At 47.0% G+C, this 288,358-nt stretch overlaps 1 protein-coding gene and 2 long non-coding RNA genes across 3 annotated transcripts; 1 reads left to right on the top strand and 2 right to left on the bottom strand.

The window, feature by feature from the left end:
- Positions 1–89,735: 89,735 nt before the first annotated feature.
- On the bottom strand, positions 89,736–202,447 carry LOC138284861 (uncharacterized). Its single transcript, XR_011201467.1, has 3 exons — positions 201,935–202,447; positions 179,510–183,427; positions 89,736–89,866 (listed from the first exon to the last, which is right to left on the bottom strand). It is a non-coding gene; the product is annotated as an uncharacterized lncRNA (long non-coding RNA).
- On the top strand, positions 140,512–155,247 carry LOC138283300 (uncharacterized). The gene is made up of 3 exons (XR_011201174.1): positions 140,512–140,642; positions 152,585–152,734; positions 152,828–155,247. It is a non-coding gene; the product is annotated as an uncharacterized lncRNA (long non-coding RNA).
- Positions 202,448–248,465: 46,018 nt separating the features above from the next.
- TRNP1 (TMF1 regulated nuclear protein 1) lies at positions 248,466–259,220 on the bottom strand. The gene is made up of 2 exons (XM_069224074.1): positions 256,777–259,220; positions 248,466–252,713 (listed from the first exon to the last, which is right to left on the bottom strand). Exon 1 carries the CDS (start codon positions 258,563–258,565, stop codon positions 257,399–257,401), a length of 1,167 nt encoding a protein of 388 aa, XP_069080175.1. The 5' UTR covers positions 258,566–259,220; the 3' UTR covers positions 248,466–252,713; positions 256,777–257,398.
- Between the last annotated feature and the right edge of the window lie 29,138 nt (positions 259,221–288,358).

Below are 288,358 nucleotides of genomic sequence, written 5' to 3'. Positions count from 1 at the left end.
TATTTCCCGATGGAGGGGCCCGCGGGAAGCAAGAGCAACGCTCTAGTCTTCCCGCGGGCCGGTTCGGGAAGGAAGTGACGGCGGGACAGGGGATTGGAGGAAAGGTAAGTGGGGGTGGGTTTAGGTGGTGGGAATAAAAGGGGTTGGGGGTGGAGGGACCGGTCTCTTTCCGCGCTGACCCATTGCGCGGTTAGTTTGGCCTCCCACCCACCCGGCAATTAGAAGAAGAGTTTGAAAGGATGGAAGTTAGAGGCGAATGGCAAAGGGGGGAGGGTAGTTGTCAGTTAGGGCAGGTTTCAGGAGAGAGCGAGCAGTAGATGGGGGAGGGTGGTGAGTCAGATGCGGGCTTGGCCACCCTTCCAGGGAATAAACAAGCAGGTGAAGGCTCTGAGTGGGGTTACGCACGAACCAAATGGGGCATGAAAGGAAAAGGGGAGTGCGTAGGGGAATGGAAACGAAATAAGGGTTTGAATGGGAAGGATGAGCGAGGAGATGTTAAAGGGAGGGCGTTATTAAAGTTACGGTTTACGTTAAAAAGTTACGGTTATTTTGCTTATGCAACCCTGTCCTAATAAATGACCTTTTACACTAAAACAGCTGTCACTGAGTTATTTCCCGATCCACTTGAAGGCCCGGCTAAGAGTTGGAAAAATTTCTGAGCAGGATTGTAGACTTAAAGCTATGCATTCGTGATTTCAAGGAGAAACACGGATATTTATCTGTGAAAAAGAAACAAAATTCTAGACTTGGTGTTGATTCGTTGATTTCCACTATGGAGGAGTAGCTGTAACCCATTACATCAGTGTGAGTGCACAGTGCTTAATTTGTAAATAAAAACGTGCTGGTGCTCAAAGCCCTCCTTTTAAACACGCGGACTCTTTAATTAAATGTGGGAACACGGAATACTGACGCAGCGTAATCCAGAAGCCATCTCGGGCCTATTCCATCTATACAAAGCCACTCCCTGCAGCTCACTCTAGCAGCTTTCCGTTTTCTCCCTTTACGACGCTTTTTCTATTTTTTTCCGTCCTCCGTCTTTCCCATATGTGCCTTTTGCTCGCAGCAAATGCTTGAGGGAGATGAATAAGCCCCGGCCTGCAAAAATAAGTGCCGGTGCTCAGTACCGGATACAACAAGCACAAATTAAGTACTGGACGTGTACGCTACGTCCTGAGTACCCACGTTCAAGTCAGGTACGCCTGTGTCAAACCTCCCGAAAAGGTGTTGAATGCCTGTGCATCGAGCATCTTGCCTTAGAAGGTTCAGTGCTGCAGTTGTTAAAAATGCTGTTCCGCCCCACTGATGGGCATCCGGGGAGCAAGGAGTGAAGCGCGCCCCGAGGCGGCAGAGCAGAGGCAGAACCGAGAGAGCAGCGCTGAAATTCCAGGCATAGTTTCAGAGTGAGTCGGCTGCTGGCTATTCTGGGAAACAAAGACCAGGGCGCGTGCATTAGCGAGGGCGCGAGGGTGGGAGACAGGCTCGTGGTAATGAGGAAAGGGTGAGACCGGAAGAGAATAGGAAAGGAATGTGTGCGGTAGACCGGATGGTGGGAGATGTGCCTGGAGGGGGTACCGCTCAGCCCTTATACCACAGCCTGGGGCGTAAGAGTAAAATGGGTCCAATTAAAACTTATAACTCCAGACAAAGCGAAACTCATCCATTTTGTCTACCCGCTCCACGTTCAAGACCGTCCTTCCCTCCTCCATCCTCTTTGCCGAGAAAATTGTAGTTACAAACTCTTCAAAATAACACCCTGACGAGGTATAGGGGCAGCCCCAAAATATTGCTTAGAAATAAAGCGAAAATTATGCAATTGAAGAAATTATTGGCAAGAGCAAATATGAGGCTCTTGCTTGACAAATATCTCAACCTTTTCCCTGCAAGCGGAGCTCTCACGTTCTGAATTCTGTAGGCTGTCTCTCGGATTTACGCTTTGAATGCCTGTTCTTTTCCACCATGTTATGTGTGACACCTTTAGCTAGTGTTGGCATTTCAGCCAATGGTGCCTGGGCATTTAAGTCCAGACTTATAGTGGAAAAAGTGAAACTACATACCCCAGAATGCAAAGAGATCTTGCCTAAAAAGTAATATGTATAATGCGTTACATGGGAGCCACATAGCACATATGTGTGACTGCGAACAAAAAGATGCTTATTATTTAAACTGAATGGCTTTTCCTGCCTTCATGTGTATACAAGAACATATGCATCCGTAGTACACCCCCCACAGAATGCCAGCTTCCAATGAAGGGCGCGATTGCAGCTATTAATGGTCTTACACTTAGATAGCCATTGCTTTCGTGATTCTCTTCAAATGGAATGGTTCATGTAATGGGTTGATAGTCGGCAAAACATCACATTTTAGATTCACCTTTACGAGAAGGAAGATATGTTCTGTTTTGAGTGCTCTGGGAAAGATGCCACGAATGAGGAAAGCGTTGACTATGTTGATCAGGGGTGTGACTGTTTCATCACGTGGTGACTGTCATGATGTCATCTAGGTGTTTAGTTTTTTTTAAAGTGGCAACCATGCCAGAGATGTTTGTTTTTCGTAGGAGCCTTGAAGGTAGGCCACCTGGAAATGCTGTGAAGTGCTTTTCCTTGTGCAAACTTCATGTCCCACAAATTGCTATCTGATGATTCAAGTTTCAAACTGAGGCTATTCAACAAATCAGTAGATTTAAAATGTGTCATACAAAAGAGTAGTAGATACTTGCCATAGGTCCCTTATCTGCGTGCCAGGCAAGCATTTTCCTCATAATTCTTCTGGCAGTATGAAGTCTCTGTCTGTGTGGTCCATCACCAACCAATACCATCTCGTGACTTCCTTCTTCATCTGGGCCTTCTGATACAATAGCTCTTCCAACTCATTTGAGCCCCTACACCACCTCATTCACACTCTGAATCCAGCTCTTCTTTTGGAGCCTCCTATGCCCATTCTCAATAGGCCTCTGGATCAAACATTTTCTAGCTTACGTGACAAGAATTTTCAATTCTATTTAGGACACGGAGGCGAGGATTATGCTATCTCTTTCTTTACTGTCAACACACAGCAGCCAATGAAAACTCAACTACATTTCCTATGAGGCTACAGCCTCGATATCACCCCCAATCAGGGTCTACCCTCCAATATATATGCCATAATCCTCAAAGTCCGTCCTCTTTCTTTGCTCCTCTAGAGACTGAAACTCCAATTAAATCAAAAACATGTCTTCTTCAGATCGAAGAAACAGCACAAGCGGTGCAGAACGTCCAAGAACATCAGGATCCACTCCCTGGAATCCACTCAGTAAGTCTTCTTATCTGTAAACAGAAAAAATATCGCCAGAACTCCAGTTGAGGAAAAACATCATAATACTTCATAACATATTGGAAGGGACATTTACACCTTAAAACATCATGTCATATATAATTCTTAAATTAATCATATCGCGGGTGGGATAATCCTCGCCTCCATGTCCTTAATAGAATTAAAAATTCTTGTTGCGTAAGCTAGACATTTTTTGATTCTATGTCAGGACCTGAGGCTTCTGATTATGCTAGTTTAAAGTTGATCCACAATCCCAGAAGCAAAATCCACAATAGGCTTATGATAAAAAAGTTTAAAGGTGGAATCTGAAGACCAATCAGCTGCCAACATAATATCTTCTAATCTGGATCCTGAATGGGCTCCAAAGACCGAAATGTAAATTCCTGCATCTTGAAGTAACCATCTAATCCATCTGGCCAAAGTCACTGAGGACACAGGCCCAAAAGTTTTCTGCAACAAAATCAATAACTGTCCAGTCGGATTTCTACAAAACTCACGAGTGGCATCCTCATATACTTTTAGACATTTAACCACACATAATTTAGAATTATCTCTAAAACTTGGATAAGAAATACATGTAGAATTGGATTTTGTACGTTTAGTGATTCAAAAAGAGACTCCAGTAGGAGTAAATACTCTACCTGCAATGTCCAGTGCTTTAACGTCTGACACTCTCCTGCATGAAATAGGACAAAGTAACATAGCTAATTTTGCTGACAATTGTTTCCTCGATAAACCTTCATCAGCTGGCTATGCTGTCAGAAATTTCAAAATTATATTAACATCCCACAAAACCAAATACTTTGGTTGGAGGGGACGCACCAATCGAATGCTGTGTAGAAGTTTACATATCAGCGGATGTTCACCAATCGGTTTACCATCAATCCTATGATGTTTAGCTGAAATACCTGACCTAAAATTATTAACTGTTCTAATACTTGAGTAGTTAAATGTGACAAAAAATCTGCAATCATTTGCACCGAGGCCCCCAAGGGATCCACGTCCCTTTGCCCACACCAATCCAACCATCTCTTCCAAGCGGATGCATATCTTTTATGTGTACGAGGGCCAAGGATTGGGTGAGACCTTAACCAACTACCCGTGTAGTAGTAGTTTAGTGCTTTCTGAAATCTGAGAGACTTGTTCTGATCTCCCGAAATTCTCCATGCCATGAGTGATAACTGACCCTCCAAAATGAGAGGATGTGGAAGGCCCATCGGATCCAGTAAGAGATCGTTGGATCTCTGGATCCGCACCGGAGCTGCGCAACAAAGGGCCAGTACCACTGGGAACAAGGATTGCGCTTTCCAGCAAGGAGTCACTAAGACCATCTCCGCCTTCTGTCGAAGGACCTGGGAGAGAACTTGGTGAATCATCAAAAAAGGGTGAAACGCATATGCCAATTCCTCCGTCCAAGACTGAAGGAAGGCGTCAGAACTGAGAGCTTGCAGGTCTGGTCTCCAACTGTAAAAGCGTGGAAGATGCGCATTCAGACGGTATGCAAACAGGTCTATTGAAAAGGGACCCCACAGAAGGTTGAGAAACTGAAAAACTCTGGGATGTAACTTCCAGTCAGTGACATCCCGAAGATATTGGGAGTTCCAATCTGCTATCACTTTCACCATGCCCATAATATATTCTGCTGTGACAGATATCTGGTGAGCTAGACAAAAGTGACAAAAGTCCTTCGCAATTTCTACTAGCATCTTGGAGTGGGTTCCCCATCAGTTTGTTAATATACCTGACTGTGGAAATGTTGTCCATTTTCAAAAGAATACAACATTGTGCTTTGACTGGAGACAGTGTCCTCACTGCAAAGGAGCCTGCTAGAAGTTCTAGACGTGCATTCGAAGTTCCTCTGGGGACCACCGTCCCCCTGTCTCCATCTGTCCACATCTGGCTCCCCAGCCCCATCTGCTGGCATCCGACTCTATGAAATCTCCGGAAGACAGGCAAATATTGCTCTGCTGTTTCAGGCATCCATATGAGTCAACCACAATAGAATTTCAGTCCTGGCTTCTTGGGACAGGATTACCTGTTGCGAGTAGGTAAGAACCCTGCGAAGATGTAAGGTCTTCATTCCCTGAAGGGCCCGATAATGAAGGGGCCCCGGAAATATGGCTTCAATAGAAGAAGCATGGAGGCCCACTTATCGGGCAAGAACCCTCAAGGAAATCGAAGGAACAGACAATGCCCTCCTCAGTTCTTTCATGATGGCCAATGTAGGAAGTTGGCTCTGTATGCACTATTTCAAAGTAAGGAATAGTATGCACAGAGTCCAAGGGTTCCCCTTAGAGGTAAGATAGTGGCAAAAAGAGATAATACTAATGCTCTATTTTGTGGTAGTGTGGTCGAGCAGTAGGCTTATCAAAGGAGTAGTGTTAAGCATTTGTTGTACACACACAGGCAATAAATGAGGAACACACACTCAAAGACAATTCCAGGCCAATAGGTTTTTGTATAGAAAAATATATTTTCTTGTTTTATTTTAAGAACCACAGGTTCAAATTTTACATGTAATACTTCAAATGAAAGGTATTGCAGGCAAGTACTTTAGTAACTTTGAATAATCACAATAGCGTATATACTTTTCAAATAAATCACATATAGCTATTTTAAAACTAGACAGTGCAATTTTTACAGTTCCTATGGGGTGTAAGAGTTTGTTAGTTCTTGCAGGTAAGTAAACCACCTACGGGGTTCAAGTTTGGGTCCAAGGTAGCCCACCGTTGGGGGTTCAGAGCAACCCCAAAGTTACCACACCAGCAGCTCAGGGCCGGTCAGGTGCAGAGTTCAAAGTGGTGCCCAAAACGCATAGGCTTCAATGGAGAAGGGGTGCCCCGGTTCCAGTCTGCCAGCAGGTAAGTACCCGCGTCTTCGGAGGGCAGACCAGGGGGTTTTGTAGGGCACCGGAGGGGACACAAGTTAGCACAGAAAGTACACCCTCAGCAGCACGGGGGCGGCCGGGTGCAGTGTGCAAGCACGCGTCGGGTTTGTCGTTGAAATCAATGGGAGACCAAGGGGTCTCTTCAGCGATGCAGGCAGGCAAGGGGGGGGCTCCTCGGGGTAGCCACCACCTGGGCAAGGGAGAGGGCCTCCTGGGGGTCACTCCTGCACTGGAGTTCCGATCTTTCAGGTCCTGGGGGCTGCGGGTGCAGAGTCTTTTCCAGGCGTCGGGATCTGGGAGTCAGGCAGTCACGGTCAGGGGGAGCCTCGGGATTCCCTCTGCAGGCGTCGCTGTGGGGGCTCATGGGGGGGTAACTCTGGCTACTCACAGTCTCGTAGTTGCGGGGGAGTCCTCCCTGAAGGGTTGTTTCTCCGCAAGTCGAGCCGGGGGCGTCGGGTGCAGAGTAGCAAGTCTCACGCTTCCGGCGGGAAACGCAGTTGTTTTAAAGTTGCCCCTTTGGAAACAAAGTTGCAGTCTGGGGTGAACAGAGCCGCTGTCCTCGGGAGTTTCTTGGTCCTTCTAGAGCAGGGCAGTCCTCTGAGGATTCAGAGGTCGCTGGTCCTGGGGAAAGCGTCGCTGGAGCAGTGTCTTTTCGAAGTGGGGAGACAGGCCGGTAGAGCTGGGGCCAAAGCAGTTGGTGTCTCCGTCTTCTCTGCAGGGTTTTTCAGCTTAGCAGTCCTCTTCTTCTTAGGTTGCAGGAATCTGAGTTCCTAGGTTCTGGGGAGCCCCTAAATACTGAATTTAGGGGTGTGTTTAGGTCTGGGAGGGTAGTAGCCAATGGCTACTAGCCCTGAGGGTGGCTACACCCTCTTTGTGCCTCCTCCCAAGGGGAGGGGGTCACATTCCTATCCCTATTGGGGGAATCCTCCATCTGCAAGATGGAGGATTTCTAAAAGTCAGAGTCACCTCAGCTCAGGTTGCCTTAGGGGCTGTCCTGACTGGCCAGTGACTCCTCCTTGTTTTTCTCATTATCTCCTCCGGCCTTGCCGCCAAAAGTGGAGCTGTGGCCGGAGGGGGCGGGCAACTCCACTAGCTGGAATGCCCTGGGGTGCTGTAACAAAGGGGGTGAGCCTTTGAGGCTCACCGCCAGGTGTTACAGTTCCTGCAAGGGGGAGGTGATAAGCATCTCCACCCAGTACAGGCTTTGTTACTAGCCACAGAGTGACAAAGGCACTCTCCCCATGTGGCCAGCAACATGTCTCGAGCGTGGCAGGCTGCTAAAACCAGTCAGCCTACACGGGTAGTTGGGTAAGGTTTCAGGGGGCACCTCTAAGGTGCCCTCTGGGGTGTATGTTACAATAAAATGTACACTGGCATAAGTGTGCATTTATTGTGCTGAGAAGTTTGATACCAAACTTCCCAGTTTTCAGTGTAGCCATTATGGTGCTGTGGAGTTCGTGCATGACAGACTGCCAGACCATATACTCTTATGGCTACCCTGCACTTACAATGTCTAAGGTTTTGCTTAGACACTGTAGGGGCACAGTGCTCATGCACTGGTGCCCTCACCTATGGTATAGTGCACCCTGCCTTAGGGCTGTAAGGCCTGCTAGAGGGGTGACTTATCTATACTGCATAGGCAGTGTGAGGTTGGCATGGCACCCTGAGGGGAGTGCCATGTCGACTTACTCGTTTTGTCATCACCAGTACACACAAGCTGGCAAGCAGTCTGTGCTGAGTGAGGGGTCCCCAGGGGGGCATAAGACATGCTGCATCCCTTAGAGACCTTCCCTGGCATCAGGGCCCTTGGTACCAGGGGTACCAGTTACAAGGGACTTACCTGGATGCCAGGGTGTGCCAATTTTGAAAACAAAAGTACAGGTTAGGGAAAGAACACTGGTGCTGGGGCCTGTTTAGCAGGCCTCGGCACACTTTCAAATCAAAACTTAGCATCAGCAAAGGCAAAAAGTCAGGGGGTAACCATGCCAAGGAGGCATTTCCTTACACAATCCCCCCCCCCCAAACGAAAGAGGATGAGACTAACCTTTCCCAAAAGAGTCTTCATTTTTATAAGTGGAAGAACCTGGAAAGGCCATCTGCATTGGCATGGGCAGTCCCAGGTCTGTGTTCCACTATAAAGTCCATTCCCTGTAGGGAGATGGACCACCTCAACAGTTTTGGATTTTCACCTTTCATTTGCATCAGCCATCTGAGAGGTCTGTGGTCAGTTTGAACTACAAAGTGAGTACCAAAGAGGTATGGTCTCAGCTTCTTCAGGGACCAAACCACAGCAAAGGCCTCCTTCTCAATGGCACTCCAACGCTGCTCCCTGGGGAGTAACCTCCTGCTAATGAAAGCAACAGGCTGGTCAAGGCCATCTTCATTTGTTTGGGACAAAACTGCCCCTATCCCATGTTCAGAGGCATCTGTCTGCACAATGAACTGCTTAGAGTAATCTGGAGCTTTTAGAACTGGTGCTGTGCACATTGCTTGTTTCAGGGTGTCAAAGGCCTGTTGGCCTTCTACAGTCCAGTTTACCTTCTTGGGCATTTTCTTGGAGGTAAGGTCTGTGAGGGCTGTCACTATGGATCCATATCCCTTCACAAACCTCCTGTAATACCCAGTCAAGTCAAGGAATGCCCTGACTTGAGTCTGGGTTTTTGGAGCTGCCCAGTCCAGAATAGTCTGGATCTTAGGCTGGAGTGGCTGAACTTGGCCTCCACCTACAAGGTGTCCCAAGTAACCCACAGTTCCCTGCCCTATCTGGCATTTGGATGCCTTGATAGAGAGGCCTGCTGATTGCAGAGCCTTCAAAACCTTCTTCAGGTGGACCAGGTGATCCTGCCAGGTGGAGCTAAAGACAGCAATATCGTCAAGATAAGCTGCACTAAAGGACTCCAAGCCAGCAAGGACTTGATTCACCAACCTTTGGAAGGTGGCAGGGGCATTCTTTAAACCAAAGGGAATAACAGTAAACTGATAATGCCCATCAGGTGTAGAGAATGCTGTCTTTTCTTTTGCTCCAGGTGCCATTTTGATTTGCCAGTACCCTGCTGTTAAGTCAAAGGTACTTAAGAATTTGGCAGCACCTAATTTATCAATCAGTTCATCAGCCCTTGGAATGGGATGGGCATCTGTCTTGGTGACAGAATTAAGTCCTCTGTAGTCCACACAAAACCTCATCTCTCTCTTTCCATCTTTGGTGTGAGGTTTGGGGACTAAGACCACTGGGCTAGCCCAGGGGCTGTCAGAGTGCTCGATGACTCCCAATTCCAGCATCTTGTGGACTTCCACCTTGATGCTTTCCTTAACTTGGTGCTGTCTCCTGTGTCCACATCATGGGTACACAGGTGTGTTTGACCAGGGGTTAGGGAAAAGAGCTCAGCAAACTGATTGCAGGACCTTCCTACAATCAGATTGCTGTTGGCTAGAGAGGGTGTCTGAATAGATCACTCCATCTACTGAACCATCTTTAGGGTTTGATGAGAGGAGATCAGGGAGAGGTTCACTCTCAGCATCCTGGTCCTCATCTGTTACCATCAACAGATTGACATCAGCCCTATCATGGAAGAGCTTAAGGCGGTTCACATGGATCACCCTCTTGGGGCTCCTGCTAGTGCCTAGGTCCACCAGGTAGGTGACCTGACTCTTCTTCTCTAGCATTGGGTAAGGGCCACTCCATTTGTCCTGAAGTGCCCTGGGAGCCACAGGCTCCCAAACCCAGACTTTCTGCCCTGGTTGAAATTCAACCATTGCAGCCTTTTGGTCATACCAAAACTTCTGGAGCTGTTGGCTGGCCTCAAGGTTTTTACTTGCCTTTTCCATGTACTCTGCCATCCTTGAAAGTAGGCCGAGTACATAGTCCACTATGTCTTGTTTAGGCTCATGAAGAGGTCTCTCCCAGCCTTCTTTCACAAGAGCTAGTGGTCCCCTTACAGGGTGGCCAAGCAGGAGTTCAAAGGGTGAGAACCCTACTCCCTTCTGAGGCACCTCTCTGTAAGCTAAAAGCAGACATGGCAAGAGGACATCCCATCTCCTTTTGAGTTTTTCAGGGAGCCCCATGATCATGCCTTTTAGGGCCATATTTATACTCTGTTTGCGCCGGATTTGCCTCGTTTTTTTTAACGCAAATTCGACGCAAAACGAACTCCATATTTATACTTTGGCGTTAGACGCATCTAGCGCCAAAGTTCATGGAGTTTGCGTAATTTTTTAGCGTGGACACCTTCCTTGCATTAATGATATGCAAGGTAGGCGTTCCCGTCTAAAAAATGACTCCGAGGCATGTGCGCCGTATTTATACTCTCGGGCAAAAATGGCGCCCGGGAGTGGGCAGGTCAAAAAAAATTACGTCCAGCCGCTTTTGCGTCATTTTTTAGCGCCTGGTCAGGGCAGGCGTTAAGGGACCTGTGGGCTCGGAAGGAGCCCAGAGGTGCCCTCCCATGCCCCCAGGGACACCCCCTGCCACCCTTGCCCACCCCAGGAGGACGCCCAAGGATGGAGGGACCCACCCCTGGGACATTAAGGTAAGTGCTGGTAAGTATTATTTTTTTTTTTTTTTGTGGCATAGGGAGGCTTGATTTGTGCCCCCCTACATGCCACTATGCCCAATGACCATGCCCAGGGGACAAAAGTCCCCTGGGCATGGCCATTGGGCAAGGGGGCAGGACTCCTGTCTGTGCTAAGACAGGAGTCATTTCAATGGGGGTTGGGAGTAAAAAAAAATGACGCAAATCGGGTTGAGGCGAAAATTTTGCCTCAGCCTGACTTGCCCCATTTTTTGACGCCCAAGCTCTATTTTCCCCTACGCCGGCGCTGCCTGGTGTAAGTCATTTTTTTTTACGCACACCAGGCAGCTCCGCCGGCTAACGCCGGCTAACGTCATTGAATAAATACGGTGCCCGCATGGCGCTTCAGAATGGCGTTAGCCGGCGTTAAGTTTTTTGACGCACAACTGCGTTGGCACAGTTGTGCGTCGAAAAGTATAAATATGGCCCTTAATGTCTTGTTGAATCTCTCAACAAGGCCATTAGTTTGTGGATGGTAGGGTGTAGTGAATTTTTAAGTCACTCCACACTCATTCCACATGTGTTTCAGGTATGCTGACATGAAGTTGGTACCTCTGTCAGACACCACCTCCTTAGAAAAACCCACTCTGGTAAAAATACCAATGAGGGCCTTGGCTACTGCAGGGGCAGTAGTCGACCTAAGGGGAATAGCTTCAGGGTATCTAGTAGCATGATCCACTACTACTAGTATGTACATGTTCCCTGAGGCTGTGGGAGGTTCAAGTCGACCCACTATGTCCACACCCACTCTTTCAAAGGGGACCCCCACCACTGGAAGTGGAATGAGGGGGACCTTTGGGTGTCCACCTGTCTTACCACTGGCTTGACAGGTGGTACAGGAGACACAAAACTCCTTGACCTTCTGGGACATGTTGGACCAGTAGAAGTGGTTGACTAGTCTCTCCACACGTCTTGGTTTGTCCCAAAATGCCCAGCAAGAGGAATATCATGGGCTAAGGTCAGTATGAACTCTCTAAACTCCTGAGGCACTACCACTCTCCTAGTGGCACCAGGTTTGGGATCTCTTGCCTCAGTGTAAAGGAGTCCATCTTCCCAATAGACCCTATGTGTTCCAGTTTTCTTGCCATTGGACTCTTCAGCAGCTTTCTGCCTAAGGCCTTCAAGAGAGAGACAGGTTTCTTGTCCCTTACACAACTGCTCCCTTGAGGGCCCCCCTGGGCCTAAGAGCTCAACCTGATAAGGTTCTAACTCCATAGGCTCAGTTCCCTCAGAGGGCAGAACTTCTTCCTGAGAAGAGAGGTTCTCTTTTTGTTGTTGTGTTGCAGCTGGTTTCCCAGTTGTCTTTCCTTTTTTTCTTGGTAGGCTGGGCCCTTTTTCCAGGCTCCAGCTCTACTTTTTCACCCTGAACCTTGCACTGTGCCCTTGTCTTGACACACACCAGTTCAGGGATACCCAGCATGGCTGCAGGGGTTTTCAGTTCTACCTCAGCCCATGCTGAGGACTCCAGGTCATTTCCAAGCAAACAGTCTACTGGGATATTTGAGGAGACCACCACCTGTTTCAGGCCATCGACCCCTCCCCACTCTAAAGTTACCATAGCCATGGGATGTACTTTAGTCTGATTGTCAGCGTTGGTGACTGGATAAGTTTGTCCAGCCAGGTATTGACCAGGGGAAACCAGTTTCTCTGTCACCATGGTGACACTGGCACCTGTATCACTCAGGCCTTCTACACTTGTCCCATTAATTAAGAGCTGCTGCCTGTATTTTTGCATGTTAGGAGGCCAGGCAGCCAGTGTGGCTAAATCCACCCCACCCTCAGAGACTAATGTAGCTTCAGTGTGACACCTGATTTGCTCTGGGCACACTGTTGATCCCACTTGGAGACTAGCCATTCCAGTGTTAGCTGGAGTGGAGTTGGAAGTGGTACTTTTCTTGGGACAGGCCTTGTCTCCAGTTTGGTGTCCAGGCTGATTACAGCTATGACACCAGGCCTTTTTGGGATCAAAGTTTTTACCCATGTACCCAAAATTGTTTTGTGAAGAGGCTCCGAGCCCACCCTCCTGTGCAGGTTTTTGGGGGCCTGAAGAAGACTCTTTATTATTTTTGTTTTTGGATGTCTCAACACTCTTCCCCTGGGGAGGCTTTGTGACCCCTTTCTTTTGGTCACTCCCTGTGGAAATCTTGGTCACCCTAGTCTTGACCCAATGGTCCGCCTTCTTTCCCAATTCTTGGGGAGAAATTGGTCCTAGGTCTACCAGATGCTGATGCAGTTTATCATTTGAACAATTACTCAATAGGTGTTCTTTCACAAATAAATTGTACAGTCATAATCATTAACACCACTTCCTTGAATCCAACCATTAGTGTTTTCACTGAGTAGTCCACAAAATCAAACCAGGTCTGGCTCAAGGTTTTTTGAGCCCCCCTGAATCTAATTCTATACTCCTCAGTGGAGAATCCAAAGCTCTCAATCAGGGTACCCTTCATGAGTTCATAAGATTCTGCATCTTTTCCAGAGAGTGTGAGGAGTCTATCCCTACACTTTCCAGTGAACATTTCCCAAAGGAGAGCACCCCAGTGAGATCTGTTTACTTTTCTGGTTGCACAAGCCCTCTCAAAAGCTGTGAACCATTTGATGATGTCATCGCCATCTTCATATTTAGTTACAATCCCTTTAGGGATTTTCAACATGTTTCTATGGCTAGGAGCTGTCTCTCCAAAGCCAATCTTTTGGCCATCCTGGCTAACAGGAGGTCTTCTTCACTGAGGCTATCCGCAGTGATTTCAGAGGTGCTGGCCCCTCCCGTGAGGGAAGCAGTATCTCTGACTATCACAGTTGGAATCAGGGATTGAGGGTCCCTGATCTCCCTAATTAGGACTCGAAGGGGGGAATTCTCCTCCAAGTCACTAACATCATCCTCTGGGTTGTCATCCTCAGAGGGGTTGGCTTTTTCAAACTCTGCCAAAAGCTCCTGGAGCTGTTGTTTGGAGGGTCTTAAGCCAATTGGGATTTTCTTTATTTTGCAGAGAGACCTTTGCTCCCTCATCGGTGTGAGGTCGAGTTCCACCACATTCTCATCTGCACCAGGCATTATGTTTCTAAAAGTTGGAATACTTTTTAAGAATCTAAAACTATCTCTAGAACTTAATTCAAACTTTCACAAAACTTTTAAACTCTAAAAGAAATGCTAACAGGGACTAACACAAGGCCCTAGCAGGACTTTTAAAAATTTAGAAAAATAGCTCAAATTGCAAAAATCAATTTCTAATGACAATTTTTGGAATTTGTCGTGTGATCAGGTATTGGCTGAGTAGTCCAGCAAATGCAAAGTCTTGTACCCCACCGCTGATCCACCAATGTAGGAAGTTGGCTCTGTGTGCACTATTTCAAAGTAAGGAATAGTATGCACAGAGTCCAAGGGTTCCCCTTAGAGGTAAGATAGTGGCAAAAAGAGATAGTACTAATGCTCTATTTTGTGGTAGTGTGGTCGAGCAGTAGGCTTATCAAAGGAGTAGTGTTAAGCATTTGTTGTACACACACAGGCAATAAATGAGGAACACACACTCAAAGACAATTCCAGGCCAATAGGTTTTTGTATAGAAAAATATATTTTCTTATTTTATTTTAAGAACCACAGGTTCAAATTTTACATGTAATACTTCAAATGAAAGGTATTGCAGGTAAGTACTTTAGGAACTTTGAATAATCACAATAGCATATATACTTTTCAAATAAATCACATATAGCTATTTTAAAACTAGACAGTGCAGGTAAGTAAACCACCTACGGGGTTCAAGTTTGGGTCCAAGGTAACCCACCTTTGGGGGTTCAGAGCAACCCCAAAGTTACCACACCAGCAGCTCAGGGCCGGTCAGGTGCAGAGTTCAAAGTGGTGCCCAAAACGCATAGGCTTCAATGGAGAAGGGGGTGCCCTGGTTCCAGTCTGCCAGCAGGTAAGTACCCGCGTCTTCGGAGGGCAGACCAGGGGGGTTTTGTAGGGCACCGGGGGGGACACAAGTTAGCACAGAAAGTACACCCTCAGCAGCACAGGGGCGGCCGGGTGCAGTGTGCAAACACGCGTCGGGTTTGTCGTTGAAATCAATGGGAGACCAAGGGGTCTCTTCAGCGATGCAGGCAGTCAAGGGGGGGGCTCCTCGGTGTAGCCACCACCTGGGCAAGGGAGAGGGCCTCCTGGGGGTCATTCCTGCACTGGAGTTCCGATCTTTCAGGTCCTGGGGGCTGCGGGTGCAGAGTCTTTTCCAGGCGTCGGGATCTGGGAGTCAGGCAGTCGCGGTCAGGGGGAGCCTCGGGATTCCCTCTGCAGGCGTCGCCGTGGGGGCTCAGGGGGGGGCAACTCTGGCTACTCACAGTCTCGTAGTTACGGGGGAGTCCTCCCTGAAGGGTTGTTTCTCCGCAAGTCGAGCCGGGGGCGTCGGGTGCAGAGTAGCAAGTCTCACGCTTCCGGCGGGAAACGCAGTTGTTTTAAAGTTGCCCCTTTGGAAACAAAGTTGCAGTCTGGGGTGAACAGAGCCGCTGTCCTCTGGAGTTTCTTGCTCCTTCTAGAGCAGGGCAGTCCTCTGAGGATTCAGAGGTCGCTGGTCCTGGGGAAAGCTTCGCTGGAGCAGTGTCTTTTCGAAGTGGGGAGACAGGCCGGTAGAGCTGGGGCCAAAGCAGTTGGTGTCTCCGTCTTCTCTGCAGGGTTTTTCAGCTTAGCAGTCCTCTTCTTCTTAGGTTGCAGGAATCTGAGTTCCTAGGTTCTGGGGAGCCCCTAAATACTGAATTTAGGGGTGTTTTTAGGTCTGGGAGGGCAGTAGCCAATGGCTACTAGCCCTGAGAGTGGCTACACCCTCTTTGTGCCTCCTCCCAAGGGGAGGGGGTCACATTCCTATCCCTATTGGGGGGATCCTCCATCTGCAAGATGGAGGATTTCTAAAAGTCAGAGTCACCTCAGCTCAGGTTGCCTTAGGGGCTGTCCTTACTGGCCAGTGACTCCTCCTTGTTTTTCTCATTATCTCCTCCGGCCTTGCCGCCAAAAGTGGGGCCGTGGCCGGAGGGGGCGGGCAACTCCACTAGCTGGAATGCCCTGGGGTGCTGTAACAAAGGGGGTGAGCCTTTGAGGCTCACCGCCAGGTGTTACAGTTCCTGCAAGGGGTAGGTGATAAGCATCTCCACCCAGTACAGGCTTTGTTACTAGCCACAGAGTGACAAAGGCACTCTCCCCATGTGGCCAGCAACATGTCTCGAGCGTGGCAGGCTGCTAAAACCAGTCAGCCTACACGGGTAGTTGGTTAAGGTTTCAGGGGGCACCTCTAAGGTGCCCTCTGGGGTGTATGTTACAATAAAATGTACACTGGCATCAGTGTGCATTTATTGTGCTGAGAAGTTTGATACCAAACTTCCCAGTTTTCAGTGTAGCCATTATGGTGCTGTGGAGTTCGTGCATGACAGACTCCCAGACCATATACTCTTATGGCTACCCTGCACTTACAATGTCTAAGGTTTTGCTTAGACACTGTAGGGGCACAGAGCTCATGCACTGGTGCCCTCACCTATGGTATAGTGCACCCTGCCTTAGGGCTGTAAGGCCTGTTAGAGGGGTGACTTATCTATACTGCATAGGCAGTGTGAGGTTGGCATGGCACCCTGAGGGGAGTGCCATGTCGACTTACTCGTTTTGTCCTCACCAGTACACACAAGCTGGCAAGCAGTGTGTCTGTGCTGAGTGAGGGGTCCCCAGGGTGGCATAAGACATGCTGCATCCCTTAGAGACCTTCCCTGGCATCAGGGCCCTTGGTACCAGGGGTACCAGTTACAAGGGACTTACCTGGATGCCAGGGTGTGCCAATTGTGAAAACAAAAGTACAGGTTGGGGAAAGAACACTGGTGCTGGGGCCTGTTTAGCAGGCCTCAGCACACTTTCAAATCAAAACTTAGCATCAGCAAAGGCAAAAAGTCAGGGGGTAACCATGCCAACGAGGCATTTCCTTACAGCCAATCTCTTGGTTAAGGGAAGTTTCAGCTGAGCTGAAATAGAGTCTATCTTGAAGCCCAAGAAATCTGTCTGTTGGGCTGGAACCAATTGGTATTTTTCCGCATTCATGATAAAGCCCAGTTCCTGGAGCAGTTGAACTGTCCATGAAATATGGAGGAGAACTAGACCTTTTACCTGTGCCATGATTACAATTTTGTTGAGGTAAATTATAAGGCAAACACCTTTTTCCCTGAGCCCTTGTACAACTGGGCGCATAATCTTGGTGAAACACCACGGAGCTGAGGACAGACTGAAGGGAAGAGCTGAGAACTCGTAACACTTTGTTTTCCAGAAGAACTGAAGAAAACATTGATGAATGGGAATGGTCAAGTAGGTGTCCTGGAGATCCAATCGGACCCTTCAATCTACTTCCAACAAAAGATCTCGAAGGAGATGAATGCCCTCCATCTTGAAATGTTGATAGACAATCCAAGAGTTAAAGAGGCGAAGATTGAGTACTAACCGGGACCCCCCTCCCTTCTTTTGGACCAAGAAGATTGTGCTGATAAACCCCCTGGGATGAGGAAGGGAAGGTACGATTGCCCCTTTCTGAAGCAAAGCTTTGACTTCTTCATCTTTAAAAGAACTCTCTTGTTGGGAAAAAAGGAGAGGAGGGAGAATGGAAGACTGTTCAGGATTTAAATAAAATTACAGATGATATCCCTGCATTGTTTCTAATACCCAAACATCTTGTGTGATGCGATACCAATTGTGTATGAACAGACGCACTCTGCCCCCCAGAATTACTTCCCCAGCAGGAAGAAGAGTTACCTGATTGAGCGGGGCTTCGGTTATATTGTCCTCCTCTGTGAGGTCCTCTGGGATTACGACCTCTGTATCCTCGCCCTCTCGACGGGTAGAAGTTGGCGTTAGATTGGAAGCCTGAGGAACCTCTGCCTCTGTTGTATGGGCTGGAAGCCTGGGGGCTGAAACTGCCTGACGTTCGACCTCCGAAACATACAGCCCTGCGAAAAAGGCCACTACTGAACACCTTTTTAATAGAAGTTTGGGCTTTGTCCAGGGCCGAGAAGGTGGCCACATATTTGGCCACGTCCTTGACAAATCTATCTCCAAACAGAATTCCATTAGCTGAAGGACCTGCATCTGATGGCGCTAACTCTGCCAATTTCGGGTCGATGCGAAGTAGAAGAGATTTTCTACGTTCTGTGGAGATGGAACAATTGGCATTTCCTAAGAGACAAATGGCTCATTGGGCCCATTCCAACAGGATCTCAGGGTCAATTATCTCCTGCGTTTCTTTAGCTTACACAGCTAAGTCTAAAATCTTTGTAAGAGGTCCAGAAACATCTAGTAACTTATCTTGGCAAGCTCTCCGGGCCTTTCTTGGGGTCTTCAGCGTACTTTTTAAAGAAGATTACCATATGCAGATCAAGCTCTGGAGTCTCTGCAACCTTACCAGGAAGTGCTAGACGAGGGCACTCAGATCGGAGGGTGCTACAGACATCTTTTTCAAAACCTTTTCGCAGTCTAGACTGCACATAATCTGCCACCTCCTGACATGGAACCCATTCCGTGGATCTAGGATGTACAATAGCATCAGGATCAAATTGCAAAGTTTTTCCAGATGGCAGCATTGTTGAATCATCAGCGTGATGAGCCTTACGTTTGCGCTTACCCTGGGGTTTATCTTGTACAGGAGACACGTACGAATCAGAAGCATCAGAGTCAGAAGAATGCTGACTAGTTTGGACGGAGGGAGTTGCGCAGTTTTTGAAAGCCCCATACTCATGATCACTTAGGACCGTGTTAGCGGTCTGATTTAGAAGGTCATTGGATGACGGGCCAGGCTCATTAATATTGCCCTCTACCGGGGTGGGGTTCCCAGAGCCTGTGCCAAAGCGTCTAACTCCAAAATTGAATATAGGTTGTGGAAAAGGACGGAGTGCTTTTACCAAAGCTTTATTAACTGAGTCCTGCACGTGGAAGTCTAAAGCTTCCACAAGACGCTCTTCCATGTGTTGGTCATAGTGGCCAGCATCATATTCCCCATATTGATCATCATCCATGTATTGGGCCATGATTCTCTGTGCACAAGAATATATATCAGAGGTCCCAGAAGCACAGATCTCAATTTTGGGGGGAAAACCCAAGTGCCTCACACAAATGTGAACTTCAGCCGGTAATGTGAAGAGGAGGGAGGCACCAGAAACAAACTTTTTCCCTCGAGCCTTGCTCTGCCGTATTATAGTCCCTCCGGGCATAAACCTGAAAGTACGCTGATAAAGATCTCCGGCGTTAATATCAGAAAAGGGAAAATCCAACTACACTTGCTGGAAAAACACATTCGCGCTGAGAAAAAGCATTTGAACGCATGCGAGTGAAGCGTATTAGAGGAAAGGAGCACGACCTTCAGGCCTCCTCACTGGCAGGGCTAAACCTGTTACAAATGCACGCGAGCGTGAAATACAGCACCATGAAATGAAATATATGAAGCGTTTGTCCAATACAAATGTCAATAATAAACTAAACCTATTTAAAGCGCATGAAGGCACGAGGCAGTGCTGAACAGTACGGACATTATTTACATACAGAAAACAGATCGTAAGTGAAAGTACTTAGCTCTGTGGCGCAGCAGCAAAGAAAGTGGATGGACTCCGAGGATTATGGTATATATATGGGAGGGTAGACCCTGATTGGGGGTAATATCAAGCCTGTGGCCTCATGGGAAATGTAGTTGAGTTTTCATTGGCTGCTGTGTGTTGACAGTAAAGAAAGAGATAGCATAATCAGAAGCCTCCGGTCCTAACATGGAATTGCAGCATGTATAGTGTGTTAGTCTCGGCCTGGACCCAAAGTAGGAGCGTGCGCAATCACTGCTGTGTGTCTGGTACTGAGGCGGCTTTCCAAGTCATTGCTATTTGTCGCTTAAAGAACACAAAGGTGACCTATGAACCAGTGTAGTTGTTTGGCCCCTTTAGCTCTGGGGCAGAGACCCAACAGACAGGATTCGGAGGTAGGTAGTAGAGTGTATCCTGTGAGTTCCACCGTGGCTACTAGTGATCTCGAGCCATGTTACCTGTAAAGCCATGTTACCTGTAGAGGGGGGCACTGCATCTTACATTGGGGTCATTCTGGCTCTGAACTGGGAAATATACATTTGATACAGTGGGAGAATAGGTAGGTGTGATGTGTGTGGTTAAATTGAGTATATCTAAAGCAGGGGTCCCTAGACACCTCCCTAACCTGTCATAGTACCTGCACTCACAGTTTAGTCGTACGCAGTTGAGGGAGCACACTACCCCACCTAGCCTTTGCTACCTTTGTGGTGCCCAGGGTCACAGTCAGTAGTGTGGATAATAAGGTGAATATGGCTTGTGAATATGGTGAGTACGTTCCCGCATGTGAGGAGGACATGCATGACAGGCAACGGCATAGGTTCAGCCTCAGCAACCCCCCAGGTCGTCCGCACCTATTGCCGAATGGCATGGGTATGCCAGAAAGTGTCCATTCCCTATGCCATATTTATTTCTATGTCCTGAAAAGTCATGAGTGCCCCTTCATGAAAGAGGTCGCCCAATTGGGCAATCCCCGCCTCCAGCCAACGCAAGAAATCATACCTGTGAGCCAGCTGGCAGAAATTCGGACGTTGCAGTATGGAAGGTGAATAAAGGGTGTAGGAGCTAACTCCACAAACATAGCGCCGCCAGCATGTTCACGCTGTGATCATGTGGTGCGGTTCTTGAGGGGGGCGGGAGACGCAATCTGTAAGCTAAGTGTAACTAGCAGTGTTGCCTAGAACTTCACGGACTGTCATTTGTTCGGGACTGGGAACCACATCTAGCCAGCACATTGGCCACTGGAATTGTGCTGCAGCATAAAAGAATTCAAAGTGGGTGGTACCCAACCCATCCTCCAGTAGCAGTCACTGTGCGGTTGCCAGGGCTACCCAGCATCATCCTGTTTTCCATATTAAGGCCCATATTTAAGAAAAATGACGCGAGCTAACATCAGAACCTAGTGCCATCGGTGCTCCATATTTAAGAAATGAGGCACAATAGCGCTAAGGAATGGTTAGCGTAAAAAAAAAATGAAGTTAACCATTGCAACATGCCATAAGGAAATATGAAGCTAATGCTGCAAAAACTAAGCTAGACCGTTTTGCGGCACATAAATATGTCACTAAAGGGTTAGCGCCATTTGTTTACCGCATTAGCATCAAAACGCACCCAAGTACCAGCAAGAGGGTCCAGAAAAGTCCCAGAAGAAGAAGAGAAAGCGTAAGTGTTGCTTCAGTGAGGAGGAGCATGACATCCTGGTCAGAGAGGTGACGGAGCACCAACACCAGCTCTTCGTCATTTCCAAATTTCCAGTTGGTAAGAGAGGCAATATGGCAGAAAATAGTAGACAAAGTCAACAGCGTGACAGAGGTGAAGAGGACTGTCACAGAGTGCAAGAAGAGCTGGCACGATTGAACGCGCAGGACTAAGGAGAAACTGGCCAGGAACAGAAAGGCAGCACTGCAGACTGGAGGTGGAAATCCCGCACCACAGAAGGACCTGGATGAGCTGGAGGAGATGCTTGTAGCGGTCATCCCGGAGGAGCTGGTTACTGGAATAGCAGGACAGAGCGGACTACCAAGAACCACCACAAATGCAGGGTAAGTTTCAGGGGGGGAATATCTGGAATTCCACAAATGGCAGAAGGGGGAGGCACATAGGACACACTCAATTCATGCTAAAGGAGTGCATCGGGGCACATGGGCCCTGAATCAAGACGCGCCATTCCCACCCAAGCCACACGTGTACTGACGCAATGGTTGTGCTATGCACTCCAACATATCCACAACATCGACGTAGGCCACTCACTATGGCTATACTCCACCATGTAAATATGTAAAGCACATTGCCTGGAAGGGGCGTGCAAATAGTGTGGCTGTGCCATGACAACACCCATTGCATAGTGCCAAAGCCGCTGTACTAACACAACTTAGACATCTGAGACTAGGATGGAAGTCAATACCACCATAGAGGTGGTGTCAGGGTGGTGTCTCTGGCCAAAATGCTGATCTTCCTCCTTGTTGCAGTGCTTTTACTCATGTGTGCTGCATCTTGCAGCACACACTGAAATGCCACCTTAGCAAAAATAGCTTGTACGTGTGCAGGAATGGACACCTCCCTGCACATGAACAAATCATCCCCTCAAGGCGGGCAACCCTTCATCATACTGCAGCAATGCCTGTATTGGTGCAGGGAGAACAAATCTGTGCAGGCTTAGGGGGAATTACGCAGGGGGAATTACAGGGCTGTACCATATTCAAGTAAACATGGCACATCCCTGTTTATCTAAACTGGTGCAGTGTAGTGCAACACATATTGCAGCTGCCCTGAGCCATGCCACATGAGAAAAATATGCCCTAAAGCTTGCAACCTGTGGAACATAACCCTCACAGGGTGAACCCACAACAACTCAGAGACAACCATATGCGCCATATGGGAATGACCACATGCAACACATGAAGCATGTCTGTGATCATCATGTGTGCAGCTGTAGAAGTAGCAGCAATCTAAAGACAAGATAGAGGCCCAGGTCAAACAGAAAAGAATGGTGCATGCCGCTGTGGCAAATTAGGCAACATCATGCACCATCATTTTCTAAATACATGGATGCGCCATATTTATAAGAATACTACGTACCCCTGTGTACCCCCCTGCACAAGTGGTAAATTAGCTGCCAACACACACCACCAGCCAGTACTCACACAGCCCTGGGCTCTGGGGACCCAGAGATCTCCTTTCAGAGGACAGTGGTAGGGGTCTGGCGGGAGCTGGCCAAGCAGGTGCGGATGGGAATGGAGACCACGGCAGGCAGCCTCGAGGGAGTGTGGAGGTGCCTCAGTCCTAAAATAGACAACTCAGCTGCCATCAGAGGCACCCACTCCCTGCTACGTGGACTTCAGCAGTCTCTGGCCGACATAGCTGCTGTCAACAATTACCCTCCCAGACTGGCAGCAACATAACAGACAACAGGCTGGGGGCTATGCAGAATACCCTGGAGTCCATACAGCGGAAGTGGCCTCTCTCAGGGAACACATGGCTGCCTACCACTGTGATGTTGCTGCAGTGTTGAAATTAGCAGTTCCTCCTTGCTGCAGTAATGCCTTATGTGTTCTCACAAATGGCAGCTGCCCGGACCTTTGACTCCACATCTCAATCCCCTGAATTGTGTGTGGCCCCCTCTACAACAGCACTACCATGGCACAGGAGGCACCACACACATGAGAGGATGAAAATGTGGAAAGAATAATATTCACAAGGAAAAGCACCCGGTAGCACCAGTCTTTGCCACATGGACAGTTTCTCCTTAGTTCTGGGCTTAAGATCATGCCAGTGTTGTGACAGTAGGAAATGTGCCCTCTTGGCTCAACCATTGTTGACTTGTCTGCTATGTACTATCATTGTCTCTTTTTTACCAATTGGCAATTTATTACCTCCTAACTAATGCACACTACTCCTAACAATGTCTCATGACATGTCCCTCAACCCTGGACTCTGATTGTGCTACATATGGGTAACGTTCACTCATGGGGTCTGTGAACTGGACATTGTATAGAATTCATAAATACACTTGCACCTGTAAATAAAGCACCTTGTATACATGTAGTTTTTCAACTTTTACTGGGATCCATCTACTCAGTTGAATGATTACATTGTGTGAATCCATGTCAATGAATACAGAATAACAGTACATGAGTGCATGACTGTCAGACACAAAGCCACTCACTAAGATCCTAACATGAGAAAGCTGATTGATAATGTTGTCGGCTACAACCAACTTACTGAGTATTCCAAACAAATAATGAACAGCTATCCTTTGAAGCTGACATGTGGAATGTATGGCTCTGAACCAAATACATGGTAATTTAACCAGATGGGAGTACCAGTACAACTTATTTGTGTGGTACAGAAGAACCTAACCTTATGAGTGATGGGCACCTGTCAGTGTTGCAGGATATAGTTCCAATTTTACCTGTTGTCAGATGTACCACACTTGCCAACCATGAAACGGCAGGACCCCACCAATGACAGGTGAAGTTCCATTCCTGTACAAGACAAAGTATACCTACACATTGTGAATGGCTGGAACAGTGGATGGCAAATGTATGGATCAGTTGACGTTATTTAGCAGCCAATCTGACAGCTCCTTGGTCATAGGGGATGCACATGATAGACCTTGGAAATCAAGACAGTAAGCATACCTCAGGTCATTCCTTCAACTTGGCCAGTGCCCTCATGAGAACCCCCACACTCAATCAACTTACAAAAAAATGTGTCTAATAGAAACAGGAGTTACTGTAAAACTTCTAACGACCATTCTGCCCTTTTGTGGAATGTGTGCCGGTGGCCAGGTGTCATATTGGCAGCTGATAAATGAGGAGAATCAAGCATCACATTCAGCATTGGGTGGAGGTTTAACAGACATAGGCCCTCATTCTGACCCTGGCGGTCGGTGATAAAGCGGCGGCCAAGCTGCCAACAGGCCGGCGGTCTAAAATATGCAATTCTGACCCTGGCGGGAACCGCCAACACAGCCCGCCAACTTAACACTCCGCCCGCCACAGCGGTACAAACAAACAGCGCGGCGGTTCCCGCCAACAGCCAGGCGGCAGACAATGTACCGCCCACCCTATTACGACCCACCAATCTGCCACCTTTTCCGGGGCGGGAGCACCGCCGATAAGAACACGGCGGAAACAGACTACGAACGGGAAAACGCTCACCTCTACGCACTTCACGCGAGATTCCGGCAGTATGGAACCAGAGTTGCAGGTCATCCCCGCACTCCTATTCCTGCTCATATACCAGGAGCACGCCCGGCGGCGCGGAAGACATCGGTGAGTACTGCACCTACGACACAGGGGAGGGAAAAGATTACCGGCACACACCCACCCACCCACACCCACTACAACACACACATCAATGCATTCCCACAGATCACTGTCACAACCCACAAACCACCCCCCTCCGAAATAATGCAAAGACCAAAAGAAGAGATCATAAACGGGCAGATATATTGAAATATGTACACCAGTAATCCCAATAAATAAATAAACTATGTACAAAATATATACAGCTACTAAATGTAGTCCAACCACTGTCCGTGGATCACAGGCGTCCTGTGCAAAGGGGCAAGGCCCAGTCCCACGACAAGAACTCCACGGAGAGAACACTGCAGGGGCATCAGAAAGAAAATAGGACAGGCACCTCAGGGGGAAGGGAAGGGGGGGCACCTCAGCCACTTGAGTACACGACGCCAGATCCACGAGGGGACTCCATGACCACTGGGCCATCCTGGGGAGAGCAAAGCCACAGTCCAAACAGTCCATACAGTGGGTGGCCTGCCCACTGGGCCATCCTGGGGAGAGCAAAGCCACAGTCCATACAGTCCATACAGTGGGTGGCCTGCCCACTGGGCCATCCTGGGGAGAGCAAAGCCACAGTCCATACAGTCCATACAGTGGTTGGCCTGCCCACTGGGCCATCCTGGGGAGAGCAAAGCCACAGTCCAAACAGTCCATACAGTGGGTGGCCTGCCCACTGGGCCATCCTGGGGAGAGCAAAGCCACAGTCCATACAGTCCATACAGTGGGTGGCCTGCCCACTGGGCCATCCTGGGGAGAGCAAAGCCACAGTCCATACAGTCCATACAGTGGGTGGCCTGCCCACTGGGCCATCCTGGGGAGAGCAAAGCCACAGTCCAAACAGTCCATACAGTGGGTGGCCTGCCCACTGGGCCATCCTGGGGAGAGCAAAGCCACAGTCCATACAGTCCATACAGTGGGTGGCCTGCCCACTGGGCCATCCTGGGGAGAGCAAAGCCACAGTCCATACAGTCCATACAGTGGGTGGCCTGCCCACTGGGCCATCCTGGGGAGAGCAAAGCCACAGTCCATACAGTCCATACAGTGGGTGGCCTGCCCACTGGGCCATCCTGGGGAGAGCAAAGCCACAGTCCAAACAGTCCATACAGTGGGTGGCCTGCCCACTGGGCCATCCTGGGGAGAGCAAAGCCACAGTCCAAACAGTCCATACAGTGGGTGGCCTGCCCACTGGGCCATCCTGGGGAGAGCAAAGCCACAGTCCATACAGTCCATACAGTGGGTGGCCTGCCCACTGGGCCATCCTGGGGAGAGCAAAGCCACAGTCCAAACAGTCCATACAGTGGGTGGCCTGCCCACTGGGCCATCCTGGGGAGAGCCAAGCCACAGTCCATACAGTGGGTGGCCTGCCCACTGGGCCATCCTGGGGAGAGCAAAGCCACAGTCCATACAGTCCATAACAGACCCCACTGCCACTGGAGGAGGCAAGTTGGCCAGAGGACATCCTGCAGCCCTGCCCGAGATAGATCCTGCCCTGCCACGTCTGCCAAAGGGCCAGCGGTTCTTGCCTTGAAGGGCCCAGTTCAGCGGTTCCTGAGACGGCGGGGCCCAGTTCAGCGGTCCTTGCCCTGAAGGGCCCAGTTAAGCGGTTCTTGAGACGGCGGGGCCCAGCGGAGCGGTGCTTGAGACGGCGGGGCCCAGTTCAGCGGTCCTTGCCCTGAAGGGCCCAGTTAAGCGGTTCTTGAGACGGCGGGGCCCAGTTCAGCGCTCCTTGCCTTGAAGGGCCCAGTTCAGCGGTTCTTGAGACGGCGGGGCCCAGTTCAGCGCTCCTTGCCTTGAAGGGCCCAGTTCAGCGGTTCCTGAGACGGCGGGGCCCAGTTCAGCGGTCCTTGCCCTGAAGGGCCCAGTTAAGCGGTTCTTGAGACGGCGGGGCCCAGCGGAGCGGTGCTTGAGACGGCGGGGCCCAGTTCAGCGGTCCTTGCCCTGAAGGGCCCAGTTAAGCGGTTCTTGAGACGGCGGGGCCCAGCGGAGCGGTTCTTGACATGGCGGGGCCCAGCGGAGCGGTGCTTGAGACGGCGGGGCCCAGTTCAGCGGTCCTTGCCCTGAAGGGCCCAGTTAAGCGGTTCTTGAGACGGCGGGGCCCAGCGGAGCGGTGCGTGAGACGGCGGGGCCCAGCGGAGCGGTTCTTGAGACGGCGGGGCCCAGCGGAGCGGTGCTTGAGACGGCGGGGCCCAGTTCAGCGGTCCTTGCCCTGAAGGGCCCAGTTAAGCGGTTCTTGAGACGGCGGGGCCCAGCGGAGCGGTGCGTGAGACGGCGGGGCCCAGCGGAGCGGTGCTTGAGACGGCGGGGCCCAGTTCAGCGGTTCTTGAGACGGCGGGGCCCAGTTCAGCGGTTCTTGAGACGGCGGGGCCCAGTTCAGCGGTCCTTGCCCTGAAGGGCCCAGTTCAGCGGTTCTTGAGACGGCGGGGCCCAGTTCAGCGCTCCTTGCCTTGAAGGGCCCAGTTCAGCGGTTCTTGAGACGGCGGGGCCCAGTTCAGCGGTCCTTGCCTTGAAGGGCCCAGTTCAGCGGTTCTTGAGACGGCGGGGCCCAGTTCAGCGGTTCTTGAGACGGCGGGGCCCAGTTCAGCGGTCCTTGCCTTGAAGGGCCCAGTTCAGCGGTTCTTGAGACGGCGGGGCCCAGTTCAGCGGTTCTTGAGACGGCGGGGCCCAGTTCAGCGGTCCTTGCCCTGAAGGGCCCAGTTCAGCTGTTCTTGAGACGGCGGGGCCCAGTTCAGCGGTTCTTGAGACGGCGGGGCCCAGTTCAGCGCTCCTTGCCTTGAAGGGCCCAGTTCAGCGGTTCTTGAGACGGCGGGGCCCAGTTCAGCGCTCCTTGCCTTGAAGGGCCCAGTTCAGCGGTTCTTGAGACGGCGGGGCCCAGTTCAGCGGTCCTTGCCTTGAAGGGCCCAGTTCAGCGGTTCTTGAGACGGCGGACGGTCTATGGCCAACTGCTAATTGCCTGGTGGTGCCCTCCTGGGCAGCGGGGATGGTGCTCCTTCACTGCCCACCTGGGCTGTGGGTGGTGGGGGCGTCCTGGCCAGCTGGGCTGGGTCCTCCCTGGGCAGCGGCTATGGGGGTGGTGGGCTCTCCCGGGGCAGCTGTGCCGGTTCCTCCCGGGGCAGCGGCTATGGGGGTTGTGGGCTCCTCCTGGGCAGCAGGCCTGCTGCCTGACCTCTCCGACTTGCTGCCCTTGCCCTCCTTAGTCGTCGGCCTGTGGCCCTTTCCTCCCTTTGGAGCTGTGGCTGGTGACTGTCTCTGGGTGGTGTCCGGGGGGGATGTAGAAGGCGGGCTCCTGCGGCGCCCCTTCCGCCTTCTGCTCCTCTTCCCAGGGGGTGGGCTGGCTGTCCCCTTGCTGCTGGGCGAAGATCCAGACATGCGGGCTGGCGGGCTCCAATACCCCTGCACCCTTGTCAAGGGGGCTGCAGGGCTGGTGGTGGCTGAGGTGCTCTTCTTACCCCGACGAGAAGGAGGGGGGGGCTCAGGGTCAGGAAAGAAGTTAGTAGTGGCGAGGAAGAGCTTCTTGGGACAATGGAGAGTGGTAGGTACAGTGGGAATGGGAGTGGAGGGAGAGGATGTGGTTGTAGGTGAGTCACGTTTGCTGTCTTTGGGTGCAGGTGCAGGAGGGATAGGCTGTCGTGAGGTGGATGGCTGTTGGGTGGGTGGGTGGCTGCGTTTGTGTGGTGTGGAAGAGGGGGTGACAGACACAGTGGGAGAGGACACAGGGGACGTGTAAATGGCAGTGGGGGTGGTGACTGCACGTGTGTGGACTGGAGTGGAGGGTGTGCTGGTGATGGAAACACTGGCTGATGGTGAGGTGAATGGAGGTGTGAGTGTAGACGTCACAGAGAGGGAGGAGGGAGACGAGGAGGTGGGGGTCACAGAGGTGGTAGTGACTGTTGGCATGTCTGCATCGGAATGTTGCGTGTGTGAATGTCTGCGTGATCTGTGGTGCTTATGTTTGGATGAGCTTCTCTTGGGTGTTGAGGTGTGTGCAGGCTGGTCTGATGGTGTGGGTGGGACAGGCAGAGGAACAGGAGACTGGGAGGAGGGAGTTAGTAGAGGCAGGCAGGAGACAGGGACAATGGCTGCCGTCAGTGCTGAGGCCAGAGCCTGGAACGATCGCTGATGGGCAGCCTGACCCGAATGAATGCCCTCCAGGTACGCATTGCTGCGATGAACCTCCCTCTCCACCCCCTGGATGGCATTCAAAAGGGTAGTCTGCCCAACAATGAGCGTTCGGAGGAGGTCAATGACCTCCTCACTGAGGGCAGCGGGGGTAACAGGGGCAGGGCCTGAGGTGCCTGGGGCGAAGGAGATGCCCGGCTTCCTGGCAGAGCGGGCACGGGGCGAATGCAGAGGGGCTGCTGGGAGGGCGGAGATGGTGCGCTGGGTGGCGGCTGTACCTGTAATGGCGGGGGGCACGGATGGTGCCACCCCCGCAAGGGAGCCCCCTTCCGAGGACGTGTCCGTGTCGCTGCAGGGTCCAGTCGTCCCCGTCGTGGAGCTCCCCTCGCCCTCCGTCTCACTGGTCCAGTCTGACTCTGTGGCATGGCCCTCCTGGGCCATGTGAGATGCAGCTCCCTCCTGCCCCGATGCCACTTCTCCTCCGCCTGATGATGCTGATGCACACAAGCACAGAAAGACAAACAAAAAGGGGGGGGGAGAGAGAAATAAAGGGATATTGAGTACATGGATCTCCGGTACAGTTAGCGGACATGACAGACACAGATGCCCCCTGCACTAAGTTGCGCACTTGGGGTCCGCTACGCATTCCGTGGAACATGCCCTACACGCCTAGAGTTGACAACTGCACCCATGGATGACACGGCCCAGGGATGGCTGTACTGACAAACTACTGAGGGTGGTGGCTGGGGACACAGGGGCTTACGGGGGTGCCCAGCCTACAGATATCGCCCTGGCCTAGGGGGACCCCCAGCCCTCCTCCCCCAACCAGACACCTCCACTGCGCGACAACAGAGTAGATAATGCTTGTACTCACCCCCTTGTGTCTGCTGTGCTGCCCTCACGCGCCCATCCAATTCAGGGTAGGCCACCGCCAGGATCCGGAACATCAGGGGGCTCAGTTGACGGCAGGCACCCCGCCTACGTTGGGAGGCCATCCCCAGCAGAGACTCGGCGGTCTTCTTGGTCCCGCGGCGGATGTCCTCCCACCTCTTGCGGCAGTGGGTGCCCCGTCGATGGTGGACCCCCAGGGTCCGGACTTCCTTGGCGATGGCACGCCAAATCCCGATCTTCTCATGGGCGCGGACCTATGTGACACGTACAGGGAGGGAGAAATACCACGTTCAAGTTTGTCAGCATTTTCCTTTCCAGTAGCCCAACGCCCCCCATCCCCGCCAGGCCCCCCGCCATGACCCCCGCCAGGCCCAACATGCCCCCCATCCCCGCCAGGCCCCCCGCCAGGCCCAACATGCCCCCCATCCCCGCCAGGCCCCCCGCCAGGCCCAACATGCCCCCCATCCCCGCCAGGCCCCCGCCAGGCCCAACATGCCCCCCATCCCCGCCATGCCCCCCGCCAGGCCCAACATGCCCCCCATCCCCGCCATGCCCCCCGCCAGGCCCAACATGCCCCCCATCCCCGCCAGGCCCCCCGCCAGGCCCCCCGCCATGCCCCCCGCCAGGCCCAACATGCCCCACATCCCCGCCATGCCCCCCGCCAGGCCCAACATGCCCCCCATCCCCGCCATGCCCCCCGCCAGGCCCAACATGCCCCCCATCCCCGCCATGCCCCCCGCCAGGCCCAACATGCCCCCCATCCCCGCCAGGCCCCCCGCCAGGCCCCCGCCAGGCCCAACATGCCCCCCATCCCCGCCATGCCCCCGCCAGGCCCAACATGCCCCCCATCCCCGCCATGCCCCCCGCCAGGCCCAACATGCCCCCCATCCCCGCCAGGCCCCCCGCCATGCCCCCCGCCAGGCCCAACATGCCCCCCATCCCCGCCATGCCCCCCGCCATGCCCAACATGCCCCCCATCCCCGCCAGGCCCCCCGCCAGGCCCCCCGCCAGGCCCAACATGCCCCCCATCCCCGCCAGGCCCCCCGCCAGGCCCCCAAGCCAGCCAGTGGCCCCAAATCCATATTGAATTAAACTCACTTGTTGGTCTGGAGGACCGTAGAGTAGCGCATACTGGGGGAGGACCCCATCCACAAGTTTCTCCAACTCCTCTCCAGTGAAGGCAGGGGCCCTTTCCCCAGGTGCAGCAGCCATTGTCCCTTCCAGACCGAGGTCACAGCAACACTTGCAGTATAGGTCCTCTCCTGTGAAAGTTCAAGTCGCAAGTGGATAAGTAGATAGAAAATGGCGGTCACGTCCGCGGCGGTGCGTACCGCGGCGGTGCGTCCCGCCACCGCCGGCGCCCTTCGCCATTGGCTCCTGAAACCCATAGGCTTCAATGTTAACCAATGCGGCTTGGCGCCGCGGTCTTGGCCCGCCGCCCGCCGCGGTGTGCCACGCCAGCGCATTGACCTCACATCCCATTGTCACACTTCACAGGTCAGGCAGCCGCCATTTCCAGGGCCCACATGGCTCAATTTCAACTGCGTCACACAGGCCTAGGCCTTGCTTAGCCACTCAGACACGCCATTCACTGCATAGAGAATCGTTTACTGTGCTAGCTGTGAGTACGTACCTGTGGGTTGCTTGACTGTGTGCTCCATGTTGTCCTTCCTAGGCACCGTCCGCTGGGTTGGGCGAGGAGACGGATGAATCCTCCCGTGTACCGACCGCTGGTGGACCTGTCGACAATGGAAGAACGCCACATTATCCTGACCTACCGTCTTAACCGTGCCACTATCCATGAACTGTGTGCCCAGCTGGAGCCCGACCTGATGTCCCCCATCCGCTAACCCACAGGGATTCCCCCTCTGGTGCAGGTCATGTCAGTACTCCATTTCTTGGCAAGTGGGTCATTTCAGACAACCGTGGGAATTGCTTCTGGGATGTCTCAGCCCATGTTTTCGAAGGTGTTATCCAGAGTGTTGTCTGCCCTGATGAAATCCGTGAGGAGCTACATCATTTTCCCTGAGGTGGGCGAATTGGCTACAGTGAAGGGTGATTTCTACGCCCTTGGACATATTCCCAACGTAATTGGTGCCATTGATGGGACCCATGTGGCTTTGGTTCCCCCAAGAGACAGGGAGCAGGTGTACAGGAACAGAAAAAATTACCATTCAATGAACATCCAGGTGGTGTGTTTGGCTGACCAGTACATCTCGCATGTAAATGCCAAATTCCCTGGGTCAGTGCATGACGCCTACATCCTCAGGAATAGCAGCATCCCTTACGTGATGGAACAGCTACAGAGACACCGTGTATGGCTAGTGGGGGACTCTGGGTACCCCAACCTGTTGTGGCTACTGACCCCAGTAAGGAATCCCCGGACCAGGGCAGAGGAACGGTACAATGAGGCCCATGGGCGTACTAGGAGGGTGATCGAACGCACCTTTGGCCTCCTAAAGGCCAGGTTTAGGTGCCTGCATATGACAGGTGGATCCCTAATGTACTCACCTAAGAAGGTGTGTCACATCATCGTGGCCTGCTGCATGCTTCACAACCTGGCTTTGCGCCGCCAGGTGCCTTTCCTGCAGGAGGATGGTCGAGACGGTGGTGTTGTGGCAGCGGTGGAACCTGAGGAGAGTGACGAGGAGGAAGACGACGGGGCTGAAACAGACAACAGGGACAGAATCATTGAACAGTACTTCCAATAGGACACAGGTAACATTTCAAAGATAATTTAGTAAATGTTAACTACTCTCCAGCATCTCTGCTGCCTGTCTATTTGCCCCAGTGTATGATGACTGAGTTTTGGCTTTTCCCTCCCTATTTCAGATCTGGGGTCCCCACTACGAGTCCTGTGCTTCGTTTCCCCATGGACTACAGCTTTGTGGCAGCTGTTTGTTGACTTCACCATGTACAAGGACATATTTGCACTGTCATGTCAATTACAATCTATTGAAATCACAGCCAGACTCCAGATATTTTGGTGCAAAATAGGTGTTTATTTAAGTGCTCAAAATGGGATGGGTGGTTTCAAGTGGGTGGGGGCTATGGTGAAGGAATGTCCATGGCAGAGTCCAGAGTAACAGTCACACAGGTGCATTGTCCAGAGGCCTGTGGAGAGATGGAGCATGGGCAGTTCAAGGATGGACAGGGTGACAATGTGGGACAGTGGGATGACATCAGGTGGTATCCATTGCTGGCGGGGGTCTTGACATCCTACTCTGTCTTCTTGCGAGATCTCAGGGCCCTCTTGCGGGGTGGTTCTTCTCCTGCAGGAGGTGGGGGTCTGGTGGGCTGCTGCTGTGCGGGGGCCTCCTGTCCACTAGCGCCGGCGGAGGTGGTTGGCTGTTCTTGGTCCAGGCTAGTGGCAGGGGCCCTTGGGTGTTGTTGAGTGTCCGCCCTGTTGTTGACGAGGTCCTGCAGCAGCCCTACCATGGTAACCAGGGTGGTGTTGATGGCTCTGATGTCCTCCCTGTACCCCCGATAGTGTTCCTCCTGCAGTACCTGGATCTCCTGGAACCGGGCCAGTACCGTCGCCATCGTCTCCTGGGAGCGGTTGTATGCTCCCATGATGGTGGTGAGGACCTCGTGGAGAGTGGGTTCCCTGGGCCTCTCCTCCCCCCCCTGTCGCACAGCTGCCCTCCGAGTTCCCCTGTTTCCCTGGGCCTCTGCCCCCTGGCCGGTGTGCCCACTACCACTGCCCCCAGGTCCCTGTTGTTGTTGGGGTGGTGGGTTATCCTGGGTGCCCTGTAGTGGTAGACACACCGCAGATTGACGCGCCCTGGAGACAGAGGCATGGGCCCGCTGGGTGGGAGCTTTGCTGGTGTTCCCAGAGGGGTTTGGGTCTGTAGTGGCCTGGGCCTGTGTGAGGGGAACCGACTGTCCAGAGGTCCCCGATGGTCCGGGCTGGTCATCGGTGTCCAGGTCGACAGAGCTGCTGTCATCGCTGACGGCCTCTTGGGTGGGGGGTGTGGATAATTCTGGCCCCTCCGCCGCGGTGTGTTGACGGTCGGGTCCTGCAGGGGTATAGAGGTATGGTTATAGTTTCAATGTGTGGCATATGGGTGTATCTGTGGGTTCTCGTGTCCCCAAGTGCTGGCATTCGTGTGTGGGGGCTTTGGTGAGGGTGGCTTGTGGGGGGGATGTGTATATGCATTGGGCATGCTTTGGTGATGGGTGTCCATGCTTAGTGGACGCATGCAGGCCTAGGTTTTGGGATGTGTGGGTTGTGATGGTGAGACATTGGCGGGGAATAGGTGTGCTGGGGGTGGGGGTGAGGATGGTGGTGGGGGTGAGGATGGTGGTGGGGGTGAGGATGGTGGTGGGGGTGAGGGTGGGGGTGAGGATGGGGGTGGGGGTGAGGGTGGGGTTCGAGGATGGGGGTGAGGGTTGGGGTCTGATTTGGCATGCAGGTGGGGGGGAAGCAGTATTGAAGCTTCAACTTACCAGTATCCATTCCTCCGCCGACTCCTGCGAGGCCGTCAGGATGCAGGATGTTCAAGACTTCCTCCTCCCATGATGTGAATTGTGGGGGTTGAGGTGGGGGTCCTCCGCCAGTCTTCTGCACGGCGATGTTGTGCCTGGATACCATGGAACGCACCTTCCCCCGTAGGTCGTTCCATCGCTTCCTGATGTCTTCCCGATTTCTGGGGTGCTGTCCCACTGCGTTCACCCTGTCGACAATCCTCTGCCATAGCTCCGTCCTCCGGGCAATGCTGGTGTATTGTATCTGTGTGCCGAACAGCTGGGGCTCTACCCGAACGATTTCCTCCACCATGACCCTGAGTTCTTCGTCTGTGAAGCGGGGTTGTCTTTGGGGTTCCATGGGGTGGTGTGTATGATGTGTGGGGTGGAGTATGTGTATTTAAGTGAGTTGAGTGTGGTGGTGTGTGTTGTTTTGTGTGTGGATAGTGTGTGGGTGATGGTGTTGAGTGGCTGTGGCTGTTATTTTTTGGATGCTGGTGTCTCGCTCTTGCCTTCTTTACGAATTTTTTAGCGTAGGGGTTTGTGGGTGATGTGGGTGGGTGTTTTATATCGTATTGTGTGTGTGGGAGTGGTGTGTGTATGTGTATCAGGTGTGTGGGATTCAAATCGTCCAATGTGGCTGAGTTTTGTTCGTTTGTGTGTATTCTGACCGCGGCGGTGTGTCCCGCCAATGGAATACCGCGTTTGAATGACCGCCGCGTGGATTCGTGGGTCGTAATGGCATGGGCGTATTTCTGTTGGCGTGACGGTGGAGGTTTTGTCACCTCCACCTTTCCGACGACCGCTGGTCTGGCGGTCTGTTGTGGCGGTCGGATTTTCGGAGGTTTGCCTTCTGCGGGTCAGAATGACCGTGGCGGGTTTCCGCGGCGGGATTATGGAGGATTTCTGACCGGCGGTAGGCGCCTTTTACCGCCGAGGTCAGAATGACCCCCATAATGTACACATACAGGCCACCACACATTCCTAAACAATGACTTACTCCTCATCTATGACTATTTCTAACCAGCCATCTACGATATCATGTACATGTCACTGGGATGACAGCTATCCATTGTTGACCACCAGGGCCCAGAGGTGAGTGGACTAATTTGTCCATGATCAACATTTGTGTTATCAAACTTGTGAGGATCACGTGCCCCAACAAGTCTGGATTTCCTGTGTCCTTGCGCATAAAGGGTGCTGTGCATGTTATCCACCACCTTGTGAAACATCAAGGCTGCCCAGCCATCATGGTTGCAAGGTGGGGTCCAGATGATAGGGGTCTGGAAACCTCCCACCGGCTATTCTAAGGTTTGGTAAATCATCATTCATGTGTTCTGGTTTAAGAACTGGTCTGAGCATACGTTAACAGGGGGCACACCATTGCCCATATGTACAACTAATAAAATATCCCCAGAAAGTTTGCCCAAAGCCTAACATGCACATCAAAGTTGTCTACACATTACAGAACGAAAGCCCCCTTCCCTGTGCTATGTTGTGCTACATGTGTAAAATGGCACACACATGGTGGCAGTATGGGTGCTCTTAGGCCCACAGTGAGTTTGGCTCTGCAGTGGGTGGTGCAACAGTATCCTGATATATTGAACATCATGTGCACATACATGTCAGACACCATCAAAGTGCCAGGTACGCACTCAGCATTCACATTATATGCACATGTGATGTGACCCACATCACTCACAAATATCATGGTGGCAGGACCATGTTGTGAATATTGCTGAGAAAATCATAGACTTTTCCCACAACCATCTGGAGCTGAGTTGTCTCCTAATTGTGTACACTACTGACTATTATCCAGCACAATATGGGTCCTTGCAGTACTACAGCCTCAATATATATCTCAACGGTAGTGAGGCACCCGTGGTGCATGTTTCTCCTACATAAGCTCCCTAGAGACCTATAAAGATATATCCTACATCTGTGCTGTCTTGTGAGTAAGTATAAACTATGTGTGGCAGACAGTGCTGTCAATAATGCTGTGACAAAGTTGTTGTCAACAGGCATGCTAGTTACATAAACAGCTCCTCTGACACCTATCATGATAGACATTAATGAATATGTGGCCAGCCATTCCATTTCCTAATACCCACAATTCCATGCCATCACACGTTGCCACTTGTGCTACAAGCAAGCGATTCTCAATCCTCAACATTCCAAAAGGTATGATGTCACCATCAATACTCCAATGATATCATATCATTGGTCAGGCAAGACCATTATTCATAGCATTCCACACATCAGATTGACTCACACCAAATCCTGGATTGGCACACATGGCGCAACAGATTACACTTATTGGCTGCATCAGGGTCTTCAAATCGGGCCACCTCACCAATGGTGTAGGGTGGAGGTCCATCTGCAAGACATGAATGGAAAACTTTTCTTAGTGATATCTGTACATGTCAGTTAACCTCTTCACTACCAGACCTTTCCCCCCCCACAGGTGCCAGGCCTTTTTATTAGCTATTTGGGGCAGTTTGAGCTTAGGCCCTCATATCTTTTTGTCCACATAAGCTTCCCACGCCACATTTGTGTCCTCTTTTTCTAACATCCCAAGGGATTCTAGAGGTACCTAGAGTTTGTGGGTTCCCCTGAAGGAGACCAAGAAATTATCCAAAATACAGCGAAAATTCTGGTTTTTTTTTCCAAACAAATTGGAATAAAGGGCTGCAGAAGAAGTCTTGTTTTTTCCCCCTGAAAATGGCATCAACAAAGGGTTTGCTGTGCTAAAATCACCAGCTTCCAAGCTTTCAGGAACAGGCAGATGTACCCCATTTTTACTATTTTTGGGGCTTTCAGCCTCCTTCCAGTTACTGACAGATATGGGTGTAAAACCAATGCTGGATCCCTGAAAGCTAAACATTTCTGAAAAGTAGACAAAATTCTTAATTCAGCAAGGGACCATTTGTGTAGATCCTACAAGGTTTTCCTACAGAAAATAACAGCTAAAATAAAAAAAAAATTGAAATTGAGGTAAAAAACAGCCACTTCTCTCCACGTTTTACCCTGTAACTTCTTCCTGCGATGTCAGATTTGTGAAAGCAATATACTGTTACGTCTGCTGGACTCTTCTGGTTGTGGGGATATATAGGGCTTGTATGTTTATCAAGAACTCTAGGTACCCAGAGCCAATAAAGGAGCTGCACCTTGCAATGGGTTTTCCTTGTAGACCTGGTATACAACAATTCATTTGGTGAAATATAAAGAGTGCAAAATAGGCATTAAAGAAACCTTTGTATTTCCAAAATGGGCACAAGATAAGGTGTTGAGAAACAGTGGTTATTTGCACATCTCTGAATTCCAGGGTACCCATACTAGCATGTGAATTACAGGGCATTTCTCAAATAGTTGTCTTTTTTACACACTGTCTTACATTTGCAAGGAAAAAATGTAGAGAAAGACAAGGGGCAATAACACTTGTTCTGCTATTCTGTGTTCCCCCAAGTCTCCTGATAAAAATGGTACCTCACTTGCATGGGTAGGCCTAATGCCTGCGACAGGAAATGCAACATGGACACATCACATTTTTACATTGAAAACTGACGTGTATTTTGGAAAGTACCTAGCTGTGGATTTTGATCTCTAGCTCAGCCGGCACCTAGGAAAACCTACCAAACCTGTGCATTTATGAAAACTAGACACCTAGGGGAATCCAAGATGGGGTGACTTGTTGGGCTCTCACCTGGTTCTGATACCCAGAATCCTTTGCGTACCTCAAAAGTTGCCCCAAAATACACTTTTTCCTCACATTTCGGTGGCAGAAAGTTCTGGAATCTGAGAGGAGCCACATATTTCCTTCCACCCAGCGTTCCAACAAGTCTCCCGATCAAAATGGTACCTCACTTATGTGGATATACCAAGTGCCCGCGACAGGAAATGCCCCAAAACACCACATGGACACATCACATTTTTCCAAAGAAAACAGAGCTGTTTTTTGCAAAGTGCCCAGCTGTTGATTTTGGCCTTTAGCTCAGCCAGCACCTAGGGAAACCTACCAAACCTGTGCTCTCATGGTCTGCACGTCTCTTACTACTGTTGGCTGAAGAACTTGAAGGAACACCCGGTCTTCTACTGGTTCTGGACTTGCCAATATAGGGGCGACCCTTTCTAGTAGCCACGGTGCTGCTGACTGTAAATGACGCCAAGGCAGACCGTACCCTCCAGAAGGAGTCCCAGAGGAAAAACCCCAAAATTTGTGAAAAAACCTCTATCACAGGAACTCCTGAAAAAGAAACAACGAAAAAAGGAAAAAAATAGAATAAATCTTGCAGGAAAAAACAGGTACGTGGAAAAACAGGAGCGAGGATCACCACCAGTGCGGAAGTGTTTGCAATGCAAAGAAGAAAAGAACTGAAGTGCTTATATACCAGAAAACAGGAAGTGACACATCAGGAAGAAAGTGCGACACCATCTTGGATTGGGAAAGACCGTATAGAAAAGAACAGGAAAAAAGAAGAAGTAGAAAAGGAAAAGGAAAAAGGCATGCTGGGAAGAAGCCCACCAGGGAGGAAGACAACATGGACACCAAGAAAAAAGAAGAAACGCAAATGGAAGAAAAAGAATCAGAACAGGAGGGAAGAAGAGGAAAAAAAAACAAGGAGGTAAGTATAGATGAATTCAGAAAGGCTGGCAGGGGCTGCATCGTGACCCGGAGCACAAAATGTGCCTCCTGGGCCGCACCGCAGAAATATAAAGACAGACAAATGGGCTGCGGCGGTGCCAGCGTCCTGAAACTCGGATCGCTGGCCTGACCGCAGTCCAAGAAAGAAACGCTGCGGTAGTGCGCAGAGTCACAGTAGACCCCCTCCCCGAGGCCCCAGGCTTGCCAGGAAAAAGAGAAAAGAAGGTGCGAACCAAATGGGGTGCATGAGCTAAGGAAGCATCTTACCATGAACAGTCACTGAGGGGATAACCTTTCCAGTGGAGCAGGAATTGAAGTTTGTTCCAAAAGATTTGTGAATCACAGATCTCTTGTACCTCATAGTCAGGATGACCATCCACAGAAAGGGGAGGAGGACTGTGGAAGCGCCTATGGTATGGATCAGGAACAAAAGGTTTAAGCTGCGAGACATGGAAAACAGGATGAACCTTCCAAGTCTGTGGTAAACGTAGCCGAACAGCAACAGGATTCAATAACTGCAGTATGTGAAAAGGACCATAAAAACGGGGTTTGAACTTGTTTCGAGAAAAACGAAAGGGTAGAAATTTAGACGAAAGCCACACTTTGTCTCCTGGTTGATAAGATGGTGCTACCCGATGTTGGCGATCAGCCTTTCTTTTCATAGATTTCTTAGAAGCCGAAAGAGTAGTACGGATCAGGTCTTGAATGTGGCGGAGTTGTCGTGCAAATGATATAACAGCAGGAACAGAAGGCAACACACAAGGGATAGTGGAAAAAGTCTGGGGATGGAAACCATAGGTGCAGTAAAACTGTGTTGATCCTGTTGCACTTTGCACCGTATTATTATAGGAAAACTCAGCTAAAGAAAGGAAATCCGACCAGTTACTTTGAGTGGTATTACAGAAACAATGTAAATATTGTTGGAGTTCCTGATTCAAGAGTTCTGTTTGACCGTTGGTTTGTGGATGAAATCCTGATGAAAGGGTGACATCAATATGCAGTAAAGTACAAAAAGCTTTCCAAAAACGTGACACATATTGGGGTCCTCGGTCTGAAGTAATCAGTTGTGGAAGGCCATGTAGGCGAAAAATGGCACGCATGAATATATGACTCATTTCTTGAGCTGTAGGTAATTTCTTTAAGGCTTTGAAATGCACCATCTTGGTAAAAGAATCAACAGTTACCATAATGACATGATTCCCTGAAGAAGACGATAATGAAAATATGAAATCTGTTGACAGGGTGTGCCATGGAGCAGAGGGAACAGGGAGGGGCATCAATAATCCTGCTGCCTTGGTTCGAGGTGCCTTGGTTTGGGCACATAAAGAACATGTTGTTACATAGGATTCGGCATCGTTCTTAAGAGTTCGCCACCAAAAGGAACGTAGAAGCAATTCCTGTGCCTTTTTAATTCCACGATGTGCAGCTAAGGGAGAATCATGGCACATCTGTAACGCCTCCGTTTGTACTTTTTTAGTTGGCAAAAAGAGGGTTTTTTTATAATAGAAGTAGTCCTGATTCTTTTGTAGTTGAGGACTCAATTTCGTCCATTCTTCTAGTGGAAGATACTGGTATTCTGATTAAACACAATCAAGAAAGGACTGAGTAACCCAGATGATTCGACTGGATTCGATGATATTTGGAGAGGAAGTGTTAGTGCTTTCTGGATATCGACGGGATAATGCATCAGCTACTAAGTTCTGTGATTCGGGAATGTAGGTTACGATGAAGTCATATTGGCTAAAAAAGAAGGCCCATCTTGCTTGTCGGATGTTTCGACATTGGAAATTTCAGAAACATTGTAAATTATGATGATCGGTTCTTGCTTCAAACGGTTGTTTGGTACCCATTAGGAAATGTCACCATTCTTTACAGGTAGCCTTGAGTGCAAGTAATTCCCGTTCTAACACCGAATAATTGCGTTCGGCTTCTGTCAGTATGTGGGATAAGTAAAAGATAGGATGTTCCAAACCTTTGTCTTCTTGTTTCTGAAGCATGACTGCACTAATTGCTTTTTCAGAGGCGTCAGTAGCTACTATAAACTTCTTAGTAGAATCCAGGTGTCATAATATAGGAGCTTGGGTAAAGGCCCATTTCAGATTTTGAAAGGCCCTTTCAGTACTGTCAGTCCAGACAAATCCTTTCTTCAGATTTTCTCCCTTGATGGTCCGGGTGATAAAACTTTGTTGATGGGCAAAGTCTTGTATAAATTGTCAATAAACGTTTGAGAGACCTAGGAAGCATTGGGTTTCTATGACAGAAGAGGGAGAGGGCCAATCCAAAATGGCTTGTAATTTGTCTGGATCCATAGCTATTCCAGTCGGATTGATGCAGAACCCAAGATACTGTACTTCAGTTTTGTTAAATTCACATTTTTCTGGTTTACAATATAACTGATTCTGTCTGAGTTGTTCTAAAACCTAAAGTACATGCTCAGTATGCTGTTCAGGTACACAGGAGTATACTAGGATATCATCCAGATAAATCACCACACTATGATTCAGTAAGTCAGAAAACACGGAATCCATGAATCGTTGAAATATGGAGGGTGCATTGGTTAAACCAAAAGGCATGACATGGTATTCATAATGGCGGAATGGAGTAAGAAAGGCTGTTTTCCATTCATTTCCTTCCTTGACATGTAAGAGGTGATAGGAACCCTCAAATCAAATTTTGTAAACCTCTTGGCACCTTGGACGGCGTCCAGTATATCCCTATTAGGGGGTAAGGGATAACGATCCTTGATGGTTATCTTGTTAAGTCCGTGAAAGTCAACACAGGGACGCAGATCTTTCGTTTTCTTTGGAACAAAGAAAAGAGGAGCCCAGGAGATGAAGAGGGGACGATTAAACTATTATGTAGATTATCATCTAGATATACCTTCTTTTCTTGTTCAGTCAACGAATACATCCGACCAAAGGGAACTACTTCTCCCAGAATCAGAGGAATGGTACAGTCATAGACAAGATGAGGAGGTAAAACAGGTTTGCAAGGCTTCTGGAATACATCATAGTATTCTTGGTAACAACGTGGTGCTATCTGTATCATGTTGATAGAGCAGTTGGTATCTTTAGGAGACAGACTTAGCCCTTTTGGAGCCCAATAAGAGTTTGTGGAGTAGCATTTCTGTTCGCAAAACTGTGATGATAAGGATATTGTTCTTGTCTCCCAACTGATATAAGGGTTATGCCGAGTTAACCAGGATATTCCTAATATCATGGTATGATTTGGAGAGGATATGAGATCAAAGGTAATGTGTTCCTGGTGCCTTCCAAAGCGCAGACAGAGAGTAGGTGTGGAATTCACCACTGGTTCTGAGGTTAGGGGAAAACCATCAACTGTGTTAACTTGTTCCGGGTTTCTTTAGGCTCTCGTGGGATACCTCTTTCTTCGGCCCAGGTCTCATCCAAATATATACCGCTGGCTCCACAATCCAACAAAGCAACAACATGCTCTTCTTGACTTTGGGAACACTGTACCATAACAGATAGAATAAACAGAGCAAAGATATTCTCTCTGGAGGAACACATTGAAGGTAAGTTTACTCCTCCCGTCCCCTTACTCCTCTACCCCACTTACAGGGGGCGGGAGCTGGCGTTTCCCGAGGGCCCGGAAGGTCAGAGAGGACACATCCGGATCAAATGACCAGCTTTGCCACAATATAGACAAAGACCCTTTCACCGCCTGTCCTCTCTTTCTGAGTCAGATAAAGGACAACGGACTAGATCAATCTGCATGGGTTCTTCTTCTGTAGATTTAGTTGCTTCAAGATGGACTTAGTCAGAACGTCGGTTTGTAGTACGGGGTACTCCGGACTGGTACTGTAAGCGAGTCTTTCGCCTTTCCATCTTACATTCTGGCAATCTATACTCTATATTCAACACTTGATCTATCAGTTCTTTCAGAGATCTAAGTTGAGTGGAATGTACCAATTCATCTTTTATTTCTTCTCGAAGTCCTCGGTGAAACAGGGTTACTAAAGTGCGTTCTACCCAAGTGGTATCAGCTGCTAGCTGTTTAAACCGGGTTATATATTGTAATACAACCTGATTGCCTTCCTCTATATCACATAATGCCTCTTCAGCAGCTGCCTCTAACCCGGGTCGCTTGAACATCTGCTTAAAGAATTTAAGAAAGGCAAGATAATTATCCAAGACAGGATCTTCAGCAGAGACCAAGGGGGTCGCCCAAGCTAGTGCGGGGCCAGATAAGGCACTAATAAAAAAAAACACCTTGGCTTTGTCAGATGAGAATTGTAAGGGTCGAAAGGCAAAGAAGTCTGTCAAAGAGTCCAGAAAGTCCTTTATCTTATGCGGATCTCCGGAATATCGAGGTATCAAGGTAGAAACAGGAGGTATGTCTACAGGTCGGGAAGATAAGGCTTGTCATAGTGCTGTATTCTCTGCCCGCAGTTGTTGTAATTCTTGAGGTTGTTGTTGCACAGTATGGAGCATGGATTGTGCATTTTCTACAACATCATCCTGTGGTCCGTTCATGGTCGACACGCAACGCAAATTCTTTTGGCATTGCAATCTGTCGCAGTCTGCACGTCTCTTACCACCGTTGGCTGAAGAACATGAAGGAACATCTGGTCTTCTACTGGTTCTGGACTGGCCAAGATAGGAGCAACCCTTTCTAGAAGCCACAGTGCTGCTGACTGTAAATGACGCCAAGGCAGACTGTATCATTCAGAAGGAGTCCCAGAGGAAAAAGCCCAAAATTTGGTAAAAAACCTCTATCACAGGAACTCCTGAAAAACAGGAAAAAGAAACCATGAAAAAAGGAAAAAAAAGAATAAATCTTACAGGAAAAAAACAGGAACGCGGAAAACACAGAAAAACAGGAGCGAGGATCACCACCAGAGCGGAAGTGTTTGCAATACAAAGAAGAAAAGAACTGAAGTACTTATATACCAGAAAACAGGAAGTGACACAACAGGAAGAAAGAGCAACACCATCTTGGATTGGGAAAGATCATATAGAAAAGAATAGGAAAGAAGACCAAGTAGAAAAGGAAAAGGAAAAAGGCACCATGGAGGAAGACAACATGGATACCAAGAAAAAAGAAGAAAAACGAAAATGGAAGAAAAAGAAGCAGAAAAGGAGGAAAGAAGAGGAAAAACCAGAAGGGGGTAAGTATAGATGAATTCAGGAAGGCTGGCAGGGGCTGCGGCGCGACCCAGAGCACGAAATGTGCCTCCTGGGCCGCACCGTGGAAATATGCAGACAGAGAAACGGGCCGCGGTGGTGCCGGTGTCCCGAAACTCTGACCGCCGGCCCAACTGCAGTCCAAGAAAGAGACGCTGCAGTAGTGTGCAGCGTCACACGTGCATTTTGTTTAAACTGGACTTCTAGGAGAATCCAGGATGGGGTGACTTGTGGGGCTCTCACCAGGTTCTGTTAACCAGTATTCTTTGCAAACCTCCAAATGTGGCCAAAAAAACACCTTTTCCTCACATTTCAACAGAAAGTTCTGGAATCTGAGAGGAGTCCGAAATTTCCTTCCACCCAGTGTTCCGCCAAGTCTCCCAATAAAAATGGTACCTCACTTGTTTGGGTAGGCCTAGCGCCCGCGAAAGGAAATGCCCCAAAACACTATGTGGACACATCAAAATTATCAAATACTAAACTACCTGTTTTTGTGGGGGGTTGGCGGCACCTGCGTTTTTGGTCCTGGGCTCAGCAGCCATATAGGGAAACCTAATAAACCCAAACATTTCTGAAAACTAGACACCTGATGGAATCCAGGGAGGTGCGATTTGCATGGATCCCCCAGGCTTTTCTTACCGGTGTAGATACAACAGTGCTGGGTGGTAGGAAGTTTGTGGATTCCTGCAGATTCCAGAAAGGTTCCATCACAAAAATGTGGGGAAAATGTGTGATTAGCAGCAAAGTTGGAGGTTTGCAGGGCATTTTGGGTAAGAAAATCTGTCGGGTGCATGTGAGGCACACCACCCTGGACTCACCCAGATGTTTAGTTTTTAGATGTGTCCAGGTCTTGTGGATTTTTCTACATTGCAGCGTCCCAAAGTCCAAAAAGTGCAGCCCTCACCATTCCAAGTGGGACGATTTTGAGAGTTAGACAAGCTCTCATGGCCCAAGTGTAAAACCGAAATAATCAAATGCCCTCTTGCTTGCTGTGGGATAAGATATTTTAGTGTGCGTGGGAGAGCTGAAAGACTGCTACCCCCTTCAGCTGGGGGTGGGGGCATAACCATGCCCATACTGGTTGGTAGCCACTACCCCACTATTATATTTTTGTATTTGCCTGGCATCTAGTAGGCATTCCGCCCCCCCTGGGGAGTGGATTGGGGGTAATTGCCTCATCTGCCAACCACTGGGCAGAACAAATGTGGCCCAATTTATTTAAGGGGGGGGGGGGTTATAGCCAAACCCCCACCCTTTAAAAAAAAAAAATCTTCCTTGGTACCTGGTGGGCTTTTTGCCCCCCCATTGCTGGATGGGCCTTCCAAAAATAGGCTGGGGGCAGATATGGCCAACAGTAATGTGCCCCCATGGGGAGTGACCCTTGCCGAAGAGGCCTCCTAAACAAAACACACACATACACCCACAGGTCCCCAAGGGGAGCAGAAATGGCCTAAAATAAACTTGCCCCCCACCCCAAGGGGAGCGACCCTTGCCTAAGGGGTTGCTCCCCTTGAATGAAATCGGCGCAAAAAAAAATCCCTGGTGCCTAGTGGTTTCTGCCCTGCTTGGGGGCAGATTGGCCTAATAAAAATAGAAATGGCCTAGAGTTAATTTTGCCCCCAGGCGAGCGATCCTTGCCTAAGGGGTCGCTCCCCACATATAAAAAATGTTTTAAAAAAAGATCCCTGGTGTCTAGGGGTTTCTGCCCCCCGGGGGCAGATCGGCCTAATTATGTTAGGCCAATCTGCCCCCAGGGGGCAGAAATGGCAATAAAATAATTTGCTACCCTGGGGAGCAGCCCTTGCCCAAGGGGCCGCTCCCCCATATGCATAACAAAAACAAATAAACAATTTCCTTGGTGTCTAGTGGGCATTTCTTCTCGGGCAGTAGAAATGCGGAGAGAGACATGAAAGGAGAGAAAAGGCCCTTCCTCTCCTTTCTTGCCTCTCTTGCCCCTTCACGTGATTGAAGGAAAAATGCTTTTGCATTTCTCCTCTGATCCATGCTGGGAGGGGTAGGCCTCTGATGAGGTCAGCGAACGATCACACGCTGACATCATCAGACGCCACAGGGGGACGGGGTGGAAGAGGAAGCGATTCCCCTTCCATCCCTGCCGAAGGGGGGAGGAGGGGGGCGCTAGCGCTTGCCCCGAGGACCCTTACCTGGATGTAACAGTTACATCCTGGGCACCCAAGGGGTTAATGGATGACATTGTTTACTATCAAATTGTAAGCAACTGACAAACATCTATGATCAGTCAATTACACAGTCTCAGATAATTGAGACCCTGGCACCTACAAACCATCACTTTCCCAGGCACTCCGGTGGTGCTTTTCTCTGCACCATTTATACATGGCATTGTCATGCAGTTGTTTGTTAGCTCTACACCTCCATGACCATATGGGACTGCATGACACTGTATACTACATCTGAGGGGCATGCTATGGTTGTTGCAGTGGCCATCCCATTGTGACATTCATAGCATTTATGCCTGCCCCAGATGTTGTAGACATCTACCTCATTGTCACCGAAAACTGACAAACAACTGCCCAGGGGTTGTGTGGGTTTTCCAAAGTGTTGAGAAATGCCGTGATATATCCTTGTTTGAAGTTACAAATATGTGTGTTCCATCACAAGGCACACACATAAGCAATAATGTCATGGTAGTTTACTTATGTTTCAATAGTTGTACCTACCTGCACATTGACTGCTTGAAATTCTGGATGCATTGCCAATAGTGCATGGTCAGCAATTGTTGGCATGGTATACCATTATTTGCCCAGGGAGGGATAAGAACATCTGCATATACATATGCCTCAACACAGACACACTTGCTCTGTGGTCCAAGGATCCATATGTTGGTGTAGGTTTCTGAGTAATGTGCCAGTAATGGAGCAGATGCAGGGCAGCCCCATACTGGTAGTAAGATGCACCAGGCCTGTGGTACTAAATCAGCATGTGTGTGTGTGGTAATATACACAGTTTGGGGTATATGTAATGCATAATGTACAGGAAAGGGAAAGTGCTAGTAGTCTGGACCCAGTGCATAGTCAAGCTCCCTTACGTGGCCTTAGCCAATGACACAAAGGGGCAGATTAAACAACAGTGATGCAGCACCACGTGCATCACTACAGTCCTTGTGACCCTCAGTGCACCCCTTTCCCCCGCCATGTGTGCGCATAATGAAAAGTAAGGCACAGCATGATGCAGGTAAGGTCCAACTGCATCTATTTATGTGTAGGAAAATGATGTACTCAGCAGGAGTTGCAACAAAACAGACCATCACGACTCCTGCTGAGTACATGGGGGCTCGTCACATACATTTACATGCCCCCAAGCAGCCGTTCAAAGTGCATGAAATATGGATTTTCCCAGAGGCTTTTGTCCCCCAAACAGGTTTTGAGCCCCCTCCCATACATGATGCATGCCTCATGTGCTGCTCAAAACCGAGTTGCTCTAGGTATGCATCATAACACTTTGTAATAGTTGTGCAGGGAAGATGGCACACCTGCCCTGCCTCAGCTTCATTATTGTACATTAGAATGGCAGCCCTAAGTAGGCGCTGTGGTTCTTCATACAGGCAGCATAGGACACATCCAGATCCTTAAATATGACATGCTGCACCCAACCTTATCAGCACCTGTCATGCACATGCAAATAATGGACTTGGTATGGAAATGGGATATTTATCAACTGCTCCACCAATCTCAATGCCCAGGTGATCCAGCAGATCTTGCTCCTTTGTGATGAGGTCAGCCCAGCAGTGTTTCAATTGGTGGTTGTTCCTTCCTGTGGCAAAAACTCTAGTCAGCTGTTGGAACACCTTGCCCCACCACATCTTCTTGGCCTCTGTGGGGTAGCCCTGTATGACACAGCCACCCAGTACCAGCATCATGGGGAGGTAATGTTGTACCAGCCATATGAAACTCCCAGCTCATCTGCCGACATCCTGGCCATCTTCCCTTTCCCTGACATAATTGACTGCAGATGCAGTTTACAGAAACAATAAACACACTAAGACTTCCCCAACTACCCAAAAAACTATCCTACCCGAGACAGACACCCACAATACAGTGACAGATACAAAACACTTACAATACAAAAGACAGATTAAATGACAAATAAAATACAACAGCTACAGGACACAGCACAAAAACACTCCAAATACTCCATAACTCCAACAGCACCAGCTCCACACACCCTCACCCAGTCACAGACAATAAGACTGTGAAGTGAAAGTGAAAGTGAACTCACTGTGCCATGTATGTAGGCAGGATGTCCTGTTTCATCACTTCCTAGGCCTGTATGTCAAGCTTCCAGTCATGCGTCTTTTTTTTTTATGCATGAAAGTCGTGGTTCGATTTTCCCATTGTATGTGAAAAGGCCTGCGGGAGTGTAATAGACGCTGAGGGGCTAGGCGTCTCGTAGCATAGGAGAACAGAATGGTATAGGTGTATGCGTGGACATTTTTGACGCATGACTGTCATGGTCGAATTTTTCACCATTGTATGTGAATAGGCCTGTGGACGTGTGATAGACGCTCGGGGTCCAGGCTTCTTTTATGTGTGTCAAAAAGTATGAGGTTTCGGCGTTTGTGTCTATATTTTCAACGCATGGCAGTCATGTGTCAATTTTTCCTCATGGTGCGTGAAAAGGCCTGTAGATGTGTGATAGATGCTCAGGGGCATGGCGTCATTCTTCTGACATTGCAGAGTGTGGATTTGAGCAATTTGCGTAATTTTTTTGATGCAAGATAGGAATGCATGGGATTTTGCAATGTAGGCCTTGAGTGCACCCAGATTATTTTACCATGACACATGGGCTATGCAACAATGTTGTAATTATGGTATTGCTACATATGTGTAACTATCCAGTCATATCTCTACAGTGACATTGGTATGTTGAACCTATAGGTTTGTTTATGAGTCTGCTGCATGCGATTACTCATACCTTGTGCATATGTGCATGTGTAGCTACACTGTGTCCACATACATGTTAGCACATGTGTACTATAACTGTACAACAAAATATATGATGGCCTATGTCCAACACATGGTAAGGCATGTGACAGCCATGACAATCTGTACTCAGAGTATGCAGTGGACTAAGACTGGGTTGACATCATATTACCCATGCCAATTTGCATGTGCATATGTTGTTGGTTTTGCCTTCATGATGCTCTGCTACATGTGCAACAGAGTTCCCCATGCATCTTAGTTGCAGGAGATGGTATGTACACGTCACTGAAGGTTGCTATATGCCGTTTGTGTGTAAAGATATGTGTAGTGTCATTTCAGTAACATATGACCACTATCGTGTGTTCAGGGGATGTGAAACCTCACATTACTATCTTCCTGCATGGACACATGTTGGACTTTGCCAAAAGCATGTGTAGTCATATCAGTGCCATCTATGTTTTCATATGTCGGAACACATGTGAAGGTAATTTCTTTCAGTCACTGATCTTGTGATACCTATGCCCTTACATTTGTGCTAGGTTCCCTTTTGTTCAGAATCCTATACACATTACCATGCTGAGATATGTGGTATATGTGTGCATGCCACCAACTAGGCACTCACATTGCCAAGCGGGAACCGCCAGAAGACCGTAGCGCGGTCAAAAGACCGCAGCGGTCATTCTGGGTTTCCCACTGGGCTGGCGGGCGACCGCCAAAAGGCCGCCCGCCAGCCCAGTGGGAAACACCCTTCTACGAGGAAGCCGGCTCCGAATGGAGCCGGCGGAGTGGAAGGAGTGCGACGGGTGCAGTAGCACCCGTCGCGAATTTCAGTGTCATTGCAGTGGCATGGGCACTGCAGGGGCCCCCAGGGGCCCCACGACACCCCTCACCGCCATCCTGTTCCTGGCAGTCGAAACCGCCAGGAACAGGATGGCGGTGAGGGAGTCGGAATCCCCCATGGCGGCGCAGGGCAGCGAAAAACCGTCGGGACATCGCCGGTTTTCCGTTTCTGACCGCGGCCATACCGCCGCGGTCAGAATGCCCTTAGGAGCACCGCCAGCCTGTTGGCGGTGCTCCCGCCGACCCCGGCCCTGGCGGTCAAGGACCGCCGGGGTCGGAATCACCCCCCAAGTTTGTTATGACTGTCACATACAATGGCATACTATTGTGTAACAGTGTTCCAGTCTGGCATAGATGGCAGCCTACTCTTCATCACTACTGTGGGAGTTTGTATGGCAACACAAATCCATGGTTGCATGTGAAGGGGGAGGTTTACGGAGCTCCAGTTTACCCACTGTGCACATGCATCAGGCCACTGACAATGTCATAAGTTTATGTAGCCAGAACAGTGGTGTTAGGGTGTTTTGAGCTGGGATCTAGCCTCTTCATGATTGCTACCCAAGAGAACAATGCACACTCCCCTGCAGATAGACACATGCATAATTGTGATCAAACAGACCAGGATATCACATTTCCCTCTGCGGTACTTGATGCCAGCCTTCCTCTCTCATGTTCAGAGGACTGGGTAATTGCTTGTGTAGGACATGTCTCATCATTTGATGTCATAAGTAATTCCCATGGGCAGCTTGGTTAGGGGTTGTATATCTGTTGTGACTTCTATTTTGGAAATGTGCCAGGTACAGATGGTGTTGTCTGTCACTGCCTCCTGCCATGTTGGCATGTGATGGGCAACTACCATGTTATGGTAGTGGCAAACATGTGGGTTATGTACTCACCTAGCCGCCCTCTCCGAGCATATGTTGAATGTTGACATGTAGACATTGATGTGCTGCACAGTTAGTATTGGTCCATGCATGTTCCTTCTCCATGTTTCCACATTACTTGTAAGGTATGTATTGTCTCCTACATTGCTACAATTCTTTAGACTGCTTGCACTTTGTACACATCTTCTACAGCAACATTGTCTGGTTATACATGGACAGGATGCAACATATGACCTGTGTAAATTGTAGATGTACACATCTTCTACTACTGGCTTCATGATAGTAACATCCCGTTGACGGTATTTGTGAGATGTAATAAGTGCCATGCACACATGACATTACACCTGCCACAGCACTTGTGTTGGCTCCATGTGACCTCCCATGTTGTATTTGCAAGTATCTGTGGGTGTCTCTCAGCTGTCCTTCCACATCCCCCGTTGAACATGGGTATGCATTTCTTCCAACCTGCCACAATCTAGGTAACTTTTACCACGACTGAACGATGTTGAGGTGTGAAATCATCTCAGTGCTGTTTTTTCATTAGTCAACTGCAACATATATGGGTACTTCTACTCCCATTCATTTTCTTATGGGCCCCTGACATTTTTTGAAAATTGCTGGACATAGTTGCACACCCCACACCTGATTGTTATGTTGGAGCCCAAAACATGTATGGGATAATTTGTAACTGTTGCTACCTTGCACTTGTTCTGGCATGTGAGAGACAATGAGTGGTGTGTATTGCTATGTGCTGTATGATATCGTTATACAGAGCATATTAGGTAACCATGCTGACACATGTCATGCATTGTTGGTACTAGCAAACCCATGCCAGATGTTTATCTGGAATTGCTGTAGGCATGTGTCAAGACAGCAGATTTTTGTGAAAAGTGTGAAACTTATGTACTAGGGAGTGTAACACACTCTGCCTACATTCCACCAAGACAAGTATTTAAAGGTGTTGTGGTCCCATTGAAGATGTGGTAGTGAGGTGATTCCGTGGAGTAGAATAGAAGCAAGTAGGACTTGGGACAATTAACCTGTAGCCCGGAGATTGATCTAAAATCAGCCAGTAGTTGCATCAATGCGGGGAGTGATGTTCCAAACTCACATTAATCGACCAGGGCATCGTCAACATATAGTGATACTATGTGCTATACATCTAATTTGGGGTCCCCCCCATTCCTGCACATGTAGGTGCAGATGGCAGGCCAGAGGCTCTGTGGCTGCAGCAAAAAGTAGGGATGAAAGAGGGCTTCCTGGTGAGTACCCCACTGGATGGGGAAACTCTCCGATATTAGCTGACCCGTCTTGACCCGTGCGGTCAGTCCAGAATACAGCATGCGTACCCAGCTCAGGAACCCAGGTCCAAAGCCCATGTGTTCCAGAGTGGCTAGTAAAAAGTTCCAGCTGAGGGTATCAAATGTCTTTTTGATGCCCAAGGAAAACCACTATCCCACAGTGTGCGTCAAGTGGTGTGTCCTGGGTCAGCCGTTGTAAGCGCCAAATGTTAATAAAGGTGCTGCACCCCGGTATGAAACCAGATTGGTCAGGATGTATTAAAGAGCTGATTAAAGGAAGAAGTATATTAGGAAGAACTTGTCCCAGAACTTTGCATTCAAGGTTGAGGAGAGATATGGGTGATAGGAGCATACTTCTAATGGGTCCCATCCAAGCTTAGGGAAACCACAAACAGTGCTGAGTAAGTAGCATAATACTCAATGGGCAAACCATCTGTGCCTGGAGTTTTGTTTCTAGCTATTTGTGTCACAGCCAATTTAATCTCCTTCAGCTGGATCGGAGGGTCAAGTTTGGCCTTTTGGAGGGTAGATAGCCAGATCAGTGGTGGTGCCTGTAGGAGCTTAGATATACAGTCGGGTGCAGGGTCAGCTCTACCTCGAAATTCCTCATTGATGCCAGCTTGTGTTTTAACTGTGAGGCCATCATTGCCACGGATGCCTCCAATAGATGTGCACTGCTGGTTCTCCCTAACTAACCAAGCGAGGAGTATGCCCGAGTAGTCGCCTTCTGAAAAAATAATAGGGGAACCCCTATAATCACTGCATCTCTGGGGCAAACAACCAAAATAAAAGAGAGAAAGAGAAGCAGAAACCTAACTTTACATTGATTCTTCAAACAAACACACTTCAATGTGTTTGTAAACCGCAAAAATTGCTCTAAGTCACATATCATTTTTACTCTTAAGAATTAGCATACACAGCAATCGTACATGTTTCATTCAGCTCTACATTTATTTCGTCCAAACCATTTTAAAGCAGATATAAATGTTCATCAAAAAGAATCTGTTTGAAAATTAAAAACGCATCTTACTCATATCATACACAACAACACTCATCAATATACATCATAAACATATCGCAATCCATAATGTTGGGAAAAGACTGTCCCAATGTGGTTATACAACACACACATTTCAAAATATAATACACTAATAAGATTGCCCTTTTGACAACAAATATATTTATTTTCCACATACTAATTTATTTCATCCACTAGAGCATCAGCTTCTGGTAATGTCCATTTCAAGATCAAGCTGCTTGGGAACAGATAGTATTGACGGGTTTCGGCCTATGTTTTTTACTGGCCTCAGCAGGACCTATGGTTGATAGATCTTTCCATAAACTAAAAACAAATAAAAAAATGTAACTTTCAATATTTCATTTATTTATACTTTAATACAATACCCCTCCATCTTTCATCAGCACCCATTTGATATCAAAACATCAAGTGGAGGGGTGTATCTTCATGCTGCAAAAATAAATAATCGCAAGTGCTTGTGCAATTTATCAAACAAGATCCTTAGCCACTGACTGATATTATTACTTCATATGAAAGCCAGATTTCACCACAGAGCTTTAGCACCCCATTCCTCAAAAAGAAAGTACAGAATTTGAATACAGGCTTGTTCTCTTGCTTTTACCAAAACATATTTTTAAACAAACCTCCACCAAATGTAGATTTTCCTAGTAATTTATGAAGGAAAGTCTTAATTTTATTAAAGACACGGAGGCGAGTATTATGCTTTAGTCTTTTCTTTATTTCCAATAGCAGCTGCAGTAAAGAACAGAACTACTGATCCCATAAGGCCAACAACAACGGCCAATGAGGATCAAAAGGTAGTTCTAAGAAAACGCACCAATCACCAACAACCTATCCTAATAATACCTATCTTGACTGGGAACAGCCCTCTTTTCTTGCTGCTCGCAGTCAAGATAAGTACATCCACTTCTTATGTCTACTGTATATTTTTAGGCTTATATGTATTATTAGGTGTATATGTACTTCAAATGTTTGTTCCGTTATTCTGTGCTTAACGTGCGTTTATTTGCCTTAGTCGGCTTGTAGCCGCAATTTTGGAATGTTGACAGCGCGAGCGCGTCTTTCTTAAATAACCGTTCTTTCCTCAGCGCGCGCTGTTATCTCAATATAAATAGATCTATAACGGTCAGATTAGTCTCAAATGTTGCATGTCGCATCACATCACAATATTTTAGCATGAAGGTTGCACGTCTTACAGTACATCTCCACTCTCCTCTCTATCCAATAGCCATAGTTCATCCGCATCGTTTAAACCTGATGTTATTATTTTAAACTTTTCTATCATTCGTGCCTCCTGTTTATTTAACAGTGCTAGTTAGGTAACAAAACCAAACTATGCTTCACCACAAATACCACAGACCATTTGATATCATATTCTGAATTGTTAATTGTGGTATAATGATGCACTTATGGGGCTCCTTGTGTGTGGCACCTGATCCGTGAGCGATGCTGTAAAATTCTGGTCTTAACGGGTTGGATGGTTTGTCCAATATAGATTTTTCCACAAGGACATGTTATGCAATAAACTACACTTTTCGTTTTGCAATTTGAAAACATTGACTGGTGAACATGAATACCTTTGGAACTAAAACTTTCGTGTCTGATGTAAATCAACATGCAGAACAATGTTGACATCTGTAATGTCTTGTAATAGGGGGTAATTCTAAAACACATGATAAATCTGAGGGGTGCTGAATAGTGCGTTTTGCTCACACCAGCTGATCTCTCAAATTCTTTCCACTTTTAAAAGCCACCAGGGTTTTTGGAATCTCAAATTGACTCAGAATTCTGCAATTTCAATGAATAATATTTTTTACTTGGTTGGCTTTTGGATTATAGGTCAAAACACAAGTCAGTGGACAAGATTCATCTTTATGTTTACTGGTGCCAAAAGATTCCCGTGGTGTGTACCATGCCCGTTTCATCGCATGTTTTACTGATTTCTTGGAATAAACGCTTGCAATCCATTTGTTTTTCAAAATAATTGCATTTGAGAGATAGTCTTCATTCAAAGTACAGTTTCTCCCAACTTGTAAGAATTGACCTGATGGCAAATTGTCCTTTTGTGACCTAGGATGGCCACTTGAGAAATGTAATAGAGTATTTTGATCAGTAGTTTTAGTGTTTAACTCCCCCTGTACCTCTTGCTTGCTATTAAACACCCTAATATCCAAAAATGTTTGCCATTTTTGGGGCAAATCTACTACCCCTGGCAACTCCTTTCATATGCAAAAATAGATCATCCTTAAACATAAAAAAAAAATATTTTTCAGATATATTGAAGCAAGTTCTACTAGAAACTCTGTGGGCACTTCATGGGGATGTGGTCTGGTGTCTAATGCTGCTGTAAGCTCTGCCAAAGCCTCATCTTGTGGTATAGTAGCATACAGTGATTCTCTATCACACATAACTAGAACTTGTGTGGTGGTATTGAAACATTTGCCCTCAATTTTATTGATAAAATCCATCAAATCTCTTATGTATGATCGTGTGGTTTCAAGAACACGTCCACGTACTGAGCTAGAGGTTCTAGAAGCGAACCGCATGCCGAGTCGATAAGGCAACCTGGAGGATTGATCACATTTTTTTGCACTTTTTGTAATATATATGTAACCAGCATTCAAGGATCACTTTGATTGAGAAATTGATATTCTTGAAAAGAAAGCCAGCCTTACTCAAATGCCCAATTAGTGATATGTTTAATTTGTTTACGTAATCCTGTGATATGGGAGGGGTGCAGGCTACGATAGTGTCTCATGTCCTCAAGTTGTCTCAGGACCTCTGCATCGTATTGTTCCGCCTCTAAAATGACAATATCTCATCTTTTTTCCGCTCCTTTTATGACTATTTGGTCATTATTAGCTAATTTAGTTTGCACGCATTTTCAGCTTTTGTCATAATCAGGTTGATATTAATTATTTTCTCAGTCAACAAATCTATTTCATTGAGCACTACATTTTCAAAGGCTAAAACCTGCATTGGCATTTCTGTAGTGGGTGAACAAAATTTAGACTGCCTATACAGGTCCAATACATTATGTTCGCTCTGTCTGTCTTTATCCCCTCAAAAAACATTGAGTGTGACTTTATGTAAAACTTTAAGGACTTGTGTTATTGTGTCAATGGGATCCTGTACCTTCAGTGGAACAAATGATAATCCCTTACTCAATAATTGTATTTCCAATTCAGACAAGGTTTTCTTGGATAGATTATAAATAGGTATCATTTGCACATCTTCCGACCTTGTTGTTACCATCTGTATGCTCTCCTTCTTGTTCGAATCTCTCACTCCCCTGTGCACGATCTCTCCCCCCCCCTTCTCGTCTGTTGCCTCTTGCTAAAAAAGGCGGATTATTAGAGTGGGGAAAGTTGGAGCCATGTAATTCTGAAGAGCTGTTACTAGAGTCTGATGATGTTCACCAGGAGGTTATAAATCTCCTTCTGGACCTACTTGGATATGGTTGCTGAAGAGGACTGCTGGTCTGGTAATAATCTTCTTTCAGGTAGGGATAAACTTTCTCTAAGCCAAAGTTTTTTATATCACGGGAAACCTTTGTGGTCTTTTGGTTTGTAGTTACTGTTTTCAATTCTGCAAAACACAGGTCTTGTTCTAAAGCCATCAATTCTTTGTGTAGTGTGTGGCGGATGCCCCATGTGGTAGCCAAACAATGGCCTGTCACTACTACTTTGTAGCAGTGCTTAATTTGTAAATAAAGAGGTGCCGGTGCCCAAAGCCCTCCTCTTAAACATGTGGCTGCTGCAATTAAATGTGTGAACATGAAATACTGAGCCGCCGTAATCCTGAAGCCATCTCGGGCCTCTTCAATCCATATAAAGCTACTCGCTGCCCATTCAGCTCACTCTTGCAGCTTTCTACTTTCTTCCTTTGTGACGATTTTTCGTTTTTCCCTTCCTCCGTCTTTCCCATATGTGTCTTTTGCTCTCAGCAAATGCTTGAAGCAGAAGAGTAAGCACCGGCCCTCAAAAATAAGTTACGGTACTCAGCACCGGAAACAACAAGCACAAATTAAGCACTGCTTTGTAGGTGTCCCTTTCTAGCGCTCGTGAAGGTGTGGAGCCTTTATTGTGTTCAAAATATTGTATGATACATGTTGAAAGGTAATCTCGGAATGGGGGGATCAAACAAGGCCTTGGGTATAGTGGAGCGTATTCTGCCACATCGGAGCACTACCTGGAGCGGACAGTGATCAACAGTGTGTGGGGCAGGTACTCTGATCTAAGAACTTAAGCCCTCAGTTGCTCAGTACTTAGTGTTAATTCTAATTGTGTGTGAATGTCGTGGACTGCAGAATAGAATGAGTATTCCTGATCAATCTGATGACCCAGGCGCCGCACATCATATAGTCGCCTATGCGTCAGCCAGGTCTTAAAGTGTTGCGTTGTCTTAAGGAAAAGTCGCAGTGGGAAGCGGGAGCAATGAACGATCCCAATGTATGTCAGGCACACAATTGTCAAGCCAGGTGTGTGAGGGTCCTTAAAAAGTGCAGGGGTGGGGGTGTTGAAGAATGCAGATTGATTTGAGTTTGAAGCATACTCATCTAAATGCCCCTCTGTAATCATTTATCGACCCCTGGTGTCAGCAATGTGCCTGTCTATCAATTAGGGGACCACAGGTGCTCTCCATAAAAGTACCCTGTGGTCGTATGTCAAGGTTGTAGTGCCATATACCGGCCCCAGCCCCTTTGAGCATACTTTATGGAGTTCTGTGGTGGTAAGATGTGTCTCCTGTAATCGGACGATGTGTGTATGCTGACGTTTCAGATACGCATGTATGCAGGACCGTTTAATAGGGGTGGCCATGCCACATACATTCCATGTGATCACGTTGTACATCGATAAGCAGCTGTCAACTAGGGTGGCCATGTCTGGTGTTGGTGTAGTCTAGTATGGGTCATGAGCCCATGTCCGATGATGGTAGGTACTAATTGGAACTTGTGCTCCGTGGTGGCATGCCATACTGTGCCTCCTCATGTAAAAATAACCTGAAAGTGTATAGCTGTATGCAAACGTATTCTAATGTCATATACTAACAATACAAACAATAAAACAACCAATAACACCCACCAGGTCAGGCGACTGACGTGCCCCTGGTCATATGCCCATAATGTCAAGCCAATAAGCAAGGTAACAGTTCAGTAAGCAAAACAAGTTCACTTTGGAGTCTCTGTGGGGCATGGAAGGCATCAATCTAGTAAGTCTATACTGTGGGCCCAATGCAGGGAGCAGCCAATCCAGCCATCACAGGGTACTATGGCCTATCTTAGGATGCAGCTGCAGTTGGAGATTTTTGAGCTGCCAGTGCACGGACATGCGGTTCAAGCTCATCGGTGTCACAAATCATCCAAAGAGCGTGAGGTAATCACGGGGCCCCGGTAGGATGCAGCCACAGAGGACCCCGAGCTCCCCGTTCCCCAAATCAGAGTCTGAGGGACAATCCTCTTGTAAGGGAGCAAAGGTATTAGTCGTAAGCTGCGAGGCCTCCAACACTGCCCTGGCCTGTTCATCAGCCACCTGTACTTTCTTTTTGAGGCATGGGGTGCTAAAGCTCTGTGGTGAAATCTGGCTTTCATATGAAGTAATAATATCAGTCAGAAGAACTTGGGGGCCTTTCCAGTCAGCACCGTGTCAATCAGCCATACTTCCGCAAATAATTCTGTATTGGGTCCCACAGCTTGCTTGGGGAAGCCCAACAGGTGGATGTTTTTGCGCCTGGATCTTCTTTCGGCATCCTCTTCCCCACAATATAGTGAGGCCACCTCTGTACTCAGTTGTTTCATCTGTGTTTGTAGTTCTGGCACCATGGGACAAAGGGTGGTTAATGCAGATTCTGCATTGTCCATCCAGTGCACTAGTTTATGTTGGTCAGCGCTGAGTAAATTAACATCCAGGGAGATAGAGTCAATTCTGGTTTCTAAGGAGAATTTAGTGTCCAATATGGCTTGTAGGACTTTCTCAAACTGCGCGTGTAGAGTGGACTCCAGGTGATGTAAAGCCCAGGGGCAGCTGGTAACCTTAAAAAGTGATGGGGTGAGCGAAGTGTCCCACCACTTCTCAAAAAACAAAATAAAACACCCCCTCTCTTCAAAAGCCCTTAATTAATCTATACATCCCTCAAAAGCATAAAATAAAATACCCCCACCCTCCAAAATCCCATAATAAAATACCCCTTCCTCCCAAAACCCCAATATAAAACTACTATTTTTAATAAAGTTAAAATAAAAGGTACTTACCCACTACAGCATGTCCTCCTTCGTGTTCAGCACACTGAAAACTGCAGTCTGCTGTGGAGCTCCCCTAACCAATTCAGACGCTGCGCTAATGCTATTAACAAGCATGAGAGAGTCGTCTGGATTAGCTGGAGTGGGCTGTCTGGATGCTCCTTCAGGCCCTGGAGGCCTGTGCTTTCTCTCCACCCAGCTGTCTAAGACAGCTCGGGATGGAAAGCTTCAAAGTGCGCATGTCAGGCTGGCCGTTGCAAGACAGCTGGCTAAACTGACATGTACACTTTGGAGCATCCAGCCAGCCACTGCTCCTGTCTCGCATGCTTCCAATTGGCAGCAGAGGACACACCCTGCATGTCTTTTGCCTAGGGGGCATTGCAGCGCGCACATCAGGAAATAAATAGAATGGCAATGAAATCATTTCATTGCCATTTTATGTTTTTCACCCGTGGCTCCCCCCCCCCCCTCCCACCCCCCCTTGTGGAGAAACCACCTCTGGTGAAGCCTCTGTTGTGCGATCCGCTGGTGCAGAGTCAGAGGATGATGATGTTGTTGAGTCCTGCTGTAGGGGATTAGTGGGTTTATGCTTCACCATCGTGCCAGGGTGCAGAGGAGTCCGCAGCATTGGCAGGGCAATAGGACCCGTGGGGGGGGGGGGGGTTCTTTCAAGTAAGTGTGAGAAAGTAGCCTCTTTCTAGCCTTGTTACCCCCACTTTTGGCCTGTTTGTGAGTGTATGTCAGGGTGTTTTCACTGTCTTACTGGGATCCTGCTAGCCAGGCCCCAGTGCTCATAGTGAAAACCCTATGTTTTGAGTATGTTTGTTATGTGTCACTGGGATCCTGCTAGCCAGGACCCCAGTGCTCATAAGTGTGTGACCTATATGTATGTGTTCCCTGTGTGATGCCTAACTGTCTCGCTGAGGCTCTGCTAACCAGAACCTCAGTGGTTATGCTCTCTCTTTACAAATTGTCACTAACAGGCTAGTGACCAATTTCACCAATTCACTTTGGCATACTGGAACACCCTTATAATTCCCTAGTATATGGTACTGAGGTACCCAGGGTATTGGGGTTCCAGGAGATCCCTATGGGCTGCAGCATTTCTTTTGCCACCCATAGGGAGCTCTGACAATTCTTACACAGGCCTGCCATTGCAGCCTGAGTGAAATAACGTCCACGTTATTTCACAGCCATTTACCACTGCACTTAAGTAACTTATAAGTCACCTATATGTCTAACCTTTACCTGGTAAAGGTTGGGTGCTAAGTTACTTAGTGTGTGGGCACCCTGGCACTAGCCAAGGTGCCCCCACATCGTTCAGGGCAAATTCCCCGAACTTTGTGAGTGCGGGGACACCATTACACGCGTGCACTATACATAGGTCACTACCTATGTATAGCGTCACAATGGTAACTCCAAACATGGCCATGTAACATGTCTAAGATCATGGAATTGTCACCCCAATGCCATTCTGGCATTGGGGAGACAATTCCATGATCCCCTGAGTCTCTAGCACAGACCCGGGTACTGCCAAACTACCTTTCCTGGGGTTTCACTGCAGCTGCTGCTGCTGCCAACCCCTCAGACAGGTTTCTGCCCTCCTGGGGTCCAGCTAGGCTTGGCCCAGGAAGGCAGAACAAAGGACTTCCTCATAGAGAGGGTGTTACACCCTCTCCCTTTGGAAAAAGGTGTCAGGGCTGGGGAGGAGTAGCCTCCCCCAGCCTCTGGAAATGCTTTGATGGGCACAGATGGTGCCCATCTCTGCATAAGCCAGTCTACACCGGTTCAGGGATCCCCCAACCCTGCTCTGGCGCAAAACTGGACAAAGGAAAGGGGAGTGACCACTCCCTTGACCTGCACCTCCCAGGGGAGGTGCCCAGAGCTCCTCCAGTGTGCTCCAGACCGCTGCCATCTTGGAAACAGAGGTGCTGCTGGCACACTGGACTGCTCTGAGTGGCCAGTTCCAGCAGGTGACGTCAGAGACTCCTCCTGCTAGGCTCTTACCTGTGTTGCTAGCCTATCCTCCTTCCTGGGTAGCCAAACCTCCTTTTCTGGCTATTTAGGGTCTCTGCTTTGGGGAATTCTTTAGATAACGAATGCAAGAGCTCATCAGAGTTCCTCTGCATCTCTCTCTTCACCTTCTGCCAAGGAATCGACCGCTGACTGCTCAGGATGCCTGCAAAACCGCAACAAAGTAGCAAAGACGACTACTGCAACCTTGTATCGCTGATCCAGTCGCCTTCTCGACTGTTTTCCTGGTGGTGCATGCTGTGGGGGTAGTCTGCCTCCTCTCTGCACTAGAAGCTCCGAAGAAATCTCCAGTGGGTCGACGGAATCTTCCCCCTGCAACCGCAGGCAACAAAAGACTGCATCACCGGTCCTCTGGGTCCCCTCTCAGCACGACGAGCATGGTCCCTGGAACTCAGCAACTCTGTCCAAGTGACTCCCACAGTCCAGTGACTCTTCAGTCCAAGTTTGGTGGAGGTAAGTCCTTGCCTCCCCACGCTAGACTGCATTGCTGGGTACCGCGTGATTTGCAGCTGCTCCGGCTCCTGTGCACTCTTCCAGGATTTCCTTTGTGCACAGCCAAGCCTGGGTCCCCGACACTCTAACCTGCAGTGCACAACCTCCTGAGTTGTCCTCCGGCGTCGTGGGATCTCCTTTTGTGACTTCGGGTGAGCTCCGGTTCACTCTTCTTCGTAGTGCCTGTTCTGGCACTTCTGCGGGTGCTGCCTGCTTTTGTGAGGGCTCCCTGTCTTGCTGGGTGCCCCCTCTGTCTCCTCACGCAATTGGCGACATCCTGGTCCCTCCTGGGCCACAGCAGTATCCAAAAACCCTAACCGCAACCCTTGCAGCTGGCAAGGCTTGTTTGCAGTCTTTCTGTGTGGGAACACCTCTGCAAGCTTCTTCACGACGTGGGACATCCATCCTCCAAAGGGGAAGTTCCTAGTCCTCTTCGTTCTTGCAGGATCCACAGCTTCTACCATCCGGTGGCAGCTTCCTTGCACCCTCAGCTGGCATTTCCTGGGCATTTGCCCAATCTCGACTTTGTCGCGACTCTTGGACTTGGTCCCCTTGTTCCACAGGTACTCTCATCCGGAAATCCACTTTGGTTGCATTGCTGGTGTTGTTCTTTCTTGCAGAATTCCCCTATCACGACTTCTGTGCTCTCTGGGGAATATAGGTGCACTTTACACCTACTTTTCAGGGTGTTGGGGTGGGCTATTTTTCTAACCCTCACTGTTTTCTTACAGTCCCAGCAACCCTCTACAAGCTCACATAGGTTTGGGGTCCATACGTTATTCGCATTCCACTTTTGGAGTATATGGTTTGTGTTGCCCCTATACCTATGTGCTCCTATTGCAATCTATTGTAACTATACACTGCTTGCATTACTTCCTTTTGCTATTACTGCATATTTTTGGTATTGTGTACATATATCTTGTGTATATTTGCTATCCTCATACTGAGGGTACTCACTGAGATAGTTTTGGCATATTGTCATAAAAATAAAGTACCTTTATTTTTAGTATATCTGTGTATTGTGTTTTCTTATGATATTGTGCATATGACACCAGTGGTATAGTAGGAGCTTTGCATGTCTCCTAGTTCAGCCTAAGCTGCTCTGCTATAGCTACCTTCTACCAGCCTAAGCTGCTAGAAACACCTCTTCTACACTAATAAGGGATAACTGGACCTGGTACAGAGTGTAAGTACCCCTTGGTACCCACTACAAGCCAGGCCAGCCTCCTACAGTAAGTAAGCAGGAGGACCCCGACCAGAGTCACAACCCACTGGTGCTATTTCAAGTCTTCAGCAGGGTAAACTTAATTGTGTTTGTGCAAGAGGTGTTGGTGTGCCACCGCCCTGTCGGAGAGCCTTGGAATTAAACAAGTAGGCAGTGTGGTGTGGCAATATGCTGGTGTCTGCTCCCCATCTAGTAGAAATCCAGGCAGAAGTTATCATAAGGTTCTATAGGCATAATTGAGTTGCGCTCGAAAGGTAGCACTTGTTGAGCTTGGATAGCACTCTGTTTGTGATGCTCAGAAGGCGCACATTCTCCCAGATGTGCTTGCTGTAATCAGACACAGCCTCCTCTGCGTGAGCCGTGGCTCCTGCGCCAACAAGTGGTAAAGTCTCCGTCTCTGCGCACCTTATGGGCTCGCTTCACTTGTGCCGGGGCTATGGAGTCAAGGCCCCCGTGCTAGCGCAAAATTGCTGCTTCACGTCAGCCTGAGGAGTAGGGATTCTAGCGCTGTCTTTGTCCGGCGGGGTCAGGCCACAGTGCACTCTCAAGCAAGCAGCCAGTAGCGGCCGGTGCACGTGTAGTGCAGCTGCTGTAACCAAGATGCCGGAGCGTTTTAAGCAAGCTGCAGCAGAGCCATTCTCACCAAATAACCCGTGAGTCCAAAGGAGGATCGACTGACTGGTAGGAGGGCTCTGATACCTTTCCAGGAGGTAGTAGTGTTGGATGGGTAGGATGTTATATGGGATAATGTTCGGTTCAGCAGCGGAGCTTGCAACAAGGCTTCTGTTGTGGCCGCTATTATGGCCACGCTCCCAAGAGGGACTGTACCTCTTAGGCCCATATTTATACTTTTTTAGCCCCGCATTTGCATCGTTTTTTTACGCAAATGCGCGCTAAAAAAGTATAAATATGGGCCTTAGTGCGCCTGTCAGAAATCCCATGCTTCTTTAAAGTCCACTGTAGCTTTGGCCACATTATTGGCCGTATTTATACTTTTTTAGTGCTGCATCTGCACCGCTTTTTGATGCAAAAACGGCACAAACCTACAAAATTCAGGGCCATAATTATACTTTTTGACGCAAAACTGCGCTGACGCAGTTTTGTGTCAAAAATATTACCGCTGGCTAACGCCATTTCTTTGCGCTGTGGGGGCGTCAAATTTATACTTTGACGCACAGCGGCGCAAACCATAGGTGTGAGTCATTTTTTTAACTCAAACTAATGCGTCACGTCGTAAAGGAAAACGACATTAACGCGGCGAAAATGAGTGTGAGACGGTTTACGACATCGCAAACCGGATATGTGCTGTTTTTTTTACACAATTGCCTCAAAAAGCGGCGCAAACACAGCAAAATGTGCTAAGGAGAGCCAAAATGGATACCAGATGCTTGCACAGACCCCAGGAAGATGACAACAGACCAGGAACCAGCCAGGAGGACCCACACAAGACCCAGGACAGGGAGAAGAAGTAAAGAAAGTGTCGCTTCAGTGCAGAGGAGCAGGAAATTCTGGTAAAAGAGGTGACGGAACACCAGCACCAACTGTTTGTCACCTAAAAGTTGCCTATCAGTAGGAGAGAGGCAATATGGCAACAAATTGTTGACAAGATCAACAGTGTGGCAGAAGTACGGAGAACAGTCATTGAGTGCAAGAAACGCTGGCATGACTGCAAGCGCAGGACCAAGGAAAAGATGGGCAGGAACAGGAAGGCAGCACTGCAGACTGGAGGTAGGAGTCCAGCACCGCAGGAGGCCCTGGACCACATGGAGGAGATGGTCGCAGCCGTCATCCCTGAGGAGATCGTCACAGGGATTCAAGGACAGGACAGCGCAGACTACCAGGAGACAACGCACATGCAGGTTAAGTCACATGGGGAATTATAATGCACACATGTTAACTGTAAGCAGGGGGGGTGGACATACCTACTACACAATGCATGTAAGTCATGATATTCAGGGGTGGCAGGGTAAAGGGGCACGGCACGGGGGCATGGGCTGTACAGAGGAAACCTGGGGCACAATACTACACTACACCAACAACCTTTGCATGGGGGTATGCTGCCATGCCAAGGATGTTGCAAAGGTAAAGCCAGGCCAGGAGGGCAGGGTACAACGTTAAACTGGCAGCCCGTCACACGTCAGGCAGTATTCTCCTTACATTAACTAGGGCCCAATTAACAACCTCTGGCCATATCTGCAAGTGGAATGTAACATTGACAACAGTTGCGACCAGTGTGTGTGCAGGTCAAGTAGCTAATGGCAGTAACGTCCCCATGGATCAAACACCCCCAAATTAGAGGGTTCAGGATGACAACGTTATCAATCCCCTGAAATCAGTACAAATGTTCTAATCCTGTCAAATGTGGTTGTCTATAGTTGCTACAAACATCAGCCATTGGCATAAACATTAGGAGGTACACAGCACTAATGTCATACCCATGCTGCTTATGTCAGGGTCTACCCTGTGCCTGGGTCACAATAGCTCCAATGACACCATGCAACATCCCAAATGTCATACTGCTCAGACAACAGCATTGAGGGGGACACACATGTAACTGGTTACAGAAATACACCTGCACAGTCAGAGGAGGAAATGGAACACTGCTAAGACAATCAGTGCAATCGAATGTAGCACACATTCCCCAACATCAGCAGGACACATTACCAATGCTGACATCCCATATCATGCCATACCAATGCTATACACAGTATATGCTAGATCTCAACAACATATAGGTGGATGTGAAAGATCAGAGACTGGGGCAGTTCCAGATTGTTAAGTGTGGTGCTAGTGCCATCAGAGCACCCACAGCCAGTGAAAGGCCTCACCATGACACTGGAAGTAGACGGAAGGTTGAGTAGGACAAGGAGGTGACAATTCACAATTTGGCCTGAACCAACACCTAGAGGATGTGAGGTTGACAAGTCCACAAACTGACCACAATACATGCGACATGCAGGTGGGGCATAGGCCTGGGAGAATGCTAATATTAAAGACAGGAACAATGAACAGGAACCAATATCACAATGTGCTACAAATAGGAAGGCAGGCATGTCACATTACAAATGGCACAACACACACACACTAATTGTACCATATCTCATTGCAGAGGACGATGGCTCTCCTGCGGATATGCCTGTCCAGGACTACCCTGATGACATGGATGACGAGCTGACAAACATCAGCCAGCAGACCCTCCAAGATGTTCTTGGAACCCTCCAGACCCCACCTTCAGTCACAAGGAGGATCACCGAACTAGCAGCCAACACAGAGGACCCACCCACCACCCCAACTGTATGACATGCCAGCTCCAACACAGCTGAGGACTCTGACGACACTGGCACCAGCTTTGAGAGAACTGTAGTTGGAGTACAGCGGGAGCTGGCGAAGGAGGTGCGGGTGGGGATGCAAACTATGGCAGCCAGCCTAGAGGGGGTGCGTTTGTGCATGATGTCAACTGAAGAGCAGGCAGCAGCTATGCAAGGGTGAACAACAATATTGCAGGAACTTGAAAGAAGGTTGAAGGAAATCAGCACAGCTGTAATAGAGTTGACCCAACACCTACAACAACAATCCTGTCAACGCGTGCACAAAAGCAATATTGAACCCCTCAGGGCTGACCTGGCTGCCTACCACCGTGATGTGGCTGCTATTCTTAAGAACCAGCAGCTCCTACTTGCTGCAGTACTGCCCTTAAGAGCCCCACAGTTGGCAGCTACCAGGATATCTGACCCCACATCTTCAAACACTGAGGTGTGTGTTGCCCCTTCACAACCACCACCACCAAGGGCAGAGGAGACAACACACACATCAGAAGATGAAGACGTGGAACAGATCACCTTCACCCGTAAGAGTACCTGGTAGCACTAGTCCCTGCTACATGGCCACCTATTACCAAGGTCTTGTGCTTTGTAACATGCCAGTCTTGCAACAACTGTACTCAAGCACTGTTCTTCAGCCCACTGTTTATCTTGTCACCCTGCCCTGCCCATCAACACTTATCTTTGGAAATGCAGACCATTGTCAACATCCTTTCCTACCAGTAACCCATGACTTACAACAAACAGATAGATGCAAGCACACCTCTGGCCATGAGCTGCATGCGCACCTAGGCCAGCCATTGTACTCAAGTGCCTCATACTCGTAGCACAACATGTGGAGCTACATGCTGCTAGGAAGTTAAACATACAGTCAAACATGTTCATTAGTGAATAGGGAAGCTGAAGTCTGTGGGTAAGACTTTGGCATCCCTATTCTGGGAGAATCAGTGTCTGACTGGCTGACTAAATCACTAATATGGTCCACTGATACATTTTCTGATTTCAGGTTTTATCCACATAACTCATCCCTATTCACATTGCCGTGCCTACAGGACTGACCTACAATCCCAAATTATGACAATACGATAAGGATTGGCCAACTCAAAGATGGGGAAAAAATGATACTCCACTGAAGGAACAAAACCGATCATTGAGCAGCGCATCACACCTTGCTATGTGTTCAACACACAGGAGTCAATCACACTTCATCAGCAAACACAACACAGAACAGAAATATCAACACTTACTGGAGATGTCTGGGTCCGCAAATTGAGCCACCTATCCGATAGTGTAGGGTGCAGGTCCACTTGTAAGGCATGGAAGGGAGAAATGTGCTCAATATCTGTGCACTGTACACACTTCCAAATACAAATACTATGTGTAATATCAACTCAGAAAGTCAAGCCTCTCAGACATGATGATACTGCATCCTACATACCACTGCAAACATGTACAGACCCGGGGTCTCCAGTGAGTGAGACACACATATCTGCACACATGCAGTGGCCCTAACTATCATGTGGTGGCAAACATGCTCCTTCATTAGTTAGCAGACTAATTCATGGAGTGTATTCCTCTCATCATGTGTATCAATGAGAGACATCCAAGCCACTTTCCGTGAGGACTGCAATACCAGTCACCAAGACACTGTGACTAAGACCAATGTAAGACACAGGTACAATGTACAGAGCGCCAGGGACAGTTTTTAGCCCTCAATTTGTATCATTTCCTTCATTTGATGTGCCACAGTTATGGTAAGTTGCACCAACCATAGAGATATGATCCCGTGTGCATACCTTTTGCCACCCCTCCCTAATTTAAATGTGGCACTACAAACTCCAAATATCAGTCTAAGATGTTACCTGAGGTCAGCTATAACTGGTTACGTATGTGTCAGAATCCAGTTCAGACATGTATCTGAAAAAATTGAGGGACACATTATTTCTTGAAAATATCTGGTTTTCAAACATATGTTTCCTGATGCACTCACAGACCATGCATGGAACATATGTTAGAGTCACATTGGCATCATCAATTGATGTGAAGCCAGCACAAATTTACAGGCTCCTGTTGTGTTTTGAAAGTTAGTCTAGCAGTTGCGTCAACAAATGACGGTAATATGTAGGAAATATTGTATACCTCACAGGCAACTGTGGCCCACATTTATACATTTTGTGCACCACATTTATGCTGCTTTTTGACACAAAGGTGGTGCTAACTTACAAAATACAATTGTATTTTGTAAGTTTGTGCTGCTCTTGCTTCAAAACATGTTGCAATTGCGGAGCTAATAAAGTAGAAATATGCCCCTGTATGTTTAACTAGCATTCCACATGTTCAAAAACATTGCCTGCAGCATATGAACAAATCAGCTACTGTCACTACAGAGCATTTAAACGTACACATTAATCTGATTTGTACTCACCAACAGGGCCACCAATCACAATTCCCAGGTGATCCAGCAGGTCTTGCTCCCTGGCAACAAGGTCAGCCCAGCGGTTCTTCAGCTGGTGGTCAATGTGCAGTGTGTTGTAGATTCTCTTGAGATGGTACAACACCTTTGCCCACCGGGGCCTCCTTGCCTCTGTGTGATAGCCTTGTATCACACGACCATCTGCCTCTATCATTAAGGGTAGGAAGTGGCACACCAGCCAAATAAACCCACCCAGCTCCTCCTCTCCCATCCTGCCAAGACTAGGCCTACCCAACATGCTTGCACCAAAAAAAAGGGAATAAAGGGGTACAGAGGAGAATAGAGGGAAAGCAGGACAGGGAAATGCAAAATAACTGAAAACACAGCCCAACTATGCCCAAACTAACACTATCCACAACAGACTCCCAACACAACAAAGACAAATGTTGACACCACAAATGACCAAAAAAACACTAAGACAGGATACCACAGACAGTTATGAAACACAAAAAGACAATTTAAAGACCACACTGGAGACAAATTCACAAAATGCACAGAGAGACAAGTCAAAACACAGCCACACAGTCAGGAAATATCACAGACTGCAAAGGTAAAGTGAAAGTACACCCACTGCACCAATTCTGTAAACAGGATATCCTATTACATCACTTCCTGCCTCAAATGCGGTGCGTTTTTATTGTTATGTGTCAAAATATTATGACGCTTACAGTCTGTGCGTCATTTTTTTTTTACGCACATGCTTAGAAATAACCCCGCATCCATATTTTGAAATATGTTTCATACTTAACCAATTTCAGGGGTCACAGTGTGGGAATTACCGCTCAGGGCCACTGGATGTTTCATGGTAATGTGCGTCATATTTCGACACATATGCATCAAAATTTCTGTCTTAAACTGGGTTTGGTTCATTTCTCATTTGTAATAGTACATGCCAGTTGTGACAATACTGAGATAGGCTGATTGCACCCACATTGGGCATTACGGTGTATGGGCACATGTGACAGATCATACTACTGCAGGACATGATCCTCTACTTGTTGTACTGGATTTGCACTCTTCACTGACGCAATAGATGGGCAAACATGTGGGATACAAATAGGTATTACCCAGTTCGGGCTTGTTTTGCGTCAAGAGAGGATAGCAAGGCGACCCAACTCAATACAGTAACTCAATTCCTATGGGTCAATGCGTGTGTTTTGGCTAGTACTATTGTTGTTGTCCCACTGTGTGACCATCACAAGATGCATTTTTGCAAATCTGCTTGTATGCATGTGGATTCAATGTGTCCAACCCTCAGATGCTATTCAGTGTGGAAATGAGAGAGGAAATGTGTTAGTCATACACGTAGCAACAACTGCTGTGTGCACTTCCTAGGTTTTTTGGAACATAAGCACCACCAATGACAAAGCATGCACAGGATAGATATCAGACTGTTGATCATGGCAATTTTCCAAAACTTAGCCATCACATGTCCTGGAATGTTGGATACTACTTCCTAGGCACCTGTTTGTTTACCCACCATGAGTCAGGCATGGGATAATGCTATGTGGGTACCTTGTTTGTGACACGACACAGAGTCCCAAATATAATACACAAACGTAATGTTACACCACAGTTGGAGTCATATAAATGAGCCATGTCTCTCCTATGGCAGTGGAGAACCAGCAGACCAAGCAGCACGTGTTCACATATTCCCAGTGGTAAAATACACAGAGGTGTCTGGTTCATGTGTGTGGGCCAATGTTTAGCCTGTATCATTATTGGGGTCTATGTTGTCACAGTTACGTGCAGGTCTAGTCATGAGTCTGTGGAGCCATTTTCTGTATCTACAAAGTATCCTTTGCAGATCAATAGAAGGAAAGCCAATGAGGAATTGAGAACACACATGGGGATAGTCCAGCTCTGTCACTGCAGACCTGTTATGAGGCTGACAACAGGGCAACCTTGGTGTGCTGACAAAGTTAATGTCTCAGGATTCTTATACCGGCAGATGTCCTCGCAACATTTGTACACAGGTTTGCCTCTAAAATTCCCACTGCATCTGGGAACATCAGTGCCTCTGTGCTGATTAATCTCACAGCTATTCACCACGCAAGCCCCATCAAAATGTTGGGAGCAATGTGAATCAGCGTGTGGACTGTCAGGGTCCTAACATGTGTAGACATCTCATGCACATTATCTGATGTTGTTTGTTGTGCTGAAGGCACCATACCCAATCCACGCATAGAGCCATGGTACACTGTCACTATTTGTCACTCATGCATACATGAAACCCAGACAATGGGTAGGCCATGATTCGGCTATTTGGAGACAAGTTCCCCACCATGGTACGATAAATAAACTGATTATGCTATACAATGTATTTGAGTATGCATTGTAGACCCAACTGACACCATACCCCAGGAGGAAAGTGAGGGTTGGGGAAGCAACTATGATACAAATGTAGCCACAAGGAACCTTTAGGGTAATGTAAAGGCAGGAACCAGTCAGGCTAAAAGGATGCAGGGTCAATCAGGATCCAAACATTTAAGAAGGTAAATACACAGTGGTCAGACTGAGACTGGTCAAAGGTGGAACAACACTGTGGAAACTGAAAACTGTGTTTCTCCTGTGTGTTGGAACGTAATACATTAACCCAAGGGCTGTGTTACACAGCTGATTTTTACGGCAATGCATAACAGTGTTATAGATAAAATGGCAGCTTCTATGCTGTTCCAGGCAGCTGCAAGGGCAGTGCATGTTCAAATGGCTGGTCTCCATGGAGGTGCTCACAGGTGTGTGCAGCATCAGTCTCTCACAAGTTCTGTAAGTGAGATTCAAGTTCAAATGGCCAACAGTACCTTTCACATGGGAAGCAATGTACAGGTGATTACAGGTCCTACAGACTACAAGGCAGTGTATTATTTAACCTGACGTCCATGCAGACAGAAGTACAATGACTATGGCATACCGTACTAAAGAGGGAAGCACACTGGACTATTATTATTTATTATTTAAATACATTCGGTCCAAAAAATTTGGACCATTTAAAATTAGAATAAAAACACAGTTTTACATGGTTGTATAAAATCCATTTGAATCGCAATAACTCATCATAATTCATAATAACAATCATTCAGGATACTATAAAAGTCTAATGATCAACTAACGTATAAAATATTTCAATAAAATCCTTACAACTAGAATTAAAATTAGCTTATGCGGTCTCAATTTGCTCCTAAAAAGGTCAAGAATTCTTGCTAAAATACAGGAAAAGATGTTGCATATAAATTAGTAGAATCAAATAAATAACAGGGTACATAGCATGTATTTAAGAAATAAAAGAAGAAACAAAGAAATATGGATCTGGTTGAAATCTCCCTCTACAAACAAACAAAGGCTCAGCCTAGAGCTCTTAGGGCCTCTCTACAGAAATGAGCCTATGACGGATACACCAAGCCTCCGATAAAAATTTGGTAACTGAGGAGGCAACCAGTGTGGATGTTTCATATTTGCATATTCTGGTGGCATTGACTCTATCCGACAGTAATAGGTTTTTACAGAGGGGGATAATCCACTTTTCTCTAGGGTTCTTGTATGAGGGACAGAAAAACAGAATATGCTCGATTGTTTTTTTATAATGAGGACAAGATATGCATCTATCAGTCGAAGGGACACTGGATGACCAGTGGGCTGTATAGATATTAGTAGGCAGGGAACCATATCTAAGCTGTAAATAAAGGGCACGAGCATAAGATGGCATGGGGAGGTTCATGAAAGTCTCAGGCCAAGGTTCATGTTTAATTTGGAGAAATTCTGTTGTTAACCTACCCAGCCCGTTTTGGCGCAGTATATCTTCATTGGCTTTTTCCCAGTATCTTCTTTTAACGAGATGTCTTGCGTTATTGGGAATCAGTTCTGGATGTTCCCAGTAATGGGAGAGACCTATTTTAGCCCAAGCAGATTTCATCTCCTGCAGCCATTGGATTCTAGTCGGGCCCTGCGGAATAGCTATAAGTTCCCTCACTGCCACCCTATATGGTTCGAGTTCGGGAGTTGTCCAAAGGCGCATCCAATAAGAAAGCGGTCTCAGGGCCGCTGTGGTTTTGATGCTGTTTAACCCTAAGTCGAGCCTGAGAGGAATCATTGGGGTACCTACCCCTAACCGGGAAACCTGTCTAAGGAAGTTGTTTTCTTTTGTTTGTAAAATATCCAGTCTTCTATGTAATCCCCAGAGTTCCGCTCCATACAGGGCCGCTGCACGGATTTGGGCATTATAGATCTCGGCGATTATAATCAAAGGGGAACTCAGGACCTTTCTGGACCTACGTACTAGGGCCCCACCTCTTTGACTTAAAATAAGTGCCCCTTTACCAATGGCTGCCTCCCATTTTCCTGTGGTTGATAATCTAATTCCCAAATAGTCAAACTCTTCCACTTTCTCCAGTGGTATTGAATTCATTTCAATTTTGACACGTGGTCGTTTCCTTAGAGAGCTATATATCATGAATTTCATTTTTTTTGCATTGACGTCGAGCCCAAAATCCTTACAGAAAGCACAAAATTGGTTAACCAAATTTTGGATCCCCACAGGAGATTTGGCTAGCAAAATTGTATCGTCCGCATACAATAAACATGGGATTTTTTCCCCTGCCAATTTGGGCGAGTCGTTTATGCAATTCTCCAAATAACGGATACAGTTATTGATATAAAGCAAAAAAAGGGTAGGGGCCAGAACGCACCCCTGCCGGACTCCTCTGTTGATGGCCACAGGATCTGTCAACTCACCCTCCTTGCCACATCTAATTAGGGCATAGGTATTGTCATGAAGCCGGGTGATAAGATTCAAGAGACCTGAGGGATCCCCCATATTGGAGAGTGTTGACCATAGCGTGTTCCTGGGGATCAGATCAAATGCAGCTCTCAGGTCTATGAAGACCATATACAGATTTCCCCCCCCCCAAGTCCACATTCTTCCACTTAATTGCCAGGAATCTCAAGACTTGGTCAATGGTGCTCACAGCAGGTCTAAACCCTGCTTGTAGATTAGATAGGGCATTAGATTCCATGATCCATTCATCAAGGTGGCACAAAAGATGTTTGGCATAGATTTTTTGAAAATTATCTAGGAGAGTAATCGGACGATAATTAGCTGGAATATTGGGGCAACCTTTTTCGAAGATGGGGACTATCTCGGCCCCTTTCCATGAGTGAGGGATAGGGGCTCCAGCTGCGATTGCATTGCAGATTCGGTTGAGATAAGGAGCCCATATGTCAGGTCTTGTCTTGTATAAATCGCCTGGAATCTTATCAGGACCTGGAGCCTTTCCCCAATTTAGTGAATCTATAGCGGCACTAGTTTCAGCTAAAGTGAATGAGATTGAGGTAGCGTCTTGGGATATTGGGACATCGAGGGACCTAAGGGATACCTCGGGAGAACCTGCGTATAATTGGCCAAAATGCTCAACCCAGGTTACAGGGAGAATTGATGTGCCAGGTACAGAGGCAGAGTCTCCACAGTTTTCTGCTATTAATTTCCAAAACCTGGAGGTGTCTTTTGATTTAGCGGTTTCCGAGATAGCTACCTATCTAGCTTCTTCCCAGCTCCTACGTGCTGTTGGTACATTTGTTCCTATAATCTTTTCTAGCTGTTCTTATAGAATCAACTTGGCCTGTTTTTAAAGCTTTCAGTAAAGTGAGCTGTGCTTCCCTACATAAATTATTAAACCACCGCGCCCGGCACTTTTTCTTGGTATTGCTGCAGATCTCTTTTGTGAAGAGGTGTTTTAGGGAATCAAACAGTTTACTATGGGCTGCTAAAAGCCTATCACCCTCATCGTCTTCTTTGTAATGAAGCATGCACTCCATTTGATTTGCTAGCAGATTGTAAATTGATGAAAGATGCTCGGGGGATGTAGTAACAAACTCCCATTTTAAATTCTGTCTATTATTTGATAAAGCTAGCTGATGGGCATAGAGCTTAGAATGGGGTGTCTCAAGTAAAGGGAATAAGCCTCTGGTCGATAGAATCAGTGGGTCGTGGTCACTCTCTTCATGCTCTTGTACTCTCATATCAACCATATGGCCCACAGTCTAATGTCGAGGAGTATATAATCGATCTGGCTTCTAGTCCTTCCTCGTTTGAAAGTGGGATGCAGATTTGCGTCAGAGCAGGAGCGACCATTGCAGGCTCGAAGGCCATAAGTTATTGTAATATCAGCCACTAAACGGGCTGTTTTATTCAATCTCGGCCGTTTGTTAGAGACTAGTTGTGGGATCCCCCAATAAGCGTCCTCTTCCTGATATATCTCTTGAACCAGGGGGTTGGGCTCAAATGTAACGTTAAAGTCCCCTCCAATCAGAATAAAGTGAAAAGTATTATTTTTAAGTAAGCTATCCAATAAAAATAGAGCATTGTGATCTACGAGGGAACCCTCACTCCTGTTATAAACATTGATTATTAGTAAATATTCCTCCTCAGGGATCATTAACAATAGGGCCTGTAGGTCAGGGCATCCCGTGTCTATTACTACAGCTTTACTTCTGAGAGAACTACTTAACCATATAAGTAGCCCTCCTGAGGATCTCCCAGAGGATGACTTTTGAGCTGGAACCCAATAACTTCTAAAACCTAGTCTGTGTTTGGGACCCGTCGCCCAAGTTTCTTGAAATAGACATAATAGATGTTCGTCAATGAATTGAGCCCATTCCGAATTTTGCTATCCAGCCCTGCTATATTCCAACTAAGAACCTTGGCAAAATCATTGGATTTGATATGTCTGGCTTCCTTTGGAGGAATATAGTTGCCTGTATCTGTATTGTCTTGTGTGGTGTACACTTCACAGGGTGCAGGGCCCGATGAAATCATATCTAATGGGGTTTCTGAACGATAGAGCCCTGGATCCCTAGAAGTGGTTGAGGGATGAGGAGCCCCCTCCTTATTGGCTAAATGAAAAGTGTTGTCAGAAGTTCCCCGATTATCAGGGTCCGTCAAAGGTAATGGAGTTGCAGGAGTAGGAACATTAGGGATAGTACACACTGGACTAACATTGTGAGTCTGGGTGTGTGTAGAGGAGGGATTATCTGGGTACACATATTCCCATTCTAGGGACCTCTGAAGAAGGGTGGGCTGAGACAGGGAACATGGGTGTGGCTGGACTTAGGACATGGGCTGCCATGTGCAGGGGATGTCATGTGAGCAATGGTAGTCATACGTGGGGCACTTGTGCTATCAATTTGCTGCTTATATGGAAATCTTGTCACACATAGTCCTTGCAAAGATAGGTGATGTAAGACTTACTGCTGTCAAGGGTCTGGTCATACCTTCTTGTCACCAATGCAATAGCACATCCACTGCCTCATGTATGAGGCATTTTTTTCCCTTATTGACTGATGGTGTCTTAGTAGTGTGCCATATGCTGCGATGAACCATGTTGCCAACATGTATGTGTGAAATAGGTGTGGTCCTCTGCGATTGACCTTCAAATGTGAAATGTTCAGGATATATGTCATTTACAGTGTGTGTGAATGTGGCTGTACATTCATACACATCAAAATAAATTTTGATGTGGATTTTTCTGCATCCTAATATGTATTTCAGCAATGCTCCATGAGGCTACACTCTGATTCTGATAGTTAGAGATAATGTTATGCAAAAATGAATATCCAGACCATGATATAGTGAATAGTATAGGTGTTTATTGACATATGGTAAGACAGTGGTGATGGATGAGTAGAGTTAAAAGAAATTTTGGATAATATGTTGTCTCCGACACAATCCTGCAGCTGTGTTTGGATGGTCCCCCTAATGTTGATGGACAGCATCCTCCTCTTACTCCTCTTCAGGCATTTGTGGGTCGGGTTCATATAGGGGAATGTTTATTCTTACACATATGTTGTGCAGGATGGCACAGGTCAAAATTATTTTGCACACCTTTTCTGGTGAGTATAGGAGGCTGCCTTCTGTGATGTTGAGGCACCTGAATCTTGACTTCATGATGCCAAAGGTCCTCTCGACTATGGTGCATGTCCTCCTATGTGCCTCATTACAGGCACGCTCTGCTGCAGTGCTTGGGTTTGTAATTAGGGTCATGGTCCATGGCTGGATCCCATACCCCTGATCAGCTGAAAGAGAAAATTAGTGAGAACATGTTGATGTACCTTGCACCATAATTATCACTTTGCATGGCAGTTGTTCTCTTGTGTTGTCTGTGACTCATCAGTGTTTGTGTTATTGTGTGGAATCCTAGGCTTCTAGGATGTACTATCAGCATTGGGTTGTTTCCTTATCTGAACGGGTGTTTGGCTGTTGACCGGATGTCTGCAGTATTTTTGCTGAGTTGCAGTACAGTGTGTACTCCCTTGCATTGTGTCATGTGAAATAGGTGTCCCTGTGTCTTAACTGGGTGTGAGATGATACTTCCAAACACAGATTCAATTCCACAGTGGTGGTAACACAGTTGCATCTATGTACCCTGGATATCCTATCCAATTACACATATGCAATATAATTATTTAACCATCAGTGAGACCCTTAGATTTGGCAAGGTGACAATGTACAACACATCTCCGTACATTGTCAGCACTGACGTGTTGACAATTGACTAACACTAATTTCACATGTGTGACAAGTTCACTGCAGACCTATTTCTCTGCCCTTGCCAAGTCGACTCAGGAAGCTAACATGTACCTATACTACTGAACATGTTCTGTTCAGATGGCTAACTTGGTTGTGAGGTTGTCAGTTGGAGTTTCAGAAGGTCCGTATGCCTGTACATCTGTTGTGTGTGTGTTAATTTGTCGCAATGCGTATGTGTAGGAATGTGCACTTTCAATATTGTCCCATCAATATGTGTTCTTCGCACCGTCCACTTGCTTATTGGTAGTGGGCAATGTGAGAGCAGGAGTGATGTGAGATATTAGTACAGCCTCAATGATTGCATGTGGCCTTCATTGTAGTCATCATCATGCTATGTGTGTCATGGTGTTTGACCTGCAGCAAAACAGATTGCACACCCCTTACACAGTACGTATTGGTTGGAAGGGTGTTTGATTGAGTGTTATTTATGTGATATTGAAAGATTAATCTTCCAAATTGTTCAGCCAGTTGGGGCCATGTCTTTGTCATTGTGTTGTGGAGTGGCATCTGTTGTTATTTGGAACTGTCATTTGTCCCTAGGTGTGTATCCCATTGGGTGAGGATATCAAACATGCCTAGTGGTGTCACTACCTCATTGTCTTCCTGTCCACGTGTCGATGTCGTGGTGTATGTGTTGTGTGTCCTAATGGGTTGCTGTGCAGTGTGTATATAACTGGGTTTCGGTACTTACCAACAAGTAGGCCATTTCCATATTGTCCATCCTGGAAGTGTTGATTGATGGTGCAGTGACGGAAGATGAATGAATCATGTACACTCCCAGGATACTTTGCCATGATGTTGGTGATCAAACCCCGACAATGGCCTACACATTGATGGAGTGTGTGTGCTTCCTGTTGCGGTATAGATGTTCGGTTGCAGCAGGTGGCACAAGGCGTACATGTGTGCAGTCAATGGCACCAAGGACATGTGGGAAGCCATTAATTTAGTAAAACCCCTGTTTTGTTTCCTTCTGCTTCTGCTGTGTGTTAGGGAAGCGGATGTGGCGGGGTGTGAGGGAGATGATAGCATCCAGTACCTTGGGTAGGAAGGCAGAGAATGAGGGCTGTGAGATCCCAGCAACCAGGGCACTAGTGGTTTGAAAGGAGCCACTTGCCAACATGTGGAGTACAGCTAGCAGCTTGGTTTCTGGTGGAATGGTGCGGGGTGTCTGCAAGCTGGGTGCCAACTGTGGCTCAATGTTGCGCAGCAGCTGCTGAATAGCTTGCCAGTTCAGCCTGTACCTCTGAATGATGTCTTGTTGGCGGAGTCCCAGAAGGGTTGTCCTGGTGCAGAATATCCTCTCCTGCCTTCTGCGTTGCATTTGGGGTCCCTGCTGGTGTTGTGGAAGCTGCTGTTGTTGGTCCTGTGCTCTGCATCTGCGTGCATGCTGGATGAAAAGCACCTCCATGTCTTCCTTTTGGAGCTCTGCTGTTGCTTCTGTGTGTTTTCATTAAGTACAGTCGTATTTCCCCCATTTTAACGCCTGCCCTGACCCAGGCGTTATTTCTTTACGCAAATCAGGCTGTGCATCATTTTCCGCTCCCGGCCATGCAAAACTTTTACGCGGTAGCATAAATAAGGCGCACTGGAGTTTAAGTCATTTTTTGGATGGGAACGCCTACCTTGCATGTCATTAACGCAAGGCGTTTTCCCGCATCCAGAAAATGACGTACACAGCGGAATTTTGGCGTTCGCGGGCTCGGGCGTCAACGTTTAAATATGGTGCACAGTTTGCGCCGATTGTGTGTCACATTTTTTGACGCACATTCAGCGCAAACAGATTATAAAGATGCCCCTCAATTGTATTTTGTAAGTTTGCTCCACTTTTGCATCAAAAAGCAGCGCAAATGCGGCGCTAAAAAAGTATAAATATGGGCCTATGTTTGACACAGGGGCTGCTGTTACACTGTTAGGGCTGCCGTCTGGCCTGTATTTTTAAGCTTAGTTATGTTATTGGGAAAAGCAATGAAACCTGCTGTTTTTCCTCTCTGAAACATAAACCTAGAACAGCGGACACATATAGAAATTAGTTGAAAGGTATCCAAGAGATGTCTAAATCATTTTAGAATGATAATGAGAGTATACAGAGGGCTAATTGCCATGTTGCAAAACCTTCCTGACAATTTTACAGGTATTCTTTTTCACCTACCATCTCTTGGCTTTTCCATTATAGCAAAATGTACACAAGTGGCCATTATGTTTTTTCTAACGAAGTTGGCAACCTTATATACGTGACAGGCCTACACCCTTGGGTGTGACCCTGAGTCTCACATTCTTGTAGGCTACTAGGAGAACTGGTGGCTTGATCACTGTCTAGAAGCTCAGGCGTGGTGTGTGGTTATAACATTTTGCTCACACCCTGCTCTGCCACATCCCTGGCATAATTATACAGCAGCGTTGGTTTAATTAAGGAATATTTAATCAAGCTGTGCAGACATGTAGCCTGGACAGATCTGCCTCTCCCTGAAGTAGCTGAGGTCTCTGTGACTTCCCAGTGTTCTCTCAAACCTGAGTGCTGGGAAACTTTGAAAGGTGGTGGTGTGGGCATTGCCACTAATTGAAATGAAATACTTAAATACATCTATGCAAGACATTCATCAACCAAAACCTTTTGGAAATGGGAAATATTCCTCAAAATGCCAAAGAATATTACACAGTTATTCTGAGTTTCTTCAAAGTATTGAAGTGATCAGCCTACTTTGAACACTAAGGGCCTGATTTAGGACTCTGCAGACAGGTTACTATGTCACAGTGGTGACAGATATCCCATCTGCTTAAATCTAAATCCCATAGAATATAATGGGATTAAGATTTTGGCAGACGGGATATCTGTCACAGTTGTGACAGGGAAACTCATCTGCAGAGTTCTAAATAATGCCCTAGGTTTTTGAAGGACAATACTTCAGAGCCCCAGAACACTCAGTCAAGAGAATTAAGGTACTGCTGCTAAGCAGGAACTTGGACAGGCCATAGATTGCCTTGACCCAAAATCAAACTTTGAACTTTTTAACTGCAACAGCACTAGGTACTAGAATTACTGTGGTAGACTTTTCTTAGGTACCTCTCTGGAACTGAACTCTGGTTCCCCTTTACTTGCAGTCACCATGGTAGGTACAGAAAGTTGGAAGGACAGACACCCACAAGTATCATCACCATCACAAGGATGTTTACCCTGCCCAAGGCTATTTAGTTTCACCAAAGAGGCCAGTAGAGCCCAGATTGCAGTCACTGCTCACGAGGTTAAAGGAGGTGGGACAGCACGCGCAGGAGGAGCAGGGTTCGGGAGAAAATATTAATAACATTAAAAATAAAATAAAAAAACGTACCTGAACTCCACATCGCGCCGTACCCCGCTCCTCTACTGGCTTCAGGCAGGCACAGGCTCCCAGTCTGCCCTGCGGCCAATCCTGACACTGCTCAGAGCAGCATCATGATTGGCTGGAAGCGCCCAGCCAGGGCACTCCCAGGTAGACTGGGAGCCCAAGCAGGTCTCTCCAGCCTAGCAACCGTGTTGCCGGCCTGGAGAGTGCCCTGTGCCGATGTGTGTTTGGCCGGCCAAGGACGGCCGGCCAAACACACATGCACTCTGAGTGGGAGTGCTCAGCACTCCCCCTCACTGCTCGTCACTCCCGTGACCCCACCCCTTTATAAGGAAACGATAAAAAACACTGTTTATTATCAATTTCTTGTAAAGGTTTTTGCAGCTGCACTGCTGGCGGGGGTGCAACACTCCTCTGCCCTCATGGAGGAGCCGCCCCTGCCAGATTGGTCTTGGTTTGATAAATGAACGCATCCCTGGAAGTTAGTGCTTGTCAGCATGTATTAGCTCTAGAATTAGCAAAGTTATCCAAGTTTCGGATAGAGCGAACAAAGAAACCATAACTAATTTACTAAGCCCTTGAAAGTATAACTGTACCAGCCTTTGTATTGGCACATGCATGGCTTTAACTTTGAGACAAGCATATGGTACTGTCAGGATCAGTAAGGTAGCCACACTTATTGGAGCACTGAGTCCAGTTGCCCTTCTGTTTCAAAGAAACTAGTACTATTGTCCTACTGGATTTGGGAAAGACCAATGTATGTTATTTAAACACCAAAATACAACTAAGGGCCATATTTATACTTTTTGACGCACAACTGCGCCAACGCAGTTGTGCGTCAAAAATGTTAACGCCGGCTAACGCCATTCCAAAGTGCCATGCAGGCGCCTTATTTATGGAATGACGTTAGCCGGCGGAGCTGACTGGTGTGCGTCAAAAAAAATGACCCACACCAGGCAGCGCCGGCGTAGGGGAAAATGGAGCTTGGGCGGCAAAAAATGGGGCAAGTCGGTCTGAGGCAAAAAATCTGCCTCAACCCGATTAGCGCCATTTTTTTTGACTCCCACCCTCCATTGACATGACTCCTGTCTTAGCAAAGACAGGAGTCATGCCCCCTTGCCCAATGGCCATGCCCAGGGGACTTCTGTCCCCTGGGCATGGTCATTGGGCATAGTGGCATGTAGGGGGGCACAAATCAGGCCCCCCTATGCCACAAAACAATTTTTAAAAAATCACTTACTTGAACTTACCTTAAGTTCCCTGGGATGGGTCCCTCCATCCTTGGGTGTCCTCCTGGGGTGGGCAAGGGTGGCAGGGGGTGTCCCTGGGGGCAGGGGAGGGCACCTCTGGGCTCTTTCCGAGCCCACAGGTCCCTTAACACCTGCCCTGACCAGGCGCTAAAAAATTACGCAAAAGCAGCTGGACGTAATTTTTTTTGACCCGCCCACTCCCGTGCGTTATTTTTGCACGGGAGTTTAAATAAGGCGCACATGCCTTAGAGTCATTTTTAGACGGGAACGCCTACCTTGCATATCATTAACGCAAGGTAGGTGTCCACGCTAACAAATGACGCTAACTCCAAGATCTTTGGCGCTAGACGGGTCTAACGCCAAAGTATAAATATGGAGTTAGCTTTGCATCGGATTTGAGTAAAAAAAAACGACGCAATTCCGGCGCAAACAGAGTATAAATATGCCCCTAAGTTTGTTGTGCCTGAATACAAGTCAGTTTGTAGTGGGCACTATACAAACAAACAATATTATTATTAGCAATCTACCCTAACTGTATTACTAAATGTACAGAAATTGCTTCAAAGCAAACACAGAATGTAACAGTGAGACATTTAGAGGTGTATACTTTATGCAAATGAGACGATGATTCTTCAGAGCTATGGTCTCCTCTACTAGAAGGTTTTATTGTCCTAGACAAGTTGACATTTTACTACCGCACTCCTGGCTATAACTAGGAAACTCCACGTGACCAATACACAAGTTGCTAGTCCTGGGCTTCCTTTTAGTGAATCATTTTCAGGAGTATGAGTCCAGTTTCTTAAATGTAATAGAGACAGGACTACATCTCCCAGAAAGTACTGATTTACATAGTGAAAGCTTGCAGCTGTCAGCTGTTTATTAACCCTAACTAAGAAGCTATATCTACTTTTAGATGCAATAGGGCGCCCGGTGTCTGGCTACGAGGTACTTGCCTGCTTTTGCCTTGTCCTAGCCATCTTTGAAGAGGAGGAAAACTTAGGAGGTGAGGGTGGAGAATGGAAAATGGTCAAAAAGAGAAAAAGATGAGGGTGGACTGCACTAGACGTTTTTTTTTCTTTCTTTGATTCACTCCAAGTACTTTATAAAATAAATCTAAAATTGCTAAGTCATAAGGGTCCATAGTCTTTTTTAAAGTAATTTTCAGTCCAAATGAAGCACATTAGGACCACTACAGTGAAAGATGACTCTATATAGAAGCAAAACAATTTTAAACATTGATAATTATGTGCTGTAGACCAGTGGTTCCCAACCTGTGGTCTGGGGACCCCTGGGGGTCCGCGAAGCCTTCTCAGGGGGTACGCAAGGGCTTAGAAAATTAAAAAATATTAACAAATATTGACAAATTAGGCCCCCAGCTTCCAGTAATGACTCAGGCGGGGGTCCCTGGGTTCCATTAATGTTAAAGTGGGGGTCCACAGAAATCAAAAGGTTGGGAACTACTGCTGTAGACCACATATGTGTATATGCAGCCTATATTTCGACTATAATAAAAGGTTCACAGCACAGCCCTCACGTGTGTGCCAGGAGGCTCAGGCACGCACACAGGTCGCAGAGGAGGGCCGCTCTAAAACAGTATTTGATCCCACAAGGCCGCCACCAGATGAGAATGAAGCTATTTCAGTGCCTGCGGGTAATAGTAACCACCACCTGCCTTTTAACGAGCAGTCGTCCCCTGTGACTGGTGAGCAGGCATACGGCATCAGCTAGCCTGCCCTGGGAAGGTGGGGTGCACAATGCACGGACAAACGATGCTCTGAACACTTGCAGCATAGCTGTTAAGTGCCCCCTGGGCCTTATGGTGTAAGGCCCACAAATATTGCTGGAAACCTTCAAAATCTCCCAAGTTTTCATGAATTTGATTGTGATGTTTTAGTGTGATTTAGTTTTCACTTTTAATTCTATTTCGTACTTTTTAATTTGATTGCTTTTTTATTCAACATTTGCTTATTTCCAAGACATTCATTTATTGTAATCTTGCATTCAGTAAATTGATATTTTGTTGACAAAACGCAAAAACGTAGACCAGTCACAAAAACTAAAAAGATCAAAGTATACCAAAAACATTAAAGTCTTCTCAAAGAATGAACGTCCTGGTTCAGTGTGGAGCACTCTTGATGGTTCCATCCCTCCTTTCATAATGTTGATTTTGTTTTATTTATATTCCTACAGTAATTCCACCGTAAAACCACAGTTAGTGTAAAAACAATGCCTCTACTGATATGTACCAATTTAAATCTTATTTCTTATTAAGACCATTATGAGCTACCGTGTCTAGAGCGTTGATCCACTTATTTTCACGTTTTGTGACTCTATGACTCCTTTCTCCTTTTCTGTCCGATATTTCAGTGACTTCAGTAAATTGAAATCAAAGTCACTTTTATTTGTGATTTTCTGATATAAAGTGATTCGCTACACTAGATTTCTCATTGGGTATTCTGATGTAGATTTTGTTCTGTTTTACCTGTTTTTGTTTTTATTTCGTTCTTGTCGAAGTTCAGTAAACCTTTGTCTATTTATTTTAACTCAGCAGAACAAGGCATCCTAGGATTTGTAATTGAATTAAGAAAAGACATAAGTCCTAGAATCCAAACTGATATTAGTAGGAGACCAGCATTGTTGAAGTTGTTCATTGGGGCAAGAGGCTAATTGGCATCTTTTGTGGATTTATGTAATTCCCTTACACAGCACAGTGCCATACCACAATGTGATGGATCACTGTCCTCACACCATTTCTATGCTCGGAATAGATAACATACACTTAATATTGAAGCTTTTCTGGTCTGACTCAAGACGGTATGGTGATCTGCTCCCAGATGGACTTGCAACCTGAAAAATCAGTCCTCATGCACAAATTCCACCTTAGCCACAAATGTACCTATGTAAGATGTGGTTGTGTAAATGTGTGCCACGTATGTATATTTTGTATTTACTCGAATGTATTACAGGGGCAAGCAGTTTAATTATTGTTTTGCGCGTCGTCAACGCCCCCCTTTACCCCCCTTCCCAGGGGTTTTTGATGGGACTCTTCTGTCTGCAACTCAGCAAACAAGGGCTCATAATTAACGCGAAAGGGTGAGAAGGTGATTAAGTGAAAGGATGGATTGATGGATATGTGAGTGAAATGGTGGATGGATAGATGCCTGGATGAGTGAGTGAAAGGATGGCTGTAAGGATGGATGAGTGAAAGGGAGGAAGGATGAATTGATGGATGTGTGAAAGGGTAGATGGGTGGTGAGAGAGAGCATATATTGATGGGTGAGTGAAAGGAAGAATGATGAGTGAAAGGGTAAATGGATGATTGGTGAGTGGATGGGTGAATGGAATGAAAGGCCGGATGGATGGCCGGGTTAAAAGGGTGGGTGGATGGATGGATAGATGAGTGAAAGGATGAGTGCAAGGAAGTATGAGTGAAATAATGGATGGATAGATGAGTGAAAGGATGGGTGCAAGGAAGTATGAGTGAAATAATGGATCAATGAGTAAAAGGGAGGATGGATGGGAAGACGAAATGGTGAATCGATGGATGAGTGAAAAGATGAATGGATTGATAAACGAATGGAAGGATGGGTGAATGAGTGAAAGGGTAAAATGATGGATGGCTGGTTGTGTGAGTGAAATGATGGAGGTATGGGTGGTTGAAAAGGTGGGTGGATAGATGCATGGATGAATAAGTGAACAGAAAAGATGTAAGGATGGGTGGGGGAGGAAGGCCAAAAAGGCAGAAAGGCAAGAAAGGGAGGAACGTTGGGTGGATGAGCAAAAGGGTGAATGGGTGGATGGATGAGTGAAATGGTGGAAGGATGGATGGATGATGAGAGAAAGAATGGATTTATGTTTGAAATGGTGGATCAATGCGAGGAAGGGTAATTGGATGGTTGGATGGACAGAGTGAATAGATGGATGGATGAATGTGTGAAAGGATGGTTGTAAGGATGGATGAATGAAAGGGAGGGTAGATAGCAGGTTGAAAGTGTAGACAGATGTTTGAGTGAAAGGGTGAATGGATGGATAAATGAGTGAAAAGGGAGATGGATGGAAGAGTCAGTGAAAGGATGGATGGATGAGTGAAAGGGTAATTGAATGTATGGGTGAAAGGGTGGATAGATGAGTGAAAGAATGGATGCCAGAGTGAAAGGGTGTATAAATGACGAGTGAAGGGGAGGATGGGTGGATGTATGGAGGGAAAGGTTGGAAGGATGACTGAAAGGATGGATGGATGAATAGATGAAAGAGGGATGGATAAGTGAAAAAATGGATGACTGAGTGAAAGGATGGATATGTTTGATGGATAGGTTTGAAAATAGATGGCTAGGTTTGCATACAGATGGGTAGAACAGTGGCAGACTGAATGTTGGATGACAGAATGTAAAGGTGAAATGGGTTGATGGAAGGGTGAGAAGATAAATGGATAGATGCTTGGAACGGGTGGATGGAAGAATGAAAACATGAATGAATAGATGCTTGAATGGAAGAGACAAGCAAGCTCTTCTGGGGAGGGTCACAATGATTTTCTTCACTTGCTTGGCGCCATAAGACCTTTGGTTCAAAGTGTTTTTTTTCTTTCTGACTATTCCCTTGCATTTGGCCCTAGATTTACTGTGTATCTGTATGTTTACCTTCCTTGGGAGTGATAGGCCCTCTGTGCTCCACATTTCCTTTGTCCCTCATCACACTTCCTTTTGAAAACAGAAACACCACTATGAGTGTCTTTTGACACAGATCTTTTCTCAACATGTGGAAAATGGCTGGGATCCTGATAATGGCCATTTTCTCCAGATTTCTTGTTAAGTACCACCACCCTGCTCATATTCCAAATGCGACCAGCACTAGTTTTGACTGCTGTCTCAAACAGATTTGCCACCTCTCTAGTTACGGTGTACTTCACTACTAGGCATCCACCAGAGCTCGTATCCTGACCCAGTCACACAATTGGCAGCAACATCCTTCACGCTTTTTTTTGTTCTGGATTTTTCTTTTTTCTCTCTCCCTTGACCAGCTAAGCATCAACAATTGATGCATTGGCCCACCCCTTCCTCAAACTCATCCAACAAGTAAGTAATTTGGAGTGGGGCCTCCAACCTCAAAATAGCTCAAAATGAGTCTTGCCAGTGATGGAGTGTGGGAATGGTCTATAAGCTACCACACACTCTTGAAGAACCCTCTTTCAGTCCATCAGCTCATCCCTGACAGCCTTATTTCAACATCCTGCTGAAATGCTAAATCATTCCATTAGACTCAGAATGGTAGAGAAAGCACTGCTTATGTGTGATGCCAAATCTCCAGAAGAAATTGTCCACCTCCATGGAATACAGCTTCACCCCATTATCGGAAAGTAAGACCTTAAGCAACCCTTCACACAAAACAGTTCCTCCAGAAACCTAGCAACTGTACCAGTTGTGAGGTCCCTGACACACAATATTTCTGCTACCTAGAGAACATTTCCATGTCCATTATGTGGTAAGGAGTTAATCCCTCACCCTTCAGTAACTCAGCAATATTCAGAGCAACTTCCACCTAAGGCCCACAAGGTAACTCTCTACGTGCTGTTGGTGGCACATGTGGCTTGTAAGTCTTATCACTAGCAATATACTCACTACACAATCTACTGACTTATTCTACCTCTAAGTCTAACCCAGGCTACCAGAAGTCTGCATACATTAACTCCTTCATCTTCACAACACCAAAATGCCCTTTATGTGCAAGGTTAATCACTTGCCTTCTGAGACAGGTAAGCACAATTAATCTTGACCCTCGGAAAAGTAGACCATCACTTTCAGCCAACTCCTCCTTTGTCGTCCAAAATCGGCTAAGTACTGGCTCAATTAATCCAGTATAGCTAATTGTGTTATTACACAACATTCTTAATGTGCCAATCCACATCTTCAATCTGCCCACTATCAGACTTAACCGTCTTAGTAATCATTCTTGACAAACAACCAGCAACACAGTTGGATGTGCCTGGAATATATTCAACTGCAGAATCTCTTGACAGCCCAACTCACTGTCAGCGTCACCTTCTCTGTAACTGAATAGTTCAGTTCAACTCCTTTCAACATCCTGAAAATACAAGATGTAAAATTCTCACTTCCACTATGCCTCTGTAACAGAACAGCACCGAGTCTCTTCACACTAACGTCCGTAACCACTACAGTTCACCTGCCTGGAGCATAAGCTTTCAAATCTGGGGCTGTCTGCCACTCCAGTTTACTATAAACTATTTCTTTCTCACGCTAACTCTACACCTCTCTTGTACAGATCTTTCAAAGCAACACATTTAATAGTAAGATTGGATACACATTGACTTTAAAATTCTTCGATAACTTACTCCTTCTTGCCAGGTCTTTCTAACTCACACGCTTTATTTACATTCACCTTTTTCTGTGAAATAGTGTGGCATAGGTACATAATCTCCTCTCTACCAAATTTGCATTTACTCCTTTTTAGAGTTATCCTGCACTCTTGAGAATTTCTAAAACTTGCAGACCCTGAGGTTGTGTTTCTCTCACATCCTTCCAAAGATGAGAAGGGCATCGTAAAACATCTAACATTCTTCAGATCACCTACAAGATTATCCATACCACTCTGAAAAATGGATGGCAATAAGACAAACCTGAATGGCATCCTGAGAAACATATATGAACCCATGGGTATAATAAAAGCTGCGAGGTATTGTGAACCCTCTTCCACCCTGATGTAGTGGTATGCAGAAGGAAGATCCTGGTTGGTGAAAAACTTGGCATCAGATACAATTCACAACATTTCTACCATGTAACCTATCTACGATGACCTTTCTAATTAAACCTCCCATATCTACACACAATCTTATATGACCATTGTCCTTGCATGCATCGACTACAGGAGCCAGCCACTCTTTTACCACCATGGGACAATAAAAACAGTTGTCACACTTTTTCTTCAGCTAACATTTTATAGATTCTCAAACATCAATAGGTATTCTCCTTACTTTGGCAACCACAAGTATAGCACCCTTCTAGAGCTATACCTGTGAAAGTAATTCTTAAGAGTCCCAATTTGGGAATAAAACATTAAGAAATCTTTTCGGAAAATTCCCAAAAAAGTATTGTACTTGGTGCATGCATATTTGAATTACCGTATTACGATCAAGATAAGCACCAAGATTTTTCTGGTGCGGCCTACCCAAAATGTTGTCTCCTCTTACAACCACATACATTTCACATTCAGTAAACTTTCCTTTATATTCAATAAGGGCATGAAAAATCTCTGCGTGTTTATTGGATGACCCGTGACCTCCTGGCATTTTCTTGAGGAACACCTTCCTCGCATATAAATACTTGTAGACTGAAAGGAAGTAATGCTCAACTTGGAACAAGAGTCAAACTTTAATTTCACATTTGTTTCATGAATTTGTAACAACATCAGATGGATTGCCATGTTTCATACCTCTTACATTGAGCACCACAGCATCACATACTTCTTTTACTACCCTTCATTCTATGTTCACTCCTACGACAGCTGATAAAGTATCTGCACTTGCCACATCTCTCATACATTGCTTTGATAGCTGGGAACTTTTTCCAGTTAGCCATGTGGCCAGCTAAACGCATTCACCCTTATGTTATAACGTCTTCTTGCCCCCTTTAGTTTTCACGACAATCACATCAACATTCTTGTTCACATCACACATCACTCCTTCTATTTAACTCATCACAAGCTTGGCTATCAAGATTAGATCGACTATAGGTGACTTATTTGTTAGCCATCAATTCCTTTCTCATTGTACAATATTCAAAAGTTTAAACAAATTGGCCTCTAATTCATTCCTTAGATAGAGCACCAAACTTGCAGGAAGCATGAAGTCTTCTTAACGTCACAATGTACCCCACAGATTCCTCATCATTCTGTGCCCTTGTACCAAAATGAAATCTTTCCAAAATTGTACTGACTCTGATGGACATCTTCCTGACATCTGGGTTTTCCATGGCGCTGTCTTGTGTCCAAGCTCTTGCCCTTCAATATAAATGTGTAATGGTGTCAGCAAGATAGTGAATACCTTTCCAACAAAGTAATTACTGTGTGATATTATGCATAAAAACACCCAATAAAGCTCAAACTGTTTTAAAAAAGTAGATAAGCAAATGTGGCACAATATTGGACAGCCACTGGAATAAATATGTCAGCCTCACCTCTTAAAACATTTCACCAAACAATATCTGTATACCGTGCTATGGAGGCTAAACAGTGAGCACACACTGCATACCTCATGGAGGGCACGCCAGCATCAAAGATCTGTATCTGAAGGAGAGCATGCCAGCCGCCAAGGTTAACCATGTAGGTTACTTGAAAGACTCGAAAACAATGCTCCAATTCCCATCAAGAAATGTTGTACGCCTGGAGCTCCCTGCACTGCGTTCCAGTGACACGTGTGCTGTGTCGCATGCTCACGCTCACATACGCTTGAAACTCAAGATTACCTGATTTCCGAGAATTTCTCATCAGTGAACACTCAAGATAAATCATTCGCCAACAGTGTGTGCTACCACGCTTAGAGAATGAAGCATGCTCATCTCTTATATTTAACACAATACAATAACTTCAAAGTAGGCCAGGTCTAGCAAATCTACTACTACTACCTACTCAATGCAAACAGAGCTAAAAAAACATGCAGAAAGGAAAGTACTTACTTCCACAATGTCATTCAGTTGTGTTGAATTTGACACCAAGCAGATCATCGCCAGTGAGACAAAGCAGCCTTGACAAAGGAGTTAAGTTAAGAGAGCTCTTCATTACAACCTCGCCTACCAATCAACATCTCCAACTGAATCAACATGGAAGCCCCATCTTTAGTTAAGTCATAAGGCACTAGAAGTGGCCTCAAAGGTAATGTCTGACTGTCAGACAAAGGCATCAAGGCATCACATTATGGTTCCATGGCGGAGGGACAAGAGGGCAGATGGGAGGGTGAGTTCATGTTTCCCTGGTGGTGCATGGATGCCTGATAATGGCCTGTGTATGTGACAGGCAAAAACAATGCTGGCCTGGGTAAAGGCAAGTGCATTGAGCGAGGGGGCAATTGGCAGTGGGACCAGGGAATGGAACCTGCCTTGAGTGGATGCATTGCCTTTCCTGGACTCTGGGTAGATTGAGGACAAAGTATAGTGGATATTACTACCCGTAGTGGCCAGAGTGGAGTATATGTGGATGGAGTTGGCTAGTAGGAACATGTGACACTAGGATTTGGAATCGAAGGGAAATTGAGATTGAGGGGGAGGGGTGGAAATGGATAGAAACATAGGGTCAGTGAGTGTTTCACCTTGGAGGCAATGGCTGGGTTGCAGTGGATGGAGATCATTTTTGAGGAAGTGATTGGAGGGTTGACAGGGAGAAGCTGAGGTGAGCCTTTTGGACATGAGTAGTGTTGGAGTGGGATGCTGGGCATAATGAAGACAAGTGGGAGCTGCACTGTCTAGCAGATTGCTGGCACTGCTTGACATGGTGTGCACCAGATGTAAGTGAGGAAACAAATAGCCTTGGATATAGAGGTGCAGCTAGCCCCAGAGCAAACTGATGGGACACCACAAGCTACAGTGTTCCAGGTCTGCAAAATGAAGTGAGCAAGAGGGCATAATGTTTGGAAGCAGAGTTACAAGGAATGTTGGAGGCTTACGGCTAACGGTGGTGGGCATGACTTCGGCGAGCAGCGAGTTTGCGTGAGTTATGGACAACCTGGGCCTCAGTGGGTTGATGCAGGCACTGTTTGCTAGCCATAAAGCAGTTTGACGTGGGGATGGCATAACCTCACCAAGGACAGAAATCATAATGGGAAGATGATAGGATAAATGGACATGATTAGTCACTTGGGAAGCCACAGTGGGGTGTCAGGGTTGTTGCGTGAAGGAGCGTGGCACACCAAAGGTGGTGCCTTATTAATGATGCACCAGGGCTAAGGGGGTTGGCATGTAGCTGGTGAAGAAGAAGGCTGCCTGTGGGAATGGCTAGATTCCTGGAGGAGGATGAACGACATGCATATATTTAGCAATTGTTGGTTGGTTGGCAATGCCTATGGGTGTTTGATTATTGACAAACAGTGAAGAGTCCTTGTGTGAGACGCCGATGTGGTGGATGCTTCATTGACCGACTTCTGTGGAGGTGGTGAAGTGTTGGGACAATCAAGGTAGTAGGTACCCATGGATATGTGAGGGCCTGTGCCAGACGACCCCAAACTGGGGTAAGAGTTTGGGTTCTGGGCAAGGGAGTAGAGCAGAAGGAAGATTAGAGAGGGAAACCTAAAAAAATACGCAGTTGGGAAAGGCGAGATCTGCAGGTGCACCCTCCAGGGATGCCCATAGTTCACTTTGGGGCGAACTGCCGGGTGCGATGGATGGGGGTTGGTGCAATTGTGACAGTGGGATGTGGTAAAGTGGGGTGACAGAAAGAACACCTTGGGTGAGAGTTTTTCAGTTGGAGGAAAGAGAAAGCTCAAGGAATGGCAGGGGAGACCTTGGAAGGATAGGAGCGGATACGTACGGGCAAAGATCTGATCAAACAGTGAATAGAAGGCAGCCTTGGCTTAGTGCAGGTAGGTTGAAAAGAAAGTCAGTGGGGATTGTGGAGTAAAGAAAACGAGTTAAGAAGTCAATAGATAAACAAATTGGAACTGTTGTTTAATGAGTGGGTAATATTTAGGGAAGGGATTGGTTAGAATTGATTGGTACACCATTGTTTAGGGATATTTTCTGTGTGTGGATAAGCTGAATACTTTTCCGCAATTTTGAGCTCTCTTTGCTTCCAATAAAGCAACCATTATGCATCAAAGCAAAAGCATCAAGAGTGGTCGGTCCTTCTACCAATGCATCTCTTGAACTCTCAGTTCCCAGAGCAGTAGCCAAGTTTCCATCATTCCTATCTGTAAGCTCCACATGACAACATCTAATCTCCTCTGGTACCCTGTAATTTCCCTTCTGGTTCCTTGGATTCCAAAGCAATGATCAATGAATTTTGATTACAGAAGGCCATTCTACAATGGTGGCCTACATGCCCCAGGGAGGACTTGGCATCCATAGTAGGGTGCCTATGGGTAAGTGGGGAAAAGAGGCACCCAACCCCAGCCCCTGTTTTGTCATGGGACACCGAGAAAGAGTGGTGGCTGAAAAAAGGCATGGAAGCTCCCAGACGTTTTGTGGAACTAGATGAAGGGTTCCTGCAATTCACCAGCTACCTTTGACCTGGCCAATGAACAGGGCTCATGCCCTGACAAAGGTGGGGGGGGGGCAGCTGCTGTGCAGCAAGCATTAGGGTGTAGTCCTCACTACAGCACCTTCCTAGGACAATCAGACTCTGCACTCACAGCCCAAGCCCACCTGGCAGCCAGCTAATGAAACAAGAGAACCTTGCGAGTGAGCTTCCTCCACATGCAAACGGTGGGGTTGAGTCTGCGTCCTCGGAGGGGAACGAATCAAAGACATGGAGGTAAGAGAGAAGGGTACGAAAAGAGAGGAAAAATACACAGAAAGTTTTCTTTTTTAATTTAATTGCCACGAACTGCCTGAAAGTGAGAGGGTTAAGGCTGGGCAGGCCGGGCACCCATGCAGTTTCTCTTAAGCACACTCTTCTCCGAAGTTATAAAAAGGAGGCAGTTTTTATGAGCTCTGGTTATTTTGGCAGGAATTTTAACTGTCCCACTTACTTTGCCTGGGGACCCCTTGGAAAGAGGAGGCCCTTGGCAATTGCTCAGTTGACATGTGCCTTAAAACATCTCTGGGTTCATTGCTTCCAGTCTGCAGATTGACATTGTTTCAGGCATGCAAATGAATCTAAATGCATTGCATATTTTCATTGTGCTCCACCTGCGAGTGGAATTTGTGTTTAATCATTTTAATAAACCGGGGCCAGTTTTACTCCAGCAAGCGTTGGCTTGAATCATCGTTGTAATATGGAAGAGAGTGCTTTCTTTGTTATGTTATGTTGTGGCTGACTGAGTGCCTAGAATACGTGGGTTATGCACAAAGTATTTTCTGCAGGTTGGTTTGAGCCTCATACTGTCTGTTTTCTCCTGTAGTCTGCTGTCAGGTTCCAAGTGTTTAGACTCTCGTCTAAATATTAGTTTGGGTTCCTTCTGTCTAATTAGGGTTCATAGTTCTGGTGTCATCTTAGGGTTTTCATTTTGTGTTCTATTGCAGCACGTACAGTCAGTGCTTACTTTGAGCCGGTGGTTGCAGGTGGGCCACAATGGTACTTATTTTTGGGGACCTGCACTTATTTTTCCTCATCAGACTTTCACCTAGAGTAAGAGAGAGAAAAACACACATGGAGGAAAAAGGAGGAAGAGAAAGAAGGAAAAATAGTGAAAAAGAGAAAAAGGAGATAAAAAAGGGAACCTGAAAGAGTGAGGTAAAGAGCAAGGGAGTGCCTTGTAGTGGATTAAAAATGCATGGTGTGGAATCAAGACTATGGGCCTGATTCAGACCGAGGTGGTAATGGTCCCGCCATTGACTTTTTAACTGGAAACCCATCTGCAGCCGCAATGGTGCGCCTGCTGTATTTAGATGTTGGCAGTCCCATAGACAGAAGCCTGCATTCGAACCGACGTCCCCGCCATGAAATATCGCCCATGTCAATGGTTAGAGAGGGTAGAGGGGACGCCGGCGGGACCCCGGTCAAGATTCCCGCCATGCAGATTTGAATGTGCTTTACCACCAAGATAAAAGTGGCAGTCCAACCTCCATGTCTGAGTTGGAGAATTCGAGGGGGAAAGAGGTGAAAAATCATTTTTATCCCCATTCTACCCCGTCTTCGACTGGACATGACTGAAGAACACCTGCTGCAGCTGCTGCCATCGACCCACGGAGAAAACACAACCTCTCCCATCGCCTGACTCGAAGGTAGGGGCACCGCATTGCCAGGGTACGTTGGGTGGACAAAGCACAGGAGATCTGGACCACTGCAGACATATACATGTCACAGTAATTTTTTTAAAGTTAGTGTGACATGCATATGTCAGGGGCACAAGTGGGTCAGACACGATGGGGACACACTGGTAACTAACCCAATGATTGTACATTCACACCTGTCAACTCTGTCCATGTGTACACAGTTCCAGGGGACCTGTAATATTGTGCTGCAAGTTGTGTGTGTGAGTCAGTACGTGTATGCATGGATACAATGTGATTGGGTGGATGAGGGGGAGGGAGCTGGAGTGGGTGCTATTGTTGTGTCAATATGTGTGCCATCTGCACATAGCTGTGATATTGTGTATTCTGTGTTGTGTTGCTGCGTGCAACATTCAGATGAGTGGTGTGTGGTTGTAATTTTCGTGATGTGTGTAGTTGTGCCTGTGTGTGAGTGTGTTTGTGTAGATGAGCGTGTAATTCTGTTGGTTGTTGTGGTTGTGTTGAGTTAGGGGCAGTGTCAATAATGAACGTATGTTGTGTTGCAGATGTCCGTCAATGTGTGTTTGAGGCATGTATATGTTGTGTTGTGGTGGAATGGCGGTGGATACTGGTGTGTGTGTGGTGTGTCGTGTGTAGTGCAGGGGTCACATATGGCAAAGGTACAGTGCGTGTGTGTCACTTACTTCTATTCCACAACCACTGCTGTTGTCTGCTGTCCATTGGGTCCTGCAATGTCCTCCCTCCATCAGTGAACCACTGCCAGTCCACTGCTTGCAGAGCTATGACATCTAAATATGGCGGGTGGAACACTGTCGACTTGACAGTCTTTTCAGGTCTACCGCTGATATGACTTGGCGGTGTGACTTCCAAGATCTAAATCAGTCCCTATGCAATTTGGTTTTCAGCTCGGCGACCTTCAATAGAATTGGCCACTGTCTTCTAAACAAAATTTTGGGCCCAGCACTTAATAGATTACATAATAAATACTGCTTGCACTTGTCACAATTGTCTCTGCCAGGTAGGTACTGTTCAGGTTTCTATGCTTAGCTGAAGTTGCAGCCGCACTGGCCCTGTGCCTCTGTGAGCATTCTTAGTTTGCTTGCGTGCTAGATACAGAAGGTATTTGTGTGCCATGTAAGCCTTTGAGGAGTTAAAATTCAAAATGTTGTAACATACTTGCCACTTTTTGTTTCCACAATAATTACCAAGGCACAGACCCAGGTTTCCGGGCTGTGTTCTAGCTATTATTAGAACTTTTAAGGTGACCTAGTACTTTACCTTGTGTAAGGATGCTGAATCCCTACATTTGTAAATTCGGCAACTTTTCAGTTCAAAGATAAGCGTGAAGTTCCCTGACTGCAAAATGCACAGTTTCACTTTCCCGACCGCTTTCCCTAGAGCTAGATGTTCCACTGCACATGGCCTGGCAGCAACCTGTTGATCGCTGGGGAGTCAGCGTTCCAGTCCTTCAAGAGCAGATTCCACCACGCAGCTGTAGTTGCTCCTCATCCTAACGCTGATGCTCTGATAGAGCCAAAGGAAACGTCAGAGATGAACTCAACTTGCTTCTCCTTGTTTTAAAACAGGCTGGAATATTCCTGCCCATTCCTGAACTGCTTTCAGGGGTTCCTTGAAATCAGATAGAGGAGTTTGCAAAGTGTAAGCTCAATATACACCAGTATGTAGAGCTAAATGTGCGCCAGAGTAAACTTTTCTAAGGACAACACTCTGCCGTGAGTCTTAGGCAGAGGGGAAAGGAGCAGTGCATTACACAATTGAATGCCATGGTGAGCAGCTGCCATGCTCACGGCATTGAGTAGGATCGTTCCTGATGCAGTGGAGAACTTTTTGTTGCTCTTGTATTTTGAAAAAACTTCTCAAGCTTTGCGGTTCTTAAAGCAAGCAAAATTAGCTTTTTCTTAGGCAAGCTTTATTTAGGTCCAAATAATGACTCATTACTTTTCCAGGTTTCTGATGCCCAATGCCAGAGACTGCAACAACAAAAAGAAGGAAGAACCCAGAAGTCTCACCGGGGATGAGAAGAGAGAGGGTCTGGGGCATGATGGCAGATTTTGGAAATAAGAAGAGGGGTCCACTTTGGTAAAGAACTTGGAGGACTGTACACGTCAGTGTGTGACCTTGAGCTAATACAAGGTGCTTGTGTCTGATGGCAAACACAGGTGTCACGTGACTGCACCGTTTGGCTCTGGTTATGAAATAGGTTACACTCCCTGCAGATGCCTCATCAATAATACGGCAGTCCTCAGTTCAGGAAGTAATCATACTCTAGGCACAGGAAGGTGTATGCACCAACTGCAGAAATATGGTTAGTGGGCAATTAAAGGGTCTTTATTTCAGGCTCAGTTTGAGGTACACAATATTTGGTGCTGCCAGATGGATACTCCAATTTTTTTCTACCTTGAACGGATGCAATTGAACAGGGTCCCCAGAGCGCAAACTCCGACCAGGCAGCTTCTGGTCAGCAGAGGGTTCTAGAGTGAAGACTTAATTACCAGAATGGGGATCGAAAGAAGACTTTAGAGGGAATACTACACAAAGAAGTTCTTAGGGCCTGGTTCAGAGTTTTGTGGAAGGGTTACTCTGCTGCAAACTTGCAGATATCTTCTCTGGTTTACTACAAGTGCAACAAGATATAATACACTTCTGTAATGCTATTGGTATTTAACTATCAGCTCCATCTTGACCGCTGACTCCATTTATTATTTACCTTAACTTTGTACACCGTCATGTATTTTTCTGTGCACAGCTTGTGCAATATGTTTTCACTCTCTTTCTCACCAAGGCGGGAACATAACACGGAGGAGTGAGGGAAAGATAAGGATGTACCAGAGAATGTTTATGGTACGGCAGGGAACAGTTCGGTCTTGGGAGCACACCTTAGGTTGTGGCCAATCTCTAATGTGCTCTTCAACACTGACCTGGTGCGGCCAGCATTTGAACAACAACTTACAGTATGAGAGGGGGGAGTTTCTAGAATTCTCCTCTCCAGCTTGTTTAAGGTATTTATGAGAGAAACGTGATGACTGACGTTAGATGAAACTCATTTTAGGAGGGGGACGCCTTTGCCCACTTGTAGGAGGCTGGCCTGGCTTGTAGTGGGTACCAGAGGTACTTACACCTTGTGCCAGGTCCAGTTATCCCTTATTAGTGTAGAAGAGGTGTTTCTAGCAGCTTAGGCTGATAGAAGGTAGCTATGGCAAAGCAGCTTAGGCTGAACTAGGAGACATGTAAAGCTCCTACTATACCACTGGTGTCATATGCACAATATCATAAGAAAACACAATACACAGATATACTAAAAATAAAGGTACTTTATTTGTATGACAATATGCCAAAAGTATCTCAGTGAGTACCCTCAGTATGAGGATGAGAAATATACACAAGATATATGTACACAAACCAAAATTATGCAGGTAATATCAAAAGGAAGTAATGCAAGCAATGTAAAGTTACAGTAGATTGCAATAAGAGCATATAGGTATAGGGGCAACACAAACCATATACTCCAAAAGTGTAATGCAAACCACGAATGGACCCCAAACCTATGTAAGCTTGTAGAGGGTCACTGGGACTGTAAGAAAACAGTGAGGGTTAGAAAAACAGCCCACCCCAAGACCCTGAAAGGTAGGTGTAAAGTGCACCTACTACCCCCAGAGAGCACAGAAGTCGTGATAGGGGGTTTCTGCAGGAAGAACAAACACCAGCAATGCAACAACAGTGGATTTCCGGACCTGAGTACCTGTAAGACAAGGGGACCAAGTCCAAGAGTCACGACAGTGTCGAGAGTGGGCAGGAGCCCAAGAAATACCAGCTGAGGGTGCAAGGAAGCTGCCACCTGTTGGAAGAAGCTTGGTGTTCTGCAAGAACGAAGAGGACTAGGAACTTCCCCTTTGGTGGATGGATGTCCCATGTTGTGAAGAAGCTTGCGGAGGTGTTCCCACGCAGAAAGACCACAAACAAGCCTTGCTAGCTGCAAGGGTTGCGGTTAGGGTTTTTGGATGCTGCTGTGGCCCAGGAGGGACCAAGATGTCGCCACTTGGATGAGGAGACAGAGGGGGCACCCAGCAAGTCAGGGAGCCCTCACAGAAGCAGGCAGCACCCGCAGAAGTACCTGAACAGGCACTTAGAAGAAAAGTGAACCGGAGTCCACCCGAAGTCACAAAAGGGAGTCCCACGATGCTGGAGGACAACTCAGAAGGTTGTGCACTGCAGGTTAGAGTGTCGGGGACCCAGGCTTGGCTGTGCACGAAGGAAATCCTGGAAGAGTGCACAGGAGCCGGAGCAGCTGCAAATCACGCGGTACCCAGCAGTGCATTCTAGCGTGGGGAGGCAAGGACTTACCTCCACCAAACTTGGACTGAAGAGTCACTGGACTGTGGGAGTCACTTGGACAGAGTGGCTGAGTTCCAGGGACCACGCTCGTCGTGCTGAGAGGGGACCCAGAGGACCGGTGATGCAGTCTTTTGTTGCCTGCGGTTGCAGGGGGAAGATTCCGTCGACCCACGGGAGATTTCTTCAGAGCTCCTGGTGCAGAGAGGAGGCAGGCTACCCCCAGAGCATGCACCCCTTGAAACAGTCGACAAAGCCGGCAGGATGAAGCGATACAAGGTTGCTAGTAGTCGTCTTGCTACTTTGTTGCAGTTTTGCAGGCATCCTGAGCAGTCAGCGGTCGATCCTTTGGCAGAAGGTGAAGAGGGAGATGCAGAGGAACTCTGGTGAGCTCTTGCATTCGTTATCTGGTGAGATCCCCAAAGCAGAGACCCTAAATAGCCAGAAAAGGAGGTTTGGCTACCTAGGAAGGAGGATTGGCTACCAAGAGAGCTAAGAGCCTATCAGAAGGAGCCTCTGGCGTCACCTGCTGGCACTGGCCACTCAGAGCAGTCCAGTGTGCCACAAACACCTCTGTTTCCAAGATGGCAGAGGTCTGGGACACACTGGAGGAGCTCTGGGAACCTCCCCTGGGAGGTGCAGGTCAGGGGAGTGGACACTTCCCTTTCCTTTGTCCAGTTTCGCACCAGAGCAGGGCTGGGGGATCCCTGAACCGGTGTAGACTTGCTTATGCAGAGATGGGCACCATCTGTGCCCATCAAAGCATTTCTAGAGGCTGGGGGAGGCTACTCCTCCCCAGCCTTCACACCTATTTCCAAAGGGAGAGGGTGTTACACCCTCTCTCAGAGGAAGTCCTTTGTTCTGCCTTCCTGGGCCAGGGCTGCCTGGACCCAAGGAGGGCAGAAACCTGTATGAGGGGTTGGAAGCAGCAGCAGCTGCAGTGGAGACCCCGGAAAGGCAGTTTGGCAGTACCCGGGTTCTGTGCTAGAGACCCAGGGGATCATGGAATTGTCCCCCCAATGCCAGAATGGCATTGGGGTGAAAATTCCATGATCTTAGACATGTTACATGGCCATGTTCGGAGTTACCATTGTGACGCTGTACATAGGTAGTGACCTATGTACAGTGCACACGTGTAATGGTGTCCCCGCACTCAGAAAGTCTGGGGAATTTGCCCTGAACGGTGTGGGGGCACCTTGGCTAGTGCCAGGGTGCCCACACACTAAGTAACTTTGCACCCAACCTTCACCAGGTGAAGGTTAGACATATGGGTGACTTATAAGTTACTTAAGTGCAGTGGTAAATGGCTGTGAAATAACGTGGACGTTATTTCACTCAGGCTGCATTGGCAGGCATGTGTAAGAATTGTCAGAGCTCTCTATGGGTGGCAAAAGAAATGCTGCAGCCCATAGGTATCTCCTGGAACCCCAATTCCCTGGGTACCTCAGTACCATATACTAGGGAATTATATGGGTGTACCAGTATGCCTATGTGAATTGGTAAATGTAGTCACTAGCCTGTTAGTGACAAATTTGGAAAGCAGAGAGAGCATAACGACTGAGGTTCTGGTTAGCAGAGCCTCAGTGAGACAGTTAGGCATCACACAGGGAACACATACAGGGCACATACTTATGAGCACTGGGGCCCTGGCTGGCAGGGTCCCAGTGACACATAGACTAAAACAACATATATACAGTGAAATATGGGGGTAACATGCCAGGCAAGATGGTACTTTCCTACACCACTTCATTCCCATTGAGGGTAGCTCTCTCTTTCGGCAGTCGTCTGGGTTCCCGACTTGAAGTTGGCAAAGAGATGATGTCCCTATCACGCCCCATGGTGATGCCTTTTTAATTCTTATTTTTAGCTTTGTGTTCTGAATGAATATATAGTCACTGTATATGTAGATATATTATCAGTGATTGAAGTAGTGTATTTTCATTGTTTGTTTCTATGATCATTATTATTCTCTTGCTCTGATTATTTTCAGAAGGGTATTTGTGTTGCTGCATTTGACCTGCACACTTGCCTTAATAAATGTATTACTCAGACTAAGGTGGTCATTATGAACATGGCCGTCTGGACCGCCACGCCGGCGTTCATTACCACCAACAGCATGGCGGTCCAGACCGCCATATTCTAAACACAGTAGTGAACTGGCTGCAAAACAGCCAGTTTGCTACCACCTACCGCCAGGCCAGATTCGACCGCCTGGCCGACTGTGGGCACATTTGACCCGGCGGTGGAGGCTTGACAGGTGGTGGGATTATGATCCCATTTCCACCAGGGATTGCCTGGCGAGTTACCCCTCCAGGTAATCCCTGGCGGAAAGCATACGGGTGACAGGAATAATCATTCCTGTAACCTGTATGTGACACGCCAGGCTCCTTCCCCCTTCTCACAACACCTACCCACCCCCAAGCACCTAGAACAGCCCCGACACCCCACCCCTGAACCACGAAAACAGACCCTCCACCCCCAGAACACCATGTAGGTCCCCCAACACGACCCTCACCATCCCCCTCCCCTACATACAGGTCTCCCCAAACTCCAACCCCCCACATCCACATGTACCCATTCACTTACATGCACACATTCACTCAGACACACATCCCCCCACACATACACTCACGCACACCCCCATGCACTCACACACTCACACATACACACCCCTCCCACCTTCCCTCTCGGACAGCACTTACCATTTCTGTTGTGTTGCTCCGGGAGAGAACGGGCTCCCTGGATGCTGCTCCACCTCAAACGCCGCCTCTCCACACGCCGCCAAGCCTATAACTGCTTCATTATAGGCGTGGCGGTGTATGGATTGATGTGGCGGTGAGGGGGGAGCAGCATCCACCCCGCCACCAACCGCCAGCATGGCACATGACGGCCTTCACCGCCATCAATGGCGGTGAGGCTCCATGTGTCATTATGTGGCGGGATGCCGGCCACCAACACTGGCGGTCTTTCATTGACCACCGGCACGGTTGGCGGCGGGGCATCCTGCCATTTCCATAATGACCACCTAAGAGTCCTGAATTGTTAGCATTCCTTTCAGATTGTTTTGTCTCAGTCTAAAGTAAAGAAGAACAACTTCTAAGCAGGTAGACGGGATACCCATTAAGTATGTCACAGAGTAACCCATCTGCCAAACTCTAAATCAGGACTTTAGTCTTATAGGATTGTAAAGTGAAGACTACATGAGGTAGAGACAGTTTTGTATGTTGCTATATCACAAAATCTTTAGGAAGGTGGGTCCAGTATACAGAGGGTTCTAGAGTGGGGACGTTATGACGAGGATATTAGTTGACAGAGGAATCCAGAGTAAAGATTTTATGATAGGGATACCAGTTTACAGAGGCTTCCAGAATGAATTCTCCAGGCAGATCCTGGTCTGAAGCTTGTATGAAAGTTGAGTTAAGCATGGCAGACCTTATTCTAAAGAACATTCTAAGATGACTTGAAGACACAACTCTTATCTGCAAAAGGTTCTAGAGTGCACATTAAGTAAGGCAGATAACTGGTCTACTGAATACTCTAAAGTGCATACATCATCAAAGCAGATTGTGGTCTGAGGGGACTTTTAAACACAAGATTTGAAGGTTCTAAACCCTTATCTCTGAGGATTGGAGAGCACTGACTTCAACGAGGTGGATGATGGTCCCTTAAAGACTCTAGAATCAACCCTTCATTGAGGTGGACCATGGCTCCCGAGGGTTCTAGGATGAAAAACATGTTGACATTGACCCTGTGCTACTTAGGGTTCCATGGGCAAAGCTTCAGAGAGGCATATCTTGATATATGATGGGTATACAGCATTGAATTTATTAAGGGAGACCATGAATTCAGACGGTTCTTGAGACAAGACTTTCATGAGGGGACAAGCAGAGCGTTCTGGGAAGCCAACCTTCTGCTGTATCAGCTCCAGAAGCAAACCATTGCACTCATTTACAGGCAGTGCTTTCATTGAGTGTATCATTAGCAGCTGCAGGCTATCTCACCTCGCCCTTGTGGACCCGCCTCTGCATTCCATCACAAACCGGTGTTATGTGAGACAAGGGTGTATCTTCCCTGGACACATAGTTTTGTGGTGTCGGTATACTTGAAGTCAAGGCCTGAGTCACCAGCGACTCATATGGAAAACACAATGTCCTGCCCATCAGAGGCCTACTGCTTTTTTTTCACCTCTGACACATTGCGTGATCTTGGGCAGATCTGGTTTCACAGGTGCCTTATCATTTCATTAATCAAAAATATATCTGTGTCACCTTAGGTAGCAATGGTCCTACTGGAATCACACTACCACATTCACCACTGACATACTGTGTAATATGAGGCAGGTCTACATTCTCACCACATGTGTTAGAATGCCAGCCTTTCTCAGGCCTTGCAGGGGTTGTGTCATTTGGAAAAGCCCTATGGTGGTTACAATGGAGGTGAAACTCAGAACAAGCAATGCATGGTTTCAGGTGACTGGCCCCTCAGGAGAAGAGAGAGGATTTCACTGCATCTGGTGACTGCTGCAGTCTAGCTTTAAGCCTTGTTGTGCAGTAGGAACCTGTTGTAGCACACTTTGTTCAGCGCTATGCAGATGATATACTTTAATGACTGAAGGCCTCATTCAGGTTGGTGATGGATATACCATCCACCGAAATCTAAATACCATAGAAAACAATGGCATATAGATTTTGGCGGACAAGATATCTGTCACTGCTACGATGGAGTAACCCCTCCGCCGAAATCTAAATCAGGCCCTAAATCTTAAAAAAGGCGTGAAGAGAACAGGATATGGGAGAGAGTGCTGGAAGAAAGATGTTGTGCTTGCATCAGTGATCAGAGTATGTTGGGGGTTGACATAGCAGAGTGAGGGTGTTGGACTCACAAGAAGATCTGGGTTTCATAAGAGAGGGATTTGGGAGTCACAGGAAGATGTGGGAGTAACAGAGCAGAGTTGTGCAAGGGTAAAACTGCACAACTATAAACCCTTCTGTCCAAAAACTGAAAACATAAGTGGTGTAAAGGTGACTCTGCCCTTTCCCACTTGACTCCTAATCACAGCTGGATATACAACACTGCTCCCGCTTTCCATGAAGAGCTCAGATATACGTGGTTTTGGGGGCTGTCAGTATTCGTGTGGAAGGGTTCCTTCACCCTCTGTTCTGATGTAATGTGGTAATCCTTTCTTGGATGGAAGGATTGTTGAATGTCATTGGGGCTGTGGGAGCTGCCAGAAGGGGTCTTTATTAGTCGTCATTAATCTCCTTCTTGTACACCAGCCACCTAAGGTGAAGAGTCACAAAGAAGAATTCAGACACTCGAATGGTGGCCCATGGTGAACACTGATGTGGAGGTGGCTGTAAAGTAAAGTGGGGCTTGAGACAAGAGAGATCTAGTTTCCAAGTCACTTACAACCTTTGGAGACTTTGGGTTACTAAGCTAAATCCCGGGCTAGGTCCGCTTTGGATAACAAGGGACATGTTTCAGAAGTGTATATTGTGGCAGATGTTACTACAGTGAAGACTATAATTTGAAAAAGTGATGTTACATAATTATTGTATGGAATTGTACAATTCGAAAGCAAACAGATTGGAAGAGAGAATAAATAGAATGACTGAGAAAAACAGTTAGCAGGTGCTCACCATTTGACATATAAATTGATGATTGATGTGGTGGCATTGTCATAAACGAAGACATGAAAGAATCGGGCAGGTTAATATATCTCTACTGTAGGGCTTTGTACAATCTGAGAGTAAAGTTACTTCTATAGAGAATGTTAGAATGCATCATAAAATGTTTGCAATTATCAAATATCAGCCGCTTGCTTGGAAAATGATGATTAAGGAAATTACATGGTCATATGACAGAGATTTTCAATATGGGTGATTCCCTTTGGTATGAGGAGGGTCACGGAAACAGTAACCAAGTTGCTGCCCTAGTTTATCAACAGGATGTGGACTTAGAAGTTGGTCACCAAGAGTGTAGTGTATGCAACAAAATTACAAAAATAATTTTGGGCTCTACAAAAGGTAAAGGAATTGAACGGAAGTGGGTGGCATAATGAGAGTGCTGAACCCAAATTATTCGCAAAGCGTTCTAACAACTTTCCTCAGACCTGCACCACTGTTTCCCCTTTCAAATTTTTCAAAACACAATTCAAAATATTTGTCTCCCCTTCAGCATCCTACCATTTCACATTAACCTCCTAATACTGCTAAAAATAACATACAGAATGCTTTAAGAAATGTTTGCGAATAGCAAATGTTAGCTGTTTTCCTTAGAAAATGATTGTTGGAAATGGCCTTTCTGTAGGATCACCCCCAAACATTTTGCCTTCCTTCTTCTCTTTTTCTGACCTCAGTTTTGCTGGCTTTAGGACTCTGCACACTTTACCACTGCTAATCAGTGCCAAAGTGCATATACTCTCCCCCTTAAAACATGATGACATTGGCTCATTCTCAATCGGCATATTTCATTTACATGTATGTCCATAGCAAAGTGCACTACATGTGCCCAGAGCCTGTAAATTAAATACTACTAGTGGGCCTGCAGCACTGGTTGTGCCACCCACATCAGTAGCCCTTAACCATGTTGCAGGCCTGTCTGCCACAGAAAGGCCTGTGTGTGCAGTTTCACTGCCACTTTGCCTTGCCATTAAAAAGTAATTGTCAAGCCTTACACTCCCCTTTTGCTACATATGAGTCACCCCTAAGGTCGGCCCTAGGTAGCCCATAGGAATGGGTGCTATGTATGTAAAAGGCAGGGCATGAACATGTGTGTTCTATATGTCCTGGTAGTGTAAAACTCCTAAATTCATTTTACACCGCTGTGAGGCCTGCTCCTTTCATAGGCTAAGATTAGGGCTACCCTCATATACTGCTTGAGTGGTACATTCTGATCTGAAAGGAGTAACAAGGTCATATTTAGTATGGCCAGAATGGTAATACAAGTCCTGCTGACTGGTGAAGTTGGATTTAATATTACTATTTTAGAAATGCCACTTTTAGAAAGTGTTGTCAACTAACTACATTGCCCACTCTTGGACCAAAACTAAACTAGAAAACACTAAAATGTACATGCAGCAACAGAAAATTGTTTTATTTACATACAAAATTGATAAACATATTAACCCTAAAAATACCCCTATCAAGAAATTATGATAAGGAGGAAATAGTGCTCGTGTTTCAAAAAGAAAGAAAAGAAAATCAATCTCACACCTAAACAAAAAGCAAAGTATTACAAAATAGCCTGTTGGTTCAACTTTTAACACATTGAATCTTTTGATAAAATTATAAAAGTAACGAATCCCCAATGAAGTCCTTCATTTATCCTAAAAAAAAAACAAAAAAAAACAAACACATCCAGGCTCAATCATCATCGTCGACGTTTCGACCCCTGGCTCTCGGGCTAGTTCCGGGCTCACATACAGACCAACTTGCTATAATGTGAATTCTTAAGGCCACACTCTTCTTCACTTAAACTCCACAACACCTTTACATCCCAAACATATGGGGATATACTTTCTTCATATTAACAACAGCTCTTCAAAAATGAAACCTTTTATATCCAACTGCTTCGTGCTCCTCTTAGTTATTGCAGAATCTATCAAATGATAATATGTTTTAATATGCTTTAGAGTGATGTACACAGAACGTAAAGCTCAAAGTTCACTGTGCCTTGCTCATAAATACCAAGATTTTGCTGACTTCCTTAACATTAAATGTTTGTTTTGAATAGATACCTCTTATACTTGTAGCCATTTAACATGTCACGAAGATTTCTTGCCCCCCAAGCTCCCTGAGAAATGTTTTGGTTGTGGGTGCACCAAAATTAATTAATTGGTCTTTTTCCCCACCACTGTAAAATTCCACTAGCTGCAATTGTTGCACCTAATCTTGATTACCTTTTGCTTCTTACTATTTTAGATACTTTGGATTTAGACATGCGCATCAAATCAGGATTCCCCCTCAACAGGTCCACTGTCCACCTTTTCAAACTAGTTAACAAATCCATCTGTCCTGGCCTGACCTCAGTGTTTAAAGGTACCCTTTGTACTCGTCAAGTACCATCTACTTGGAAATTGTATTGCACTGTACTGGTCTTAAAAAAACCTCAGATTATGTCATCATACTAAATTATTGTATATCAATCTCACAGCTACTTTTTTCCAAATGAAATTGTGGAAAAGAGGTCAACAAATAACTTACCAAGCGTTTTAAGACTAATCAGCTATTTGACCGTCACCAAGCAGGGTTCTGCCCTCTGCATGGCACAGAGGCTGCCTTCCTATGGGTAGGTGATGATCTCAAATTTATGTTGGACAAGAGTGCCAGTGCAGCTCTGATCCTACTATAGCTCAGTGCCACATATGACACCGTCTCATACAAGATCCTTATTGAGCGCTCCTTCAAATCAGGAATTAGATGTACTGCTCTTTAAAGACTTACCTCCAATACCTAGCAATAGAACTTGATCTGTATATGCCCTTGCTACACACCAGTGCTAAACCTGTGATGTGTGGGATCCGTCAGCGCTCATCCTTGAGTTTCACTCTTCCTATGTGGATGATACCCAAATGATCATCTCTTTCATGTACAGTCTGGGTAGCACTGCAAAAAGATTCAAGCAGTGCTTCTCCAGAGGTGTGCTCTGTATGAACAGTAATTGTTGGGGATATATATATATATATATATATATATATATATATATATATATATATATATATATATGTGTGTGTGTGTATGTATATATATATATATATATATATACATATGCTTTTATACATATATATATATATGCTTATATATATATATGCTTATATACATATATATATATATATATATATATATATATATATATATATATATATATATATATATATCCATGTGCGTACTCTACATGGGTATCATATTTAGATATAGTTATCACCTAAACTATCTCACTTCCCACTGTAACAAGCTGCCCGGAGCTGCAGAGGCTTTCAAACCTGACTGACCTTGCTTGGACAAGCTTCAACAGCTGTTCTGACCCCACTTAGAGGTCACTTTGCTTTTCCTGGCTTCCACGTTAGTCTTGCTCATCAGCTTGTTCATTTATGCCTACAATGGATTTCTGTATATTTGGCATTGTGCCTATGTTGCATTTCTATGCTTGTCCTTGTTTGGCACTGTGACATTTTAGTTTTGCTTATGTTGCATTTCTGTACTGCATATAGGGCCCAAAAACCAGACACTCAGGGAAGAAGAAGCTGTTTGTATTACGCACACAGTTTTCATGCTTGCTTTTCTTCCTTGCGGGCTAGCAAGCATGCTATGGTAGCCAACAAATATATGTAATTTTGTTCCTGGGCAACTGCTGTATGTTTCTTTTATTGTTGATAGGAGGGTACAAAAATTTATTTACCTAACAGTAATACTCTCAAAGTATCCACAAAACAGAAATTCCGATATTTGGAGCTTCCTGTTCCATCCGGTCTGCTCAATTGGAGGCTCTCTGAAGTAGGGCCTTTACCTTCTCATATGACAGAAATTTAGGTGTTCAGATTGACTGTAAAAGTCTTTTAAATTCTCAAATTAATAAAATAGCTCCTTGCTTTTCCTATTTACCTATTTACCATTAGTCTTCTTCCCATTTATTCACTGGAATCATTAGTCCAGGCTATCATTTTAACTCAAATTGTCTACAGTAACACCCTATGTATAGGTGTTCCCAAAGGCGCAGTCAAGAAACTCCAACACATTCAAAACTTGGCTGCAAGACTACTGCTGCATTTACTATCACATTACTCAAACTCCGCCCACTTGATTAATCTGCACTGGTTACCTGTAGCCAAAGAAAACATAATTTGTAATGTGCTCTTTTCATTTGTCTAGTGCTGCCCATCCTTCATCTAACTCCATCTGGTCCCTGGTGCCAAATATTGGAACTTGCTACCTTTAGCTATTCACAATGATAAGATCTAGTTGTCTTTCCAAACAAAATGAAGACTTGGATGTTTTGAAAGCCTATTCAGTAGCCCTCCTTTACTTCCTTGATTCTCAGCACCAGAACATTCTGTTAGGGTAGCAGAGTGATCTACAAATTCTTATTTATTCATAAAAGGAAAGCCACATTGTATGGCCCTTCAGAACAACTGAAGAATCGGACAAGTAGGTCTTCTTGATGACTCTGAGGCCAATTTCTCTTCCCTGGAACTCCCCAAAAGAAATATCTCTTTCTCTTGCATTTCTACTAACCCACGACATAGAGCCTGACTTACAACTTTGTGGACGGGTTACTCCGTCACAAAGGTGACAAATGTCCTGTCTGCCAAAATCTAAATCCCATTATATCCAATGGGATTTCAATTTCGACGGACAGGACATCCGTCACTGTTGTGGCAAAGTAACCTGTCCACCAAGTTCTAAATCAGACCCATAGACCTATGACCCAAACATTTTCCAAGTAAAACTGTGAATCCAAGGAACCTCAGTGAATCAAGTTAAACATTTGGGGTTGGTGTAGCTGTCTGGGACATTTTTCATGAGTCCTAGGTCAGACAGGAATTACTGGAATTACTTCACTATTGAGTCCAAAACCGCACACCAAGTACACACCCCTTTTAGCACATGACCCTTAGACTAGCAGTCCACTTTTCATGGCATTGGTGTTTAAGGAATCTGCAGCTAGATAGTCTCTCTACCAGATAAAGCATTACTGAAGGTAAGTAACTTGTTCATCTGATAGAGATTGCAGATTCCTCACCTAAGAAAAGATACCCAAGCAATATCTCGAAGGAGGTGGGACTGTGAAACTAATAAGACCAGAAAGTCTTGCAGGACCAAACGGGTGAAGTGTCTGTGATTACAGACCTGATAGTCCAGGCAGTAGTGCTTGGTGAACATGTGCAGTGAAATCAACGTTGATGCCTGAGAAATGCCCAAGACAGGGACCCCGCACGCTAAAAAAATGGTTGCAACCTTGTGCCTGGTGGAGTGAGTCAGCAAGCCCTCTGCAGTTGCTTTTTAGCTAATGCACAGCAGATCTTAATGCATAGGACAATCCATTTCAAGATGGTCCTTTTCTGTACCGCCTTCTCTTTTTTTGCTCCCATATAGCCCAAAAATTGTTGATTGTCCACCTGTAATTCTTTCATGCGGACAAGGTAGAATGGCAATGCTCTTTTTGGATCCAGAAGATGGAGTCTCACTTCCTCTTTGGAGGGATGATGTGGAGCAATGAAGTTAGGAGGAGGGATGTTCTGGCCTACATGGAAAGGGGCCACAACCTTTGGAAGGAAGAAGGCATGTGTCCAGGAATCAGCTTGTGCAAATAAAGGATAGTGTAAGGAGAGTGCACAGAGAGCTCTTGGAGTTCATTGACCCTCCTGGCATTTGTTACAGCCATTAAAAAAACAGTTTTTATAGTTAACAGCCTTAGAGGACAATTGTGCAGAGGCTTGAACATTTCACACATGAGAAAGGTGAGAACCAAGTTGAGGTCCGAGTGAGGCAAGATGAATGGCGTAGGTGGAAACATGCTTTAGGCCCTCAAGGAACCTAGCCACAACAGGTGACTTAAAGAAAGGGCTGTCCCACAACTACAAGTATGCTGAGTTGGCAGAAAGGTAACCCTTAACCTTATCTAGAGCCATGCTGGGCCAAAGCCAATGCGAACAACAAAACATTTGATAAAGGTGCAGATAGCGGTCAACGTGTGGAAATTGTTTACCGAATTGGTGAAGGGGTGCCTGGCTGACAGAATTACATTACAGTCATCGGGAGGAAGGTCAAGAGCTGTCAACTGTTGCCGCTCAGACTCTGCCCATGAAGGTGGAGGGTGCACAGGTTCAGGTGCAGAACCCTCCCCTGGAGGTTCAAATATCATTCTCCACAGCTCGGATTACCAAACTCTCTGTGCCCAAACCGGAGCCACAAGAATGACTTTGGCCCTGTCATTCCTAAACTTGAAAACTTCTGGGAAGGTGTATTTTTGAGAGAAAGGCATCCAGGAGGCCGGAGCTTGCCCCATGTCTGGATGGAGGTGCCATTCATGATCTGTTAGGCACCAGTGACGAAGTTTGTCCACTCTGTAGTTCAGAGAGCCCACCTGGTGTTGAACTAACAGGGAAATGCTCTGATGTTCGAGCCATGTCCAAAGATTCAGGGCCTCTTGATAAAGGGTCCGTGACCCCACCCCACCCTGTTTGCTGCAGTAGCACATGGTGGTGGTGTTGTCGGCAACACCTGCACCAGTCTTACCTTGATCAAAGCAAGGCAGGCTTTCAGTGCCAAGCGAATCACCCAGAGCTCCAACACGTTGCTGTAGTGCTCGGACTCCTCCAGAGACCAGAAGCCTCTGATCTACACCGCTTGTAAGTGGCCACTTCAGCCCAAGAGTGACACATCTGTCACTATATTCAGCTTAGGTTGGAGAAGGGAGAGGGGTCTGAGGTGGCTGCCACTGACCCAATTGCGGTTCATTAGCCACTACTACAAATCTTTTGCTGTCCCTTCCAGTGGACCATATTGGAGAGATTACCTGCTGAGATTACAACGCCCGCATATGCCATTGGGCATGAGTGGCCAGCAGGATGTAGAAGGCCATGAGGTCCAACAGACTTGGAGTCAGTCTAACCAAAATTCAGGCTAGAGGCTAAAACATCATTATCATAGCCTCAATATACTGGACTCGCTGCTCAGGAGGATAGGTCTGAAATTGCTCCATGTCCAAAATGGTTCTGATGAGAGGGCGTCAGGTGTGACTTTGGCACGTTGATAGTGAACCCCAGCGAATGCAGGAGATTTACTGTAATCTGAAGGTGGGAGATGACTTCCTGGGGCAAGCCCACCTTCAACAACCAATCTTCGAGGTACAGAAAGACTGGAACCCATGACATCTGTAGATGACCTGCAACCACAGCCATTACTTTTGTGAACACTCTAGGGGTGCTGGTAAGGCCAAAAGAAAGAACTGCAAACTAAAAGTGCTATTTGCTCACCGTGAACTGCTGGTAACATCTGTGGGTAGGCAGAATGGTGATGTGGAAATATGCATCCTGCAAGTCCAATGCTATCATTCAGGCTCCATGATCTACGGCAGACAGAACTTGGGCGAGTGTGAGCATTCTGAATTCCTCCTTTTTCAAGGAGAGATTGAGAAGGAGCTGATTGAGGATAGGACGGGGTTCTCCATCCTTCCTTCCCTGCCACCAGAAAGTAGTGGGAATAACAACCACAACCTACTTCTGATGCAGACACCTTCTCTGTGGCTCACTTGGCCAAGAGAACCTGCACTTATTGACGAAGAAAAGAGAGATGGACCTCTGTCTGCCAGTCATAAGTGGGTGGCAAGACTGGTGGGGTAGATACAAAGAGGAGAGAGCAGCTCCTTTGGACAAATCTGGGGAACCTCACGGTCTGACATCAGTGACCACTGGTGGAGCAGGTGATGGCATATCCTCCCTCCCTCTGGATGCCTAGGACGGTTAGAGGGCAAACTAAAGAGGTTTGGAGGCAGTGGCTCCCAGGAAGGAGAGGATGGCTTGGTCTGCCTGTCTCAGTCTGTCTGTGGGACCTACAACCTTGGCGATGAGAAGGCTGGAAAGCCTGTTGGCTGTGGTGGTTGGGAAGGTATGGGTGCGGTTAGAGGCCCCTTTGAGGGCCACAAAAGGGGTGGAAGGCAGATTGGTGTTTGCAGTGGACCACAGACAAGCCCAAGGGTCTAGCTGTAGCTCTGCTGTTCTTAAAGTGCTCCAGCGCTGAATTTGCTTTCTCTCCAAAGCAGCAAGAGCCATTGAAGGGCATGTCCATGATGCAATACTGGACATCCCCTGAAAAAACAGTTGTTCACACCCAGACATTGTGCCACAAGGCAGCTGATGAGGAAATTGCTCTGCCCAGAGAGTCGTTCATGTCGAATCCACACCATATGGTGAACTTTGCTGCATCTTGCCAATCAGGTGTACCCTGGGTGAGTATGGTCTGGACCACCTCCGAGACCATGGGCAGCACTTGCGCAATTGAGGCTCATATTGTATGGGAATAATGGCCCAAGAGGCATGCAGTGCTCATCAACAGCAGTCCTCGGCTGGTGAAAGAGAATGTTCTCTTACCAAAGTTGTACAGCTTATTGTTTTCCCTATCCAGTGAAGTGATAGAGAATGTGCCGGGGCTAAACCTGGACATGGAGGATTGGACAACCATGCTCTCTGAAGTGAGGTGCTGGGTGAGAAAACCGGGAACCCCAGTAGGAGGGGATGGTGGTGGGCAATTGTCCTGTGCACAGGAGCACCTGGGCAGTGCTTGGACTAGGCCCCAAGTAGGTCATCTGTAAGGGCATTATTGAAGGGTAGAATGAGTTCAGAGGGGGAGACTCCCAGCTGAAGCACCTACTTCAAGACATTTGTTTTGACCGCCAGCATGGTCAACTGAAGGTCCAGGACTTCAACCATCCTGTGAACCATCAGAGCAAAAAAGCCACTCTCCTCCATAGCCATGGTAGAAGAAGAGACCAGGCCAATGCCAGCTGAGGTGTCCAACCTATTGGCATTCTGCCAGCTCCTCATACCAGTGGTTGTGTTTCTGTTCTTCTTCAGAGAACTGCTAAACATAAGGATCCATAGGCCCCCTTCACCCCAATTCATCCACCTCTCCAGGCCTGCCATACAGAAAAGGCACTATCAACGACCGCAGAAGCATGGACCCAGTCAGTTCTGAAGACGGTGTCAGGCTGCATTGCTCCGGCACTGTCTGAAGTCGGAGATAACAATAGAGGCGGCATCACCTATGGGTGTTAGCACTGGAACAATGACGGTCTCTGTCTCACCGTTGGCTGCGCTCTGGATGCAGCAAGGGATCCAAGGGACCTGACTGGTGCAGAGGGCGAACCTGCCTGTGTGATCCAGTAGGGGCCCCTCCTGAGCCGTGGGGGCCCAGAGGCACTTCTGAGAGGCTAGGCTATCCAAATAGGAGAGGATGGCTTCATAGAACTCTTTCAACTGGGCGTGGGTAACTCCTGGAAAATCGGGGAGGTGCGGAGCGGACCCATGTTCAATTTCTGCCCACTTGTGGGGCCTGGAGTTCTGACACTCCAGCATCTTGTCAGAAAACCTCAACGGACGCAGCAAAGTCAGTGATCTCTTCAACGTCTTTGACTTTTTATGCCTGTGAGACTTCCACTACAACTTGGAATGCGGTAAACGTCAGTGATGTCTTCAACTTCTTTCACTTTTTATGCCTGTGAGACGTCCCCGACATCCCTGACAACTTGGAATGCGGTAAATGTTGGTACTGAACAGTCCCAGGACCTTCTGCACATACGGGACCTTGAGCATCGGGAAGTCAACCGATGTCAGGTGGTGAGGAGCTTGAGGGATGTATGGCACGTCAGTCCTCACAGGTCTTGGAGTCATGGTCCCGCTGCAAGCACCACAAGAACACCAAGTGGGAATCTGTCACAGACATCTGCCTGTGACAGGCCCCACATGGCTTGAAACCAGCCTGTTTCTTGTGTGACATACCTTCACACCAGGAGAAAAGTCTCAAAAAAGTCAACAAAACATAAAAAAAAAGCCAGCCAAAACGCAACTAAGGGGTAGCTTAGACCAGATCAGTGCTATCTGGCACAGAAAGAAAGGAACTCATGTCAGCGGACCGAGATTGTCCCTATATAGGAACCGTGCACGTCACTTCTGGCATAGATGACACTGATAACACCATGTGGAGCTAAAAAACACCCCCTACCGTCATGCAGGGATACTGTTTGAAAATCTTCCGGATCGAGTCTGATGATTGGGGATTATTCTAAGGTAAGGAATCTGCAGCTGAAAGTCTCTATCAGATAGAGACGCTCTTGGAAACTCCGTTCGAGCAATCCCTGCTGGTGCAGGTAAGTCTGAGATTCAGGCCAGACAAAAGAGCCCTGCTGCATAAAGAATTTCTAACCTTGGGAGTAAGAACCTGTGAGTCGGCAGCAATAGAGGCCCTAAATCCACAAAACCTTGGGTTGACCGTTCTGCTGATGCAGTTTTTTGCAATTTTTAACAAATGATCAGGGGCCGGAACAGGGTATTGGGTACTGGGCATTGAAGTGTTCTTCATTAAGGGCTGTTACGAGATGAATTTGAATCAGCCTTCCCATCTCTATTGTCACCAAACTAAGGCCCATATTTATACTTGTTTTAGCGCCGCATTTGCGTCATTTTTGGTGCAAAATCAGCGCAAACTTACAAAATACAATTGTAAGTTTGCGCGGATTTTGCATAAAAAAACAACGCAAACGCAGCGCTAAAAAAGTATAAACATGGGCCTAAATCCCCACTAGCCGGGCTGTGTAGTATTGCACGGTTACCTATGTCACTCGGAATTATATTTATAGTTGGGCTGCTAAGGCAGGGTGAAGATCATTGACCCCCTATCCTGACCATTCAGGCCATTTAGCCTTTGGCAATAAAGCTTGTTCTGTGGCCTCAAAAGCTTACGGAAGATAATGGTTTTTGCAGTAATGTAGTCCCGCCTTCATGTTTACATATTGCGTTCTTCGCACGATTAGTTGTGCTCTGCTTTCACGTAATGTTTGCACAATGCACTTTGTTTTGTGCTCAGACAGGCCGTGAGAGGCTTGGCTCACTTATTTTTGCTCTTTAAATAGTTCCTTTTGCACTAGTGACTAGGCAAGAGCAGGCTGGACGATGGTCTACTCAATATATTAAAATATTTAGCCTTATGAAAGATTGTATGAACCTATTATTGAATCACTATGTGTATGACAGGCCTCAAAAGTTCTGTTAAATCTCACTGTTTTCTTTTCTTTAGTCAATAGGTGAGAAAAGTAAGATATGACTGTTGAACGCTTAAGCCTAATCATGCGACATTTTTAGTCTTTTACTGAATGTATGATTTTAAGAATATTGATCTGTGTACGTTTATTGTTTTAATTAACTGATAAACAACATTTCACCATTTTAAAATGTCAACACCACTACTCAAAAAAGGTAGATGCCCAAACCCATTTGCAGCGTGAGTAATGTCGACCGGTTGAAAGCTCCTCTGCTGATGTAGCAGCTTCTTCGGTACGCTGGTTCTATCATAGAAACTTCAGGTTGCTGCCGGGATTCTCCAGCTCCTGATGCTTCTCAAGGCTCGATCACTTCAGCGGAACTTAAACAGTGTTAAGTTCCATGGCATCATCTGGCTCCCGGTGCATATGTTTCAGTCTACTTTACATGGCTTCCAGACCTCACCCTTGACAGAGTGGTACAGGCCCTTCCCCATGTTGCAACAAATACTTTTGGTTCTTCTCATCTTAGGTCCTCCATAGCCCCTCTTCTTCTGAGCAACATCTTACTCATGCAAGGGCACTTCCAATGCCCATCTATGGAGTCGGTCCACTCTCTCCCTTGAAGGAGGGACAAACATAAAAGGCCTTCTATACCCTTGGGTGGCCTTCCCTAATTATAGTCCTAGAAACCCTAGTGATGGGTCCTAACGTCTGCAAATGGATTCAATTACTGTACACCTAACCAGTTGTGCGGGTGCACACAGGACAAGTGATTTCAGAGCAACTTCTAAAAAATAGATGCACCAGGCAAGGTTGCCTACTGTCACCCTTTAGCTTTGCCATCTTAATGGAATTGTTGGCATGTCTTTTGTGCAGCAGAGAGGCAGACTGATACATTTGCATGAATGATCGCTGGCAAGTAATTTGGCTATTTGCTGACATTGTATATCTTAGAGAAGGCATTGCGGCCCTTCCGGAAGTGATGGACATCTTAAACGACTTTGGGGACGATTGATGGATGAGAATACATTGACGCAAATCTTGCTTGTTCCCACTGCAACCACTGTCAGATACGCAGGGGCATATTTATTCTCTGTTTGCGCCGAATGTGCATCAAAGATTTTGACGCACATTCGGCGCAAACCGTGCACCATATTTAAACTTTGACGCCTGAGCCCGCGAACGCCAATAGTCCGCCGTGTGCGTCATTTTCTGGATGCGGTAAACCGCCTTGCGTTAATGACATGCAAGGTAGGCGTTCCTGTCCAAAAAATGACTTAAACACCCATGCGCCTTATTTATCCAATCGTGCAAAAATCCCACACGGCCGGGAGGTGGAGTCAGAAAATGATGCACAGCCCGATTTGCGTAAAATAACGCCTGGGTCAGGGCAGGCGTTAAAATGGTTAAGGTACACGTTACAACCTGAGTAGACTTGGCAAGGGCAGAGAAATAGGTCTGCAGAGAACCTGTCACACATGGGATATTTGTGCATAGTCAAATGTCAACACATCAGAGCTGACAACGTACGGAGATGTGTTGTACATTGTCACCCTGCCAAATCTAAATGTCTCACTGATGTTTGAATAATTCTATTGCATATGTGAAATTGGATGGGATGTCCAGGGTATATAGATGCAACCGTGTTATCATCACTGTGGAACTGAATCTGTGTATGGAAGTATCATGTCACCCCCAGTTAAGGCACATGGACACCTCTTTCACATGACATAATGCAAGGGAGTACACAATGTACTGCAACTCTACAACAAAACTGCTGACATCCGGTCAATCAGCCAAACACCCGTTCAGATAAGGAAACAACCCATTGCTGATGGTACATCCTAGAAGCCTAGGATTCCACACAATAACACAAACACCGATGAGTCAGCAGACAACACAAGAGAACAACTGCCATGCAAAGTGATAATCATGGTGCAAGCTACATCAACATGTTCTCACTCATTTTCTCTTTCAGCTGATCAGGGGTATGGGATCCAGCCATGGCTCATGACCCCATTTGCAAACCAAAGCACTGCATCAGAGCGTGCCTATAATGAGGCACATCGGAGGACACGCACCGTAGTCGAGAGGACCTTTGGCATCCTGAAGACAAGATTCAGGTGCCTCGACATCACCGGAGGCAGCCTCCTATACTCACCTGAATTGGTGTGCAAAATCATTTTGACCTGTGCCATCCTGCACAACATATGTGTAAGAAGGAACATTCCCCTATATGAACCTGACCCACAAATGCCTGAAGAGGAGGAAGAGGAGAACAGCATATGGCACACAACTAAGACACCATCAGTCAATAAGTGAAAAAAATGCCTCATACATGAGGCAGTGGATGTGCTATTGCATTGGTGACAAGAAGGTATGACCAGACCCTTGACAGCAGTAAGTGTTACATCAGCTATCTTTGCAAGGACTATGTGTGACAAGAATTCCATATAAGCAGCAAATGGATAGCACAAGTGCCCCAGGTACGACTAGCATTGCTCACAAGACATCCCCTGCACATGGCAGCCCAGGTCTTCAGTCCTGCCACTCCCATGTTCCCTGTCTCACTCCACCATTCTTCAGAGGTCCCTGGAAAGGGAATATGTGTACCCAGATAATCCCTCCTCTACACACACCCAGACTCATATTGTGAATACAGTGTGCTTCCCTCTTTAGTATGGTATGCCATAGTCATTGTACTTCTGTCTGCATGGACTTCTGGTTAAACAATGCATTGCCTTGTAGTCTGTAGGACCTTTAATCAACTGTACATTGCTTCCCATGTGAAAGGTACTGTTGGCCCTTTGAACTTGATTCTCACCTACAGGACTTGTGAGAGACTGAAGCTGCACACACCTGTGAGCTCCTCCATGCAGACCAGCCATTTGAACATGCACTGCCCTTGCAGCTGCCTGGAACAGCATAGAAGCTGTAATTTTATGTATAACACTGTTATGCATTGCTGTATAAATCACTTGTGTAACACAGCCCTTGGGTTACTGTGTTACGTTCCAACACAAAGGACAAACACTGTTTTCATTTTCCACAGTGTTGTTCCACCTTTGACCAGTCTTAGGTGGTCATTCTGACCCTGGCGGTCATGGACCGCCAGGGCCGGGGACCGCGGGAGCACCGCCAACAGGCTGGTGGTGCTCCCAAGGGCATTCTGACCGCGGCGGTATGGCCGCGGTCAGAGACGGAAAACCGGCGGTCTCCCGCCGGTTTTCTGCTGCCCTGTGGAATCCTCCATGGCGGCGCAGCTTGCTGCGCCGCCATGGGGATTCCGACCCCCTCACCGCCATCCTGTTCCTGGCGGTTTTGACCGCCAGGAACAGGATGGCGGTGAGGGGTGTCGTGGGGCCCCTGGGGGCCCCTGCAGTGCCCATGCCAACGGCATGGGCACTGCAGGGGCCCCCGTAAGAGGGCCCCACAAAGATTTTCAGTGTCTGCCATGCACCCGTCGCACCCTTCCCACTCCGCCGGCTCCATTCGGAGCCGGCTTCCTCGTGGGAAGGGGTTTCCCGCTGGGCTGGCGGGTGGCCTTCTGGCGGTCGCCCGCCAGCCCAGCGGGAAACACAGAATAACGCGGCGGTCTTCTGACCGCGCGGCGGTATTCTGGCAGAATGACCCCCTTAGTCTGCTCACAGGGTAGTTGCCTTGTTAAATTTTTGGATTCTGATTGACCCCGCATCCTGTTAGCCTGACTGGTTCCTGTCTTTGCGTTACCATAAAGGTTCCCTGTGGCTACGTTTGTATCATAGTTGCTTTCCCAGCCCTCACTTTCCTCCTGGGGTATTGTGTCAGGTGGTTCTACAATGAATACTCAAAAACATTGTATAGCATAATCAGTTTACTTATCGTTCCATGGGGTGGAACTTGTTTCCAAATAGCCTAATCATGGCCCATCCCTTGTCTGGGTTTCATGTATGCATGAGTGACAAATAGTGACAGTGTACCATGGCTGTATGCATGGATTGGGTATGGTGCCTCCAGCACAACATACAATGTCAGATAATGTGCATGAAATGTCAACACATGTTAGGACCCTGACAGTCCACACGCTGATTCATGGGGCTTGCGTGGTGAATAGCTGTGAGATTAATCAGCACAGAGGCACTGATGTTCCCGGATGCAGTAGGAATTTTAGAGGCCATCCTGTGTACAAATGTTGTGAGGAAGCCTGCTGGTTTAAAATTCCTGATCCATTAACTTTGTCAGCACACCAAGGTTGCCCTGTTGTCAGTCTCATAACACATCTGCAGTGCCATAGCTGGACTATCCCCATGTGTGTTCTCAATTCCTCATTGGCTTTCCTTCAATTCAGCTGTGAAGGATACTTTGTAGATGCAGGAAGTATGGACCCCAATAATGATACAGGCTAAACATTGGCCCACACACTTGAACCGGACACCTTTGTGCATTTTACCACTGGAAATATGTGAACACGTGCTGCTTGCTCTGCTGGTCCTCCACTGTCACAGGAGAGACATGGCTCATTTATATGACTCCAACTGTGGCGTGACATGACATTTGTGGATTGTATTTGGGACTCGGTGTTACAAACACCGTACCTGCATAGAATTATCCCATGCCTGACTCATGGGGAGTAAACAAACAAGTGCCTAGGAAGTAGTATCCAACATTCCAGGACATGTGATGGCTTAGTTTTGGAACATTGCCATGATCAACAGTCTGATATCTATCCTGTGCATGCTCTGTCATTGGTGGTGCTTATGTTCCAAAAAACCTAGGAAGTGCACACAGCATTTGTTGCTACGTGTACGACAAACACATTTCCTCTCTCATTTCCACACTGAATAGCATCTGATGGTTGTCCACATTGACTCCACATGCATACAAGCGTCTTGTGATGTTCACACAGTGGGACAACTACAATGATAAGAGCCAAATCACACACATTGACCCATAGGCATTGATTTACTGTATTGAGTTGCGTTGCCTTGCTATCCTCTCTTGACGCAAAACATGCCCTAACTGGGTAATACCTAATTGTATTCCACACGTTTGGCCATCTATTGCATCAGTGAAGAGTGCAAATCCGGAACAACAAGTAGAGGATCATGGTCCGCAGTAGTATGATCTGTCACATGTGCCCGTACACCGGAATTCACAATGTTGGTGCAATCAGCTTATCTCTGTATTGTCACGCCTGTCATGTACTATTACAAATGAGAAATTACCCAAACTCAATCAAAGACAGAAATGTTGACGCATACGCGTCAAAAAAGACGCACATGCGTCGAAATATGACGCTCATTGCCATGAAACATCCATTGGCCCTGAGCGGTAATTCCCACACTGCACCCCCTGAAATTGGTTAAGTATGAAACATATTTCAAATTATGGATGCAGGGTTATTTCTAAGAATGTGCATAAAAACAAATGACGCATGGACTGTAAGCGTTATACTATTTTGAGGCATAAGATTAAAAACGCACCGCATTTAAGGCAGGAAGTGATGTAATAGGATATCCTGTTTACAGAATTGGTACAGTGGGTGTACTTTCACTTTCACTTTGCAGTCTGTGATTATTCCTGACTGTGTGGCTGTGTTTTCACTTGCCTCTCTGTGCATTTTGTGAATGTGTCTCCAGTGTGCTCCTTAAATTGGCTTTTTGTGTTTCCTAGGTGTCTGAAGTATCCTGTATTAATGTTTTTTTGGTCATTTCTGGTGTCTAAATTAGTCTGTTGTGGGTAGTGTTACTTTGGGGATAGTTGGGCTGTGTTCTGTTAATTTTTTTCCATTTCCCTCTCCTACTTTCCTTCCATTCTCCTCTGTACTCCTTTATTCCCTTTTTTGGTGCAAACATGTTGGGTAGGCCTCGTCTTGGCAGGATGGGAGAGGAGGAGCTGGGTGGCTTTATTTGGCTGGTGTGCCACTTCCTACCCTTAATGATCGAAGCAGGTGGGCGTGTGATACAGGGGTATTACACAGAGGCAAGGAGTCTCCGGTGGGCAAAGGTCTTGTACCATCTACAACAAATCTACAACACGCCGCGCAACAACCACCAGCTGAAACACCGTTGGGCTGACCTGGCTGCCCGGGAGCAAGACCTGCTGGACCACCTGGGGATTATGATTGGTGGCCCTGTTGGTGTATTGACAATCTATTATCACTGACCTGAGGTAAACATCACTGATCTACCCCACGGTTGATGTGTCACATTACACAGAGACAAAGTTGTTGTGTAAGTGCTATTTATTTTAAAGTGCTGTAGTGCTATATGTACAATGTCCATGATTGTGAGTCCATTAGTGTGACACCTTCCAAGTGCAAAAGGACATGTCATTGGACATGCAGGGGTGAAGTGTCAGACAGTGCAGAGGGACAGGATTTGCCAATGAGTTAGTGGGAGACAATCACAGGGCAGGGTGACAAGATAAACAGTGGGCTGAAGAACAGTGCGTGAGTACAGTTGTTGCAAGACTGGCATGTTACAAAGCACAAGACCTTGGCAATAGGTGGCCATGTGGCAGGGACTAGTGCTACCGGGTTCTCTTACGGGTGAAGGTGATCTGTTCCACTTCTTCATCTTCTGATGTGTGTGTTGTCTCTTCTGCCCTTGGTGGTGGTGGTTGTAAAGGGGCAACACACACCTCAGTGTTTGATGTCGTGGAGTCAGACATCCCGGTAGCTGCCAACTGTGGGGCTATTAAGGGCAGTACTGCAGCAAGGAGGAGCTGCTGGTTCGTTAAGAATAGCAGCCACATCACTGTGGTAGGCAGCCAGGTCGGCCCTGAGGGGTTCAATATTGCATTTGTGCACGCATTGACAGGATTGTTGTTGTAGGTGTTGTGTCAACTCTCTTACAGCTGTGCTGATTTCCTTCAACCTTTTTTTCAAGTTCCTGCAAGATTGTTGTTCGCCCTTGCATGGCTGCTGCCTGTTCTTCCATTGACATCATGCACGAACGCACCCACTCTAGGCTCGCTGCCATATTTTGCATCCCCACCCACACCTCCTTGGCCAGCTCCCGCTGTACTCTAACTATGGTTCTCTCAAAGCTGGTGCCAGTGTCGTCAGAGTCCTCAGCTGTGTTGGAGCTGGCAGGTCGTACAATTGGGGTGGTGGGTGGGTCCTCTGTGATGGCTGCTAGTTCTGTGTTCCTCCTTGTGACTGAAGGTGGGGTCTGGAGGGTTCCAAGGACATCTTGGAGGGTCTGCTGGCTGATGTTTGTCAGCTCATCATCCATGTTTTCAGGGTAGTCCTGGACAGGCATATCCGCAGGAGAGCCATCGTCCTCTGCAATGAGATATGGTACAATTAGTGTGCCTCTGTTGTTAGATTTGTAATGTGACGTGCCTGCCTTCCTATTATTTTCACATTGTGATCTTGGTTCCTGTTCATTGTTCCTGTCTTTCGTATTAGCATTCTCCCAGGGCTATGCCCCACCTGCATGTCACATGTATTGTGGTCGGTTTGTGGGCCAACTTAGCATTAAATGACTCCCTTGGGTCACTTCCCGTGTGTGTTTGGCCTTGGTCTGATAATTTACGTAGTACCCGATGTTCTGTCCGCGACCACTTTAACGTCAAGGCTCTCCATGCTTTCACATCTGGTGCCTTCGAGGCTTTCCAATTCATTGCTATCAATCTTTTATACATTTTAAATGCTAGGTCTGCAAACTTATGTATGTTTCTGTGTGCTTTCCCCCTTACTCTTACTCCCAGTAGACAGGAACCTGGATCCGGAGTAAATAAGTGTTCCGTTATCTCTGATACATCAGTTACTATTTTCCGCCACTCTTCTACTAGAGGACCGCACTCCCAGACCGTATGATAGAAATGGGCGGATGTCTCGCCACAGCGGGGGCACACTGGGTCCGAGCCTGTAAACATTCCCTTTAACCTAGTAGGTGAGAGGTACGTCTGGTGGGTGTAATTGAATTGAGCATATCTAAATCTGGGGTTTCTGGATACCCTTCGTATGTGCTGCAATGCTTGTGACCACTCCACTTGCGTTAATTGATTCGGTAGTACAGTGTTCCACCGATCCCTTACCTTTTCTAGTCCAGTGTCGGTAGGGCTATTTAAAGTTTTGTATAGGTTTGTTATAATTTTATCTTGAGTGTCATATGACAACATATGATGAAATACGGGGGATGCAGTTGGTTCCCGGTCAGATAACGCCCACGCCTTTTTGATTAAGCGGCGTATGGTGTGGTATGCCATAAATTGACTTGGGCCCACCGCCGTAAGGTTGTTTATGGCTTCAAATGACATCAGTGCTCCATCCTCAAAACAGTCTCCTACTGTTGATATCCCTGCCTCCACCCAAATGCTGATCGAGTACATTCCCTATGCTCCCCTCGATCCCGGTATCTGACCCAGGGGGACAAGGGGGGAATACGGACACCCGGTGCTAGGTTTTTGAATGTACCGTGACCAGCAGGTGTGCGCGGCCAGCATTAACGGGTTACCCAAGGTCCCTCTCGCCATAGCATTGGACAACCATGTGATCAGTGGTAGTCCCTTTAATTGTGTTCTGATCCACACGGATTCTGACGCCTCTGGTCCTTCAGTTTGTAGTTGTGCCAGATGATAATTGTAGTCGTGTCTGCGAAGTCTTAGATCTGCCTCAACATATTTAACACGCATGTCTTTTAATTCTGAATATGATGTTCTGTTTTGTGCCAATGCCACTTCCAGTTTCCTGACTTCCTTTTCTAAGTTAGTGAACTCTATGTGGAGGGAGCACCGTACTCCCCAGCTGGCCGTCATACAATACCCCCGGACCACGACCTTATGGGCATCCCATTCCATTGCTCTTGTGCCTGCTGAGTCTTTATTAATCTTCCAATATTGTTTTATTGTGGTATTCAGTTCCTCCCTGAAGGCTTGGTCCTGAAGAGCTCCCACCTGTAAACGCCAAGTGGGGATCGCAGGACGTCTCCTCCCCCATCTTATTGTCAGTCTTAGTGGGGAGTGGTCGGACAGCGTTTTGGCCAGGTACTCAGTATCCCTTGTGAAGAAGCATATGTCAGGGGTCCCCCATATATTATCTATTCTGGTATGCACTTTATGTGGCACCGAGTAAAATGAGTATTCTCTTTTTGCTGGATGTCCAATGCGCCAGATATCATACATCCTCATGACTACCGCCCATGTCATTAGTGGGCTAATGTTTTTCCCCTGTGGTAACCCCCTTGGGGGTGGTTCTGATCTGTCCAATTCCATGTCCGGCGTGCTATTGAAGTCCCCTCCCCAAATAGCTGGGGCCTCAGGGTTCATCAGGAGAGCTGGCATTCAGATAGTGCATTGTTGGGGGCTCCTACGCCGATGACACCCAACTCATACTCTCCCTCACCAAGGACCCCGCCAGCGCCAAGACCAACCTACAAGAGGGCATGAAGGACGTCGCAGATTGGATGAGGCTTAGCCGCCTAAAGCTGAACTCTGAAAAAACGGAAGTCCTCATCCTCGGCAATACCCCGTCCGCCTGGGACGACTCCTGGTGGCCCACGGCCCTCGGCACCGCACCGACCCCCACAGACCACGCCCGCAACCTCGGCTTCATCTTGGACCCTCTTCTCACCATGACCAAACAAGTCAACGCCGTATCCTCCGCCTGCTTCCTCACCCTCCGCATGCTTCGCAAGATCTTCCGCTGGATTCCCGCCGACACCAGAAAAACCGTGACCCACGCCCTCGTCACGAGCCACCTGGACTACAGCAACACCCTCTACGCCGGGACCACAGCCAAACTCCAAAATCGCCTACAACGCATTCAAAACGCCTCGGCCCGCCTCATCCTCGACGTACCCCGCAGCAGCCACATCTCCGCACACCTGAGACACCTGCATTGGCTCCCAGTCAGCAAAAGGATCACCTTCCGACTTCTCACCCACGCACACAAAGCCCTCCACGACAAGGGACCGGAATACCTCAACAGACGCCTCAACTTCTACGTCCCCACCCGCCCCCTCCGCTCCTCTGGCCTCGCACTCGCTGCCATCCCTCGCATCCGACGCTCCATGGCGGGTGGGAGATCTTTCTCCTTCCTGGCGGCCAAGACCTGGAACTCCCTCCCCACCAGCCTCAGGACCACCCAGGACCACTCCGCTTTCCGGAGACTCCTAAAGACCTGGCTGTTCGAGCAGCGATAACCACCCCCTTTGTCCCTAGTGCCTTGAGACCCGCACGGGTGAGTAGCGTGCTTTATAAATGCTAATGATTTGATTTGATATATCCCAACTAGCGTGAGCTGTCTACCATCTAGTTTCCCTTCTATTACCACATATCGGCCCCCCTAATCTATTCTAACTGCGTGTTGGACATATGGTACACCTTGTGCAATCCATATTAATACGCCTCTGGCATAGGTCGAGTGTGATGTGCCCATAATCTGCCCGCCCCATTGTCCTCTGAGTTTTTTCAGATCGGATTCTAATAAGTGTGTTTCTTGTAGGATGGCAATGTGTATCCCCAGTCGTTTGAGACGAGCATGTATGCGGTGTTTCTTGCCCTGTGTCACCATCCCCCGTACGTTCCACGTTATTATATTATATTCATGCATCACACGAGTTGCAACCTGCGTCATATTCTGTCGTGAGGGAGTCTTGTGTGTGTTGAGGCCAATGATATTGTTTTGCCCCGGTGTATTGTTCGCCTTCCTTGCCGTATATTTGGATATATCAGCTGTGGTAAATTATTGCGCATTATGAAATGACCCATTAAACTAACGTGTAAACATTCCCACCTCCCCCCTGCCCTAACTAAACCCCAACAATTATGCTGTGTTCGCATTATTTTAGTCATCATCCATGACATCAAAGTTTTTATCACTCTCTCAGCAACAAGAACCTGCTTCCATATGGATGCCTTCTGGGGAGGCATGGCGATACCTAGTGGTGGCTCTCGTAGGTAGGCCCCCACTCTGGAAGTACTCAAATTACTAATTTCGGTGCCTTCGAGATGCCGGCCCTCCCGTCTCGTCAGTGTTGATATTACATGTTCCAAGTCTGTGATGGGATAAGAGCTGCTGTTAGCCATTATGTCTGTGAAAATGATAGCCTTCTTTTCCGACCCATTTCTAAGGCCCATGTTTCATCATATTGTTTTGAACTGTTCCAGGAGACAAATTGACTCTCAGATTGACTGATGACTATCAGAGTGCATCCGCGGATCTAGGTGTAAATTTCGGGCTCCTGAGGGCCTCCAGGATCATGGAGTCGGAGCTTACTGAGTCCGAATCTGTGTGATCATTTGTGGTAGTCTGTAGTGCATCAAAGGAGTTCTGTGTGTGAAGTAACGCTTCCTTTAGCACTCTGGCCCTCTCCACAGCCGCTTGTGTTTCTGTGGGTTGGACATTCAACCATTTCCTGGATCTTCTCCTCAATGCCGTGGAGTGCCATGTTTCTTCCTCTCTCTGGCCTTCCTGTGGCTGGGCTAATCCTTTAGCATGTAACCACGTCCATGCATCCTCCGGGGACGCAAAGACGTGTGTTCGGTCTCCCGAGATGACTCTTAGTTTGGCAGGAACCATTAAAGCATATTTAATGTCATGTTCTCGGAGCCATTGCATGATTTTTATGTAGGAGTTACGCTGTCTTTGTACCTCCTGGGTAAAGTCCGGGTACGCCGTGATGGAGGAGCCCTCGTATTGTGCGGGGCCTTTGCTGCGAAAGTGCTGCAGAATTGCGTCCCTGTCCCTAAAGTTTAGAAATCTCGCTATTAGCGGTCTGGGTTGTTGCCCCGGGGCCGGCTGTTTTCCAGGAATTCTGTGTGCCCTTTCCACTGAAAAGAACTCTTTAATCAGCCATTGTTCTAGGAATAGTTCGGAGTTTTGCCACTCCGATCTTTCGGGAAACCCCAGAAAGTGAACATTCTTACGTCGGGACCTGCCTTCTGCTTCCTCCGCTGGGTGCCACAGGACCTTCATCTCAGCATCCAGAGGTTGGATTTGTTTTTGGTTTTCCGTTACTACTGGGTTTAGCTTGCTGAATGTGTTCTATGTTATCCCAACACGCTCTGCTAGGTTACGGTGATCCACCCTCAATAGATTGAGGTCCTGAGACACTGTATCGATTTTGTTTTCTAATGAGGATTTAGTGTTCATTATCGCTTGGAGTGTTTTTTCAAATTGTATTGAGTGGGTCTGTAATGTTTGTCCTAGGGATTATAGGCTGGGTGTTGTTTGTTGCTCTCCTATGGTTTTCACTGGTACTGGCCACTCCTGCGCCTTTGCTGACTTAGATTTGCCTGCTATGTCCGTTACACTTTCAATTCCTTCTATTGATATGCAGTTTCCCAGAAAGTGCGGTTGGTAATAGTTTTCCTCCTCCGGGGTCTCCCAGGCAGTCAGACGTGCAGTCGCTCCGACCAGTCTCCCCTAGTCCATCTTTTTATGAGGGTCTCTATGTGTTCAGAAGAAGGGGAGGATTAGTATTACTCAACTGGGCCCGTGAAATCACCGGACCCCGGTTCCCTTTTACCTGCTGCAGCGTCTATTGCAGTGTGTCAGTGGGTGGCAGAGTTCTTCTCTACCCGCACCCCGGCTCCATATGTTGTCTCCTGAGTTTCAGTAGGATTCCCTGGTTTCCCATTGCGGACCCTGTTCTGGTCTTGATTGCTGGTAGTTTTACTGTAGGCTCGAGGAAGGGGGGGGGCCGCACCCCCAATACCGGTCTCTTCACCAGCCTAGGTAAGTTGTTCTTTCCCTTCTGTTGTTTATCGTCGCTGTCCTGCCCACCTGGTTACCGGTCTCTCAGCTTCAGACCTTAGTTTCTCCTATCCTCCCCCCCTTCAAGTTCTCGGATCCGTTCAATCAACGGGCCTGGATTGCCCCAATCTCAGCCAGAGGCTATAACACAAAGGGCTGCCCGGGCACGTCCAGGCCGCTGCAGTTCCACTTTATGCCGATGCCGCTTCGTTGCTCCCCAGGGCCCTACGTAGGTCCACCAATCCTCTCCCGCAGGCTCCACTCCTCTCCTCGAGCGGGGTCCGGCAGTGCTGCGGTGCAGGGGGGAGGAGCGCGGTGAAGGGAAGGGCCGTGTAGCCCGCAGCAACCCCCCTCCGAGCCCCCCGCAAGCCACTCACCCCACCTTATGTGTGGTACCGACTCTTCGGTCCCAGCTAGGCCTGGGTTCTTCCGTGCCAATCTCCGGCGCCCTCCAACTCCCACGGTTCCAGCCACGATCCTCTGTTGGGCCTTACTCAGACGGGCAGCCACCGAAGCACGTCCGCCTCGTCGCGGCTCCCTGTCGCGTTCTCACTGGAGTCCGGAGGGGCCAGAGGCTTCAGTCACGGTCGTCCACGCGACCTCTCCCAAACGACGCGGCTCCTTCCTGTGTTTCCTACGCTGTCAATGTGGGTGCGGTTTCCTCCTCAGTCCACTCGAGGCCCCGGTCTCGGCCGCACGTTAGGCCTCCACCTTTTCCGACGGCCGCAGGGATGCATCCGCTCTGTTTTGGACCCTTATTGCGCTCACTGCTGCATCTGGAGGGTCTCGGCAAGCTGCCCTTATTTGCTTTTAACATTCAAGGGTGCCGATCAGGATGTTGTCTCGGGTCCGGGACGGAGCCTGCGATTCAGGCACCTGTCTCGGTCGCCATCTTGGCCAGACCCCCCCTCCCATTAGCTACTTGACCTGCACACACAGCAGAGGTGGTAATGGCAATGGGAGTCTGTTGTCAATGTTAAATTCCACTTGCAGATATGGCCAGAGGTTGTTAATTGGGCCCTAGTTCATGTAGGGAGAATACTGGCTGACGTGTGACAGCATGCCAGTTTTTCATTGTACCCTACCCTCCTGGCCTGGCTTTACCTTTTCAACATCCTTGGCATGGCAGCATACCCCCATGCAAAGGTTGTTGGTGTAGTGTAGTACTGTGCCCCAGGTTTCCTCTGAATGGGCCATGCCCCTGTACTGTGCCCCTTTACCTATGCCACTCCCTGAATATCATGACTTCCATGCATTGTGTAGTGGGGATGCCACCCCCCGGTAGCAGTTAACAATTAGGCATTTTAGTTCCCCATGCGACTTACCCTGCATCTGTGTTGTCTACTGGTAGTCTGCGCTGTCCTGTCCTTGAATTCCTGTGACGATCTCCTCAGGGAAAACAGCTGCCACCATCTCTCCCATGTGGCCCCGGGCCTCCTGCGGTGCTGGACTCCCACCTCCAGTCTGCAGTGCTGCCTTCCTGTTCCTGGCCATCTTTTCCTTGGCCCTGCGCTTGCAGTCATGCCAGCGTTTCTTGCTCTTGATGACTGTTCTCCATACTTCTGCCACACTGTTGATCTTGTCAACAATTTGTTGCCATATTGCCTCTCTCCTACTAATTGGCAACTTTGAGGTGACAAAAAATTGGTGCTGGTGTTCCGTCACCTGTTTCACCAGAATTTCCTGCTCCTCTGCACTGAAGCAACACTTTATTTTCTTCATCTCCCTGTCCTGGGTCTTGTGTGGGTCCTACTGCTGGTTCCTGGTCTGTTGTCACCTTCCTGGGGTCTGTGCAAGCATCTGGGATAGATCCATTTTGGCTCTCCTTAGCACATTTTGCTGTGTTTGCACAGCTTTTTGACGCTATTGCATCAAAAAACGTCGTAAACCAGCTCACAGTCATTTTCACCGCGTTACCATCATTTTTCTTTATGACGTGAGGCATTGGTTTGAGTAAAAAAAAATGACTCACACCTGTGGTTTGCGCCACGTGCGTCAAAGTATAAATTTGATGCCCGCACGGTGCAAAGAAATGGCATTAGCCGGCGGTAAAGGTTTTGACACAAAACTGCGTTGGTGCAGTTTTGCGTCAAAAAATATAAATATGGCCCGCAGTGCACAGTGATCTATCCCATGGGGATATATTTGAAGCTTGACTTCTTCAAATATTTAGGAGTGAATGTCTACTACTTAATTGAGGGGCCCTTGGGTAGACTGAACACAGCGACATGGCAATCTGTGAAATTCCGGTGTCCCTGCTGCTCTCCCCCATGGCCAGGATAGCAATCTCCAAAATGCTGTTTCTACCTAGACTGCTCTATTTGTTTTCTGCATTGCTGATAAGATTGTCGGAGAAGCATTTTATGGAACTAGACAAGATCCTCTTCAAACCTTCTGGAGAACTGGAAGGACGAGATTGGCACAGCACAAACTGCAGTACCCAATGGATGCCAATGGGCTAGAGGATCCCACTTATGAGCTGCACTACACTGTGGCACAGTTGTGGTGGGTGATGAGGTGGCAAGATAGTGGTCCAGATCTTGAGAAGGACAACAAATTTGAGAATCTGCAGAGGCCAAGGATTCTCCACTGGCTAATGGCCCAGGTGGCGGGAGGACAGTGGTCTTGCATATTTGGAAAGGTAGCTAGATACTATTGGCAGTGTTACCTTTAATCCAAGGGCTGGACACGTCCCTGTGCTCCATGTTCACCTTTTCAGCTGGTAGGTGCCACACATGAAACAAGCATTGGCAATGCTAATAGGTGTGGTTTTAAAAGACTGTTGTATGTAAAAAAAAACATTAGAAGTAAATGGCATGGGAAGGGATATGTATTTGTGATGAAGCAAAAAACTGTGGAGTAATACTGCTGTATGTTAAAGACTGCCTTCCTCCTGTCTGTGCTGCTGCCAGAGAAAAACATAATAAAGTATCTAGTCATTTAAGACACTTAAATAGCATTATGGTGTCACGTGTGTGCCCCTGAAGGTTCATTCTCAGGAAGCTGGATTAATAAACAAAATGATCACAACTGTGTGGAGGGCAAGCACTTTTGTGTGGAAGCACACAACGCCTACCCAGTCAAAACACATGCTCCTGGCTTCCAACATGTGGGCAGAGGCAAAGCCTCTCTCTGGGTGGTTCTCTGTCTAGATTGGCCATAAAAACACCCTGGCCAGATCTGGAATTATGGCGCTGGGTGACCTTTTTACACATAGGACACTGTGGACAATGCAAGACCTCCAAGATGAACACAGATTGGGTCCGGGCTAGTTTATAACATATGCCAGAGTATATAAGCTGAGACAAGTATGGGGGCAGGATCAAGAGGAACCACCCACATCCACCACCTTACACTTGTTGATTATGCATAGTAGAGTGAGAAAGGTAGACACTGCACTTTATACTTTACTACAATCACTGAATGCAAGCCCACCATCATTTTTAAAAGACAGATGGGTGCATGACATGGAGAAAGACATAGCAGATAGGACCTGGAGCCTTATACTAGAGTGCGTGCACAGAGTATTGTATAATACCCGCTTGAAGTACACCCAATTCACTTACCTTCATCAGACATATCGCATCATCAAACGCATTGCCCACATGTATGAGGGAGGCGACTCCAGATGCACCGCTGTCAACTCTGAAGTGGGTTTCTACCACATGATATGTCAATGTCCTGTAATATATCACAGTTCTGGGTAGAGACTCTTGAGAAGGTTGCAGCGGTAACAGGGAAAACTGTGGCCCCGGAGTCTACTCTGTCTCTTCTGGGCTTGATGCCCAGATCTAAGAAAGCCAGGTATGTTAATTGAGCCATAGACCTGGGTCTGGTCCTGGTTAAAGGTCACATTTTGATGGCACAGAAATCCGCAAAGCTTCAGAAGTGAACCTATGGTTGAAAGACCTATTGAAGTGGGCCACTGCCGAAACTACTAGCTTCCTGGTACTGCAGACGAGAACAGGAGGAGCGTAATTAAACTGTTTAAAGTTTAAACGTGTGATTCATTTCTTTGCTATTACTGCTCCTGTGCAAAGAAAGATGTAAACATTTTTCTATCATGCTAAGCCTTGATAGAAGATGGGCTGACGACAAGGTGGAATCCAGGCTGATTGTAGTAGCGTGGGTTTGTCATTGTTTTAAGAATTTGTAATCTTTCAAATTATAACATCTGAATAAAGAGCAATTTAAAAAAGGAGGGTCAGGCACTTCTCAGACACTTCTCTCCTGGCAAGCTGCTGAAGTGTCTCGGGGTTCAAAATTCTCCACCCTCCTGGCATCGCACCTCTTAAACTCTTTGAGGAGCTTGCACGAACTGCCTCCATGTCAGGTGATCTTTGGTGTACAACCATATGTATCATCGTTAAACCCAGCAAGATACCTGAGCTTTGCACCTCCATTAGGCTTATGTCTCTTCTGAACGTTGAGCTCAAGCTCTTAGCCAAAATCTTGGTCACCAGTTTGGCTAAGGTCATAAAGGCATTGATCCATGAGGGTCAAAACAGATTCATGCGTGGCAGGAGCACTAGACACTGCGGCCCATATTTATACTTTTTTAGCGCCGCATTTGCGCTGCTTTTTGACGCAAAAAAGGCACAAACGTACAAAATACAATTGTATCTTGCAAGTTTGTGCCACTTTTGCATCAAAAAAATGACGCAAATGCGGCACTAAAAAAGTATAAATATCGGCCTGCCTGCGTAGGTTACAGGTGGCACTCTCCATGATCGATGACCTGCATGGGGTTGTATGTTGGAATAACGCATGCCTTTACCACACAGGCAGTTACATCGCAGGCATTACAACAAATGCATCTTTACAACGCATTCCTTAATCACACATATCGTTACAACAACATGCCTTAGGGAAAGCGTTTGACTTTGGAGAGGTATAATTTACTATTCCAACTCCAGACTGCGTATCAGTAGAGAAAGCATTGGACTTTGAAGTCCAGCCCTGCTTTCCCTAAGGCATGTCCTTGTAGAGATATGTGTGCTAAAGGAATCCGTGTTAAATGTGCATTTGTTGTAACACTTGCAATGTAACAGCGTGCGTGGTTCGGACCGCGTTGTGAATGCTGTACCTCCTTGCAGGGTCTAATACTAATAGATTAGGAAACGGCTTTCAGCCTTTTGACAAAGTGCACAGGCCTCTTCTGTTCCAAATATTACGTAAGATGGATATTGGCCCACAATTCATTGCCTTTGTAAAGGCTGCATATAATGCCCCAAGGGTGCCAGTGAGGGTCAACAAGATACTCTCCTCACAGGCCCCTTCCTATAGAGCATGGAATGCTCCAAAGTTGCCACCTCTCTCCTTTCCTGTTGGTCCTGGTGACAGAACCTCTGTGGAGTGGATCAGGAGAGATGCACTGTTGGGATGGAAAAGTCCTCTGCATGGTTAAAGACGTGTACCTCTGCCCTGCGTGCCCAACTGTAATGTTGCCTGGATCCCTAATGCTGATTTTTTGTCATAGTTACACACAGATCATGAGTGTGCGCCATGCCATAGGCCTGTCTCGGGGTTGCAGTCTTGATGGACTGGGAAGGGCTCACAAAGCTCTACTCTCACAAGTGGATAAGTCACCAAGAGTTAGGAAGCACAAGCGCGGGGTGGCAGCACACCGTATAGTAATCAGTAGTGGTGAACAGGTCCTTTTTACCTTGGGTCAATGGAGTGATTCCCATGGCTCACTCACCTTTTTAAAAATTCCACTGCTGAGTGCCTGATTCACCTTTGGCCTACATCAGGTAGATGTAGAGTGCTGAGCTGCGCAGCAGTAGTGACTGCTTGGGACGTATGTGTGCCTGTGAAGAGTACAGCAAAGGGGTAGAGCAGTACTGTGCAGTATATGTGTGGTTAATGCATACACTGAGTGTATCTATGCCTATAAGGAATACATTAGATGAGGGATATAGTGCTGTGCAATGCGTGTGCAATGAAAGCATGTGTTGGGTGCATGTGTATTTGCATGAAGTACAATACATGAAGGGTGAAGTGTTGTGCAGTGGGCATTTGGCGAGTGTGTATACTGTCAGAGCGTGTGGTTGCAAATAGCACAGTTTAGTACAGTACAGAAAAGTTACAGTACTGAACAGTGCACACACACTGAATATGTAGGCTAAATGTATTTGTTTCTGTGGTGGCACAATGCATGACAGTACCTGTATTGGAAAGCATGTGTGTTGTGACAGTACACTGACTGCAAGTGTGTCTGCAATGGTACATTACATGGCTCCATTTTGGGGAGCCCAGACCTGCCTGGTGAAGGCATGAGAGTAGAGGAATCCTCCCAGACAGATTTGTGTATTGCTGCATTCCTGTGAGTTGGGTGGGACACACACGGGAGGAAAGGAGGAAAAGACTCTCCCTTTACACTTTAAAAGGGTGCTCTCTGAGACAGATATAGATCACAAGGAAGGGGCCTTGACACAACTCAGGAAGGAGATGGAAATGATAAGGGAATGGTTAAGAGTAGGACTGGGAGCCCAAGATTATTCTTTTGATGCACGTATCAATGTGGGTGACATCCAGGTATGAACTCTTATCACTTGCATGAATTGTGTTGTGGGTCAGTCAACTTTGGCAAGCATTCTTTCAAGGAAATAGAAGAAAAAGAGAAGTGTACACTGCACACTTCAAAAGAAGCAGAACCTCAACATAAACCTTAAAGATTCATAAACTAAGTCATATTTTAGTGTCTAGAAATGGACCATAAGAAGGGGAGGTTAAGATCCCAGACTTTATCATCTGCCAAGCAGCCAGATGAGCTGTGTGAAAAGAGGAAGCTCTGCAAGACTTCTGCTCTGACCAGGAGGGAGGCCAAAGGCCTGCTAGTCTCCCTACTGGGAGGGACATCACCCAGGGAACCAAGATCATCTATCCTGTAGTCTGGCGCACCAGATCCTGCCTGCTTGCCAAGACCAGTGTGCCCTGTGAGAAAGAGGAGAGTGCTTGAGGGAGTGAGGACCAGTGGGGATCTCTACAGAGAGGTCTCCCTGAGTGAGGCGTCAGGTGAACAGTTGTGTACCGATCGGGTCATTGTCTGTGTGCAGGAATGTTCTGGTGACCCCCATATGCAAGGAGTGTGGGCTGCCATGATCTGAGCTGTGTAAGGAGCACCCTGCGGAAAGTACCAGGCCTGCATTGTCTCATTGTGTGGACCTCGTATGCCAGAGGGTGAACTTATTGGGCCAAAAGCATTGAGACTTGTGTCTACTTTTTAGCAGTAACCCTGTATGCCAGGAGGAGCTTCTGTAGAAAGGGCGACCCACAGTGAGGGTAAGAGTGACATACCTTGTGTTTATGGAGTGGGAGCAGCTCCAATCGCTGAAACTAATTTCTGCTCGGAGGAGAGAGCCGGCTCCTGCAGGGCACTGCCATGTCAACCATTAGCCACCCAACTTTGCCAAAAACAGGATCAGGACTCGAGAGCACCCGCGGAGAGGGCACTCACTGCACCCCTGAATGCTTCCATACCGCTGAAGTGAGTAAGACTGGAACTGGGCCTGTGGGGGTCTTGGGGACTTAATGCTAACGGTGCTGCAGCACCCTATACACTTTTGACTAATTACTAAGGAGTCAAAGGGGAACTCTTGTGCATGGCCTACTAGTAAGCATTCCCTGAGAATGGGGACTAATCCCAACCACATCCTAGTAAGGAGGGTGGGGCAGGGATTTTCCTGACAGCTACTAGATCCCCGACCTCAAGGGATTTCTGTTATTGCTCATGAACGTCATTGTTTCTTTGAAAATGTAGATTTAGAAATAAAACACTTCGGGGCATATTTATACTCCGTTTGCGCCAGATTTGCGTCGTTTTTTTTTATGCAAATTCGACGCAAAACTAACTCCATATTTATACTCTGGCGTTAGACGCGTCTAGCGCCAAAGTCCATGGAGTTTGCGTCACTTTTTAGCGTGGACACCTACTTTGCGTTAATGATATGCAAGGTAGGCGTTCCCGCCTAAAAAATTGACTCCGAGGCATGTGCGCCGTATTTACACTCCCGGGCAAAAATCACGCCTGGGAGTGGGCGGGTCAAAAAAAATGACGTCCAGCCGCTTTTGCGTCGTTTTTTAGCGCCTGGTCAGGGCAGGCGTTAAGGGACCTGTGGGCTCGGAAGGAGCCCAGCGGTGCCCTCCCATGCCCCCAGGGACCCCCCCTGTCACCCTTGCCCACCCCAGGAGGACGCCTAAGGATGGAGGGACCCATCCCAGGGAACATAAGGTAAGTTCAGGTAAGTAATTTTTTTATTTTTTATTGTGGCATAGGGGGGCCTGATTTGTGCCCCCCTACATGCCACTATGCCCAATGACCATGCCCAGGGGACAGAAGTCCCCTGGGCATGGCCATTGGGCAAGGGGGCATGACTCCTGTCTTTGCTAAGACAGGAGTCATTTCAATGGGGGTTGGGAGTTTAAAAAAATGGCGCAAATCGGGTTGAGGCGAAAATTTTGCCTCAGCCTGACTTGCCCCATTTTTTGGTGCCCAAGCTCCATATTCCCCTACGCCGGCGCTGCCTGGTGTACGTCATTTTTTTACACGCGCACCAGGCAGCTCCGCCGGCTAACGTCATTGAATAAATACGGCGCCCGCATGGTGCTTCAGAATGGCATTAGCCGGCGTTAGATTTTTTGACGCACAACTGCGTTGGCGCAGTTGTGCGTCGAAAAGTATAAATATGGCCCTTCTTTTTCTTATAAAAGTAAGTATTGGACTGGAAATTGATTCATTGTTTGTACTGTGTGCACTTTGAGTTGGGAGTCATGCTCACTTATCTTTATCTACACTAATCCCCCCACCCAAGCGGAGCCTTTGACTGCTCGTCCACAGCTACAACTGAGAGTCAAGTACAGAAGGTGTACTTGGCCCAGTTGATCAAGATCCATAGTAGGTCAGGACCAGGACATTAGGAGTAAAATGCTTCAAACACCACAGTTGGCTCCAGTAGCCCCTGCATGCCCTCTGGCCCACTGAAAGTGGTTCTGACACTCACAGATATAGGGTTTCCAATGGGCTACCAGCCACAACCAGAGTAGTGACATACACTGATGAAAGCTCTAATGTCTGCAGCATCCATGTTTCTTTCCACGCCTGACACACATGTTGAAAATATACAGGGAAGCAACCAGACTGACAGTCAATTGAGGGAAAACAATGTATGTAAAATTGACAGGTTCACCACCCTTGTTCCCCCTGAGAAACCAGTTCCAGTTAGCAGACGTTTCTTTCTTATACCTAGGCATTTACATCATGTGCCTATCAAGCTGCCTTGGACACTAACGTTGCTCCAATTTTAAAACATACCCATACCAACTTGGAGACATGGTCTCCATACCTCTCAACCTAATTGGATGGGTGGTGCACTATAAAATTATTGTCCTGCCTCTCTTAATTTATGTATTACAGAACTACCCTTAAGTCCTTGCTCTTGTCTCCTTTTGGGACCTACAAACACCAGTCTCAAGATTACATTGGACACAAAAATTCCCCGGGATATAGCACATTAAATGCGGGTGGCCTTGGTGGCCCAGACCTCCGTCCAAGCTGAGCGGCACAGATGGTACCATTGGAGACCCGTTTTTTTGTGATGAACAAGGCTTCTCCAGGAGGCTAGGGATGGCTATCCTTGAAAAATTTGTGACGCTAGACTTACTATATAGAGGTCGCCCCCAGCCTCGCTTCCACAAATCATAAAGCTGGTGGGCAGCCCTGTCCCACATCAAATTGCTTCACTGCACAGACCCTCATATGGTCCAGCACTAGGCTGAAACAGGTGACATGACTCGCAGGCTTCCATAATTGGGACCTGATTTGAATCTCCAGATTAATAGATGTTTGTGATCATGATCACATCAGGGCCTTCAAACACTTGGCTGAATAATTTGATATACAGAAATCATTGTTTTTTAACTCCACCACACACTAGCTACAAATAAAGGAGACATTGATGAGCTGCCAGATTATAACCCACTCGAGTCCAAATTAGTTCTTGTCCCCTTGGGGTCATAAGAGAATATCAAGGCTCTACAGAGCTCTCTACTCCAGTGGTTCCCAACCTGTGGACTGGGGACCCCTGGGGGGTCTGCGAAGCCTCCTCAGGGGGTCTGCTACTGCTTAGAAAATTAAATAATATTAACAAATTAGGTCCCCAGCTTTCAGTAATGGCTCAGTAGTGGGTCTGCAGATTCCGATAATGATTCAGTGGGGGTCCCCTGGTTCCAGAAATGATAAAGTGGGGGTCCACAGATGTCAAAAGGTTGGGATCCACTGCTCTTCTCAATACCCCAGACCCACTTCAGGGCATGAGGACAGCCTGGGGAAATGGTGTGGGTGATGTAGATGGTGATGATTGGTGAGAGGCTAAATGGCAGCCCAGATGCTAACCATTTCCTCTGAACTAATGATTCCATTCAAATATTTTTATCAGACATACTGCAACCCTGATAGGCTATGGAAAATGGGGATGTCTCCTAATGGGGAGCATGCCTGCTGTGGCGATTCGGTAATCTGTACATGCCCCAGTGACGTAATAAAAACTGAGCTCCCCCGCCTCCATTTTCTTGCTGTACTTCTAACATGCTGTCACAAATATAATCTCACCTCCCCGCATGTAAAATTCCGTACTTCCCACACCTCACAGTATCTTTGATAATTCTGATAACAATAGTCCTAAAAACGCAACATAATACTTAAAAATGTAATTCAATGTGATTTCCTCACCACAAGGACTTAGAACAAGGTGAGTGGAATGTAATTATCATGTGGAATTCCGCTCCTTGCAATTGTAAGTGGTCTGGTGGTCCCACACCCACATTTTCTAGGTGATGGAACCTGGAACCCAATTTTAACAGCCAGAAGTTCCAACCAGTAAAATTACTTTGGGAAAGGGCAGCTCTGCATCCTGGCGCCAGTCCTAGCCCCCCTTTAGCCCGGCACAGATACACATGGGGGGGCATGTAATGCTTCCCTCTAGCAAGCTATATACCCCCCTTCTCTCCACCACCATCTCCACCCTCCTCTCCTCCAGCTCACACTGGCAGCTCTCAGACATATACCACTTGCTCAGAGCAGGTGGTAAATGTCTGGATTAAATCACATGGAATTGGGAATTCCACATTACAATTCTGCCTGGTAACTCCGGGCCCACAAGATATTCCTCATTCCTTGGTGTTTAACATGTAATAGGAAGAATCATGTGCAGAGACTCCTAGCAATGGTGGCCATTCCGGACGCCTGAAACTTCCACAGATAATTCTTCCTCCTTGGGGGATATAGGTGGAATTCCGTAGTTACTCAGATAACCAGATTTCGAATGGATCCCACTATGCTTAAGAAGACCTGGCGATCTGAAGAGGGAGAATAACCAGAGCAATTATCATACTGAGAGCTGCTCAGTTTTTGGGGAGGGCGCAGTTTTATACTTCACCCACAAAACTGGGTGACATTGGAAAAAGTTTATCTTAGTGAAGTTTCACTACTTTGACAGAATGCCCCATTACTTACCCGTAATCTTCATTACTCCTGGTCCTGTTGTCCTCATCCCATTCATCACAAAGTAGAGCTTACGTATCTCCACGACAGAAAAAAGAACCTGAGGAATGCTGGGTCCCCAGCCCCCACCTCGTTCAGGTAGTACTTAAGCATACTTACCCAGCATTCCTCCTGTTCTTTTTTCTGTCTTCTGACAGAATGGACTGAGGAGTAGAAGGAACTGCTCTGGCTGGGCTGAGGCGGTTGCCAGTTCCTGGGTCACGTTTCCGGTTGTGCGTCCCTTGGCCTGCTGGGCTTGCTGGGGGATGCTTGTTTCGGGCATGTGTGTGGCGGCTGTTGATGCCGTTTTCCAGCCCGGGCTGCTCTGCTTCTTGGGACGCAGCACGCATGTCTGTGGCACTGCTGGGCGGGCTGTATGACGTGCGCTGGAAGCAGGAAGCCTGGGGCTTGCCTGACTTCCTTCTGCAACATAGCGTTGGTGTGCATGTGCGCAGGGCACAATGCCTCACCTCGGCTTCTCCAGTTCCTGGCATCTTGTGCAGTGGTGCCTGGAGCTTAGGTCTTTGTCACGACCTCTGACGCTCTGTGATACCGGTTTCGCTCCAGGTGGGTCATTAGCCATTCCTCGCCTGCACTGCCCCTTGTAGATATGGGGGACATGGGTAAATGGCGTGTGGCGGCAGATTTCTCTTCTTTCTTCAGACTGTGTTTACTGGTTTTTCTTGTCGAATGTTGGTGGTTGAGGGGCGGCATTCCCTTGAACGCGTTTTCTGTATCCTTCCAGGCTCAGTGGGAAGGGGGAAAGTAGGGGGTTCGCCTCTGGTGCCTCCTTTGGAACCCCTTCCTTGAGATGAACTGTATGACATGGTTGCAGTCCCTCGTACTGTGAGGTGTGAGTTCTCTTCTGGGAGTGTATTGGGGCATTCATCTCCTTTAAGTGGCCTTCACTGGCAGGTGCCTTCCCTTTGTTTTATTCATGCTGTAGTGATCTCTATCACAGACACTCTCACTGTGTGGCGAAGCTTCTGCTCCAGGTCTGTCTGTGGACGTGCCCCCACCTTTTCCAACTGTGTGCCAGGGCTGGTTCACATGGGTTTGTGTATGGTGGAGTTTCAAGGCTTGGAGGTCCTGCGGTCGCAACAGTGGATGGCTCCCTCAGGGCTGTGTATGCAGGTGCTCAGCTGGGTCCTCCCACTGGGTTTTTGGGGCCTGGGTGGCTCAGTCCCTGTTCTTGAACCATTTGCCTCTGGGTGGGCCTTGGTTGAGTCCTCCAGTTGATCTGGAGTTGTTTGAGCTGCGTGTGCCCTTTCTCTCTACTATTCCTTGGCTGGGGTTTTGCTTTAACACTGGCAGGTAGGGCCTATATTGCGGTCCGTTGCATTCTGGTCTTGAAGGATTTATGGCCAGATGCTGCTCAGGCAGCTTAAGGATCTCAGGTTCCCTAATTAAGATTCTGCGTTGTCCATTTCTTCCCTTGTCTCTCATCTGCGTGGGCTTTTCCTGGGCATTACTTCTTCTTCTTTTCCCATGAAGTCCGGTGCTTCGGCAGGCCTTTCTCTCAGAAAAAGGCTACCCTGTGTCAGCTCCCTGGAGGCCGTTTTTTCGTGGTCTCCGGAGTGGTTTCCAGCTCGGAGGGTCGAGCAGCAGACGTCCGAGTTCTCCTTCCCAAGCCATGTTCCTGTCTAAGTGACAGTGGTGCAGGTCTGGTGGTAGGCAGCCACTTTCAGCTATTTCTTCGGTGTGTCCTTCAGACACTTGGTTGGGCATTATTCAGGCCAGCTATAGGTTGAAATTGGGGGATCCCTCTGTCCTCTGGGGGACACTGGACTCTTTGGCCTCCACTACAGCCGGGCCATAGACCCTTCATCAGGGCCTTCTTTCTCTTTTTTGGATTCGGGTGTTAGTGGTGGTGCCCCCTCTGGAGCTCGGACAGGGGTTACACTCGCTTGTTTTTCAGTTGGACTTGGTGCTGGGGGTCTTCCGCGTGGTTTGGATTTAGTTAATGGATTAGAAGTTTTTCCGCCATGTGTCTATCGGGATGGGTCTATTGTGGCGGTTCATTTCTGTGGGGGTGCACGGTTCTTGCTCTGGATCTCGGGACGGCCTGTTTTCATGTGCCTGTCCATCCATCGTCACAGCAGGTTTTTTTGCGCTTCTGTCTCTGATGCTCCAGTTTTTGCTTGCAGTGTTGCCTTTGGGTCTTCGCACTGCTCCACGGGTGTTAACCATTCTGGAGAAACCGCTGGTGGCATCTCTGCTTCTCGGAGGTTGTTATCTTTCTCCCTGCCTGTTAGTCTGGTTCCTGCATTTCTCCTCTGTGCTTTTTGTGGACCTGCGGACGGGTGAGTGATGCACTTCTTTCCCATTGGTTTTTGTTCTATTGGGCCCGGTGTCAGTGGGTTCCCTCTTGTGCTTTGCCTTCCTTGGGACCTGTGTCCACACGGATTATTTTTTGTGGCTGTTCTTGTACCCTCTCAGGGCAGTCCCTTGGAGTCCCTGGCTTTGTAATTCCTGGGCAGCTGTGCTGTCCCAGTCCGCCTATGGCTTCGTCTTTTGGGCTTCCTGGTGGGTGCTGTATTCACAGTGCCCTGGGTTTCAGTCCCCCTCAGGCTGTTGTGGATCGATCTCTTGGCCTTCTGGGGTCCTTATTCTGAGGGATTTGTTCTACATTTACCGATTTCCCGGCGGTGTTGGGAGGGGACCTTGATGGTGGTATATGCAGGCCTTTCTTCTCTGAGGGGTTCTTGCACCCTGCCTCCCCCTGGTGTTTGGCCTCAGAAGCCTGTTCCCTGGGGTGGGGGACTATATTTGGGGCTCTTTTTTCTCTTGGCCGGATGATCTTTTCAGGAGACTCACGGTTTCTCCATTGGGAGGGGGTTGGTTTTCTGCCCTGTCTGTTCTGGTTTTCATCCTATTCTAACGGGTCGTCCTCTGGTGGTATGATCAGGCTCCTGGTGAAGGTGGTTTCTGTCTCCGATCTGGGGGGGGGGGGAGGGGGGCTCTTCCTTATCATTTCCTGTTTGTTTTTTTTTCCTCCTTTTTAGGAGCTGTTTCACTCGGAGAATGTTTTTGGGCAGGGAGCAAGTGGTTTGGTATTCCCTTCTGTCTCTCTTTGCTTCTTGCATCAATGCTGCGGTTCTTGGGTTTGGGGGCGCTTCCTACGGTGGAGGCTTGAAAGGTGGGGGATGCGTTGGTGCTTCCTTCATCCGATCATCTGTGATTTGCTTTTTCTTTACTTAGCCTTTCACCTGTCTGTGGGAGGACGCCCGGTTGGTGGTTGTGGTGTTTCCTTTTTTGGTCTTCGAGATCGTGCTTTCCCACTCGCTTGGGGAGGGCTGTCAGAGATCCTTGGTTGCTTTCCTCTTCTCCATTTCCTCTCCATTGCTTCCTCTCTCTGGCTGCCGCATACGTCTCTACACTGCCATTTCGCAGTGCATCGTTTTTGGTAGCCTGCTCTGATTCTGTCTTCAGTGGGGGTGCTTTTCAGGGCTGGTTTGTGCCAGTCTCCGCTGGTATGCTCTCTTCCCTCGGTTTTCGGGTTGTTGGGAAGGGTTTGAAGTGAGCTGTGTCTACTTTTGAAGCTCCATGAGCCGCAGTTAGAGCCTTCTGTTCTCTTTGGGGGACTCTGCGGGGTGTGGTTCCTTGGTACTGTGGTTGCTGCGACATCTTCTTGTGGCGTCATGTACGGCATCCTTGTTTTCTTTCTGGGTCTTGCCATTGGTACTGCAGGCCTTGGTCTTGGCTCCTTTTGGACAGTTGGGAGCTGTTGTGGTTGCCTTTTTATCTTCCACATGGTGTTTCTGGTGAGGGAGTTGTGTGTCCTTCTGGCCTGTGTACCCCTTCTTTCTTCCTGGGGGATGTGGTTGTGTTGCAGTTGGGCTTTTCCTTGTCTTTGCGGTTTCTTCCCGGTTCCATTCCTCTCAGGATGTGATTTGCCCGCTTTGGTGGTGGATGCGTCGGGCTGCATCAGAGATATATAGGTCTACGTTGGGAGGTGCTATGGGCCATGAGGTTGTCTTTGGTCCAGACACCAAAGTAATTAAGAAAGCAGTCAACAAACAACTCACCCCCTTCCTGGGAGCCAACAACACCCTGGACCTCTCTCAGTCAGGATTCAGAAGCAACCATAGCAGCGAGACTAGCATCCTCGCCGAAACAGATGACATCCACACCCTCCTCGACCTAGGCAAGACCGTTGCCCTCATCCTCTTTGACCTTTCTGCCACCTTCGACACAGTCTCACACGCTACGCACCCGTCTCCACGACGCCGGCATCCAAGACTCAGCTCTGCAATGGCTCTCCTCGTTCCTCACCGGCAGAACATAGAAGGTCTGACTCCCCCCCTTTTCTCTTGGAAGCCACCAAGATCAGCTGTGGCGTCCCCCAAAGATCCTCGCTGAGTCCCACCCTCTTCAACCTCTACATGACCTCACTGGCAGCTATCGTCAGAAGCCACACACTCAACATAGTCTCCTATGCTGACGACACCCAACTGATAGTCTCCCTCACCAACAACCCGACCACCGCCAAGAACAATCTCCATGAAGGAATGAAAGAAGTCGCCACGTGGATGAAAGACAGTTGCCTCAAAATGAACTTAGACAAAATAGAAGTTCTCATCCTGAGCTCCACACCCTCCGCCTGGAACAATTCCTGGTGGCCCACCGCCCTCAGAAACGCGCCCACCCCCACCAGCCACGCCTGCAACCTCGGCGTCATCTTAGGCTCATCGCTCTCAATGGACCAACAGGTGAGTGCCGTCTCATCTGGTTGCTTCCACGCCCTCCGCATGCTTCGTAAAATCTACAAGTGGATCCCTACCAAAGCCAGAAGAACAGTCACCCAGGCCCTCGTCAGCAGCTGCCTCAACTACGGCAATGCACTCTACGCCGAAACCACTGCCAAGACCCAAAAAAGACTACAACGCATCCAGAATGCCTTCGCCCGTCTCATCATGAACGCCCCTCGACACAGCCACACCTCCGCCCTTCTGAGAGACCCACACTGGCTGCCTATTGACAAGAGAATCACCTTCAAGCTCCTGACCCACGCCTACAAGGCCCTACACGACGTTGGACCAGCCTACCTCAACCACAGACTCTCATTCTATACTCCCACCAGACAATTCCGCTCTGCCGACCAGCCCCTCGCCAACGTGCCCCGCATATGGGAAACCACAGCCGGAGGAAGATCCTTCTCCCACATCGCTGCCAAGATCTGGAACACCCTCCCCATCCACCTCAGGCAATCCCCCACCCTGTCAGTTCAGGAAGGACCTCAAGACCTGGCTCTTCGACTGATCCTCAGCACCCGCCCTCCCCTCCTCCCCCCCCCCAGGGCCTTGAGACCCTCACGGGTGAGGAGCCGCGCTTCACAAATCCCTGATTGATTAATTGATTCTTGTGACGGGAATGTATCTTCAACAGTAATTGCATGTGCTAGCTGGCATTCTGATACTTTGGGCTCCAGCTCATATACTAATCCAGTGTGCTAAACGAGGCATATGCCAGCTCTTTGAGTTGAGGTCTTGCACCTGTTTTTGAGACCTGGATGGGCACACCAAGCCTGTCCTTTAACTGACATGAGATTAGAGGTGGTAAGCCACATTTACAATTTATAATCGATTAACAATCACTTGTAAGAGTGCATGCTGACAGTGACAGCATAAGGAGAGGGATGTTGTGGAATGAGTTATGTGGGCCATGCTTAGGAGGGATAAACTAAAACAGTATTGCCCCTACGCAGCTGGTGAACTGGTGTTTTCCCTTTCACCCCACGTGGGACCCGCCAGTGAGGAGGGGCAATGGACAATCATTGATGCTATGATACTGCGGTCAACCTGCTCCAAGGCCTCGTTGTCAAGAAGAAACACTTTTAATGTCACTGACTGAAGATGTGGAAGGTGACCTGTTGAGTGATTCGGTGGACCAACAAGTTAAGAGAGAGCCTTGCCTCCTGGAAGCATGGCAAAAATTGTATGGCACGCCTTTCATATTATTATAAATCAGGTGGAAAAGCTCATGCAAGATTTTATCACGACAAGTATGGCTGCAATTGTCTTTTACACTTTATTACTGCAATACTATCTAATATTCTTCGGTGTATTCTGTCTTCCACTGATTCTTAAAATGTGTGAGTTGCTTTATAATATATTGTTGCATTGAGCTTACATTGGTTGTAGCCTATGAGATGCTGGGGAATGTTCTGTGCAATGCGGTTGTGACATTTATATCTATAAACATTTCGATGCAGTTCTGTTGCTGGGTATAGCAAACACAAGATGATAGACGGAGTACTTAAACTTTTCACACTCACCCCTAGTGAAGAGATCTGGGTTAAGTCCATCTTTTGCTCACCATGCCACTCCAGTTTGGACCCAGCCATATGAAAATCAGGCTTGACCCTGCTCTCCATGGGAACAGTCCAGGCTGAACTACCTGGTCCTCCCTGGACCGGAAAGAAGCATCCTGGGACCGGTTGCTGGCTATGCCTGGCACTGGTTGCATTTTGGGGATTTTTTCTGCTGGAATAAACTGGTAACTCTCTCTCATTAACCAAGAACCCCTACTTTCCCACCCCCAGCTCCATCCCACTTCTACCTACCTTCTACAGACAGCTTATCCCAAATGTCCAGACCCGGAGCAGCGTCAATCAGATGCACCATGTGGAGGCTGAGGGGCCTCTTTGAGAATAAAGCAAGGGTACAAAGTGTGTTGCCACTACATCAATATTGCTACCACATCCTCCGGGGCTTGACAAGCTGGCAGTAGCCATGTTTCATAAGGAAGGTGAAAACTTGGTTTAGCCCTCAAAACAACGCACCCTGCTCCGGGGTACAATCCATATGACATAAAAACTTGCATGATTCTTTTGTGTGATGAGGTAGGGTAGGAAATCTATACATCTTGCAATGACGAACTCAAGGTATGGGCAGACATTCTCCAGAGACGTGCACGGATGTTTTATCCATCCCAACAAGATGCAATTCATAAAACTTCTTTCAGTTGCCTCTAACTGGAAGTGAATCCTACTCAACCTTTAAAATGCTTATATTTGACCTCAAGTGGGTTGGCTCTACACTCACTAAAATAACAGTCAAATACCACCTTCAGGAACACAACAATGCATTTGTTGAACAGTGACCGAAGTAACTGCTTTTAAGTAAGAAGAAACTTAAAGAAATTGGCTCCATGGGTCTCAGAAAACGTCAAGGGGAAAAATATCTTACAAGTACCGAACTCATTTGTGGACTAATCTCATTAGCAATACATTTAGACAACCTACACACTGTGGAATTTAGAACAATTGTCTTAATGTAACTGAAGTAGTGGCAGCCAAGTTCTTTCTCAATTCTAAACAAGAGCTAACAAGTTGTGCCCATCTTTGACATTTCAAGCCTCATTCTCATGCCTGGCATCCTAGATGAGAATTATTAAGTAGCTTGCTCAGCTCTGAAAACTTAGCATTTTTGTTTTAGCTTAAAGGCTGAACATGTACTGGCCATGATTTCAGTTTCTGCACCTACATAACTATTTTGTTTCGGTTTTTGACACGTGATTTCCATTCGGGCCCTGTCTATGAAAACATGTACATTTGCATTTTGTATTTGCTGTAGATTTTATGCCCACGGGATGCACAGGGATTCTTTTGTCATTCAGTCCTGTCATTCAAAGATTACCTTTCTTTTTGTTAATAAATGTTTTTAGACTTCTTATTTTGCGTGAACACAGATTTCTGTCATAGCATTAAGAGAAAAATCTACAAAGAGGTATTTTTTATGACTACAGAAGCCCTTGTTATTGAAACTCAACAAGATTTGACATTGGAAAACATGTGACAAAGTCCGCCAACTGCATGTTCCCAGACTGTGATCTCAAATGGGAGGGTTTTGTGGAATTGTCAACTCTATAGTCAAAAGTAAAAAAAAAACCTGTAAAATAACAATGACCTTTCCCATGATGGTCCTCCAACCCACCTCTCCTTCCTAACCTTAATTAAAAAATAACTCCTAGCAAAGGGATCAACTTTAATGAGGTATTAATAAAATCATCTTTAACCTGAAGCCCACCAACCATTTCTCTGATCCTTTTCCTTCCACACTAGCAAAAGATTTCTATTGAAATAGGACTCAGTTGTGGACTTTCTTAGACTGTAGCTTCCTAAATCAAGAATCTTCTGAACTGCTACAGATTTGGTCAAGTATCCCCCTGTCTAAAAAACCCTTCAGCAGGTCTCAAAGATTGTTCATCTCTGGCTTACCCGTAGACTGTTCCAGGGCTTCCGCTGTCTGATGTACGGGTGACTGTTTCCAGAACCCCAATGACACCATACACTGGAATATGGGGTAGCCAAGTGCCCCTCGAGAGTCTACCACCTTCTATGGGGGAAAAAGCTAAAGGAGTATAAAACATCTTTACTGTAAAAAGACTTCATAACGTTGAAGAAACTATGGAGTGTAGAATAAGATAGTGGAATTCTTCTTGGGTGAATGGTCAGGATCAGAAAGTGGAGGGAGCGAGGAAACAAGCGAAGGAACACAACTTTGTTGGATTCACCCTTCAACAAGACTGAAGCCTTTCTATGGTAAAAGAACAAGACAAGCAAATATCACATGACCAGAAACACAAAGAACTAGGACAATCAGAAAGAAATCAAGAAAGAAACAGCCATAATTAAAAGGGATAGAAACAGGAATGAAAACCTGAACCGGAGTAGCTGTGGAGCAGCTTTAAAAGGCATCTGCAAACCCTCAGGCAAGTCATTGCCATCTGGGAGCTGGAGGAGCAAGGAGCAACATCTGGGAAGCCCAGTATCACAAGGGAAGGCAATCGCAAATGAGTGAAAGTCACACCCTGCAGCTGCGGGGTTAATGCAGTGTTTCTTGAGACCTGGGAATCTCAGAACCACACAAGATACCGTTTTCCTCAGTATCTAGGTGGCCAAGACACCATGGTTACCACAAATTCCACTCTAGAGGTAATAGGCTTGTCAGGAAAAGCAGTAAACCCTCTCCTGATATCCCAGGCTTGTCTGGAAAGGCCAGAAGAAATGATAAAGCAACCTAGAGGCATGGACTGAAGAGGCACAAACCCAAGAATGCTCACTAGCAGCATAGCCATTCTTTTGAATGTAGAGCAGCCTCTGAAAACCCAGGAATCCAATGTAGTAAAGTGCCCCTTTTTGGCATGGTTACCCCCACACTTGTTACCTGGTATTGATGCTAACTTGACTGAGTGTGTGCTGGGATCCTGCTAACCATGCGCCAGCACCAGTGTTCCCCTAATCTGTACTATTGTTTCCAAAATTGGTACACTCCTGGCACATAGCTAAGTCCACTGTAAAAGGTACCAGTGGCACCAAGGGCTATGTGATCCGGGAGGGTCCCTTAGGGCTGTAGCATGTATTGTGCCACCCTAAAGGACCCCTTACCAAACACATGCACACTGCCATTGCAGCTTGTGTGTGTTGGTGGGGAGAAAAAGGCAAAGTCGACATGGCATCCCTCTCGGGGTGCCATGCCCACAGACAACTGCCTGTGGCATAGGTAAGTCACCTCTCTAGCAGGCCTTACAAGCCCTAAGGCAGGGTGCACTATACCACAAGTGAGGGCATAGCTGCATGAACAATATGCCCCTACAGTGTCTAAGTCCATTCTTAAACATTGCAAGTGCAATGTGGCCATACTGAGTACATGACCTGGGAGTCTGTCATTACGAACTCCACAGCTCCATGATGGCTTCACTGAAGACAGGGAAGTTTGGTATCAAACTTCTCAGCACAATAAACCCACACTGTTGCCAGTGATGGATTTATTGTAAAATGCACTCAGAGGGCATCTTAGAGATGCCCCCTGAATTTTACCCAGCCATTTGGTGCAGGATTGACCAGTCTGTCCCAGCCTGCCACTAACAGACAAGTTTCTGACCCCATGGGATGAGAGCCTTTGTGCTCTCTTAGGTCCGAAACAAAGCCTTCTCTAGGTGGAGGTGCTTCACACCTCCCCCTGCAGGAACTGTAACACTAGGTGGTGAGCCCGAAAGGCTCAGGCCTCCTGTTATAGTGCCCCAAGACCAAGCCCCACTTTTGGTGGCTGGTCCAGCGGGAACATTAGGTAAAACAGGGAGGAATGACCACTGCAGCTAAGACCACCCTTAAGGTGTCCAGAGCTGAAGTGACACCCCTCCCTGCAGAATCCTCCATCTTGTGTTGGAAGGTAAGGACCAAAAGGGTAAGAGATGTGCCCTCCCCAAAGGAAGTGGGCACAGGAAGGGTCCCTCATGGACAGTAGACATTGGTCACTACTATCTGACCTCTGTAAAGCCTCTAAATCTAGTATTTAGGGGCTCCCCTGAACCTTACTCACCAGATTCATGGCGACCTCAAGAAGAAGAAGCAAGAAGAAAGAAGAAGGACTGTTAAGCTGACCCCAGCAGTGAAGACTCCAGATGACCACTGACTTGGCCCCAGCCCTACCAGCTGTCTGCAGCTTCAAAGACCCCTGCTCCAAAAAGGTGATACATCCTGCCGGACCAGCAGCCTCTACAAACTCCCAGAAGACTGCCTGCCCAGCAGATGACCAAGAACTCCCAAGGACAGCGGCCCTGTCCAGATGAAATCACCAAAAGGACTTCAGAACCACTTCGGATCCATGAGTCCTGCTCACTCTGCACCCGACGCCCACGGCCCGAGTCCAGGTGGCCCATCGGTCCAGGAAGGTCCCCAGGAGGTTCCGACATCGAGTCCAACCTGGGTTGTTCTCTCCTGGCCAACACAATGATGCCTGCAGCCTGAAACCCGAGGCTCCCCCTGACTGCGACCAGATCCGACAAAGATACCTGACACCCAAGGAGACCCCTGCAGCCCCCTGGCCTTGGGGAATCTGACCAACGGTCAAGCAAGTCCAATGGGCGCCTCTCCTGCCTGTCCAGCCTTTGGTTTCCTGGAACCGACCCCCTGGACTGAGCCTGGACTTTCTTTTGTGACCCTGGGGGCCCCCTCATTGAAAAGCATTGGACACCCAGCTCTGTGTTTGCACCCTGCACCCCCCCACCCCTGTAGCACTGAGGGTGTGTGTTTGGTGTGATCCTGTGTCCCTTCCCCCGGTACTGACCTACACCCCCAAGGCCTGTGTCCTGGAACCACGGGTACTTACCTGCAATCTGCTTTCTACCGAGCACTCCCAGTCCTCATAGAATTCCATTGTAAGCCTGATGCCAACTTTTACCTCTGTACCCAGCTGGCCCCTTGTTGCTGGTGGTGCACTTTTGGGGTCAGCCTAAACTTTGACCTGTGGAAATCCTAAATCCTGAAGACTGGAATCATAAATCGTATACTTACTTGTTTTCTGTGCTAACACTTACCCCCTCACTCCCCCCCCTCCCCCCCTGGACTCAATAGACCTCTATGGAAAATTGCACTGTGTCAACTTTTGACATAGAAAATTGCTACTTACTTGTATACTGCTTTATCTGCTAAGACCAAACAAAGTACATTTGATACATATGCTTGATACCTATTGACAACTGGGCTTACCTGCAACAAAGTTCTTCTGGTTCTAGTAATAAAGTAACAAAATATATTTTTGCTGTATAAAAAACAATTGACCTGGAGTTAGTCATTGAGTGTGTGTCTCATTTAGTGACTGTGTGTGTACCACAAATGCTTTTCAATACCTTCTGATACGTCTAACTGCTCGACCACACTAACACAAAAGAGAGCATTTGTATTATCTACTTTAGCCTCTCTTAAGCCTCTGGGGAACCCATGAACTCCTTGCACACTATACCTCATTTTGGTATAGTATTAAGGCCAGACAAAATGATAAAGCAACCTCGAGGCATGGTCTGAAGAGGCAGGAACCCAAGAATGCTCACTAGCAGCATAGCCATTCTTTTGAATGAAGAGCAGCATCTGAAAACCCGGGAATCACATTTCTCACTAACTTCATACTCTGGTTATCCATCTACCATAGCAAGAGGGGGAAAAGAAAAGGATCAGACACAAAAGGCTTCATCTTGGAGACATGAAAAGTAGGGCGAGTCTTACGAGAGTTAGGAAGGCACAGCCTAACTGCAACAGTATTGATTTGTTTGGTAATTACAAAGGAACCAAACAACTTAAGAAATTGGCTCCACATGTCTCAGAAAAACTCAAGGAGAAAAGAAAATCTCTTTCAAGAACTGAACTCATTTGTGGACTAGTCTCAATAGCAATAATTCAGACAACGAACACCCTATGGAATTTAGAAACATTGTCTTACTGTAATTGAGGTGGTGGCAGCCATGTTCTTGCTCAATGCTAAATGTGTGCCAGCAAGTTGTTCTCATTCCTGGCATCCTAAATAAGAATTATTAAGTAGCTTGCTCAGATCTGAAAGCTTTGCATTTGCAAAACTGGCTTGGCAATTTTTTAGTGTGCAAGATCCTGGAAGACAGCCAAACCTTCTTTCCCTCCCTTAAGTTTGGTAGAGTATTCTTAATCCATTAGTACTAGCCTTCATAGTAGTTTAAGAATCTTGTAAATTCATGGAAATCACTTTTTCTTTCAGTGTCAAGTCTCTCCAGGAAATCAGCATGTGCAAGAGGACTGGACAATGGAAAAGATGGAAAGGCACGAGGATAAAAACCCTGGATACTATAGAATGGAGAATCCTTTGTAGCAAGGTGAACAGAGTTGTTATGCAAGAACTCTGCTAAGGGTAAGTATTCTGTCCAGCTGTTTTCAATGGCATAGCAGAGGCACTTCAGAAACTGTTCAAGACTCTGGTTGACCCTCTCATTCTGTCTATTAGATTGTGGATGGCAGCCTGAGAACAGAGCTTGATGGGTACCCAGGATGGAGAAAATGTAAAACACCAGAAGCTAGAAATGTACTGAGAGCCCTTCTGAGATTTTCATGTTGGGGATCCCATGCAGACAGAATATATCAGCCAGAAATTTCCTTCCCATCACACTGCTAGATCAAAGAACAGTGAGACATTTTAGAAAAAAAAAGATGTACTGTGAAGATGATCACTCGGTTTCCTGCCAAATGGGGTTAGTCCACAATAATTTCAATGGAAATCATGTGCCATTGATGAGGAGGGAAAGGCAAAGGCTGAAGAAAGCCAAAGGCTTATTGTGGACCGCCTTGGACTGTGCAGAAACAGGACATGATTTAACATAAAACTCGACATCCTTTTGAACAGTAGGCCACCGCAAGGAACGTCAGACTAATGCTAAGGTTGACTTAACCCCAGATTGACCTGCTAGCACAATGTTGTACCATTTACAGAACCTTGGTTTGAAGGACATTTGTAGGGATCAACGTGGCCTACAAGAAAATATACGGGTTCTGGAAGTAGGCCAAGGAAATTTGACCTTGCAGAGCATCAAGAACTTCTGGAGAGCAAGGCCAGCTTGTCAGTGGTAGGCAAGAAGGCATTGCAACACAGGTGTACCAGTGCCTTAACACCCCAATTGTCCACCAGGCATTGAAGCACATCCAAAACCAATAGTATCACCAGTTATTTACTCTGTCTTCTCTAGAATTCTTCTTAGAAGCTATCCAAAGCTTGTTGTCTCACGCAAATTGCTGAAATTGTTTAAAAATCAACTTTTCCACAGGTTTGCTAATGAATAGTAGAAGTAAAATTAGTTGAAAGTTGTTGATATCTTTTGCGTTAAGGGTAGTTTTTTTATATGGAGTTCACTAGGTCACTGTGGCATTTTTCCACACGATGAAGAAAATATCTTGTCCTGAAGAATAGTTAAACAAGGCCAACTGGTAGGTTTTGAGAATCCGGAAAAGAAGTTTCATGCATTTAAGATAGGCAAAAGGCTGTTGAATGACAGCTTGTAACAGTGGCACCATGATCAGCCCAATTATTTGTGTCAAATGATTTAAAGTAATCACTGTTTGGATGTTGGGAGTGGTCATAGAAAAGCCATCAGGTGTAGGATTTTTTATGCTTAGATGTTGTCACATAGTAGTTTAATCCTGTAGAATATGAATTGAGCAAGATTATCACTTAAATGTTTGTGAATGGAGCAGCTGAAGGAGATCGTACTCCTGATCTAACAAGGAAAAAATCTTTGGAAAAGGTCAAAGTTTTGGAGATACGAACAGGGAAGTAGCATTTTTTGGCTTCTATCATGTTTTGACAGTATAGGTGGCAATTTGCTGATACAGTCTGTCCTTTTAATTATGTCATAGTTTCTATACCAATAGTCTTCAATCATTTTAATGAGGCACCCTACCCCTCACAAAATGAAAAAATAATCAGAGGCCCCCAGTATGACAAACATGTTTTCTGGTTGTAATTCTATATATTTAGCAATTCAGACATTACAGTTAGGCTCAGTTATCCCTCATGCTCATTACTGCCATCACGATTGTGGAAGCTGGACTTCAGAAAATTATGAAAATGACCACAGTGTGATCATTTATCACAAATGGAGGAAGGGCCCTTAAGGGTTCTTCGGAACCCTCTATCCTCTTCCTACTTTGACACCTACTTCCAGCCAGGACACAAGTGAACAAAGACATTACTGATAGGCGATTATAGAGAATCTCACTACCATTATTTAGTTTCAATAACAATGCAGCACTCTTTTAATAAGCATGATGTTCATACCTGTTACCTCGCTTCACAATAAATGCTTCTCCTGGCTAGATGTTTGTGCCAACTGAGGCCTACCGAGAGGGCTTCCTCACATATTTGAAGACCACTCACTACACTATTTGTCTTTATATTTTGCACACTTCAGATTTGAGATATTTTACTTTGTTGATGAAGCAATATTGTTTTGTTCTATATTTTATAGGCCAAGAGGTTCTGCTGAGATGTTTACTCTTTTGCTCTGGTTTAGATATAAACATACTGGTCATGACAGTAAAATACTGACCACATGCAACCATAGAGTCTTGACCTCCCTGCCCTGGACCTTGCAGCCAATGTCCAATATTGTGAGGTCCAAGGAAATGGACCAGTTAGTGTCCAAGCTTGCAGCATTATTTATGTGCATTTGAATGTATGCTTTATACGTGTTCTGCAAAATTGGGAGAAATCATCCTACAAAGGTGAAAGAAGGTGTATTTCAAAACTGTCTATTGAATCTGCATCATGCTAATTTACAAAAGAATACGCACTGTGGAACCTTGTGAGTATAATAATAATTAATATGTGAACATGAACATGTAAAGGCGTAAGGGGGTGTTGAAAGGGGTGTTGCAGCCATGTCCCACGGTACATGATATTATACCTTTTTACCCTACATATGATGGCTTTCTGGTAGTTCATGGTGTTTTACAAGGACTTGGGTGATGCCTTTATCAGAGTTTAAGCTGAGTACAACTGTTTTATTTTCCTTCCTATCTTTCTTGCACATTCCTTACCTTGCACTGGGTATCTGGGAAACTAAACCATCTTTGAATTTTTAATCCACACTGGTCACCTTTGAGGGCATTCTACGTGCTGCAGCAAACCTCACTAGGGCATAACAAAATATGACCACATCCTTCCATCATGATGGAACTCCACAGGCCCCCCTTGCCACTCTGCACAATTATCAAACCCAGCTGCATCATCTACAAAGCCATCACAATGCATTCACAGTCTACAAACTCATCTTCAATGACTCTCCATACACCTGCTACAAGAATACATTCAGATGTAAGAAGTGCTACAAAGAAAGGAAAAGAAGCAAAAGGCCTTTTACCACTTATCCACCAAGGATCTGGAACAATATCCTCATATCCACCCAGACAGCACAAACTAGCTCCAATTTAGAAAACAGCTTAACACTCAACTTAAAAAAAAACGACATCATGATGCTGTCACAATCCACAAACCATCTACTCTTCCTATCACATGTTGCTTATGTCTTTGACCTTGTACATAAATACTGCATACGTGCATATACACCTAATTCACAAATCTAAAAACAAATTGTCAATATTTGATTAAATATATATGTTTTGGAGAGACCATGATAGACAGACAAGTTTCTCAGGAAGCAAAATGGCAGGGGGTCTCACAATCTTCAACCAAAATGTCCTGTCTTGACAAGGCATCATTTTGGAAAGGGAATAGGCCCAGCAAGCTTGTCAGCTGATTGTTCTTCATAATTGTCTCTGCAGAAACTGGAGGATCCAGTAGTTTGTCTGAATCTCAAAAGGTCTGACTCATCCCAGTAAAAGATGCCACCACTTCATAGAGCATGCTTGAGGGCTAGGAGCTTAGGGCCTGATTTAAAGTTTGGCAGAGGGGGTTACTCCATCACAAACGTGACGGATATCCTGTCTGCCGTATTATGATTCCATAATATCTTATGGAAATCATAATACGGCGGATGGGATATCTGTCACGTTTGTGATGGAGTAAGCCGCCCACCAAACTATAAATCTGGCCCTTAGATTCTAGAACTGAATATTATTGCTCCCATGATTTCAGAAACAAATCAGAGAGGTACCCCTTCCAACAACAAAGGGACAGGGTTAAAAGTCCATACACATAAACAAATTCTCTACACATTGTTTTTCTTGTTATTACTTATCTTTAATTTTAATGTTATTCAAAAATATTTAAATAAATACACCAAATGTATCTTCAATGTATAATAATTCGCACAATTTTAGCATTAAAATGTTTTCCTCTTTTTAATGTTAAAATGTTGTGAAGTATTATACATTAAGAAATAACAATATGTAGAGCATAGTCTTCACATAGTAATGTTTGGAGTATAGTGACATTGGAGAATGGGCAACAGCCCTTTATTTTTTCACCATATATATATATATATATATATATATAACTTTTAATCCCATATAGGTAGAAAATTGCATGCCAGCAACGTAATTTCAATTGAGTCTTAGGGTTCAAATTCACATCCAAAGGGAATTTGTGTATGTGTATGGACGTTTAACTCTGTCCCCTTGGTATTGGAAGGGGTACCTCTCTGATTTGTTTCACAATATTAGTACATCTGGTTGGCTGGAGAGAGAAATAATTTTATGGATACTTTAAAAACATTGGATTTTCAGAGGACCAATTAACAAAATTATAAATGGTAACTCTAAAAATATCAGTACGTTAACGGTATTGAGCGGTGATGATGAAAAGTGGAAAAACCTTTGGAATTTAAAGAAAAAGGTGATTCGTACAGAGTTACATTCTGACTTTTTGATTGAATATTGCAAAAAAGGTATGATTCCTAAGGGCCTTCAAATTAAAAATGGGCCGAGCCTATTTGTTAAAAATGAAAAATTTAAGGAACAGTGGACCTTTATAGCTTAACAGATGTAGCCAGGACTGGATGTTATTGACTATTGAAACAGCACAAGAAATAATAATTTTAGAGAAAAGGGAAATTGAAATTCTAGAATTAGAGTTAAAAGAAAAAAATGCTTTAGATGAAGCGAAACGGAAACTTGAGGAAATACAAGATAATTTGGTAGGATATAGAGAATGCTTATGAATAAAAAAACTATAAAATTGAGGAAAGATGTCAACAAATACAAAATGGAGTCAGTATACCCATATTTACAGAAAGATTACTATGAGATGCCCCAAAATAAAGAGAATCGGAACAGACGGTGGTCTCAGAATAAAACAAGGGGTTTTAAAAAACATGTGACATTTTCAGACACATCATATACAAGTACTCAATCAGAGGAAGAGAAAACCTCTGATAATAGCATGAATAGGGAAGAAGGAGAGGAAGTAGCAGGCTCGAGCGGAGGTAACGCTAATATTTTTTTAGAACAGAAGAGGTTCACCCAGAATCATCGAGGCTGAGGCAGAGGAGCATATCAATATCAAAGTTCAGGCCCCAGGAGGCAACACATGAGAACAAGGAGTCAGAAGGAGTGGGAATGGATATAACATGTGCATCTGTAATCAATTTGTCCTCCAGAGATTTGAAGACAGAGGAAAGAGAGGTTTTAGAAAAGGGTTTAGGTTTTGCCCCCTCTGTATCCCCAGATAAATATGCAATGGAACGTGATATGAGGGACTTGTTTTGAAAAATTCAGTTACAAAAGTTTTTGGAAGGTAGGGACATCATTAAAGAATAAAATAAATCAGGATTGAGGCCTCAGTCCGTATGGACCTCTTCCAGGCAGATGGTAGGTAAAGAAGTAGAAGTGTTTGAGAAGGTGATAGAGAATGGTGTGGAAAATATAGTAAAGAAAAATATTTGGTACAAGAGCAATCTAACAAAAAAGCAAAAGGGAAGCACTTAAAGATCTAGAAAACTGTGAGAATATAACAATTAAACAAGGAGACAAAAGTGGGAGTATGGTGATAATGGATATCAATTATTACATCGGAAGGATGAATAACCTACTACAGATGACAGAACATTATAGAAAATCAAATAGAGAAGAATGGGTAGCTCTAGGTTCAAAAATAAAGGAGAGTTTATGTCTAGCAAAGGAGGATGAGTTAATCTGACAAGATGAATATGAGTTTTTATACAATGAGCATCCCATGATTCCAGCTTTATATGGCTTACCAACAGTCCTTAAGAACATGAAGGATCCACCTATGAGGCCGATTGTTTCAAGTCTGAATTCTCTTACTGAGCCTCTGAGCAAATATGCAGATTGTTTTTTGAAACCATTAGTTTTGCAACAACCAACATATATCAAGGATATAACTGACATGATCAGTAAGATAGAAGGATTGAGATTTGACTCAGAAAGGGAATTGCTTGTAACTCTGGATATTGAAGCATTATACACGAACATTCCATAGGATGCTACAGTAGAAATGCTGAAGCAGATATTGTGTGTAGTGATGAAGGTGACATCTTCCCAAGCAAATTTAATAATAGAATGGGTGGAGATTATTTTGAAAAATAATATTTTTTTACTCAGTGATGAAATGTTCTGCCAATGAAAAAGGACCAGCATGGGAGCTACGTGTGCTCCAAGTCTGGCATGTTTATATGTAGGTTACTTCGAAGAAAAACATATATGTACATAATGAAATGGCCCCATTATATGAAAGTTTTAGAAATTGGGTATGGTTTATCGATTATATATTTTTCATATTGGAGGGAGATAGAGATGATTTGAGTTCCTTTATTCTCTGGCTAAATTGTAGAGATTCAAATTTGAAATTTACTTCGACGATTAGCCAGAAGGAATTTGATTTTCTAGATATTAAGATCAAAGCTGTAGAGATGAAATTACAAGTAGAATTATATACAAAACCGACCAACAGTAATACCGTATTACATTATACTAGCAACCATCCAGGATGTCAGAGATGGCCATTTGGTCAATTTGTAAGATTTAGAAGGAACTGTACACATAGATAAGATTACGAAATACATGCTAGGACTTTGGAAGGGAAATTGTTAGAGAGAGGTTACCCAAAGAAATGGATTTTAAAAAGCATATAAGAGAGCAAAGTACCACAATAGGGAAAACGTATTTGAGGGTGTGTGTAAAGTAAAGGACATAAACAGAATTGTTTGCATTACAAACTATTCCAACATTAGTAATAAGATTTAATAAATGATAAATAGGAATTGGACACTCTTGAATGAAGGAAATGGAGGAGGTCTAGAGAAACCCATGTTTCCATATAGAAGAAACAGAACAATAAGAAATGTTTTAGTTCATACGTATAAGGAATCTAAAGAAGCCCAGCAGAGAGACATTCGAGATGGGAGTAAAGTGAAAGGAAATTTCCTGTGCGGGTCCTGTAGTAACTGCAATACTGTTAAAAAAGGTAATGTAGTGGAATTAAATGGGATGATACATCATCTCATAGACATGGTAAATTGTAAAACTAAAAATTTGATATATTTGATAGTATGTCCATGTAACAAGGGATATATAGGAGAAACATGTTGAGAAATTAGACGAGGATTAAACGAACACAGATCAGCGATAAGAACTAGAAAGAGGACTGCTCCTCTAGTTGAACACTACTGGGAGCAGAACCATAACGAAAATTATTTAAGGTGGTGTATATTAGAAAATATGAAGGGAACAAGACGAGGAGGAGACATTGACAAAAAAAGAAAACAAAGAGAACAGTTTTATTAGAGTAAATTTAGAACATATAAGGAGGGTTTGAATAAGAGAGAAGAATGGGAATATTTAGTAAAATGAGGACTTAACAGTACCTCACTATGTGGAGGACTGATTTAGAAGGGAGACAAGACGAAAATGTAAAAAATAGAATGAATTGAGTCAGATATTACAATGGCGAAGAAGTAAGGTCAATTAAGAGAACATATATGCTCTGACAATTTTAAAGAAGTATGGAAATGATAAAGAAATATCTCCGGTCATAGGTCCCTTATTAGGAAAGTAAGGGGGGCAAAATAATAAGAACAGTATACAAAAGGAGTGTACTAAAAATAGAGTAAAAAAGCCTGATGTTAAAATGGCCGACAAACCGGGAAAAAGAAAAGAAAAAAATGGAGAGGAGTGAAAGAGTAAGATCTTGAAATTAAAACCAATTTTTGCCCATTAGGAAAATCAAATCTTTTGTTCTCTATTTAATACATAGAGCAAAATAGATAAAGAACAATGATTAGAGCCAAGATAGGGACCTATTGAAGCATCTGTATACTGAATACCCACATAGAGGTGTAGAAGAAACCAGTTCCAAGATGGCTGCCACCTGTGACAGGGAAAGTAGTTAATATGTGGCTATAAATACGACCTCCAAAATGGTGGACGTTGTTTGTCACTGATAACAAGCAAGAAGGAACACGCTGATATACAGGCGACGGGACGAAAAATATAATAAAAAATGGAGAGGGCTTACAATAAAATTGTGTTTAAATTTAAATGTAATCACTAAAAGGGAGTTTTAGCCCTTCTAGATATTTGCCCATGAAGTGGAGTACACAGGAGATAGAGATGCACCAATTTAATGAAAATAACTGGAGTGAGCACGCTATTTGAGAACGGTGCTATTACACTCAGAAGGTGAGAGAGTCACAATATAAAAGTACTATTAGAGATTAATATTATCACCAAGCACGAAGTGAAATGAATAATAGAGAAACTTCAAATAATACTCTTCCTAGATCTGTTTAAAAATGAAATTCTTGCAAGACAGGAACGCGCTACGCTATCAAGAACAAAAGGAAGAAGAGCACGCAAACCTAGTGAAAGGCATTGCATGTACGTTTACATTTCTTTTTTAAGGACAAACCAACAGTCCACCAGATTGAGGATTCTGGCTTAAAAAAAAATCCTCTTTTGTCCCCCTACCCCAATCTATACCCTGTGAGGTTCTTGCTTTTGAAAAAGCTGTCCTATCGGATCGCAACAAGATGCGTCCCAAACACTCATTCATTAATATACCGACATCCGAAAGGAACGCATTAAAAGTTTTGGCATCCGATCAATCCATAGTGATCAAACCAGTGGACAAGGGCAGGACCATAGTCATTATGAATTCTGATGACTATAGACAGGAATGTATCCGCCTTTTGAGCGACACCACCTACTATGCTCCCATTCTTCATGATCCAACTGAAAATCTACAGACTCAGATTAGGAGTATGATTGAGGAAGCTCGTAGTAATGCATGGATTTCACACAGGGAAGCTGAATTTATTGATACTACCCACCCACGCACCATACTTTTACTGCCTCAATAAAATACACAAGGACAAGGTTCCCCCCCAGGACGCCCTATAGTGTCCAGCATTGATTCAATTTTAGAACCTCTCTCAGTGTTTTGCGACCACTTTCTCCAACCCTTGGTGATGGACTCAAGCACATTTCTGAGAGACACCAAAGATGTCCTCAATCTGATAGAAACAATAAATTCTACAGTAGAGGTCCATGCTCTTATCACCTTGGATGTAGAGGCCCTCTACACCAATATACCCCAAGAGGCTACCTTACAAGTGGTGGAGAATGCTTTCCTACAATGTCCTTGGAATTCACCAACCCCAGTGCATTTTATTATGCAGTGCGCTACTCTAGCCATGACAAAAAATAAATTCAATTCGAGGATTCACTCTACCATCAGATTCGGGGTTCTTCCATGGGTAGTACCTTTGCACAACGTTTAGCCTGCCTCTACACCTATGAATTTGAAAAATGGTTCATTTTATCTCCTACTAATCCTTTTCACGACAAAATCAAATTGTGGTGGAGATATATTGATGATATCCTGATTGTGTGGCCAGGTACCCTTGGAGATGTTGATTCCATCACAGAATGGGTAAACACTCTTGACCCATTTTTAAATTTCACTGCCCACGTTTCAGTGACCCAGGTCTCCTTTTTGGACCTCTTGATCAGGATTGACAATGGCAAATTGACTTCTGGTACATCCCATAAGAATACTGACCGCAATAGCCTATTACTTTATGAAAGTCACCATCCGAAGGCTCTGAGCGACAATCTACCTTTTGGTCAGTTCCTTAGACTACGTTGCAAATGCAGTTCCACACAGTCTTTCGAAACTCAGGCAAGTGACCTCAAGGCTAAACTGTATGAGAGACACTACCCACAACGTGTCATTAATTCCACCTATAAGAAGGCTCGCAACAATCATAGAGACGCATTATTGATGCCTACAGTTACAGAGCCAGATACCCGCTTGACTTGTGTCTCAACATATACTCCCTTGTCCAATACTGTGAAGAAATTGATTATTAAAAGATGGGCAATCCTACTGAGTGGCGGCACACAGGTTCATAAGCCCTTGTTCACATTCAAAAGGACTACAAATATAACAGATTTGGTGGTACACACCCGCCCACGCAGAAACCAAGATTTGCCCCAACAGACTACCCTATGGAACCTTCCCCCAGTCACTGGCCATTTTCCATGTGGTACATGTAATGGTTGCCCTTTAACCAAAGGGCTTGATAAATTGGATCTGGACCCAATTGGCATGTGGCACCTCAACAGGCATACCAACTGTAACACACGCAATTGTATCTACATGATTACTTGTCCGTGTGGCCTACGGTACGTTGGTATGACCACCAGACTGGTCAAAAATAGGATCAACGAACACCGCAGCAATATTAGGTGTGTCCGCACAACCACCAAATTGAGTGTACATTTTCTGGAAGCACGACATGGCCCTGACGATCTATGGTGGGTGGTGCTGCAAGCGCCGAAATTTGTAAATCATGATTCCAGGTCCCTTTTCAGGATCGAACAACGTTGGGTCTTTAGATTGAAGATGCACATTTTTGGTCTCAATGATGACATTCCTTGGGGTAACTTAACATTTTGACTGTAGGTACTCACCATGACTCTCCATTGAATACGTACTGTTCTCCTTTGGGAAAATTCCCCCATATATATTTACTTCTCACTTCGGTTTTGTTTGGCATTTATCTAGTTTCCATATGCTGCCACTTTCTAGCTCCTTGCCGGAGCGTGTAAATGACCATGTATTTTTCTTTTATTTCTTCGATGATCATTTGCCCCTTTTATTTTAAGGGGAATGCCGCTTTTTTTCATACTCATGGATATTCTTCCTGCAACGAGCAGGCCTTTTTCTATTTCTATTTTCCTCTGGGCTACATGAATGTGCGCGGCCAATAAACACGCCGGAACCTTTTCCTGCTATGAGCAGGTCTCTTTCTATTTTTCCTCTGGGCCACATGATTGTGCACGGCCAATAAGCGCGCCAGAACCATTTCCGGGTTCAGCGCGCATTTACGGTCTTTTCCTGTTAAAAATGCGGTGGCCGCATTCTACTGCTGTATGCAGGAACGCGGCCCATGGGTAGGTCCCCGGTCAGAATCAGGAGCACCGCTAGTAAGTATCTGCATGCTCCTGACTCTCTCTTTTTGTTGTGTGGACCACGGCGATTAGCAACGTTCCATTTGGAATACTGTGTTATTTAGTTTGGTGACTTCTAACCAGCCACACTCACTTTGAGAGTGTCAGGGTTATTTCCCTGTTTTGTGCAACCAACTGGTCCTCGTTTTCAATATTCCATACTTAATTCCTTTGTTTTCCTTTTGGGGACTGAGATGTCATTTCTCTTCATTACTGTTATTTGTTTGAACTCAACATATTATTTTATCTTTTTCCACGTGACTACATTGTGGGCATTTTTATTTGGTATCGTGAATATGTGTGGGTCATGATTATTAACACCATATGACTTCTTGTTCTATGCTTAACAATTTTTTGTTTATTGCATATTATTTCGTTCAGTAACACATACCCGTTTCTGGGCACGTGCATTCCTATGGAGCCTGTACTTTAAGATTGGATGGTAAGCCTATGTTTCCCTTGATTGCTTCCACAAGGGCCAATTCACGAGCACAGTAGTTTCTTAGTGCTTGTCACGTATCATTTAAATCACCTTTTTATGCACTACTTTTTCATAGAATGTGTACTATTGCCTTTATATTTCACAGGGCGACTTGCTGACTAGACTGACCATAACGCGCAGTTTGTATGAGTAAGTGACTGGAAAGTATTTACTTTATTGTATCCTCATTGGGTCTAGGTAATATTATATGGGGAAGTGATATTGTTGGTCCTGAAAAAGTGTCACTGGATCCTGTGTGACCTCTTCCTCTATCTACTTGGAATGAGAGTGCGGTTGAGCATTAACTCCGTAAGCACTCTCCATATCAGTTTTTACTCTTGGTCTAAACCATTTTCTGAATTATTAAATGTGATGGTTATGGTTTAGAGACAATTTTACGTTTCATCTTTTTTCCTCTCCTGTATACACCTACAGTTTGTGTTCATCATAGGCATAACTATCATTGGTAATAAGTTCTCCGGCTAAGAGCCACCGTCCTTTCTTTAAGGGGTGGCCCGTCAGACATTGCAGGGCCGGTCTGATGAGGAGCTTGCCGAGTGATGAAGGTTGTAATTGTATTAGAGGTCAGTGCTAGGGGAAAGTAACCTAGACTTCCACAGAATATAACCAACTTAAAAAGAATTCGAAAAGATCTCTATGTACCATAAATGTAAAACAAACGAGATTTATTTTTCACACATAATATTAATTCAGATGTTTTTTCGGTATAAATCTTGTAATAACATATAATTTTTAGTAACAGAGTATCATATTTTACATTTGTTTAGGTAGGTGCTCCTAAAAAACAGTGAAAGTGCTAAAGTGCAAGTGAGTGACGGTGATATATACAAGTAGTGCAGAGTGTGGTTGTATGAAAAATATGGACTCCCAGTAGCTCCTACAATCCAGGAAGCCCTGAAGTGTCACAAAATGTCTTTATATTTATCTCATCCACTCTTTGGAAATGTGTCGACGTTTCGACCCCGTAATCAGGTGAGTCAGGGAGGGGTCATCATCAGGACAAGAGTAATTGCATTGGAAGCACCTAAATTCCAGTGTAGGGAATAAATCAGGTGATGGGGGAGATCTTCAGGAAATGAAGTCCCGGAGTCTGGTTATCTCTACTGGTCTGTGATTTCGTAGAACTAGGGGAGCCAAGGATCTTTGTTATCCGTTGCTCTGGAGGCTTAATGGATTGAATGTTCCAACAATCCGGAGGCTAAAAATAGACAGGGAGCGCCGATTGCATCAAGGCACTGGTAATTTGGTATAATGTGTAGCTACCGCAGTGGTCAGCAGGCCGTCTTACTCGGCCAGATAGCGGAGTGCCCGGGTCAGGGAAACTCCTGTGCGAGGTCAACGATAATTCTGCATGAACCAGTGATGAAGGTTGACATCCTATTGGGTGTGTGAGGGCATTCTTCTCCTGGCTACAAGTTCCCCTGTGTATCATTGGTGTCTCTTTTTCATATTTTTGGAACAGTGTACTTCATAATTGTTACAGGTTATATTTGGGAGACTGTACACTGGACCATCAACCTCCCTGCTCCCTCTCTTATTATTTACATTGCTTGTATGAACACAGGTGAGACAGGATACAAGCACATAAAATGTGAAGAACAATCAATATTTATAAATTGGATCTGGTAATTGCAAAGACCAACAAGGAAGTTGAAATAAGTTAAATATATATAAGGTGGTGCTTAATAAGCCATTGTAAAATATACAATTTGCCTTATGAAAGGAATTAGTTGACTATTAACAGAATTGCCTAAAGTAAGGATTACCTACCTGTGAAAGCGGGAAAGCGGGAGATGAAAGGGTAGTAGTAATTGTAAAAAATCTACACAAAAGCAGGGCTTTATTATAACATAAGGAGATTAGCATGGGAGTTAACTTGTTATGGATAAGAAATCTAAAGCTTCAACAAGATACATTGTGAATATTAGAATTAGATGGCGGACTGTTTTTGCGAAGTAGAAAGGTAGCAGTGTGATAGGAGTGATGAATGCTGGGTAACAAGTATATGACCGTTTTTTAATCTTGAATTTGAAATATTATGAAATTGTAAAGACCATTTTTTCTTGTATTTTTTAGTTAAAGTGCATGGAAAATGTATGTCTAAATTGAGGAACTTGTCCTGAAGAAGGTGGTGTGAACCAACTGAAAAACCATTGAAACACTGATTCGATACTTTTTATAGTTATATGAGAAATAGATTTTTATTGTGATTATGTTTTATTATAAAGGATAAAAGGAAAAACATGTTTTAATGTTAAAATGTTGCAAAGTATTATACATTGAAGATACCTTTGGTGTATTTATTTAAATATTTTGAATAACATAAAAATAAAAAGATAAGTAATGTTTGGAGTGTAGTGACATTGGAAAACGGTCACTAGCCCTTTATTTTGTCACTATATATATATATATATAAAACTTTTAATCCCATATATGTAGAAAATTGCATGCCAGCAGCGTAATTTCAATTGAGTCTTAGTATTCAGATACACATCCCATGATTTCAGGACATTGGGGAGATAAAATATGGGAAGCTCCCTGTTAAACAATTACGCTAGAATGGCGCTGTGAAATCTTGTAGATAATGTGATAATGTGTCTCAAGGGATTACAAACTGGCGCAATGGTGACATTGTGCTACTTGGTGGGGGACTGTTTTGCGCTTCTATAGCATTAAAAAAATTACCCTATGGAGGTGCAAGGGGCTTGTAAATGAGCCTCTCTTAGTCTCCATGATAGTCTTGGGAATTGGCCATTCCAAGAGGGAAGAGATCTTTACAGGGTCCATAGATAATTCTCTCTCAGAGAAGTGATACCCTCTGTTCTTTCAAACTAACACTTCTCCGCTTTACAGGATAGATGCTTTCCCCTGAGACATCGAAGGACAGAAGGAACATGGCCTCGATGTTCAGAAAGGAAAGCAGAAAATTAGGATGTCTTCAGGTACACCACATGAAACTGGTTCTGAAAGCCAGATAATATGCTATTGATAAAGCTACTTAAAACTGCTGGAGCATTGGTATAGCCAGGACTTTACCCAATATTCATAGTGCCCAAAGGATGTCCAAAAGGCCGCCTTCCACTCATCACCCTTCCTTATCCAGAGCAAATGGTAAGCTCAACTGAGATCTAACTTTGTGAAATATTTAGCACCCTCAATGGACTCAAGGATAGCCTTGAATAATGGTCCCTAATGGTGCCCATATTCAATTCACAACAATCAATGCAAAGTGTAGCTCTTTGGACATTTTTGGGAAGATATACAGAGGAGCACCAGCGGAGATGTTGACAGGTCAGTCAGGCCTCCCAAAGGTTTTCATCCAAATATTCCCCTAGAACTTGCCTCTCGTGCTGGGAAAGAAACTACATTACCCATAGGGATTTATAGCTCTGGGTTCTGTTGGGATGACCCCATCAAAATCCCTATGTGGAAGAAGTGACACAGAAGTAGATTTCTGAAAAACATCAAGGAACTCTTGATAAGCCAAAGGAATGGACTAGGTCTGGCCTATCGTAGAATGAGACCGATCTTTAGTAAGTTCTTATTCCACTGAAGCTCACTAGTGCCCATCCAAATAACAATTGTCTCTAGAAAACCGGGAGAAAAGACACATGACCCTGACTTCCCAGTTGGCGTGAGCATTGTGTTGTTCCAGCAAGGATATTCCAAGCACAATGGCATAGTTCTGAGAAGTGATCAAATCAAAGGCAATCATCTCTTTATGATTGCCCAAAGACATTGAGAGGAGAGGGACTATGGAGGAGGTCACTAGATCGAATGTCAATGGAGACCATTTGTTAATTTGTGCGTGATCCAGAGATGACTTCTTCCTAACTGAAATTTGGAGGCTTAGGACACAACTCATGTCCATTTACATTCCAAAGGCACAAGAATCTAACAAGGCTTGAACAGAGACGAACTGACCAGGATGGACTTAAAGAAATAAATCCAATATGAGCAAGCATGAACCAGACCCAATGGACAAGCTGAGCTCTTTAGGGAGAATAGACTCTTCCACCTCCTTCTCCTTTAGACAGGATGGAATCTGATGTTTTTCATGTGGCCGGGTAAGGTCAAACAGTACCATCTCAACGCAGGTGATTTCAGCTTGCATAGTATAGACACATGCCTCCCTTACATCTTTGATCCCTTTTGGTGTTTGACAATGGGCTTCTAGTGGACCCAAGGTGTATTGGCTCGTCAGACACATCAGGCGAAGAATTAGTAGGCTCAGTGGTTGTCTCAGTTCACCTATAAACTCGGGGAAGAGGAGTAGAAGTGAAACTATGTTTTTTTCTGTTTTTCCATTCTCCGTTCTTTAAATTTGAGTCCAAATCAGGAGAACTTGATTCAGGAGTTCAGCGAATGAGGTAGCTCTAGGAACTCTTTCCAACTTATCCTTTAACTTCTATTTGTAAAAATGTTTGGAATAAGGTTATCAACGTGTGTTCCACCTACGTGATTTCAGCAGCAAGCTCACAAAATTATGTACAATAGGACACTATATTGGAATTTCTCTAGTATATCCCACATAAGGTGTTCTCTGTAGTAGCTTCAAGTTTGGGCCTTTCAAACATCTTCTTGAAGTTTGCCAAGAAATCAGCATTACTGTTTAAACAAGGGTCTTCAGTGACAAATAAGTAAGTTGCCCAAGCCAAACCTGCACAGTCAAGCAATCAATCAGATACCCCACTTTGGATCTATCAGAGGAAAATTCGAAGGATTAAATATTTAGAATATTAGAATGACAGGAGCATCGCAAGACACGAAGGGGAACATCCTCTGCCCTTAACTGGTCCAGTTCCATGGTTTGTAGAGGAAGGTCAGCGGCCAGGTCTACATCAAGATCTATGCCAGAAAAAGAACATTTTGGATGGTGCACCTGTTCAGGTCTTGATGCTTATCTGATGTCCGGTCCGGGTCTTTGATGTCTGATTTATGGGGGACTGTTTCCAGAAACCACAATGTCACCACACACTGGCATATGTGGTAGGCAGGTGCCCACTTGAAGAAGATACCACCTTCTCAGGAGGAAAATGCCAAAGGTGGAAAAAACTCCTTCTTAGACAAGGATTTTAGAGGGTTGAAGGAGACCAGTGCAAAATCGGATAATGGCATCCTTCAGGAGCAAATGGTCAGGTTCAGCAAGTGGAGGCAGAGAGGAAACAAGTGAAGGAACACAGCTTTTTGTGATCCACCATCCAGTCAGACTGAGGTCTTCATATAAAAGGAAAAAGAAAAGTAAATTACATCAAAGAAACAGATGACATGAAACACAAAGAACTGGGACAAACAGAAAAGTATCAAGGAAGAAACTCACAGCCCGCAGCTGCAGGCTTCAAGTGACCTTTCCTGAGACTCAGGAACCATGGGAGGGACACCTCCCTGCACATAAACAATCATTCAAAATGACTTTTTGCTACTTTTATGTGTGCTTCATTTTGCAGCACACATATAAGTGCCAAATCACCATTACAGATTGTTTATGTGCAGGAAGGGACACCTTTGTGCACATAAACAATATATACCGTCAACACAGACACCCTTGCACTATGGTGCAAGGATGCCTGCGTTGGAAAAAGCAGCTTAATTCAGTGCCAGCCCAGGGTGAAACACAGCAGTGCACCGTATTCCTCTAAATACAGTGCACCCATGCGTTTCAAAAGTAGCACGATGCTGCTATTTTTGGCGCAGCACAGTGTTGCGCCACTTTAGCATAAATCTGGGCCTAAGATCCTACTTCCACCTTCCTCCCCTCCCCACCAAAGCTGGTACTCCCATCAAAATATGGCTTGGATCGCATAAAATCCCTTACTGCAAATTCACGATTAGAGAGAGCACTAAATCTTTGAGTGACATGCTAGACAAGAACCCAAATGTCTACGATAAGTTAACTGCTTGGCCAGGGATGCCCAGTATCAAGTTATTATCACTTCTGACCTCCAAGACATTTAAAACTCTTCATCCCTGAAGGTGAACTTACAATTGTCAGCCCAAGATTTTATACACTATCACTCCTTCTCTCTGCACTGACAATTTGTTCATAGCATTCAAGAGACTTGGAATTTCTCCATTGGCAAGATATCTCCACACATCTTCCACCTAAGTTATATGTTGGACCACTTAGGCTACTTCCTGCAAATTCTATACTTCAGTACTTTTACAGCTGTTACCCTTCAGTTCCATGGCCGCTCCTACTTTGGTATATTACTTCTTCTTAGATGCAACCTAAAGCTTCTACCTAACGCCCCATGAACTATATGTAAACAGTGTATATATAAACCATGTAACAATTTATTACTACCATGATAATTATGTTATTAATGTCAAATAGCCTACCATTGACACTACCTAAAGTTCCCTAACTAATAAGTTAACAATGTATATATTATGTAAAATTATGGCAATAAGTAGCATTAAGGTCATCTATCACTTTGTCTCATAATCTCTTTCGGTTCATTGGAGACTATAATGTGTGTTAAATATCTACACAAGATAAGGCTGCTGAGGTGGAATGTGGGCTATCCCGATCAGGAGAGCAGGGAGAAAGATGCTAAAAAGGGTGCAAGTACTAATGAGAGAAGGTTCCTATTAAATTCAAAGCTTATGTGCAGTAACCATACATTTCTGGAGGATAAGTCTATCTCTCATACCACAGGAAGCCTACTCCAATTGGCAGCTCAAGTTCATGTTTGTAACTTTGTTGCTATAATACGCTGTTTTCAGTTTTAGGTCTGGCATGATAGCTCAGCTGTCTTGCAGACCTGTTGTAACCAATTCCTTACAATATACATAGAATGAGCTTTGGCTGTTCCACAGAGATAATCTATTCTTACCTTATGCCATTGGCTGTTTGGTGTATTAATCCACCCCTATGCAGGGGCGTAGCATAGTCAGTGAGATTCGGGAGGTGTGAATCTCAAATTTCTCAACTAAAAGACAGTGGGTCAATGAGTGAGATGACTAAGGTTCAAGATTGATTGCTCCCATGAGGGGTAGGGCAGTGCTGATTTGTATTAGGTGGGTATTTGGGGGTGACTTGGCGGACAGGTACTCTGCTACAATAGTGACAGAGTACCCTGTTCTCCAAACTCAAGGTCCACCCGCCTGATTTTGAGTCAGGTGTACTGCATATTTCACGCCAAAGGAGTAAAATTTGCTTTGGCAGTGTGAAACTTCTCTCGATCTTCTGGGGAGTAGGTGCGATCAGAGTTAAGCCAATCTGACCATCTGCCCTGTTTAAAGTGGATGGTCAGATGGGAGAAAGCACCATTGGAAAAAACTTTAGGAGTTTGTTTTTGAAACAAAAAACATTTGGAAAGGTTTGGCATGCAGCCGTCGTGTTTATTGGTGGCATCTGTTAAACTTTTCCTCTATTGGAAGGAGCCACCATGATGGTGGTTCCTGCTAATGTATAAAGATATTCACAAGGCTGGTGGATGTATAAAGATGTCCATGAGACTTTGGTGGATATCTCTAAATTTGGTGTGCAGATAAAAAGTAAGGTGACAGACATAAAGTCCTCTGCCACACTGTCTGCCAACCTGACTTCCCAGCCAAGAATGCAGTTATTTGGGGAGGTCAAATCCCAAACAACTCCCATCACCCTCCTCTGCCCCTAAAGCTATGTTTCTGCGCCTATGGACTATTTTATGGTCCCAAAAGTACACAGAATCATCAGACATTAAATTCATTATTGCGTGGATGTATACAGAGAGCAACATTTTTATTTATTTTTTACACTGGAGCAGGTTTTTTTATATTTTACTCAGGACACATAATGCAAGCCACCTATTGGCTTTGTCAATGCTTGTTTGTTACTGTATATAATGCAGTATGCGCTAATGTGGGTAGTCTTGTAATGTGCTCCTAATCAACTATAAACCTCATTTCAAATCATTCCTAGTCCTGTGAAGTCCTGATTCTGGCCCAAACTTAAAGCCTAATTGGGATTCTATTTTCCCTGACACTTTTTACTAGGAGAAACCTGGAGAACTTTGCCAGAGGACAAAGTCAAAAAGTCGACAGTCTCTCATATTGCACGTTATGCCTCGTTTCAACTTTTGGAACTGCAAATATCCGAAAAACCTCACTCTGCAATACCACAGTGAATAATACCACATTTTCTGCCAGCTGTGCTAAGCATTATAACAGATTAAATTGCTTTTTTAACGTACTAATTCATTTTAACATTGTAATATTTTAGGAGGCGGTAAACTTTAAATTACATCTAAAATGGGATAGGGGCCCCATACCAATTCAGTATTTAGAAAGGGGTGTGTTGTTGATTCTTCCAAATACCAAATTGATATGAAATGCATCAATGTTTTGTGACCTGAACTATCCACAAAACATTGAAAAATGTCCTGGTGAGGTAGTAATGCACATTCAAAAGGGAAGAGGTCCCTTGGGACTCCTTCCACTAAGTGAATGTTTAAAAAAAAGTGAGTTAGGGAGAAAGCAGTGGCCCAGGGGACCACTGCCAGTATTTAATTACATTTTTTTTAAACATAAAAGTTTTTTTTTTTTTTAGCGCAGCATTGTTTCTTCAACAGAAAACTGAATGCATTTGAAAAAGAAATCTTCATTGAAAGGCAATCACAGACATGGTGGTCTGCTGAACCTGGCAGGCTACCATCCCTATGATGGACTCCAATCGGAATGAGTAGCAATTTGCAACCTACCTCATAAATATTCATGAGGAAGATTGGAAGGAAAAACACTTGGGGGTATATTTACTAACATTTAGCACCCTGTATGAGTCACAAAAGTGACGCAAATTAATGTTAAATCTTTTTTTTACTAATTTACTTTCCAGCGCCAAACTTATTTAGCGCTGGAAAATCACTCAAAAGTAGCGCAAAGCAGCATATAGCGCTGCTTTGTATTACTTAGCACCAAGGGGGCATACCATGGGTGGAGCATGGGTCTTTCTAAGCAACCACCCAAGGTTTCTGATGCTAACCACTATTTACTTTAAAAAGTAGACAAGGTTTAGCATCACGAAATAGCGTCCACTTCAACCAGGCACAAACACAGAGAAATGCATTCATTTCTTCTGTCTTATCCGACTTTGCATGTGTGCTGCACTGTACAGCGCACATGCAAGGTGGGAAAAGTCTTTCGGTTAGTCGAAGCATACTATTTTGTACCGGAGGAGTAGCCTTCTAGTACAAAACCAATGCCAGTCTGACGCAGACACCCTTGCACTATGGTACAATGGTGTGCACATGGCACACAGCAGCACATTTCTGCGCCGGCACTAGGGAGAGGGGAGGAGAGTGCCACATTTCTGTAAATATGGAGCTCTCTTGCTTCATCCTTCTCAGGCAGCGCAGCGCAGATTTTTTGGCTGTTGCGCTGCGTGGGAATCTTGTAAATCTGGGCCAAGGAATCTGAATTTTATGAATCGATCGAGTAAAACATAGGTCTGATCTTAAAATTCTTTCCTGATTGCAAGAATACTGGTTGCAGATTAGACCAGATTTTTATGACCAGTGCTTTGTGCATCTGTGTTATCCGTCATTTCCGGTTGCAGTATTTCTGACTCAAATGTCCGAGCACTCCTAATGAATCCTCTGTGCAATCGAGGACTCCAGATGTCTTAGAATCTAGAATGATTGAGAGTCGGTGTCCAAAGACAAGAAGATAGTCCTAAGAATACTTAGGTGGCTCAACTGCAGGCGGTAAGAAACCAAGAAACCTGGGTTCTAAACCGAAGCCAAGTTAGAACATTTTTAGCCTATGGATTGGCAGCTCTGCCAGGCTTCTTCGCTCCCTTTGCGAACATGTTAATTGTGAAAATATACGGGAATATTTTCTGCTTGCCACCACACACTTCGCAGTGCCAGATCGGGTTGGAATTGGAGCTGTGAAACTAGCTGATAACAAAACAAATACGTGTCCTAATCCTGCACACACTGGAGACTTCAAACCGCATTTCGTTCAAAATATCAAGCAACAACAGAAACAAAAGAAAAAACTGGTGCGACCTACTGTCAGCTTTACTAAATACACTGCTGTTAGAAGATCTTTGAAAGAATAAGTAACATCTTTTTTTAAAAATAAGTAGAAAAACTGCGAAAAAATATATTTCTTCGAAGATAAACATTTGTTTAGCATACACCCAACGCATGACTGTGAAACATTCATACACGTTGCTCAGACGCCAGGTACACTGTGACACACCCATGCGGCTAGAACGGATACACCATCAATTTGGGATGTTCAGATCCAAAGATGGAACATGCCCCGATTCTAAACAGGTAGGAATGTGTCTGCTTGAGGCGCTTTTTTATGCCGATGGGCATTCGAGCCTGCCACCAGGCCTTAACTGTGGGCTTCGACGGCTCCAACACTGCATTGACTGTGGCACTCACCCACCTTTCAGTAACTCTGGGTACTTTCAGGGCTCGCTTTAGGGCAGTGGAAGAAGTGCGGCTGCACCGGGTGCTGGCCTGGGAAGGGTGGCGCTGACCTCAGAGGGGAGGGGCTGTGTTTAGCAATTACATACGATCCAAAAATACCTGCTGCAGAGTTCTTCCTGTCCTGCTTTCAGTGAGCAATACAAATGCCAAAATAAGTCTGTGACTAAGGGCCATATGTACTAAAGCATTTTCCCATAGACACAGAATGGGTAAAAACTTTTGCTACATCTGGCCCTAAGTTCCTGCTAGAGAGATCGGAGTTTTGTCTAGTGGCAGTTTTGACTCGCCATCAAGTAGCACAAAGGGTTAATCTTCCTGCTGCAAAGAACGTGTACTCTGTAGGTCACACATCTCTGTGGATAGCTGAGTGGATTTCTGCTTCTGTCACAGAGATCCTTGAGTTACGCAATCATAAAATACAACCCTAATATAGAGCAGTGACTCCTACAAACTGTCATCAAAGAGCTGCGTGCAAACTGCATAAAATAGGCTAGGACGTGAAGGATTGTTCCCCAGTTTTTCACTATCTGTTCCTAACATTGCTAAAAAGGATTTGTTTGGGTAGATATACCTTCTTATTAGTAAAGCTGGCCTTTATCAGTGCCTTAAAACAAATTACATGTATGTGCGAGACAGGCTATGGAGAGATGAGGGTCACTTGTGCCCATTGGTGGTGAGTGAATCCGAGGAGGAGGTCATGGGGAGGAGGGGGCACCAAAAAGTATTGCTGCACCTGGTGCCACCAGCGCTAAAGTCGGCTCTGGGTACCATCCACCCTCTCGGCAGATGCCCCCACCTTGTGTCGCTCTCCTCCAGGCTTGTCTATCTTCTGACCTGCGGGCCACATTGTGACCCCAGTGCAGGGATTTAAGTAGGATGAAAAAACTGGCGGGTCTCTCAAAGGGGCACGCCTATGTAATTAAGGGCATGGCTTTAAAATATGCAAGCTAAAAATCCGTGCTTAGCGCCGCCTGACGGGTATTTGGCTCTTTTTTTCTGTCAATGAATCGAGATATACAATACAACAAGTAACATTACACCTACAACAAACCAGGACTATTGGCTTTGTCAGTGGTTGTAGGCTAAGGCAAATAAGCAACAACAACTATGTTGTATAAAATGCTGAAAATGGTTCAGTTCTGAAATGATAAGACTGTGACAGAACTAAAAGGGGTCTCTTTGAAGTTACATCAAAGGCAGCGCAGGGTGGTACCGCGCGAGGTAAGATTTTTTTGTGAGGGCAAAAATGAAGAGCCTGATGGGCGCCCGTCTCAGCACCTGCTTTAAAAACTGCCCGTGCTGAGCACTGGCAGGACCCGCACACTTAGGCCCATATTTATAGTTTTTTGCGGCACGTTTGTGTCATTCTTTGACGCAAAAGCGGCGCTAACTTACAAAATACAATTGGGGCATATTTATACTCTGTTTGCGTGAATGTGCGTCAAAATTTTTGACACACATTCGGCGCAAACCCTGCCCCATATTTATACTTTGACGTCCGACGCAGCGGGCGTCAAAGTTCCACCATGTGCGCCATTTTTTGGAAGGGGGAACCAGCCTTGCGTTAATTATATGCAAGGTAGGCGTTCTCTTCCAAAAAATGACTTTAAGGCCTGTGCCCTATATTTATACTGTGACGTCATTTTGACGCACAGGAGGGGGCAGGCCTTAAAAAACGGCGCCCAGCCTGATGGGCGCCGTTTTTTAACGCCTGGGTCAGGGCAGGCGTTAAGGGACCTGTGGGCTCAGAAGGAGCCCAGAGGTGCCCTCCCCTGCCCCCAGGGACAACCCCTGCCACCCTTGCCCACCCCAGGAGGACACCCAAGGATGGAGGGACCCATTCCAGGGAAGTTAAGGTAAGTTCAGGTAGGTTTTTTTTTTCGTTTTTTTTTTGTGCCTGATTTGTGCCCCTCTACATGCCACTATGCCCAATGACCATACCCAGGGGACATAAGTCCCCTGGGCATGGCCATTGGGCAAGGGGGCATGACTCCTGTCTTTGCTTAGACAGGAGTCATGTCAATGGAGGTTGGGCGTCAAAAAAAATGGCGCAAATCGGGTTGAGGCCTGAATTTTGCCTCAGACCTGACTTGCCCCATTTTTTGACGCCCAAGCTCCATTTTCCCCTACGCCGGCGCTGCCTGGTGTGAGTCATTTTTTTTGACGCACACCAGTCCGCAGCGCCGGCTAACGTCATTCAATAAATAAGGCGCCCGCATGGTGCTTTGGAATGGCGTTAGCCGGCGGTAACATTTTTGACGCACAACTGCGTTGGCGCAGTTGTGCGTCAAAAAGTATAAATATGGGCCAATTGTGTTTTGTAAGTTAGCGCCGCTTTTGCGCCAAAAAGAGACGCAAACGCGGCTCAAAAAAAGTATAAATATGGGCCGTAAGGCGCTGCCCCATTGAGTTTCATGCAGACCGCAAAGCATCTTTGGCCTGGATTTTAGTCAGTCCCTGCTGACTTGAAACTCGCTCATTTCAGGCAAACAGCCCCATAATTAGTGAAAGAAAAGAAAGAAGGCCTCCAGCCGACTTTGTGACTGAACTATTTGAAGGGCACTCACTTCAAGAAAGACTTGTCAAGAGAGAGTCCTGCGGTAGGAGTGACAAGTCAGCACAGTCGGAAGCTCCCACCTTGTCTGTGTGGGTGATGTGAGGGGGGTGAGAGGGCAAAGGTACATGGAGCCCACGAGCTGGCCAACAGATAAACTGGTATGCAGGGGCTTTATCTTAAGGTGCTCTCTAAAATAACACAAAATATGTGTAATGTAAGGGTAGGCAGGAACTGAGTGCTTTATATGCAACATCCTCTCTTCAGTGCAGACAAGGAAAATAACATGCGTCTTTCAGGCTCATTATGTTTATAATAATGAGCCATATATATGCAGGCGTTGTGTGTAATTATGTTAATTATGGTCTTTTATGTATGGCACAATACAATCTGAATTACTTTTGGCATGTAGTATTATGTGTTAATAACCACCCTTGTCTATGGTTCTCATTTTATCGACCTGAGAAAATAAAGTTTGAGTTAGCCCCGAACAATATCAGTTCTGTAAACACAGAAGCAACTACATAATCATAGCATCAGTGCACAATAACACTTTCAGATCAACAATTATACAAAACTTCTAATCACTATACAAAATATGAGTGTCTCCTTCATCCAGACAGGTTTGAAAACTAAGCGCAGTAGGCACATAACCCACTGATCTATTTTCGAGGATACAATCTTGTTGGCAGCATTTTTAGAACTTGTGACCAGCAGGTAAGATAAAGATGTTCGCAAAGGCCCCACTGCTCTCTTTTATTAGAGACAAGCAAGTGACTTGTGGGATAGATACATGCAGAAGTAAGGAGCAGAAACATTAAACGTCCAAATGTTTAATCTGTGCACCTTGCCCACACATCATAAGTTTAAATGCATGTGTACATTTGGTGATGTGTAGTGATCAACGCCGCCCATCCTAATCCTGAATCTTCTTTAGGACTCACATTATATTGATATGTTCACTGAGCTCGATTGATACCCCTCTGTCAGTATTCCAGCAGGTAAGAACTTATATCTCAGTTTTCAGATATTCACAGAGCTTTGATCATGCACATTTGTGCTGATTTTGACCACACTAAGACTCCAGAAACTTGTTTTTAGACATAGCACTAGATACCGCACTTTTGCCATTTCTTTGCACAGAAAATAACAGATGTGACTTTTACCCAATTTATAGTACTTCGTTTACCCACCATGCTGAGTCTCCTTTGCCAGGACAACAATTTTGTCTTATCCAAGCATTCAACTCACTAAGGTATCCTTCCAGTTCCAGATCCTGACATTCCACGGAGCTGTAATAATTCAGTTCACCTCTAGGCTGCTCCCTGGAAGGCACTGATATCGCAATGCTGGCACCTGCCTGGACTCTACAGCATCTCTGTTCTCACTGGTAGAGTGTCACTTCAGAAATGCCACTAAATAACGCATGAATTTATCATCAATTATTGAAAAACCGGCCTGAAAAATGCACCATGTGGCCTCATTCTTTTCAAATCTGTTTTTGGGGAGAATCCCACCACCCTCCAGAAACCTCATTGATAACGTCAGGCTTGCTATGAGATATTGTAACCTGGCCCTCACTTATTCCTTGTGGGCAGGACAAATGTACTCCCCCTGCCTTGGAGACACGGAAGTGATCAAGGGGTTCACTTGTTTGCCCATAGTTGGACAAACTGCCGTCTCTCTCTCTAGATCTATCTCTCTCCAGTTTCCACATATGTTCTTTAGAGGGAGTGCCTGGAAGGTTTGCAAATGTTTTAATGAAGCAGTTTATCAAAAGAAAAAAGAAAAGTTACAGGCTTGTAAAGCTCCTCCCCTTTTGAAAGGATTGCAAAGATCCCCACACTGTTGGCCATAAATTGATGGCAAGAGGAAGGCCAGGATATGGCCTAAAGGAGTACCCTCCAAATAACCCAAAACTCCCCACCCATGTCCGTGAATTTCAATTTTTCTCAACATTTCTTTCACGCTCCCTAAAGTCCCTTATGTGTTTTGGCACAGCTGCTTACAATAAATGGGATTTAGTGTTAAAAAGAGTAAAACAGACCACTGTTTCTGAACAGTTGTTTTAAAAATATCACTCTACCCTACGTTTCCACCTGAAATGTTCGTTTGGCTTCCTTTGTTTAACATCGTCTTTATTTATCGTGATAACGTGGAAAGCGCTGCGACAGATCCGTTTTGTCTGTATATGTTAGAATGTGCGCACTTTTAACTTACTTGTAGTGTGGTATAATCTGTAGCGTATTCCTAATTGTAAACAAAACATGTTTGTAGTTTCAGGATCCTCAATACGATGACTTTACGCGGGGAGGAGGCTAAACACGCAGAAGACCAGAGCTGTGTATTCTGCCAGGCCCGCCTTCAGCCTGGATCCATCTCTGCCCGCCCCAGTCACAGGGAGCTGCCAGGCCTCAAGTTCACAGCACATTCCTGTGGGGAGGGGCAGGAGCCCCGCTGCCTCGCGCAGGCCCTGTATGTACAAGTAGGGAGCTCTGTTTACTCCAGCTCGCTGCTGCCAAAAGACTCGGCATTCTGGAACCTTCTTGGGACCCATCAACCCCGGCTGCAGGAACAGGCTTGCCAAAGCACTGTGCCAGGTCTGCGCATGTGCGTCAGGACACGACCCTACAAACTATGGTGAGGTCAGACCGGCAGCTACAAGCGAGGCCCCCGGGACAAACCGGGTGGGAAAGCGACAGGGGATAGAAGGAAGGAGTGGGAACTTAAGGGCTAGTACGCTCCTCCCCAGGTACCAGACCCCCTTCGACGCCACTGGTAGCATACATAAAACTTGAAATTCTGCTGTGCAGTGGTCAGTTTTTCAGTAGCGCCGTTCGAATCTCGGTCAAATAAGGGCGTAGCTTTTATTGGTGCGACAAGTGCAGTGGCACCGGGGCCCAGAGACCTGATTGGCTCACCAGACCCCGATTATAGATGTACTTTATAATTTAAATAGCAGCGAAGCGACGGTGGTGGGGGGAAGAGGGAGGAGACCGTGGGTTCCTTGCTTAAACTATGACCTACGCTACGGTACTGACTCCAGTAACCATCTTTTACGCCGTATTTGTAAACTGTGCGTGCAAGAACATCTGTGCATTAAGTCATATTACGTGTTCAAAATCATGCACATGTGCCAGCAGACTTGTGCATTGTGAGCCTGTGCTAGGAAATGTCACTGCAAGTATCTCTTTTGGCAGTCTGATATGAGGTTGGCTGCATTTCTATTACAGGGAGCTTGTGCGCTCCACATGATGCGCTAGTTTCACCCACGATTCAAAACTTATATTCACATTTAAGCTAGGAAGGAGCTTGGAAAGCCGCATATTTGCAACGCTTCACTTTTTGGTTTTAGCATGATAAATTTGAGCTTGGAGCGCCTTCTAGTGGCAGCTCCTATGCTTACACGTTTCTACTTATTTTCAACTGAAACTAATTTCGGTGCTTCTGTTTAAGGAAGCATTAATGCTCCAACTCTTAAGAGAAATCGATTTTCTAAAAGGGAGGATAATATGTCAGTGGGTAAGCACGTCTTCTGCGAAGGTCCATGTGTGAGGGTCACACGTTGAGCCCAGCAGCCGAGTCTGGCTCTTTCGTCCCATCCTCATAGATGAAATAAAAACAACCGTTAATGCTGGTTAAAAGTGAAAAAAAAAACTGTTTAAGGAGCTAAATAAAGAGAAGGGCTCGCTCCGCGGTGCCGGGGGACACAATGATAGATATTGTGAAGAACTGAGGGACACACGGACAAACTGTGAGGAGCTTCGGGGCACCCGGACAGTGTGAGGACGCGGGGCAAGGGCAGTGTGAGGAACTTGCAGGCACGTGGGCAGTGTGTGAGATGAGAGTGTGATACTTGGACGCAAAGTGTGAGCATCTTCAGAGCACGCAGATATACAGTTTAAGAACCTGGAGTATTTATTTATTTAGTTAGCATGTGGAGCTTGGGGACACCCAGAGAGAGTGGATGCGGGGACTAGTGGACAGCCAGTGTGAGGGGCTCTGGACCCTGTTCAGTGTGCGCAGCCAGGCGTGCAGGCTCTGGGCCTGGACTGATATGCTACATGTGCTCGGGATGTGCACACTTGGATGTTGATTTTAACCCTTTCACATTGGTGGCACTCTTTCGGAGGTCGGCTTTGGGCCCATCTTGAAAATATACATAGGCGATATTGTATGCTTACATTTGTTATGTAATATTGTATCTTTGCAGCCTTGAAAAAGTCGTCAAGAGACGAAACACGTGTCGGCTGCTTACTAATTATGAAATAAACATCGCTTTTATTAACGGATTTGCTGTTCAGACTGGATCAATCGGATTACTCTCAGCGACGTTTGGTTAATATTGCCTTGCTCTGGGTGCTTTATTGTTTTACACACTTGGATGTACTTTGGGACTGAGCCCTGTGCAGCTCGTCGCTATTTATTTTATCTCGTCTGCCACATCTGCTGAGATGGTGCATGCTTGCATTACTGTTACATCCCATCCAGTTTCAGACACATGGAGTCACCAACACCTTAGCACACACAGTCACAGAGTCTCTGGCTTGGCATGAGGTTCAGCCTCAGCCTGTACCTCTCACCATATCCCCACTGGGAGGCCATAGCCTCTTCGGTTTCTGCGTCCCCAAATGTGGCCTCACCGGTGACATTGGAGGCTTCTCCAGGGCTCCACGGTGTGAACTCTCCTCGTCCAGCCAGATCAGTTGTTTTGGGCTCATCAGCTGGCAGCATTGTGAGCCGAGTGTCCAGCTTCTTCTCCGCTCCCCATCTGACTGGGCTCTGGGCGTCTCTGAACGATGAAATGTTCCTGTTTGTCTGAAAGGGGGTGGGGGGACCATTGTCCTTTTTGATGACGTCAGGTATGTCATAGGCTGCAAAGGTTGTCTCTAGTAGCGTTTTGACATTGGTGAATGCCTTGGTAGGACCAAGCTCTACTACTGAGTATTTGGACTGGTCATCAGCCGTGAAATGGTCAGCCTCCTATCTGGGAATCTTCCGAAGTCCAGGCTCACTCTTGCCCAGGTGGCTGTGGGTGCATCATTTGCCACTGGTGCAGGTGCCACTGGGCTCCCAAGGATTTGACTTGTCTGGCAGTCATGCACAGCTTCTTCCACCATCCCATCCATGCCGGGAAACCATACTTTGCTTCTCATTCTGGCTTTCTTTTTTTCCACACCCTGATGCCTCTCGCGTTCCAGGACGATGACTTGGTTCTCCAGGATCTTGGGGATGATGATGCAGCGACCCTTCATGATAATGCCCTCCACCAGGGAGCTGAGCTCATCCCTCACCTTCCACATCTGTGAAAGCCTTGACTTTTCCTTGGTGTGCCATTAGTGTGCATTGCACTGGAACAACCTCCACGCATTTCCCTGATGGCTTCTTCCAGTCCCTGGAGGCCGTCATCTTCCGCCATCACTCGCCTGATGTCATCAAGAGACATTGCCCTCAGGTATGCAGTGGTGGTGACCATGCAGGTGAACTCCTATGCTCCGTCGCTGTCTGCGCCAGCCTCCCCTTCTTATTTGGGCAGGTGTCTTGAAAGGAAATCAGCTGGGTTGCTAGCCCTGGGCCTGTATGGAACAGGGCAGTAAATTGATATGGCAATAGCTGAACCGCCCACCATTCAGTTCTTGGGGGTGGATGGTGTGCTGTCCCGCAAAAAGACTCACCAATGGTTTGTGTTCTGTGATCACCTTGAATTCACGCTCGTAGATGCAGAGGTGGAAGTGGTGACATGCCCACTTAATGGCCAGAGCTTCCCACTCAACTTGTGTGTAGCATGCTTCTGTGGCTGTTAGAGCATGACTCGTGAATGCAAGTGGAGCCCAGACTCCTGTTTTTTTCTCTTGTGTCAGGACAGTCCCTACCCCCACAGGGCTTGCATACACCACCAGCTCAAGTGCCTTGTCCAGGTCAGAGTATACCTTTGTGGCATCTGCCAGTAGGGCATTCTTGTCAAGCGCCTCCTGTTCTGCCTGGCGCTCTGTGAGACCTGGACAGGCTGGCGAGATTTGGAAGGAATTGGCCACAGTATGTTGTTATTCCTAGAAAATTGTGGACCTCCGTTGCCTTCTTTGGTGCTGGTGCTTCTTTGATTGCTGCTGACTTCCTGGGACCCACTTGCAGCCCTTCCTGGGAAAACACAAACCCAAAGAATTATATTTCAGGGTCGAAAAAGGAGCACTTGTGTTTGTACAATGTCAGACCGCTTTCTCTTAGTCTCTGAAGAGTAACGTTTACACATTTATGGTGGTCAGCCAAGGTGAATGAATAGATCAGAATATCATTTATAATATTTAGAACCCCCTCAAGTTCTAACAAAGTTTCCCTTACGGTTTTCAAGAAAAATTCTGCAGCTGAGTATATTCCAAAGTTTAGTCATTTGTACAGCTGCAGCCCCAAATTTATACAAAAGGTGGTAATGTAATGGTTCTCTGGATAGAGCCCTAGCTGGTGATAGCCCGAATTCAAGTCTAACTTAGAAAACCACTTCACCCCATTGTGGTTGGTGATAATGTTTGCCATTGTTGGTGTAATGTGACTCCCTCATCTGATTGCTCGCTTTGGTAACCTCTATGCAGAGCCAGATGGCTCTTGGTTGCTTGGGCTTCCTGTGCTCTTGAGCGGAGACCCTCACGGGGTGGCCCTGGAGAATTTCCGAATCACAACTTTTTTTCCAACTTCTCCATCTCTGCTTCCACTTGTTGGCGTAAGTGGAATGGTATCAGCCTGTGCCTCAGTGAGGTAGCTTGTATCATATTGTCTATGTATAATCTGACAGGTGCCCTTTTTCTGCAGCTGAGCCTTTTGAACAGCTACGGGATTTGTTTCAGTATGTCGTCCACCTGTAGAGCATGGATTTCCTTGGTGAAGAAGACAAGGCCCAGGACTTCATATGTGTGACACCCAAGCAGTTTGACCTCTCCTTCTCCTGTTACACGAAATCGAGTCCTGACTTCTCTGTCCCCATGCTGGACCTCTGCTTCCACGATGCCCATGAGGGCAAGCAGCTCTTTGCCTCGTATGTGTATATTCTGATACAGGAAGGACTGAGGGGTGAGTGTGGGTGTAGGAGTAGATAGTGCAGGTGAATCATCACATTGACTGAGGACCCTGTGTCGATTAGAGCGGGCATCGTCGTGTCAGTGATGATGTTGCATCTAGGCTGGGGCCTGCAGCCTTTGCCACTTGGAGCTATGTAGGATATGAGGTACTCTTCTCCTTCTTCTGGGTCTTCCTCCTTGGCCTTGTCATCGGGTCACCAGTCTGCAACCGCTGACTGTTGGTGGCTTCTAGCTGACTGCCAGGTGCCGGTTTGCTCTAGTTAGAGCTCTTCTGTCCCGGCCCCGGCATCCACGATCACCACCTCTGCAGACTCTCGCAATTGGTTCTGCTTGTTACATGCACAGCATGTGCGGCCTGCAGCTGGGCATCTCTCCACTGGGTGGTACTGTCAACCGCAGTTCTTGCAGGATACTTCAGCGTTTGAGCTCATCCTTCCTCTTCAGGGCGGCGGCCTGCTGCGGACTGTGTCAACCACATGTCTTTACGGCTGGCGTTTTCTGGGCACTCCCACCTCATGCTCCTTTGTTGAGTGCCATTTTCATCTCTTCTCTTCTCTCCAGGTGCTGCAGAGCTCGAAGGTGCGGTCTAGGATCAACATGTCTTCCATCTTGATTCCTGGCTGCTTTAGGATAGGTCTCTTCAGATGCGCTGACCTACACCGCTGTGTTAGTTGCGCTCCAACCTCCTTCTGCTGGCCATCGTCGATGCACATGCTCACAAGGGACCTTAGGTGTGCATATGAATTGTCTATCAACTCCCCTTCCCTCTGTCTTCTTTGACGTAGTTAGAAACATTCAAAATCGAGATTTGGGGCCTCATTCTGAGTTTGGCTGGCGCCGCCAGCCAAACGAGAACCGCCAAATGGCCGCTCCGCGGTCAGAAGACCGCGGATGCCATTCTGGCTTTCCCGCTGGGCCGGCGGGCAACCCTGCAACAAGGAAGCCGGCTCCGAATGGAGCCGGCGGAGTTGCAGGGGTGCGACGGGTGCAGTGGCACCCGTCGCGATTTTCACTGTCTGCAAAGCAGACAGTGAAAATCCTTATGGGGCCCTGTTAGGGGACCCCTGCACTGCCCATGCCAGTTGCATGGGCAGTGCAGGGGCCCCCAGGGGCCCCACGACACCTGTTCCCGCCATCCTGTTTCTGTCGGTTTTCACCGCCAGAAACAGGCTGGCGGGAAGGGGGTCGGAATCCCCATGGCGGCGCTGCAACCAGCGCCGCCATGGAGGGTTCCCTGGGCCAGGGGAAAACCGGCGGGAAACCGCCGGTTCCCCTTATCTGACTGCGGCTTTACCGCCGCGGTCAGAATGGCCCTGGAAGCACCGCCAGCCTGTTGGCGGTGCTTCCGTGGTCCCCGGCCCTGGCGGTCATGGACCGCCAGGGTCGGAATGACCCCCTTAGTTGGTGGTCGAAGTGTGTGTTCTAGCTAGAATGGCAGCATTGTAATTGTGGACCCCCCTTTTACTGGGGAGGTGCTGATATAGTTTGTAGATTTAATCTCCCCTAAAGTGCAGCAGCAGGGACCGTTTTACCTCATTGTCTTTTTCTCTTGCGATCCTAAAGTAATTTTTCAGTCTTCCCATCCAGATTTTCGATTGGGACGGTGGTGGCTGCAGGGGCGGTCCCTCCGCTGTGGCGGAGGAGCGTCGTCCCTTTGCTAATAAGACAGCAGAAAAATAAAATGAAAATACATTATCATTTTATTTTTCCCCTGGTTAGGGTAGGGCGGAGCAAGGCCAGAACCCTCTGTGTCAGGAGGGAGGCGGATAAGTTGTGCACTCTAAGGCCCATATTTATACTTTTTTTAGTGCCTCATTTGCGTCGTTTTTTGACGCAAAATCGGCGCAAACTTACAAAATGCAATTGTATTTTGTAAGTTTGCACTGCTTTTGGGTCAAAAAATGGCGCAAATGCGGCGCAAAAAAAGTATGAATATGGTCCTAAGTGTGCATGTCAGTTCAGCCGGCCGCCTGAGGCCGGCCAAACTGACATGCATACTTAGAACTCTCCACTCAAGCTGTATTTCACAGCTGAGTGGAGACCCAGTGCAGGCTCCCACTCCTTCTCTTAGCGGCATTTCAGCCCGCTCAGGCCAATCCCGGCACCTCTCTCATGCTGAGTAACAGCATGAGAGAAGCGTCTATTGGGTAAGGAGGGGAACAAAGCAAGCACAGACGCTGCAGGAGTGGCAGAGGCGAGGTGGCAGGTAAATGCAATGAATTTTTTTATTATTAACCCCTTTCCCCGCTCCGCGCGCTGCCCCACCAGCCCTACCTGGTAGCAGCCGCCACTGGGTGGCTGGGTCTGGTAATTCACTGAACGGTGCAAAGGTATTAATGGCTGAGGGTGCTGGCACCGCAGCAGTAACTGTGCCTGGACCTGACCATTGGGCATCACCTACTTGAGCACTGTCCACCCTCACCAGCTACAAACTGTGGTAGGAAGCACCTGTTTTCACCACTCCAGTATCGGTGTGGATGTCACCCTGAATGGCACCCGTATCCTGCTTGGTGTGGTTATTTTCACTTGCATATTTTTTCCACTTTCTTATTTTTCATAAGTACTGAGTCCCCCAAAGGCCCTCTATGTGTACATGTGTTCACCACTTCCAGTGTTTCCTTCCACTGGGGCCTGTTGCGTTGTGATGTGTATGATGCTTAAGCCAAATGATATTTCAATGTTCTTAAGTATATGCACGATACAGACGCATAGTTGTTGGTTTAGTATCGGCCGGCGTGCAGGTTACCTTGCTCTCCGGTTTTTATCTGACCATGCCTGCTGGTCTTCTTTATTTATAACTTTAACCCACGTGATCATGGGGCTACAACATGATAGAGTATCATGAGGGGGGGACTAACTGGCATCCCCTCACCCATAATTATCCTAGTGGTAGTGCCCATGACCAGTTACATCACTGGTGCAACACTGCATTCCTCCCCAAAACAATAACATTATCAGGACAAAACATTCAAGCCTAAACAAGCACTGACATCTTAACTTACACAGGAGTGATGCCAGGTCACCAAGGCACTCTTATTAGTGGAAGCAAGTACCGTCACACACCTAATAGGTGTCATGCTTCATCATAGGGCCTGCTCCTCATTGGGCTGGCGCTGCAATGCCCGACGGGCCGCTCAAGGGGGCTCTCTGCCACCGATCTTTTTGTAAGAGCCATGTTCAGGTGTAGGAGTAGACTCAAACCTACTGGGGAGTTAAGGGCTGGAGGTAGTGGTCTAAAATTGAGTCTAGGTCCTAATGTCAATCAATTTAATATTATCAGGGGGTCTAGGTCAAAGTTAAAAACATGGGGAGCGCCAGCCCGAAGAAAAGCGAGCCCTCTTATGAAGCATGACACCTATTAGGTGTGTGAGGGTACTTGCTTACACTAATAAGAGTGCCTTGCTTACCTGGTATCTCTCCCTTGGAACAGTGTACCCATTCTTCCTATTTGTAATGCCTGGGAGGCTCTACACTGGACCAATTTAAATAATTTGCCCTGTACCCCCTTTATATTCTGTATCTTAACTTACACTACATGGTCTCTCAGCCCCAGGACTGCACAAGATTACCTAGTAGCTCGTACCAGGTGCAGGTGGTTCGATCTGTGAGCTCTTCTGACTGTTGCGCATTATCGGAGGATGCTGATTGGCTCTCACATCCTGCAGCTTGGATGCCTCCCAGATGAGGAGAAGGCGACATCAGGGGTGTGACATTGCCGCTTTCCGATCTAAATTCTTGATCAATTTCAGGGGAATCATGTTCCCCAACTGGCCGAGACCAGCAAGGATCAGGATAGAACCGTTTGAACATCAAGATGTTCCTGGTGATCGTGACGGATCTCCTTTTAGCAACGATCATGGTGCGTCGGCTGTGGATGATAGTCCAGGGGCACCGGTCAAAAAGCAAACAGAATTTGCTTGCAGAGGATTGGTCCTTGATGTGCACACGTTCACCAACTGTTAGGTCCAAGACTTTAGCACACCGGCGTCGACTGGCCTTGTCATTCACTCTCTCTCTCTCTCTCTCTCCACTTGTGCACTTGCTGATCATCCACTGGGTTCGGTGTACAACAGAGATGGTGGCGAATCGCATCTGCAACCACTCGTCCTAGGGATATATGGCCTGGCGCCCGCCCCGTGGTGGAATGCATGGTCTGCCAATAGTCTTGCAAGAAGGAGTAGATAGCTAGTTCATGGGCTTGTCGGACAGCTGAGGCTATGCAGATTACTTTATTTAGTATTCACATAACCCTTTCCACCTCCCCATTTGCTTGAGGCCAACGAGAAGTGATTTTTCGATGGTGTATGCAAGTCGATTTAAGGTATGATACCAGTTCATGACGCTGGAAAGGAGGCCTGTTATCTGTCTTCAGCTCGGCTATTAGACCATGGGTGGCTATGATTTTTTCGATCTTGGGTATGACTTCCTTGGCAGCCAGAGACGGTATGACCTTTACTTCAGGGTATTTCAAATAATTATCTATCACCAACATGGTGTGCTTCCCATTCGGGAGGCTTCCAAAATCAAGACTGGATTGTCGTGGCTCCTTCTCTGTATACGGGAGCCTGCCGGTTGGGTTCCCCTGAGGCCTGACACTACTCGCAAGAGCGGACTAACGCTTCCACCTTCTCATCCATCAAGGGGAACCAGACCTTGGTCCGTAGGTGATTTTTTTTGTCTTCACCATTCCTTGATGCCCTGGCTGGGCCAACTGGACAACCCAGTTGGTGAGAGAAGAGAGAATAACTAGCCAATACCCCCATAACAAACACCCTTCAGGATCGACAGACAGCTCCTGTCAGACATGGTACAGGCTTTCCATGACTCGCCTCGCTTCTGGAATATGTTGTGTCCACTGTTTCCTGACGGTAGGCCATTTGTTAGTCTGAACAGCTTTGAGTACCTTCTGGAGGCATTCATCTTGGTTTCTTGTTTGGCGTATAGCTTCAGCAGAGAGAGGTATTGGTCTTGATCAATCTGCTATATACCTCACATATTCCTCTACTTCCTGAGCTTCGTCCTCTTCTGCAGTGGCTGCTATGGGGTGCTGTGACATGTAATCAGCAGGATTATTGGATCCGGGTCAGTATTCAACAGCAGTTGTATTCCTGTAGTTGATGTAACAATTTTTCAATCCGCGGGGGTGGCTTTGACGCTGTCCTGTTGAACAGCAGGACATGAGGGGCTTGTGGTCTGTGGTTACTGTGAAAGATTTCCCATAGACGTACAAGTGAAAATGTCTACAGCCCCAGTGTACAGTGATTGCTTCCTTTTCAATTTGTGAATATCTTTGTTCTGTATCAGTCAAAGACCGACTGGCAAATGCGATGGGTGACCATTGTTGCCCTGTCTCTGCATTAGCGCAGCACCTATCCCCTTCAGGCCAGATTCAACAGCAATGGTGGTTTCTCTGCTAGAGTTGAAGTACCTGAGGATTGTGTCTGTGGAAAGGGCTTCCCTGGTGGCGTTGAACACTGCTTCTTGGGTTGGGCCCCAGAAACAGGCCATCGAGGCTCTGGTCAGGTCTCTGATTGGTTGGGTGAACATTGATAGGTACTTTTTAAATTGCCCACAGTAGTTGACTATCCCCAGGAGGCTACAGACTTCAGACACTGTGGTGGGAGGAGGGGCTTCCTTGATGTCTTGCACTTCCCTCGGGTCGGGAGCCAAGCCATCCGATTAAAATAATAATCAAAAAATATGAGTTTCTGCTTTAGGATTTCGCACTTGCTGCGATGAAGCATCAGACCTGATTCTTTGATTTGTTGAAGCACTCTTCACAGCCTAAGGTTGTGTTTAGGTATTGTCCTGGCATAGACTAAAATGTTGTCTCTGATGCTGAGCACTCAAGGGAGGCCGGCTAGGAGTTCCTGGATTACATTTTGGAACACTTCTGCAGTGCTGGATATATCAAAATTCAAGCGCTTATAGCGCCGGAGGCCAACATGCATGGAAAAAGTGTAATGTAAAGTGATTCTTCAGCAAGGATGAGTTGGTGATACCCAGACTGCAGATCCAGCTTGGAGAACCAGCTGGCTCCACTCAGGTTGCTGATCAAGTCGTCTATCAGAGGGGTCAGGTGTTGATCCCTCCTGATTGAAGCATTTGGGAGTCGCAGATCCACGCATATTCACACCTCCCCAGGTTGTTTGGGCTTTCGGGCGACTACGATGGGAGACACCCATGGAGTAAGCCCAGTCACTCTTTCAATGGTGCCATCTTTCTCAAGCTTATCAATTATTTTTCTACCTTTGGCCTCAGGAGGAACGCGAGACGTCGATGCTGAAGAGCCACTGGTTGTATGGAATCATCGATATGCAGCTTTATTTCCTTGTTTTGCAGGCATCCAATGCCATTGAATACTTCTGGGAATTCCTCTAGGATGTCAGTCACTGACCCTTGATGCACCCCAAATGTGAAGATCACAATGCCCAGGGCTTCCACTGCCTGGCATCCTATCAACATGCCATGTCCACCATTAGCGACGTACACCTGGGCTTCCAAAGAGCGAGGTCCATGTGAGAAAATAGTTCTGAATCGGCCTCACAGGGCACGTGGTTAGTCTTGGCTATACTCAAAGACCTTTACGTTGGCGGTCCTAATCTTGGGGGCTGGGGTCATGTGGTGGTAGGTGTCTGAGGACATGATGTTGATGGAGGCTCCAGTGTCCACAACTGGGAGGTTGGATGCTCCCCTACTAGTATCTGGCACCATGGAAGGCACAGCAGAGTCTGGGCTGCCGTTCCTGTGGTGAAGTTGGAGTGAATTGTGTGTTCCTCCTGGTTACCATTGTTGATGTCACCATCTTTGTCCAGCGTATCGAATGCAGCATTAACAGTGGTAGTAGTGGCTCAAGCTTTACTTGAACAGCACACTTCCAGGAAGTGGTTGATCTTGCCGCACCCAGCACACCATTTCCCACGTGCCGGGCAGTCTGTGGGGCGGTGTGTGGGTCCTCCACATTATCCCCACATTCTAGGTGGTGGGTTGTTGGTCATGGCTTTGGGCCTCGCAGGAGTTTGTGTGACTGCGTTGAACAGCTTTTCTTAAATTGGCCTTTGTAGGGCGGCTTCCAAATGGGATGCTCGGGATTTTGAGAATTCTTTAGTCCATCCCATCGTCGGGATGTCAGCCAGGGACTTTCCAGATTCTTCTACAATTCATTCGCTCAGCTTCGCTGAGGCACACCCTTGAATGATTTTCCCTCTGATTTCCTCGGTCTCATCGGCAAATCCACACATGCTGGTTAGTTCCTGGAGTCTCATGTGGAAGGTGTCAATGGGTTCCTCAACCTGTTGCCAGGCTTGACGGAAGACCAAACGTTTGTAGTCTTTATTCGCCGTAGGCTAGAAGTGCGCTTTAAGAGCAGTGATGACTGTGAGATGGGTTTCGGGGTTGGCCTCTGCAAGCGTCTTGAAGATTCTATATATGTCCCTGCCTCCGAGGTGTAATATCATTGCTCTCTTTTAGGCGTTTTCCACTTTGGTGGCCTCAAAGAACAGCAGGACCCTTTCTACGCAGTCCTTCCATCTGGAAGCTTGGGCCTGACAAGGTGCCTTCTACGACAAAAGGCTCGATAGGTGGAATGGTGGTCATCCTGAATGTCTTGTGGTATGTCTACATGTCACTGCTTGCGGTCTGGGGTGGCCCAATGTAAAGAGCATGTTCTGTGTGGAGTCGTGGGCCTCACTTGTGCTGGGGCACTGTGGGTGGTTATTGCCCAGTTCACAAGGACTGAAGATGCAGAGCTGGCAGGGAACAGCTGCTGGGGTTTGAAAACCTGTCCTGCCCCTCTTTCATGTGAGTGTGTTTTGTTTTTGTAGTCCTTTTTCTTTTATTGTTGTTCATATCTGTGTTTATTCTCACGTTTGTTTTCCTTTTAGTTTTTGTTGTGCAAGGGCACCTTGGGTATTGTCCTCCCTTGCCCAGGGCTATGGAGGCAACAGCCGGTTGCAGGGCAACACTGGAGGCGGACTCGCGTGGTGGTGTGCTCATGGCACGAGCAGTGCGCTAGAGTCGGGTCTGGAAGAGGGCTGCAGACATGCAGCGCGGTGAGCCGATCAGACCACAAGGGTCATTCTTACATCGGTGTTCTTGGGCTTTGATGGAGGCAGCAGCAGCAGACCCGGATTGGTTCTGGAATTCTCTGGGGTGGCGTGGCTGACAGATACTGCACGTGGCACGAACACCGCACTTGTCCTCAGAGCGGCCTCCAAGGAGTTTTGGTCACGGTAGGCGTGTTACCCCTTGTCTCTGTTTTTTTTTTTTTTTTTTTTACTCATCTGTTTTATTATTTTTCTGCACATCAAACAATATCATCTACAATTGTCATGATATCAAATATAACATATATCTTAAGTAAATAGCAATAACAATAACAACTCAGGTCTTATCTCCATCTACTTTGCACATTTTACATTTTGCAGTTAAATCACTCGCTCTCTTCAGTATCAATTCTTAGCAGGTGACTCATATTATCTCATTTTCCCATGTGTTACTTAGTTGCATCAGGGGGGCCCGGGCCAGGGGACATCTATTGATTTTATTTGTGCTTGTTCCACTAATATATATTATGGCCGTGTGGAGAGTTTTGTTTTCATGCGTGATTATATATAATTGATGTCCTATATGTTTTCCTAAATCTCGATCAATTTTCATGGTGGACGCTCATCGCTTTTGACCTCCAGTTTGGCCACAAATGTTTCCCAAGCTTCGGACCCAGTGTGTTTCTGGCCTTCGTCTAGCATTTTCCGTAGAACCTGATGCTCTGTGCGTGACCAGCGTAATGTCAAGACTCGCCATGTTTTCAAATCTGGTGGTTTAGAGGCTTTCCAGTTCATAGCGATTAACCTTTTATACATTACAAACGCTAGATCTGCAAATCTATGTATGTGTTTATGCTTCTTATCTCTTTTCCTAATTCCAAGCAGACAGGAGCTAGGATCCAGTGTAAATACAAGGTCTGTAATTGCTGATATATCAGTCACTACCGCTTGCCATGTTGAATCCAGAGAGCCACACTCCCAGACCATATGATAAAAATTAGCTGAGGGGGAATTGCATCGGGGGCACTGGGAGTCCGCAACGGGGAACATATGCCTCAGCCGTGCAGGTGCAAAATTGGTTTGATGTATGTAATTAAATTGAGTGTATCGAAACCAATGGTTTCTTGACACATTGCGAGTATGACTTACTGCTTGAGCCCACTCTTCTGCCGTCAATTGGTCCGGTAGTACTGCATTCCATCTAGTTCTAGCATTTTCTAATCTGTTTACGGGGAGTGTATGCAGGGCTTTATACGTGTTTGTTATGACTTTGTTCTGATTGTCGTATGTTAGCATGTGGTGCAGTAAAGGGGATGTATTAGGTTCCTGATCCCCTGCCGACCATGCCTTTTTAATTAAATGGCAAATAGAATAATATGCCATAAATTGGCCCACTCCTATTGAGGTAAGTTCTCTCATGGCTCCGAATGTCATTAGCTTCCTATCCTCAAAACAGTCTCCCACTGTTAATATAGCTGCCTCTGCCCAAATCTCAGTGGAGTACATGTTCCCTTTCCCTGGGATATACCCCAAAAGGGATAAGAGGGGAGTACGGGGTTCCTTTTTGGCCCTTTTGTACGTATTTTGTCCAGCATTCATGTGCGGTTATCATTAATAGATTATCGGTTGCCCTATTGGCATGGGCATTAAACAACCACTCCAGCAATGGTTTGCCATGTAGCTGCTTCAGGATCCATGTGGTTTCAGCAGATTCAGGTCTATGTATCCAGTTCAGGATCCACTGTAGCTGTGCCGAGGCAAAGTACAGTTCAAAGTTTGGGGCTCCCAGTCCCCCCTCACTTAATGGCCGTTGTAATGTGGTGAAGGCCACTCGTGTTCTGCCACTCCCCCATATGAGTCTCGACAAAGCTGCATTCAATTCTCGAAAAAATCTTTGGGGTACTAACACGGGTAATGCCGCAAAGAAGTATAAGAGTCGGGGAAGTAGCAGCATATTTTCTATTGCAACTCTACCCAATGGCGATATTGGTAATGCGCACCAGAACCGCAGAGACCCCTTTATGGAAGTCAGTGCGCGTCCCAGGTTCCCATCTCTCAAATCCTCAGGTTTATGGTATATATGAACTCCCAGGTACTTGAAAGTATCAAAGCACCATCTCAAGCGCCCCTCTTGTATTGAATCCCTATTCTCAGTAGGCCAGACAGTCAGCAGGAACACATATGATTTATCCCAATTTACCTTTAGACCCGATATTACGCGAAATTCCTCTAATAGGGATATCACTAGCGGTATAGTTTCATTACAGTCTCTTACATATATCAGGGCATCATCTGCATATAACGAAATTGTATGGCATGTCCCTGAGGTAATCACTCCCCATCGTTACCCTTCCATGCGTAATCTGGTCGCCATTGGTTCCATCGCTATGGCGAACAATAAAGGAGATAGTGGGCAACCCTGCCTGGTGCCCCTTTTGATAGGGAAACTGTCCGAGATAATGTCTCCTGTCTTTACTCTGGCCCTGGGTTGTGCGTATAATGTCTGCACCCAGCCTATGTAGGTAGGTCCAAACCCCATATTTTGCATTGTTTCGAACAGATAATTCCATCCCAGTGTGTCGAATGCTTTCTCAATGTCTAGTGACATTGCCACATTATCCTGTGCCTCTGGTAAAGTATCTCCTAATATGCTTAGCAGTCTGCGAATGTTTAAGAATGTGTTGCGTTTTGGGATAAACCCATTCTGATCCTCGTGTATCAGGGTGTGTATTATGGGGGCTAGTCTGTTTGCTAGGATTTTACCTAGTATCTTACAATCTAGGTTTAGTAGTGAAAGTGGTCTGTAAGACCTAACATCTGTGGGCTCGCGGCCTTGTTTAGGCAGAACCACTATTAATGCTTCTCGCTGTGATCATGGGAGTAATTTGTGTGTCCATGCTTCTTAAAACACCTCCAGTAAGTGTGTTTTCAACTGTGTGGAGTACATACTATAATATTCTATTGGTAAGCCATCTATACCAGGTGCTTTGTTCCTAGATATTTGTGCTATGGCTGCCTCTAGTTCTGCCATCCCCAGTGGGGTTTCTAGTGCCTCAATATCTGATTGTGACAATTGTGTCAAGGTCGCACCCTTTAGAAAAGACCCAAGTTGTTGACTAGTGCATGATCCCAGTCCCTTGGATAGGCTTGTATAATAATTTTCGAACACTTTATTAATTGCTTCTTGACTAGTAGCCATAGTTCCATCTGCCTGTCTTATAGCCCCTATCGGAGCTTGCTGGCGGTCCTCACGGAGTAACCACGCCAATAATCTCCCCGATTTATCCCCTTCCGTCTGCAGGCACATTAAATAATAGTTATAGTCGTGTCGACAGTCTCAGATCCGCCTCTTTATACTTTAATCGGGTGTTCCCTAATTCTTCCTGTGTTGCTCCATTTTGTGCCCCTGCGACTTCTAATCTTCTCAATTCTTTCTCCAGTGTAGAGACTTCAAAGTGTAGTGAGCGCCTGACCCCACAAGTGGCAGACAGACAGTGTCCCCGAACAATAACTTTGGAGCATCCCACTCCGTCGCTCTTGTGTCTGTGGTGCCCTTATTAATTTCCCAATAGGTCTTTATAGTTGTGTATAGTTCCTCTCTGAAAGCCTGGTCTAGAAGAGCCTCTCTTTGCAGACGCCACGTAGGTATCATGGATCTTCTCTTTCCCCATCGCAATGTTAGTAGCAAAGGTGAGTGATCAGATAGCGTTTTGGCCAGGTATTCCACATCTTTGACTAATGAACATAGTTCATGAGTGCCCCATATGATATCTATCCTGGTATGTACTTTGTGGGGTATGGAATAAAACGAATATTCCTGTTGTACTGGGTGGCTTTTGTGCCAGATATCATATAATCTCAAATCACTAGCCCATATCGCCAGTGGCCCCATGGCATTTCTATGTGTCAATCCACTCTGAGGTGGGATGGAACGGTCGAGTATCTTATCTGGTATACTATTAAAATCCCCACCCCACACCACTGGTGCCTCAGTATTAACTAATAGGGCCGGCGTGAGGGTGCGTAAAAATTCAGGCAGTGCACTGTTAGGGGCATATACCCCCACCAGTGTAAGTTGTTTACCATCTAATTGCCCCTCCAGCACAACGTATCTGCCCCCTTGATCAATTTTGTGTATGTGTTGCACATATGGTACTCCCTGGGCTATCCATATAAGTACCTCCCTGGCGTAGGCCGAATATGATGTGCCTATTATCTGTCCTCCCCAGCGCCCCCATAATCCCTTTAGGTCAACCTCTAGTAAGTGTGTCTCCTGAAGTATGGCAATGTGTACCCGCTGGCGCTTAAGACAGGTGTGCACACAATATCTTTTGCCCTGAGATGCCATTCCTCGCACATTCCATGTGATTATGTTGTATTCATGCATGACACAATTTGTAATTTGTCTTGTATACTTCTAAAGCATTTTAACCAGTGTTTCCCGGCCCGTGCCCCCAACCCATCCGCCCTTAATGCCACCCACTTTGCATTAACAACATCAACTGCTAGTTGTATCAAATTATTTCGCAGATTAGAAAGACCTGTGAAACATAACTCCCTACCAACCCTTTTCCCCACCCCCCTAACTAAGTCTCCACCACAATGCTTAACTTGAATATGTAACGCATGCATGACACTTCTAGTAACAAAAAAACGTATCCATATTGATACTTTCTGGGGAGGCATAATAGCAATTGGAGATGACTCTTATATGGGGTCTTCACCTTTGGTCAAGATATGCATGTCTAGTAAAAAACAAAAATTATGAGCGTCGGCGCCTCCGGTGCACGCCGGCCCCAGTAGCGAACAAGAGCAATAAATCCTCCCCTCCGAGCCCCCCCCAGGCCTGTGGCTCCCCATACCTACTACGTACAAACCATATCCCATTTGTCCTGTCTTGAGCTCCCGTAACAGTTTTCCTTGAGAGTCCCATTTTAGCCGATTAATGGTGCTATCTCTTTAACCCTTTCTTTTGCCGCCATCACAGTGCATCTGCTGATCTGGGAGTAACCTTTGGGCCTCTTAATGCCTCTAGTAACGTCGAGTCGAAGCTTACTGAGTCGGAGTCTGTGTGGTTGCTTACATTGGACATGGATGTCTCTTGCACTACCTTTGCCCTCTCAGCCGCCGCTTGTTTCACTGAGGGTTGTGATTTAGGGCGTTTTCTGGTTTTCCTTTGGTCCGATGGTGTGATCCATTCTTCATCCTTCCCCGTACCTTCTCGGGGTTGTGCCAGCCCTTTGGCATGTAGCCATGTCCATGCATCTTCTGGGGAGTGAAAGATATGCATTTTGTCCTCTGATATCACTCACAATTTAGCAGGGAACATTAGAGCATATTTAATGTTATGTTCTCTAAGCCGCTGTTTGATCCTCAAATAAGAGTTACGTTGCTTCTGCACTTCTTGGGTAAAGTCCGGATAGGCAGTGATAGATGACCCTTCATATTGGACGGGGCCCTTATTACGGAAGTTTTGCAGTATAGCGTCTCGGTCTCTGTAATTCAGAAATCTGGCTATTAGTGGCCTGGGCTGCGTTCCTGGTACCGATTGTCTCCCGGGCACCCTGTGTGCTCTCTCCACCGAGAAAAATGTTGATGGGTTGCCCAGCATAACTTCCTTTATTAACCACTGTTTCAGAAATAGTTCTGAGTTTTGGCTCTCTGATCTTTCGGGAAACCCCAAGAAGTGGACATTATTGCGCCGAGATCTGCCTTCCGCCTCTTCCGCCCTGCGCCATAGGATCTTCACTTCAGATTCCAATCGAAGAATCTGTTTTTGATTTCCTTGTCCTAGTGGGGTCAGTCCACTCAGTGTGTCTTCCACTGTTCTCACTCTTTCTGCCAGATTGCGATGATCTACTCCTAGTAAGTTGAGGTCTTGGGACACTGTGTCAATTCTATTTTCTAGTGAAGATTTAGGGGGTCATTCCGACCCTGGCGGGCAGCGGGCGCCGCCCACCGGGCGGAGACCGCCAAAAGACCGTACCGCTGTCAAATGACCGCGGCGGTCATTTTGACTTTCCCGCTGGGCGGGCGGGCGACCGAAAAAAAGGCCGCCCGCCCGCCCAGCGGGAAAGCCCCAGCAACGATGAAGCCGGCTCCGAATGGAGCCGGCGGAGTTGCTGGTGTGCGACGGGTGCAGTGGCACCCGTCGCGATTTTCAGTGTCTGCTTTGCAGACACTGAAAATCTTAATGGGGCCCTGTTAGGGGGCCCCATGACACCCGTTCCCGCCAGCCTCTTCCTGGCGGTGTAAACCGCCAGGAACAGGCTGGCGGGAAGGGGGTCGGAATCCCCATGGCGGCGCTGCTTGCAGCGCCGCCGTGGAGGATTCCCTGGGGAAAACCGGCGGAAAACTGCCAGTTTCCCTTTTCTGACCGCGGCGGTAAGAATTGCCCCTGAAGCACCGCCAGCCTGTTGGCGGTGCTTCCTCCGTCCCCGGCCCTGGCGGTCCATGACCGCCAGGGTCGGAATGACCCCCTTAGTGTCCAATATTGCCTGCAGAATTTTCTCAAATTGAGTTGAGTGGGCTTGTAATGTGGATTCTAAAGAGGACAGACTGGGCATTGTTTGCTGGTCAGCTAGTATTGGGCCCAGGGTGGATCTCTCTTGGGAGCTTCAGACAATGGATCAACAACTGCGCCAACATCCTCGCCGTGCTGAAGAAACCCCCCAGCAACCTCGCCAGCAAGAAAGCCTCCTGGTTCACCGACGAACTCCTGGCCTCCAAACGCGCCTGCAGGAAACTGGAAAAGAAATGGCTCCAAGAACGCACACCGGACAACCACGCAACCCTCAAAGACGCCACCCGCTGACACCACCACCTCATCAGGACCACCAAGAGGTCCTCCTTCAAAGACCGCCTAGACAACAATGCACATGACAGCAAAGAGCTCTTCTGCATCGTAAAGGAACTGTCCACCCCCAGCGCCAACGACATCCCACCCTCTCAGGAACTCTGCGACTCCCTCGCCGCTTTTTTCCACAGCAAGATCACCGACATCCACAACAGCTTCAACACCCCGACCACGCCCACCTCCGTCACCACCTCGAACCCAAGCATCGCCAACCCCATCACCGCCTGGTCCAACGTCGACGACGACGAAACACGCAAAATCATGAACTCCATCCACTCCGGATCACCGACTGACCCCTGCCCCCACCACATCTTCAACAAAGCCGACTCTATCATCGCGCCCCAACTCCGCAAGATCGTCAATGCCTCCTTCGAAACAGGCGCCTTCCCGGAAAGCTGGAAGCACGCAGACATCAACGCCCTCCTCAAGAAACCCAAAGCCGACCCCAAGGACCTCAAGAACTTCCGCCCCATCTCCCTCCTCCCCTACCCAGCGAAAGTCGCAGAAAAGATTGTCAACCTTCAACTGACACGCCACATCGAAGACAACAACATCCTCGACCCCTCGCAAACCGGATTTAGACGCAACCACAGCACTGAGACCGTCCTCATCGCCGCCACAGATGACATCAGACGCCAACTCGACCACAGCGAAACCTTCGCCCTCATCCTCCTAGACCTCTCAGCGGAAGAAGCCGGAATCCAGGAAAAAGCCCTAGCCTGGACCTCATCCTTCCTCTCCGGCAGAACACAGACCGTCCGCCTCCCACCCTTCCGCTCAGAAGCCAACAATATCATCTGTGGCGTCCCCCAGGGCTCCTCCCTGAGCCCGATGTTGTTCAACATCTACATGGCCCCCCTCGCACAAGTGGCCCGCCATCACGACCTCAACATCATCACCTACGCCGACGACACCCAGCTCATCCTCTCCCTCACCAACGACCCCGCCACCGCCAAAGCCAACCTCCACGAAGGAATGAAAGCAGTCGCCGTCTGGATGAGAAATAGCCGCCTGAAACTGAACACCGACAAGACAGAAATCCTCATCCTCGGGACATCCCCCTCCACCTGGGATGACTCGTGGTGGCCCACCACCCTTGGAACAGCTCCGACGCCCACCGACCACGCCCGCAACTTGGGATTCATCCTCGACTCCTCACTCTCCATGGACAGACAAGTCAGCACCGTCACCTCCTCCTGCTACAAGACCCTCCGCAGGATCTACAAGTGCATCCCGACGGACACCAGGAAGACAGTGACCCACGCCCTCGTCAGCAGCAGATTGGACTACGGCAACGCACTCTATGCAGGATTCCCAGCAAAACACCTGCAACGACTTCAACGCATCCAAAACGCCTCAGCCCGACTCATCACCAGCGCACCCCGCCACAGCCACATCACCCCACACCTCAAAGAGCTCCACTGGCTTCCCGTCGACAAGAGGGTCACCTTCAAGCTCCTCACCCACGCACACAAAGCACTCCACAACGCCGGCCCCACCTAACAGACTCAATTTCACCACGCTGACCCGCCAACTGCGATCCGCGAGCCTCGCCCTCGCCACCGTCCCCCGCATCCAACGAACCACCTCTGGCAGCAGATCCTTCTCCTACCTCTCCGCCAAGACCTGGAACACGCTCCCTACCTACCTCCGACAGACTCAAGACCTACTCGCCTTCAGAAGACTCCTCAAGACCTGGCTCTTCGAGCAGTAGCAGTCACCCAACCCCCCTCAGCGCCTTGGAACTCTAACGGGTAAGTAGCGCGCTTTATAAATGTCTGTGATTGATTGATTGATTGGGCTTTGGCAGCTTTCGATTTCCCTGCCATAGTCACTGTTTTGCGGTGCTCCTCTATGTTTAATTAAATATATAACTGTGGTCGTGGGTTTTATTTCACTGGGTTGGCTCGGAGATGCTCTCTCTACAGACTTGTTAGGTGGCCAGTGGGTGAAGTCTCTTTGGGTTCTAGGAAAATCCTGTAGCTGCAGCACTTTCTTTGACCTTTGCTGCCTTTACCTGTTCACTCCAAGTAGTATCGGCTGCCAGAGTAGAAGTCCACCACCCTAATAATTTGTGCAATGGCATAGCCAATTGTAACATTCATTAATGTTCCGATCACAGTCCAGTCTAGGTCTGCGCACCGAACTTCTTCCTGCGTCTCACAGTCGACTCCGCCTGGGGTACATTCGCTGATTCACATTATTTCACTGTTTTGTCTCGCTGTCCCTCTGGGCCTCAGGAAATAACAGGGGGGGAGGGTGGAGGAGGGGGGCCTTTATATGTCCAGCCTGGGCAGTCTTTGTTTGGCATGGGCCAAAAAGAAAAAAAAAGAAAAAATAATTCACTGGTCCATCAATACGAGTTTTTATGTAGTTGTTTGCACTGGGAGGCCTTTCGGCCGTCCGTAGCCAACCCAAACGCCACAAACGGTTCTTCTTTGGCCTTCCAGGTCGATTTTGGTTCTTTCCTTACTCTCTCCTCTTATTTCTTTTCCCCTCGTCTCCCTTTCTCCTCTCCCGTCCCGCATTTGGGGAGGCGTGCGGCTCTTTCTGAAGCTGCATGCGTCTTTTATATTGCTGATGTGAGGGGGGGGGGAAGGAACGAGCGATCCACCGGCGGGGGGTCGGTAGAATGTTAACGGCCCCCCCCCCGCAAGTCCCCTCTCCCACTCACCGCTCCCCTTGTCCAGTCCGCAAAAGGCCCGACAGCCCGGACGCCGGCGGGTGGGCGGGCCTCCCCCGGCAACGCGTCGGCCAAGGATCCCTCAGTGCGGAGGCCTCGCACGGTCCGCGAGCCTCCGGGAGCCATCTCTCCCACTCCGACCTTCCTCCAATGCGCCGCTGCGCGCGTCTTTTATATTGCTGATGAGGGGGGGTGGAGGGGAGATGAGGGGGGGGAGCGATCCACTGACGGGGGCCGGTAGAATGTCAACGGCCCCCGCAGGTCTCCTCTCCCACTCACCACTCCCTGTGTTCAGTCCGCAAAAGGCCCGACAGTCCGGACGCCGGCTGGTGGGCGGGCCTCTCCTGGCAACGCGACAGGCGAGGATCCCTCGCCTCGCACGGTCGGCGAGCCTCCGGGAGTCGTCTCTCCCACTCCGACCTTCCTCTGAGGAAGGCGCCGCTCAGGATATTTAGGTGGGACCAAGACGGAGCCTATGTATCAGGCATCCGTTGCGGTCGCCATCTTGGCCACCCCTTGTCTCTAGTTAACCCTTGTTGTGTTGTGACGTGTATGATCCTTGAGCCGGATGATATTTCAACGTTAATAAGTATATGCACGATACAGACGCATAGCTGTCGGTTTAGTATCGGCCCACGTGCAGATCACCTCGCCCTCCAGTTCCTATCTGACCATGCCTGCCGGCCTTTTTTATTTATAACTTTAACCTACGTGATCACGGGGCCACAGGATGATACAGTATTGTGAGGGTCGGACCAACCAGCATTCCCTCACTCATAATTAGCCTAGTGTTAGTGTCCGTGACCAGTTATATCACTGGCGCAACACTACAGGGCCTACACTTCTCTTGGTGTGAAGCGGGGCCTGCAAGTGCTAAGTGGTTTGCGTGGTGCGTTCCATTGCTCTCTGTGGCTGGACCACAAGGGTCTCCCAACGGTGCCCAGTAGCGTAACAAAGGCCCCCCGCAGCACCCACGGTGCAGGGGGACCCTCAGCACAGCACACTGTGCACAGGCGGCAGACCCCTGACTGGGTGTAGGGGAGGTGCCACCGAGGTTGTTGCAGGGGGGCCTCCACAAGTTTTGTTACACCACTGACGGCTTCTGATCACCTCCGTTCTGGAGGGATGCAGTAACAGCTGGACACCAATGGATGGCACTGTGCACAGACAGCAGACTCCCTCTCACTTCCAGGAGCGAATGCGATCTGGCAGGTGTTTCTCCTTCACAGTCCCTGTCCACTAGGGGACTCAGGGGCAGTCACCCACGTGACAGGGCCCTGCCTCAGCTTGCTGCACACTTCAGTAAAGGCGCAAGCGGGGTGCGGCGAGTACCAGCTGCCACACTAGTCTCCGCCTTCTTTGCTAGTGTACTGTGTGCGGGGCCAGGTGTGCAGGTCTTGGGTCTGGGCTGACACTCTACAGGTGCTCAGGGGAAATAGCACACAACCACACGCTTGGATGTACCAGGGGACTGAGCCCCATGTGGCTCGTACTCATTTATTATACCACTTAGGCTGCGCTCGACTGAGAAGGTGCAGGCTTGCGTCACTGCTCCTGCGGGATTAGGAGCCATGGAAAGACAATGTGTGAGACAGACTTGAGATATACTGATAGCGCTAGCAGTGCAGATGAAAAGAGAGAAAATAGTTGAGAGAACAGGAACGCACAGTGTGAAGTGCATGTGATACATGGAGTGTGTGAGGAGCTGGGATTACATGGACAGACATTATGCAGAGCTTCAGTCACCTGGAGAGTGTGGGAAACATTGATCACATGAACAATATAAGTAGCTTGCGGTACACTGGCAGAGTGTGACGAGCTTGGAGCACGTAGACAGACAGTGTGACAAGCTTCAGACACGCAGTGGCAGAATGTTCTAGCACATTGGACAGAAAAGGTAAGTAGTTTGTGGCACATTGAGCGCAGCATGAGAATCATGGAACAAATAGACACTGTGAGAAGCTTGGGGGGGGGCACAACCAGCAGAATGTGAGAGAATCTTGGGAGTACAGACATAGGCTGTGTGAGTGGAGCTCAGAAACACATGGACAGTAGGAAACATTGGGAGCACATGGGTAGGCAGTACAAGAAGCATCAATACTATACCAAATGTCCCGACACACTCAGACATGTGTGAACCCCTTGCGGACAGTGTATCAAGAGTATAGATCTAAAGGCTGTTCACTTTCCCGTAGCTAGAACTAAAGGCCATATTTATGGCCAAGTGGCGCATGCGCAGCATGTCACCTTGCTGTGCTGCCTCACAGGGGAAGGGCAGGAAGGCACAGTATTTACCCCAATAATGTGCTTTCCTGTCCTTTGCCCAGTGCTGGCGCAGAATCGGCTGCCCAGCACCAACGGATGGTGCATCCATTACATGTAGGGTTGTTTTGTGCAGGAAGTTATGAAGCCACTCAGTGCCCTGCAAGGTGGTCTTGCGTAGCTTCATAAATCTCATTTTCGGTTGCAACGCTCTTGCACCACATTGTGTGGTGCAAGAGCGACCAAAGAGGCTCATAAATATCCACCCAAGTCTGAATGTCCTTCTAAAGCTCTGCTGACATGCCCTGCTGCTGATCATGGTTGTAGTAAAGCCCCCAGCTAGCTCAAGGAGGCCAGAGATGCCGACCCTGCACCTTGAGGCCATTCCACCCCTCACCAGAGACCAGGAGATCCAGGGTGCATGTTTAGGTGAGACTGTGTGGTGACTCCTTAGCAAGCACACTTCTGAGTGCCCAATTTAACTTTGTTCTTTAACCTGACTCTGCTGTGTTCATTGGCCCAGCACCCGGCTGACCAACCTTTTAATTGGATTGAAAGGCCTGTGTGGTCTGTTGTGAGACCTTTGTGCATTGGGCTTGCACACCATTTGTTTATCCCCAACTTCAAACCAGACCAGTCAGTGCGAGACAGAGTTCATGTGCATGAGGAGCGTGCTCACCAAGCACTCACCACTCACTTGCACATGCACCAGTCGATCTCTCAGCCTGCCCGGCTCCACTTCTGGTAAGAGGGTTGAAGCACTCTAGCAGATGTTCATGAACAAACCACAGTAATTGAGGTCATTCTCTCTTTGTGTCTGATGAAAGTTAGAAGAGCAAGTCTGAATGTGCCAGGTCCCCTTCTTTTACAAGTGCAAGAAATGCTGTTTAACATTTGCCATTTCTTTCACTTATTTCTGTTCTGTTTGAGATGTTTGCGAAAAAAAAATCCAGCTCATGATCAGGAAACATTGCAGACTTGTGACAAATATCTATTTTTAGTAGGAATATTCAGTGTGTTTCTTGTATTGTTCCTGAACATTAGTCATTTGTGACCACTGTGGTACTACTTTGCCATTTTCATATTGTATTGCATTGCCTCTGTCACCAGTTCAACTGGGTTTAGACATTCATTAGAACTTTGCAAACCTGATACAGTGTTTAGCGAGGGTAGCTGGTTTCATTGCTATAGTGTTTTATCAATGTATTCACTGAGTGTCGTGTTCTGTAGAGTGCATAGACAGACACTACAGTGAAAGACTGAAGTAGTTTTGCATAGGATTGGCAGTAACTAAGGGCCAGATGTAGGTAGAAAGCAAATTGCGAGTTGCAAATTGCGAGACCTTCCGACTCAATTTGCAACTCGCAATTTGCTATGCAGAAAGGTGTCTCAGACACCTTCTGCGACTCGCAATGGGGTCGCAAAGACCCACCTCATAAATATTTATGAGGTGGGCCGCAGTGTGCGACCCCATAGCGAGTCTGGGCACTCACGGGGATGGTGGCCTGCTGGAGACAGCAGACCACCATGTCCGTGACTGCTTTTAAATAAAGCAGTTTTTTTTTCTATCTGCAGCCCGTTTTCCTTAAAGGAAAACGAGCTGCAAATAGAAAAAATTACCGAAACCTTTTGTTTCGTTTTTTTCAGAGTAGGCAGTGGTCCATAGGACCACTGCCTGCTCTGAAAAAATTATTTTGTGATCATTCACAAAGGGGAAGGGGTCCCATGGGGACCCCTTCCCGTTTGCGAATGAGTTACCATCCACTTCAAGTGGATGGTAACTGCGAGTTGATTTGCGACCGCGAAATGTGAGTCGCAAATAGGAAGGGAACACCTTCCGATTCGCAAAATGTGTTTCTGCATCGCGTGCGAGCATTAGCGCCTCGAAAACGGCGTTTTTCACGGTTTGCGAGGCGCTAATTCCTTGCTACATCTGGCCCTAAGGAGTCTGTGCACAGAGGTGGATATTAACTGAAGTCCTTTGCACTGGGATGGACAGTTCCTGGGATTCCTATATAGATGTTGACACAAGTCCTCTTAGCATTGGGTGGACAGTGACTGAAGTCTAGAGGCATATCTATGATCCCCTTGTCCCACTGTCGCATCACGTTTTGTGATGCAACTGCGGCACATTCTTTGCAACCAAATCTGTGAGTCCACGCAAAGTCACTTTGCATGGCTTTGAATGGCCTCCTAGATAAGGAGTAAGACAAGGCACAGCAAATTGCTGTGTTGCGTTACTCTGCGCAAGGGAGGCGTTCCCTGGGTGTTGCACTGGGTGTTCCCACGCAGTACCCATGGATTTTGACGCATCCTGAGGTTTACCAACCGCGGTAAACCAGAGGATGCCCCAAAACCTTAATCCTCCCCAATATCTTTATTTCTCCTAATTTTTCTCCTTTCTATGTGTGCTGCATTCTGCAACACACATAGAATGAGGAAAAGGCCTCACAGGATTGTTTTTGTGCAGAAAGGTGTTCCTTCCTGCACAAAAACTATCCTGCATGCAACAAAGACACCCTTGCATCATGGTGCAGGGGTGCCTGCGTTGGCACTAGGCAGCCCATTGTGCGCCAGCCCAGGAGGAAAGGACAGGGATGCACCAAATTCCTTAAATATAGCACATTTCTGCGCTTTCCAAGTAATGCAGTGAAGCACCACAAAGTGACTTGTTGCGCTGCACTGTGCCACTTTTTCTTTAATCTGACCCTTAGTGAAAGGATTGGGAGTGACTGACCCTTCCACGCAGAGGTGTATAGTGGCTGGGCTTCTTGTGTAGGTTGATTGAGTTCCCTGCGCACAGGGGAGGGAGTAACTGTGCAAAGGGTGGACATCAGAGTAACCGAAGTCCTTGAGCCCAGAAGTGGATAGTAAGCAAAGTAGTAGCGCCCAGAAGTGAGCACTGACTGATGTCTTTGTGCTCAGATGTGGACAATGAATGGTATCCCTGGGATTTTGACTGAGGTCATTTTTTTAACATAGGTTAATTACTGAGATCTTTTTGCACAGAGGTGAAGAGTGGCTGGTTCATGTGTACCAGCAAATGGATTGGCCCATAAAGGAGGTGCCCCAGTGGAAGAATGGTCCTTGTAGCCTCCAACCTTTGTCTATGTGCTTGCACCGTTAGTTTATTTATACTCTCAGGGCATTGTACTCAATAGTCTGATATGCCTTTCTTGCTCATAATGATTGAGGTGCAGTTGTTGGTCGGTCGGACACTCTCATTCTTATTCATTATGTGCTCCTTGTGCCTGCTAACCGCTGTCCTATAGTTGAGATTTATCAACACAGAACCTTCCATTGGGGAATGGCATTTTGCATTTCTTAACTGTGTGAATTGCTATTTTGGGGCAATTAGGAAATGCAAAATGCCATTTTGGTATATACAAAAGGCATTTGTGGTGGTGCAAAATACGATTTCTACTTAGTAGAAATCACTTTTTGGAAATTGCAAAATAGGAAATCCCATATAAGGATTTCCTAATTGGGAATCACTAACCGTATGTACAAAGGATTTCCTAATTGCAACTTGGCGCAAAATGCCCATTTAGAAAATGCAATTACCATTGAGTCATATCTGGTTGGCAAACTATAGAAAGGCACCCGAAATACGTTCGGCTATTTCGGAAAGTTGACATTGTCAGTTCTGACAAAGGAGTATGAGGATTTTGTCAATGATGCAGAGAAAGAGGAGGAGACAGGAGAGGATATTTAGTGAAAGTCACCCTGTATGGACAGAGGAGGAGATTCATGAGAGGGATAGACTCACTGGTCAGGTGATGCTTGATTTAATTGCTGAGTTGCAACCTCAGCTGCAGGCCCCAACACTCAGAAGCAACACAATCCCACCACATGTGCAGGTTTTGTGTTGCCTTCACCTCTTAGCTTCTGGTGGTTACGAGGGAGTCATAGCAATGGACGGGGGAGGGGCCACTAAGTGCCCAGTCCACGTTCGTTCGCAGGTTTCTGGATATCAGGGTGAGCAAAATCAACTAATATATATAATTTCCCAATGCCACCCCAATCACTGCAACAACAGATTTTTTACAGGGTAGCACAGTTCCCCAATGTTATAAATTGTGTTGATGGCACAGGTATTGCCATATGTCCCCCTCAGCTAATGAATTCAATTCAGGTACAGGAAAAACTCACACTCAGTGTGAAGGTAGTGTGTGATACCTCCTGTATCAGAACAGACCTTGTGGACAGATTCCCAGGCAGTACCCACAACTCATTCATGTTCCACCCCAGAGGAACACATACCGACTGGCACAAGATGAATTTGGTGGTGGCTTCCTACTAAGTAAGATAATTGTAGACACAATGCATACAGTGGGCAGGGTGCTGTGTGTCATGAGACCTAATGGAGTACTTTCTTATGCCATTAAGATGACAGTGCATATTCCATAAGTCCCTAGATCCTCACATTGTTCCTGACTCCAAGCACAAGAAATTAAGACAGTACAACAGAGCACATAGGACAATGCGTTCCTTCATAGAGAAGACCTTTGAGATTCTGAGGTCCTGCTTCTGCTGCCTACACAAGACCGGTGAGGCACTACTGTACAGAAAGGATACATGCTGCAAGATTATTGCCACACGTGCTCTACTGCACAGTATCACAATGATGAAGGGTCTGCATGACATCCCCAAAGAGCCTGAGTCTGACTCTGATGATGTTACCATCACTGCAGGTGCAGCAGGAGGGTAGAAGTGCAACAGAGGGATGTGCACGTTGCACAAAGATAACCAACAACTATTTTCTGAGGTAAGAGATTTGAAAAATGATGGTAGTGCTTGATGCACAACTTTGGTGACCACCTGCATCCTTGTGGTTGATACATTGTTAACATAATAACAACAAAGTAAATAAGGTGGAAAAAAAGGCAACTCATCCCACTGAGTGTCTAGAGAGTCAATTCTTACGGCCCCTTGGGTTGGTTACTTTGTCATCAGCACTGGGTTGTGGGACTGATGAGGAGTCATTGCTAAATGTGTGGCGGCGTGAATGTTAGGGATGCAGAGATTGTAGGCGTGGATGTTCTCCAATACAGTGGTGACTTGTACCAGCCAACGTGTCATGTCCTGGCCGTAGTGGCCCATGTCCATCTGGATATTGACAGTCCGCCTTGCCAGCGTTGATGTTGCGGATGCCGTCCGGTTGATGGGGTGGGTGATTGTTTCAATACGTGCGAGGCACTGCCTGTGCCTCTGCCACTGAAAACTATGTTCCCTCTTCATTGCTGCTAGCCACCCTTCCTGCCCTTTCTCCACTGCAGTTGCCTACTTACTGTGCATATTTGGTTTGTCTGCAGGTGCTGTGTGGTGATGATTGACCTCTCCAGGCCACCATGCACAGGATGTGCATCCAGCATGTCGCCTGACACCGTCTCTGAACAGTATGCTGAGCTTTGGGCTCTGTGCCTTCTCTGTGTCCTGGTCGTGGATGTTGTGGGGTCCCTACTTTGAAACTGCCCTTCATCGCTATCCTGAAACTCTGGCAGTGGTGAGCTGGTGGCTTTCCTGCCAGTTGGAGATGGGGTGATGGGCGGAGGGGATGGAGGTGTTGTGACCTCAAGGACCATCTCACTGCCAGTAGCCCCTTCGGCTGCCGCAGGTCTTGACACATCCAGGCTGTGATCTGTGGAAATACATGTATATAGTTAGTGCTAATAAATGTGTAAAATTTGACCGCAGTATTGTTGCGACTCTGCATGTGTTTGTGACGTTAGTGTTGTACAGATATGTTTTGTGTGGTCATCAGCAGTCAGTACAGCATGGTAATGATGTGTATTACAACTTCCATGATGCATAGCCTGGGTTGACCAAGCACTTCAGATGAGTAATTCATGCTTTGACGTATGATATGTGGATTTGCCAACATTATGTTATGTACAGTACATTAAGGGAAGATGACTTACCCTGGTTGGTGCCTGCTAGATTGGAGGGGCCAATGCCTCCTACCACTGCCACACTCTCAGGTTCTAGGGTCCCCTCTATGAGACTGTCCATGAGGAGTCGGAGGAGGGTGTTGTGAGGGTCCCCCACAAATACCATGCCCCTCTGCCATCCTGCTGGACACCTCGTTCTTTGTAGGGGATCTCAGGTCTTACCACCTCTTGCAGATCTCTGAGGTGGTTCTCAGGGTGACTTCTAGGGAGTTGACCTTCTCCAGGATGGTAGAATAGGTCTGCATTTTCTGTGCCTCAGGTACTGTGAAGGAGGATTTCCATGATCCATGTAGGAGGCACATTCCTCAGTCAGGACCTCAAGCTCCCTCTCAGAGAACTTGACCTTTCTCTTTCTGCTTCCCGAGTTCTTGTTCCCCTCTTCAGCAGCCATGGTCTTCTTTGAAGATGATGCAATTAACTGGCATCACTGATGCAGGGGCACTCCTTGCTTGCAGTAGCTTCCTAGGCCTCTGGCTTGTGGCCACACCGTGTATTTTCAAACTTCCTGGTGTGACATCATCATTCTTCATCCAGAAATCTCAGATTTCCTAATTTGCGATTTCCTATTTGCAAATGGGAATCTCTAGGAATCACTATTTGTGGACTTGTCTGTTACATACATACCAAGGTACAATTCCCTAATGGCGATATCTATGGATTCGCAATTTGGAAATCACAAATCACGGATTTTGTACATATGGGCCTTTAGTTTCAGCCCCTGGAAATATGCAGAAATGAGGGATTAGGATGACTGGATTTTCAAAACCAAAACCCAGGACATGCTACAGATATATAAGTAGGACTACAACTTGTTGGTACTAGCAGTGGGCTCCATTAATACCATGCACTGGCGTAAGGATGTGATAACACACAGTTTTAGGGACATTGTTATATAGACTTTACTTAAAACTTACAACAATATATCTTCCTCCAAAGAAAGAAAAAATAGCGTTTTTAGGTAATCACACAAAAAAATGAAAGCACATTTTGTGGTGTATTTTAAATTTGTGTACTTTGGCAAAGACATCTGGCAACTAGTTGCAGAGTGACAATAGCACTAGGGTGATGATCATGGGCCATGGGGCTCTGCTAAGCCTGTGAATTTATTTGACCTGCCCTCCTATGTGCACCTTACTATCCTTTTTAGGGTCGAGTCTGGAATAGCATGCGCTAGCTCATGCGGATCACTTGCAAGACATGATTGTTAACAAAAAGGGCTTGGAACCTGCCTGTTAGTTACATTTGTTGGCTTGTATGGCACTCTTCTTTTCATCCTCATATTTGATCACTGCAGGCCAAGCATAATTTCTGTTCCTTTCTGTGGAGCAGGGACCAAGCACTGATTGATTCAATGTAATCAGTGCTCGTCCTCTGCTCCCAACTTAATTGAGGTACTTTTTTGATATTTTTAACTTCTTGTGCCCTGCAAACAGAAGACGTGACTGGCAAAAATGTGCCCAGTCTGCCAGGTCTTCTTTTCTTGCTTTGCAGATTCTTGTTTTGTTTTTACTCATGGGCGTTGTTCTCAAAAGATGAGGATTATCTTGTTCTAAATATTTCAAAGCAACATTGTTTCTTTCTTATGTACAATTTCCCTAATGATGCCTTATCATATAATCGTGCAGTACATCCCAATCCGCTCCAATCCAATCCACCCCACTCTAGTCCAGTCTGCACCACTCCAACCCTCCCCACCTCACCCTGAGTCAATCCACCCCAATCCATTCCACCCCACTCCAATACAATCCACTCCACACCAACCTAATCCACCCCACACTAATCCACCCCACTCCATACCAACTCAAACCACCCCACTCCAATCCACCCTACTCCAGTCTAATCAACCCCAATCAAATCCACCCCACCCCACTCTTCCCAGCCCACCCCGATTGAATCCACCCCACACCAATCCATCCCTATCCAAACTGCCCCACTCCACTCCGCTCCACTTCAATCCAATATGCCCCCAATCCAGTCCGTCCCAATCTAATCTGCCCCAATCCAATCCACCCCACCTTCCCACACCAATTACCCCAATCCAGTCAACCCTATTCCAATCCAATCCACCGTATTCCAGTCCACCATACACCAATCCAATCCACCCACTCCCCAACCCACCGCATTCACCAACACAGCCTGTTCTAATCCAGACCAATCCAGTCCAGCCTACTCTACTCCAGTCCACCTCACCCCAAAACAATCCACCCCACTCCAACTCAATCAACCCAATCCAATCCATTACAATCCACACCAATCCAATCCACACCACTCCAATCCACCCACTTCAATTAAATCCACCCCATTCAGTCCACCCCACTCCAGTCCACCACAAACTACCCACCCTGATGCAATAAACCCCAGCCAATCCTTCCCACTCCAATCCAGTTTACTCCAACCTTTCAAATCCACTCCAGTCCAATCCACCCCCTCCAATTCAGTCCACCCCACTGCAATCCAATCCACCTCTCCCAATCCCCCACACCCTAATCCTATCTACCCATCCCACTTTATTCTAATTCATTTCACCCCACTCCAGTCCAGTGCACTCCATCCACCCCACCCCATTCCAACCTACTCCACCCAATCCAGTCTACCCCTCTCTAATTCAAAACCCCACTGCAGTCCAATCTGCCCCACTCCTGTCCAATCTACCCCACCCCACTCTAATCCACCCCACTCCAATTCAATCTATTCTACTCCAGTTGAATCCACCCCACTCAAATCCAGTCCACCCCACCCCAATACAATCCATCCCACTCCAATCCAATTGATTCTATTCTAATCCACCCTACCCCAGTCTAATCCAACCCATCCCAGTTCAATCTACCCACTCCATTTCAGCTCACCACTTCCACCTATACACCTAACTCCAGTGCACTCTACCACAATCTACCCCAATTCAATCCACTGCAGTCCAATCTGCCCACCACAATCCAATCAACCCCACTCCAGTTCAATCCACCCTACCCCAAATCACCCTCCTGAATCCAGTAAACCCGCCCCAATGCATCCCACCCAAATCCACTCCAATCCAATCCATCCCACTCCAATTTAATCCAATCCAAACGACCCCACTCCAGTCCACCCCACTCTAGTCCAATCCAATTCAACCCTTTCCATCGCACTTCACCCCACTCTACGCCACTCCACGCTACAACACTCTGCCAATGAAACACCAAACTATACTCCCCTCTACTCTACTCTCCGACACTCTCCTCCCCCACCCCACTCTACAACACTCTGCTCCCCAAACTCCACTCTACAATACTACTCCTCCATATTCCACTCTACTACACTGTACTGCCCCACTCCACTCTACAACTCTCCACACACTAACATTTAGCCATGCTGAACAGCAGCCACAATGGTGTACAACATGGCAAAAACACACTGCAAAAGCAAATAACTCTTGCAAGACCTATTGGCTGTTGCAGTACGTGTTCCAAAGAATGCAGTGATTGCTTTGCATGCAGCAAAAGAAGGCAAAGGCACATAAGCTATGACAAGCCGTGCCACATGTCAAGTTCGGCTGCTACCATTCCTCTCACGGAGGCGTGAGCAAAGGAAGGAAGCAGCTATGCTGCCTTCCTACCGTTAGGTCAGAAAGATGTAAGCATGAGCAACTCCTACTCGTATTGTTCATGCTCACCTAAATCTTTCCTCAAAACCGGGACTTCAGTTTCATTTTAATAAAAGTATTGGAGCGCTGGGACAGTCGTTGAAAACCTTGGACAGTCTGGAGAAGTCCAGGATGTCTCTTCACCCTATGAGAGGTGCATGTTCAGTTGGCTAGGACGAGGTGTGTGTCATCGGTGTACCTGGGTCCATGATGTTGCTCTGTAGCCCATCTTTGTTGCGAGATCTTACACAGCTTCATGCTGGGGACTGCTGAGCACACTGAATGATCAACGGCCTGCTGGACCTGGTTTTATGTAGCGCATGTGTGCCCTATTGCACCTCTCTCTGTGCCAGAGTAAAGTTATTCCTTATATTACTGTTTTTTTTTAATGACAAAACTCTGCCATTTATACAGCAAGACCACTAGCTTGCAATAGCAAAATGAAGCCCGCCAGGTGTCTGCCTTGTCAAGCGACAGACACAATCGCAAGACGACCAGCACTTATGGCGGAGCTGGTTGAATGGACCAGCGGACGAGACAGCGGGAAGCTGCCCAGTCATCACCACTCTCTTGATTTCTCCAGGACTCGCCAATTCTACTAAAACTGTCAAAGAAGGTAGGAGTTTTAGTCTGGGTGTCTAGAGTTTTAAAATGATGGATAAACTGAGGTTAAATATCAAGAATGTGTCATAAACCTCAACTACAGTAAGATATCAGAGGATAACAGAGGACAAATAAACCACTCGTTTCTTTTAGTACTTTGCAACAGGGGTATTGACCCTCAGGTCAGTTAGGTTCATCATTCCTAACTTATAAAGATATCAAACCTGTATATGTTCAGGCACAACTGTCCCAAATATAATCTGTCACAAAGTCCACAACTGTACTGTCCTGCTCGTATTCTGTGCCAGGTGCGTAATCTCTGACAATTTAATCCGGAATTTTGGTCCGGTAATAACCCTTGACAGAATCCTGATTCAAGGATGTTTCCTTTTCCAAATGTGTCTGTGCACCAAATTTTTGCACTAACCTTTTGTTCTTGTACTTTCTCAGGTACTGTGATTATTATTGAAGAAGTGCATCACCTCAAGAAGACGCAAGACAACAAGAAGGAGCACATATGGGAGCAAAAGAATCCAAAACTGTATTGGGTAGTCCAAGGTTAGCAGTGAGGCTTACTCTCCGAACTGAAAACGAAAGCCAAGCACCTGACCACACCCTGGGGCCAGCTTAAATAAACGTATTCCTAGGATAGCCACCACATCTGCATGGTCCCAGATATCTCTCTGAAATACCGTGAGATTTAATGTCAGAATCTGCAGGTCGAGGAGAGGGTGGACCCCCACTGGATCCAGCTGGTCTTGTCACCAGTAGTGGTAAGCTAACCAGCACAGGTGGGATAAGGTTCTTAAAAAATGGCATGGTGGCTACAATAAACAGACTGTTGGGTGTCATGCCTGGGGCAGTATTAGCAGGAGGGCATCCCAATTAAGCCTTGGGAGAAACAAAGGGGCATATTTAAGAGCCCCTTGCGCCATTCTAACGATACATTAGTATAATTTTTTTAACCTAATGTGGCGTTAGAAGGCCAAAAACGCTGCACCATATTTAAAAAGTGGCACAGTGCAGGCATTGCGCCACTTTGTAACCCTTTGCGCTACATTATACCTGCGCCAGGCATAATGTAAGCAAAGGAGGGCGTTCTCCCATTGGGGGGCGAAAAAATTGTTCCATAATTCTTTTGCACTTTTAAGGCCTGCTCAGAGCAGGCATTAAAAGGAGGCATGCTGTTGAATACAATGGACCCCTATGTACTCTGCTGGAGTGGTGCCAAAATTCTGGCGCTACTCCTGCAGAGTACATCAATAGCATCAAAAACAGGATGCTGTTGTCCCCTACCCTGCGCCATGGTGCACCGTATTTTAAATATGGTGGTAGGGGCACACTAAAGGGAGCAAGAAATGTGGCAGCACCACTTTTCTTAAATATGCCTCTGAGTGCTTGAGGCCCTGGAAGGCCAAGTCACAGACCAGAGAGTCCATAAAAGTATATAGATGACGTATTGATTATTTGGACAGGCACTGTATCTAAGTCCCTAGAACTCATTGCATGGATTAACGAGAGAGACCCCTTCCTCTAATTCACACATTCCCAGCTACACTGACATGGAATTTTTAGACATCAAAACTTTAGAAAAGAATGGTGGCTTCAAGACAGAGGTCTAACACAAACCAAGCAGTAGGAATAGGTTATTAAGATTTTATAGTCATCCCCAGTTCCCTGAGGGAAGTTTTGTCTTTCGGACAATTTTTGTGCATTAGAGCTCAACTACTCTAGAAATTTTAAGTACTATGAACAAGCTAAAGTTACTGATTTGCAGTTATACCAACAAGAGTGTCACGAAGTCCAATAAAAGAGCACGTCACAATTGCAGAGGCATTACTTGAGTCTTATCTGAAACACGAGAATGACAAAATAACCTGTGTGAGAGCTGCCTCTAACCAGGGAAAAACATCATGACCAGGTAAGACCAGGAAGATTTTAAACACCAATGGCAACAATTGGTAGGTCCCCTCTTCTCTTTTCAAAGGGACACATATCCCTACACACCCAACAGAACCAAAAACAACTGTGTCAGGACCCATCAGCTACTAAGGTAATTGACCTGGGGACTACAAAACCTTTAGAAATCAGAAGAGGTGCCAGTAGTAATGCGCTGGGAAGCCTACGGGTAGCCACGTGCTTTAGAAATCCATATAGCATAGCGTACCATGCAGCCTCTGATATTTATGAATGTGATCGAGAAAAATTTACATGCAAAACGGGGAACACCGCAGTAAAATTAGATGTCAATGGAAAACCACCAGAAGGACTACTCATTTTTATAGAAATCAAACACAGTGAAAATGAGATAAGATGGGTTGCCCTAGAGAAAATTGATAACAGCTCTGACAATATTTCTACTCAAAATCTGTTGCTTAGAATACAACAAAGGTGGGTATACTTCTTGAAGACTTACATCAGGGGACTGAATGATGAGATTCCCTGGATACATGTGGGTGTCCAGTAACACTAACCACCACAAGACCCAGCAAAATGTTAATCTGGATATGACATACGTCATCTAGCCCATGGAGAAATGCCACCCATACTACCTCACTGCCATACACCAGAGCAGAATTATGATATTTTATTAAAAAAAACTTTCACAAGACTACTATCTAATTTCCTATATAGGTACACATAGTAACACTGGAACAAAATGTTCTAATTCAAGTCAGGAGTACCTTCATCTCCCACTGAAGACTGTTTGCCAAAACTCACGTATACTACACAAACGGTATTGATTACTCGCACACATGTAGTGCCAATATTTTTATATCTGAATTTACCATATACTTAAGAAACACAACTTTGGATTTGCTTTCAAACTCCTCCTTTTCATTATTCACATATATTTTTTGTGAAGTTTATGCAATCACCTCCTACAGCTGAAAATTACAATGTGCCAGTTTCAATAGAATACATCTGTTCAACAGTCACTGCCCCTCATTCTCCTACGTCGCACCCAAGACATGGAATAACCTCCCTTAACACATCAGAGCATCCTTGAGTTCCACAAAAAGCTGAAGCCCTGGCAATTCGTATAAGCACCTTGGGGATCACACACCTACACACCTGCCCAAGTGTCTGGATACTCTCTTGGGTAATTAGTGCACTATACAAATCAATATAACAGATAACATAACATAGGATGATGGGTGCTTTCTGACATCACAGTGCTTTTTGCCTGACATCCCACACATGGAACCCATGTGACATGGGGTGTGGCCTGCATAAATGCTGGCCACATAGCTTAAAATGGCACCACTGGCCCAAGATGTCAACATTTGGAGGCGGCAAAATAATAGGTGACCAGGTGGGACAATCCCTTGAGGAGGCAAGTGTGATTGCATCTAGGTTCCAGTGACTTTGACCCACCATATTGTTATGAATAGGGCTGAAAAGCAGTAAATGTAAATATATGTGTAAATGTATGACTTACAGAGTTAGTGACACAGAAGGTGTGGCAGCAGGGCTTCAGGCCGGTATGCTGGCTCTAAAGTTGAAGTTTAAATTCTGGTACTTTAAAGCAGTGCCAGTGGGTCTTGCCTGGCATTCACCGACCTTTTGGCTCGGCCTATGCTGTTTGTCAATGCTGTTCTGCAATTATTAATAGAACAAATATGGGGAAAGGCTTGGGAAAAAATGTTGAATGCATGTGCTGCTAGGTATGAGCAGATATGCATCAAGGTGCTACAGGGCCTGAGCTTGAAGACCTATGCATGTACGTATCACGATGTAGGTGCGAGCATATGTCTGAACACAGGAGACTCTTCGTTTTAACTTAGAGTTCCAAGATGGCGGACATCTGTCTTCGAGTGAAAGCGCATTTAGCGCCACATTTGCGCCACTTTCTGACGCAAAAACGGCGCAAACTTACAAAATACAATTGTATTTTGCAAGTTTGCGCCGAATTTGCGTCAAAAAATGACGCAAATGCGGCGCTAAAAAAGTATAAATATGGTCTAATTCGTTTTTGTGTTTTTTAGACGGGGGAATAGCCTTGCAGCAAACTGCATCTACCAGGCTCTTTAAAAAAAGAAAAAAACGTTTAATAAGATGCTTCATAGAGTGATTAATCAGCTGTGGACCGGGTAGGGGTGTCAGGGATGCAACAAAGGAGATTGGCGACGTAATGTTTAAATAAAACAAAAACAAAAAAGCCAGAAGGCTATGTCACCGTACGCAATTGCCAAGCTTGTGGGGGAAGCAGCACAGGCAGCACAAAGAAGAAAATATGAAGGGGGTAGCAGCACCTAGCGGAAAAAGCAAGAAAACACAAGACATCCTATGGAATGCTGGAATCAAAGAAAAAATAAGTTCCCTGATGTGGAGCTGTGTAACAATACAAAGCCATCCAGTAAAAAGATGTGTAAAGAAGGTATGCTCCACAGCAGGGACAAACACAGGCATAAGAAGGAAAACTATCAAATAAATATGGAACCAACCAATGTGAAGTAGTGGGTGAACCAAAACCCACTGTATGTAGGAATACTGCACACCGCAGGCCTTCGACAACAGACAGCTAAAATCCATGTTTTGGGGCGAGCGCGCAACCGCTCTGACCGGTTGTAATCTACCTCTGGGCTTCTAACCACACCCACCGCACGCCCATCACTGTCACTCGTTCATGGGCTTGCCCTTGAAAAATCCTTTGTTATCATTCTTTTTCCTTTTGTCTCTCTTTCACTCATGCTCATGGCGACCCTGGCACTTTTAATCGGCTCACTTATGTCAACTGTTTTACTTTTCATTTTTTGGAATTGTTTTTAGGCACGTGGTGATTAGGTGTGTTTAAGTGAAGAGTGGCCGTAATGTGCACCGAGGTATATACAGTTGAGGGCAAGACTACTGCTTTAAGCAGTGTATACATGAGCTGTGTGCAGGTAATGGTAGGGGGCTGTACACTGCTGTGTGTAGCTGATTGGTGAGTAGCCATGTCCTTGAAATGCACACCACGCCTCGCTATATACCGTTTTATACCCGGGGAGGAGTCCTTTTCAATCAAGTTTTAGCACCATCTCAATACTATCTACTTCTAAGCACTCTTCAGTTAAAACCTGAGGATAGGGCACTGGGAGGGATTTGTGGATTACCCAGTTTTAATTCGAGTGTCACGAGGGGATAGGACTGAAACTATCTATACCTTATTCTGGGTGAACCTTGTTTCTGTCCAATGCACGAGGTGGCCTTGGTGAGCACCACTATAGATGTCATCACACCACTGAATGGCTTTGAGCCCAGTACCTGTGATCATACCACGAACCCTAGGAGACAGCTGTGATTCGGTTCTTGGGCAGATTTGAATTGCCAAGGCCATCCACTCTGCCCAGTTTCTTACTGGTTTTGACAAACAGATATAATGGAGGTCTCCGGCTTCAGACTTAGATGCTCTCTGTATGCCATCGGGCCCTTGTGTTTGCCAGGACAGTATTTGCAAAGAATCCACAGTTTTTGTCTCTGTCATACACAGACTTCCCTTCCTAACATTCTCTTCTGCTAAAAAAGGCCATCTCTAGAGCTCAGTACAGTGTGAACTTACATTCTAGATCATTCAGCCAGCTCCTTGTACTACCTGTGTCATAAATCATTCACAGTTTTGTTATTCAGGCTGTCTATTTCAGTTCCTCTGGAAATGTGGCTTTGCAGCTGGAAACTACCCTCAAGTGGCCTCTCAGATTATACATAATACTCTAGAAGTGGACTGGCCTCCAGAACTGAGACCTGAATGCAGCACTCCAGATCGAATGTCTACAGCTGCACCGAGTATTCCCTACAAGGCTTGAGAATGGAGACAATGCTGTAGATTTGGCCTCCTGAACTGGTTGTAACACGCCACATGTGCCATATTGAACTGGGCCCAGCTCTCTAGTTGTGGGCTTCAAAAATGGACATGCAGCACCAGGCAAAAACCCCAGAAATGTAAATAGGTCTCCAGGTGTGGCTTCCAGAACTGGGTGCAATATTCCATTTGTGGCTCCATGAACTGGACACAAAAGATTTGGGCTTCTAAAGGGATCTGTATGCAAGATGCCAAAACCAAGATTTGCCCTCTGGAACTGGTCCCAGTTCTTCAGTTCAGACCCAATAATTAGACCAGTTGTTCTAAATGATACTCCCAAGGTTATTATTTTCAGAACTGGATGTGATTTTATGGACGTGGCCTCCAGAACTGGACAGAGTAAGCCTTCTAAATTAGGTCCAGTGTCCCAGGTATGTATTCCAGTACTGAAGATCATAGTACGGATGTCGCCTCCGGACCTGGGCATAATGCATGTTTTATAGGTCTGGTCTAGAACCTGTGTTAGCCGTCTTGATGCCTCACATAATCAAAAAAATATTAACAAATACCTAGAAAGGTGTGTGACAGTCACTTTCATCCACTGGGCTACTCAACTCTCTTTCACATTTTGCTTCTGCCCTCAATATCAAACAGCATGAGGCAATGGGCACTTGCATTGCGAGTGACAACATTTTGCCAGATCACATCTTCACACCTGTCTTCAAGGAACAGTTGTCAGTGCCAGGCCTACATTTTAAATCTCCAATCCATGTTTCTTTTCATTTTTTTGTGTAATTTTTTCAGAAAGTTCTGGAATCTGACAGGAGCCACAAATTTCCTTTCACCGAGCGTTCCCCCAGGTCTCCCGATAAAAATGGTACCTCACTTGTGTGGGTAGGCCTAGCGCCCACAAAAGGAAATGGCCTGAAACACAATGTGGACACATCACATTTTTTCTCAGAAAAAAGAGGTGTTTTTTACAAAGTGCCTACCTGTGGATTTTGGCCTCTAGCTCAGCCAGAACCTGGGGAAACCTAGCAAACCTGCGCATTTTTTAAAAGTAGACACCTAGGGGAATCCAAGATGGGGTGACTTGTGGGGCTCTGACCAGGCACTGTTACCCAGAATCCTTTGCAAACCTCAAAATTTGGCCAAAAAAACACTTTTTCCTCACATTTCGGCGACAGAAAGTTCTGGAATCTGACAGGAGCCACAAATTTCCTTTCACCCAGCGTTCCCACAAGCCTCCCAATAAAAATGGTACCTCACTTGTGTGGGTAGACCTAGCGCCCACGAAATGAAATGGCCCAAAACACAACGTGGACACATCACATTTTTTCACAGAACAGAGGTGTTTTTTACAAAGTGCCTACCTGTGGAATTTGGCCTCTAGCTCAGCCGGCACCCGGGGAAACCTAGCAAACCAGCACATTTGTGAAAGCTAGACACCTGGGGGAATCCAAGATGGGGTGACTTGTGGGGCTCTGACCAGGTTCTGTTACCCAGAATCCTTTGCAAACCTCAAAATTTGGCCAAAAAAACACTTTTTCCTCACATTTCGGCGACAGAAAGTTCTGGAATCTGACAGGAGCCACAAATTTCCTTCCACCCAGGGTTCCCCCAAGTCTCCCGATAAAAATGGTACCTCACTTGTGTGGGTAGGCCTAGCGCCCACGAACGGAAATGGCCCAAAACACAGCGTGGACACATCACATTTTTTCACAGAAAACAGAGGTGTTTTTTTACAAAGTGCCTACCTGTGGATTTTGGCCTCTAGCTCACCCGGCACCCGGGGAAACCTAGCAAACCAGCGCATTTTTGAAAACTAGACACCTGGGGGAATCCAAGATGGGGTGACTTGTGGGGCTCTGACCAGGTTCTGTTACCCAGAATCCTTTGCAAACCTCAAAATTTGGCCAAAAAAACACTTTTTCATCGCATTTCGGTGACAGAAAGTTCTGGAATCTGACAGGAGCCACACATTTCCTTCCACCCAGCGTTCCCCCAAGTCTCCCGATAAAAATGGTACCTCACTTGTGTGGGTGGGCCAGGTGCCTGCAACAGAAAAAGGCCAAAAACTTGTAGAGATTGAGGGGATAGCACAGCGAGTTGATAAGCACATATTTTTCTTTTATACATCTTTTAGGCTGACTCTGCTTTGGGGTCCCATGTAAGTGAGGTATCAATTTACTTGGGGGAGTGAGGGGAATGCTGGGTGGTAGGAAATTTGTGCTGCAGCAGTGCTCCTACAAAGAAAAGTGAGGAAAATATGATTTTTTAATGCAAATTTTGAGGTTTGCCGAGGAGTCTGGGTAAGAAAATGTTGGGGGATCCAGGCAAGCCACAACTCCTTGGACTCCTTAGGGTGTCTATTTTTAAAACATGTCTGGGTTTGGTAGGTTTCCCAAGATGAAGGCCGCACCCGGGACCAAAACCATAGGTGCCAGCCCCCCCCCCCAAACACAGGTAGTTTTACAATAGATCATTTTGGTGTGTCCACATACTTATGTGATGCTCCAAACACTAAAATTGTGAAAATAAACACACTTAGGTTATGTTAAAAAGACCCCTCACCCACCAACCAAGTTGGTGGCATGCTTCACCATCGGGGCCCCATCCGAGGCACCTAGCGTGTCACAGGAATGCTGCGACGCCTGATTACAGCAGAGCAGGTTTTGTCATTTTTAACACACATACTGGTTGGATTTGGCACGAGGGTGAGTGATGGTTCAGTGGATCAAATTTTATTAACAAGAGATTTCACAAAAATGAAATGCACTCTTAATAACTGTAAGGCCAAAAAACTGAACCAATGACTCACAGCTCGTGAGCTGTAAAGTCACGGCAAGGCACCAACCGCTTTGCAGTCCATTCACACACCTTTCATACATGACATGCACAAGACCATTCACACCGCCAGCCATGGGCCCAGCACATTACAACACTTACATTGACAGACAGCGCCACTCAAGGGCCCATCACTTACATACGCCCACATGCCTGATACGGCAATCACACCAGCTGATGGGAGTGTGTGGACTGGCGTTTGGCTGGCAGTGTGTTGCAGTAGCCAACAGCAAGTCAATATGTACACTATGTACACCCTCAGCCAAGCCCCACTCCACACACAATGGCATCACTTTTTTTTTTAAACAAAGAAACCACTAACTAATTAGAAATAATTACAAAACTACAAATACAAAAGCTCTAACTAAGTACATGCCAGAAATGCTAACCATGAAACTGAACACCTGAAAATACAAAACAGACATGAGTTTACACTCTTGGTTGTTCCCAGTAATTCTTCTGGGTGTGGTAATTCTTAAAACAACCACTCACACACAGCCCAGGCTTTGAAGGACAATCTGGGCAGTACATTCGAGTCTCCCTCCGGATACCTCTTCGAAAACACACTCTACATTTCTTAGCTGGAAAGTCTTTTTTGGGTGTGGGAGGAATGTGCTCAGCAAAGTGGCGATCTTTCAAGCTAGCCACATCCTCCACCACTGCTTCTCTAGGAACTCTGGCCTGTTCCACCACAATAAGGCTCTCTATCACTGACTCCTGAAATTTCACAAATGTCATCTTTGACTCTGGAGACCTATCCTTAAACACAATAAAAGCATTAAAAGTTGCTAAGTGGAAGAGGTGAATTGCTAACTTCTTATACCAAACGTAAGACTTACGAATAGCAGTATAAGGTTCCAACCTTTGATCAACTCTATCTACACCTCCCATGTGCTTATTATAATCTAAAATGCACACAGGTTTGCGCACTTCAGCAATCTGGCCCCAAACAGTCACGGGGGAAGTACTCTCATCATGGATGGTACTTAGCATGTAGACTTCCCTCCTGTCTGAAAACTTCAAAGCTAGCAGCTCATCATTCCGCATGGCACTGCACTGTCCCCTCTGATGTTTTTTACAGACAAGCTCCCTTGGATAGCCTTTCCGGTTACAACGAATTGTGCCACAAGCAACAGTGTCCACTCTAAACAATTCCTTGAACAACTGCACTCCAGTGTAAAAGTTATCTACATACAAATGGTGACCTTTGTTGAACAGTCGTCTACCAAGTTCCCACACAATTTTCTCAGTAACTCCAAAAGTGGGAGGACAACCGGGGGGTTAATACTGGAATCCCTACCAGTGTAGACATGGAAATTATACACGTAACCTGTACTACTTTCAGACAACATATACAGTTTAATTCCACATCGTGCCCTCTTGCTAGGCCTCTACTGCCTAAAAACCAAACGACCCTTGAAGAGGACCAAAGACTCGTCCACAGCTATTTCTTTGCCTGGAACATAGACCTCTGAAAACCAATCTACAAAATGATCAAGGACAGGCCTAATCTTAAAAAGACAGTCAGAATCAGGGTGATCTCGTGGCAAGGCTAATGCATTGTCAATAAAATGCAGCATCCTAAGAAGCAAATACCGATTACGACTCATTGTTGCAGGAAATATAGCTGTTGCCATCAAGGGACTAGTAGACCAATAAGAAGCCAGTGATGGCTTCCTTATCAACCCCATCAAAAGAGTCAAACCTAAAAACCTTTTCCTCTCCTCCTCCAAATTTGTGGGAATCCACTGGGCAGCTCTAGAGTGAGGCCTAAGTCTAGCAACATTGTCCCTCAAATACTGCTCCGCATACAAATTAGTCTGCTCAACAATCTCTTCCAAAAACACATCATCCACAAATAACTCAAAGAAATTGACAGGCAGAAAGTTCTCTGTATTGACTCTACACCCCGGGAGACCAGTAAAGGCAGGCAACTCTGGCTGCTCTGTGTGTGGGGCAACCCAGAGTTCAGGTCTTCTAACGGGAAACCTTTCAGCCCCAGGTTGCTGCACTAATGGCACATCAGTGTCCTCCTCTGAAACAGGCCCTTCATCTGCACTGAGTGTGGCTTCCTCATCAGAAGATTACTCTCCGACAGAAACTTCACTGCCAGAATCTCTCACTTCCTCCTCTGCCTCAGATGCAGAGTCCGTCTCATAATCATGATCAGACAATGACTCAAAAAGCATACCAACCACCTGCTGAGCGGTCATCCTGCGGCTAGCCATGATCTTTCCTACGAAAATTAACTGGACAAATGCACCACCAACAACCAGCACTGTGTAAGATAAGTAATAAAGTGTAGCTTTAGTAGTAAGAGTTAGAAACTCAAAAACTATACCGCTCACTTGCCTGAAAAAGCTTGAATCACTAGCAACTACTCTACACAGACACAGCAATCACCAATGATATCCCACTAAAAAGAAAGAAAGAAAAGCAAATTAGAAATAAGACAACACAAATATCATTGTGCACAAATCTAAGGACAATTTCACACAAACCTGCATTTAGTACACCACCTACAAACATGTCATTCATGCATGGCAACATTACTCCTTTGGAGTAAATTGTTTTTACTTACCTAAAACATGCAACTATGCAAACCGCAGGTCAACCACCGCCAAAGCCGCAAGGAGCCACAGCAAAGAAAGGAAAAGCTTTGAACTAGAACAAAAAGGAGGAAAAAAATTATCACAAATGCAAATACTTCGTCAGTTGACAAACATCTCGCCATCAAGCATTTAGAAATTGGTGCCTAAGTGGATTCTGCCACAGGGGCAGATGGGCCTACTAAAAAATAGGCCTATCTGCCCCAAGGAGGGCAGAAAGTACCTTTAGTAATGTGTCCCTAGGGGGAGCGACCCTTGCCCAAGGGCCCACCCCCAAACAAAAAAGAAAACACCCACCCACTATCCCTGGTGCCTACGTGGCTTAAATAGGCCCATCTGCCCCCAAGCGGGGCAGAAATGGCCAACAGTTCAATGCCATCCATGGGGGGGGCGCCCCTTGCCCAAGGGGACGCTCCCCACATAAATAAACATATAAAAAAAAATCCCTGGCGTTCTAGTGATTTCTGCCCCCATCACCCTAAAAATAATAGGTTGATCTGTCCCCAAGGGGGGCAGAAATGGCCTTGGCACACGTGCCCCCAAAGGGGGGGCGACCCTTGCCCAAGGGGCCACCCCCTTCTACTAACACACACACACTATCCCTGGTGTCTAAGTGGCTTCTGCCCCCTTTGGGAGCAGATGGGCCTACAAAAAATAGGCCCATCTGCACCCCAAGGGGGGCAGAAATGGCCAACAGTTCAATGCCCATATTGGGGGGGTGCCCCTTGCCCAAGGGGACGCCCCCCCACATAAATAAACATATAAAAAAATCCCAGGCGTTCTAGTGGTTTCTGCCCCCCTTGTGGGCAGACAAGCCTAAAAATAATAGGCCGATCTGTCCCCAAGGGGCACAGAAATGGCCTTGGTACACGTGCCCCCAAAGGGGGGTGACCCTTGCCCAAGGGGTTGCCCCTCCTCCTCTAACACACACACACACTATCCCTGGTGTCTAAGTGGCTTCTGCCCCCCTTGGGGGCAGATGGGTCTAAAAAAAATAGGAGCACTGTGCCGCAGGACGTAACCACTGCGTCCGCGGCACAGACGGGGTTAATGCCCCTTCGGTACTGTTCAAATGCAGTAGTCTTTTTTTATTTAAAATGTTTATTGTAATAATATGGCTAGCATTTTTAGACCACTATTTTTAGGTCGAGCCTGCAAACTCTTTGACCGGTTGTAAGTGTTGTGGGCTTTTAACCACGCCCATTACTTTCACTTGTTTGTGGGCTTGCCTTTCAAAAATCACTTGACGTCATTGGTAAATGCTTTAAGTTTGTCCCGCCTTCAGGCTGTCTTTGTCACGCCTTTTAGACTGCCCCTGTTACCTAGATTATTGCACGATTGCCGATGTACTTCAGTGTGGGCAAACTTTTTTTTCTTTTGTTTCACCCCTTACTGCTGCACTGTGGCCATGGCGCTCACAGCGGGAACTGGCACGACAGTGTGAACTCGATTGGCGGTATTGGAGCGCCGGTCACATTGTTCACAGTTACCAAATCATAGTAATTTCTTGTGGTAAATGCTTTATATAAAACAGAAATCCTCGAAGCAAAAGCGGCTCTTCCGGTACAGAGGGAGAGCCGATACTACAATATTCACTGCACTCAGGAAAGTCTCCCCATAATGCTTTACAGGGCATTACTTTTACAAAACAATTTTGCCTGTAACTCAGCCTGTGGTGGTCCTAGGGCAATGGGACCGCCACCAAAACGTTCAGCACAATGCACTCTTTCTGTCTACATCAACTCTGGGTCCCCAAACTAGGTTAGTGGGGACGCCAAAATAATAACCCTTTCCACAATTCAGTGCCATTTTTAAGTGCTCTCTTGGCTGGAACTTTTGTTTTACAACTGAGAGTACTTTGTATTTTAAGGGCCTTGTTTGTAGTATCTTTGCTATAGGCTTGCTACCCCTGAAAATATGTAATGTACTACACTCTCTGGGGGCTAAATATATGGTTATGTTGCATTATTTAATGCCTTTGACACTGTCAAACAAGAGCTGCAGGCAATGAAACTCCCAAATCATTCTTATTTACCCCGAGCCCGGAAGCGATCTGGGAATAGATCATGGAGCAAAGAGCACTTAAATGTAACCGGTTACTGCCACAGGGGATGACAGAAGGAAAGGAGCTGGGGCCTACCTGGGCCCTTTCCCAGAGACAGAGAAGGTGAAGGGAGGCCCCTAAGTGAGCTTCAGAGTCCTCAGCCTGTGACACAGAAGCCAACAGATTAGGGAGCAAGGGGAAAAATCTGGTCAGACAAAGCCTCTACTCTCTCCCAAACCAGAGGATGGCCCTGGGATGATGCACTCTAGCTAACTTGTGCCTCTTAAGCCGAGCTTTGACTTTGCAAACTATTTAGCTTTCCATTTTTTTTTACTGTATCCCTCACCCCTTTTTACTATGCCAGCAACACTCAAGATGATATGGGTGCCATGGTCCAGTGTCCCACGTAAGTGCCTCTTCTCTAATGCTAAGATAGTATGGAAGGGTTCTTTCCTTGTTTCTTTTCTCTTCAGTTCATGTTGGTGCAACAGATACTTCTGGGTTGGAAGTGTAAGGTGAGGAGTCTTGGTACGTACAAGGATGATGTATTTGGCCCATTGCCCTTAGTTGTTCTTAACGAGCAATCCTTTTTCACAGTACAGTCCAAGAACAACACACTCAGCAGCATAAAGCAGGTAATAAAGGGGGCGCCCAATGCCCCAGATCTTCAATCAATCAATTAATCATAGCATTTGTAAAGTGCAGCACTATCACCCATAAGGGTACCTGGGTGCTGAGGGTGCTGTGTCTCCTTCGAAAAGCCATGCCTTGAGTCTCCTCCTGAAGTCTGCCAGGGAGGGAGCTGTTCAGAGGTGGAGGGCCAGGCTGTTCCAGGACTTGGCTGCTGTGTAGGAGAAGGAGCAACCTCAGCTGTAGCTGCGATGGATGCGGGGAATGTGTGTGAGGTTTAGCAAGGCGGAGCATAGTTGTCTTGCTGGGACGTAGAAGCTCAGTCAGGTTGGTGTAGGACAGCCCTAGGTTATGGAGAGCCTTGTATGCAAGTTTAAAGATTTTCAATTGCCATCTCTTCAGAACGGGGAGCCAGAGGAAGTTCCTGTGGTTTGGGGTGCTGCTTGAGCACTTGGGGAGGTTGAGGATCAGTCTGGCTGCAGTGTTCTGTTGAGCTTGGAGTCTTTTAAGTAGCTGGAGGACACTCAGGCATAGAAAGCGCTGCCATAGTCAAGGCCGCTGGTGACCAGGGCATGGATGACTGTCTTTCTGGTGTTGGGAGGGATCCATTGGAAGAATCTGTGGAGCATACGGAGGATGTGGAAACAGGGGGAGGTGAAAGAGTTTACTTGTTGATGATTCATGGATAGTTGGCAGTGGAGGATGATGCAGATGGTTTGTGCGTGGTCTGATGGAGAGGGCGTTGGTCTGAATTCTGCTGGCCACCAACTGAAGTCCCATATGGAGGTGTTCCTCCTAAAGATCAGAACTTCCATTTTGTTGGTGTTTAGTTTGAGGCAGCTGTTTGCATCCATGTTGCTACATTTGTCATGGTGTTGTGGAAGTTGGCTTTGGCGTTTTGTGGGTCTTCAGTGAGTGAGAGGATTAGTTGAGTGTTGTCGGCGTAGGAGACTATATTGAGTCCATAGAATCTGATGATGTCTGATAGGGGAGTCATGTAGATGTTGAACAGAGTTGGGCTGAGGGAGGATCCTTGAGGTATGCCGCAGGTGATGTTCTTGGGTGTAAGAATGAAGGGAGGAAGGGGGATGCTCTGTGGAGTCTGTTGAGGAGAGTGTGGTGTGAGACTGTATCCAATGCAGTGGAGAGGTCCAGAAAGATCAGAGCTGCTGACTCTCCTTGGTCGAGAAGGGTCCTGATGTTATCTGTTGCAGCGATCAGTGCAGTCTCTATGCTGTGGCTGGCCCTAAATCCTGATTGTGAGATGTTGGGAAAGTGGTTGCATTCGAGGTAGTCGGTGAGCTGTTGGTTGATGGCTTTCTCGAGCACTAAGGCTGGGAAGGGGAGCATGGAGATTGGTCTGTAGTTTTTGAGGTCGCTGGGGCGGCAGATGGTTTCTTTAGGACGGGTCTGACCTCTGCCTCCTTCCATTCATTTGGGAAGGTTGCAGTGGAGTTGGAGATGTTGAGGATGTGGGTTAGTTCCATGCTAAAAGTGTTGGCTCTGAGGTTGAAAAGACGGTGGGGGCAGGGGTCAGTTGGTGCCCCAAAGTAGATGGATATCATGATGGCTGCAGTGATCTGTGTGGTAATCAGGGACCAGGAGGTTATCATGTGGCTGGTGTTCGCTGCTTGATAGATGTTGTCTAGGCTGAAGTTGGAGGGTCGAAATTATTATATATGGTGGTGATCTTGCTGAGGAAGTAGTCTTGGAGGGTGTCGCAGAGCTCCTGGGATGGGTCTCTATGGCTATCGGGTTAGAGCATTCTTTGATGATTCTGAAGAGTTCTTTCGTGTGGTTGACTGCGATGTTGATGCGGGCAGTGATTGCTGCTCGTTTTGCTGACTTGATGTGGTGGTTGTAATTGTTGAGGGCTGTCTTGTAGGCGGCTCTGTTGGAGGGGTGCCACAGTTTCTCAACTGGGTGACAGCTGTGTTTGGCGTTTCTGAGCTCCAGAGTGTACCATCTTGCTGGCTTGGAGGTGTTGTTGGTTTTAGCTGGTTTCGGTTGAGCGACTGTCAGCGGATTTCGTGATCCAGGTGGTGAGATTTAGGACGGCCTGGTTGAGGTTGAAGTCTGCCGTGGGCTCGGGTTGTGCAGTGTCTAGGACCTGAGCCCATAGGGTGTCGGTTACCTTGCCCCAGCTTCAGTGGGGGGTGCTAAGGTGCTTGGAGGAGGTGTGATGGCAACTGAAGATGGTAAAGTGGACGATGACGTGGCCAGTCCATGTGAGTTCAGTCCCATGGGTGAAATTGATTCTATCGCTAGAAGTGAAGATGGTGTCCAGTGTGTCTCCGGCTTTGTGCATGAATTTGGTGACCAGTTGGGTGAGGCCGATGTTGCTGAGGTTTTCAATAAGGGAAGTAGGGTTGGTATTTTTGGGGTCGTTAAGGTGGAAATTGAGATTGCCGAGCAGGACGTAGTGGAGGGAGTCAATGGCATGGGGGAGCAATGAGGTTGGCGATGCCGTTGCAGAAGACTGGACGTGGTCCCACAGGTCTGTATGTCAGGGTGCCTTGCATCATGGTGTTGGCATCAGTCTGGAATCAGAAGTTGAGGTGCTCAATGAGGGGTGTTGGGTCGTCATCAGTGATGGTGCATTGGATGGTTTCCTTGAAGATGATAGCGATGCCCCTGTCATGTTTGTTGCTGCAGTCTCAGTGTATCATCTTGTAGCCATCAGGGGTGGCCATGGCGATGTTGGGGTTTGAGGAGGGTGTTAGCCATGTTTCGGTGATGAAGGCGTTGTCTCGGTCATGGGTGGGGATGGAGTCCCAGATTTCTGTGGCATGTTTGCCTAAGGAGCAGGCATTTAGTAGGATGCACCGGAGTGGTGCTTAGTTGTTCGTAGTCTTTTGTGTGGGTGCAGTACACAGGAGGACCCGTATTGCAGGAGAAATGGCAGTGTAGGCATGTGAAGGGTCCTTTAGTTGAGCGTGGGGAGGCCATGAAGCAGCTGTTGATTGGGTGTCCGACATTCAAGGCCTGGAGGTACTTGGTTGTGTAGCGGTGGGGGTGTGAGGACCAGGGGTCCTGGTGCTGGGCGCAGGCCAGGCACAGACAGGCTTGCCTTTGGTGCACCTTCAGCATGCCTCCGTCGCTGCAGCTCTGATGCTGCGGCCTCCAATATGTGTCCTGGGAGGGGCCAGGTTGGGAGGCAGGAGGGCAGGAGCGGTAGTGGCGCGAAGGAGGCATCAGCAGATGCAGTGAGGCTCAGGAATGCGGGCGGAGCTGTCACATTGCTTTAGAATGTGTGCGGCGCTGTCAGCAGCAGGCCGGCGGACCATGGAGTGGCTGGGGAGCTGTGATTTTGACCTGTGGATTATACATCCCTTTGAGCAGATTGACCAATTAATGTTGGTTGAAAAGTGGCAAAGTGGCGGTGTCTAATGTTATCTGAAGATTCATTACCCTGTAAGATAGAATACATTTGATTTGGGCCCTGGACAGTTCCCCTAGTATGCCAAAATAGCTGTTATGGCACACCAGTTTTGGCCAGCGTTCCCTGAGGCACCCAAACCCACATACACACTAGTAACTCTGTTATCAATGGCAGGGGGTTGCAAGCTCTTAACCCATTTATATTGTGTGCTACACCCACATAGGCATTTGAAGCCGCTGCATACAGAGGAAACATGGCAACGCTAAGTGATGAGCCCATCTCCCCCCAAAAACTGGTCTAAGATACATGCAGGGGCTGTAGGGTGGCAGTAAGCGCTAGGTTCAAGCAGATTCAGTACAATATAGTTCACATGACCTACCTAACCCAAAAGCGACTGCACTCCATATACACCTCTAGAGATCAGAGGTGCCCTAGATGTGGATATGTGGAGGCAGATTATATGCATAAGGTCTGGCACTGTCCGGTAATTGTCTCCTATTGGCTTGAGATCTTGACCTAGCTTAGGATAATAGTCTCCTATTGGCTTGAGATCTTGACCCAGTAAGCAACATCCCATGCACAGTCAATAAGTGTTGACTTGGGCTCTTCCGGAGGACCCAAAAATAAGCAAAGCAACAAGGGAGGCTTGCAAGAAAGGTCTGCTGAAATGGGCACCAGCGGAATAGGTACATATGAGGACTAGGAGAGATGAGAAAGCGCAGGACATCTGATGGCCTGGGGCGCAATGACACAGCCATTGCTGGTTCCCTCTGATCAAAGTCAACCTACAACAGATCCAGTGCAGGATGTAGAGGGATGAAGATAATGATAAACTAACATAGAAATGTGAGGAAACTACTCGCATAATATGTATTGTTGTTAACATAAAAGCTACAGGGAGAGGAATGGGTGGGAGGGGGTCCTGGTTATGCCAGACCTGTCGTCTGGACATTTTGATTGCTGTATAAATCTGATATCTGGAGTCTAATATTTCTTTGGTGCAAGTATTCACGATGTTATGACAATTGCTACACAGGATCCTGTATCTAACAAACCAAAATGTCAATAAAGAAATATTGAAAAAAAAAAACACTCAGCAGCAGGGAGTTAGTAATGCACCTGTCTGTGGGCTGCAGCAGCAGGTAAGATGATACCATGGCAGTTAACCACTTACTATTCATCATACCTTAAATGGGTTAAATGATTGCATTAAAAGGGGAGGGTGATACTTGGATTCACCAAACTGCATGACCTCAGCAGTCTTTACGTTACAGGAAGTCCATTGCTGGACACTTTGGCCCTCATTATGACATTGGCAGTAAATCCTGCTTACCGTCACGGTGACTGCCGCCAACATACAGCCTCGGTGGTGAATATCCATTCGCCATATTATGACACACACAAAACCAACAGAATACAGCCACATACACAGATCCGCCAGCCCAAAGGTCAGTGGTAGACTGTCGGGACCAACACCCATACCATTACGCCAACAAAACAACGCCCACTACATCATGACCCACGAATCACCACGGCGGACATTCAATGGCGGTAGACAATTGGCGGTACATACCGCCGCGCTCAGAATGGACACCCAAATACTAAACTACACAACATTGACCAATTAAAAAAACACACACCTGACACCCATACACACACGACATCCACCCACCCACTCACGCCACTATAAAACACACACCCACATTACCCACAACCTCTTGTGAATACAAATCATTACCACCAGACGGACATCAAGACCACTGCGAAAACTACACACACACACCCATACATCCCTCACGCACTTCATTACGTATACCCATCCACAGTATCCCACATCCACACACTTACACAACACAACACCTATGGCCCCACAAAGCACCCCCATTTCACAGAAGAGGAGTTGCGGGTCATGGTGGAGGAAATAGTCAGGTTAGAGCCACACCTCTTTAGAGCACAGGTCCAGCAGATATTCATTGCAAGAAAGATGGAGCTATGGTGGAGAATCAGGGACAGGGTGAACACAGTGGGACAGCATCTAAGAACAAGGGACGACATCAGAAAGAGGAGGAATGACCAACAGCTCACAGCATGGGAGGAGCAAGTCTTGGCAATACTGCATCCAGACGGACTCACTGGAGTAGCCGGAAGACTGGACATTGGTAATTTAACATTTACCACTTATCACCCTCATACCTGCATGCCATCTCACCCTCACTCACATCACCCCACCCCATCCCACACACTCACCAACACAGATGACTAACCCCTATGCCAAGCCCTGCATGCCATACCAATGCATCGACACCCATCACCAAAGCATGCACAGCATAGGGGAACTAACAATCCCACAATACATCACCATACACATTCAAAGGTGGCAGGGCAACAGCAACGATAGAGGGGAAGCTATGGATGTACAATATGTCACAGTCATTAAGCATAATACATCACTTGCATCCCCACAGGTGCCCCAGCCAATCTCAGCGGAGAGGAGGTGCCATGACTACCCAGTCCCCCAACAGAAGATGCCCCCAGTGATGTCAGTAACCCTGGACTTCTGATCTGGATGAACAACCTGGCCCATGAGGGACCACTGGACAGTCAGTCATCCCAGCCCACTCCCAGTCCACCACAGAGCCTCCCCCATCAGTATCCAACACCAGAGCACCCACCCAACGTCCTCACACCTCTGTCCCCAGGACACATCAAACAGCAGTGTGCCCACCTGCACAGGGACCCCAGTCCACAACTCGCCCCCAAGACAATCAGGGACCTGGGGTCAGTGGCAGTGGGCACACTGTTCAGGGGACAGGGCAAGGGGGACACTAGGAGGACTGCTGTGTGCCAGGGGGAGGACAGGCCCAGGGAACCGACTCTCCAGGAGGCACTCACTGATTTTCTGGGGGCTTACCAACAATCCCAGGACAGGAAGGGCCAGATCCTGAACAACATGCAGGAGAACAAGCGGCTGCAGGAGGAACACCATCAGGAGATCAGGGAGGACTTGCCGGCCCTCAACACCGCCATGATCTCCATAGCAGGGGTGCTGGCAGACATGGCCAGCATCATGAGGGGATGGACAGCACAGCAGCGGGCCCCTACCACTAGTCAGTCTATTGACCAGCCCGCCACTTCCGCTGCAGTTAGTGGACAGGAGGCCCCGCCACAGGACCCAAAGGCCACCACCACCCCTCTCCCCGCAGAAGGTAAACCACCCTTCAAACGTTCCCTGCGACCCAGACAGAAGCCAGAGACACTTGCCAAGACCAAGACCATCGCCAGGAAATAAGACTCTCCTGATTGCCCCCCTTGTGTCCCACCCTGTCACCTTGTCCACTTTGAACTGCCTTTGCTCCCCTTCCTATGGCCCCTTGGACACTGGACCTGTGCTACAAACCGACTGGAACAATACCCTGGACTTTCTTCTACCATCACCCCATTCCATTGCACTTTTCAGTCAATTATTTGCACTACATTAAACACCCTTGAACACAATTTGAGTGACACTGTTTTATGTGTTGAAAATGTGCATTTTTGGGAACAGTCACATCTAGTGCAAATGATCACAACACTGTGATAGCATACAAATAATGACGTGTAACCGTCTGTAGTGATCACATCAGGACATTGTTGTCATATCACCAACATCTGGAAAATGAGTAGTCATAGGTGACAGTAAGTTGGAATGCAAAGGAAGTGAATGCCATCATGCTACAGTCACACAGTCAGAGCAATGATCAGTTCCACTGTCTCACCTGTCTGTCATTGGAAGTATTGACGTATAACTGATGTTCTGTTGTCCGCATCCTCATCCTCTGCCTCCTCCTCCTCACTGTCGTCAGGGTCCACGGCTGCCACAGGGGCATCTCCAGTATCCTCCTCCTGCAGAAAAGGCACATGTCGTCTGAGGGCCAGGTTGTGCAACATGCAGCATGCCACTACTGTCTGGCAGACCTTTCTGGGTGAGTAGCACAGGGATCCACCTGTCAGATGGAGGCACCTGAACCTGGCCTTCAGGAGGCCGAAGGTCCTCTGGATTATACTTCTGGTTCGCCCATGTGCCTCATTATAACGGTCCTCAGCCCCTATCCTGGCATTCCTCACAGGGGTCAGGAGCCATGATTGGTTTGGGTAGCCAGAGTCACCTGCAAGTACTGAGGTACAACATTTAGCCTTACACAATGCTATGGGGATTACACCTGAAGTCATACACTGACATACAGTGGGTGGGGAGTCTGGCTTACCTATTAGCCACATCCTGTGCCTCTCTAGTTGGGCCATCACATTTGGGATGCTGCTATTCCTCAGGACAAAGGCACCATGTACCGACCCAGGATACTTGGCAGTGACATGGGAGATGTACTTGTCCGCCAGGCACATTAGGTGAGTGGAAACTCTTATGATTCCTGAACACCTGTTCATTTTGGCAGGGCGGACAAACGCAAGATGTGTACCATCAATTGCCCCAATAATACTGGGGATTTGCCCCATTGCATAGAATCCTGCCTTCACAGTGGCCAAATATTCCACCTGGGGGAAAGCAATGTAGCTGCACGTGTTTCACCAAGGCAGACAAAACCCTTGCCAGCACGATTGAGAACATTGGCTGTGACATTCCTGCTGCCAAGCCCACTGTCACTTGGAAAGAACCAGTTGCCAGGAAATGGAGCATTGATAGCACTTGCACAAGAAGGGGGATCCCAGTGGGATGACAGATAGCTGATATCAGGTCAGGCTCCAATTGGGCACACAGCTCTGTGAATGTGGTCCTGTCCAGTCTATAAGTCAGTATAATGTGCCTGTCCTCCAGTGTAGCCAAGTTCACAAAGGGGTCTGTACACTGGGGTTTGTCTTCTCTTCCCATTCATCCGCAGCGGTAAGTATCTAAGGGACACAAGAGTAAGTAGGCTGTCACAAATTGAACAATGGAACCCCTGCCTCAGTGTACATAGTGCATTTATGTGATGGGACAGTGGGAATGGTAAAGTATGTGCAAATCTAGGTAGTGACGCAGTTATTAAGGTTAATCTGATAGTTGACCGCCTGTCCTGTATGTAGGGACAGGTAGAAGTGAGGTAACTCAGCCGATGTTGGTCGTGGTGGCGGAAGGCGGTCTTGCACCGCGGTGCAATTCCTCATTGGATAATATGGGGCTCTATGGAGTACAGTGGCCAATGGGGATCAGCGCCAGTGGTGATGGTGTACATGACTGCCATATTCTATCTCAATCCTCACTTGTTTCCTGACTTTCAACAGGAGAACACCTACACTGCGTGACCTGTGTCTGGAACCTACCATGGCCCGTGTGACTGGGGAAAGGGCCCCTGCCTTCACTGCGGAGGAGGTGGAGCGATTGGTGGATAGGGTCCTACCCCAGTATGGACTGCTGTATTGGCCTCCAGACCAACAGGTAAGTACACCTTGGGCACAATGCATGTGTGAAGGATGCATGGAGATATGTGTGCAAGCATTGTGTCATGGGGGTGAATGTCTTGTGGTGGTGTACATGGGTGTGTGCCGGGCAATGTGTGTGCCAATGTTGATGGAAATGGGATTGGTGGGCCATATGTGTGACAGGCTGAATTGTATGTGTAATGGTGTCCTCCTGTCTATATCACCTCTGCTGGTCAGCGCCCATCAAAAGAAGGGATTATGGCATGCCATCGCCAAGGACATGCGGATCCTGGGGGTCTATGGCAGGCGGAGCACCCACTGTCGGAAATGGTGGGAAAACCTGAGACGCTGGGCACGGAAGACCGTAGAGGCCTAGCTGGGGATGGCCTCCCAACAAGGAAGGGGTGCCCATCAGAACCTGACCTCCCTGGCCTGCATACTGGCGGTGGCCTACCCAGAGCTGGATGGGCGCTTGCGGGCATCACAGCAGCCAACAGGGAGTAAGTACATTGTCCGTTACAACAATAATTGATAGGTGGCATGGGGTTCAGGTGGTGGGTGTCAGTTAGTGGGTGCCCCTTAATGTCTGGCCAAACATTTCAGCATGATCCAGCTCAGTGGTAATGGTTGAAAAGGAAATCAAGGTTATCTAGCTAGGTTACATTCCATGTCAGACAGGGCTTAGTGGGTCCCAGGTGGGGTTTAGTTGGCCGTGGTTAGCCCTCACCTTGCTGTGGCATCTAGCCAATTGTCTGGCATTGCAATGCATAGTGCTTAATCCTGATTCCTGTGTGTGACAATACTGTGTATGCCTTTTGAGGCGTTGGTGCAGTAATTGGCCTAGTGCTACCTTTCTCTTCCCCCTCTTTTTTCTTCTGTCATTCTGTCCATGTGTGCATTAGCATCATCTGGCGGAGGAGCAGGGGCACCGGCGACAGAGTGAGCTGCATCCCACAGGACCCAGAAGGCAGAGTCCACCAACCCCGAGTGAACCAGTGGGACAAAAGGCGAGGGGAGCACCACGGCGGAGACAGGAGGTGACAACAGACTCAGATATCTCCTCCAATGGAAGCTCCCTGGTAGTGGCGGACACCTCTGTGACCACACCAGCTGCAGGTACAGCCACCACCACCTATACCAGCACTGCCCTCCTAGTAGCCCCTCTACGAGTTGCCCATACCTGCTCACCCAGGAAGGGGGGGCATCTCCTTCACCCCAGGCACCTCAGGCCCTGCCCCAGGGAGCCCTGCTGCCCTGAGTGAAAAGGCTATTGACCTCCTGAGATCCATCTCTGTAGGGCAGTCAACCATTGTTAATGCCTTCCAGTGGCTGGCATTCCAGATGGAGTATTGCAGTGCGTTCCTGCAGGGCATCCATGGTGGATTGGTGGCCCAACAGAGATCGATTCAGGCTCTGGCCTCCTCTCTGATGGCAGCCATTGTCCCTGTTCCTACCATCCCCCCCCCAACTACCACTGTCCCAGTCTCCTCAACCCCAACCCATCCCATGCACATATACTGATGAGCATGCACACAAGACATCACACAAGAGTGGCACAGTCAAACACAGGGACCACACTTCAGCCCACAAGCACTCACGCAAACACCAGACAGTTGCAGACACAACCACATCCACTGCCTTCACTATCTTCCTCTCCTGCTCCTTCACCACCTCCCTCACAGTCACACCCACACTCACACCTGCATGCACTGCATCAACATCCACAACCAGTATCACCAAGCAGCACACACACCTCACTAGCAGACACCTCCACAACATCCATCCACGCGTTCACTGTGTCCTTTCCCACCCTGTCTGTCCCCCCTCCTAAAGGACACAAACGCAAGCACTAAGACACCCATCAGCCATCCACCTCACACACACACACTGCCCATGCACCTGCACCCAAGTCCAGCAGACATACTTCAACAACCACTCCCTCAACCTCTACTCCTATCCCTTCTCCCTGTTCCCACCCCACCGTCCCTAAGAAGCTTTCCCTTGCCCAACTTGACCTCCTCTCTCCCCCTCCCCCACAACCTGCCGGTAAGAGCAGGGTCCCAACGACCCAGCCCAGCACCTCAGCCAAACAGTCCACGGGGACTGTGGTGGCACCTCTAGTCGTGGAAGCAAGACAGTGAAGGATCCCACTCAACCAGCCAGGAAGGGTAAGGATCCAACATCTCCTGCCATGAAGGGGAAGAAGCCCTCACCTCCTGCCATGAAGGGGATGGAGCCCTCACATCCAGCAGAGGCTGGCAGGGTGACACCACCACCACCAGTGGTCACGGAGCCCTCACCTCCAGCTGAGGCAGTGCAGCCCACTCCTCCTGCAGAGGCTGCACCTTCACCTGCTGAGACAGTGTAGCCCTCACTTCAACGGAGGCTGCCCAGTAGGCACCTTCACCTGATGACACAGTGCAGCCCTCACCTCCAGCAGAGGGCATGTAGGCCACCCTCCAAGGACTGCTGTACAAGGAGCCCCCTCCAGAACCAGTGGGCAAGTCACCCACCTGAGAGACTGTGACCTTGCACTCCCCAGCAAAGATAATGGGCATAGAGCCCCCTCCAGAACCAGTGGGCAAGTTCCCAACTTCAGCTGAGGTGCCCCCTACCCCCCCAGCCCCCTGTGGTGCCTGCCCACTTGCAAAATGATGCCCCTTTGAGAGTTCTGTGCGGATGATGTCAGGAAACAAGTTGGGCCTTGGACTGTGCCCTGTGGCCATGTGGGCCCTTAGTACTTAGGACTGGGCATTGGCCCTTTGTAGACATTTGTATATATCTCTTTGTTATCCAGTTGGTTCATTTGGTGGCTGTTCCCATTCAATACATTCTCATTACTGCCTTCTTGTCCTTATGCCATGTGTCGTGTGCCATTGTTTTTCCACTGCAGCTGGTTGTGTGTAGGGTGTGTGTGTCACTCTCTTTTTTCCTCCCTCCCTTCCTTGTGTGCTAGGCTGCTGTACTCACCGTCGTCATCTTCGTCGGCATTGGTGTTCCAGGTGGAGCATGGCATAGAAGAGCATTGGGAAGGCTTGCAGTTCCAGTTCCATTGCAGCGTTGTCCTTCTCTGTGTCTCTGAAGGTGAATCTTTTGTCTTATGTGCAGTGTTTCCACCAGGCTTTTGATTGCGTTGGTTCCACCCCAGAAATTGTGGTGGTGTGCTGTGTCGTGATATGGTGGGCGGTACTTTGTCTTCCGCCTGACTGTTGATGGCTACCGCTGTCGTGCATGGTGTTAACACCCTGGCGGATGGTGTGGTACATTGTCTGTCTATGGGGGTTCTCACCGCCATGGGCATAATTTAGCGATAAGTACCGCCGGGCAATTGGCTGTATTTCCGCCACTTTATCACTCAGTGTCATAATGACAACCTAAACATACGTTTCTCTCTTGATACGCCAACAATAGGGTCTACCATTTGAGTTACTTGTGTGTCTCTATGGAGATGGCGATTATACTTCACAAAAACTTCCCACTAACAGTTTCCCCAGTAGTTACAGATTCCCCAAGACAGTACGTGGTACTAGAGGTGGTGCTGGATGGCCAGACATACAACCTGCTTAGTGTTCATGTCCCCCAAAACTTCCAGAACCACTTTAGAGAATTACAGACTTGCACATCACAACTGAAGTGCACATTCTGTCCCGGAATATCTCAGATCACTCCCCGGGGTTACCCAACTTGCGTACTCCAAGGGGGGGGGAGACATCTGGTGACTCAATTCCAGGTGTCCGGTCAACAAGGACATCACACATTATCTGGTACATAAGCTAGTAGCATATTTTCTACTTAGCTAAGAGTCTGTGGACTCAATGGGCTCTGGGCGCGGTTTGGAAGGCCTACATGAGGGAATTGCCAGATAGTTCCTCAGAGAGAGGGAGAGGTTGAGGACAATAACTGAAGTCCAGGCCCTGATCCTCAGCCTGGTGAGGTGGACGTTGATGGCCATGTGGGTCATCAGCTAGCCATAATCAGAGCATCTCTCAAACAACTCTGCCTTAATGGACCAAGACAATGTTGGATGATCCCTACTAAACAGGTCAATGAGTAGGGTGATAAGTGAGGCAAACTGCTGTACTGGCTGGCAACACATGACTGCCACAACAGCAGGGTGGTCCCAATGGTAGTTGACTCTAATGGAGACACAGTCAATGATGCCCTCTCAATTGCCTCTGCATTTGCTGGTTGTCATCAAACTCTTTATGCCCGGCCTACAAGATCAGAGAGTCCTCTATGCCTCTCATTGCGGATGTCCCTTTGCCTGTGTTTCCTGGGCCAGACAGGCTTGATCTGGAGAGTCTTCTAGAGCTCGTGTAGGAGGAGAAGACTCTGCAGGACATGGACCCAGGCAAAACACTGGGTTCCTCGAGTATTATAAAAAATTCAGCAAACACCTCCTATCCTCCTGCTTACAATGCTTAATGAAACAATTCAAAAGAGCTGCTTCACTAAGGACATAGAGTTAGCCATGATTGTTGTTTTATATAAAATAGGGAGACTCCCGAGCTCTTCTCCTCTTTCCTTGATAAACAGCAGACTGAAACTTTATGCCAAAGTACTGGCAAACAGGCTTCTTAATGTTCTTACAGTACTAGTTTATCCCTACCACAGCATGGGTCACTTTATAAGTAGTAGTTGATTGGGACTTTCTCCTAGGAATGCTTAACCGCTATGGGTTCAGGCCACATTTGATCTCATATGTCCAAGGGTTATATGTCCACCCCAAAGTGCAAATGAGCGTCATTGAGGTGCTCTCTGACCCCTTCTCAATCCAGAGCAGCACCCGGCAGAGCTGCCCGCTTTCTCCCTTCTTATTTGCTCTAGCAATAGAACCACTGCAGCATGGATTGGCTATGATGCCCAGATTTGTGGTGCACCACTAGGGGGACAACAGAGACAATCATATTGCCCTCTATGTGGAAGATATTCTGTTATTTCTCTCTTTCGAGAGACAGGGCTGAGGCTTCTCCCTATCTTCCACTTAAATGGGCTTCAGGTAAACTGGTCTAAGTCTCTCCAGATGCCTCTCTATGGCAGCATAGAAGCAGTGATCTGGAAAGATCAAATCCCAATCCATTAACATAGGCATATTTACAATCCTTGTGGTGCAGGGCAGTGCAGCAAGTTACCTTGCTGCACTGCTCTATGCCACAGGTTATGGGCAGAAATCACCGTATTTACAAGATACAGCACATTTCTGTTCTTTCCCCCTGTGCTGGTGCACAAATTGCGGCGACTTACGCTGCGTGACTTACACCATTTCTACAAGGCCATGCAAAGCCACACAAAGTGGCTTTGCATGGCCTTGAAGAAATGGGTCTGCACTATGCCCCACCTGTGCATCACACAAAGTGACGCACCAGCAGCGCACAGGACTTGTAAATATGCCCCTTAGTTTTCATTATCTTCATACCCACATTTTCCTTCTCCCAAATCTAACATGAAGCCTCAACCTTAAAGCGTTGTTCACCCAAAAGGGCCATGACCTTATACAAGAAGATGATTCTGCCACAATTTCTATATGTACTCCAGAGCTCACAAATACCACAGACTTATTATTTGTGCATTTGTGTGGGCAGCCAAACCCCCCCCCCACCCCCCACATTGCCTTTCGGAAGTGCACACAACCTACTGTTAATGGGGGGCTGGGTATGGCTGACCTCCACCTGTATTATTGGGCCTCCCAGACACTGGTAATAAATAACTGGCTTAGCAGGGGATGGTCAGACCCAGTCTTCCATACTAAGCTTTCCTTTCTAGGTTGTGATAATGTTATAGGCATGATGTTTGGGACCCCAATCCCGTGCGCCCTACCAGATTTGTCCAGGACTGTGCTCCAAGCCTGAAGGTCGGGTCCAGCACTGGAAGAGTTGGGACTGAAAGTTCACTTTAGAGACCCCATTGTGCCAGGGCCATTGTTTCAGGTATGTGGCACAATTGGAGGATTCAGAGGCTGGTACTGCATCAGCATTCAAAGCTGGGAGACATGTGGCAGGGGTCCCACATAAAGTCCTTTGAGGAGCTACAGGCAGACTTCCAGCTCCACAAATTCCATTTTTTTTAGATTCTTGCAACTTTGCCACATCCTTTTCTCAGTCCCGGAATTCACTCCAATGGAGACAAAAATCCTTATGGATCATTAGGGAGCTGCGGCATTTCCCATTTTCATAAATCACTAGTCATCAATGACCCAGACCACTTTATGTCCTTGAAAGGGAAATAGAAAGAATGGACTGGCCCCCTGGACGATTAAGCCTGGAGGGATGCTATTATGGCCCTGAGAATGATTCAGGTTGAACTACTAAAGTACATACACACTAATTACCTGTCACCAGTGAGGTTGTGGAAGATGGAGAAATGACCATGTCCTGCATGCTTTAGATGCTGAGAGACTGAGAGATACTTCTTCCATGTGGTCTGGAAATGTCCAGAGATCATGACCTACTGATTGGCTATTTTCTCCACCCTCCTGTGTGCTTGAGAGACCTATTGAACCCACACCTGTATTGCACGTTTGGGGCTTTTGGAGGGCATGAGGACAATGGTGGGGAACGCAGGGACCATAGTTGCAAAATCAACCAATCAAGTACTTGCATAGTGCAGCATATCACCCATGGGGTCTCAAGGTGGTGTTGCGGTCGTGCTGTTCACTTGAAGAGCCAGATCTTGAGGTCCCTCCTAAACTGCTTCAGCGAGGTGGCCTGTCTGAGGTTGAGTGGGAGCGTGTTCCATGTCCAGGCTGCAAGTTAGGAGAAGGATCTGCCTCCAGCTGTGCTCTTCCTGATTTTGGGGATGGCGGCGAGGGTGAGTTGGGAGGATTAGAGCTGCCTGGTGGGGTTGTAGGACAGGATGTGGTTGAGGTCGGCTGGTCCAGTGTTGTGCAGTGCCTTGTAGATATGTGTCAGTAGCTTGTAAGTGATGTGTTTGTCGAACAGGGGCCAGTGCAGGTTTCTGAGGTGGGCAGAGATGTGGCTGTGATAGGGGATATCCAGGATGAATCTGGATTCTCTGTAGTCTTGTTTGAAGCTTCTTTGTTATGCCGGCATAGAGTGTGTTGCTGTAGTCCAGTTTGCTGCAGACTAGCGTGTTGGTGACTGTCCTTCTTTTCTCAGTGGGTATCCATGAATATCTTCTGAAAGAGTCGCAATGTGTGAAAGCATGACAATGAGACGGTGTTGACTTGATGGATCATGGAGAGCGTGGAGTCCAAGATGATGCCCAGGTTGCGTGCGTGGTCGTGGGGGCATTTCCTAGGGCAGTTGGCAAACGGGAGCAGTCCCAGGCAGAGGGGTGGAGCCGATTACAAGGATCTCGGTCTTGTCTGAGTTGAGTTTGAGGCAGCTGGTTTCCATCCAGGTGGCGACTGCTTTCATTCCGTTGTGGAAATTTCTCTGGGCTGTTGATGGGTCATCAGTCAAGGAAAAGATCAGTTGACTGTCGACGGCATAGGAGATGATGCTTAGCCTGTGCTGTCTGACGAGCATGCCACTGGATCTCCATGAATCCACACCCACTGGTGGCATGGTGCTAGGCTATGGATTGGTGTGCAAAACTTGAGGAGTCCATCTATGAAGTGAGAGGATGTCCCCTAAAGCATAATAGGATCTGGTGTAAATCGTGGAGTTACTATAGACCATAGTGGAAGCAGCTTTGGTCAAATACTCTGAAAAAAACTATGTTGGTCTTATCTTATGTCTGATCTCTTCTACAACTTGTACTGGTTTCTTTAAAAAATAGTTAAAGAATTGAGTTCTACAATCCTTCAGTTAAAAAGATAACATCCTAAAGTCCTTCAGTTAGGAAGGCAGTGTCACTGCCTTTCTCTTAAAGAGATGCAGTGCTAGTTTATATGGTAAAGAGATAGAGTGCATCAGTCTATCAGTTACTGATTTGCAGTTGGTTTATGAATGGCTGTTCTATAATGAGGGCCATATTTACAAGGCCTGTGGTGCAGGGCGGCGCAGGAAGTGCCTTGCTGTGCCACCAGGAAAGGGAAGAAATTTGCCATATGTACAAGATACAGCACATTTGTGACCTCTCCCTCTGCGCTGGTGCAGAAATGGTTGCCATGCGCCAGCACAGGCACCTGTGCACCATGGTGTAAGGGAGCTTGCATTGTGTGGATGATTGTTTTTGTACAGGAATGGAGACCTTCCTGCACAAAAACAATTAATGGAGGTGTCTTCCTCCTTCTTTGTGTGCTGCAGAATGCATACAGGGAGAAATAAAGATATTTCTCCCCGTTTCGTCACTAGGCTTTTGACGCATTCCCAGGTTCACAAAACATTCTAAATCTGGGAATGCTTCAAAATCTATGAATGTTGCATGGGAACACTTGTGCAACACCCATGAAATGCCTCCCTGATGCAAAGTAAGGCAACTCAGCGACTTGTGCTGCATTGTCTTGCTCCATATCTACAAGGCCAAGAAAAGCCACGCAAAGTGGCTTTGCATGGCCTTATAGATATGAGTCAGCAGCCTGCGCCGCCGGTCGCGTAACAAAAAGTGTCACACTGGCAGTGCAGGCCGCTTGTAAATAAGGGCCTGAGTTTGCTAAAAGAGATACAATGGTGTATTTTACAGCGGCAGGGTGTAGGAGTATTCCTTTTAAAGTGTTGCACTGCTTTTGTGTATCTGTTGAAAAGATGCTGTGCTGCACCTTGTTAAAGAGCTGCAGGTAAAAGTATGGCAGAACAGTAGTTGCAATCCATGTGTTAGATAGACACAGTCTTTCCACACATCATTTAAAGGAATGCAATGTTTCAATCCATGTGTTCATATGCAGTGCTTGCTGTTTATATACTAAAGTGGTACAATGTTTCGGGATCTTTAAAGAAATGCAGTGCTTTAGCCAATGGGTTCAAGTAATACGGTGACTGTGGGTAACCAGCATTTTCTGAGTTGTCACCTCTGAATTTTTGCCTTTTGCTGGACCCTGTATTTTTGCTCTCTTTAGAACTCTGTGCACTTTGCCTCTTTTAACCAATGGAAGAATACCTGTGCTCTCCTAATAAACACAGTTGAATTGGCGTATTCCTAATTGATGAATTTAAAATGTCTAAGTCCCTAGTATATGGTGTAGAAAGTGCAACCAGGGCTTTGAAGTTAAATGCCACAAGATGACTGCAGCGCCTAGTGTGCAATCCACTACAGTGGTGGGGCAACCACGACTTCTGGCCTGCACTGTGTAGCCTGACTGATGCAGTGCAGTACTGCAGTACAACTTGTCAAAATAACCATTTATGCAAGGACAAAACCTTCTTTTTAAATATTAATAAGTTACCCATGTGTAGGTCTTCCAGTCCACAAGGTAGGGTGCATGGTATTTAAAAGTGGGGCATGTAGAAAATTAATGTTACCATGGCCATACAGTGGCAAGGCAAAAAAAAGCTATTTTCACTGTAGGCCTAGCTGACCTATATAGAAAACTAGAGTACAGTCTACAATACTCATACTGTATCAAGAATGGGACCAGCTAGAAAAATAATTAAACCACTATTTCTATTACTCATTAAAAGTCAAATTCAACGATGAGTCGGAGGTTTAATAAGTATTAAAGAAAGGTAAATTTAGAAAGTTACAGTTTATCTGCCTGGCTGGCCAGAAGGCTAATTTCTATAATCAGCCAGCTCTCATCCTATGTTCAGCCACGAATAGGTGTGAACAAGGTGTGACATTCATCCCAGGAGCAAAACATAGGCTGACCTGAATGGGCAGAGATGACTCCTCTGAACTCCACAGAATATTCAGAGTAGGGCTGCTGGCATCTTGTGACAACACACTGTTAAATCCTACTTGACAGGTCTGTTGGCCCACATTTAACACTTGTGGCACATTTGAAAAGGAGAGAACAGGATGCCAAGACAATTTCTGTGGATTCCCCTGTCTGGCTGTAAATGACCCTGCTTTTGTCCTGCAGTACTTCAGTCTCTGAGTTAGTTGTGGGTACCATGCATGCCTCTGATTGGATTTTAGTTTTAGATGTGGGAGCACACTGGTGATTTCCCCATGACAACCCCAAACACAAACCCTGTCCCAGACCCCAAGTTTAGTGTGGGTCACCATCTTGAAAAGGCCCTGACACAAGGCATTTTGGGCCGGTTTGTAGTAATTCAAACAGGAACTGCTGAAAAAGTGGGCATGGTTGGATGGATGGCCCTGGGAACTTATACCCCATTGGTTAGGACATGATCAGAGGTCACTCCACCTACTAGATGAAGCCAGGCAGAACAGTGGCACCTCCAGGCGCCCACTGCAGAACACTTTCTGGACTGCAGAAAATCAAAAGAGGACTGGACCTGCTGCCTGTGACATAAGAGCAGCCCTAAAAGACTCGGCCTGCTCCTTCCACTTGTACCAGGACAAAAAAGAAGTGGACTCCAAGGTCAATTGGCTGGCCACTGTGTGGCTACGGGGGGAAAACAAGCAGCAAGAGGATTTTTCTGGAAGTACCCAGCTGACTAGTGCAAAAGGACCTAGACTGAACCAAATTGTTTACCTCTACCTGAAACCTTGTGAGTCTCTAAGTGCCTTCCCTGAGGTCTTGTGTGGCTTTAGAAGTGTACTCTTGGTTGTTTGGGACCTAAGCGACTTAGGGCCTGATTATAACCTTAGCAGATGGGATACTCCGTCACAAATGAGACTGATAGCCCGCCCACCATTTGACAAGTTCCCTAGGATATAATGGAACTTGTAATACGGCAGACGGGATGCCATCCGCCAAGGTCGTAATCAGGCCCTAAGTCAGGAGGTAAAATCTTTAGGTGGGACAAACCTGGTTGGTGTATCCGTCTGCTGTTGTATCATGATTAGGCTAAAATGTTGTCTAAGTCTCGATCTACCGTGACCATTGACTAAGATTGGTGCTTTACTTTTTCTTGGTATTATTTCTACTTAAAAATTTTAAAACAGCCATATTTAGATAAACATAAGCTTTTTCTTTTTTTTAATCTAAATGCATGGTAGAACATTTTTTTGGAGATGAAGGAATCTATTTGCAGATATATCTCGCTCTTAAAATAAACTGTTTTTTTCTCCTGTAAGCAGTGAACTCCTCCAAGTAAGTTTTAGTTGGAGGTCTCAATTTGACTTTTTATTTTCCCACTTCTTTTTGTCAATACTTGCATCTCCATGCTTGAATATGCACTAGATTTAAATCCATTGTTATCAAGGATTAAATGCAAGACAAATATAAAAAAACACTTAAAAATGTATATTTTGTCGATAGGAACGTCTCTGTATACCTTATAATGACTATATTAAAAATTACATTTGAAAATAATTACATTAATTAATAGGCAACATTGTAAATTAGACATAACAATGAGGCAACTTTTTAAAACAGAAAACAGTCATGGACTACAACATTTTCAAATAATTGGAACATTTTAAATATATGATACAAACACAAGGAAAGGGGTGCTTTCAATAATTTGTTTAATTCAAGAAGTTGTAGCAGTAGAGATGAGAAACATTTCCATATACATATTCAGCCTTCTGCGCTGGAGAGTGAATGATTCTATGACTGCTTCTACAGCAGGATACCTACCAGTGCAGGCACATTATTTGAGCCAGGTGAACACTCTAGTTCGTTACTAGAACTCTGTGACCTTCACAGACCGCTATTAAGGGAGGAAAGCATAGGGATATGGGGGTTGATGTTATAACGAGGCCTCTCTCAGGTACTAGCTAGGATTCTCCTCGGTCGATTTTAATCAGCTACAAGCTACTCAAAATGCAGCATTTTAGTAGTGTACAGTTGTCTAATTTAGAATTACATGCAGCATGTGTTTGCACTAAGGAGCCACCAAAGACAGAAAGCTGTGCTATAACCTAGAATGTTCATTTATGTGACACGTGATTTCAGACTTTCCTATCATCTTACCACTAGACCAGGGATGTCCAACGTACACCTAGGATGTCTAGACCCATGTCTTGCTTTTGGCAAATTACCATAAGACAGATTTGCACACAACAAAGGTCAATGAAACCAATTTACATAATTGAAGGTTATCCTTTTTATTCAGGCATACAGCCAATCCTCCTGGAATCATCTTGGACACCTTTGCATTAAACTGACTATAGGCCTTAACCTTTCCTACATCCAGACCCAACAATATAGTTCTATACTATGGTATGTAAATTAATTTTATCTAGACATCCTGGAAATGTATCAAGGATCCCAGGTGTACGTTACACATGGCTGATTACTTTCAGACTATGGGCCTGATTTAGAACTCAGTGGACAGGTTGCTCTGTCACAAAAGTGACTGATATCCCATCCACTGAAACCTAAATCCCATAGGATAGAATGGGATTTAGATCTCAGCGGATGGGATATCTATCACCGTTGTGACGGAGTAACCATTCCGCTGAGTTCTAAATTAGACCCTATGATTGATCTGAACTAAAAACACATGAGGGCCTATTCACTAATAAAGTTAGTATGGCCAGAAATCACTGCCTCTATATGGTTTTCTTTTTTTACAGCATTCACAAACATTCCCAAGAGCATGCCTGGAAATCTGGGCCAGGCACAAGTTTCAAAGCTTACTTGTGAGAAAGTCATGACACTTTCCATGCTGGGTCCTGTTCTCTCTGTACAGAGTATTGGAGAACTCCACACGGGGGAGTGGGAAATAGGATCCTCCGTGCAAATAAACATTTTATTTTCTCTGCATGGAATTCTTTTCCTCGATGAGAGACCCTTCCCTTACACCCCCAGCAAACATAGGGGTGATCCATTCTCTTTCACTCTATCGGCAAGAATTTGTCCCAGCACTTAGCTGGTAAAAATCCTACTGTTGCCAGAGTGGAAATACTTGTTGTGTGGGCGTTCACAATCTTCCAAAACTGACCACGCCTCGGAACACCGGTTTTCTCACCCCTGGATGGTCATGGATATAGGTATAGAGAGCTTTTCACGCATGACAGACCTCTGCACATGTAAAAGGGCCAGTGCCTGACAGAATTTTCTTACTGAATTCCTGGTAGGCATGAAAAAGGTAAGCGTAATGCAAGCGTATGACTGTATAACGGAACTTACCTTTGTGAATAAGGTTCTGCATCTACAACTACCCTACTACACCCAATAAACACACACATTAATGCCATGTCGGTGGAAATACATATACTCTAGTCAGTATTACATATGTGCATATCGATGGGTAACTGTGAATAACAGTTATATTATTGCACCCAGGGGTTCTGAGTGACATAAAATAGACGACAAGAGTAAAGCTTGAGTTGTCTAAACTATCACTCTGAACCCGAGGTGGAAACATCCCCTTTATTCACAGTTATACGTCAGCAAGTTTATGCTATTCCAAGCCCGTCCACTCCTGTAATCTGTGGGATGTTAAATACGGAAAACAGACAGACTAAAGGGGGTCGGGAGGTACTTCTCCAAAACGGAATAGAGTTGCGTCACAGCAGTGGAAAAAGGCTTACTGCTGTGACGTAATTGCATCGAACAATTTTGAAAGCCTGTTTAGGGCAATGGATGGGTACGGGATCCACGGATAACATTAAAGTGCTTGATAAGTAGACTGTGTCTGCAATTTTGAGCTGACGGCAAACAGCCCCACATCGCATCGCTGGTTGCTTGATTAGTCTAGGGGAGGGGCGTATGACTCGTCCACTCTCACCCCGACACCGAGCACGGAAATGAATATAACTAGCAGATTACAAAGCAAGGGAAATATGACAACACCCTCCCTTGGCAGCAGTCTTCTGTTTTGCACAGGAGTGCACTGTTGTGAGCGCTTTCTCTGTGGGGAAAAGAAGCACATCTTATAATTATAAAAAAACATGTCCCAGCGAGAAGGGCGTGGGGGTGGCGTCTCCTGCATTCCCTCCCAGCGTCTACAACCTGAGAAAGTGAGGAGAGCTGCCCAGCATAGTAAGGGCATTGCGAGCAAGTTAGACGTTTTGGTTTTCAAGTCAATTTTTCAGCAAATAAAAGAAGTCCTCTACTGCCCCCACCAGGACTGTGAACGTCTTACGCTTAAAAGGATGCTTAGTTTTCCGGATAGAAAGGTTTCTTTCAAAATGTATCAGTGACACAAACACCTGAATCCGTTAAAAACTGCTTACTTGGCATTTCAAATGCCTTTGGAAAATTGGGATTGTGCACGTCATTAAAAACACTGGCAGATCTATATTCTTCTGAGTTACAAATCTTGCTCACTTAAAAAATGTTTTGGTGATTGCAGTACAAGAACAACATCTGGGCTGGCTAATTGACTATGAAGGCATCTTGCTTTTGAGATTCTGCAGACTTCTCAATTAATCCCCGATAGCCAAATACATTCGGATATTTCTAGGCAGTACCCATGTTGATTTCGCATAGGTTTTGTTCCTGAAGGACAAACCCACGAGGCACAAAAGAACATGCATGACAAACCAATGTTACACAGCAGAGTCTGGGTCCTGTGTGGTAATCTGAGCGGGTTGCCCAGGAAGTCCAGCCCAAAATCAGATTCAGATGATTTGCCCTGAATCTGACGAGGGCAGGACGTTTCCAGATGGTTAACCCTAGCAAGATACCACCTGTAAGGTAAAACAGATACAGGAGAAGATCACGCAGCAGCAAAGTGCCCAGCACCTTTGGCAGAGAGCGCCCACAGCACCCTGCTTCTCGTGCCATGGGTGGTTCTCACACAGGAAGTCTGCTGACTTAGGTGCATTGCACCCAAACAACCTCCAACTAGGCAGGCCGGATAGGGAGTCAGGCATGTCCATTCCAGCAAGCTGGGGTGTCTGCAGGCCTCTGGAGGGGAGTACTAGTTCAGCGATGAGGGATCCCAAACCTGATCCACATAGATTATAACCAGGTCATGTGACAGTCTGTGGTCTCAGCTGTAGCACGGAGGCAAACTTTGTCCACAGATTTCACTGTGAATTACCAACCTGGATTTTGATGGTCACAGATTTCCTGTGAATTGCCAGCATTTTTGATTTTGTTAGTTACAATCTTTGGCGATTCTGCACAATCACGGAAGAGGACAAATTATCTTGGCCATTGCGGCGGTATTTTGAGCGTGCTGGTATGATTCCACTCTTTCACACTGCGAAGACATTCAGGCAGTGCTAGGACTGTGTACTTACATTCTGGCACATTGTGGTTGTTTTTTGGACATGCCAATAAGGTGTAGGAACGTTCAGGTGCATTGTGGTTGCCTCTTTGCCATGACAGGGTGGCACACTGTAGTTATCTGCTGGGGTTGCCGGTATGCTGTTCAGTTGGCACACTTAAGCACATTGTGGGTGTCTCTTGGCCTGGTCCGTAGTGTGGGTAAACTCTGGCACACAGTGAGTGTCTCTTGGCTGTTACAATATGGTATCCGTGTACTCTGGAGATTGTGAGTCTCTCGTGGCCATACCGCTACAACGTTGATACATTCTGGCATATCGTTGCTCTCTCTTGGTTCTGTGGGAATCATGTCAGAACATTCTAGAACATTGTGGTTGGCTTTTGACGTATGGTTTGGTTCTCAGATAATCCTCTGGGCGTACTAGTGTGGTCAAAATGTGGTAAATGGTGGGCTAAAAGTCTCTAAGAATAATGAACAAAAGTCCCTAATATTTCAAAAGAGTTTCTTTGGCTGAAGGTTGCTCGCTGCTGAATGATGTTTGGTAGGTACCTGTGTGGAAATAAATACCAAAATGAAGATGTACACTCATAATATTCCCAAAATTAAGAACTCTCCGTGACTTTTTAAAGGTAACATTTCATGGTGAAAATACAAGACACCATCATTCATACTAGAGTCTTAAATCTAACCCTAAAAATAACCCATACCTGTACCTTAAATTCACCACTGCCCATTCAACTAAGGTCACAATGCTATTATATATATTTATATTACCTACAGTTAAGACCCAGTTTCAATACAAAAAGCATTTTTTGTTTTGCTAATAACTTTGGCGCCGTTTGACGTATGTTCACAATATGTTAAAAATTAATAGTCAGCTTTTGCTGTATTTAAAGTTTTGGGGTGATCTGTCAAACAGGGGTGAGAAAAAGGGGGAGTCCAAAAAACACATTTTCCCCATGCATTTTCCCATTAGGTCTTTAGACACAACTACATCCCAAACCTCTGAACGGAATTACACCAAATTTGTCTGGAAGCTAGATATTGGTGCACACATAGTGATTTTTGTTATTTGGAATAAATCCATTTGGTAGTTTTGGAGTTATTAAAAGGTAAAAGAAATATAGATATCTGGGTGCACCCTAAGCACAGATCTCATGGTGAGATCCGACTGGCTGTCAGCACTTCAACCTGGAAGTGCTGGCAGTCATCTTTGGATGAATATACATGATAGCACCCCACTGAAATGCACTGTACTGAATGACAGATTTTGAGGGTCACAAAAAGGAGAATGTATAAAGGGTAATAATGGATTTTAGTTACAATATAAATCATTTGTTGATAGTACCATACTAATTCTAGGAATTGAGGTGTGTTCTCGGGTGTTTTAACCTGTGAAAAAAGCCTTCAACTGGGGTTTCAAGAATCATTTTTAGAGAAAACTGTTTTCTCATGATTTTCCCTTAGAGGTTATGGAAGGTGTTTGAGAAGCTAACATGAGAGCATATTTTCTGTAAATTCACACTATCTTTCTCTGCCATATGAGAATGAAGTCTAACATTTTCAGTAAAACACGTACTTCCAAGAAAAGCAGCCTATCAGTTGATTCCCTTGTGTTTTACTGCAGCCTCCCAGGGTATTCTAAAGAACAACTAGAGCGCTAACAGTCTTACTTATGAGAAAAGTGTGGCACCCTGATGCCATCTTGATTGAATCAAACTGGTAAAATTTAAAACATTTAATTTAGAAAGGAACAAAATGAGGGGGATCATTTTGTCAATGAAATAATGGCGCTGTAGAAAGAAAAATCAAGGGATGTTTTAAATTGAGTTTTCAAATATCTCCCTCTTCTGTTTCATTAGAACATAATGACATGCAGACTGAAACATGGACTTTCAGTACCAGCAGCACACTGTCAGTTAACTCCCTGGTGATCAGCAGCTTTACCAAAGTTTTCTAATAAGCAACTAGAGTGCTAACATTCTGAATTAATGCCAAAAGTGTGAAACATGTGAACACCATCTTAATAAAAGTGGAAAACTGAAAGCATTTTCTACTGAGGATACAGCAGTAAATGAGGAAATTAGGGAACTTCATTACAAATAAGCCTCCCAAAATGGCCACCAGAGAAAAAAAAACTCGAATATAGCACAAATATCACCCAAATGTAGTCCAAGTACAGCCCAATGACAAAACTGTGCAAACACAATTTTTTTTTTTTTTTGCAGTTTTATATAGCGCATATGTTACCCAAAAGGTACTGGAGGGCTTTATTTGAGCATCAGTTACATTAACAAAAGCCACATTCATTTTGGTTTTAGGCATGAAGAGATTTGCCCAGAATCACAGGATATTGATCTGACGTCGAAACTCGAACCTGGTTGCCCAGATGCAAAGCCTGCATCTGTGGCCGTAACACCACATCCTCTGCCCTAAGTGTAACATATAACCAAGTGATCAACTAGATGAAACAACAAAAACAGCAAACAATAAAAAAAAACTTTGACACTATTTGAGAAAGAAAATATGTCCTCATTTTAGTTTTATAGAGCACTAAACAAAATTTATTTCAGAATAAGACCCTCTCATCTTCAGGTATTACAGTTTTGATTACATCAAGATGATGTCAGGCGTGCCACACTTTTGTAAGAAATATAGAATGTTATCAATCTAGTTGTTAATTAGAATACTGTGGTGGATGCAGAGGTCAAAGGCACAGACTCGGATAACTGACGGCAGGGAGGAGGGAGCAGAGACAACAAGATGACCATGTGGGGAGGCAGGAGGGGCAACACACTAGACCATGGATGGCAGGGAAAAGGGGGGCAGGAGCAATGATCCAACCAAGCACAACAAGCACCAGAGACTCTGGCAACATAACAGACCATTGATAGCAGAATGGAAGAATGAGAGACAGTACAACCATACAAGACAATGGACCAGATTCATGCAAGAGACTCCCAATGTTTTTTGGAAAGCAATAGGGAGGGGACAGGGCCATGCACATGGACAAAAGAAAGCAGAGGGGAAAAAGGCAAGGACAACAAGCTGACCATACCGGACAGACAGGAAGGACAGTTGTAGCATAATGGACCATGAAGGGCAGGAGCAAGGGGATAGGGGCCTGCACATGGAAAACAGAGGGTAGGATGCAAGGAGGAAGGGCAGGAGTAGCAAGCAGACGATAGGCGGCAGACAGTATGGGCATTGGAAGCACAGTACACCATGGAGGGCAACAGTGAGACTATACTGGCATACAGACAACAGAGGGAAGGCGGGAGGTGGTCAGGGGCAGCAAGATGATCGCACAGGGCTGGTGGGAGGTACAGTGACAGCACAGAAGACCATGTATGACAAGCAGGTGGTTTAGTGGCAGCATAACAGTGATTTTGGGCTTAGAAGAGGGCAGGGGCATGCACAAAGGACCATGGTGGACAGAGGGAAGGGGTAGGGTTGGACAGAGACAAGAGAGGACAGGGGAAGGGGCTTCACAACAGACCGTGCAGGATAGGCAGGAGGAGCAGTTGCAGCACAACAGAGCATAGAGGGCAGAAGTGAGTGGCAGCAACTTGGACCATGGAGGACAGAAGGGAGGGGATAGAGGCAGGAAACTCGGACAGGAAGGGTAAAGGTGGCAGGGGCAGGCGGCAGCCATCTGATAATGCTAGACAGGTGGGATGGGCAGTGGCAGTTCAACAGAACACTCAGAGTAGATAGGAGGGGCAGTGACAGGTCCATGGAACATGATGCCCAAAAAGGAGGGTACAGTAGCATGCACACAGACATCAGAGGGCAGAGGCAGCAAGCTAAGCACAGAGGCTAAGCAGGAGGGCAATGATGGGGCATAGAAATGGAAAATAGAGGGCAGGATGAGTGGGAAGGGATATCAAGCTAAATGGAGGGCAGTGGGAGTCCATAAAACCATGCAGGGCAGGATTAAGGGGGCTGGTTCATGGACTCAGACAACAGAAGGCAGGGAGGAGGTGGCTGGGGCAGAAACCTAACAGTTCAGGGCAGGCGAGAAGAGCAGTGGCAGAACAACAGCCACACAGGACTGTAATGAAGGCGCAGGGGCATGGTCTTGGACAATGATTGGCAAGTCGGGGGCTGGAGCTGCAATTTTTGGGGAAATTCACTAAAAAAAAAACGAAAGTTACAAGGATGTTATAGTTAGGTTCAGATTTTACATGCACAAAATCATAGAAATTCTGGTGTTATAGTTAGAGTTATTTTGAGTAACTATAACTCGTGTCTTAAGGTAACTATAACTCGTGCTCTTGCCATGCGCTGCTCATTATCCCAGATACTACGTCACACATGACATCTTTTATGACATTATTGATAATACCAATGTAACATTTGCTGTAAAATTATTGATGCAAAAACCGTGCATGGCGAGGGTGTGAGCTATAGTTATCTTAGAGCATGAGTTATAGTTACTTGAAATAACTCCTAACAGCTGAATTTCTTTTCTATGGTTTTGTGTGTGTAAAATTGGACCCTAACTATAACTTCCTTGCAACCTTTTTTTAATATATATATATATATATACACATACACACACACACACTAATTGTCACATTTAAATGGTAACTATTTTTTATTTATTTACCTTTAAAACGTTTTGTTTTCACTTTTCTTTGTTTTCGGTTCGTCAAAAAGGTTATTTCTTAGTTTTTGTTTAAATTCGATCATAGCTAGAAGCAGTCCTGCTTGCTGAAGGCAGCTCACACATGCCTGGTATTTAGTCAACTGGGGATCTCACACCACCACTGACATGCCAGAGGCGTTATGGATTTTCTACTTCTGGAGAGAAAGCACCAGCATGGCCCAATGTCTGCACACTGAGCAGAGTCTATGAATATCCAATTTTCTTAGTTTCAGAAATGACAGCGATAACACCTCTGTCTCAGTCAAATGTACCTTCAAAACGATGACTATATATATAAACCAAAGACCACCAAGAACATGAAAATAGGGTGTGCATCTTAGCGGTGCATTTTCATTTCTTATCAGACAAGATGAGGCAACAAGATTCATGGTAGGGCATAAGGTGGAAACTGTTCCAGTGTGATGGGCTCTTTGGCATGGAAAGTGGGTTCCTCAATCCTACAGGCTTGTGCTTTGCCAGTGTTATGAATGATGTAGCATGGGATGAGTTCTCTACCAATGTCATGAACTGTTAGCAGTGGTATGCATCTGGCCCACGTGGGAGTTGGTGATAATGGCATATCTCAGATGTCCCTCCGGTCTTCTGTTCTCTTCTTTCTCACCAGTCTAAGGATGGCACATGGAGCTGTGGGAAGGCCTCGTCGAGGAGTAGGGGAATGTGGCACTCTCTCTCGAGGCTCGGCCCTTCGATGCAGTTTACTAGGCCATGGCATGCAGCCAGTAAGTCCCAGTGCTGAGACCAGCAGCCGTGGCTTCTTCTGGCGCCGCAAACTCTTCTTCAGGCGCTGCCCATGGGCTGTAATATATATTTCAGCCTGGGACATGCCAGTGCCCAGGCGGTCAATACCATCTCCGCACCCAACAACACGCAACTCTGTCTGGATGAAGACTTGGTGCAGCTGCTGAATATGGCTCTCCAGTTGGGACAGCACCAGGCGCCGGCCCTCCACCTCCAGCAGCCTGCGTCGGGCCTCAGCCACCTCCAGTCCTGAGCTGGAACCAGGCCTCTGGCTTGGGCTGCTGCTTGTAAGGCTTTTCTGCTGACGGTGCCCTTGGCCTCGACTGAGGCCCATGGAGGTCCTCTTGTGCTCAATTCCTTCAGGCACTCCACTGTCCAGTGAGGCCCCCTCATTCCCTGAACTAGGACTGTTGCAGCCACTCTCTCGCCCCCTCTGGAGTCCAGGCTGCTGAGATGAACTGCAGTCTCCTGAGGTCCTTTGGAAGTCATGCCTTGGAGAGAGATCTGTGGCCCGTTGGGGTGGCTGGCGCTCAGGCCCTGTGGATGGATCTCTGTCTTCTTTGGTCCTCTCGTGCCTGGGCCCTGAAGATGGACTGCTGCCCTCGAGCGTTGCTTGATGCTCAGATCTTGGAGATGGGTCACCATTCACAGAGTCTTTCTGGTGGTCGCATTCTGGAGATAGATCGCCGCCCCCTTGGGTGGACAGGTGCACAGACTTATGAGATAAACCGCTGCTGGGTGAGATTGTCGTGTCCCTGCACTCTGGAGACGGACTGATGCCCTCCAATGATTCTTCTTGGCAAGACACCGGAAACATATCACTACCAGATGTGGTCTTCTGGTACCCAGCTCCTACTCTCACCTCGATGCCCGCTGTTGTCCTGTGACACTCAGGCGTTGAGGACAAGTCCATACCTCCTTGAGCCTGTTGTCTGATCTCCGAAGGCATATCACGACTAGCTGTCGTTATCTGCTCGGATTCTCCACTCATAATCTTGCCCACTGAAGTCCGGGGTCACAGACACATGCCCCGATAATGCCTTAAAGATTGGTGCACAGTCACTGGAGTATAATTCTTATAGGGGGCAGAAAGGCTGTCACAGAAATATGAATGGGTTTCGGCGCCTTCAATGGTGGCGAAGTCGCTTCTGTTCCCTGCGAGATTGGCAGGGAGCTTGAGACGCTAGGGTTGTTCTGACTAGTTCCTACCACCCGATTACACTAGGGTTTGAGCTATTTCAGCAGGATCAACGGCGACATTTTGCTACTCCCGAAGTGTTTGGTTTGGAGATACACAGGATACTGGTGCTCCTAGGATTAACCGGGGCGCGAGGAAGGGTCCACGCCCTACCTAGGAGTAAGGGATACAAACATCCTCCCCATCCTTGGGGTCATTGGATTGTGCCACTCACGTGCACCAGCTCACCCAGAAAGCACTTAGTAGGCACGAACAGACACACTCCAGCTTTTCTGGGACTTGGAGGAACGGACCGGCTCCTGCTGTCAGGGGCAAACACGGGCTCCTGCCGCTCTGGAAGGTCTGCGTGGACAGGTAACGACAGACTCCGGTGCTCAGCTCCTGTGCTCCGTTTCTCGTTGTCGTCCTTGCTCTGCTGCTCTCTCCCATCCTTGCGCAGTCCCATAGCTCCCCCGCTCTCTCCATCACCGTGGAAACGAAGCGTGACGTCACCGCTTCCGCACACGCAGACGCCCACCCAATCAGGGCCTGTTCTGCGCAGAGAGGCAGCCACATCCCCTTACCTGGGACGACGACTACCCCGAGCTCCACCCACCCTGGAATCTAGTTCTCCCCGGGGTCAAGACATCACCTGGGTACCCAGTGCTCCACTTCACTTCCAATTAATCTTGATCGTTGTTTCTATTCAAGGACTTATTTTAGCCTAAATAATAACACCGCCAAACATAACGCTATGAAAATGTCGAAAATAAATACATTTAAAAACATAAAATAGACATAGTACTATCGATGTCGAAACTCCCCGCTGATATAATGCCACTACGTTTTAAATTCGTGGTGGGGAATACAGTTATCCCCTGATCACAACTGTAAATACAATTGATGTAAAGCCCTTCAAAAAAAATGTGTACAGCTGTCAGTCACTGGCATCAGTATTGCTACCGCTACTGTGCACAATAACTATGCCTTCGGCGATGAACATTTATGTTAGGCTTTTAACCAGAAACTGTAGGCTAATCGTATCAGCAACAGAGTTAGTGAGTAATTCTTTCTGTCACTGAAGGTGCTGGCACTCGGGTACCCATACTTCACTTTTCATTTCATTTCATTTCTTTATTTCGGCGAGGAATATGGCCGTAAAAGTAGACCAAATACCAAACATTACACGTCTAGTTAAAATATATCATAATATTAAAATTGATTATATCATAAATAAAACAATCAATGATGGTCCATAATATTGTAATTCATGCATCTTAAACCCCTTTCAGGTATTAATCCAAATGGAAATAGCTTAAATACAAAAGAAATAAACAAGCAACACCATAGTGCTGCTAACAGTACAAATAAATCAACAAAACATAACAAAACAACGAAAACAACAATTAATTCCTCCTTTTTGCAGCATACTTTAGAAAACAGCAAATATTAATGCGGTTGGACGGAGAGCCCAAGGTTTACAAATATTCCAAACAGCCAAATTATTTATAATACCTCCGCTCTTGACGAGAGGGAGCAAATACAACTTGCTAAGTTCCTGATAAAATTTACAAAAGAATACAAAGCGTTGCATGCTTTCGGGTGACACTTCATCACAGGGGCATGTCACAATGCTAACCGTCTCAAACTTCCCCATTGGAAAGCTCAGATGCCATCTCACGAAATCGCATGAGTAGCATCCTCTCCCATGAGGAGTCAACTTAACTCAAGAATGGGGCCATTCCTGGTGACACGTGCAAAGAAACATTCTCTAATCGTGGTTTTAGGGCACTCAGTTATTTCTCTACTGATTTGTCTATTTTGTTTAAACAAAGACTGTACCCGAAGCAAGTATTGCCTAACCATTCTATCAGGCTGGTGAAAAACTCGTGGCTGTCCCAGGTCACACAGCCTCCACTTAAAGTACTGGAGCCAGGGGATGCTCAATGCCGTATCACATTTCAGACAATCCTGAACTATTTCTTAATTAAAACCAGCACGGGGGTTGGTCCATAAAGAGCCCCAAAACAATAGGGGGGCTACATCAATAGCATCCTTTACATACTCCATCCCTAGCTCCAGATGAACAATATAAGTGGAGCAGGGTGGTAGCTCTGTATTCTGCACACTTTGGAGGGGCTTGGGATGTACGTAGTTCAACAAGCCAGTACTGTACAATAAAATAGGGAGTCACTTCCTCCTGTAATCCTCCAACAAAGGTATTATGGGCTTTTTCCCAATGTGGCAAGCCAAACTAAAAACAAACTCAGTGGAGCCAGTACATTTTCACCTTACAGTAGAAGTACAAGGTCCCCAATTCACCTTTGAATAAAAAACACTCCGAAATAGGGGAATTCAGGGGTAAATGCCACAGACTGACCTTGCAACTTGATACCCCCCATCTTGGTTTGCCCTGGATTACATGCCATTATAAATGTTTTAGAGTGATTTTTTTCCAAGCCCAAGGATCCCAAAAATAACACAAATTCATCAATTAGGATCTTCAAAACCACTAGGGTTTCTAGCCAACAATACAGGGTCATCCCCATATAGCAATACAGGGACCTTTTTTCCTGCAATGGATGGGGCATCAGAAACTCTGGCAGACAAAACGGACCCCAGGCCATTAACATATAACAAGAAAAGCAGAGGGGCTAATACGCACCCCTGGCGTACCCCCATCCAATTCTAAATCCATCTCTATCCTTTCACCTGAAGGACCATACCTGACCAAGGCGGAAAGATTGCAGTGGAGGACTCTCAAGAATAAAAACAGGTCACCATCAACCCCCAGGTCAGTCAGTATATGCCAAAGTTTTGATCTCACCACACTGTCAAAGGTGCAGGACACCTTGAGCTTTGCTTATCAATAGTATACTCATACTTATAAAACGAACAGTTAAACTGCAAGTTCTAGAATAATGTGTTGAACATGACATGGATGGTATCCTCCCAACAGCCTCCTCACCCTCAAGAAACACTTCTCCTGATACCACACAGTAATGTCTGTCTGCTGCTCTGAATTTTCAACAAAGAAATGAGGCATAACATGCAGTTTTGGGTTTTAACACACTGAATTCCACATGTTTTGTCTTTTTTCCATGCCTTATCTCCCAATAAATTTCAGCAAGTTTGACCTGCCAGAATATATCATGAAAACTGTGAGGTTGTGATAATTATCAAACAATTGGTAATTCTGAGCCCTGTGCAAACTATATGCACTGGGATAGTAATTTAGCCCTAACCTTGTAACGAGGGCCCAAGATCCATTTGAACTCACTTGCACACTCCACTTTATTATCCTCACTATGAGACTCTTTTTGATATTCAGGACATTTCTCACTAGTAACTTGACCTTTGATTTCTTTTAGTTTTTGCATCTTTCATCACACGGTCATCAAAACATGAATACATTTTCTATTTCAATTTTTGTTTTCTTGGCACAAAATTCAGTAATTCAAAGCTTTTCATATGGATACAAATGGGTTCTTGAGATAACCGTTGAGGCTGTTGATTTGCAAATAAGAGCGGTCCCTTTGATTCTGAAATCCATAACAGGTTTTGCAAGGCCTTAGGTTGCTCAATGCATTTTGAACTTGCTCAGGGGGTCTGCGTCACAGTAAAACCTCAGGTTTATGCTTGTAACAGATCAGTTACTAAAGCCCTTCTACAAGTTTATGTATAATGTATAGTTTGATCTCTCGATTGTCCATGCTATCCGAATCCAACCTCAGAGAAGTGCCTAGAACAGTGTCTCTGCGAAAATATGCAAAAGCAGACCAGCCATGCACACACTGTCAACAAAACAGGCCCATTTACACAGCCTGATTAAATTTTTTTTAAATAGTTTTCTCAAACCATCAGTCTTGTCTGCAATACAATTCTGGATACATTTCGAGTAGTATTCTATAAGACCCATGAATGATCTTAGCTGGTCCTTGTTACATGGTGGCGGAGTATCACTGATGGCCTTTAATAAGTCATTCTTCGGCCTTACACCTTCCTCAGAGAGTGTATGTCCTAAGTATTCAATTTCCCTCACCAAAAATTTACACTTCTCTTTTCTAAGGGTCAACCCTGCCACCTTAAGTTTGTCTAATACCTGTTTCAGGGCAATATTGTGAATAAACATAGTTGAGCCAAATACTAAGATATCGTCCTGGAAAACCATGACATTGTCCACACCTTTAAAAATATTAGACATCATTCTCTGAAATACGCTCGCAGCTGACGATAACCCAAAAGGCATCCTATTGAACTGGAAGATACCCTCTGAGATCACGAAAGCTGTGAGTTTCTTTGACTCAGGGTGCAGTTTGATCTGATGGTATGCACTCTTTAAATCCAACTTGCTAAAAAAACATCCCCCCTTAAGTAATGATATCAACTCATTTATGTTTGGCAGTGGAAATGTGTCATTTACAATATTGTTATTCACACTGCGCAAATCCACACAAAATCTTAAGGTTTATTGCTGATGTTGACGGTTACTGCGATCTCAACTGCTACTAGTGAGCCTTTCGTATACAAGTGAGCTTTTCATACACATTATTGCCTTCTTACGGGACCCTGGCTATATTCTGTGCCGCACTAGAACTGATTTGTGTTTCCCCTGCCACACGTTTTCAGCGGGTGTTGCCAACGTATGAATTAACTGTTTCAAGTAGCCTTTCATACGCATGCTGACCTTTGAAAATTTTCAGCACTAAGGCTGATCGGTAATGTCCCATAGTAGCGGCGTAAACTGGCAAGATTGAACGCTCTTCGCGTTCATTGATGTGTCGCGCGCACAAACGGCTTATGTGCCGCGTGCACTTTGGACTGTACTGAAGTCGTGTTCCACGCATGTTCATTCGCGCGTCCCGAGCAGAAACTGTTGAAGTGTGAAGAGGATCGTGTGATTTCAACGCGCACCCCATTACAGCAACGTGTTACGGTGGTTGCAGGTTACGGTGTATCTTACCTAGCAAAGCAACGCTGTGTTCCTTCTCATAGCAACCATCTGGAGCAACTGAGTATCGTGACAGCGTCTTCCAGAAGTTGTCTTTGTGTGTGGAAATCGAAGAAGGACTGCAAAACACACTACAATCAGTGTAATAGAGAGAGGACCACAAAAAACATTTATTTTTTAAAAATACACTGGACCGACCACAGCTGTGTCCACTTCACATTCCGTCTGCGCACGTCCGCGCCTGGCCCGCGCCCAGCGCCACGACCCCTGGTCCCCAGCTCTCCCGTACCCCGCTGACCCGCTACAACCCCACCACCCTCCACGCCCTCAACCCCGGGCGCTCCAACACCTGCTTCCAAGCCCATCCCAAACGCACCCATGGACCCTTCACCTGTAACTCCTGCAAACGCATCTTCCACCACGCAACTACCATGACCACCAGCCCACGCGCCATCAACCACCTCAAATGCATCCTGGTCAACGCTCGCTCTGTCCACAAACACGCCGTTGAACTCTGGGACCTCCTGGACTCCACCGCTCCGGATGTCGCCTTCATCACGGAAACCTGGATGACCGCCTCATCAGCTCCAGACATCGCCACTGCCATCCCCGAAGGCTACAAGATCTCCAGAAAAGACCGCACCAACCAAGTAGGAGGAGGTATCGTCTTCAAAGACTCCATCAGCGTCACCACCTCCACCGAAGACACCCCTCTCGCTGCTGAACATCTGCATTTTCAGATTCGCACCGACCCCAGGACCACCCTCAGAGGATCCCTCGTCTACCGTCCCCCCGGACCGCGCGCCCCTTTCAGCGACGCCATCGCCGACTTTATCTCCCCGCACGGCCTCGCCTCGCCGGATTACATCCTCCTAGGCGACCTCAACTTCCATCTGGAACAGAACAACGACCCCAACACCACCGCCCTGCTCGACAACCTCGCCAACCTCGGCCTCAAGCAACTGGTGAACACCGCCACCCACATCGCCGGACACACGCTTGACCCTATCTTCTCCGCCAGCAAACACATCTTTTTCAGCCACACCTCCGCTCTACACTGGACCGACCACAGCTGTGTCCACTTCACATTCCGACGCGAGACCCGCCACCTCCGCACTCAACCCATCCCTCGTCGACAGTGGAACAAGATCCCCGAAGAGCAACTCTTCTCCGCACTCGCCGCCAACCAACCCACCCTCACCACCGACCCCAACGGCGCAGCCCTCAGCCTCATGAACTGGATCTCCAACTGCGCAGACAACCTTGCTCCCCTCAAACGCACGCATCGACAGGCCAACACCAAAAAACCTCTCTGGTTCTCTGACACCCTCAAAGAATCAAAGAAAACTTGTCGCGCCCTCGAGAAGGCCTGGCGCAAGGACCACACCGCTGACAACATGACCGCCCTCAAGAACGCTACCCGCGAACATCACCACCTGATCCGCGCTGCCAAAAGGAACTTTTTCACCGACAGACTGGACAAAAACAGCCACAACAGCAGAGAACTTTTTAGCATCGTCAAGGAGTTCTCCAACTCCAACGCCAACGCCGTCACGCCCTCACAGGATTTGTGCGAATCCCTCGCCACCTTCTTCCATCGCAAGATCAGCGTCCTCCACGACAGCTTCGGACACCAGACCCAACCAAGCATCACCAAACCCGCACCCCCGGCCATCACCCTCAACGACTGGACCCACATCAACACTGAAGAAACCAAATCCATCATGAACTCTATCCACTCCGGCGCCCCTTCGGACCCCTGCCCTCACTTCATCTTTAATAAAGCCGATGACATCATCGCCCCGCACCTCCAGGCCGTCATCAACTCTTCTTTTTCTTCTGCTACCTTCCCCGAATGCTGGAAACACGCCGAAGTCAACGCCCTACTAAAGAAACCTACGGCTGACCCGAGCGACCTGAAAAACTTCCGCTCCATCTCTCTCCTGCCCTTCCCAGCCAAGGTAATAGAGAAGACCGTCAACAAACAGCTGACCACCTTCCTGGAAAACAACAACCTGCTCGACCCTTCACAAACCGGATTCCGAACCAACCACAGCACGGAAACCGCCCTCATCTCAGTCACAGACGACATCAGAACCCTGATGGACAACGGTGAAACAGTCGCCCTCATCCTCCTCGACCTCTCGGCTGCCATCGACACCGTCTGTCACCGCACCCTAATCACCCGCCTCCGCTCCACCGGGATCTGGACTGGATCTCCTCCTTCCTCTCAAACCGTTCCCAAAGAGTTTACCTCCCACCGTTTCGCTCAGACCCCACCGAGATCATCTGCGGCGTACCTCAAGGCTCATCGCTCAGCCCGACACTCTTTAATGTCTACATGAGCCCCCCTCGCCGACATCGTACGCAAGCACGACATCATCATCACCTCCTACGCCGACGACACCCAACTTATACTCTCCCTCACCAAGGACCCCGCCAGCGCCAAGACCAACCTACAAGAGGGTATGAAGGACGTCGCAGACTGGATGAGGCTCAGCCGCCTAAAGCTGAACTCTGACTGTCCTCATCCTCGGCAACACCCCATCCGCTTGGGACGACACCTGGTGGCCCACGGCCCTCGGCACCGCACCGACCTCCGCAGACCACGCCCGCAACCTCGGCTTCATCTTGGACCCTCTTCTCACCATGACCAAGCAAATCAACGCCGTGTCCTCCGCCTGCTTCCTCACCCTCCGCATGCTCCGCAAGATCTTCCGCTGGATCCCCGCAGACACTAGAAAAACCGTGACCCACGCCCTCGTCACGAGCCGCCTGGACTACGGCAACACCCTCTACGCTGGGACCACCGCCAAACTCCAAAAACACCTGCAACGCATTCAAAACGCCTCATCCTCGACGTACCCCGCAACAGCCACATCTCCGCACACCTGAGACACCTGCATTGGCTCCCAGTCAGCAAAAGGATCACCTTTCGACTTCTCACCCACGCACACAAAGCCCTCCACAACAAGGGACCGGAATACCTCAACCGACGCCTCAGCTTCTACGTCCCCACCTGCCTCCTCCGTTCCTCTGGCCTCGTGCTCGCTGCCGTCCCTCGCATCCGCCGCTCCAGGGCGGGTGGGAGGTCTTTCTCCTTCCTGGCAGCCAAGACCTGGAACTCCCTCCCCACCAGCCTCAGGACCACCCAGGACCACTCCGCATTCCGGAGACTCCTAAAAACCTGGCTTTTCGAGCAGCAGTAACCCCCCCTTTCCCCTAGATCCTTGAGACCCGCACGGGTGAGTAGCGCGCTTTATAAATGTCAATGATTGATTTTTTCTTGTTAATCTGTTTCAGCTTAACTAGTAACAGTGCTGCAATAGTTACACCTCCTTTATTTTTACAGGGTATTGGTCCACCAGACATTGAGTGGGAGGAATGGATAGACATTTTTGAAAATTATTTAGAAGCCCTTGATGGTCAAACTTTTAGACCCACCAGGAAAAAAGCCATTTTGATGAGTGTGTTAGGGAAGGAAGGCCAACATGTCTTTAAATACTTACCAGTTATTACTAATGAAGATGGCACATTAATAGAGGATGTATACACAGAAGCGAAATTGCGACTCAAGAAACGCTTTTCTACAGATACAAGTGTAGTGCAATGTAGATATAAATTCTACACGCAACCTCAGAAGGTGGATGAGTCCATTGATGCTTTTGTTTCCAGATTGCGACAACTCTCCAATAAGTGTCAGTTTGAGAGAATGACTGACAAAATGATTAGAGATCAAATTATTGTACAATGTAGAAGCAAAAAAATACAAGAAAGTCTATGGGCTACAAAGAACCCTTCGCTTAAAGATACAATTGAAATTGCTAAAGTTGTGGAGCAATCAGAATTCTACATGAAGGAGATGGCGAAAAAAGATGCATGCAGCAGTGGCATTTCATTCGTAAGAAAAGAGGGTTCATCCAGTAGTGTTCGGAGTAAGCAAATGCGCAATTTTAAACAAAACATGAAGGCATGTTTCAGGTGCGGCACAATGCAGACTATAAAGGGTGCATTGCCTGGGGAAAGGAATGCAGGAAGTGTGGTGTTGGAAATGGCCCTTTTTGCAGGGTTATCCCCAAACTTTTTACCTTCTTCCTCCTATTTTTTCAGGTTGTTTTTGCTGGTTTATTGTCTCTGCGCACTTTACCACTGCTAATCAGTGCTAAAGTGCAACTGCTCCCTATTGAAATTGTACTGTTGATTGATGTATCCATGATTGGCATATTTGATTTACTGGTAAGCCCCCAGTAAAGTGCACTAGAGGTGCCCAGGGCCTGTAAATCAAATACTACTAGTCGGCCTGCAGCACTGGCTGTGCCACCCATATAAGTAGCAATGTAATCATGTCTCAGACCTGCCACTGCAGTGTCTGTATGTGCAGTTTTGACTGTAACTTCGACTTGGCAAGTGTACCCACTTGCCAGGCCTAAACCTTCCCTTTTCTTACATGTAAGGCACCCCTAAGGTAGGCCCCAGGTAGCCCAAAGGGCAGGGTGCAGTGTATCGTTAAGGTAGGACATATAGTAATGTGATTTATATGTCCTGACAGTGAAATATTGCTAAAGTCGTTTTTCCCTGTTGCAAGGCCTGTCCCTCTCATAGGTTAACATGGGGCTACCTTTAAATCTGATTAAAGTGTAGATTCCCTTTAGGAGCGGATGGACATGTGGAGTTTGGGGTCTCTGAGTTCACAATTTAAAAATACATCTTTTAGTAAAGTTGATTTTAAGATTGTGCGTTTGAAAATGTCACTTTTAGAAAGTAGGCATTTTCTGGCTTAATCCATTCTGTGACTCTGCCTGTTTGTGGATTCCCCGTCTGGGTCAGTTTGACAGTTGGGCTGTTCACACCTCTCCTCTAGACAGTGACACAAAGGGGGCTGGGGTGTAGCCTGCATATCTTGATTAGCCACCAGTGCTGGAGGGGAGGAAAGGAGTGGTCGCTCACACCTGAAAGGACTGTGCCTGCCCTCACACAATGCTGTCTCCGACCCCCTGGTCAGTGTCTGGGGCCTGGCCTGGACAAGGAAGGATCTTGCAAACACTTGAGACTTTGCTTTGAAGTTTGGAAACTTCAAAGGCAGAACTGGGTATAAGAAGCAGACCCAGAACCCCAGACTTTTAGAATCTTTCTGGAATCAAGAGGAAACTCTGCCCAGGAGAAGAGCTGAAGGAGAAGTACTGTCCCTTTGCTGTGTTGCTTTGCTGGACTGGCCTGCACTTGCTGCTTCTGCCTGAAAAGAGTGCAAAGGGTGAACTTTGCTGTGTGTCCTGCTTGAGAAAATTCTCCAAGGGCTTGGAGTAGAGCTTGCCTCCTGTTGGAAGTCTCAGGGACACCAAAGACTTCAGTTTCCTCGACCTGCAGCACTGGGAACTGTGTGTTTTGTGCTGTTCAAGGGGAGAAACCACTGCGACGCCGCCATAGACGCCGCTGGCCTGCACCGTGACCTGCCGATGCAACACGGAGTCGCATTGCCCCACTTCGCAATGCAACCCTGGTCTCCCCGATGCCGCCATCAGACGACTTCACCGAGCCACTGCTCGCACCGCAACCTGTGGGCCCCGCACTCCAACGTCACCTGCTCACACCGCAGCCTGGGCATCCCCGACGACGTCGCTCCTGCTGACACCGGCGCCGCTGCCTGCACCGTGGACTGTGGACACAGCTCGTGAGGAGCACGAAGCACCGTCCCATCCCACGCCGCAGCCCCGGTCCACCGACGTCCGCACCATCGGCTCCAGTGTTGTCACCAGGCATCCTTGCCTGCACTGTGGCCTGTGGACACCGCTCGTGAGGGTCACGAAGCACCGTCCCGTCCCGCACCGCTGGCTTGGGCCTACCGACGACAGCGCTTCCTCAATGACGATGCCGCTGCCTGCATTGTGACCTGTGGACACCGCACATTGTACCGCCCTGCTTCACACCGCAGCCCTGGTCTCACCGATGCCACTGGATGCCATCACCGAGCCGCTGCCTGCACTGTGACCTGTGGGCACCGCACGCCGCATCGTCCCTCTTCGTACAGCAGCCCCGACGCCATCCATGCCAGCGCCCCTGATTTCATCAGCTTGGAGTTCGATCCCCGAGGTGCTTGACTTCAAGGGCCCGATGACTCCTGCACCTACTCTGGAACCGACGCCGCTCTCCGGAGCTCACCGCGAGGATCACGATGCCCTGCGAATCCAAGGTACTGTTTGTGGGTCTTCCCGACACCGCAGCTGGCCCGCGACGCCAAGGCCAGCCTGAACTTTTGGTTTTGTTGTTCACAACGCCGTGATAGCCGCAGGTGCAGTTATCGACTTCAAGGAACTGTATTGTTAAGTACATCTTGCAGAATTCATATTTTTATTACTGTATGTTGGATTTTTTATCATATTTGGTCTTGTTTTATATAGATAAATATTGGATATTTTTCTAAAACTGGTGTGGCGTCCTTTTGTAGTGTTTTCACTTATTACTGTGGGTTATGTGCAAATGCTTTACACATTGCTTCTGAGATAAGCCTGACTGCTCGTGCAAAGCTGCCAAGGGGGTGAGCAGGGGTTATCTGAGCGGGTATCTCCCTTATCCTGACTAGAGTGAGGGTCCCTACTTGGACAGGGTGCAAACCGACTGCCAACTAGAGACCCAATTTCTAACATTGGTTGTCAGCGGTGAGGATAGGACTTGCATTTGCACTTGGCCTACAGTGATTGGTGTACACTACTACCATATCGCAGACCACTACGTGCCACATACAGTTGTTTGTTTTAGATTTTTTTCTCTTTGACCTACTTTTGATCTTGAGTTGAAGTGAACCCCAATGACATCATGTCTCAATCAAGATCATCTTCAGTTGCATCCCAGGATTTGGTTTTTGAGGAGGATAGGTTGGAAACCTATTCCATGAGGAAACTGAAAGCAGTTTGTAAAAACCTCAAAGTTCAGATCAGAGGCCTCACCAAAAAGGAGGAGCTACAGAAGGCGCTGAGGGACTGGGTAGCAGCCAGAACTGCCAGTGGGCAGTCTGAGGATCCAAATGGAGAGTCTACTGACACAAATTCTAGGGACGATGTACTGAGGGTGCAGGGGGGGAGGTACCCCATGTGCCAAGCAGTAGTGGTGGATCAAAAGGACTGACTCAAGAGGAGCCAGAGGACAGAAGAGAAGCCAGGAGGCACCAGATTGAGTTGGAGAGATTAAAAATGTAGGCTCAGAGGGAGCAGCGAGCCATGGAGGAAAGAAAGATGCTTTTGGACCATGAGCTTAAAGTAAAAGAGCTGGATGTGAGGAGCAGGTCCAGCCAGGATGGTGGCAGCAATTCCTCAGTGCAGTCAGACAGAATTGTGCACATTCCTAAAAACGTAGGGAAAGAGTACAAGAAGGGAGATGACATACAGAGGTGGTTTCAGGGATATGAGGTGTCCATCCACATGAATAGGATCCCTGAGAAGAATTGGGGAGCAGGATTGTGGAACCACTTCACAGAGGAGGGGAGGGACACTTTGCTAGCTTTGGGTAAGGTGTACAACCTCACCTACGCTGACATGAAGGAGGCCCTTCTCACTCGGTATGGTCTCACTCCTGACAAGTACAGGGATCAGTTTAGGCAGAGTAAGAAAACTGAGTCCCAGACCTGGTTAGAGTGTGTAGATTTGTTTTGCAGAGCACTGGATGGTTGGGTGAAGGGTAGTAATGTGACAGATTTTCAAGGGCTGTACAACTTAATTGCATGGGAGCACTTGTCTAGTCTGTGTTTTGCAGAGCTGCGCCAGCACTTGACTGATAGTAAGCTGACTGACCCCAGGAAGCTTGCTATGGAGGCGGACCGCTGGGTGAGTACCAGGGTCCACAAGAAGGTTTATGGGGAAGACTCAGCCAAAGGTGGGCAGGGTTCCCAGAAGAAGGAGAGGGAAGTCAAGGGAGATGCAGACAGGTCCCAGGATAAGGAGGGAGAAAAAGAGTCCCTGGGCCCTTCTGACAGGAAGGAGGGAGGTTCTGGTAGGCGGTGGCCCAGGGCACCCCATTTTCAACCCCGGTGCTTTGAGTGTTCCAAGTTAGGACACATGAAAAGGTACTCTGTCTGTCCTAAGACAACCCACATTTGTGGCCCCTCTACCGAGGTGGATAACGTGGCCTTAGGAGGAGGTAGCCCCCAGGGGCAGGTCATAGACCATGCCATGATATCCCTTAGTTGGGAGGTTGACTCAGAGGGTGAGTTGGTGATCCCTGAGGGTGGGAGTCATCACTTTCACCAGGTAACAATGAATGGGGTCCCACTCACTGCTCTGAGGGACAGTGGGGCTAGCCATACAATGATGGTGGAAAGGGTTGTCTCCCCAGAACAGTACACCGGTCAGGTGTGTAGGGTGACACCAGCCCATGGGCAGGACTTCTTCCGTCCTATGGCCCTGGTATCCCTAGAGTGGGGTGGGGAGGTGACCCAGAGGTGGGTCATAGTCCATCCCCAGATGCCCATAGACTGCCTTCTGGGGAATGAGTTGCCCTAGGTGTGGGGGGAACTGGGAGGGGTGGCCCCCAGAGGCACCCTCACAGTTCAGTTGTCTGGGGGTACCACTCCAAGGCGGAGGGTACCAGATCCCAGCACGAGGGACAGGAGGAGGGAGAGCCCACCCCTGCCCCCTGCTCAGCCTGAGGGTACAGACCCAAGGGTGAGTGACCAGTCTCAGGACACCACTCCTCAACTGGTGGGAAGGGAAGTAGAAAAAGGGTGCAAGTCACCTGGGGTTACTGCCCCACACTTTTTAAAACCACAGAGGCTAGAAACCCTAGCATGGCCTGGGTCCTGGCTGTTGACACTGACAGCTGTCAGTGGCCTCTGTTGGTTGTTATCCTTGTGGTCAGAGTTTTCCCTGGGAGGGGGAATGAAGTCAGACCATAGGGGTGGAATGGGCCACATCACACTGTTGGCTCTGGTGGTACTGTCTGCCTACTGGGATGCATCTGTGAGCAAGGTAAGGTTAGGTGCTGCACAGAAGGAGTTCTCAGATGAGGAGAAGAGGTCCCCCAAGGTTAGTTCAGTGGGCCCTGAGTGTTGACGGAGGTATCAACCATGGTTCAGAAAGGCGTAGAACTGGCAAGTGCTCCTGCAGTAGTGGGCCACTGTCCAGTTTCTATCGCCCTGAGCAGGGAAGTCCAGCAAGGTATTGATTGACCTACCCTGGCTTTAGGCTGGGAGGGGGCTGTGTTGGAAATGGCCCTTTTTGCAGGGTTATCTCCAAACTTTTTGCCTTCTTCCTCCTATTTTTTCAGGTCTGTTTTTGCTGGTTTATTGTCTCTGCGCACTTTACTACTGCTAATCAGTGCTAAAGTGCAACTACTCCCTATAGAAATTGTACTGTTGATGGATTTATCCATGATTGGCATATTTGATTTACTGGTACGCCCCTAGTAAAGTGCACTAGAGGTGCCCAGGCCCTGTAAATCAAATGCTACTAGTGGGCCTGCAGCACTGGTTGTGCCACCCACATAAGTAGCTATGTAATCATGTCTCAGACCTGCCACTGCAGTGTCTGTGTGTGAAGTTTTGACTGTAACTTCGACTTGGCAAGTGTACCCACTTGCCAGGCCTAAACCTTCCCTTTTCTTACATGTAAGACACCCCTAAGGTAGGCCCTAGGTAGCCCCAAGGACAGGGTGCAGTGTATGGTTAAGGTAGGACATATAGGCGGTCATTCTGACCGCGGCGGGCGGCAGTTGCCGCCCGCCATGCGGTTACTGCCGAATGGCCGCTCCGCGGTCAAGAGACCGCGGCGGCCATTCTGGCCTTCCCGCTGGGCCGGCGGGCGACCGCCAAAAGGCCGCCCGCCGGCCCAGCGGGAAAGCCCCTGCAACGAGGAAGCCGGCTCCGAATGGAGCCGGCGGAGTTGCAGGGGTGCGACGGGTGCAGTGGCACCCGTCGTGATTTTCACTGTCTGCAAAGCAGACAGTGAAAATCTGTATGGGGCCCTGTTAGGGGGCCCCTGCACTGCCCATGCCAGTGGCATGGGCAGTGCAGGGGCCCCCAGGGGCCCCACGACACCCGTTCCCGCCATCCTGGGGCTGGCGAGAAGGGGGTCGGAATCCCCATGGCGGCGCTGCTTGAGGATTCCCTGGGCCAGGGGAAAACCAGCGGGAAACCGCTGGTTCCCCTTTTCTGACCGCGGCTTTACCGCCGCAGTCAGAATAGCCCAGGAAGCACCGCCAGCCTGTTAGCGGTGCTTCCGCTGCCCTCCGCCCTGGCGGCCAGAGACCGCCAGGGTTGGAATGAGGGCCATAGTAATGTGTTTTATATGTCCTGACAGTGAAATATTGCTAAAGTCGTTTTTCACTGTTGCAAGGCCTGTCCCTCTCATAGGTTAACATGGGGGCTACCTTTAAATCTGATTAAAGTGTAGATTCCCTTTGGGAGCGGATGGACATGTGGAGTTTGGGGTCTCTGAGCTCACAATTTAAAAATACATCTTTTAGTAAAGTTGATTTTAAGATTGTGCGTTTGAAAATACCACTTTTAGAAAGTAGGCATTTTCTGGCTTAATCCATTCTGTGACTCTGCCTGTTTGTGGATTCCCCGTCTGGGTCAGTTTGACAGTTGGGCTGCTCATACCTCTCCTCTAGGCAGTGACACAAAGGGGTCTGGGGTGTAGCCTGCATATCTTGATTAGCCATCTGTGCTGGAGGGGAGGGGAGGAGTGGTCACTCACACCTGAAAGGACTGTGCCTGCCCTCACACAATGCTGTCTCCGACCCCCTGGTGAGAGTCTGGGGCCTGGCCTGGACAAGGAAGGATTTTGCAAATACTTGAGACTTTGCTTTGAAGTTTCAAAACTTCAAAGGCAGAACTGGGTATAAGAAGCAGACCCAAAACCCCAGACTTTTAGAATCTTTCTGGAATCAAGAGGAAACTCTGCCCAGGAGAAGAGCTGAAGGAGAAGTACTGTCCCTTTGCTGTGTTGCTTTGCTGGACTGGCCTGCAATTGCTGCTTCTGCCTGAAAAGAGTGCAAAGGGTGAACTTTGCTGTGTGTCCTGCTTGAGGAAATTCTCCAAGGGCTTGGAGTAGAGCTTGCCTCCTGTTGGAAGTCTCAGGGACACCAAAGACTTCAGTTTCCTCAACCTGCAGCACTAGGAACTGTGTGTTTTGTGCTGTTCAAGAGGACAAACCACTGCGATGCCGCCAACGACGCCGCTGGCCTGCACCTTGACCTGCCGACGCCACACGGAGTCGCATTGCACCGCTTCGCACCGCGACCCTGGTCTCCCCGACGCCGTCATCGGACGACTTCACCGAGCCACTGCTCACACGGGGACATGTGGGCCCCGCACTCCGGCTTCACCTGCTCACACCGCAGCCTGGGCATCCCCGACGACGTCGCTCCTGCTAACACCGGTGCCGCTGCCTGCACCGTGGCCTGTGGACACCGCTTTTGAGGAGCACGAAGCACAGTCCCATCCTGCGCCACAGCCCCGGTCCACCGATGTCAGCACCATTGGCTCCAGTGTCGTCACCAGGCATCCTTGCCTGCACTGTGGCCTGTGGACTCCGCTCGTGAGGGTCACGAAGCACCGCCCCTCCCGCACCGCTGGCTTGGGCCTACCTACGACAGCACTTCTGCAACAACTACGCCGCTGCCTGCATCGTGACCTGTGGACACCGCACATTGCACTGCCCCACTTCACACCGCAGCCCTGGTGTCACCGACGCAGCTGGACGCCGTCACCGAGCCACTGCCTGCATCGTGACTTGTGGGCACCGCACGCCACATCGTCCCTCTTCGCACAGCAGCCCCGACGCCATCCACGCCAGCGCACCTGATTTCATCAGCCTGGAGTTCGATCCCCGAGCTGCGTGACTTCAAGGGCCCAACGACTCCTGCACAGACTCCGGAACAGACGCCAGCAACGCCACTCTCCGGAGTTCAGCGCAAGGATCACGACACCCTGCGAATCCAAGGTACTGTTTGTGGGTCTTCCCGACACCGCAGCTGGCCCGCAACGCCGAGGCCAGCCTGAACTTTTGGTTTTGTTGTTCACAACGCCGTGATAGCCCCAGGTGGAGTTATCGACTTCAAGGAACTGTATTGTTAAGTACATCTTGCAGCATTCAGATTTTTATTACTGTATGTTGGATTTTTTATCGTATTTGGTCTTGTTTTATATAGATTAATATTGGCTATTTTTCTAAAACTAGTGTGGTGTCCTTTTGTAGTGTTTTCACTTATTACTGTGTGTTATGTGCAAATGCTTTACACATTGCTTCTGAGATAAGCCTGACTGCTCGTGCCAAGCTACCAAGGGGGTGAGCAGGGGTTATCTGAGCGGGTATCTCCCTTATCCTTACTAGAGTGAGGGTCCCTACTTGGACAGGGTGCAAACCGACTGCCAACTAGAGACCCCATTTCTAACATGTGGTCTCAAGGATAATTTTGCAAAGGTATGCAGATCAACGTTTCGAGCGAAGGTAGCATCAATACAGGACTCTCCAGCTATGGATACTTTTGAGGAATGCGAACAGGACAGAATTCTATGTGTTAGAGGTCTGTACACTGATTGAAGAAGGATCACTAGACCCAAGGCTGATTTTGTTATTAATGAGAAAACTGTACAACTCATGGTGGATTCAGGATCCTTGTATACAATCTTACCCAAGGCGATGGTGAGGCGTCAATGGCCTGCTGTCAAGTTATTACCCAAGGATATCAACCCAGGGGGTTACTAAGGAGAACTGATAGACATTATTGAGTCCATGGTGGCACGCATCACTTTTCAAGACAGATCGGTGGAGGGAAAAGTATATGTCACAGAATCTGGACCTCCCATTTTGGGATGGCAGCACCAATATGATCTACACATTGCCATCAACCCGAGGACTCCCAATCAGGTCATGGCGGTGGAGGACTTGTCTGTTCAAGATATTATTGAAAATGCAGAAGAAGTGTTTTCCTAAAACGTTGGAGAACTGAAGGGTTATGTGCACAAAATAGTGCTAAAGAAGGGAGCAGTACCTGTACAACATGCATTGAGAAAAGTGCCAATAGCAATAAGAGATGAGGTGAAGAAACTAATTGATGACTGGTCTCCAGGCGCATTATCGAGCTGGTGGAAAGCTCTGAGTGGGTTTTACCGGTTGTCATTACGAAGAAACCTGATGGAACCTTAAGATTTTGTGTGGATTTGCGCAGTGTGAATAACAATAGTGTAACTGACACATTTCCACTGCCACACATAAATGAGATGATGTCATTACTTAAGGGGGGATTTTTTTTTAGCAAGTTGGATTTAAAGAGTGCATACCAACAGATCAAACTACACCCAGAGTCAAAGAAACTCACAGCTTTCGTGACCTCAGAGGGTCTCTTCCAGTTCAATAGGATGCCTTTTGGGTTATCGTCAGCTGCGAGTGTATTTCAGAGAATGATGTCTAATATTTTTAAAGGTGTGGACAATGTCATGTTTTTCCAGGATGATATCTTAGTATTTGGCTCAACTATGTTTATTCACAATATTGCCCTGAAACAGGTATTAGACAAACTTAAGGTGGCAGGGTTGACCCTTAGAAAAGAGAAGTGTACATTTTTGGTGAGGGAAATTGAATACTTAGGACATACACTCTCTGAGGAAGGTGTAAGGCCGAAGAATGGCTTATTAAAGGCCATCAGTGATACTCCTCCACAGTGTAACAAGGACCAGCTAAAATCATTCATGGGTCTTATAGAATACTACTCAAAATGTATCCAGAACTTTGCAGACAAGACTGATGGTTTGAAAAAACTATTTTAAAAAAAGTCACGTTTGTTTGGGGGGAGGACCAGGAGTTGAATTCCCAAAGGATCAAGAAAGAATTATGTAATGCTGATGTGCTGGTGCCTTTTGATGTAAAACTTAAAACTGTCATAACAGTGGATGCAAGCGCAGTATGGGTAGGAGCTGTACTTTCACAATATCATGCTGGAGGAGAGAGGACGGTTGCGTCGAGATCTCTTACTGCTAGTGAACGGAATTACTCCGGTATTGAGAGAGAGGCGTTAGCGGCTGTGTGGGTGTTGGAGCATTTCCGCACTTACATTTGGGGTATGACAATTGTGTTGCACACAGACCATAAGCCTTTAGTTAAGGTATTGGAACTTGGTGGTGCAGGAAAGGGGTCAGCAAGACTGGCTAGATTGGCCTCACGTTTGACTGAATACATGTATACCTTAGAACATATACCAGGCTGGCATAATAGTCAGGCTGACTGTTTGTCGTGTATGCCAATTAAGTTATAGAAGGGTGATGAGGCGAATCTGGAAAGTAGGATAAAGGAGGATGTAGTTGCAAGTGTTGAAGATGTTCATGACTGTTTACGAGGAGCAATCTCAGAAAAAGTGTGGAATTCAAAGCTAAAGCAGGATGCTACTTTGATGGAGGTAACAAATCTGGTGAGGTGTGGTGCAAAAAGGGAGAGTTGTGTGAGTCCCTCTACACGCCCTTACTTAAAGGTGTTGGATGAACTGTCTGTGACACAGGATAAAGTTTTGATGAGAGGTGATAAATTTATTTCCCCTTCTTGCTTGCGGTGGATTTTGTTCAAGTTGTCTCATGAGGAGCACCTGGGAAAAACTCTGACGAAAAAAAGGTTGCGTGAAAATCTTTGGTGGCCAGGAGTGGATGGTGATGTGGAAGAGTGGGTGAAAAAATTTGATATGTGTATCAACAGTGAAAAAAGATTAAAGGTTGGTAGCCAAACCTGTAGTGGTGTTATTGAAGATCCAGGCAGTGCATGGCATAGTGTGTGCCTGGGATTTTATTGGGCCATTAGCACATTTTAATTCTACTTTGAGGTTTATCATTGTGTTGGTGGACGTTCATTCCAAATGTTTAATGGTGAAATATGTGAAGGAGATTACCACTGTGTCTACCATAAGAGTGTTGGAAACGGTATTCAAAGAAGAGGGTTACCTGTGTAAACTTATCACAGACAACGGTACGCAATTAGTCTCAGCAGAGATGAAAAATGTCTTGGAGGAAGCAGGCATCAAGCACTCTCGCACGAGTTTGTATAATCCCAGGGCCAATGGTATTGTGGAGAGGGCCAACAGGGTTGTTAAAGGGGCGATCCAGATGGCTGTCACGAATGGTAAGGCAATTGAGCTCACAGTGGCAGATATGGTGTGGGCATACCGAACAACCAGAAATAGTATAACGGGAAAGGTTCCCTTTGAGATGTTGAGAGGGAGGAAAGCAGGAATTCAATTGTTTCCGGCATGGATGAGGATGTTGTTTAAGAATGATTTTGTTTATGGAGCAGGAAGAGACACGGTAAGAGATGGAAAGGGTTATGAGAGAAAACTTGAGAATGGCAATCCAGGTAGTACTGGTGAGCGGAGAGGTAACAGGATAAGGAAGGGTGACTGGGTAAAGGTTAAGATCAAATCAGGTATGTGGAGAACATTTCGTGGGCCATTCAAAGTGAGGGACGTGCAACGTTTTTTTGTAATCTTGGAAAATGGTGAGAGGTGGAATTTGTGAAAAGTGGCGTGGTATGGGAGTGCGGCTATAGTAGATCCCAAAACAGTTGATGCCATGGAAGTGGAAGGTTGCAGTAGTTATATGATGATGTATGATGAGTCACTCATTCAGGAAAAGTAGAATGGTGTGCTCATTCAGGAAAAAGAGAACCCTGTGCTTTCAAAGGGTGTGGGTGTGAATGGAAGGCGAGAATATGGAGAACTGAGAAGAACCCAAAGAAGTCATACGACTCCTGAGTATTTGAAGGATTATGTAAAATAAAAAAATATATATATATATATTCACATGCATAGTATATTAGTACAATCAGCTAGTTACATTAACCCTTATGGTTTTTTTTTGTTATTAAAAGGGGGACATGTGTTGTGTCGTACTTTACAAAGGATGGAAGCTCTGTGGAATGTTATTGTTAGAATCTGTGTATACGGTAATGCGGAGCATTCCCTGACCAAGTGAGTTACTCTGTCAGGCTGGTGAGGGGATGCTGCGCAGAGCCGTCTCTCTCTGGAATTAAACTTCATATTCAAAAGAAACCTTTCAGCGTTGGCGTACTTTTTAGAGGCTACAACAGTTTTGCAAGGCCTTGGGTTGCTCAATGCATTTTGAACTTGCTCAGGAGGTCTGCATCACAGTAAAACCTCAGGTTTATGCTTTTAACAGATCAGTTACTAAAGCCCTTCTACAAGTTTATGCATAATACATAGTTTGATCTCTTGATTGTCCATGCTATCCAAATCCAACCTCAGAGAAGTGCCTAGAAAAGTGTCTCTGCGAAAATATGCAAAAGCAGACCAGCCATGCACACACTGTCAACAAACCAGGCACATTTACACAGCTTGCTGTTCTGCTAAAATATGCTGATGTAGATTTGGTGGGTGATAATAGCCTTGAATAACATAATATTATCACCAGCAGCCATATATTGTTTAAAGGGCAGGGGTCTAGTGGTCAGGCATGCATGGATGCGACTGGCTGCTGTGCCCAGATTGTTACGGAAGGGTTTTGATACCTGGATAGCTACATAATTGGAACCCACTACCTTCTATACCCAGAATTTAGAACCCCCATTGAGACGGCTTAAGGGGGATGTTGAGCAATGGAGATCCCTACCACTGTCACTCTTGGGAAGGGCCACTTTGTTCAAAATGATGGCCCTGTCCAGTTTTCTCTGTATACTTCACAACACCTCAAATCTGGTTCCAGCCTCGTACTTTCGAGCCATAGACCAGGAAATACATACACTTTTGTGGGATGGAGGACCAGCCCGAATAGCTGTAATCAAGCTCACAGAAGCTGGTATGACAGAGGCATAGCCCTACCAGATGTGCAAAACTATTATTGAACGGTCCAACTTACGACTATTAATCAGTGGATCTTTCTGCCGACATCGGAGCTAGCCTACCACATGGACAGGGAGGCTATGCAGCCGGGACGGGTTCTCCGTGTCCTGTACGGTGGGCAAGGACTGCAGACATTCCTGGTTCCAACATCGCTTACCCTAACCCTCTGCCATAAAACACTGAAGGTGTTTGGGTGGAACAATGTCATCACACAGAGCACCCTCTTGTGGGAAACTGCAGCACTGGGCACGCTGGCAACACAACATGGAGTTAATAAATGGGACCTCATCGGTCTCACAAAAGTGGGGGACCTGTGGGGAGACATTCTTTCCTTTTCGGACCTCCAGGTGGAGTTCCAGTTGGCCCTGACAGAGAAGTATCATTACCTCCAAATCAGACATGCACTCAATAAAGTATTACCCAGAGGGCAGGACCCTCCTGAGTCTTCCCCGCTAGAAGATTGATTATTATTCAAACATTTACTTAAAAAGGCGACACCTCTCATATATCGTAAAATACTTAATAACTTACTGGATGTATGTAACGACCCAAGAGCACACTGGATACAGGATATAGAAGAGTTAGATGAAAATGAATGTCGAGAGGCCTTAGCATCCCCTAAGGAAGTAAGAATGCAAGCAAGGTTCCGATTAGTGCAGCTGAGAGTACTCCACAGGGGTTATTAAGCCTGCACTACCCTGGCCAAAATGGGTAGGGGAGCTTTACCCTTGTGTCCCTAAACTGTGGCCAGCACAGGTCATTCTATCATATGCTATGAGACTGTCCAATGATACAGAGATTCTGGTCTGCAGTAGTACCCTGTTTAAACGTAGTTTGTGGAAGCACTAGAGAGCGTCAACCCAAGGGGTGTGTTCTAAATATAAGCATGGATCAAATAAGGAGATGTTGGGATTAACAGTGGCAAAGCTCAATATAGCATGGGCTTGAAGGGCCCCTGCCCCGCCCGAGGTAGAGGAATGGAAACGTGACCTAGACTGGTATATATAGGCAGAGAAAGTGACTTATGAAGGTAGGGGCTGCCCCAAGAAATGGCTCAGGGTTTAGGGGAAGTGGAACTCCTACCGGGGAGGGCTGTGTACATTGGCAACAGAGGAGGAACACGAGGAGTACAGTGCACCATAAACATTGGGAGGTGAGAAGGTTTGGGTATGGAAAGGGAGATATATTGAGGGAGGGACTTGTGGGATCGGGAGGTGGGAAATGGTGATGACTAAATGTATTTTGACCAACATGATGGCTGAGACTGCAGTATGCACTTGTTTTGTTTGTATTTCTTATAAAAAAAGAATTAAAGAAAAAAAGGCATGCATGGATGCAGAAGTTGTCAGACGGTTGCGTTCTGAATTCAACGGTGTCTATGGAGCAAGTAGAAAATGGCATTAAGATATAATCCACTGGCATAATCTAGGTGCAAGAGGACGGCTGAGATAGTGGTCTTCTCCCTGGAGGGAACCCCTGGTGAACAGATGCAGCATAGGCTTTTCACACTGTTCTGTAACTCATTTTAAAGTCAATGTACCACTTGCTGCCCACCATATCTTTTCTTGTGGCTCATGGTACACAGTGAACAATTGCATGCTTTAAGGAACTTATGCATCTGTTGATTTGAACATGAGAGTGGCCCCTTTGATTCTGATACCCATAGCAGATTCTGAAACATCTTACATGGGCTATTGTCCTATGAGCAGATCCCCAGTCCATATACAGACTTTCCTCTAGCATAACACCTTTCCCTCCTGCTTGTCAGCAGTACACCAGCTCTTCACTTCCTCACTTACCTTTAAAGATGCAACAGTCTTTTTGAAAGGTACCAGTACAGTCATATTTAAATTATAGCAGCCGTGCTATGGAGTGCTAATAATGTCACAATATAAGTACAGCAATACTGCCTAAGTCTAGAAATGTATTTTTGATAGTCTTGCTAAGAAGTGCTAAAACTGGCCTATCCACCATTGTAGTTCTTCTATGCCTCTCATCTCTGTCATAGTATTAGAACTATGGGCATGGGCACTTTTGGGTGGGAGGGTAAAGTTCATTAGGATTGGAGAAAACTTGTGTGAATTGGTATCAAGTGCAGAGTTGTGTTCCTGAAGTTCACTGTCTTGGGGGCTACTGCCAGATTCCGGGGACTGTAGACCTGGGTGCTACTTGGTAGCTGGAACAGATATAGACAGCCAGGGTGCACATTGCTATAGATCCTGGAGCACAGGTATCCTGGCCTAGACTTCTTTGTATTAGTTCTGGCAAGTAGATGCACGGTTTACTGGAAGCAGATCTTCGGTCTGGAGTGTGTGAATGGTTGAGAGATGCCTAGAAGAGCTGGGTGACGGGGGAGGAGTGGGCTGGGAGGTGGTTGATTCTGTACTACGGGCAAAGGTTCAGGATGTTTCTGGTGATGGCTTGCTGCAGAGACAGGGAACATTGGCACTTCTTCCTACGTGTAGAGTCTCAGAGTGTTGTTAAGAGGTGGTTGGTCAGAGAGACTGGGTTTCAGGTGCTTCTGTCCTGGGTGAAGAGTCTCAAGGTGTTGCTTAGAGGTGCCTTTGTACAGAGACTGAGGGCCTGAGTGCTTCTATCCTGGGTGTAGAGTCTCAGGGTGTTCCTAAGAAGAGACTGATTGCAGAGCTGAGGGTCTGGGTGCTTCTGTCTTGGGTAAAGAATCTGAGGGTGTTGCTCTGAAGTGATTTCACACTGAGACTGGGGTTTGTGTGCTTTTGTCCTAGGTGTAGACCATCTCAGTATTGCTGAAAGGTTCCTGGGTGGAGGGAAGGCGGCTTTGAGTGTTTTATATCTATGGTCTCGTCACATGTAGATGGAAGGTGAGTTGACTCATCATGTGGCAGAAGTTCAAGATGCAGCTAGTATACTGCAATCTTTGTCATCCACATTTTCCAAGGACTAAAAAAAAGTTCTTTGAGGTGGATCCCGAATATATCCGGTACTGTCTTTTAACACATTTGGCAGCGGTTTTATACTTTAAAATACAAATTTTCCAGAATGTTGAAATGTTTCTTCGGCTGGACCACCATACTAGGGTTGCAAATTATATACATCTCATATCATAAATGTTGCAACATTTTCTAAACACTGCAAAACTTTGCCTGCAGCATAACTTCATGCAAAAAAGTGAGGCACTTTTGGGAAGTTCAGAAACCTTGCACAGTTCTGAACAAAAACTTCACACATTTGCAGAGGAAAACCTTCACAAAATTGCACACCTCTACACCAAACACCAATTTGTAGTCCTTGTTGAAACACATGTACTTGATTTCTTTTGCAACATAAATGTAACCCTTAATGAAATTCAAGACCATTGTTATTATATGTTTTGCTTTTTCAGTCTCGGGAGGCCCCACTACATGCATTTGCTTATTTCCTCATTGAGTTTTCAGGCCCTGTATGTCATGATTTTTTTTACCATAATAGGCCCATTTATGTTCATTACCATGCAATAGTATGTTTAACTTTTATCGAAAATTCTGATAGGTACTTTAAGTTTATATATTTATGTATTCCCTTAAATGATTAATGCTTACAAAATAGCACAGTGGTTTCAGGCTTTGGCATGAATATGCAAGTGAATTCTTGTGTTATTTTTTCCACCTGACCTCGTGGGTCACAAGGTTTATTTTTCGTAATATGAGCACTTTCGATGGCACGAATTAGCTTTTCACAGTCCCTTTAGGGAGAGAGAGGGACTTCAATTAATTCCAGGACAAACTAAGAGCAGCACAGTTCCTCATATAAATGCATTAAGCCATTGTCTTATAACATTCTTTTGATATTTCCCTTATTAAAAACAAATTGTACAGGCTGCGCTACTTAAATGTGGAATGATGATGATGCACAAACAGTTCTAAACCATATATGTCCAAACAAACTGACAGCTACTCTTATAATATAAAAACAAAAATATAGGCCCTCATTACAACCCTGGCGGTGGGTGTTAAAGCGGCGGTAATACCGAAAACAGGCCGGCTGAAAAAAAATGGGATTACGACCATGGCGGAAACCGCCAACATAGACAGCCACTTTAACACTCCGACCGCCACGGCGGTACAAACAAACAGCGCAGTGGTAACCGCCAATAGACAGGCGGAAGACAATGTACCGCCCACCCTATCACAACAGGCCTATCCGCCACCTTTTCCGGGGCGGAACCAACGCGAACAAAAACACGGCCGAAACAGTACACAGAAGGGAACACACTCTCCTCTCCACACCCCACGAGGAACCAGGACGCCATGGAGGCCGAATTGCAGATACTGCCGATGCTGTCTTCCTTCTCTTCTATTAGGAGCACCAACGACGGTGGCGACGACCACGGTCAGTACTGCACCTACAACACAGGGGAGGGGGGAGGGAAAAGAGAGTGACACACACATGCAAAACGCAACACCCCCACCCCCACCCACCCTCACAACACCATACACACAAATACATGCAGCAACAGTACACATACACCCCCCCCTCACGCCCTGGAAGAACGCAAGGACAAAAGGAATTGATTTGAACAAATGTAATCATGTGAAATCTCATTATCAAAGTTCAAAATCCAGTAAACACAATTATGTACACCAACTGCACAAGTCCGGATAGCGCACCAATCATTGTCCGTGGACCACTAGGCCCAAAATGCATGGGCGAAGCCCACACATGATACCTGACTGGAAACGGAGAGAACACTGCTGGGGCATCAGATCGAAATGAAACAGGCACCTCAGGGGGAGAGGGAGGGGGGCACCTCAGCCAGATGAACGCACAACGCCACTGCTGCACGAAGGGGCTCCATGCCCATTGATGTATCCTGGGGAGTGCAAAGCCACAGTCTCTCAAGTCTCTCCAGTGGGTGGGTTGCCCACTGCTTTATCCTGGGGAGTGCAAAGCCACAGTCTCTCAAGTCTCTCCAGTGGGTGGGTTGCCCACTGCTTTATCCTGGGTAGTGCAAAGCCACAGTCTCTCAAGTGGATGCCTTTCTCCACTGGTTCTGGAGGGGGCTTTGTGCCCAGCGTGCTTCATCCTGCCAAGGACTGAGGTAGTGGATGTCAATCTCCACTGGTTCTGGAGGGGGCTTTGTGCCCAGAGTGCTTCATCCTGCCAAGGACTGAGGTAGTGGATGTCAATCTCCACTGGTTCTGGAGGGGGCCTGGTGCCCAGAGTGCTTCATCCTGCCAAGGACTGAGGTAGTGGATGTCAATCTCCACTAGTTCTGGAGGGGGCCTGGTGCCCAGAGTGCTCCATGTGCAGTGTGGCCGGTGCAATTCCCTCACCTGGGTGTGTGTGCCACGAGATTGCCGAGGTACAGGTAGCATGATACACCATGGAGGCAGCGGCATACCCCACACTGCTGCGGCTTCGCATTACACCTGCAGGTGACAACAGTGATGACAGTAATGCTTCATGGAAGCTGACCAGGGTCCTGGAACTCACCACCAGCCTCGGACGACTGACTACTGGGGATGGTAGGCATGTCAGCAGTGGTGCCACTGTCCGAGGACGTCACGGGGCCGCTGGCGGTGCTTGCAGTGGTGTCTGTCGTGGCAGTGCTGGCTGCAGAGTCTGTGGCGGCGGTGGTGGCAGCGGGGTCTGTGGTGGCGGTGCTGGCAGCGGGGTCTGTGGCGATGGTGCTGGCGGCGGGGTCTGTGGCGGTGGGCATGTGTCAGCACCTGCTGAGGGAGAAAGCAGGCTGTCCCACCGGGAAGAGGCTGGGGACTGTCGCAGCAGCTGTAGACGTGCCGGAGGCTGTGCAGGTGCCGGTGCAGGTGGCGGTGTTCGCCACCGTACAGGTTGGCGTGGACGTGGACAGAAGGTGTGACACTGGTCCCTCAGTCTGTGCCACCATACCCTCTCCTGACCTGCCGTTCTGTTTTTTGCCCTTCCCCACCTTTGATGGTGGCGCAGTTGTCTTGCCACTATCCCCTTTCGTTTTCGCTGACCCCTTGGTGGCTGGTGTTTTCGGCTTCTCCCTCCGGGATGTGGGCACCTTTTTCACCTTGGCAGGTGGTGGAATGTCCTTGCCCTCGCTACGAGGCACACTGGAGGCCCTGATGGTTGGCGCACTCCATGACCCCGCAGTTGCTGGCACCACTGTGCCTGGGGATGTGGTGGCTGAGGTGCTGGGCTGGTACCTGGAAAGCCGGGCCCTAGGGGAAGGACAGGGGGGGAATGAAGGTAAGAGGTCAAGGTTTGACAGGAAATGTTTTTTAGACACACTGGGACGGGTAGATGGAGGGGGTTCGGAAGTGGAGGAAGAGGTAGTGGTTGTAGGAGGTGTACGTCTGCTGAATTTGGGTGAAGGTGCATGGGCTGGAGGCTGTTGTGAGGTGGATGGCTATTGGGTGGGTGTGTGCCTGCGTTTGTGTACTTTGGGAGGAGGGCTCACAGACACACTGGAAGAGGAAGTGTGAATGGTAGTGGGGGTGGTGAGTGCACATGAGCGGTGTGTGGTGATGGGCATGCTGGTGATGGAGGTAGTGGCAGAGGATGTAGTGCATGCAGGTGTTAGTGGAGACGAGACTGGGAGGGAGGAGGGACACGTGGGGAGGGGGACACTGGAGGAAGTGGATGTTGGTATCTGTGCATGGGTATGGTGCTTGTGTGAGTGCCTGTGGGATGTGTGGTGCTTATGTTTGCCTGAGCCACTCTTGTGTGTTGATGTGTGTGCATGCTGGTCTGATGGTGTGCTTGGGATAGGCTGAGGTACAGGGTATTGGGCCTGGGTGGAGGAGGTTGGAGGGGGGAGGCTGGACACAGGGACAATGGCTGCCATCAGTGCTGAGGTCAGAGCCTGAAATGCTCTCTGTTAGGCTGCCTGGCCAGAATGAATGCCCTCCAGGTATGCATTTGTTTGTTGCAAATGCCTCTCAACACCCTGGATGGCATTCAGAATGGTAGACTGCTCAACAGTGAGGGATCTGTTGAGGTCAATAGCCTCCTCACTGAGGGCAGCAGGGCTGACTGGGGCAGGGCCTGAGGTGCCTGGGGCGAAGGACCTGAGGTGCCTGGGGCGAAGGAGATGCCCACCCTCCTGGGTGAGTGGGCACGGGACAGACGCTGAGGGGCTGCTGGGAGGGCGGTGCTGGTAGGGGGGGTGGTGGCTGTATCTGTTGATGCAGTGGGCACAGAGGGGCCAGCCACCGCAAGGGAGTTCCCATCAGAGGAGGAGTCGCTGGTCCCTGCTCCTGTCCCCGCCGTGGAGCTCCCCTCGCCCTCCGTCCCACTGGTACCTTCAGACTCCGTTGCTTCACCCTCCAGGGCCAAGTGGGATGCAGCTCCCTCCTGCTCCAGTGCCAATGCTCCTCCGCCTGATGATGCTATTGCATACAAGAACAGGGAGACCACAAAAAGGGGGGGAAAGACAGAAGAAAAACATGTTCAGTGCATGCAACACCACTACCGTTGGCGGACACAACAGACAGGGAGCAGCCCTCTGCACTACGCCATGCACTTATAGTTCCTAGATTTATCACATGTCCATGGGGTACGAGGCCTAAGCCCAATTGCTGCACACCTGGAAGTCAAAGGAGCCTGACTAGGTGTAGAGGGCTCTAACCACTAGTGGGGTTGGGGTGCCACATAGCCTGCCTCACAAGGGACCTTGCCTACCAAGATAGCCCTGGCCTAGGGGAACACACTGCCCACCTCCCCCACCCAGACACCTCATAATGCGCGCAAAGTCAGCTGAATTAGAGTGTACTCACCCCCTTGTGGCTGCTGTGATGCCCTTAAGCGCCCATCCAACTCCGGATAGGCCACCGCCAGGATCCGGAACATCAGGGGGGTCATGGTGCGACGGGCACCCCTCCCACGTT

This window comes from Pleurodeles waltl, chromosome 3_1 (genome assembly GCF_031143425.1).
Source record: "Pleurodeles waltl isolate 20211129_DDA chromosome 3_1, aPleWal1.hap1.20221129, whole genome shotgun sequence".
NCBI lineage: Eukaryota > Metazoa > Chordata > Amphibia > Caudata > Salamandridae > Pleurodeles > Pleurodeles waltl.
Note: the sequence above shows the minus strand (reverse complement) of the source record. Positions and strands in the feature narration are given on the sequence as shown.

Coding starts and splice junctions, on each gene's coding strand:
- TRNP1 (XM_069224074.1), bottom strand. CDS start 258,565: ATGAGTGGAGAATCCGAGCAGATAACGACAGCTAGTCGTGATATGCCT.